The 259,250-nt window shown below is 44.1% G+C and overlaps 1 protein-coding gene across 1 annotated transcript; it reads right to left on the reverse strand.

Moving 5' to 3' along the window:
• Positions 1 to 49,335: 49,335 nt before the first annotated feature.
• On the reverse strand, positions 49,336 to 240,940 carry LOC141127322 (gametocyte-specific factor 1-like). The gene is made up of 10 exons (XM_073613637.1): positions 240,829 to 240,940; positions 179,896 to 179,984; positions 155,672 to 155,810; positions 132,337 to 132,434; positions 126,188 to 126,314; positions 103,305 to 103,385; positions 80,902 to 80,959; positions 54,120 to 54,214; positions 53,210 to 53,235; positions 49,336 to 50,609 (listed from the first exon to the last, which is right to left on the reverse strand). Exons 2-9 carry the CDS (start codon positions 179,974 to 179,976, stop codon positions 53,222 to 53,224), a joined length of 693 nt encoding a protein of 230 aa, XP_073469738.1. The 5' UTR covers positions 179,977 to 179,984; positions 240,829 to 240,940; the 3' UTR covers positions 49,336 to 50,609; positions 53,210 to 53,221.
• Between the last annotated feature and the right edge of the window lie 18,310 nt (positions 240,941 to 259,250).

The raw sequence follows: 259,250 nt of genomic DNA on the forward strand, positions 1-259,250 counted from the left end.
ACAACAGCAGGTAGTAGACTGGAATGCTGGACTGGAACCAGGAACAACAGCAGGTAGTAGACTGGAACGCTGGACTGGAACCAGGAACAACAGCAGGTAGTAGACTGGAACGCTGGACTGGAACACAGCAGAAGGTAGCCTGGAACGCCGGACTGGAACCAGGAACAACAGCAGGTAGTAGACTGGAACGCTGGACTGGAACACAGCAGAAGATAGCCTGGAACGCTGGACTGGAACCAGGAACAACAGTAGGTAGTAGACTGGAACGCTGGACTGGAACACAGCAGAGATAGCCTGGAACGCTGGACTGGAACCAGGAACAACAGCAGGTAGTAGACTGGAACGCTGGACTGGACACAGCAGAAGATAGCCTGGAACGCTGGGCTGGAACACAGCAGAAGGTAGCCTGGAACGCTGGACTGGAACCAGGAACAACAGCAGGTAATAGCAAACTGGAAGCTGGACTGGAACCAGGAACAACAGCAGGTAGCAGACTTGAAGCTGATGAACACAGCGGAGGGTCAACAAGCCGGTGGTCAGTAACGTTCGGACAGCAGAGGTACCAGGGGTAATACAGAGGGATGGTCAGGCAAGCCAAGAGAGTCTGGTGCAGGCAGATAGCAGGATCGTTAAACAGGAAGCCGGGTCGGATAACAGGAAACACAGATCAGATCAGGTAACACTCACAGAACGCTGTAGAGCAGACAGCAGGGATGGAGTGTGACAGGCAGGTTTAAATAGCCCGCCGGACACTAGCGGGAGTGCGCGCGCGCGTGCCTGTGCGTGACCGCACCCGTGAACGCGCGCGCATGCGCAATGGGACCCGTGGCCGGGTTCCCGTGCGCCTGGGACGCCGGTTACTGGCAGGATCTTCGTGACAGCTTGTATAACAGTGTAAATTTGCTGTCCCCTCAAAATAACTCAACACGCAGCCATTAATGTCTAAACCGCTGGCAACAAAAGTGAGTACACCCCTAAGTGAAAATGTCCAAATTGGGCCCAAAGTGTCAATACTTTGTGTGGTCACCATTATTTTCCAGCACTGCCTTAACCCTCTTGGGCATGGAGTTCACCAGAGCTTCACAGGTTGCCACTGGAGTCCTCTTCCACTCCTCCATGACAATATCATGGAGCTGGTGGATGTTAGAGACCTTGCGCTCCACCTTCCATTTGAGGCTGCCCCACTGATGCTCAATAGTGTTTAGATCTGAGGACATGCCTGGCCAGTCCATCACCTTTACCATCAGCTTCTTTAGCAAGGCTGTGGTCGTCTAGTAGGTGTGTTTGGGGTCATTATCATGTTGGAATACTGCCCTGCGACCCAGTCTCCGAAGGGAAGGGATCATGCTCTACTTAAGTATGTCACAGTAAATTTGACATTCATAGTTCTCTCAATGAACTGTAGCTCCCCAGTGCTGACAGCACTCATGCAGCCCCAGACCGTGATACTCCCACCGCCATGCTTACTCCTCACCAGGTTGCCGCCCCACACGCTTGACACCATCTGAACCAAATAAGTTTATCTTGGTCTCATCAGACCACAGGACATGGTTCTAGTAATCCATGTCCTTAGTTTGCCTGTCTTCAGCAAACTGTTTGCGGGCTTTCTTGTGCATCATCTTTAGAAGAGGCTTCCTTCTGGGATGACAGCCATGCAAACCAATTTGATGCGGCATATGATCTGATCACTGACAGGATGACCCCCCATCCCTTCAACGTCTGCAGCAATGCTGGCAGCACTCATATATCTATTTCCCAAAGACAACCTCTGGATATGATGCTGAGCACGTGCATTCAACTTCTTTGGTCGACCATGACGAGGCCTGTTCTGAGTGGAACCTGTCCTGTTAAACCCGCTGTATGGTCTTGGCCACCGTGCTGCAGCTCAGTTTCAGGGTCTTGGTAATCTTCTTATAGCCTAGGCCATCTTTATGTAGAGCAACAAATCTTTTTTTCAGATCCTTAGAAAGTTCTTTGCCATGAGGTGCCATGTTGAACTTCCAGTGACTAGTATGAGAGAGTGAGAGTGATAACACCAAATTTAACACACCTGCTCCCCCGCACCTGAGACCTTGTAACACTAACGAGTCACATGACACCAGGGAGGCAAATTAAGTGTTATGACTATAAAGTCCATCATCCAAAAACGTATTTTCCAAATAAAATATATCGGGACATGGCACATGTCTACTAATTTCTTGTATCCATACTCTGTGATGATACAATTCCAATTTATCTATTGTTGAAAGAAAGCCATAAGAAGTCCCATTTGCAGTTTGCGAGAAGCCATGTGGGGGACACAACAAACATGTGGAAGAACATCTGACCAGAGGTACCCTGGTCAAATGAGACCAAAGTTGAACTTTTTAGCCTAAAAGCAAACGCTATGTGTGGCAGAAAACTAACACTGCACATCACTCTGAACACACCATCCCCAAACATGGTGGTGGCAGCATCATGTTGTGGGGATGCTTTTCTTCAGCAGGGACAAAGAAGGTGGTCAGAGTTGATGGGAAGATAGATGGAGCCAAATACAGGGCAATCTTAGTAGAAAACCTGTTAGAGTCTGCAAAAGACTTGAGACTAGGGCGAAGGTTCAACTTCCAGCAGGACAGCAACCCTAAGAATACAGCCAGAGCTACAATGAAATAGTTTAGATCAGGCATCACTAAATGGCGGACCGTGGGCCAAATCCGGACCCAGTAGCAGCCCTATGTGGCCCACAGCCTTGCCAAATAGTTGCCTGAGTGTTCTCTCATCTCTGCCGACTTGCCTGCCTGCCGCTGCAGCTAACATCCTTGATTACATGGAAGGTGCATCATCACATCACTCCCCCTTTCTCCCCCCTCTCCACACTGCCCTACCTTATTCACACAAGCCTGGAAGTGCTGCAGGTCCCGACAAAGGGCGGGACTTTTTAAGTTACAAAGCGGGTGATTGGTTGCTAGGCAGTGGGATGGACCCAGCAACCAATTACCCACCTTTAACTTAAAAAAAGGCCCGCCCTTTGTCCGGACCTGCCACGCATGCTTCCCAGCTTGTGTGAATAGGGTAGGGCAGTGTGGGGAGGGGAGGAAGAGGGAATGCTGCGATGATGAAAGGGGCAGTCGGACTCTGTAATATCGAAGGAGTACTGTAATGGGGGGGGGTCTGTGATGGAGGGAGTCTGTAACTGTGGGCTTTGTGATGGATTGGGGTCTGCTATGGGGGGGTTTGTGATGAGGTGAGGTCTTTAATGGAGGGTCTGTAATGGGGGGGTCTGTGATGGAGTGGGGTCTATAATTGGAGGTCTGTGATGGAGTGGGGTCTGTAATGGGGGGTCTGTGATGGAGTGGGGTCTTTAATGGGTGGGTCTGTGGAGTGGAGTCTGTAATGGGGGGATCTGTGATGGAGGGGGATCTGTGATGGAGTGGGGATCTGTGATGGGGGGTCTGTGATGGGTCTGTGCTGGAGGGGGGGTCTGTGGTGGAGAAGATCTGTGATTGGGGGATCTGTGATGGAGGCGGATCTGTGTTTGTGGGAAGGTCTGTTATGGGAGTGGAGGGGTCTGTAATGGGGGTGGGGGGATCTGTGATGGGGGGTCTGTGATTAAGGGGGGTGTTTAAAGGGACACGCTGTGATGGGATGGTCTGTAATGGGTTGGGGGGTCTCTGATAGGTCGGTCTCTGATGAGGGACTGTGATGTAAAAGGGAGGGATGTGCTGTGTAGGGGGGACTGAGGGCACCAATGTAAGGGCTTGTTCACACTTGTGCAGAGATCTATGTTTTTCTGGCCTAGAATAACACCAGTATCTACAAGGGCAATAGAAAACCATTGTTAAGTGCATGGGAGGCTGTGATGTAAAGGATCTGAGTCATCACCAATATGACACTCAGACCTCCGCTGGAAGAAAATCTTACTGACCCCCGTGAATTTTAATTCAGTACCCCAGGTTTAGATCAAAGCATATTCATGTGTTAGAATGGCCCAGTCAAAGTCCAGACCTAAATCCAATTGAGAATCTGTGGCAAGACTTGAAAATTGCTGGTTACAGACGCTCTACATCCAATCTGACAGAGCTTGAGCTATTTGGCAAAAGAAAATGGGCAAAAATGTTACTTTCTAGATGCAAAGCTGGTAGAGACATCCCCAAAAAGACTTGCAGCTGTAATTGCAGTGAAAGGTGGTTCTACAAAGTATTGACTCAGGGGGGCTGAAAACAAATGCACGCCACACTTTTCATATATTTCTTTGTAAAAAATGTGAAAACTATTTATCATTTTCTTTCCACTTCACAATTATGTGCCACTTTGTGTTGGTCTATCACATAAAATCCTAAAAAATAAATTTACATTTCTGGTTGTAACATGACAAAATGTGGAAAAGTTCAAGGGGGAATACCTTTTCAAGGCACTGTATGTTTGAACACGTTAGTGAAATTTCTAGTTTTTTAATTTTTTGGTTTTTAATTTGCAGCTTTTGCTAAAAGAATATCGAGTTATCCTACCATGAGGGACTTGTTTAATTGCTTGCTGTTATAGGGTGAAACATTTCTCCCACAGTTGTGTGCAGGGCCGGCCCTACCATGGGACCCGATGGGACCATGGTTCCAGGCGGCATTTAAGAGGGGCAGCAGCCTGGCCGGCAAGAAGTTGTCAGGAGTAGACTATTTGTACTCCGTAGTAGCCGCCTGGAATCCCGGATCAGTAAGCAGGAGCAGAACAGAGCCGATGCTGGTCGGGGGTGCGCTATGCGCTGCCTCCTGCACTGGTTGCTAGAATAGCCTGCCGCCCGGCGCCTAGCAACCAGTGACGTCAGAGGCCGTGGCCGCCCCAGCATTCAGAGCCCTCAGCCTCCGCGCCAATCGATCGCTCCGCCCACCTCTTCCATCTTCCATCTCCAGCGTGAGGGAAGGAAGGGTCTGAAGAGAGCTGCCTGTGCGGCTGTGCCCATGACAGTGAAAGCTGAGCCTGAGCAGCCTCTGCCTATCTGAAAAACAAAGTGGGTAAGGTTGGTAGTACAAATTCAAGTGGTTTCTCTCTATAAGATTTTTTTTATAAGGGACTCAAGCTGGATTGAATCTGACTGATCTTTGTATTGTTCACTCTGGGACACAGCAAGTGGCAATCCACTACGTGTGGCAGGTGACATCGTGGCAGGTGACAATCCGCAATGTGTGGCAGGTGACGTTGTGGCAGGTGACTATCCACAATGTGTGGCTGGCGTCTTGGCAGGTGACAATCCGCAATGTGTGGCAGGTGACGTCGTGTGAAACTTGGCGAAGTGTCGTGGGACATTATGCATGTTCTTACCCCCCTTCAATGAGTCTTCTATGTTGGCCGAACCGCTGCCTAAGGAGGCAGATTGTACGGCCAACATAGATCAATCCACAGGGGGATGTAAGGGCATACAGCACAAAATCTGATGAGCAGTTGTAGAACTGAACGGATAGTTGTTACCTTTGTAGAAGAAAGATTTTTTGCCATGCTGGACAAAAGAACAGGTTTTGCAAAGAGCTTTTCTGCATTGATACATTCCCACCAGGGGTATGAGAGTAGTAGGACTGGGGTAGTGTGAGTTGTTTTTAATTTACTGGGGGCAATTTTGTTTTTGAGGTTGGGGGCTTTTCGATAGGTGACTCTAGGTACCGGTGGGAGGATAGTTTTGAGATGGGGATCTTGTAGAATATTCCAATGTTTACTGAGTATTTTTTCCATTTTTTTTATACTGAAAGTGAAAAGTAGTAATGAACCGAGTAGAATGGTCTGTCTGTTCTCTTACTATTTTGGCAGGTTTGCCCTTAAAATAGAAGTCACATGCCTTCTCTACTAGTTCCTCTGGGTATTCCTTGTCCATAAATTTCTTTTTGAGTGGGATATTTTGTAAAGCATAGTCAGTATCCAAGGTACAATTCTCTCTTTTTTATGTTGGCTAATTTATTTTATTATATATACTTTTTATTATATATTGACTATTTGATTATTATTGTATACATTTTTCTTTAATATGTTGATAAATAAAAAAATATATATATTTTCTCATTTTTATATATGCATAGTGATAAATAATATATATTATATTTTTTCATATTTTTTTTTACAAATAACATTTTTATTGATATCATTCGTATCTGCGGTACAATACAAAAAAACAAAAAGGTATAACAGAGGTTTTGATTACCATTGATATTCCTGATGCGCAGTATTTGCTTACATACATTTTAATATTGCTATATGCCAGTAATGTTTTACTGTCCATCCATTAACAGTTCTATTGGCATGCAGGTATCGCTGATACTTTTAATAAACCGTAACTTGTAGTCTGTGACTATAGGAATCACAGGAATATGCAGTATTACAGAATAGGGAGAAATAATAGAGAAAGAGGGGGGTAGAGGGGGTAGGTAAGTCGTCCAAGTGTGGATAGTACCTGTTCATGGTGGGTCCTCCCGGAGATGCCATAGCTCCCAGACCCTGTTGTGTGCCTCCAGTCTGTCCTGTATTCTGGCCGTCATTTTCTCCATCAGTTCCACATCCTTGATTCTGGTGTATAGGTCCTCCATAGAGGGCGGGGTAGTGCTTTTCCAGTATAACGCTACAAGGCAGCGTGCTGCTGTGAGTACATGGCGCACTAACTTCTTATGTGGCTTAGAGAGTTTTAGCGGCGATAAGCCTAAGAGGAAAAATTTTGGGGTAGCGTGGACATGCGTCTCCAGAAGGTGAGTCAATAACTGCTGGACAGCGGTCCAGTATGGGGCTAATAATGGGCAACTCCAGTATATGTGTAGAAAAGTGGCCTTTGCCCCCTTACATCTCCAACAGTTATCAGAGCTATTGAGGAAAATAGCATGGATCACCTCCGGGGTCATGTACCAGAGTAGGAGAATTTTGTAGGTATTCTCTTTGTATAATGTGCAGATTCAGCTCTTTGCGGCTTGAGACCATATCGTCTGCCATTGCGTTATGGGGATTTCCTCGTTGAGGATCTTCTCCCAACTAATCATGTATGAATGTTTGCCTCGTTCTCCTATGAAAGCTACATTCAAAATCTTGTATATACTCGATATGAGGCCCTTCTGTGCTGTACCTGCTAAAATTATAGTTTCAAATGGAGACGGGGGGGAGAATTGTAGGTCGGGAGCTATAGAGAGTGCGTAATGTCGGATTTGCAGATACCCATAGAATACCTGTTTGGGGAGTTTGTGTTTGGTCTGTAGGTCAGAGAATGTTAATAGTTTGCGTGTCCTGGGGTCTACCAAGTTCCGGAAATGGAATAGATTCCGGGATGTCCAGGGGTGAGACATTTGGTGAGTGAGGCTATCCGGCACCTTAGGGTTACAGATGAAAGAGGTCAAAAGTGATTTATCTGATGTCAGTCTGTGAGAGTAATCCAATGAACGCCATATCTGCCTCAATTGGGACATGGGTCCTAGCAAACGATCGGGAGCTACGTCCGCATTCGCATTCCATAGTAAGTTATTCGGGTGTATGGGGGCTAGCCATATTTTTTCAATTTCTGTCCATTTGTTGTATGATTTTTGGGTGAACCACAAGGCAACTGCTCGCAACTGAGCTGCTTGATAATATTTGATAATGTTAGGGAACGCTAAACCTCCCTCATTACGTGACGCCATCATCACTGAACTCGGTATCCTGTGTCTCTTGTAATTCCAGACAAATTGGAGTGATTCAGATCGGAGTTTCTTCAGATGTTTGTATGGAATTGGAATGGGCAACGTTTGGAAGAGATATAGAAGCTTCGGGAGGATTGTCATTTTAATTGAGGCAATTCGTCCTAGTAGGGAGATATGGTGTTTTTTCCACTGCAGCAGTTAGGATCTAATGGAGCGGAAAAGGGGGGGGGGGAATTTTCTTGGTATAAAGTGTTACATTTTAAAGTGATGTGAGTCCCCAGATACTTCAGGGCCTTCGATTTCCAAGTATATAGGAAGTTAGCTTTTAAAAGTGAGACCTCTGCTTTGGGGATATTAATAGGCAATGCTTCTGACTTTGATGCATTGATTTTGTAACCCGAGAGAAGACGGAAGCAATCCAATTCTGCATGCAAAATCAGGAGGGTAGTATGGGGCTGAGTTAGTGTAAGAATGACGTCATCGGCAAAGAGGGAGATTTTAAACTCCTTACCCCTTACTGATATTCCCCGTATGTCTGGGTGATTCCGAATGGACGCGGCCAGGGGTTCGACGCAAAGTGCAAATAGCAGGGGTGAGAGTGGACACCCCTGTCTAGTGCCATTGGCAACCGAGATAGATGTGGAGAGTGCAAAGGGGGTCCTGACCTGAGAGGAAGGGTTGGAATAAAGATATTTAATTGCTTGTAAAAAGGGGCCCCGGAATCCCATGTATTGTAACGTGGCGAACAGGAAAGGCCACCCCAAGCGGTCAAAAGCTTTCTCTGCGTCCAAGCTTAGTAGCAAGGACGGGATGTCTTCCCTGTTCGCCACATCCACCAAATCTATAACCTTTCTGGTATTGTCGCCTGCTTGTCGAAGTGGGACAAACCCCACTTGGTCTTTGTGGACCAGTGAGGGCAAAATCATATTAAGGCGGTTGGAGAGTAATTTGGTGAAAATTTTTAGGTCCGAATTCAGTAGGGCGATAGGTCTATAGTTAGCGCATAGGGAGGGGTCTTTGTCTGGTTTGGGGATTAAAGTGATAAAGGAACGCTGCATGTCTGGAGGTATGGGAGTATCGTGGAGGAAGGCATTAAATAGTTTGCGTAAATATGGAAATAGTGTGGGAAGAAACGTCTTATAATATTCATAAGGGAATCCATATGGTCCTGGAGCTTTATGATTCGGTAGGGACTTGACGGTCAATTCTATCTCTTCGTCAGTGATCTGTGCATTCAATAACAGCAGGTCAGATGGCGTGAGGTGAGGGACTCCGCTCCGTTCTAAGTATTCTCGCATGTTTTGGGATAGGTCTGCAGAGGGAGGGTTACTAGGTATGTCCAGGTTGTTGTAGAGATCTTTGTAAAAGTCTGCAAAGATGTGGACTATCTCTGTAGGATGGGATATTAGTTGGCCCGTTTTATTTTTAATCTGGTGTGGTGTTTGCTTGTGGGATTTTTCGCGTAGTTTATTAGCTAGGAGGGTATGTGCTTTATTCCCTTTGTTGTAGAACATTTGCTTCATTCTGGTCAGCGCTTTTTCTATGCGACCTAGGGCGAGGTCCTTAAGAGTTGAGCGTACATGGATTATTTTCCTGAGGAGGGGTATTGTGGGGGTGGCTTGGAGTTTGCGTTCAAACATTCCAAGTTCCTGTTCCGCTTTTGCGGCTAGGGAGTCTTTTTTCATTGAAAGAGCTATACACTTGCCCCGAAGGACTGCCTTATGGGCTTCCCAAAGTGTAGGTAGGGAGATATCGGGGGTAGCACTTTCTATAAAGTAGTGTTTGAGAGCAGTGTTTAATTCTACTTGCACCGGCTGGTGTTGAAGAAGGAATGTGTTCAGCCTCCAGTTATAGGGTTTACGGTTAGAGTTGCCCAGATCCAGGGTGAGTACTATAGGGGCGTGGTCTGACCAAGAGATAGGGAGTATTTGAGCTGTGCGCGTTAGTTTGAGTGTGTGGTTGTTAACAAAGAAGGAGTCAATCCGGGAGTGTGTGTGATGGGGTGCGAAATAAAATGTATACTGCCGATCGCCCGGGGTGGAGGGCCCTCCAGGTATCAAAGAGTGCATATCGTCTAGAGATTTGTCGGAACAATCTAGAGTCCCTGAGGACTCGAGGTGGAGATACCCGGGAGCCCACCACATGACGATCCGCAGTTGCTGATTGGATAAGATTAAAATCTCCACCCTCCACCAAAACCCCGTGGTTTGATTTGAAGTGAAGGGGGACCCCTTTTTAATGAGTATTGCCACTCCCGCTCTTTTATGGGTATTTGAGGAAAGAGAGATCTGGGGGAAGTATTTGGATGCAAATGCATAGTTTTTTCATTAAATTTTTCATTTTGTTTATATTTTTTCATTATTTAATTAATTGATTTTTTACTACTAATTACCAATTAATGTTATCATTGTTTTTGCTCATTATATAATTATACAATGACAGTATATTGATCTATTGGTTTTTATGTCTAGTGGTCCTTTTTATCATTTTTTATAATTACTTATAACTGTGTATTGCTATCTGTATTAATTTCTTTCCCCCGTTCACATTTATTTATTGTGAACTTGCCACCCGCTTCATTGTATAAACACTGCCCTTTGATTCCATACCCTATGCTTGAAAAAGGAGCGTGGCTATCACAACATTCATAGCATGCACGCTCAGAAAAGCGTTGCATTATAGTGAAGTCACAGCCCGGTGCCACGTTGTTTGCCTTCCAAGCCTCGTTCTGGATCCTCACCGCATGGCCGCTTTCCATCATTGCGGACACCAGACAGTAATCATAAAGCTGCAGCGTGGCTTGTCACAGGCTCTGGCGCTTCACCATCCTCAGCCTCCCTAGAATCTACAGCCTGCAAAGCAGACTATCTGAGATCCCACCTCACCCTATCTGGATTTTGATGTGCTGCACTTGGTCAGCAACAAAGAGGACTTGCTGTGACCTGCAGTTCCACCATATCCTCCCTGGGATGTGATGTGCTGCATCGTCCAAGTCAGAAGCGGACTCACTGTGACCTGTAGTCTCACCTCATCGGCCCAGAGATGCATCCAAATTCAACTTTACTTCTTTCCATGTGAGTGGATATTGTTTTTATAATAAATTGTTTATGATATATACTCATAGGCGCCCCTTTCCTTGTTTTTTCCTAGTTTTACTGGAACTTGCTTCTGGTCTCCCTGGTGCCAGCCCTGACAGACTCACCTATTTTTTCCCTGATACTTGCTTCTGGACTATTATGGACCATATATTGTCATATTGAGGTATCTGAGCATTGCCCCTTCTTACCTGTTAAAAAGGAAATAATCTAACAAATGACATTTGGAGAATTTTTTTTTTTTTACTTACCTTTTAATCCCTGTTGCTATGTGGTCCCTTCAAATCTTCCCCTTCCTCACCGTCACTTCCCTCGGCTCCTACTGCTCCTGGGAGATGTGTGTCATCATTTCCCAGGAGTCAGTGGGCAGCGCCGAAGCCTTCGTTGCCATCACAACGGGGTGGGCACTTCCCACAACGCCACCCCTTGTGATGGCAACGTGAGAAGTTTACGGCGCTGCGAGCCTGTCATGCTGCGCATGTGCAAGTACGGGTGGTGCATGCTGGTCACTCAGCTGCCCTGTATCCCGGAACATTATGCCTGTGGGCTTCACATGCCCAAAAGCAATATGGAAAATGCCAGGCATAGTTTAAGTATCTTTTTAATATAAAAGCAGACATTGAGCGGCAAAATTTTATAAACAAGTGAGTGGTATATGTCTATGTCATGACTTTAAGATATGCATAAAAAAATTATAACATGTTGTTGGAACTCTGCTTTAAGGTGAAAACACTAAAAGTACAAGAAGTATAATGATAAAACTCCCATCAATGCAAGTTACTGTACATACTTTGTTGTTGACTAAGGCTACTTTAGTCATATTTTTTTAAATCAAGTGGGAAAGTCATATTTTTTTAAATCAAGTAGGAGCCTCTTCTAATGAAGTGAGTGAATGAAAGGAGTAGAAGGTTCTGCCTGCCACGTACCCTTAATTTTTTCAGCCATAGATCAGTTTCTTATATAGGAGATTTTTTTAAATTAATCTCTGCTTTCCATTGTTGTAAGGTATCGACCCCAGCTTGGATCCATAACTTAGCTATTAGCTTCTTGGCAGTAAACAATTTCTCATGCAAAAAGGTGCGCAGATAAATGTTTAAATCTAAAAATTCAGGGCCCAGCAGGCATAGCCAAGTGGCCTGTTGAATCGGGCGAACCCATGACATCAAGCAAAAAAGGTTATTATGGTTCCCTGCTGTCTTATTCACAAATGTCTCAGAGGTTTTGTTTGCCGGGCTGGATGTTGTTCGGCCATGCTGTAAGGTCTCAGTTCCCGCAGTCATCCTCCCTCCAAGTAGATCCCATTGAGGAACTATTGGCCTCAGGTGATTTAGACAACCCTCTCTCAGTTCTGTATGGTGCTCTTCCCTGTGTTGATTTGCCTAAGATAGAAAAACTGTGGGAGTACTGGAAGGGCGATATTTCCTCTCTGGATAGGGAGGAGTTGTTTCATCTAGGGATAAGGAGGTAAGTATAAATTATTCAAGTTAAGTTCCTCCACCAGGTATACTATACTGCTTCTAGACTTCATAGAATGTTCCCAGATCGTGACCCCCTCTGTCCCCATTGTAGACTTCATCCGGGGTCTTATTTACATATGTTTTAGGATGACCCTTCTATTTTGTCATATTGGGCTGCTGTTTTTAAAGGAAATGATCCTTTGATTACAATTGTTCCTCTCCCCCTCTATAGCATAAAGAAGGGGAGAAGAACAAGTCTTTAGAATCACTGGTGGTTCAAGATGATGAACAACGGTCTCACCATACTAAGCTATTAATATCTTACCTCCTTTACTATGCCAAAAAAGAGATTCAGATGAAATGGTAATCCTTAACGCAACCTGAAGTGTCCTCGTAGGAGGCTATGTTTTCTTTATATTTACTTAAGGTTAACTCTTTATCATACGTGCAGGGCCCTCTGATTCCTCCTGTATTGAATTGTATTGTGACTGTAATGTTTGCCCTCATGTTGTATAGTGCTGCGCAAACTGTTGGTGCTATATAAATCTTGTATAATAATAATAAGAATTTTTTGATGCTTGTTATTTATCATATTCACGTTTTTTTTATTCTTTTTCAACACAGCATTAAATGTACAATAAAAATTATATCATGTGGAGAGGCAGTAGTACAGCAAAAAATAGAGGGCCGTGTAACAGATTGTATGGGTACATTAAATTCTCTGGCCCCATCATCAATCCATCTATTTAGATCATCTCTATAATAAAAGCTGTTAGTTACCAGACTAAAAAATGAGCTTAAAGTGATTGTAAAGGCTTGTTTTTTTTTTTAAATAAAAAACATGTTATACTTACCTCCTCTGTGCAGTAAGTTTTGCACAGAGCAGCCTGGATCCTCCTTTTCTTGGGTCCCTCTTTGCTGCTCCTGGGCCTTTCCTTCCTATCGAGTGCCCCCACAGTCAGCAGCTTCCTACGGGGGCACTGGAGCCGAGACATGGGGCCCCGACCCGGTCCCGCCCCCTCTCTGCAGACTCTCTAGTCAGAGTAAATAGCGGCCGAGTGGAGCTTTACTTTTAGCAGCCCCTTTTGACCTAGGGGTCCCAGTAATTTTTGTAAAAATTAAAAGTCACCAACTATAAAAACTGTAGCTGCTGACTTTTAATAAACAGACACTCACCAGTCCTACTGTGCTCACCCAAGCCTTTTCTCCACCAGTCTTCAGTCCCCGATGCTGGCATCTTAACTGTGGGCACCCAGCTGTGACATCTTGTGGCTTCACAGCCAGCTGCCCACTGCACATGCGCAAACCATGCTGCGCATTGTGAATGGCCCTGCAGTCTGCTGGGGCCTGTGACATCAAAATCAGGTAGCCACCCCCCCCCCCAAAAAAAAGTGCCATTTCTGAAGAGCAGGGGAGGAGGCCTTAAAGTGGAACTTCCCCTTTTCAGTGCGGCTCCACTTTAAGGCTAGTAGACCTACCAGCCTTAGGTTGCCCCCAGGACTTAGTATACAAACCTATATACACAGGCTGAAAAATGTCGCTAGTGGACCCAAGGTAGGAGAAAGAATAAAATAGATATAACACACAGCAATGCAAGAAACAAGATGGATGCCACGACTGGTGCAATCTGTGACTGTAGAAAAGGTCATGGCAGGGAGTAGAGGTATCTGGTAATGTAGCAAAGACCAGGTCAAAATAAGTATTTGTTAAAGCTAGAAAAGATCAGGGAAGGCAGCAGACAGTAAAAATATTCATTAGACAAAACTTAGGTCAGGGCAGTGAAGATCAGTAACAAACAGTATTTATTTATTTATTTATCATTTATTTCATTTACTTATATAGCGCCGTCAATTTACGCAGGGCTTTACATATACATTGTACATTCACATCAGTCCTTACCCTCAAGGAGCTAACAATCTAAGGTCCCTAAACTCGCATTCACACATACTAGGGACAATTTAGACAGGATCCAATGAACCTACCAGCATGTCTTTGGAGTGTGGGAGGAAACCGGAGTACCTAGAGGAAACCCATGCAGGAACAGGGAGAACATGCAAACTCCAGGCAGGTAGTGTCGTGGTTGGGATTCAAACAGGGAGAACATGCAAACTCCAGGCAGGTAGTGTCGTGGTTGGGATTCAAACCAGGGACCCTTCTTACTGCTAGGCGAAAGTGCTATCCACGACACCACTGTGCTGCCAGTATCACAAGCACAGAGGCACAGGCTGCACATTAAATAAGCTCCTGTGTTATAGACCAAACCCTGAGCTAGGGGGGTTTGGCCAGGCTTGTTAACTTGCAGTTTACAAGGAAGGTGGGGAAAGTACAAGGCAACAGTCAGTTGGTAGGAACTGTGAGGCCGTTTAACTATCCCAAAGCTTGAGAGTATATCACCAGACTCGTTACTCCGCTGTTGACAAGGAAAACGAGCGGAGTTGGGAAACTGCCTAACAGTTTCTTGTAATCCTACCTGAACTTTGCTCTGCTTTATTCCATTTGCACATATCTTGGAAGAGGCAATTCCATTATATTTGGGAACATTTAAAAAAAGATGGCATGTTCTAAAATTCAGCTCTACCTTGAGAATATGAATGCATTTATAGGGTGTTTGCCACTGTTGTTTCTTTGAACAGGATGTACGTCTGTACTTTAATTTCCTCTTCTTCCTAGCTCCTAACATAATACCAGTAGGGTATGAATCACCAGTGGTACATTTCCTCAGTCTCAGGGGTAACTAATGGTAGAATCTAATACTTGTAAATATTGCAGAAGCATAGGTAAAGCGTTTAATATAGAAAACATGTTGCTAAATCCTTCAGTTTAAAAGATTTTGCTTTTTTGGGGCTCCAGTGGCCACTTGGGGAGAAAAACATATTATAGGGTTGATTTTAGTAAATATATGCAGTTACAGCCTGTAAAGCTAAAGCATTGATATTGAGTAGGTGGATGATGTAAATGCTTATACTATATACAGTACATGTATAGTAACTAGATATAGCAAAAATTGTTTCACAAACAACTAAAGTTTGGGAAACCCTTGTATCATCTGTTTTATTAAAACCTATTTTTAATAAATGTTGTAAGTTCAATACAGTCAAGAAAAGTCTTGACTAGTACTTCTAAAATAATCAATGAGAATACATCAGTGATATGGTTGTTGTGTGAAGCCCAGGTAATAGACTTGTATGAAGGAGCCTGCTCCAGGCAATACATTTATGGCTATACATTATTGCTTTCAGAATAGCCTATAGGAATAACCATTCTACAGATTCAAAGGCCTTCCTTATGTCAAAGACCATACCACTCTACTACCCTATTTAAAATGAGTAGTTTTAATTGGTAAAGGGTTTTCTCAAATTTATATTTGTGATTCCACCTAAATCCTGAAATCAATTTGGCCAACCATACATAGAGCAAATTTCTTTCCTGCAACCACGGGTTGCAGGAAAGAAATTTGCTTGATTGCCCCATCAACACAGATAGACAGTGTTGATGCAGGAATCCCTCCTGCCAAGCCATTGTCTTCTCATGGGGGGGGGGGGGGGGGGGCGTCCTCACCAGGAGAAGACAGTGATTATTGCTCTGTAAATACATGCTGTCTCTGGTGAAGTAAAAGAATAATAATAATGTCAGCCTCCTTAGATTCTAGGCAAGCTCCGCAATTCCCAGGGCTGCGATGAACAATATTAACTTGTTCTCTGGCGGTTACCAGGGCCAGGCTGAGGCAGAGGCTAAAGAGGGGTGCCTGTAGCAGGGGACACATCTGAGGCGGGAGTCTCTCCTGCCTCTGCATCACCCAGACGTGTCCTGCACTGTACATAACTCAGCTGTCAAACTGACTCCATTCTGCTCATTTTTTTTTGTCTGTAGGTAAACTTTTTAAATTTGCTGTCATTGGTGCTTGAATGAATGCTTTGTACCAGAAACATGATTCTAGTGTCATTACAAGACAGACAAAACCCAGAAAATAATGTAGTTACCTCTAAATCTTTTTCTTAACCCTAAAATTTTCAGCTACACTTTTTGTTAACCATTTTTTTCTAATTACCTCCTTCATTTACTCACCCTAGCTTTTCATTTATTTATTTAACCATCTTAATATTGTGTTATTTTTTTGTAACACTGAACTAAAGATCTGGGAAGAGGATGGGGGAGGGGGGTGGGGGGTAGCATAGTATGGCATCTTTTCTGTGGGTGCCAGAGGACCTTGTCCCAGTACTGGCTGTTTCTTCTCTAAAGTCTCTTTAGAGTTATTCTAAAGGCATCCACCTCTGCCTCCATCGCTTCTCTGGCAGTTGTCTCTAAAGTGTATTTCCACTTTTGCAATTAAAACAACCCTCAATTTTGTGTTCTCGTTCGGGCAGCTACAGTGCACTGGCTACAGTCACATGATGATGTCCTGCATTTTTACATGAGGGCATCAAGGGACTTCCCACAAGCTTGAGTGGACCTGGAGCCTACCAGAGCATCTTAAGCTGGCCATACACAGAATACGCTGATCAGTGGCTGCAGCCACTTATGAAGAACATATTCCAACATGTCCCTTAGAAAGAAGTTGTTTAAAAGATCAACTTCTGTTGAGCGGGAACAGCCACACACTGATCAAAATTTGGCCACTTCCTGCTTAACTTTAGAGCTTTAGGCTGGGTTCACACTGTATTCGGATGTCACTCACAGCAGGAGTCCAGTGTGTCCCTGTTCTCTGTTTCAGGGACGAATCAGGCCCGAAATTTTGCCTGAATTCAGATCTAAAACGGATTCAAAGATGCACAGGATCCCTGTGCAATGCACTCCACAACCGCCCTGGAGATGTGGCTCCATTGTCATGCGAATTGGATGCGGGGAATCCAATTGTGAACCCAGCCTTAGATTTTACAAGAGTTAACAAGAATTTAACCCTTGCAATGCAGGGGGCCCATTGCAAGGGTAGTTTTTTTTTATAATTCCTGGAACTGGACTTTAACATATGATGGAAAACCTAAAGCAGGGGCACAACACAAAATGGCAAACTTACTTAAAAATGTTGATTTTTTTGGAACTTTTTGTAAAAATGTGATTACAAATACTGACCACATGTGGCCAAAGAAAAATGTGATAGTGGCTTTTTACTGGACTTTTATCCTCCCAAACAAAAATATCCCACTCTTCTCAATCACGCCTTTCATTCCATCGGTTTTTGGCAGCACCCATATTTGTGAGAAACTATCTTCAAGCATGAAGAACACAAAGCTCGTATGCAAGCTCTTGATGGGGGTGATAAGAGACTATATACAAGATTTTAGTCATGACAACTGTATCATTAGCAGTATTTAGCATGGATTCATGAAGAATCGTTCTTGCCAAACCAATCTTTTAACTTTCTATGAGGAGGTGAGCTGCCACACGGATAAAGGAAGGCCCGTTGTGGTGTATCTGGATTTTGCAAAAGCATTTGATACAGTTCCCCATAAATGTTTACTGTAAAAAGTAAGATCTGTTGGCATGGACCATAGGGTGAGTACATGAATTGAAAACTGGCTACAGGAGCGAGTTCAGAGGGTAGTGATAAATGGAGAGTACTCGGAATGGTCAGGGGTGGAAAGTGGGGTCCCCCAGGGTTCTGTGCTGGGACCAATCCTATTTAATTTATTCATAAACGACCTGGAGGATGGGATAAACAGTTCAATCTCTGTATTTGCGGACGATATTAAGCTAAGCAGGGTAACTTCTCCGCAGGATGTGGAAACCTTGCAATAAGATCTCGACAAATTAATGGGTTGGGCAACTACATGGCAAATGAGGTTTGATGTGGAAAAATGTAAAATAATGCATTTGGGTGGCAAAAATATGAATGCATTCTACTTCCTGGGGGGAGAACCTCTGGGGGAATCTAGGATGGAAAAGGATCTGGGGGTCCTAGTAGATGATAGACTCAGCAATGGCATGCAATGATAGCAGCTGCAAGTAAAGCAAACAGAATATTGGCATGCATTAAAAGGGGGATTAACTCCAGAAATAAAACAATAATTCTCCCACTCTACAAGATTCTGGTCCGGCCGCACCTGGAGTATGCTGTCCAGTTTGGGGCTCCAGTCCTCAGGAAGGATGTGCTAGAACTGGAGAGAGTCCAGAGAAGGGCAACAAAACTAATAAAGGGTCTGGAGGACCTTAGTTATGAGGAAAGAGACGCTTGAGAGGGGATATGATTTCAATGTACAAATACCGTGCTGGTGACCCCGCGATAGGGATAAAACTTTTCCGCATAAGGGAATTTAATAAGACATGCAGCTATTTACTAAAATTAGAAGAAAAGCAGTTTAACCTTAAACTGCATAGAGGGTTCTTTACTGTAAGAGTGGTTAGGATGTGGAATTCCCTTCCACAGGCGGTGGTCTCAGCGGGGAGCATCGATAATTTTAAAAAACTATCAGATAAGCACCTGAACGACCACAACATACAGGGATATACAATGTAATACTGACATAAAATCACACACATAGGTTGGACTTGTGTCTTTTTTCAACCTCGCCTACTATGTAACTATGAAGGGCAACATTAGAACCAAAATATTTTAAGAGCACCTTGAGAATTCACTGAGAATTGCTACCTCATCCATTGAACCAGATATTTATGCGTTAGTTTATCAAAAACAGTGTCAAATGTCAAATTACGTTTTATTACTCAGATGGGTACATTATCTATATCAGTGATCGTTAACTTGTGATCTGCCCGACTTTTTTTGCTCATCGGCTCTCCTTATTGTTAATGTATTTTATGTGTGGACCAAGACAATTCCTCTTCTTCTAATGTGCCCCAGGAAGGTCAAAAGGTTGGACACCCCTGATCTAAGCCTTAAGATCTTTAAGCCTTTGTGAAAACAGTGTTTAACACATTATAATTTGCCAGCACAGTACAGACAGGGTTAATTGTGATAAACATAACTCAACAACCTTTTCCTTTAAAGCAGTAAAAGACTCTAGGGAAAAAAAAATAAAGTTTCCTCCTGCAAAGCAATATCATAATGTGCTAGTATGCACTGCAAACAAAGCCCTGCAGCAGTGTGCAGAGTGATGTCACCGGCTGCTGCTCACTAGAATATCTCCTAAACAGTGCACATTTAGGAGATATTCATTTTACCTACAGGTAAGCTTTATTATAAGCTTACCTGTAAGTGAAAATAAAGAAAAAAAGTTTACTACCACTTTAAGAGATCATAGAAGGGAAACGCTAAGCAGCATTTTAACCACTTGCTAACCATGCTATAGCCGAATGATGGCTACAGTGTGGACGGCTAGTTCTGGGAGGCCGTCATATGACAGCCTCCTGTGATTGCACCCACCACGCCCGCTGCTGGGTGCGGGCGGCGCGCTCAGTGATCATGGTGTCTGGAGGACACTGTTGATCACAGATTGAGGTAAAGAGCCAATCAGCAGCTCTTTACCACATGATCAGCTGTGTCCAATCACAGCTGATCACGGACATAAATAGAAGCCAGTTATCGGAACTCCTTTCCTCATGCTGAAAGCATGAGGAGAGGAGAAGAGAGCTGATAACCGGCTTCTTTAAAAGGGACATGTGCACTGATAATCAGGACAGTCAAAACAGTGCCCACCAGTGCTGCCAATGCGTGCCCACCAGTGCTGACAATAAGTGCCCCATCAGTGCCACCTACCAGTGCCCCTCAGTGCCTCCTACCAGTGCCCCTCAGTGGCCCCCATCAGTACCGCCTATCAGTGCAGCCTCATCAGTGAAGGAGAAAAACTACCTGTTTCCAAAATTTTATGACAAGCTGAAAAAAGTTTTGTTTTTTCAAAATGTTTGGTCTTTTTCAGTTTATTTGGCAAAGAAATAAAAAATCCTGTGGTGATTAAATACCACCAAAAGAAAGCTCTATTTGTGTGAAATCAATGATAAAAATTTTGTTTGGGTACAGTGTTGTATGACCACACAATTGTCATTCAAACTGCAACAGTGCTGAAAGCTGAAAATTGGCCTGGGCAGGAAGGGGGTAAAAGAGCCCAGTAAACAAGTGGTTAAACAAGTAAAATTGGAAGCAGTAAGTATTAATATTTTTCTTAAAGTGGAAGTAAACTTCCATCACTAACTTTTACCTATAGGTAAGGTAGTGTAAATATCTCCTAAACGGGCACCGTTCAGGAGATACAGTGCCTTGAAAAAGTATTCATACCCCTTGAAATTTTCCATATTTTGTCATGTTACAACCAAAACCGTAAATGTATTTTATTGGGATTCTATGTGATAGACCAACATAAAGTGGCACATAATTGTAAAGTGGAAGGAAAATGATAAATGGTTTTCAATTTTTTTTTTACAAATAAATATGGTGAAAAGCGTGGTTGTATTCAGCCCCCCTGAGTCAATACTTTGTAGAACCACCTTTTGCTGCAATTACAGCTGCAGGTCTTTTTGGGTATGTCTTTACCAGGTTTGCACATCTAGAGAGTGACATTTTTGCCCATTCTTCTTTGCAAAATAGCTCAAGCTGTGTCAGATTGGATGGAGAGTGTCTGTAAACAGCAGTTTTCAAGTCTTGCCACAGATTCTCAACTGGATTTAGGTCTGGACTTTGGGCCATTCTAACACATGAATATGCTTTGATCTAACTATTGTAGCTCTGGCTGTATGTTTAGGGTCGTTGTCCCGCTAGAAGGTGAACCTCCGCCCCAGGCTCAATTCTTTTGCAGACAGGTTTTCTTCTAAGACTGCCCTGTATTTGGCTCCAACCATCTTCCCATCAACTTTGATCAGCTTCCTTGTCCCTGCTGAAGAAAAGCATCCCCCCAACATGATGCTGCCACCACGTTTTACAATGGTGTGTTCAGGGTGATGTGCAGTGTTAGTTTTCCGCCACACATACTTCTTCCACATGTTTGCTGTGTCCCCCACATGGCTTCTCGCAAACTGGAGTTCTTATGGCTTTCTTTCAATAATGGCTTTAATAGTTGTCCTGTGGACAGATTCTACTACCTGAGCTGTGGATCTCTGCAGCTCCTTCAGTTACCATGGGCCTCCTGGCTGCTTTTCTAATTAATGCTATCCTTGCCAAGCCCATCAGTGTAGGTGGACAGCCATGTCTTGGTAGGTTTGCAGTTGTGCCATACTCTTTCCATTTTCGGATGATGCATTGAACAGTGTTCCGTGAGATGTTCAAAGCTTGGGATATTTTTATTATAACCTATCCCTGTTTTAAACTTCTCCACAACTTTATCCCTGACCTGTCTGGTGTGTTCCTTGGCCTTGATGTAGCTTTCCGTTCACTAATGTTATCGAACAAACCTCTGAGGGCTTCACAGAACAGCTGTATTTATATTGAGATTAAATTACACACAGGTGGACTCTATTTACTAATTAGGTGACTTCTGAAGGCAATTTGATCCACTAGATTTTAGTTAGGGGTATCAGAGTAAAGGGGGCTGAATACAAATGCACGCCACACTTTTTAGATATTTATTTGTAAAAAAATTTGAAAAAAAAATTATAATTTTCCTTCCACTTCACAACTATTGTGCCACTTTGTGTTGGTCTATCACATAAAATCCCAATAAAATACATTTATGTTTTGGTTGTAACATGACAAAATGTGGAAAATTTCAAGGGGTATGAATACTTTTTCAAGGCACTGTATTTACTGTACATGCAGCCAGTGACATCACTGGCGCATGCCCTCTGAAGGAACGGCCACCTGTGCGGTTCCTTCAGAGCCCTATGCCGTAACCAGCAGCTCTCGCGCGTATGCGTAGAAGTGGCGTCATCACGGCTTTGTCTAGTCATAGAGCCAGGGTCCACGAACCCAGAAAGCAAGCCGGGTTAAGATGGGAGCGTCTGCAGCTCTGACATCTCCATGCTGGGAGAACTTTGTTTTCAGGTAAGTTTAACCACTTATTGCAAATGGGCATACCTGTATGGCCTTTGGACTTAGTGGTTCTACCAGGGGCATCAGCCATGCCCCTGGTATGTATTTTTACAGCTGGCAATGCTCTATAATGTAAAAATGATCCAAGTGGCTATACCGTCTCTGCTCAGGCTATGGCTCCCGCTGCTGTCAATCAAATACTGTGAGCAGCGAGTGGAGGGTGAACACAGCTCAGCTTGGAATGGAGCCCACAGATGCGCCCCTACAGCAAGCAGTTTGGTATGGGGGCAGATGGAGGAAAGGAGAAGCGTTTAGCGCTAGTGGGGGACCCTAAAAGAGACGGTTCGGAGTTGCTCTGTGCAAAACCATTGCACAGAGCAGTTAAAGTGGTTTTAAACCCTTACAGACCACTTTTACCTACAGGTAAGCCTAGATTGGGGCTTACCTGTAAGGTGCAAGAAATATCTCCTAAACCTACATGGTTTAGGAGATATTTGCAAAAGACAGGCACCGATGTCTATGGCGCATGCGCCGTAGACAACGGCGCACAGAGCGTGCCGCTTCTAACGGCGATCGTGCCATTAGTGGTGGCTCCCGTGCGCATGCGCGGGAGTGATGTCATTGCGGCTCCGGTCAATCACAACGCCAGAGCCACGATACCCGGAAGGAAGATGGACGCTTCGTGGAAGAGGGGACAGCGGTGACATCGCAGGCTCCTGTGTCAGGTAAGTGACACATAATGGGCTACAATGCGATGCATAGTAGCCCATTATGCTTTACCCTTGTAGGGAAACAAAGAGGAAGTAAAACCCATCAAGGTTTACTTCCTCTTTAAGTACAACATTTTAATAATAATAAAAAAAACTACCTTTACAAATGCTTTAAGAGAAGAAAGGAAAACATTAGTTATCTCTAGCAGTCCAATGGTTAACTAAAATATGCACACTGCCTACCAGGGAATTTTTATTTTCTGCACTTGGAAGGAAGTAAACTGTTGCATTCCGGATCAGCATTACAATACACAACGTTCATGACTTTTCAAGGACAGGATGTCTACACTAATTCACTCAGTTCAACTTTATGGTCTAATTAAGTAAGCAGAATCCTAAGGAGCTTTTTAGTTTTAACATATTGCAGATTCTGACATAGAGTCGTTTGCTGCCCAGGCAGCCAAGTTTCTGCACAACATTATTTCTGTGAGTCAGTAATGGTTGGCTGATTACTTAACTGGAGGATTTTTTGTTTCAAAAGCCAAATAAGGTGTTAGGGGCAGCATAGTACATACCTCCTAATATGGGGAGTGGAGCTTTAAAAGGCAGCAGGCAGTCAACAGATCGAATAACAAAGAATGATGCATTAATAACAGTTGCAGTCTTACCATTTATTATCTGAAACTAGAATACTATGTACTTTTAGATTTTTTCATCTATTTGTGAATGCATCACTCAGATCAGTAGATTTGAATAGTACCAATATGAACAGATGAGTCTATTCTATTAAACAATTGGAAAATCATCCAGCGGCTGATGCCCGGTAAATGTGAGTGAAATAAATGAAAAATAAAGTGAATGAGAAAAGAGTTAAGCCTGGAGTGAGTTAAGTAGAGGGAAAGATTATGGCAGGAGGATATTAGAGGTTGGACTGAGGTAGTAAACTGGAGACAGAGTTAAAGAAGTGTGAGGTTAAATGGAGACATGGATGTAAAACAGGTTGGAATAGAGAGAAATTATAGGCAAACTGTGCAGGAAGAGGAATGGGAGGAGGAGAAGAATGGGATAGATGAATGAAAATAGCATGTAGAACGGGTCAAGTTCTTATGCTTTCATACAAAACTTGGTTCTTCTGAGTGCTGCTAATCATATATGCTTGCATCAACACCCATAATCCTAATCTGTTATTATTACCCATATTTCTATAGCACAATGCTGATACATAATATGGAACTTTACAAAATGCATAATGCTAGGAACCCTTTAAATCTATTTCTTTCCCAAATTAACTTACAGACTAGCATGTGCACATGCACAAAAGCATGGCCTAATGTGGATGGAAGTAATTTCACATGTTTTGGGGTAATGATTGAAAACCAGAGCACCCCTAGTAAACCCATGCAAGATCAGGGAGAATGTACAAACCCCAAACTAAACCCCAAACTAGCTCTCTGTTGGAAATTAAACCCATGACTTAAGCCAGCCATAGACAGTTCAAATCTCGGCTGGTTCAGCAAGAACTGCCTGAGATTTGAACCATGTATGAGCAGGCTGAATGTACCCAAGTTGACTGATCAATCAACTTGGGTACAACCAGCCTACCGGCTTTTGCATGCGATTTCCACTAGTGGATATTAAAGCCGCTAGAAATAATGATTGCATTCTCCCAGGGGATTGGTGGGAGGGATTTCCCCATCAACACTGTCTGTGTTGATGGGGGTATTGAGCAAATTTGTTTCCCACAGCTCAAGATTACATGAAAGAAATTTGCTCCGTCTATGGTCGGCCTTACAGTGCTTCTAACGTCTTAAGGTTTTTCACCTTAATGCATTGTATGCATTAAGGTGAAAAACCTTCTGTGCTGCAGAATCCTCCTGAGCCCCCCTTATTCTTACCTGAGCCCGATCCGATCCAGTGATGTGCACGAGAGCAGCGGCTCTCGCCACTGTCTTCCTCCTCCCTGAGCAGACTGATAGCAGCTGCTCTCAATCAAATGCTTTGCCGAGCGAGTGGGGGCGGGTCAAAGCTGCCTGCTCTGTGTCAATAGACGCAGACAGGGAGGCTCAGGAGTGAGCACACACAGGTGCCCCATGGAAGGTGGCTTTTTTTGGGGGCACTCGCCAAAGAGGAGGAACCTGGAGCGCCGACGGGGGATCCCAGAAGAAGATCAGGGCTGCTCTGTGCAAAACCATTACACAGGGCAGGTAAGCATATAACATGTTTTTTATTTTAATTTAATAAAAAATTAAGGTTTAACATTGCTATAAGTGCTGCTACATCTCTAGCAACATTAATTACATATTTCTGTATGTTGACTCCTTTTGGAGGAAAAAAAGTGGCCACACTGAGCAGGCCCATATTCAAAAGTTGGTCGAACATTTCCTTGTCCCCTAAAGGCCATAGTGCTGTTCTTTTTCTCCTGTGTATAGTTATTGGTGCATAGGGCCCGCTTGTTCAGCTGTGTGAGAGAGCTAAAAAGACACCTAAAAGTGTTGGTATATTAGCAAACTGGATGACTCCAATTCCATGTTTCAGAAGAAACCTTTAAATCGGCTGGTTTGGATAATTCCAGTCTGATTAAATGGTAAGGAATAAGCAAAAGCGTTGGAGGTGATTCTAGCTGTATTAGTACTAGTTATTTTTTTCCTTTGTTTTCAACACAGGATTCCAATATACTGATTCTCAGGAATTGTTAACAAGTGCTTAAAGAGATATTAAAGTCTAGTTTAAAGAAAAAAAAAAAAAAGTCATACTTACCTGCTCTGTGCAGTGATTTTGCACAGGGAAGCCCGATCCTCCTCTTCTCGGGTCCCACGTTGGCACTCCTGGCCCCTCCCTCCTGCCGAGTGCCCCCACAGCAAGCAGCTTGCTATGAGGGCACCCAAGCTGAGCCGCTCCTCTGTGTGTCCATCCAGACATGGAGCTGCGGCTTGGCCCCACCTCCTCTTTTTCCTGATTGGCTCACTGGCTGTGGTTGATTGGTTCCCACTGCCAAAAGCCAATCAGGAGTGTGAAATCCAGGAGAGGCAAGGCTCTCCTGGACATCACTGGATCGAGAGGGGTCTCAGGTAAATAATTGGGGAGGGGCTGCTGCTCACAGAAGGTTTTTTACCTTCATGCGTAAAAAACATTGTGCCTTCACAAGCACTTTAATGATAGGCAAAGTGCTTGTGATATGTTATGTCTTATGTTATGTTATGTCATATGTTGTGATATGTTGTGCTTGTGTTATGTCTGTGCAGTTGTGCCATGACCGCTCACAATCGCTTAATAGCTAAGGCACTCTGTCAATCAATCGTTACAGAGTGAATATTCAAGCCACCTAGTGCTTTTGGTCTATTTTTCCTGCACAAAACTTAGTCTTGTAAAGCTATACACATGCTGAACTTTTATACTTACAGTCCTCACTGGTGTAATAACTCTAACAAAGCATCTCTCTCTTTGAACTCTCAGAAAATGTGCTTTAATGTAGCAGACATGACTAGTTTCACTATGTGATCACCCTCAACGGGACAGACCTGCTTAGTCTCACCTATGAACCTTAAATAGCAACAAACCTGAAATAAATGTATACTTACCCAAGAAAACCCATAATAGACAGATTTTGTGGAAACTCTTTGTCTGTTTACATATGGATTATGATGTAATGTCTTACTCTACAGATCCAACAATGACAGACTAACTTGCTGACCTTAACCAGACAGAAGGCCAGACGTGTGCAGATGTAACATAGCACAAATCTCCCTTATACACCAATCCTTCACAGATTATTGGTATTTTTATACTGCTTTCACTGATAGCATGCTTGGATGAAAATGACTGTGGCTGCTGCAACTATAAAAATCAGGACTTACTTGTCTGGAGGATAAGGGCAAACCTTACACATTAAAACAATTCAGCATTAGCTAGAAATGTAGTGTGCTTGTTCGTATGGCAATAATAATAATTGTAGCGCTCAAATTTAAAAAACTTGAAAAAGTTCCTTAAGTGCAGGACATGTTAATTTTATAGAGTGTCTTTATTGTATACATATGGACATGTTATTATTTTAAGAGTGTTCTTATTGCACAGTTACACCGGAACTTCAGTCATTTTGTTCATCTTTTCATCTATTAAATCTTCTGCCCTTGTTGTTTTAACTTTGGATAGTAAAACATTTTTTTTCTGCTAGTAAATACCTTATACAGCCCACATCATGTTTCTTGTCTGGTAAAAAGCCTCATGACATCATGCACAGCTCTCTCTCTCTCACTTTTGTGAGAGTTTGCCAGGAAGGGAGGGGGAATGAGTCATAAGAGGGCTAATGAGAGCTGCAGAGATGGAGGTATAAGTAAATGATTCTGGACGGCTGCACTTCCAAAAATCCTTTTATTGAAGCTTCATATAACAAGTGGTTGACACATGGAGCAGGGGACAAAAAGGTAGACAAGCGCAAATGTTAGCGCTTAGTCATTACCTATTGGAACTAATCACCAATATACTGCTCTAATGTGTCATCATTGGGTTACAGATGAACTAACCAATTAAAATTAGTGCTCAGCTGGTGTTACAAAGAAAACCCGGCTAGAATACACGGTTACACTCAAAGAATTCGGTCCAAATCCACGGCCAGAGAATGTCTGATACACCAATTGAACTCGGAGCAAACTCGACACATCAGTCAAAATCATTGTATCGTTACAACAACATACACAAAATAATAGAAAACGTATATATGTATACACACAATGAGGTTGATGTTAACCATTTCAGCCCCGGAAGGATTAAACCTCTTCCTGACCAGAGCACTTTTTGCGATTCAACACTGCGTCTCTTTAACTGACAATTGCGCGGTCGTGCGACGTTACACCAAAACATAATTGACATCCTTTTTTTCCCACAAATAGAGCTTTCTTTTGGTGGTATTGATCACCTCTGTGGTTTTTATTTTTTGCGCTATAAACAAAAAAAGAGTGACAATTTTGAAAAAAAAAAGCAATATTTTTTACTTTTTGCTATAATAAATATCCAAAAAAAATATTAAAAAAATAATTTTTTCCTCAGTTTAGGCCGATATGTACTCTTCTACATATTTTTGGTGGCCCACAATAAGCGTATATTCATTGGTTTGTGCAAAAGTTATAGCGTCTACAAAATAGGGGATAGATTTATAGCATTTTTATTATTTTTTTTTTTATTAGTAAAGGCGGCGATCTGCGATTTTTATAGTGACTGTGACATTGGGGCGGACACATGAGACACTATTTTGGGGCCATTGTCATCTATACAGCAATCAGTGCTATAAAAATGCACTGATTACTGTGTAAATGACACTGACAGGGAAGGGTTAAACACTAGGGGGCAATCAAGAGGTTAAGGGTGTCCTAGGGAGTGATTCTAACTGTAGGGGGGATGGGCGCACTACAACATGACAGAGATCACTGCTTCAGATGACAGGAAATAGTAGATCTCTGTCATGTTCCTAGGTGGAACGGGGAAATGCCTTGTTTACAGGGATCTCCCCGTTCTGCACAGTCACGCAGTATGCAGCGAGCACACCCACTAGCCCACAAATTAAAGGGGACATACACGTAAGCCCATTTGCCCACCGCTGCCATTGTGCCGATGTAAATCAGCGGTTGGCAAGTGGTTAAGAACAAATTATTTTAAGAGCAAAATGTTACAACATCATGAGAATCGATACTGGCATATTCCCAAAGTATGTGCATAGTCTCGAATGAACGTCAATGGCAAAAAAAAAAATATGTAGGGGACAAATAGGTGCTATAAGACTGCAGGAAACTAGCTAAGTTTCTTGCAGTCTTATCCCTTAGCTATTATACATCTAGTAATAAGTGGGGGACCACTTGGCTTGATTTTAAGGAGAACCACAAGTGTGGCACAAAAGATTGCCCTTGTTGTCCATGTCTGATTAAGGGAGAAGGATTTAAGTCTAGTGAGTGGCAGAAATTACAGTGTCAAGGATTTTATAAATGTTAACACCAGATATTTAATATACTTGATTTCCTGTAAAATCTGCCACATACAATATGTGGGCAGAACAACAAGGAGATTGCGGGACCACCTGCATGATCATGTGTATGATATACAGAAGAACCACTCTATAAATGTTGCTAATCATTTTAATAGATCACATGGTGGTGATCTCGCAGCTCTACAAATACAGGGGATTGAAAGAGTTAAAAGACCACCTGGGGGGTGATGTCTTTAGGTTGCTCTGCAAGCAGGAGGACTTTTGGATTTTCCATTTAAGAACACTTATACCCAATGGGTTAAATTTTGATTGGGATCTTACCCATTTTTATGATTGACCTCCCCTTGCTTTTTTTTCTCTTAGCTAGTTTCCTACAGTCTACTAGCACCTCTCACCTTTCTCTCCTACATTTTTTTTCTTCTCCCTTAACCACTTCAATACCAGACACTTTCCCCCCTTCCTGCCCAGGCCAATTTTCAGCTTTCAGCACTGTCACACTTTGAATGACAATTGCACGGTCATTCTACACTATACCCAGACACATTTTTAATCATTTTGTTCCCACAAGTAGAGCTTTCTTTTGGTGTTAATTGATCACTGCTGGAGTTTTTATTTTTTGCGCAAAACAAATAAAAAAGCCAGAAAATGTTGAATTTTTTTTTCTGTTTCTGTTATAAAATGTTGTAAATAAGTATGTTTTCTCCTTCACTGATGAGTCTAAACTGATGGGCACTGATGATGGGTACTTATGGATGGCACTGATAAGGAGGCACTGGCAGGCATTAGTGATGGGCACTGACTGGCACCATTTGTGGGAACTGATTGCCATTGTTTTTGGGCACAGATTGGCATCCCTGGTGGCCATGGGTGGCATACCTGGTGGTCTGAAGTGGGCATCCTGGGGGGGGCTGAGCTGATAATCAATCGACACAGACCCCCCTGACAGGAGAGCAGCCGATCGGATCTCCTCTACTTGTGTCTGTCACTGTGATCAGCCAGGATTGGACACGGCTGATCACATGGTAAAGATCCTCTGTTCGAGACTCTTTACCGAGATTGGTGTTGTGGCGTGTCACACTGACACGCCGCACCACTAATCGCCACGCTGTGAGCCCCCACAGGCGCACGCTGGCAGTTATCCTGAAAGACATCATATGACGTCCGGTCAGGATAACTGAACCACCCCCGGCCGTCATTCTGCTATAGGCCGGGCGGGAAGTGGTTAAGATAGTTTCCTGCAATTTATTATCACCTATTTCTCTCCTACATATTTATTTTTTCCTCTCTTAGCTAGTTTCCTGCAGTCTATTAGCACCTATTTCTCTCCTACATATTTATTTAAAAAAAAATTCCCATTGACGTTCATTCGAGACTATGCACATACTTTGGGAATATGCCAGTATCGGTCCCTATGATGTTCTAACATTTTCATTTTAAAATCATTTGTTCTTAACATCAACTTCATTGTGTGTATACATATATACGTTTTCTATTATTTTGTGTATGTTGTTGTAACTATACAATGATTTTGACTGATGTGTATAGTTTGCTCCGTTCAGTTCAGTTGGTGTATCAGATTTTCTCTGGCCGTGGATTTGGACCAAATTCTTTACATCAGATTTGAGTGTAAGTAACATGTATTCTAGCCAGGTTTTCTTTGTAAAAGCAGCTGAGCACTACTTTGAATTGGTTAGTTCACCTGTAACCTGAGGACACATTAGAGCAGTATATAGGTGATTGTGGTGACTAGTAGCAATAAGTAATGACTAAACGCTAACATTTGCACTTGTCTACCTTTTTGTCCCCTGCTCCATCTGTCAACCACTTGTCATATGAAGCTTCAATGTGGAAATGCAGCTGTCCGGAATCATTTCCTTACGTTACACAGCATGCAAGCTGGACTAGCACCTGACTATTGTGTGTGGAAATTGACCAGAAACTCACTCACCTTGAGCGGCTTTTCTTGTTTCATTGCAGAGATGGAGGTGTGCCTCTCTGTGTAAATCCAGGAAGTGAACAGGCAGCAGCTTCTGCTGCCCACAGTTAAAATGGTTGCAGCCAGACTGGAGGGAGATTTCTGCAGCATATTTGGCAAGTACAGAATCACAGTATATATAAAATAATAGGCAAAGTGGTTGGAGGGAAGCTTCAGAATGGCAAAGATGTTTTTCTTGCAGATTTTGTGAGCAGACTGCATTTCCTCTTTAACCACTTCAACCCCGGAAGGATTTCCCCCCTAATGACCAGGCCATTTTTGAGATACGATCTATATAACACACTGTGCAGCGCTGATATACATGGAAACAATACTAATATAAATATATGAATTCAGTAAACACTATAATATAAATGTCTAAAGCATATCAACATATAAACACTATAAAGTGCTCGTGCTCCGTGATATTGCACTCAGTCCTCAATAACAACAGTCCATATATATGAAAATAAAGTGTTTGTGCTCCGTGACTTTCAATAAATCCTTGATAAGTATTTAAACAAAACAGCAAAAGTCCATAATAACATTAATCATGTGATATGATGTGGGATCCTCCGCTCAAAGAGGGGCTTAAACCAGAGTGCTTGTGTCTCATTACCTCCAGGAAGAGAAGAGCCCAGGTGCTGGCTAAATGCTGATGCAAGTAGAAGAGAACATGAAGAGCTGGACAGCCGCACACCGGAATGGATAAATCCGTCTTTTTATTCAAAATACAGGATCATGGGTTACACAAAACACGACACGTATATTGATTGGTTTGTGCAAAAGTTATAGCACCTACAAAATAGGGGATATATTTATGGCATTTTTATTATTTGTTCTACTAGTAATGGCGGTGATCAGCGATTTTTTGCGGGATTGCGAACAGATTGGACACTTTTTTGGGACCACTGACATTTATACAGCGATCAGAGATAAAAATAGCCACTGATTACTGTATAAATGTCACTGGCAGAGAAGGGATTAACACTAGGGGGCGATCAAGTGTGCCCTAGGAAGGTGTTTCTAACTGTGGGGGCAGTGTACTGACTGGAGGAGGAGAGAGATCACTGTTCCTGATCACTAGGAACAGCAGATCTCTCTCTCCTCCCCTGTCAGAATGGGGATCTGTTTGTTTACATACACGGATCCCCTTTTTGCTATATATGGAGCGATCATAGGTGCCCGGCGGACATTGCGGCTGCGCGTATCGGCTCTAGTGTCATGTTGAGCGCTGCAATTAATATTATTTTTTATTGATATGGTTGGTGGTATATCTTGACCTAGTGCATGTGGCATATATATTTTCTTTACTTATTGAGTTAGTGCTGACTTTTTTCACTGGTTTAGATTTTTGTTCGTATGACAATTTGAAAAATACACAGTAGATTGGCATCATCTTCAAAATAAGGTAAATACTTAAAAGAGACAAGTGTTATACACCTGGGCATATTTAATGCAAAATTGAAACATTTCCAGTGGCATCTGTCTTGTAGCATTACATCACTCTAGCTAGCTCTAGTAATGTGAGTTGTTTTGCCTCTTTGTAACATAGTAACGCCTTGGCTCCACTATGAATCTGTTCAACCCTGGTGACATGGCTCTGAAATTGTGCAGTACTACCAGTACAGCAGAAGGATCTTCAAAAGTTCTGCCCAGAGCCTTAATTTTTAAAACCAACCCTGTTCTGGTTATTCATGCTAGAGTTTAATCTGCTTGCACATGCTTTCCCTGGTTCCTCATTTCCCTTCTCATCAACGTGCTGATTTTTTTTAATGAAACTTGTTTTTATTATACAGCAGATAAAAAGTCTACACACCCCTGTTAAAATGTCAGGTTTCTGTGATGTAAAAAAATGAGACAAAGATAAATCATTTCAGAACTTTTTTCTACCGTTAATGTGACCTATAAACTGTACAACTCAGTTGAACAATAAACTGAAATCTTTTAGGTGGAGGAAAGTAAAGATAAAAAACTAAAATAATATAGTTGCATAAGTGTGCACACCCTTAAACTAATACTTTGTTGAAGCACCTTTTGATTTTATTACAGCACTCTTTTTGGGTACGAGTCTATCAGCATGGCACATCTTGACTTGGCAATATTTGCCCACTCTTCTTTGCAAAAACACTACAAATCTGTCAGATTGCGAGGGCATTACAGACCTCTTCAGATCACCCCACAGATTTTCAATCGGATTCAGGTCTGGACCCTGGCTGGGCCATTCCAAAACTTTAATCTTCTTCTAGTGAAGCCATTCCTTTGTTGATTTGGATATATGCTTTGGATCGTTGCTGAAAGAATAAGTTCCTCTTTATGTTCAGCTTTCTAGCAGAATTCTAAAGGTTTTGTGCCAATATTGACTGGTATTTGGAACTGTTCAGAATTCCCTCTACCTTGACTAAGGCCCCTGTTCCAGCTGAAAAAGACAGCCCCAAAGCATGATGCTGCCACCACCATGTTTCACTGTAGGTATGGTGTTCTTTTGGTGATGTGCAGTGTTGTTTTTGTGCCAAACATATATTTTGGAATTATGGCCAAAAAGTTCAACCTTGGCTTCATCAGACCATAACACATTTTCCCACGTTTTTGGGAGACTTGAGACAGATGCGTTTTTGCAAAATTTAGCTGGGCTTGGATGTTTCTTCGTAAGAAGAAATAGTTCAGACATATGAAGTATATGGGTGATTTTTGTCACATGTACCACACAGCCAGTACTTGCCAAATATTCCTGCAGCTCCTAAAGGCTGGATTCACACTATTGCGAATTGGATGCGGATTTCCCTGGATCCAATTAGCATGTCAGATTGTTACCGGCTCTCTATGGAGCCGGTTCACACATCTCCAGAGCGGCTCCGGTGTGAACTGCACAGGAGTCCTGCACGATTTCTGGTCCGTTTCAGGTCGGAATTCAGCCAAAAATTTGGCTGAAATCAGACCTGAAGCAGTGAACAGGGACACACTGGACCCCTGCTGCGAGAAGCTCCGTTCTTCAGTGTGAACCCAGCCTTAATGTTGCTGTAGGCCTCTTGGCAGCCTCCCTGACCAGTTTTCTTCTCGTCTTTTCATCAATTTTGGAGGGACGTCCAGTTCTTGGTAATGTCACTGTTGTGCCATATTTTCTCCATTTGATGACTGTCTTCACTGTGTTCCATGGTATATCTAGTTCATCAATCAATACAATAAATCTTTAGTGACAATTTAAAGTGCATAAAGTAATAACTGTGCAAAACAGAGTATTTTCCTTGTAAAAAAAAGTGATGTTGTGCTCCATGTCCTATGAGTGTCAGTGCAACCACCTCATGGGAGTAGTATAATGATCCACACTCACCAGATATGTTGGACTTCTTTACCTTGTGGCAAGAGGAGTCTACTGTGCTGGTAGGTCATTTTTGTCATGTATTGTGTACATATTTTTAATTATTTACCTTTTTTTGCACCACGTATTGTTACAAATAAAATATATAACTTTATATCTATTACTGTCCATTGTGCCTCTAAAGTCCGACCTTTGGGCCATCTTATGCCCAATTTTTTCTTTTATTCTAATAAATTCCCATACGGGTGGGGCCATAGAAGTGTTTCCTTTATATTTTTTATGTGCTGGTAGGTCATTAATGGGGACCACTCCCAAAGCGATATCCTCTGGTTATTCCCTCTATGGTGGGTTGCCTCCGATGATGAATCCAGGGACATAAAAATGTGCGATGTATAGAAAAAGAAACTCCTCACTGAGTAAAATATTGTTAAAACTGTCAACATGACAGAAGTGGACGTCACCAACAATAAAGCATCAGCCCTGCTTGTGTGTGAGATGTGATCGCTGTTTACAATATAGTATGCGCTCCACCCTCCAGGCCGTTAGTGACGTATGGGTCAGCTTGACGCGTTTCATCATCAAAGTGCAACGTTATCAAAAGCAGGTAGCTCTCTTGCGTTCCAGTCTGTTAAATAGGCCCGTCATGACAAATTGCACTCCTCCCCCTCCGAACATTCACAGAATTCAAAGTAGAGCACCAGGGAGTACATCCCACTGGATGAATATGCAATTTGTTAAATGTTAAAAATAAAATGAAAAAAAAATAAAAAAATAAAATGGGGTCTGTAACGATATCACGTATGGGACATGAAAAGCTGTAGCTAGCTGCCATCTTGTGTGGAAGTAGCCATGACAGTTTTGAGAACCATGTAACCTCACAGAGAACTCTGAACTCCGTCTTCCCCACCTTAGGAATTCAAAGCTTTTTAAGTTCAACAGAAAAGGTTATCTCAACAGAGAAAACAGTTCAGGCCTGTCGTAAAACTGTCACCCTCCCCATTCAGAGACCAAACAGGCCTAGGTCGTAAAGTCTTCTGAATACACCTCATAAGAATAAGTATGAAATTTCAGCATGTTTCATAACTTCTGACTTAGTAATAGCACAGACATAATCTGGACATATTTAGCTTCCTCAGATAATAGGGAACGTTTCAAGTCCAGACACCCCTATGTCAGGTCATATGGGAAACCCCTGGGACCACTTATTCCTCCAAAGCAGGCTATACGTTATAGATATGGCATGTTTAGACTTGTTTTGAAGGAAATCTCAAGTTGAATAATAATATGGATATTTGGAGTCTGTAAACCCTACAGATGCAGATATATGAACATGTATTACAAAATGTACCTGGGACGTGGTCATGAGTGTAGACACCTCCCAGCAACCAACCCCTACACCAGCTGACCAGATGATTGGTTACTGGTCGCTGTCAACACCCCTTTTGATTTGACAGAAAAGAGGAGATGCCAAGACAATGGTCAGTTCTCCTTTTACCATCCAAGAAGTAACATCTGCCAAGTCGAGAACCGATTACCTAGCTCATCGATCGAACTCTGATCAACCCTCGGACATTAATTGCAAGTATTCTCTCTTCCCAATTCTACCTTATTGCTTTGTGGCTGTATATTGTCTTTATATTTTGAAACATCTTTCTTCTGTAAATATTTTATTTGCATCAACCTTGACCTTTTCATAATAAACCCTTATGTTGAAAAGTGTTAACCTTGTCTCTAAAGCTCTTAATGCAAGCTATAAACGAACCTGCCTCTTGAAGGGCGCTACTGTTGTAGAGTAAGACTCTGAGCAGATCTGTCTGTAGTGGCAGTGTGTGTGTCAGACGCTTATTCTAAAATTATAATTGGTATTGCAAAATTACGAGTCTCCCCCGGCTCGGTCTTTTAAACGGGGGTGGTGGCAGTTAAAGGGTTAATTGTGTAATTAGCCCAGTGACAATCACTCTCAGGCTGCTCGCACCTAGATTGTGGTCCCGCAAGCTGAAAAATCTTTGTGCTGGGCGCAGCTGAGAGTGGCATTGTTACGTAAGTGACAGCGTGGTGTGAGGTTGGCCGGTCCTTTGTCGCGAGTTAGCGAGGAGGGCAGGGATCTGACACCCGCGTTCGTCACATATGGCTGGCAGCGTAGCGGGATAGTTTCGCATTAAGAGCATTCAGTGCATTGTTAGGAATTAGCTCTGCACTGAAGGATTGTAACCTTTGTGGAAACAGTCCTTAGAGACAAGCTGGTGCATATTTTTTATTTCGATTTTTTCAAGAGAGACATACAGCAACAGCTCCTTCCTACACCTTCTTCCTATCTCTTCTTTCTGTTCTATCTCTTCTGCTTGCAAAATGTCTGGGTTATCAGCATATAAAAAGATGAGCAAGAATGAACTGACTGTTGAGTGCGCAGAAAGAGGAATTGATGTCGGTGGCAAAAATCGTGAAGGCTTGATACATGCCTTACAGGAGTTTGATATCCGTGCACACCAGAACCTGGGGGAAACTGGACCAGAAAGGGTTTCCGCTACTCCAGAGCCCAGTGGTTCAGAGGCGGCCTCACCAGATGGGCAAGCAGAGACTGACACTGGAATACCACGGATTGTTACCTCCAAGCCACCACAAGAGCAGGCTAGCATCAGATTGCCTGAAAACATCATAGACTCTCTTCAAATGCAAGAAACTCTACAAAACCTCAGGGAGACGGATCCTGTGGTGTACCTGCAGTTTCTGGAACGCCAGGCTGAGCGAGAAGAGCGCAGGGCTGAGCGAGAGGCGGCAGAACGGCAGGCTGAGAGGGAGGCTGATCGTCGGCACGAATTGGAGATGGCTAGGCTCCAGCAGCAGCGACAGGCTCAGAACCTCGGATCCCTAGAGCACAGGGATGCCTCTCTGCCAGTGATCCCAGCAGCCAAATTTCCAGTTATGGAAAAGGACAGTGACATTGACGTGTATCTACTGTCGTTTGAAAAAACTTGCCGTCAGTACCATCTGCCCCCAGCACAATGGGCCCGGTACCTGACACCAGGGCTACGAGGCAAGGCCCTGGATGCTTATGTCGAACTGTCAGAAGAACAGTGCGACGATTATGCGGCCCTAAAAGCTGCAATCATCCAAAAGTTTCAGCTAACCCCGGAAGTGTACCGGAAGCGTTTTAGGTCCTTGCAAAAGGGGCCTGGGGACTCATACATGGATGTGGTAGGTCGCTTACGTACCACATTCCAGCAGTGGACTAAAGGCTTGGAAGCCGATTCTTTTGAATCCCTGGAAGATCTTATGATTGCAGATCAACTTTTGCACATCTGTCCTACAGACGTCAGACAGTTTGTGCTGGAGCGAAAGCCAGCCTCTGCCAAAGCAGCAGCAGAACTGGCAGATACCTATATCCACTCTCGGGTATCTGACCATCGCAAGGCTCCTCTGAATGGCTGGAAAGGAGGGAAATCGCACACGGCAACCCCTCCTATGCCTACCAAACAAGTTCCTCAGCAGCCGGAACCTGCAACTCCTGGAGCCAAGGCCTTCCTAACGGACAAACGCAAATGCTACAACTGTGGGGGAGCCGGACATCTCAGGGCGCAGTGCCCTGAGCAGAAGAAGACGACATCACCTGGCCATCCGGCTAGCAACCCTTCCGCTGTGCTGCTCGTCAGTGGGAAACCTCCCGGAACCAATGCCAACTTGCAGCCAGTCATCGTAGGCCACCGGACTGTAACAGGCTTTCGTGACACCGGAGCCGAAGTCACATTGGTCAGACCAGAGGTTATAGAAGAAACAGACATCATCCCAGAGAAGTTCCTTACCCTCACCGGAGTTGGGGGAACCCGTTCCTGTGTACCCCGTGCCTATGTTTTTATTGATTGGGGTGCCGGAAGTGGGATGAGAGAGGTGGGTGTCTCGGAGGAGATCCCCACTGCAGTGTTGTTGGGTTCTGATTTAGGTACCCTGGTTTCATACTATGCCCCTGCTAAAAGCACCCCAGATGCTCCCACAGATCTCTCTGGACCTCCCAAGGTACTGTTTACCGATGTTGGGGTAATATCTGGGCAACCTGTAGATGGACAGCGGGAGGGGGAGGGTGGAGTGGAAGTGCAAGGTCCTCCTTCTTCAGAGACAGGAGAGGAGGCCCCCTTGCCAGTGAAGGTAACTGATGTATGTTCCAATGATGCTGAACTGATAAAGGTTAAATGTGATGATAATGATGATGATGATAATGATGATGATAATGCATTGCCAGTACTGGTGGTCACTCGCAGTGCTGCAAAGGCAGCCGAGGTGCAGGCCCTGGTCGCAGAACAGCAGGAGGAGGTCTCTGGGCCCTCTCCCTGTTCTGACCCAGTGGACTCCACCTCTGTTGAGCCTCAGCAGCTGTCCATGTTTGCCACAGGACTGCTGGCTGGGACCTGTTGTTCCGCCTTTGAAACAGCACTGCAGACAGACCAAACACTAGCACAGCTCAGGAGTCTAGCTGATCGCCCCCCTGCAGAGAATGACAAACAAAAGGTCTATTGGGACCAAGGTAAACTGTACAGAGAAAATATGCCTGCAGAGGGGAATGAGGCTGACCTAGGTAGCAGGCAGCTGGTTGTACCCAGTCAATTTAGGGGACAGCTGCTAAAAGTGGCTCATGAGATTCCCCTCGCAGGGCACTTGGGGATCACTAAGACCCGAGGGCGGTTGATACATAACTTTTATTGGCCTACAATGCTCGCTGACATAGCTGACTACTGTCGGTCCTGTGTTACCTGCCAGCGAGTTGGCAAGGCAGGGGATGTACACAGGGCTCCGCTAAAACCTTTGCCTGTGATTGACGAACCTTTTAAGAGGGTGGCAGTGGATATCATTGGGCCTTTGGCCATCCCTAGCAGTTCAGGCAAACGTTTTATCCTTACAGTTGTCGACTATGCCACGCGTTATCCGGAGGCGGTGGCTCTCTCCTGCGTCCGGGCAGACAAGGTCGCTGATGCTCTGCTGGGAATCTTCACAAGAGTGGGATTCCCGGCTGAGCTCATTAGCGATCAAGGCCCTCAGTTTGTGTCCGACTTGATGCAAGCTCTCTGTCGGAAAATACAGATGACGCATATCATGGCCAGTCCTTATCACCCACAAACGAACGGTTTGTGCGAGCGTTTCAATGGAACTTTGAAACAAATGTTGTGCACCTTTGTGCACTCCCAGGGTAAGGACTGGGAACGGTATCTGCCTCATCTGCTGTTTGCTTACAGAGAGGTGCCTCAGGAGTCCACAGGCTTTTCGCCATTTGAACTTTTGTACGGACGGAGGGTAAGAGGACCGCTGGACCTAATCCGTGAGAACTGGGAGGGCAAGATTGCCGACTCAAAGGTCTCGGTTGTGGATTATGTCCTAAAATTCAGAGATAAAATGGAGACGCTGGTGGAAATGGTACGGGAGAACATGACCCAGGCCCAGACTAGGCAGAAAGAGTGGTATGACCGTAACGCTAGGGAGCGGACCTATGACATTGGTCAGAAGGTGTATGTTCTGCTTCCCCTGCGGCAGAACAAGCTCCAAGCCGCATGGGAAGGCCCGTACACCATCACCCAGCATCTGAATGATGTCACCTACTTGGTCAGGTTGGGAGAAGGGCGTAGACGGCAGAAGGCCATTAATGTTAACATGATCAAAGCCCATCATGAGCGCACGGCCTATGTCATGCCGGTCTGCAGCAGGCCAGAGCCCGAGGAGGCTGATCCACTTCTGGACCTGCTAGCAGACACCAGGGAGGTAGACTCAGAACTCCTGATAAACTCCAATCTTACCCCCACCCAGGTACCTGGACTGAAGCGAGTGCTGGCAGTACATGGTAGCAGGTTTACGGGAAAGCCTGGGAGGACACACCTCGCTGTCCACCAGGTGGACACCGGGGCACATCCCCCCATTAAACAGTCGGCCTATCGCGTCTCCCTGGAGGTGCTGGCCGACATGAAAAGGGAGGTGGAGGAAATGCTGCAGCTGGGGGTGATTCAGAAGTCCCACAGTGCCTGGGCGTCCCCAGTAGTCTTGGTCCCCAAAAAGGACCAGACGACCAGGTTCTGTGTGGACTACCGGAAACTGAATGCCATCACTACTGCAGATGCCTACCCTATGCCCCGGATTGATGAGTTGTTAGATAGGCTGGCGGCCGCCCGTTATATAACAATCATGGATCTGAGCAGGGGGTACTGGCAAATTCCTCTGGCCCCTGAGGCTCGGGAAAAGTCGGCCTTCATCACCCCATTCGGATTGTTCGAGTTTACCGTCATGCCGTTTGGGATGAAGAATGCCCCAGCTACCTTCCAGAGAGTCATGAATGACTTACTGGAGGGGCTGGAAACCTTTGCCGTAGCCTACTTGGATGACATTGCCGTGTTCAGCCCTACCTGGGAAGAACACCTGGTGCACCTGTCACAGGTCCTAGACCACCTGACAGCCGCCAATCTGACTGTCAAACCCAGTAAGTGTCAGATTGGCATGACTGATGTGCAGTACTTGGGACACCAGGTAGGAGGAGGTACCCTGAAACCCGAGACAGGGAAGGTTGAGGCCATCCTGGCCTGGCCTACCCCTCAAACCAAAAAGCAGGTTATGTCTTTCTTGGGGACCGCTGGCTACTATAGGAAATTTGTATGTAACTATAGTAGCCTGGCCAAACCTCTGACTGACCTAACCAAAAAGAAACTGCCCAAGGTGGTGTCTTGGACACCAGAATGTGAGCAGGCATTTCAGGCCTTGAAGGGGGCGCTGGCCAGCGCACCTGTGCTGCAGGCTCCAGACTTCACCCGCCGTTTCCTTGTGCAGACGGATGCCTCTGCCTTTGGATTGGGTGCAGTCCTGAGCCAGGTGGACGAGGCCGGAGAGGAGCATCCCATCCTCTACCTGAGCAGGAAGCTGCTTCCCAGGGAAGTAGCATATGCCACGATCGAAAAGGAGTGTCTTGCGATCGTGTGGGCTCTCCAGAAGTTACAAACGTACCTTTATGGACGGCACTTCACTGTGATCACAGATCACAATCCCTTGAGCTGGCTAAATCGTGTTGCTGGGGAGAATGGCAAACTACTTCGGTGGAGCCTAATTCTTCAGCAATACGATTTCACCATCCAGCATAAGAAAGGCAGCGCCCATGGCAATGCTGATGGGCTGTCACGACAAGCCGAGCCCGCAGGAGTCGGTTGCGTCAGGAGGGAAATTGTAGTTCCCTCCCATGCAACCACCTAAGGGGGGAGGTGTAACGATATCACGTATGGGACATGAAAAGCTGTAGCTAGCTGCCATCTTGTGTGGAAGTAGCCATGACAGTTTTGAGAACCATGTAACCTCACAGAGAACTCTGAACTCCGTCTTCCCCACCTTAGGAATTCAAAGCTTTTTAAGTTCAACAGAAAAGGTTATCTCAACAGAGAAAACAGTTCAGGCCTGTCGTAAAACTGTCACCCTCCCCATTCAGAGACCAAACAGGCCTAGGTCGTAAAGTCTTCTGAATACACCTCATAAGAATAAGTATGAAATTTCAGCATGTTTCATAACTTCTGACTTAGTAATAGCACAGACATAATCTGGACATATTTAGCTTCCTCAGATAATAGGGAACGTTTCAAGTCCAGACACCCCTATGTCAGGTCATATGGGAAACCCCTGGGACCACTTATTCCTCCAAAGCAGGCTATACGTTATAGATATGGCATGTTTAGACTTGTTTTGAAGGAAATCTCAAGTTGAATAATAATATGGATATTTGGAGTCTGTAAACCCTACAGATGCAGATATATGAACATGTATTACAAAATGTACCTGGGACGTGGTCATGAGTGTAGACACCTCCCAGCAACCAACCCCTACACCAGCTGACCAGATGATTGGTTACTGGTCGCTGTCAACACCCCTTTTGATTTGACAGAAAAGAGGAGATGCCAAGACAATGGTCAGTTCTCCTTTTACCATCCAAGAAGTAACATCTGCCAAGTCGAGAACCGATTACCTAGCTCATCGATCGAACTCTGATCAACCCTCGGACATTAATTGCAAGTATTCTCTCTTCCCAATTCTACCTTATTGCTTTGTGGCTGTATATTGTCTTTATATTTTGAAACATCTTTCTTCTGTAAATATTTTATTTGCATCAACCTTGACCTTTTCATAATAAACCCTTATGTTGAAAAGTGTTAACCTTGTCTCTAAAGCTCTTAATGCAAGCTATAAACGAACCTGCCTCTTGAAGGGCGCTACTGTTGTAGAGTAAGACTCTGAGCAGATCTGTCTGTAGTGGCAGTGTGTGTGTCAGACGCTTATTCTAAAATTATAATTGGTATTGCAAAATTACGAGTCTCCCCCGGCTCGGTCTTTTAAACGGGGGTGGTGGCAGTTAAAGGGTTAATTGTGTAATTAGCCCAGTGACAATCACTCTCAGGCTGCTCGCACCTAGATTGTGGTCCCGCAAGCTGGAAAATCTTTGTGCTGGGCGCAGCTGAGAGTGGCATTGTTACGTAAGTGACAGCGTGGTGTGAGGTTGGCCGGTCCTTTGTCGCGAGTTAGCGAGGAGGGCAGGGATCTGACACCCGCGTTCGTCACAGGGTCGTGATAAGAAAGGGGTATGAATACCACAGCTTATGTTATTCATGTGTTCTCTTATCCTTACGCACAGTTGCCTGGTTGTCCCGCCCACATACTGTAGGCCACATGGACAAACAAGTAAATATGTGATATGTGTGTACTTTGGCACGGGCTCAGCTTATTATTCTTTGTTGATAACAGAAGACTAAATGTGGTACTCATTCTAGGTCTTTTTCTAATTGTCCTGCACATTTCACACTGCCCATATGTGTAGAACCCTTTATGGTCAAGCAAAGTTCCCAATCTTTTCAAGGGATTAGGTACACCGCAACATCAGGGACAACCGGGATACCCCAATCAGGGAACATCAAAGGAATATACATACCCCTACAGGGGACTGAAAGGGAGAGGCAGACATGTCCCCAGAGGGGGAGAGGCACATATTGGCAACAACCCGCATACTGGGTACCACCACCCCACCCTGGGCACAACACAACCCTTATATATAACATCCATGGGCAACAGCAACAACATCACCACACACATACACAAGAGAGGAAGAGGGAAAGAGAGGCACAGAGGATGTAGAGGCAGGCTCTGCAAAAAGAAAAAGACAGTAATAGACCAGGTATCTTTAATCTAAGTGAAATAGAGTTTACAGAAGCAGAAATAAGGCAGCTAAATTTAGGACTTAAGTTTGCACCTGATCAACAATTTAAAGTATGCAGGGGATATATAGTTCTACAAAGATTTCTATGCAAATTGAACATAAAGAAATATTATGCAGATGGTAAGAATCCAAATAAGGATTCTAACACTTTTCATCAACATAGTGGTTTAAGAAATAGTTTGATTTTCAACCCCAAGAGTTCAAATCACCAATACTTGGAGGTTTTCAAGTCTTGATTTATAAGAGATGAAATCTCTTAAAAATAAATATAGTAGCACAATGTGGGCAGATCTAACAGTCTTTGTCTAATTGTGCTGCACACCCTTTCTGGTCAAGAAAAGAGCACTTCCTGACAACAGCACTTTTTACAATTTGGCACAGCGTCGCTTTAACTGACAATTGCACGGTCGTTCGACGCTGTACCCAAACAAAATTGGTGTCCTTTTTTTTCCCACAAATAGAGCTTTCTTTTGATGGTATTTGATCACCTCTGCAGTTTTTCTTTTTGTGCTATAAACTAAAAAAAAAAGAGCAACAATTTTTGAAAAAAAAAAAAATTTTTTACTTTTTGCTATATAATAAATAACCCCCAATTTAAAAAAAAAAAATAAATTCTTTATCAGTTTAAGCCAATATATATTCTTCTACATATTTTTGGTAAAAAAAAATTGCAATAAGTGTATATCGATTGGTTTGCGCAAAAGTTATCGTTTCTAAAAACTATGGGAAAGATTTATGGCATTTTTAAAATTTTTTATTAGTAATAGCGGTGATCTGTGATTTTTAGCGGTATTGCGACTGACACATTGGACACATTTTTGGGACCACTGACATTTATACAGCGATCAGTGCTATAAAAATGCACCGATTATTGTGTAAATGATACTAGTAGGGAAGGGGTTAACACTAGAGGGATCAAGGGGTTAATTGTGTGTTCCCTCACTGTGTTCTAACTGTATGGGGATAGGACTGAGTAGGAGAGGAGACATTTCATTGTTCCTACATAATAGGAACAAACGTCTCCTCTCCTCTGGCAGCACAGGGATTTGTGTGTTTACACACGCATCGGGTCCCCCACCGTGCAGCGGGCGCGCGCCCTCTGGACGCTCTTAAAAGAACCCCGTACCTGTACGGAGTTTCGCACAGGGGAGCCATTCTGCCCCCGTATATGTACGCGAGTCAGTCGGGAACTAGTTAATCACTGCTGGGTTTTTTTTATTTTTACAAAAGAAAAAAAAAAGTTTTTCTAAATTTTCTTAGTTTCTGTCAGTACATTTTGTAAATAAGTAAAATGTGTACTAGCAACAAGGTGCATCCGCGATTGCCACGCTGCGCACCCTCGCGCGAGAACCGTCGTTCTGGGCCTACGTCATATGATGTTGTCCCCAGAATGAGAGACGCACCGCCCCTCTGTCATTTGACAGTGGGTGGGCGGGCGGCAAGTGGTTAAGGTAGAGCAGGCACTGCCTACCATTCATTTAGACCCCTTTCACACTGAGGCAGTTTTCAGGCATTTTAGTGCCTGTAAACTGCCTCCCATTCATTGCAATGGGTGCTTTCACACCCGGGCGGTGCGCTTTTGGGATGTTAGGGGTGGTTTGGGAGCACTGTATAGTGCTCCCAAAACGCCCCTGCCCATTGCAATGAATGGGCAGCGATTCCGAAGCGCCACAACATGGGGGTTAAAAGGACCCGCTAGCGGCCGAAAAGCATTGCAAAAGCACCGCTTAAACAGCAGTAAAATGAAAACGAGCGGCGCTTTACCGCTAACGGCCGGCGCTTTCAGTGTGCCTGTAAACTGCCTCCCATTCATTGCAATGGGTGCTTTCACACCCGGGCGGTGCGCTTTTGGGATGTTAGGGGTGGTTTGGGAGCACTGTATAGTGCTCCCAAAACGCCCCTGCCCATTGCAATGAATGGGCAGCGATTCCGAAGCGCCACAACATGGGGGTTAAAAGGACCCGCTAGCGGCCGAAAAGCATTGCAAAAGCACCGCTTAAACAGCAGTAAAATGAAAACGAGCGGCGCTTTACCGCTAACGGCCGGCGCTTTCAGTGTGAGAGCAGCCTTAGTTCTATCTTGCCCCCCCCAGTGGGAACAATACGTGACAGCAGCGGCTCAATTACATTGCCATTCATCACTAAGATGGGAGTGTTTCATATTACCATGGTATATCTAATGCCTTGAAACTTCTTTTGTACCCTTCCCCTGACTGATACCTTTTAACAAGATCCTTTTGATGCTTTGGAAGCTCTCTGCGGAGTAGGATGCGACTAAGAAAATATCAGAAAAGACCAACTAAAACAGCTGAACTTTATTTGGGGTTAATCAGAGGCACTTTAACCGCTTAAGCCCCAGAAGATTTTAGTCCCTTCCTGACCAGGGCACTTTTTACAATTTGGCGCTGCATCGCTTTAACTGACAATTGCACGGTTTTGCGATGCTGTACCCACATGAAATTTGCACCTTTTTTTCCCTACAAATAGAAATTTCTTTTGGTGGTATTTGATCACCTCGGTTTTTAATTTTTGCGCTATAAACAAAAAAAAAAAAATCAACAATTTAAAAAAAATATATATTTTTTTACTTTTTGCTATAAATATTAAAAAACAAATGTCATCAGTTTAGGCCAGGGATATGCAATTAGCAGACCTCCAGCTGTTGCAGAACTACAAGTCCCATTAGGCATAATAAGACTGGCAGCCACAAGCATGACACCCAGAGGCAGAGGCATGATGGGACTTGTAGTTTTGCAACAGCTGGAGGGCCGCTAATTGCATATCCCTGGTTCAGGCAAATATATATTTTTCTACATATTTTTGATAAATAAAAAAAAAAAAAAAAAAAAAAAAAAAAATCACAATAAGCGTATATTGATTCGTTTGCAGAAAGGTTATAGCATCTACAAACTATGGGAAAGATTTATGGCATTTTTATTATTATTTTTTTTTTTTACTAGTAATGGCGGAGATCTGCAATTTTTAGCGGTACTGCGACATTGCGGCAGACAGATCGGACACTTTTGACATTTATACAGCGATCAGTGCTATAAAAATGCACTGACTACTGTGTAAATGTCACTGGTAGGGAAGGGGTTAACACTCGGGGCGATCAAGGGGTTAAACGTGTTCCCTAGTAGAGTTTCTAACTGTATGAGGATAGGACTGCGGGAGGAGACATATCATTTGTTCCTAGTAAGTAGGAACAGCAATATGTCTCCTCTCCCCTGATAGAACAGGGATTTGTGTTTACACACACAAATGGGGTGGGTGCTTGGGGGCTCTGCACCATGTTGAAGACAAGGGCCTCCTCCTGACAACCCTAGCTGGTGGTTGTCGGGGTCTTATCGGAATCTGGAAGTCCCCCTTTAAGAAGGGAGCCCCCCTTTGTGAATGGTTATCGGGTATAATTGTACCCCCCACCCATTCACCAAAAAAGCAGTGAAATGTAATAAAAAAAAAATAAATAAAAAAGAGCCATTTGACAATTCCTTTATTAAATAGGTTAGTCTTCTCTAGCTGTTTCTCCAGCTGTCTCCTCCTCGAGCGGTCTCTTCCCGCTGTCACAAGTACAGCGTCAACATGACTGATGTGGCAGTATGTTTAAAAAAAAAATAAATACATTTATTCAGTTTTATGCAATTGTTTACTTTACAATTTTTTTTTTACATTCTGTCATCAGTAGTTCAGTATCACCATAGTGACTACTTGGTGGGGTTTGATCAGGGATTTTTATTTTATTTTTTATTTACACTGTTTTTGCTCATAACAGTGATGATCACTATTGAACCACCTGTCAGTTTTCATCAGATCATATACGATCTGATAGATGGATGCAGTGGAGACTGGTGCTAAATTTTTTTTTTGGGGGGTGGGGGAGACGCAACAAAGCCCCCCAGGTCCACACTCAGCCCCTCCGCGGCAACCCCCCACCCCCGCAATTTGCGGCTTCTCCTCCCAGCCAACCCAATCCATCTCCTGTCCTGATTGGCCGGGTAGAGAAGCAGAAAGACAATAGCGAATATCAATTTGCTATTGTCATAAGTGGGTGGGTGTGGGGCGCAGTGCTCTGCCTCAGGGTCTAATCACGTGGCTTGAAACAAAACCCTTAGACAAAAGTACAAGTCAGGGACCCTGCATGTAAACTAGGGGGGCTGCGCCCCAATGGACCGGCAGCTCCTGGACGGATAGATAGTGGCGAACAAGTCACCGCTGACATCAGCCGCTCCATAGAGGTAAATGGAGGGTCCGATCAAGTCTGCCTGAAAAACTGACAGGCGGACCTGATCAAACAGCCTGTGTGAAAGGGCCCTAAGGTTAGATTTAGACATGCGTCTAAAATCCCCCTTACCTCTGCAGCCCAATGCTATGCTACAAAGGCTACTGACAGGCGGTGAGGAAGAGATGCAATGCCTCCTCACCACGTGTTTTAACCCAATTTTTGCCATCAAATGCACCGAAACTGCATGCACTGCACAGTTTCAGGGAGTCTGCGCCACTTCCTCATTCATTTTAATGTGTAGCGTTCGGCAGGTGGCATCGCTACAAGTCAACTTTGCCATTGGCGCAAAGCATTGCAGCCCCAGCATGTAAACACCCTGTCCGCTGCCTATTGCAGCTTGAGGGGTGTGGTTGGTGGGTTGCAGAAACACAGCTCAATCGTGCATTTTTGCTGCCCCCACCCAACCGTAAGTTTAAACCAGTGGCGGCTGGTGAAGTTTTAGGATGGGGGGGCGCGCGCCAGACCTCACCCTTACTTTTTGACCCCTCCCACTTGATGAACATGGGCATGGCTCTAAAGTGGTGTGGTTAGTGTCTGAGATGAACGAGGGATAGAGGGACAGTAGACCCAGATCCTACACAACAATAGAAATATGTGTACTCTAGAAAGTTTAACAATCAGCAGGTAAAGATACTCCAAACACCTGGTGTTAGCGTTTCAATCATCCCGGCACCAAACACAGCATAACACAAAAGTGTAAATTTCTGCTAATAATGATTTTAGTGTATTTTTAGCAAAAATATTGTTTTTATAAACATATGCGCAAATATCGTGGGGCCTTAAAAATCAGTAGCACTTTTTTGCTCTAATGGTCCTGTGCTTTCAGAAAATATATGGTTTGGGGAAGCTAGAAGTGGAAAAATGGTCTGGCCAGCTGAGTTTAAAAGTGGAGCGCAGGGCCTGGCAGTGAAAAGGTAAATTGAGAAAAAAAATGATTGCATTATCTTTGAAAGCATGTTCGCTTTACAGCATTTTCCACAAGTGCGCAAAACTTTTGCATGGTCCTGCATAGATTTGGGGAGAGATTTACTAAAACTGGTGCACGCAGAATCTGCTGCAGCTGTGCATAGAAGCCAGCTTCTAACTTCAGTTTGTTCAATTATGCTTTGACAATAGAACCCTAGAAGGTGATTGGTTACTATACAGTTGCACCAGTCTTAGTAAATCTCCCCCTTTATGTGTATATAGAGCTCACCCAGGGAACACTTTTTGCAAAACTGAAAAGCTTTGCACTTTGGCATGCTAGAAGTACACGTGCATTTTCTACGTACATAGAATTTCCACTCACGATAGAAAATGCACATGGGCATTTTGCCATAAAATTAAACCCTTTGTTACCCAAATCTCAGATGAAGAACTAGAAGCAAATTATATAACCAAAAAGAGCAAGAAGCATGAAAACACAAAGTCACCAATCAGAATACATTTTACAATAGCCAGGCTGCTACAGACACTATGGTGTGTATTTACCAAAGGCAAAGATACTGCACCTAGGAAGTGCACTAGCACTCTGCAAGTGCAGTTGCTCCAGAGCTTAGTAAATGGGGTAAAGCTTCAAATATTGCCCAATCACACGCAAGGAAAAGAAAAAAAAACTATTTGTGCTTGTACATGATTGGATAATGGAGAACAACAAAGCTTTCTGTCATTTACTAAGCTCTGGAACACAGTGCATCTATACTTGTAAAGTGCACAGTCTATTTGTATTTTGTAAATCAACCCCTATATAAAAAACATGGTTTTATTGGCTTTTTTAAACTTGGGGAAAAAAAAACTAAACACAAATAAGCAAGCAAGAATGATAACATGTCCATTTTTATTTTCACAAAATCAGAACTGTACCAAAATCACTGAACATTTTGGGGAAAATGTATGTATATTTTTTTCTAATGTAGCTGATTTTTACAAAAAAATTATGGAAATGACAAATGCTGAACTTGGCTCTTTTTTCATGTTTCAACAGCAGTTATGCAGCTACTACATATACATTTTACGATATCTCAGAAGTCGGAGTCTTCCTTTGTGAGATGGATACAGTTGCCCACATTCTCCAATCTATGACTTTGCTTTTAAATTTGGAGTAACACTGCTCTGCAACAACAAAAGTAATGATCTGTAGCCATTTTCTTCTTGCTGACCAGATGGCAAAAAAACAAAAGGGTAAGCCAAAACAAAGATAACAGATGTACACCCTGTACATATATGTAACCTGGAATAATTCTAACAGTACAGACTTTTGAAAGAAAGAATAAACCCTTAGATATTTTAAAATAAGGTATCAAAACTAACATCTTTAATATTTTTAAATTGTAAACTCACATGGTACAAAGTGCTAAATTCACACAAGTAGTAACAGGTGTTTTAAAGAGGGAGTAAACTTCCTTTGTTGTTTTGTACCTACTAGTAAGCCTATAAAAAGGCTTAATGGTAGGTACAGTAAATATAACGATGGTGCACGTTTAGGAGATGTGTAGCAGCAGGTCACTTCACCGGCACATCGTCCATCGAAAGAACCATGCAGCGGCCATGACTACCGCATGCATGCATAGCAGCTCAGCAATTCAAACAGCCGGAGCCCGCAAACCCAGAAGGGAAAGTGGGCGAAGATGGATTCCCTGTCAGCAGTGACAAGGTGCCGATGGAGGGATCCATCTTTTAGGCAAGCATGTCATAATGTGCTAGTATGCGGTGCACAATAGATCATTATGACACTACCCTGCGGGGGGTGTTTTAACAGTTTACTACTGCTTTAAGCACATTCTAGAATACTCATCTGTTATGTATATGCAGTACAGAAACCTAGATGTGTCCTGCAAAGGTTTTTAGCATCAAAACTTTTGCACATTTTATAGAAAGGTTGGTCAATCAAAACTTTACTAGCTTCTAAATGTTCAGGCTGTCCAAACATGTCCTTTTTAAAGAATTGAAAATAAATGCAAGGTCCCAGATGTACCAAAAACAACAAATACTAACAGGACCTAAACTGTATTAGGCAGGACAACTCAATTACTCAACTAGCATAATTCCTATATTAAACAGAACCTCAACAGAGAGCAGTCAAGGCACTCAGGAGATCAGATGATAATTGGTCTTCTACTCATTCTACAGTGCGCAACATCTGAAGAAAAAGAAAAAAAAAAGTAAAACCAATATATTTAATATATATCACAAACAATCTAAAGACAAAACTAACTTCCAGAGTAAAATGTTGGCCTTTATGTGTACAATTTGGACACTCCCCCCTCTCTCTCAATTCTTAATACAGCCTTCATATTTAGAATGGCTTTTGAAGTACATGAAAAGCACAGGCATTATTTTCTATAGAGTCTCCAAGAAGATTTGTGTCAGATTGCAAGGTTTCCAAGAGTGATAATGGACAAAACACTGTGCTGGTATGTCTTGGTTGTATGGATAAAACAAAGGCTTATTGTAAGGAGAGAATACTAGTTATCACTAAAATCTAAAATATATCCTGAACTTTTATTTAAACCTCAAAATTACAGAAAATGGGGCTTTAGTACTCGTTGAGGGACACAAATTCAGAGACTGTTGGGTGTTACTGCCACTTGCACTGGTAAATGAAAAAAATTGTTGGCCAACCCCTCCTCCCACCATGCCTCAGTTTTTTGGTAAAGCATTTCAAAGAGCAAGATTATAAACACAGAAGGGGTGGGACATATGCCCCTCAATGTACTCCCAGAAAATTATTTTATATTAAGTCCTGTAATCCCTAGTCCTAAAATCCCATTGTCTTCCTTGGCCATTGAGGGACACAGGAATTAGAGATGGGATGTCCAAAAGCACAACACTTGAGGAGTGGGCAACAACAAAACACTAATAGACCCACAAAAAAACACCTTCCACAGCCATGTGCAGGAGCAGAAAGGGAGAGAACACTGATCGGTTCAAACCGAGCTCTTTGGAGTGCCAGAAAAATCTAAATTCAGATCCCACATAGCCACGGGTGAGTGCTCAGGGGCAGCCATCCTGTATAAAGGTCTTGAACAAAGAACGGGAAGCCAACAGTCTCTGGAACAGAATTGCAAGTACAAAGACCTGACCCATGATAATGGTGCCAAGGGCCAACCAACTGCAAAAAGGTCAGAATTCGTCCCACTGAGAGATTCCTAGGGTGAAAGTTTCTTATATCACATCATGCAAAGTATGCCCACCATACTGGTAGACTTTGTGGAATATAGACTTCCTAGGTTTAATCATTGCAGGAATCTCAGATTAGAAAATGCCTCTTTCAGAACTTTGGCTTCTACAGCCAGCAAACTTGAAGCAGGATGGTAAATCAGTCCGAGACACAAGATCTGGAAAAGCCCACATACAGTAACATCCTCTAGGAGCCTGATCACGTTTGCATATCACATCTGCCTGCTAATTACAACAGTAAGGATCCCTAGCATGTCCTCCAGCTTGATCCTACTAAGTAGACAAGGAAGGAGGTTTCAGGGGAGGAATAACATAGATTAGGGTGAATGGATCACATGAAGCCACCAAGGCATCCACTGCTTCCGCTAGAGGATGTACCTGGAGATAAACTTGTCCAGTTTGTTGTTCAAGCTAGAGGCCAGGAGGGCCACACACTACATCCCCCCACCTGTACCAAAGGTCCTGAAACATCTGTTACAAGTAAAAACAATTAAAAAAAATAAATAGAAAAAAGTCCCTAAATCTATTCCATAGTTTGTAGACGCGATAACTTTTGCGCAAACCAATCAATATACGCCTATTGCGATTTTTTTTACCAAAAATATGTAGAATATATATCGGCCTAAACTAATGAATAAATGTTTTTTATATTTTTGTTTGGGATATGTATTCTAGCAAAAAGTAAAAAAACTTCCCAAAATTGTTGCTCTTTGTTTATACCACCAAAGGAAAGCTCTATTTGTGGGGGGGGGGGTGAATTTTGTTTGGGTATAGCATCGCATGACCACGCAATTGTCAGTAAAAGCAATGCAGTGCCATATCGCAAAAAATGGCCTGGTCATTAGAGGGGCAAATCCTTCTGGTCCTTAAGTGGTTAAACTGTTACATCCATGGGTCTACTTCCACTTTAACAAAGGATTTTATGAACTATGGTGATGCTAACTTTGGTACCTATATAACTCTGAAGGCAGCATTGGAGCCTGTTCACAGAAAAGCACACTAGTTGCATGGAACACCTCCGGACTAAACAAGTTTGCTGCATTCTAAACAGCTATTCTATCAGGCAGTTTGAATTAACATCTGTGTTAATTTCAACCAATGAGAAAGGCCAGCTTTATACACCAAAAATTTCCTTCAAATAAAAAGGACCTTTCTTCATTTCACTGCACATTTTGGTTAAGAATTTCCAGACATGTTTCAAGCTCACAAATATATACAGATCCTCGTTTAACGACCACTGGGACTTACGACCAACTCTCCCCATCCTGACCCGCTATACATCATTGTATTATACAGTACAGAATTATCATTTGTGTTCTGTACGTATGCAAATTAAAATAACGTTATTGACCCGAAGTTTTGTGCTTAAACTTTTTTTCACAATACAGTAGTTAAGAATGCTTAAAATATCTATTACTTGTAGTTCCTCGTTTAACGACCAAATCGTTGGAACGGAAACCTGGTCGTTACGTGAGGAGAGCCTGTACAGCATTTTGTATGGCTATTTTAGGTTTCCTATGCTAGTGACAGAAAAGAGAAGTTTGCCTGCAAAGTACTTACCCAAACATAGCATCAGACACTATTATCTGTAATAAAATACAAATGTCAGTGCTCAATTATTACAATGCTACGCTATGATTCTGGTGCTAGTAGGTTCAAGCTGATATTAATACTGCCATACACTAGGTAAACGGTTGCCAATTCCAAAAATACAGCATGCCAAGCATTCGCTTTCATTTTTAAACATGCAGTATAAAAAAAAAACCTCTTGCAGGTTTTATTGCATTTGTCCCTACTGGGTAAATTTCGCCTCCATTCCAGTCAGGAATAAAGTGATAGGAGATTATTCCAAAAGGGAAACACATGTTTAGCAGAGTGATGAGTGTTAAAACCTCTGAATGTTTTTATTTCTGTCTGTGCTCTCCCGGCAACTCAATTCTTTAATGCGCATCACAGGGCAGGAGTGAAAGAAAATTGGATCCCCCAATTGGATCACATACAGAAAAAAAAAAACGTCAATGATAATTTCATCCAGTAGCCATAAACGCTGTTCAATAAATAGATGGCGCTTGGTCTACTGTGACACTTTAGTGACACAAAACATAGCAGGGTGGAATGATGCTCATCTTTGTACCCATCTGTTTTCAGTAATAAAAACAAACAAGAATTTTAACTTCTCAACTCACTTAATCCAAAACTAAAAGAAAAAAATGGATGGAGATAATGTTTAAAATTTAAGAGAACATTAAAAAGTGGAATTAAAAAAAAAAAAAAATGATGTAGCTAAAGTTACAAATGTAATAAAAAAGTGGATAAAAACCCCCACAGAGTAAAAAACTGTATAAAGCATAACCAAACAAATGACTGCAGTACTGAACAGCAGACAAGAGAAGAAAAGCTGTACCAGAGCTCCCTCTGAGCTTTACAATATGGTATTACATGCCTCACAATGTGGTGCAGTGTTACTTACTGACTTTCCATGGCAGCACATATGGTAGAGATTTAGGAGCACGAAGATTAGAGTCGAGACTACTCTTGGGATCCATCAATGCACCACCTTGAGGACTGCAAATCAAAGCAAGACTATTAAAATATCTTCCACACAATACATTTTTTTTATATTGTTATTATACATGCTTTATATAATGCCAACAGTTTGCATATTGCTTTTCTGTAAAAGTGATGCATATACTGAACAAAGCAGGAGGCTTGCTTCTATCTATATTAGCTGAGCAGATTTGCCATTCTGATGGACAATGTTGCTGAAGTAAAGTGAGAGGAATGCCAACCTATATTGGTGACAAATGTAAGCGAGCATCTCCCCACACTTTCCTAAAGTGATTCTCACTCGCTTCCTTGTTTAGGTCGCTGTGACCAGATGGGAAAAATAGCAAAAAACAAAACAGAAGTCCTAAAACTTTGTCGTTCTTTTAAAAAAAAAAAAATTATAGTTATTCGCTGGTAACGAATTTTCCAGGAGTCTTTCAGCACAGCCACCTATGAGAGACCTCGGCTCCTCCCTAGGAAACACCACCAAGCCTAGATTTAAAAGTCATGCTTCCCTGCCAGCTCCTTAGTTCTTCAAGAGCAACTCCAGCTGGAGAGACAAGAACCTGAGTCAGGAACCCAAACGGAAACCAACCAGGGTGGTGGGTACATGGTGCTGTCCTGAAAGACTCCTGGAAAAGACGTTACCAGTAAATAACTCTAATTTTCCCATATTGTCTTTAGGACAGCCACCTATGAGAGGATAAGGGAGCACTTACCCTTAGGGTGGGACTATGCCTTACATGACTGTGTCCAAAGAGCCCAATCCCTTTGCTGACAAGATCAGCCTCTAGTGTCAGGTAAAAGGTGGGAGAGCTGAATCATGTTGCCGCTGCACAGATCTGGGGCGGAGTAGCATCAGCTTCTCTGAGATCTCCCTACGTATAGGCTTGTCCAATTGTTGGCTAATGCCATCTTGCCCAGGTACTGCTAGAGATTTTAACCCTTACTTTAGTCCCTGCCAAAGAACAAGGAAGGAAAGCCTTTGACACGTGAACCAAAGTTCAAAAGGAAAGTACCACTAGGGCCTGCAATAAGTAAAGTTTGGTCCTACTATGGAGACTGCTGACCTAAAACTGGTCCAGCTGCCGTAATGCCTCCAAATCTCAGATAAGTGGAGCATAAAATATAATCTTGGGTGATCCCTCTTAGTAACCAGACCACCAGGTTCCCCGAGCCCTCAGGACAGAGAACCGTGGTCCTTTAAGCCTGTGTGATACAATGAGAACGACTGTAGTGATCTCTGTCCACCGGTAAGACTACGGGTGGGCAAGATTGCATAGCACCTGGGGAAACGCATCTACCCAAGAGTGCCATCCCTATACCGTTTCAGGCCCAAAGAGGAAGTTTTATGGGAGGAAACTAGAGTTCCCAGAGAAAACTTGAGATCTCAGGGTTAACGGTCCAGATGGAAGTGCCCGCAACTGCAAGAGGATGTCTCCACTGAGTTTAGTCTTAACTTCCGTGATCAGATGAGATCGGGTGCATTCAGGGTGCTGTGGCCATAGGCCAGCATTCCTACCTGTGTCACCCTTGTATTTCACAGGAGGGGCTTTCCTGTCTGCTATGAGATTCAAGAATCGCCTCTTGCCCAGGACAAAGAACAGGTCACCTGTGGGAGGAATAGCGCACAGTCTTGGACATGCTGTGCGTCACCCACCACTTGGGGGGCTGCCTGTCCTCTTACTGACCGTGCATCAATGTATGTCTGCAATTGTGCAAGACAATATTCTGAGATGCGTGACACCAGTATAAAATGCCAGAGTAGTTCATTTTCCTACAATGAAAAGAATCACAGGTCCCTTTCAGAAGAGAGTGTTCATTTTCTTGAGCATGGAATCCAACAATACCCCTCTGTCTCCCAAGACTAGGCAGACAAGTCTGGATCTGTGGGGAAAAAAAAAAAAAGCTGCGTCTGATGGGAGCAGAGGGTACTGAACCGAAGCCTTCTGAGAAGCTGGACCCTAGTCTTCTCCAGCTTCCATCAGACCTAATGAACAGGAACGCCCTTTGTCCTTAGTCATGGAGCAAGAGTGTTTTTGTTCTACTGCAACCACATCCTCCAGAGAAATTTTGTAATGAGGAGGCGATTCACCAGGCAGGCCTTCTCCCACGTTTTTTTTTTTAATCAAAGTTTATTGAGTTTAAGAAACAATACAGAATGTTACATACAAGATATAAGGTGCAACAGGCACCACAATAATATAACAGGATACATATAATGGTCTGACAAATCGCACTAATAGCTGGAATAATACCAAAGTTACTTACACTTGGAACATGAATTTATGTAATCCTTGCTAGTATGGGCAACGGAAGTGCCCGCTAATTAGCCTTGTTAACTGGTTTTGAAAAATAATTGGCATTAGTCAAAGCAAGTAAAGGAGTCGTCCACCCATCTGTCCCAAATTTTATTAAATTTACCAGGGCATCCTCGGTGAGAGTGGAGGACTTTTTTGTAGGGAAGGGTGAGATTCACAGCCCTCTTCCACTGTTGAATTGTAGGAGAGGCGGGTCTGAGCCATAGTTAGGCAATCTGCATTCTAGCAGTGAATAGGGTTTCCTGTAGGAATATCGTCAGGTACTTCCTGTCCTCAGATATGGGAAGGAGACCAAGAAGGCATTGACATGGGCACAATGTTAGGGGAGAACCCATGCGATCATGAAGAAATGTAATGACCTGTGCCCAGTATTGCTGGATGCGTGGACAGGACCAGATGAGATGATAAAAGGTACTGTTTGTATCGCCACACCTGGGGCAGGCTGGTTCAGTGTCTGGTTTGTATTTGGACAGACTGGAAGGAGTGATGTAAGACATGTGAAGGATGTAGAGGTGGGCGAGTCGATCGGACAATTTAAGCGAGACTTTAGAAACCTCTAGTATTTCCCCCCCCACTGCTCATCCCCTATCCCCCCCAGATTAGCTTCCCACCTAGTTTTCAGCTGGAATGCGTGGGCGGTGGCCCTTGGTAGAAGAAGATGATTGTACAAAGCAGAAATTAATTTCTTAGGATCTTTGCCAAGGACCATATCCGCCAAGGTCACCGACTCCAGCCTAGGGACAGAAACATTAAATTGAGATTGAAGGGCATGTCGGACCTGTATGTATAGAAAGAGCATGTGGTTTGGGATATCGAATTCCTCCTTGAGGGCTTGGAATGGCTTAATGGCACCGTCAGCAATACGTTGAGACAAGTATATGACTCTCTTGGCAATCCATATTTTGCGGTAGGGGATGGTCATTAGTTCCAAAAGGCGGGCATTATCCCAAAGTGGCGAGTGAGCGTGCGGGGTGGGGAGGGGGCAGTAATAGTTTGTGCTAGTTGCCAGATTTTGCTGTGGTGCGATAGCATATGCCGCCTGTCACCTAAGCGAGAAAGGCCCCGGTGTTTGCAGAAGAGTATATGAAAAGGGTGGGCCACTACATCGGTAGCCGCCATACACACTAGTGTGGAGTAGCGGAGCTTGTCATGTCTGTTAAGGTAATAGAGGTGGGACAGTTGGGAGGCTATGTAATATAGTGCTAGGTCGGGGAGTGCGGTGCCCCCCAGATTGACAGGGCGCTCCAAGGTCTGCCATGACCGTTTATGTCTGGCGGAACCCCAGACGAACGTGTTAAGAATGGATTCAATATTTCTGAACACATGGGCTGAGATATATAGCGGGGCATGCCAGAAGAGGTAGAGTAGTTTGGGAAGGAGGATCATTTTTACTAGGTTTATACGGCCCATGACTCCAAGACTGAGTCTGGACCAGACGTGAGTTTTATGTTTAAGAAGATCATATAGTGGTTCCCAATTTAACCATGTATAATCTGTAAGGGAGCAGGAGCACTGTACACCCAAATATCTGAATTGATCGGTCCTCACCAGGGGGAGAGCTTCCTGTGCAGCAGTAGGGGCAGTAACGTCTATAGGGAGGATTTGAGATTTGGACCAGTTTATCTGCAGTCCCGAGAAAGCACCAAAATGCTGGATTAGATGTAAGGCCGCGGATAGTGAAGTGCCCGCATCCTCCAAGTAAAGGAGTATATCGTTCGCATAAAGACTGAGCACTTCAGTCACTTGTCCCATGCGGAGGCCCCGTATATCAGGGTGTGCCCTTATGGCAATGGCCAGTGGTTCTACAGTCAGCGCATATAGCATAGGGGAGATAGGGCAGCCTTGACGGGTTCCTCAGGACAGAGAAAAGGGACTAGAAGTCTTTCCATTTACCTCGATCCGGGCGGTGGGTGCTTGATAGAGGAGTTGGAGCCACTTAACAAATCTAGGGCCAAAGCCAAAACTGCAAAGGCATTCCCATAAGTAGCCCCACTCCACTGAATCAAATGCCTACCACCCTCGATACAACGCTTGGAGGTTCATGAACAATCTTCTAAGGTTAAATGCTGTGTTTTTGTTGGGCATGAATCCTGTTTGGTCGGCATGAATGAGGCTGAGTATTACTTTATTGAGTCTAAGGGCAAGAATTTTGGCTAATATTTTAACGTCTAAATGTAGGAGGGAGATAGGGCGATAAGATTCGGGATAGAGAGGGTCCTTTCCTGGCTTCGGGATGAGGACCATCAGGGCCTCGCCCATGGTACGCGGGAGCATACCGAATGTAAAAATATGGGAATACAGTGCTTGCAGCTTGGGAAGAAGAGCCTCTTGAAACTGGGAGTAGAATTCTAACAGGAGGCCGTCAGAGCCAGGGGCTTTGGATGGCGGTAGACATGCTATTGCTTCTGCGATGCACTCCTCTGTTATGGGTGCTTCTAGGAGTTCCACTTGGGGGCCCGTATGGGAGGGAAAATCTATGTTCTGTAGGAGTGAGTGTAATTCGCTCGGGGGACGGCTAGCTCTTGAGGTGTACAGGTCAGAGTAAAAGCGTCTAAACTCCTGGGCTACCTGTGCTGGGTCTGTGAGGGTGGTCCCAGCTTCAGAGAGGAGCTGGACCACTACAGGGGGACTATGATCTATATGAGCCATATACACCAGGAGTTTTTACTGCTCGCTATGCTCATAGGTTTTTTGCTGAAAAAAATTCCCTTCTTGGCCTTTTCAAAATGTAAATGGTCTGTGAGTCTGGAGTGCAGGCGTAGCTGAGCGGAGTTTGAAGCTGTTGGATCAGCAAGGAACACCTGCTCAAGTGAGCACAGTTTTTCTTCGGCTTGTTGTAGAATGAAAGCCACTCCCTCCTTAAGAGCTGCAAACTGGAAAGGTGGGGGAATGTAGAAGGCCAGGAGGAGGACCTCGAGGCCTCCCACAGTAGCATGTAAGAAAAGGAACCTGCCCTGCAGAATCTACCGCAAGCCATGAAGCTGAAACTGAACCGTTTTGGCAATGAGAATGGCAACTCCTCTGGAGTTATTTGTGTAGGGGGCCTGGTAGATCCAGCCCACCCAGGGTTTTTTCAATGACATCTGCTTTTGGCCCGTAATATGGGTCTCTTGTGTCTATTTATGTGCGTAGAAAGGATCATACAAGCATGTAGTTTGAATGCCTCCCACACCATCCCAATCAAGATGTAAGAAAAGGAACCTGCCCTGCAGAATCGACCGCAAGCCGTGAAGCTGAAACTGAACCGTTTTAGCAATGAGAATGGCAACTCCTCTGGAATTATTTGTGTAGGGGGCCTGGTAGATCCAGCCCACCCAGGGTTTTTTCAGTGACATCTGCTTTTGGCCCGTAATATGGGTCTCTTGTGTCTATTTATGTGCGTAGAAAGGATCATACAAGCATGTAGTTTGAATGCCTCCCACACCATCCCAATCAATGCCGAGCCTGCATTGGAGTGGAAATAGTGTATCCATTCAAGCTGAACAGCCTCTAAGTCAGGGAGAACCGTTAGCCAGAATGGATTCAACCTCCAGATGCAGGTCGGAGGAGCAGAGGGCAGGCGGAGAGTAGCCCAGTAAGGCGAATGATCCGATAAGACCCTGGCACCAAACCCCACTTCAAGGAGGTCTGGGGTCAGGGTGGAGGACAGCATAATCATATCTATACGGGACATAGCAGTCTGGGAGGGGGTGAAAAAGGAGTAGGCAGTTGTTGTAGGGTGTTTAAGTCTCCATGAGTCGGACATGGCAAATTCCGAGAGGAATCTGATAAACCTGGTCAGTGTAGGCTGAGTTGGTAATGTGGTGGGCGGGTGGAATCTGTCAAGATAGGAGGTCTACTATCATGTTGAAGTCCCCCAGCCACATAGCTGGCACTGTGGGCTGTTGAGTCATGAAAGCCACTCCCTCCTTGAGAGCCGCAAACTGGAAAGGTGGGGGAATGTAGAAGGCCAGGAGGAGGACCTCGAGGCCTCCCACAGTAGCATGTAAGAAAAGGAACCTGCACTGCAGAATCGACCGCAAGCCATGAAGCTGAACCGTTTTAGCAATGAGAATGGCAACTCCTCTGGAGTTATTTGTGTAGAGGGCCTGGTAGATCCATCCCACCCAGGGTTTTTTCAATGACATCTGCTTTTGGCCCCTAATATGGGTCTCTACAATAACAGATATATCTGCTCGCATTTGTTTAAGGTAGGAGAGGACTGCAAGCCTTTTAGGTTTAGCTCTCAGCCCTCTCACATTTTATGTGACTAGCTTAAGGGTTGCCATCATAGTAGCTGTGTTTGGCCACTCAGTCGGATCAGCAGGGGGCGGCACAAGTCCACACTCACATAAGGTGCAATTGACACATATACATTTGAGCAGAAATTCCATTGCCTGTCTCATAGTGGAGCCCTGCATGCATGCCAGAGAGAGCGATAAAGCATCAACAGCAGACCTGCAGGGGCCACGCAGAGAGCCGGACAGACAGGTAGCATCTTTAGTGCATAACAGCATAAATAGTGCAATATAACACGTCAGACACTGTGGAAACAGAAAAAGAAATAAAACTGTAAAAATATTGCCAACTGAGGACCAGCGTGGCATAGCAAACTTGTGGCAGCCCTCCACAGCCGTGGGGGGCTGGGGCTGGCCAGGGAAACAGCTTGAGAGGACAGCGAAGTGCACCGTTGTCCTTGAGCAGGGGAAAAAAAGAAAACAAGAGACTGCAGTTGGGGAGAAAGTCCAGGTGCACTCTCAGCCATCAAAGGGGGCGAACAAAAGTTAACAGAAGTGCTTAACGGTGCTGGATGGTCTAGAATCTGGGTGCGGAAGGGAGGTGCAGATACATTGTACAAGAGTGGCTGAAACTGTGCTCTGTTGTGAGGGACAGTACGTGTTAAATGAAGCACCAGAAGCAACATCACATCAGCATTACTGTGGGCCGGGAGAGAGGGGTAAGGGCAGAGTGTGAGTGCCTCAAGGGTTGCCGCAAATGCGGCCAAAGATAAGGGGAAAACCGGCCAAGGCCTATGCACTGTTCATAGTGAGGACATCGTTGACTGGGGTCTCCGGATCTCAGTCGAATGAGGGACATCTCAGGACAGTTGTGCACGGTATGATGGTGCAGGGGCATCTGCGTCTCGTTTCTCCAGCCATGGGATAACTGCAGAAGGGTCCTCAAAGAAATGAGCTCTGCCATCGCGGATAACACAAAGGGAATAACATAGCATAGACAATATGGTGATTGCGGAGATGGCGCTTGGCATCGGAGAATTGCGCCTTTTTCTTACTGGATCTTGGTGGAGAAATCTGGAAACGCTGATGTGCGAATTGCCGAATGGGATGTTGCCCTTCTGACTAGTAAGGCGCAGGACGGCATCTCGGTCCCGCTAATTGAGCATCTTCGCGATAAAAGTGCGCGGGGGGGGGTTGCTCCGGATGGTGGAGGCCTGGAAGCCAGACGGTGAGCGCGCTCCACCACGAACGTGAAAGAGAAGGCCTCCCTACCAAAGTTGGTAATCAGCAGATTCTCCAAAAACGAGGCGCGGTCCGATCTCTCCAATCTCTCTGGTAGTCTAACAAATCTGAGATTGCAGCAGCGAAGTCTATTTTCCATGTCGTCCTGTTTACTCAGGACGAGATTTAGCTGATGTTGGAGCCGCTCGGTAGCTACTTGCAAAGGAGGGGTGTCGTCTTCCATCTGCGCGACTCTGCACTCTGTCTCAGTTACCCTCTCCCGCAATTTGTGCATGTCCTGGTGGATGAGGGAGATGTCGACCTTGACCTCCTCAATCCTGGACGTGAGGATCGATTGGCAAAGGGATACAGCATCGAGGATGCGAGCGGTGTCTCCGGAAGGCAGGACCTCCTCCCCGAGCTTGATGTGGCGCCATCTTCCCCCGCTGTGTCTTGGCTGTCATTGCGATATTTGCAGTGTTTGGCCATCGCTCCCTGAGCTTTCTTCGGCGGCGACATTGGCACAGCAGCTTCACTGGGTGATGCTGATGTTTTGTGCTGATTTGAGGGATGATTAAGTCCCGCAGGATCAAGCTGTAGGATAAAGTGCAGCCGGAGCTCTCACGCTGCACTCCTTACGCCATGCAGCTTCAGGCTACGCCCCCAGCCTTCTCCCACTTCTAAACAAGTGTTCTAGAAACCTGTGTATCTTACTAGGGTCTGGTCACCTGAAGGCCTTTAACCATCCAGGGGGCCACCCCCTGATATTGGGCCCTGGTCACCAGAGCACCCCCTGATATTGGGCACTGGTCACCAGAGATCCCCCGTTTAGTTTCCTATATCAGGTGAATACAGGTGGTGCATATAGGTGGCCATCAGGCAAAATCCGGCGGGCAACCCTGTAACCTCAAAACACTAGTGAAACATGCAGGGTGCTAGCTTGGATGGGATTCAAACTCATGACTTCAGTGCTGGAGGCACAGTTTAGGTGCAACACCTTCAATGTGAGCTCTTTTTCGTCACTGTTTGTGGGTCGAGTAGGAGAACCTGAAAACCCTTGCCTGAAGATTTTAGGTGAGCTGATTTACTGGTTCCTACACAGGCAAAGTTTTCAATGCAGTGCCTATAGTGCATACTCTGCAAGCTGACCCTTCTGGTCATGAGTGCACGCCATCCAGCCGATGTGCCAGGTATATCAAATGCCAGCATGTGAGATACCTCACACAAACACAGGAAGAAAGCAGCCAGAGGATTTACCACCAAGCCAACTGTTCCCTTTGTAGTAGAGCATGCTCATCCTATTTCTTCAGGATTAGGACTGGTGGAAAAATGACATAAACCATTGGAGCCAGCACACCCCCCAGAGCAAGTAACACAGAGCCAACTGCTCCTCCAGCAAGTCTGGATTCCTGGTCGCGCCGTGTGGAGACTGTAACCTCTCCAGCGCCAGCTGATGATGTCATACGTCCCGGAAGTGACCCCACTGGATGCTTCCTGTGGGCCAGCTTGGAGCGCAATAGCTCCGCCCCCTTCACGCTGCGGCTTCCTCTTTCCCCTACACATACCAGCCATGCTGTCAGCAGGGAAAGTACGCCACCCACCGCCTATGTGCTTGCAGACATCACCGTGGTGCCTTTGCACGTAACAAGGGAAACCTTCGGTCCCCCTTTCCCCCCCAGAGGGGGTGACTGGCAGGAAAGGGTACGGTACCCTACCACTGGTGAGGCAGTCTGGGGCTGTGGGATTTAACCACCCGCCCCCTGTTTGTGAGGCAGTCCAAGCCCTGGGACCTTTCCCACCAGCCAGACCAGTAGGGACCACCCCCAGGAGAGCACATAGAACCACCAGCCCCCAGGTCCCATGTGCCTCTTCCCCTTTGACCAAGAGGAAACCCCACCTGTGGAGCTGCAGGTGACAGACAGCTAAGGGATGCAACCCCCTGGTCCTCCTTACCTTACGATGGCTGATGTCGGCCACGCCAGGATGGCCCCTACCTCTGACACGCTCCTGCCCTAAAAAGGATGGTCTTGCCTCTGGAACCTCCAGCCACCTGTGTGACTTTTCTGGCTCCCCATCAGCCAAAGCCTGGCCCGTCTTCAGCATCCGTGGCTGGAACCAGAAGCCGCGGATCAAAGAGGTGCACACCCCCCGCCAGAAGTGACATCACCCACCACGCAGCCCCGCTGTGAGCTCAGTGCGGCTCGCAAACAAAAATGTGAGGGGGGGAAACAGCACCTCCTCCTGAGTCTCCACGGAGAACTTGAAAGCGGGCCCCCAAAGCATCCCACAACACTTTTGGAGAGCTGGGGTGGCAACGGAAAAAGTGTGGCTGCCAGGTAACCTCTCCCCAAGGCATCTCACCGCCACTAGTTCCCAGAGACCTGTCTCCTTCCTGGACATACGGGCTTCAGCCTCCCTGGCTGTCTTTAGCCACGGTTCCTCGCAGTGTCTCCTGCCAGAGGAAATGCCAAAAACTGAGGAGCCGGAGAGGAAGCGTGCCTTTTAAATCTAGGCTGGGCTGTGTTTTCTAGGAAGGGAGGAGCCGGTCTCTCTCATAGGTGGCTGTCCTGAAAGACGATATGGGAAAAAAAAGAGCCATTCTGGCTGTAAACACACCAAGAAAGTCTAATTTAAGGTACAAGATGAAGGAACAGATAAGAAAGTTGACTTGCAAAGTCACTTTCAGAAAAAACACCATCTTGCGGTCAATCACATGAAGCTGAAAAGGTACAAAGTTATGATTGTTTTGCAAGAAACCCTTACCAAGACAAACATGGAGGCGGTCATTGCTTACTTCTAATTCTGCAAATAAGCAGAATTATTTCTGACACAGACCTATCAATTGAGTTGCCTTTAAAGCGATTGTAAAGGCTAGTTTTTTCCCTATAACAACAAACATAGTTACATAGTATGTGAGGTTGAAAAAAGACACAAAGTCCATCAAGTCCAACCTATGTGTGTGATTATATGTCAGTATTACATTGTATATCCCTGTATGTTGCGGTCATTCAATAGTTTCTTGAAACTATCAATGCCCCCCGCTGAGACCACCGCCTGTGGAAGGGAATTCTACATCCTTGCCGCTCTTACAGTAAAGAACCCTCTACTTAGTTTAAGTTTAAACCTCTTTTCTTCTAATTTTAATGAGTGGCCACGAGTCTTGTTAAACTCTCTTCTGCGAAAAAAATAGGATTTTTTTAAAACAGCTTACCTGTAAAATCCTTTTCTTTCAATGGACATCACGGGACACAGAGCCTCAGTAATTACTGATGGGTTATATAGGCATCACTGGTGATTGGACACTGGCACACCCTAATCAGGAAGTTCAACCCCCTATATAATCCCTCCCCTTGCAGGGATAACTCAGTTTTGTAGTATATATAGTGTATTAGAAGAGGGGCGAGACCTCTGTGTTCCGTAAGCTGTTTTAAAAAATCCTATTTTCTTTCTCGAACATCACTGGACACAGAGCCTCAGTAATTACTGATGGGATGTCCCAGAGCAATGCTACCTGAGGGGGGGGGAACCACAACCAAGTAGGGTGCAATCAGACATGAGGACCCTGTACCGCTGCCTGCAGCACACTACGCCCAAAGGCGATATCCTCATGCCTTCTCACATCCACCTGATAGAATCTGGTGAATGTATGGACTGAAGACCAAATTGCGGCCTTGCAGATTTGAGCCATAGAGGCCCGGTGAAGCACTGCCCAGGAAGCACCAATAGCCCTTGTGGAATGTGCCCTGATCTGAAACAGAGGAATCTTCTGTTTCAAACCGTAAGCTTGAATGATCAATTGTCGAATCCATTTAGAAATGGTAGCTTTTGATGCTGCCTGTCCTCTACTGGGACCCTCTGGCAGCACAAACAAAACATACGTTTTGCGAATCTGAGCAGTCGCTTCCAGATAGACCTTAAGTGCTCTTACTACATCCAAAGAATGCAGTGATCTTTCTTCCGGAGAACAGGGATCTGGAAAAAAGGAAGGTAGGACAATGTCTTGGTTTAGATGAAAATCTGAAACCACCTTCGGTAAAAAACTAGGATGAGGGCGCAGTACCACTCTATCCTTGTGTACAATCAAATAAGGCTCTTTACAGGAAAGAGCTGCTAATTCTGATACTCTTCTAGCAGAAGAGATGGCTACCAGAAAAATTAACTTCCTTGTCAGCAAGACCAAAAGAATCTGACGTATTGGTTCAAAAGGCTGTTTCTGTAACACAGACAGAACCAAGTTCAAGTCCCAGGGGTTTAGGGGCGCCTTAACCGGAGGATTAAGATGCGTCACCTCCTGCATAAAGTGTCGGACCAAAGAATGCGAAGCAAGTGGCCGTTGAAATAATACTGATAAGGCGGAGACCTGGCCCTTAAAAGGTACTCAAGGCCAGCTTCATCTCTAATCCCAATTGTAGAAAATCAAGAATTCTACCAATCACATATTTTCTGGGATGCCAACCCCTAGATTCACACCAGGATATATAAGCTTTCCAGCTGGCTTCCTTGCATTGATCAAGGTAGATATCACAGGACCTGAAAGCCCACGACGCTCCAGAACGTGGGTCTCAATAGCCAAACCGTCAAATTTAGCGTTTGTAAAGCAGGATGGAACGCTGGACCTTGAGATAACAGGTCTGGGCGTACCGGTAGTGTCCACGGGGAACCCACCGTCATCCTTACTATTTCCGCATACCACGTCCTTCTGGGCCAAGCGGGGGCCACCAGAAGTACTGACTTCCTTTCCTGCCTGATCCTGCGAAGGAGTTGTGGCAGTAGCAGAATAGGCGGGAATGCGTAAATCAGTGAGAAGCGATGCCACGGAATCACCAATGCATCCGTCCCGTGTGCAAGAGGATCTTTTGTCCTTGCCACAAATCTGTTATCTTTTTGTTGAATCGGGATGCAAAGAGATCTACATCTGGAACCCCTCATCTTTGGCATATGGCCCAAAAGACATCGGGGATGCAGAGACCATTCCCCTGGACGTAACTGCTGGCAACTTAAATAGTCCGCCTGCCAGTTCTCTATCCCCGGAATAAAAACTGCCGATATGCATGGCACCTGCTTCTCTGCCCAGACTAAGATCTGGCTCACCTCTTTTTGAGCAGCTTGGCTCCTGGTGCCTCCCTGATGATTGACATAAGCCACTGCTGTGGCATTGTCGGACTGGATCCTGACCGGGCAACCTTGTAGCCTGATAGTCCAGGCCTTTAGGGCAAGATATACCGCACGGATCTTCAGAATGTTGATGGGTAAGGTCTCGGTCTTGGACCATACCCCCTGAACCGCAGACTGTTCCAGAACTGCTCCCCAACCCAACAGACTGGCATCTGTTGTTACCACCGTCCAGGTAACCGGCAGAAAGGATTTCCCCTTCTGCAGATTTTTGGGTATGAGCCACCAATGGAGGCTCTGACGCACCGCATGAGACAGGTGCATCGGAAAGTCTAATGCCTGAACCTTCTTGTTCCAGGCCGACACAATACTGTGTTGCAGTAGTCTTGAATGGAATTGAGCATAGGGAACCGCTTTGAAGGAAGACACCATCTTTCCCAGCAGCCTCATACAAAGGCGGACAGAGGGACCCTTCTTGGTCCTGACTGCCGGAATCAGCTCCCTTAAAGCAGTGATCTTTGCCTGAGGTATAAATACTTTCTCCTGGCTTGTATCTATGATCAGACCCAAATACTACAGTCTTCTTACTGGCTTTAGGAAAAATTTTTCTAGGTTGAGGATCCAACCTAGGTGTTCCAGATACTTGACTGTGGTCCTCAAGTTCCCGTTCAAGGAGGCTACCGACCGGTCTATCAGGAGCAGGTCGTTTAGGTATGCTATGACCGCTATTACCCTGAGCCCTTAATCTGGCCAGAGGAGGAGCCAAGACCTTTGTGAACACTCGAGGTGCAGTGGCTATCTCAAAAGGCAGAGCCAAAAACTGAAAATGGCACCCTCCTATCTCGAAGCGCAGAAACTTCTGATGAGCGGGAAAAATGGGCACATGCAGATATGCATCTCTGATGTCTATCGATGCCAGAAATTCTCCTCCCTGCAGGGTGGAGACTACTGTCCGAATTGATTCCATGCGGAAGGATTGAATCCTTAGGAATCGGTTCAGATCCCTTAAATCCAGAATGGGTCTGACATCCCCATTTGGTTTTTGGACTGTAAAAAGGTTGGAATAGAAGCCCAATCCTTGATCCTTCGCGGGAACTACCACAATGACCCTTTGCGACAAAAGTCGCTCTAACGCTAGAAGAAGCGACTGCTTTTTCTTGGATCTCTGGGGACACTTGACCTGAGGAAACGAGGAGAAGGAAATTCCTGAAACTCCAGCTTGTACCCTAAGGTTACCGTGGAGATTACCCATCTGTCCTGGAAATACTCCTGCCAGAGCCCTGAGAACTGTCGCAGTCTTCCCCCCACTCGAGCGAGCGGGGGCGCCCCCTCATGCAGAGGTCTTAGTGTTTTGCCTAATAGGCTTCTTCCTCCAGGACTTGTTTTGTCCCTGGGGTTGACTCTTGTCTCTGGACCCAGATGGAGGAGGCCGTCGAGACTGCCTGGAGGCTGAAGGCGCTGGGGAAAGAGTCAGTTTGAAAGGGGGACGCTTACTCTTCTTAACAGGTAAGAGAGTGCTTTTCCCACAAGAGATTCTCTTAATATAGTTATCCAAGTCTTCTCCAAACAACCTTTCACCACGAAATGGAAACCCATCCAGGAGCTTCTTACATGGTGTTTCGGCTGACCAACTTTTCAACCATAGGATTCTACGAATATGCACTAACCCCAGCGACAGACGAGAGGTCTGCAATCTGCATGATAGAATCTCTGATGGTGTCAACAACATAACATAAGGCCGCTGGAAGGTTAGCCAACCCCTGGGCCTGCTGTTCAGGTAAAACTTTAATGACCTGTTTAACATGGTCTCTTAAGTATTGACAGACTCCAATCGCTGCTACTGCAGTTTGAGCCACTGAACCTGCTAAGGAGAAAACATCCTTCAATAGGGATTCCATCTTTTTATCTACAGGATCCCTGAGCATCTGAGCATTGTCTACAGGACAAGTCAGACTATTATTTATGGAGGAAATGGCTGCATCAATGGCCGGTATACCCCACATTTTAATAAACTTTTCTTCCATAGGATAAAGTGTTGAAAACTTTTTCGGCGGAAAAAAACGTTTATCTGGGTGATCCCACTCGGCATAAATGAGCTTTTCAAGTAGATTATGAACAGGAAAAGCCTGTGCTATTTGAGGAGGTTTCAGTGACCCTAAAGAAGAAGAGGGTTCTTTAACGGATTCAGATATGGGCAACTTTAATGTGGAGCGGACCAATCCAGTAAGGATCTGCACTAAGATTTTCTCCTCTTGGGAAGTCGCAGAGGGTCCCTCTCCACCTGATTCCTCCAAAGAGGAATCATCCGTCCCATCCCGATCCTCTGAAAGGGATTTCTCTCCTTTATCCCAGAGCTCTTCTTCCTGAGGGTCTTGGGGAGCAGAGGAAGGCCTAGTGCGTTTTCTTCCACCGAGTGAAGATGTAATCACGGCCATTAATCTTTCCTCTAAACCATTAATGGCTGAGGAAAAAAACCTCCTGTGTAATGTATATAGGGGCTGAGCAGGTGTAGCCCCTGACCCCGACGGCTCTCCCTGGCTAGCCGTCCCTGGCCCCTCGGGGGGGGGGGGGATGCTGCAGACAGGGGGCCCTCAGAACCTGAACGAGATCCCCTAGAGTCTCTGGTTCTTGGGGTGCTTGAACCTCTTCTACCCATAGTGCAAAGCAACAAGGTGGAGGTATCACAAAATGAACACTGACTGCTGAGCGATGTAGTCTGGCTAAAAGCCTTGCTACCCAATGCTCAGTCTGGTGTTCCCTTAGTAAATGCTGCCTAGGAGAATGCCTGTGTCCCACCTTACATGCGACCGTCAGCTCTGTGTCCCTCCAGAAGTCTTAGTGCACCTGTAATCAGTGCCTTTAATAGCCTGCAGCCGGTCCTGTGGGTGTCTGAGCAAGCTGTGCTGACGCCCAGCTCCCTCCCTTCGCTTTTTGAAAAAAAACGAGCGCTTCCCGCGCTAGCCGACCCTTCCGGACCAACATGGAGGAAGGCTGGGGGAGGAAGGAGAGAGGTAGTGATGGGCCTGCGCGTACAATGGTGGCGGCCGCGACGGCGGTGAAAGTGCGGTGTCTAACTGGCCTACAGACCATCTGCAGCCTACCCCTAGACTGGGGGGGAGATATCCCTGAGGTGAGCCCCCCATCCCATCCTACCTGGAGCCGGCCGGAGGAGCTTGTGCAGCGTCGAACACTTGAGACAGACATCAGCATGAGAAGGTATGTGCTCTTGGCAGCCCCTGGTGGTCACAATAGGCATAGCATGCATTTACCTTAACCACTTCAATACCGGGCCAATTCTGACACTTTGCTCCTACATGTAAAAATCATCATTTTTTTGCTAGAAAATTACATAGAACCCCCAAACATTATATATGTTTTTTTAGCAAAGACCCTAGAGAATACAATGGCGGTTGTTGCAACTTTTTATCTCACACAGTATTTGCGCAGGAATTTTTCGAACGCGTTTTTTTTGGGGAAAAAAAACGTTTTGTGTTTAAAAAAAAAAACAGTAAAGTTAGCCCAATGTTTTTGCATTTTGTGAAAGATGAAGTTACGCTGAGTAAATAGATACCTAACATGTCACGCTTCAAAATTTCACACGCTCGTGGAATGGCGCCAATGTTCGGTACTTAAAAATCCCCATAGGCGACGCTTGAAATTTTTTTACTGGTTACATGTTTTGAGTTACAGAGGAGGTCTAGGGCCAAAATTATTGCTCTCGCTCCAACATTCGCGGCGATACCTCACATGTATGGTTTGAACACCGTTTTCATATGTGGGCGGGACTTACATATGCGTTCGCTTCTGCGTGCGAGCACATGGGGACAGCGGCGCTTTAAAAAATATTTTTTTTTTATTGTTAATTATATTTTATTTTAACACTTTTTTGAAAAAAAAAAAAAATTGATCACTTTTATTCCTATTACAAGGAATGTAAACATCCCTTGTAATAGCAATATGACATGTCAGGTGCTCTTAATAGTGAGATATGGGGTCAATAAGACCCCATATCTCACCACTAGGCTGGGAAGCCTGAAATAAAAAATAAAAACGATCGCCGCTTCCCAGCCGAAGCGGCGCCGTTTTTTTGAATGGAGAGGCCAGGCGTAACGTCATAACATCGCGCCCAGCCTCCGACGATCATAGAGACTCCGGGGACCATCTGGTCCGCCGGAAATCTCTACGATCTACATCCGGCGCCAGTGGATCCACTCTCCGCCTCACCAATCGTAACGGTGAGTCGGAGCAAGCACCGGAGGGCGGCGGGAGACGTCCCCTCTCGCCTCCCATAGGAACGATCAAGCGGCGGAACGGCCCCTATGATCGTTCCTATGGTGCAGAGATTCGCCGGCTGAAACCGGCAATATCTGAATGATATCTAACTACAGGCATCATTCAGATATACCTGCTTAAAGCCCAGGACGTCATATGACGTCCGTGGGCTGGAAGTGGTTAAAGGAGAAAACCTACTAGAATTAAAAAATTCTGTGGAATCTCCTCTTACCTTATCCAGCCGCAGGGTTCTGTTACACAGACCCAATCTTCACCTCTCACGGTGGGCTCCGTTTGAAAAAACCGTCAGAGACTGGGGCCCCCTACGAATAGGGGGATCCACAGTTCTGGGCCTGTAAAGCACCCGGCTAGAAATTAAGCTAGAAAAAACATTTTCTAATATGCGGGGTCCAGCTCTCTAAAAAGAGAAGCGTCACAGGTAAAACCTTGTTTCTTCGGACACGAGGCCTGGGTACCATTCAATTCGGCCTAGAAAAGACACTTTGGAATGGATCCGGTTCGCCTGGCCTGCCCAGTATAGGAAAATCCCCTTTGGAGCTCAGCACAGGACATCTTTACACGTCCATCACCTAAGACACTGGCGTAAAAACTGAGGCATCCCTGCAAGGGGAGGGATTATATAGGGGGTTGAAATTCCTGATTAGGGTGTGCCAGTGTCCAATCACCAGTGATACCTATATAACCCATCAGTAATTACTGAGGCTCTGTGTCCCGTGATGTTCAAGAAAGAAATAGGGTTTGTAAAACAGATAACCTGTAAAATCCTTTTCTTGGAGTACATCATAGGACACAGAGCCTCAAGTATTTACTTAGTGGGTTATGGGCCTACCTTCAGGTGTTGACACTGGTATAACCAATACAGGAAGTTGACTCCCCTATACCCCCTCCTCCTTCACAGAGTACCCCAGGTTTTGTAGCCAAGCAATATGCTTTCACCCCATAAAACAGAGGGGCGGGAGCTCTGTGTCCTATGATGTACTCCAAGAAAAGGATTTTACAGGTAAGCGGTTTTAAAAAATGTTCTTTATCGTACCATCATAGGACACAGATCCTCAAGTATTTACTTAGTGGGACGTCCCATAGCAATGCTACTTGAGGGAAGGGAGACACAACCCGTAGGGCAACCCCCAGACCTGAGGACTTTATACTGCTGCCTGCAGCACAGTGCGATATCCTCATTCCCTCTTGCATCCACTTGATAACATTTTGTAAATGCATGTACTGAAGACCAAGTCGCGGCCTTGCAGATCTGAGACATGGAGGCCTGGTGACGCACTGCCCAAGAAGCACCAACCGCTCTGGTAGATTGCGCCTTAAGTTGAAAAGGGGGAATCTTTCCCTTTAAATCAAAAGTTTGAATTATAACTTGCCGGATCCACTTAGCGACAATGGATTTTGACGCTGTCTGTCCTTTCTTAGGACCCTCTGGCAGAATAAATAAGACGTCAGTCTTACAAATCTGAGCAGTTTTCTTTAAATAGATTTTCACTGTTCTCACTACATCAAGACAATGTAGCGACTTTTCTTCCCTGGAACATGGTCTTGGGAAAAACGATGGCAGGACAATATCTTCATTCAGATGAAAGCCTGAAACCACTTTTGGCAAAAAGCCTGGACGAGGGTGTAACACCACTCTGTCCTCATGAATAACCAAATATGGCTCTTTACAGGAAAGATCAGCCAATTCTGAAAAACTCTCCTTGCTGATGATATAGCAACCAAAAATTCCAGCTTCCTTGTCAAAAGGACTAAAGGAATATGCTGTATAGGTTCAAATGGCTGTTTTTGTAACACCAACAAAACTAAATTCAAGTCCCATGGGCTTAAGGGTGATTTAACTGGCGGATTAATCCGCATCACTCCTTGCATGAAACCCCGGACTAAAGAATGCGTAGCAAGCGGTCTTTGAAATAAAATTGATAAGGCTGAGACTTGGACCTTAATAGTACGCAGAGCCAACTTCATCTCTATGCCTAATTGTAGAAAGACAAGAATTCTGCCTATGGTATATCTCTGAGGGTGCCAACCCTTGGATTCACACCAGGAAACATAAGCTTTCCGGACTCTATAATATATAGCTCTAGAAGCTGGCTTCCTAGCGTTAATCAAAGTAGAGATAACTGACCTGGAAAGCCCACGTTTCTTCAGAATGTGGGTCTCAATAGCCAGGCCATTAAATTTAGCGTTCGTAAAGTAGGATGGAATATTGGCCCCTGTGATAGCAGGTCTGGCCTTAGTGGGAGGAGCCATGGACCCTCCACTGCCATCTTTACGATCTCTGCGTACCATGACCTTCTGGGCCATGCTGGTGCTACCAGTATTACAGACTTTCTTTCCAGCTTGATCCTGCAAAGAAGTCAAGGCAGCCACTCAATTGGGAGAAATGCATAGATCAGTGAGAACCGATCCAATGGGGTCACCAACGCATCTGTTCCCTATGCGAGTGGGTCCCTTGTCCTGGACACAAAGTTGACTAGCTTTGTGTTGAACCTGGACGCTTGGAGGTCTACATCTGGAGTCCCCCATCTTTGGCAAACAGCCTGAAAAATCTCGGGATGAAGAGACCATTCCCCCGGGAATAAGTGCTGGCGACTTAAGTAGTCCGCCTGCCAATTCTCTACTCCCGGAATGAAAACTGCCGATAGGCATGGGACATTCTTTTCTGCCCAAATTAGAATCTGGTTCACCTCTCTCTGAGCTGAGAGACTTTTGGTGCCTCCTTGGTGACTGATATATGCCACAGCCGTGGCATTGTCAGATTGGATCCTGACAGTACAATTCTTTAACCTGGAGGCCCAGGTTCTCAGAGCCAGATACACTGCCCGAATCTCTAGCATGTTGATGGGCAAGGCTCTTTCGGTTCTTGACCACTGTCCCTGGACAGTCGTCTTCTCTATTACTGCTCCTCAGCCTGGAAGGCTGGCATCTATTGTTACTACTTTCCAGATAATTCAGTCTGAAGCACTTTCCCTTCAGCAGGTTCCGAGTTAGTAACCACCAACTGAGGCTTTGGGACACTCTTGGGGACAGTCGCATTGGCAAATCCAAAGCTTGATTCATTTTGTTCCAAGCAGACAGGATACTGTTTTGAAAAAGTCTTGAATGGAATTGGGCATAGGGAACTGCTTCGAATGAAGCTACCATCTTTCCTAACAACCTCATGCAAAGGCGAATTGAGGGATTTCTTTTTGACCTGACCATCCGCACCAGCTCTTGTATGGAGCTGATCCTTGCGGGAGGCAAGAACACCCTTTCCTGGGCTGTGTCTATGATCAGGCCCAGATACTCCAGCCTTTTTAGTGATTTTAAGGAGGATTTCTTCAGGTTGCGAATCCAACCCAGACTCTCCAGGTAACTGCTTGTAATGGCTACATCTTGCTTCAAGCGAGCCACCGACTGGTCTATTAACAATAGATAGTCTAAATAAGCCAGGACAGTTATGCCCTGTGCCCTTATCCTGGCTAGAGGTGGGGCTAGTACTTTTGTGAATACCCGGTGTGCTGTAGCAAGCCCGAAGGGCAAGGCTACAAACTGAAAGTGCTTTTGTTCTACTTCAAACCACAGAAACCTCTGGTGAGGAGGAAATATAGGGACATGCAGATATGCCAGAAGTTCTCCTCCTTGTAGGATGGAAACGACTGACTTGATTGACGCCATGCGAAAGGAGTGGATCTTCAGGAACTGATTTTGATTCCGTAGATCTAGGCCTGATATCCCCATTTGGTAACGTAAACAGGTTTGAATAAAACCCAAACCTTGCTCTTGTTTGGGAATCTGTATGATCACCCTTTGAGCCAATAATCGGTCTAATGCTTGCAACAGGGATTGCTTTTTCCCTGGATCCTTGGGAACGTTTGATCTCAGAAAACGAGACGGTGGAAACTCTCGAAACTCTAACTTGTATCCTAGAGATACTGTGGAGAGAGTCCATTTGTCCTGAATTTCCCTTTGCCAGACTTCTGAGTACCTCAGAAGTCTTCCCCCCACCTTGGAAGGGAGATGCCTCTTCATGACAAGGCCTTGGTATTCTGTTTTGCAGACTTGCGGCCCCACGTCTTCCTTTGTGCCTGGGTTTGACCCTGAGGTCTTCCACTAGAGTCTGACGGTGGAGGCTGTCGCCCCTGCCTAGAGGTGGATGCATCTGGCGCGGGGAAAAAAAGTGTGTTTAAATGAAGGACGTTTATATTTTCTTTTGACTGGCAAAAGTACTCTTTCTGCTAGAAATTGTTTGGATATATTTATCCAAACTCTCGCCAAATAGTCGTTTTCCATTAAAAGGAAAATTAGTTAAAAGGTTCTTGCAAGGCGCTTCAGCTGACCAACCCTTTAACCAAAGGGTCCTTCGCATGTGTACTAGTACAAGCGCAAGGCGAGAAGCCTGATGAATAGAATCCTTCATAGCATCTATGGCAAAGCATAATGCTTTTGGTAGCTCGGCCAACTGTGCAGGGAGCTCATTAAGAGCCTCTGTAAACTGGTCCTTTAAGGACTGACAGATGCCCATAGCTGCAATTGCAGGCTGAGTCACGGCCCCTGCTAAGGAAAAAGAGGATTTTAACAGACCTTCCAACGTACCTGTTGGATCCTTAACCGGTTCAATACAGGGCATTTTCACCCCCTTCCTTCCCAGGCCAATTTTTAGTTTTCAGCGCTGTCGCACTTTAAACGACAATTGCGCGGTCGTACAACATTGTACCCAAAAAAATTGACGTCCTTTTTTCCCCACAAATAGAGCTTTCTTTTGGTCCTATTTGATCACCTCTGCGGTTTTTATTTTTTGTGCTATAAACAAAAGAAGAGCGACAATTTTGAAAAAAACACAATATTTTTTACTTTTTGCTATAATAAATTTCCCAATTTTAAAAAAAAACAAAACAAATTTTTTCCTCAGTTTCGGCCGATACGTATTCTTCTACATATTTTTGGTAAAAAAAAAAAAAAAAAAACGCAATAAGCGTATATTGATTGGTTTGCGCAAAAGTTATAGCGTCTACAAAATACGGGATAGATTTATGGCAATTTTTAAAAAAAATATATTTATTTTTTTTACTAGTAATAGCGGCGATCGCGATTTATTTTCGTAACTGCGACATTATGGCGGACACATCGGACACTTTTGACACATTTTTGGGACCATTCACATTTATACAGCGATCAATGCTATAAAATTGCATTGATTACTGTGTAAATGTGACAGGCAGTGAAGGGGTTAACCACTAGGGGGACACAAGGGGTTAAATATGTTTCCTAGGGAATGATTCTAACTGTAGGGGGCGGGGACGTACAAGGGGAGGAGACCGATCAGTGTTCCGCTGTACTGGGAACACAGATCGGTCTCCTCTCAACTGACAGGACGTGGATCTGTGTGTTTACACACACAGATCCACGGTCCGGCCAACGGGCAATCGCGGGTGCCCGGCGGACATCGCGGGTGCCCAGCGGACATCGCGGCCGCCGAGCACACGCACCGGGTCCCGAGCAACGCGGCGGGCGCGCGCCCCCTAGGTGGCCGGGAAGCCCAGGCCGTCATATGACGTCCACCCAGGATGGGAGATCCCATCTGTTGACATCATATTACAATACGTGGGTAGGGAAGTGGTTAAGCATATGCGCATTGCCCACTGGACAAGTTAAACTTTTATTCACATTGGAAATCGCAGTGTCAACTGCTGGAACTTTCCATCTTTTTGTGAATTTTTCCTCCATAGAATAGAGAATTGAGACTCTCTTCGGAGGGGAAAATTGCTTATCCGGATGATCCCATTCGGTATAAACTTTTCTAGTACTGCGTGGATGGGAAACGCATGCAAAGGCTGTAAAGATTTCAGGGAACCCAGGGAGGAGACCAAACCTTCAGCTAACTCTGTTAGGGGTAGCATGAAAGCAGAGCGAACCATTTCAGTAAGGCTCTGTACTTCAGTTTGTGAAGCTGAAACATCAAGTATTGTTTCCTTTTCCTAGGATGCTTCCTATCCACCTGGATGGAGGATGCGATTAAAGCCGCTAATCTTCATTCTAGGTCCCGCAGGGCTGAAGAACATGCATCTTCAGTCACGTATACAGGGGATGAAGAGTGTGAAGCAGTTGCACCACCGCTAACTTCCAATGACTCACCCTGGCTTGCCATGTCTGGTATCTATGGAGAGGATGACAGTAGGGCGGCATGACTAGGGTTCCCAGTGCCTGGGGGTGGCACCTTAGGTACCTTTACAGTAGCTCTGGAAGTCATAGTGCAAAGCACAAAAGCAGAGGTAACAAAATATATCTTTTTTGCTTTGACAACACTTTTCAAGAAAACAATGTCACCATAGGATCAGTTTTAAAATGCTGATAACAATAGTGTTTCCTGTACTGGAAATGCCTGCTTTACACCCCTTACGAGCCCAGTGTTGCTGTGTCTCCTTAGTGTGATGTGGCCGTAGGCTGCAACAACTTCCTTTCAGTTTAGCTTTGCACACTGAGAGCGTCTTGTGTTACAAGCATCAGGTGAAAACCTGATTGGCTTCCTCAGGGTCTTCCACCCTTAGCACCATGTGTTTCCAGACTGTTAAGCTGTGTGGACGTTCTTACGTCCTACACACGGCGCCGCCCAACTGTAGGAACACGCCTCTTAGCAAACCCATCCCCTCCTCCTCAGCATAACAGTCTGTAGGCATGCGCTCTGTTTCTTATTTAAAACACAGACACGAGAGGAGGAGGAGGCGGCGGCGTTGCCGACGAGCCAGAAATACCGCTGTACCTTTTCCCCACTGAAAGCACTGTCTGTAACAGGCTGGGGAATCTTAAAAAAAACAGCAAAGCTAAGTACAAGAGGGCAAGTCTTAGATATAGATATAGATATATATCTATATCTATCTCAAGTTTTGGTTACTGAAGCCCGATTCCCTCGTGAAGACTGAGAGGAATAAATTCAATACCTTCGTCATCTCCCGATCCTTTGTAACCAGATGTCCTTCCTCATTCTTTATGGGGCCAATATGGTCTGTCCTCATGTTATACTTACCTGCTCTGTTGCAATGGATTTGCACAGAGTCTGGATCCTCCTCTTTTTGGGTCCCTCTTCTGTGATCCTGGCCCCTCCCTCCTGTTCAGTGCCCCCACAGCAAGCAGCTTGCTATTGGGGCACCCGAGCTGAGTCACAGCTCCCTATGTCCATTCAGACACAGAGCCCCGACCCAGTCCCGTCTCCCCTGACTGGCTAGCGGACTGACAACAGCGGGAGCCAATGAGGACAGAGGGACCTCAGGTAAGTGTCAGGGAGGCTGCTGCACACAGAAGGCTATCTTAAAAGAGAAGTATGGGTATTTTTTTTTCTTTTTGATTCATACTTACCTAGGTGGATGCAGCATCAGTCAGTCTCAGGCTCTCAGCGGCTCGCTGAGAGGGGCATCAGCCCAGGCACCTGGAGGATCCAGACTTTGTCGCAATGACGCAGTGCCGGGACCAATTCCTGTGACGTCAGCAGAGCGGGCTTCAGTCTGCTGAAAACGGGTCACAGGAGTGCAAAATCGAATTGCACTCCTGTGACTCATAGGAGAAGCCATGCCAAACGAGTTTAGGCTGGTCTTCTCCTTTAATGCATAAAGATAAAAAACCTTCTGCCTTTACAACCCCTTTAAAGCCAACTCCCAAGCTACGACCTGGAGGACTCCTACATCCACCATAATCCTCTAATTTATGGCATAGAAAATAGAAAAAACCTACCTAAATGACAATTTTACTTACCTAAATCTGTGGATAGGCGGGTCCTCCACATAACCACCTGCTTGACAGACACTTCCTATTGGCTTTCCAGCAGTGGTGTCCTCTGCCGGATTCTTTGGCGAAGGATTAGTACCAGCGACTACAGCTGGCAACGCTAATCTTTGTGTTCTGTCAACAGGGAAGGATAAATCTCATGAACGGAAACTCACTGTCCAATGATCTCTGCAATGCTCATCCCAGCAGTGGAAAAGTGGAAAGCACACTATATCTCAGCTGGCGCTGTCAGGGTCAATGGGGAAAGGGTTCTTCCTGCAGATGTCCTAAACCTGATAAGTCAGATGGGGGATTCCAGCTGTGGACATACCAGCCACCAGATTCAAACATCAAACTTTCCGTGGTTGTAGCTAGGACAGCCCTAGCCTAGGATGCCTTGATAATACTCTGATCTCGGTTCAGGCTAATCTAAGTCTTCTCTCCAATGTAAATTATGCCTCGTCTGCTCAAGCAGATAGGGCAAGAGAGGAAAATGGATATTTAAATTGCATCAAACTGGCACAGAAGAACCTGGTACACAGGTACACTCTTCTTCAGACCTCTAGCAGAGGATTTTTGGCCCTTTCTCAACACATAAGATTTACTATCTCAAGGCCCTCTGGCTGGTAAAACCCAGGTCTTAAAAGATGGAAGTCTCAGAGTCTGCGTCATTCCTACCTTGCTGAAAGCAAGAAAAAAAGCCACTTCCAGGAAGATCTACAATCTTACCTGTAAATTCTTCTTAGCCTAGTGTGAACACAGACACTAATTACAGAGATTACTCTGTCCCTTGCAATCTGGCCTTCCTACAATCACCACTTAACCAGAATTTGGCCTGAAGCATGTTCAAAGAACAGGTCTTGCCTTTGTGAATTCTCTTCACTCTCCCTTGTAAAATTTTTATTCAAGGTTCATCTCACACTGAACCCCCACTGCAGTATTCTGTGCTTTCATGGGATCTCAACATGGTTTTCTGCCCTGCAGAAATCTTTTTCTGAACCCATCAGGTACATTCCAATAGATAAGTTCTCCTGCAAAAGTAGCTTTGCTGGTTGCGATCATGTCAGTCAGCCTTTCCTGTAAGGAGCCATTCCTCACAGTTCATACAGACAAGGTTGCCTTACGCCCAAGACCATCCTTTCTTCAGAAGTTGGTACCAGCTTTTCTTGCTGGGCCTGTTGGCACAGTTCTGTTTGCCTAGTTGTTGACCACCCTTACCTCATTGATTGTGACGTCCAAGGGTTTTTGTTTACTTTGCCCTTGTGCTGTATGTTTAAGAGTTTTGACTTGCCTGTAAATTTAATTTTTTGGAGTACAGAGTAGGAGACAGACCAGCCTTCCTTCCACTTATAGGTTTCACAAAGTGAGGTAGCTTTATAGGGGAAGAGCCCAGGAAGCGTATCCTCAATAGCCCTGCCAGTGTCCAATCACTTGGAAGTAACAAGCCTAAAAAGTGTCTATGAATACCTGGTCTCTGTCCTGTACTGTATTTTTTTGGCAAGTCAAAATTCCTTTTTGACTTTACTCTGTCTTTCCTGACCTGCGCATTTAATCCAGTCAGCACAAAAGTCCTGAAGCCAAAGTATCAGAATGATAGCAACATATTCAAAAGGAGGCCAGCAATGATAGCTCCCATATTTCCCTCAAAAAAAGGTTTGCTTTAAGCTCAGTAGATAATCAGAACAGCTGATACTCTGATCAACTATTCTAAGCAGCAGAGGTGCTGCTGAAACACAGACCATTTGTCATTACCCTTATGGTATAGCATAATGAAGGTTGGGCAGAAGGTTCTGCTGACACTTACCTTGGCACAGGATAGGAAGGTGTCCCCCACATGAATGGAGACTTATTGCTCTGCAACTCTGCAAAAAGATAATGGTCATTACTATACGCATATAACAAATGCAACACAAAAGCTTGTTAATAAACCAAGGGAAAAGTTGCAACAGGAAGACAGACAAAAAAAAGTTATGGTATTTGTGACTAATCTGCAAAATCCATTTCTTGGAGCATAGCACACAACATAGGGTTTTAGGCAGGTGCTTTCAAGTAATTGGACAGTGTCAAAAAACAAAAAAACTGAGGACCTCATAAAATGCCTCCAACTTCTAGCAATGCTCAATTCTGTAGCAAGCAATCAAGGATCACAGAGAGGGGGGATTAATTGGCATGCGTCTTACTGTATGCCAGAAATGGATTTCACAGTTAAGTTAAAAATTCTATTTTCTTGTTCTTATTAGAGATGTACCGAATTCGTTTTTTTGGTGCCGAAACCGATAGCGAAAATAAATCTTCCTTGAACCCGAAACACCGATACCGAAAGTGACTGTTTTTAAACATATTTTTATACAGGAGATGGTCAGAGACTGGGGACACGGTACAGGAGATGGTCAGAGACTGCGGACACGGTACAGGAGATGGTCAGAGACTGCGGACACGGTACAGGAGATGGTCAGAGACTGCGGACACGGTACAGGAGATGGTCAGAGACTGCGGACACGGTACAGGAGATGGTCAGAGACTGCGGACACGGTACAGGAGATGGTCAGAGACTGCGGACACGGTACAGGAGATGGTCAGAGACTGCGGACACGGTACAGGAGATGGTCAGAGACTGCGGACACGGTACAGGAGATGGTCAGAGACTGCGGACACGGTACAGGAGATGGTCAGAGACTGCGGACACGGTACAGGAGATGGTCAGAGACTGCGGACACGGTACAGGAGATGGTCAGAGACTGCGGACACGGTACAGGAGATGGTCAGAGACTGCGGACACGGTACAGGAGATGGTCAGAGACTGCGGACATGGTACAGGAGATGGTCAGACTGCATATATGGTACAGGAGATGGTCAGAGACTGGGGACATGATACAGGAGATGGTCAGAGACTGCGGACATGATACAAGAGATCAATGCAGCCTCACCAGTGCCCGTCAGATGCAGTGCAGCCTGTGTCCCCAGCAGTGCAGCCTGTGAAGGGAGAGGAGAGCCGCCACCGCCTGATTACAGCGCCGTGAACATCACAGCTTTCATTTCAATAGCTGTGTGTTCCCCGCTGCGCGCCGTCACATACAGCCCCTCCCCCTTGTCCGGGCACTTTGATAGACAGATCACCTGTCTATCAAAGTGCCCGGACAAGGGGGAGGGGCTGTATGTGACGGCGCACAGCAGGGAACACACAGCTATTGAAATGAAAGCTGTGATGTTCCCGGCGCTGTAATCAAACAGGCGGCGGCTCTCCTCTCTTCTACAATATAGGCAGCCCCCCTGATGGGCGTCACCGGGGGCGGAGCCCCGCCTAGGCCCTGCCCCTTTCAGTATCGGCAAAAATTCTTTCGGCTTTTTGCGGAAAGGGCCATTTTCGGCCGATATGTTTCGGTGGCCGAAATTTCTGGGCATCCCTAGTTCTTATAGTACAGAACACAAGCAGTTCTAGTGATGGGGGATGTCTCAAAGCAAAACTAAATGAGGAGAGGGTAAAACGTCCGCAAAAAAACAGCCAACATACATAGAATGGGCCTTCACCAGAAAGGGAGGAACACACTATCCTTTGCCAAGTAAGCGTGAACCACAACTTGAGGAATCCACCTAGCAATGGTGGAATGAGAAACAGGGAGCCTTCTGCGAGATCCCTCTGGAAGCACAAAGAGGGAATCTGATTGTTTCAGCAAGGCCGTAAAGTAGACTAGCAGCTCGCACCACATCCAGAGTGGAGTGCCAACTCCCAAGAGTACTTTCAGAACAGGGAAAAAAAAAAAAAAAGACGACAAACACTAAGTTCTGATGGAGATGAAAAAAGGACACCACCTTAGGCAAAAAAGGATACCTTTGGCCAACGGACGACCATGTACCACCAAGAAGGGCTCCTTACAAAATCCTACACCCTCCTGGCAGTGGTGATAGCAATCAGAAAAAAAGGTAGATCTAGACAGTCTGGTAAACAGCCATGCAATAAATGTTCCATGAAGCGCTTGGACTCAGGTGTATTGCTCCGTGACAGTGAAAGAAATTGGAGCTCAGTCTTACTGATTTAAACAGCCTATGTAACTGAATTGATAAAAGTAATTTATTGACAAAAAAAATTGCAAACTTACATGAGAAATGCCATCTCCTAGAGCCAATGTTCTGTCCACAGATAGCAAATTAGCCATGCGGCCGTGCTTAGCAAAGGCCCCTTAGGCTCCCCAGTTACCATCTACCCTGCCATTGGGGCTAATCAACACCTGCACCCACGACACGGCTGGGTTTCTCTGTGACACACCGAAGTGTCTTTCATCTAAGGACAGATATGGCCACATGGCTAATTGAAATCTGTGGACAGAACATTGGCTCTAGGAGATGGCAGTTCCCATGTAAGTTTGCAATTTGTGTGTCAATAAATTACTTTTATCAATTCAGTTACAGAGGCTGTTTACATCACTAAGACTGAGCTCCAATTTCTTTCACTGTCATGGAGCAATACACCTGAGTCCAAGCACTTCATGGAACATTTGTTGCAACCTTTACCTCTCCCCCTCCCAGGAGTCATTCCCAGCTGCTTAGACTTTCAGGACGGTAACTAAATCACCCCATATAAGGTTCTCAGCAAGAGCCTGATCTTTTTTTGTTGTTTCTTTTGGTAGCAGCCAAGGAATGTCCTGTAAAAGTCATATGTCTGTGTACCAAGCTCTTCTTGACCAGTTTGGGGCCATGAGTATCACCGGAATGGTCCCAATGGTACCCTTGATGACGTATCATATGACAAAACGATCGTCGGGACACTACGCACACACGTTCTGCGCATGCGCGATTTGATTCTACGGACCTGTATGGATTTTTTCTTGAAAGGAACATCTGTTTATTTGAATTGGAGAATTCTCTCCAAAGTTTTATGTATGCAGCATCTCAGCTTTATTAATAAAATGCAATAAGAGACACTCTACACTATTGGAGTCTTTTTTCCCTTCCTGCATATTACTACAACCTGCCGTCAATGCTATCTGGCTACCATCTGATGTGCGCGGATCTCTCTGCAGGGGGACGCGAGAGTATTCCATCAGTGGATCGTCGATCCTACTAAGCACGGTTTGACCTCGCTGAGTAAGGGAGGTCGCAGGCTTTCTGTTAAGCCTTTTATCTCGAGGTGACGGGTATCACGTGTCAAGCGTTTGGTCTATGCTCCATATTGCATGAGGTCACTTATTGGATTTTGGCTACATATGAACTTTTCTGCACCTATATTGCACTTTAAGCACTTTTGCGTACATTTTTTTGTATGTAATTTGTTTGCTTTGTTGCGCAATAATCTCAGACTTGCAAATTTTGATATTGTTCCAATCTTTAGGTTGTATATAGAAGTGCACTGAATTGCACATTTGCACTTTGACACATGACATTTATGTTCAGGGTCATTTTGTGCACTGACCCAGTGCTGCACTTTATTTGCATTATCATCTGGTGCCCAATATCTGGGTTAGTGTACAGCTGCAGGTTATTTCACCATTTAAATATTAATTTACTCTCTTTTACCTACCAAGCGCAGATATTATTTTAGATTTAGTATCACCGGAATGCCTTTGGACTCCTTGTGCATCCACCAGAAGGCCCTTGGCTTTTTGTGACCGAAAAAGGATCTCTCTAACTTGTGGTTAAATCTTGATGCAAGGAGATCCACCGTCCAGCATTCCCCATCTCCAGCAAGTGTCCTGAAAACATTTCTGGGTGTAGGGACCATTCCTCTAGGTCCAGCTGCTGATGACTGAGAAAGTCACCCTGCAATTTCCTACCACTGGAATGTATACAGCTGACAAGGCCAAGGCCAGAATGCGATGTTCTGCCTAGAGAAAAACTAGGCTTCTGGTCCTGCCCTGATGATGTAAGCCAAAAAGTCATGGTGTTTTTTTGACTGGCTCCTCCACTTCTGAAAGGCACGGCAAACTGATCTAGGCTCCAAGACGGGGTTTCCTGCAGCAATCAAGTTACCTGTGCTGTTGCTGTCCTAAGCCCGACAGTGAATTGGACAGTGTTATGATCACTGCCCAATTCAAATGGAAGACAATATTTCCCTGACTACTGCTGGATTGTGTACCCACCATGCTAAACTGTGCCTGGTTTCAATCCACAGGCGCATGGGATACTCTTTTCGCACACAGAATGCTGTGCTGTAGCAGTCTGGAATGATACTGGACATATGGCAGCGCCTTGACAATGAGACAGTAGAGTCCATGTCTGAGATTTCAGGACAACTGAATTTTTACTGATGGAAGAAGAACCTCAAGAATGTGTGTGTTGTGTCCAAGAAGAGGCCTAGATAATCCAAGGGATGAGATGGAGTCAATGCAGTTTTTTGTTGAGTATCCAACCAAAGGCTTGCAATTAGGGTTGCACAGATACCAAGTATTTTCACGAGCACCCGTGAAAATGCTCAGATACCCAAAACCGAAACCTTTGTGGTGCAATTTGAGGTCATACAAAATGAACAGGCTCAAATCCCACTGCAAAGAATTTAATGCGATTCAAACAGGAATGCAGTGCGATGCACCTTCCCGCACTGCTCCTGTGTGAACCCAGGCTTGTCATCACACGCTTGAACAGAAAACCCACTGCATTCCTGTTCAAATCGCATGTTATTCTTTGCAGTGCGATTTGAGCCCATTCATTTTGTCGGGAGATCCTCTACTGGCATCATTAGTGATCTACTGAGGCAGGCAAAAGCCCAATCCACCTCCAGGACCACCCTTTGTTTAGAAAAGTTCTCTATAGGATATTGTTAGGCTAAACGCTTGGGTGGAGAATATACTTATTTGGGATGCTGCCAGTCCCCTTACAGTACATCGTCCAATATAGAGTGGAAAGATGTTTTTCATGGTTTGTGCTTTTTAAAGCAGAGTTCCACTCAAAAGTGGAACTTCCGCTTACCCGTCTCCTCCCACCCTCCATTGTCACATTTGGCACCTTTTCAGGGGGCAGGGAACAGGAACCTGTTTTTGACAGGTACCGTTTCCCCACTTCCAGAGACAGCACCGTCTCTCGGAAATTTAGCCCCCTCCTCCTTCCTCTGCCGCCAGGCCAATTAGAAAGCACAGCGCGCTTCGGGCATGCGCAGTAGGGAGCCTGCTGTGAAGCCGAAAGGCTTCACTGCCAGGTTCCCCTCACCAGGAATGGTGGCGGCTGCACCCGTCAGCCGAACCAAAGATCGGCTGAGGTGCCTACAGCGCGGGCTCCCTGGACAGGCAAGTGTCCTAATATTAACCACTTCAATACCGGGCCTATTCTGGCACTTGTCTCCTACATGTAAAAATCATCATTTTTTTGCTAGAAAATTACTCAGAACCCCCAAACATTATACATTTTTTTAGCAGACACCCTGGGGAATAAAATGGTGGTCACTGCAATTTTTTCTCTCGCACGATATTTGCGCAATAATTTTTCAAACACTTTTTTTGGGGAAAAAAAACGGTTTCATGAATTAAAAATTAACAAAAATTGTAAAGTTAGCCCAATTTTTTTTGTATAATGTGAAAGATGTTACGCCGAGTAAATAGATACCCAACATGTCACGCTTTAAAATTGCACACTAAGACCATAATGGAATGATGCCAAACTTCGGTACTTAAAATTTTCTATAGGCGACGCTTTGAAAATGTTTACAGGCTACCAGTTTATAGTTACAGAGGAGGTCTAGTGCTAGAATTGTTGCACACGCTCTAATGCACGCGGCGATACCTCACGTGTTGTTTGAACGGCATTTACATATGTGGGCGGGACTTGCGTGTGCGTTCGCTTCTGAGCGCGAGCTACCGGGAACAGGGGCGTTTTAAATTTTTTTTATTATTATTTTTATGTTACTTAATTTTTTTTATTTTTTACATTTTTTTTGATCACTTTCATTCCTATTACAAGGAATGTAAACATCCCTTGTAATAGGAATCTATGTGACAGGTCCTCTTTATGTAGAGATACGGGGTCAATAAGACCCCACATCTCTCCTCCAGGCTGGAAAGCATGAGCTTGTGAAAAAAAAAAAAATCATGATCTCATGCGGACGGCCACGATCGCGGCTTTGTTTACATTTGGGAACCCGAGCGTGACGTCATAACGTCGCGCCCGGGCCTTCGATGGTCAGAGATGATTGGTGACCATCTGGTCACCGGAAATCTCTATCGTAGTCATCCGGCGCCGGCCGATTCTTTCTCCGCGCCCGCAATGGCACGGGAGAGCCCGAAGAAGCACCGGATGGTGGCGGGGACGTCCCCTCCCGTCGTCTAAGAACGATCAAGCGATGGAACTGCCGCCATGATCATTCTTATGGTGCACAGAACCGCCGGCTGGAAAGAATGATATCTGAATGATGCCTCTAGCTGCAGGCATCATTCAGATACCCCCGCAGAAAGTCAAGGACGTCATTTGACTATGTGCAGTATTGAAGTGGTTAAAGTCAGCAGCTACAGTATTTGCAGCTGCTGACTTAATTTTTCATCATGCCTTTAAACAATTCATCTCCGCCCTTGTTATTTATTCACAGAGTTCTGCGAATGGGAAACTACAATGAACTACCAGGGTGCTGTTGAGCAAGTCTGCAGGTATCCTGCATGGCACCGTGATCTGCGGTGTTTTTCAGGCTCCTAGTGAAGAAAAGAATACACACACATTTTTTTAACATGAAAAATAATGTGCATTTTTTTTTAAAAGGTGGAGCTTGCCATTCAAGTCGGGAAGCCTCCTGTGGGTCTAGCTCCAGACATGTCCACACTTCCAACACTGAAAGTGTTTGAGCTTTGGTGATAAAATTGCAGAACACCCTCTGAAGAGGAAGAAGCCTCTGGTTCAGAAGAGACTACAATCCTATATCTTCTTTCTCCTTGTCCGTTCCGCTATCCTCTACGTATAAGAGAAAATTGAGTACTGTCAGTGATACTTTTTTTATTTGCACTAACATACAATTTTTCAGGACATTCTTCTTAAAGCGGGGTTCCACTCAAAGTTTTAACTTAATCTCACCCCCTTCAGTTAATTGCATAGATGTTCAAATGCCGCACGAAAATTTTTTTTATCGCTGTAATTACCTTTATATTGTACTTTATTGTGGCACTTCCTGTCTCTCCTCCCATGGGAGTAGGCGTGTTTTTTGCCTTTCCCCGGCGCCGCACTGTCTTCTGGGAGCTTAATGTCAGGCTTCCCAAGATTCAGTGCGGAAACAATGATCATGCACGTGAACAAGCTGTAAATGAACAGCATTCACTGCATCCCGGAAATCAATGCTTGTGGGCTTCACATGCCCACAAGCAAGATGGAAACAGCCAGCATCACATTTTTTAAGTTATTCTTCAGTACGAAAACAGACAGAGACGGAAATATTACACCCAAACTGTGAGTATTATTTTGGGATTAGCAAAGTGTCTCAATGACCTAAACAAAAAAAAAAAAAGATTGGTCGCCAGACTCCCGCTTTAAAAATTTGTGAATCAGTACTGCTTGGACCTTGAAGAAGGGGACATACCCCGGAAGCTTGTCCTGAAAAATTGTATGTTAGTGCAAATAAAAAAAGTATCACGGACAGTACTCAATTTTCTCTGTCACTATTGCTCTAATACGGCTACAATCAAATCAAGTATCTCTATGTATAAGAAATCAATGCTGGAAGTGCATCAGAAAGACTCTGGACGGCCTTTATAAGATCAATGGAGACATCTGAGGAAGAGTCAGAAGGGGGGCAACTGATAAAGCCATCTGTGGCTGCCTCTCCAGGGGCAGTAAATACAACTTCTGCAGGCCCATTGGTGTCTGGGAATCCATTTCTAATGGTTCTTCTCCCTTTGCTCCTCTGCTGTGCTATTGAAGTGAGTGAGCTCCTCTATAATGATACTCACTGTAACCTTTGGAGAAGGTGGGGTGTTAATATGGCCCCTGTGTCTGTACACCTGAAGAACAGCTATGCAACTCATCCCCTGTACAAGCACACTTAGGCGCTGTCGGAAAGTCTATGCTGCAGGCTGCCAGGGCACAAGCATTTGTAAATAAATGGAGACCCAAAATGGCCACCGCCTTACCTTATGTGGTAAGCTCAATCCACTTAAACCCCAGACCACCCAGGACTGTCTATAGTGGTGCCTGAGTGTCAGGGATAAACTTCTGTACTTCCCTTAGGGGAAAGGGGTGACAGTATTCTGCAGATTATCCTTGAGCAGCTTTTGGTTGGTTTGAGTGAAAAAAAAAAAAAAAAAGCAATGAGGGGTCAGAGTTTGAAACCACTGATTTAACCCATAGGTCTGGGACCCAGAGCAAGGCAATCTCTAACAGATGCACCCCACCCCCTTGCAATTTTAGGAGTGGGGGTGTCCTTTCATTGGGAGGGGGGGGGGGGGGGGATGGGGGCTTTGTGGTAAGACTTAATGGATTTTGCATTTCAAGTCTTGTACCAAAAGGAAAGGATAAAAGTTTGGCTTAGAGGTCGAACATTGATGAGCTTTTTGTTGTGAGGAGGTAGATGTCCCTGGGGGGGAATGTTGGAACCTTCTGCTGTGAAAGAAGGACCAGCCCCCCTGAGACATCTTTGATGAATTTGTCAAGAGCTTCACCAAAGTGATGTCCTGCGTCAAAGGGCATACATGTGAGCCGTCTCTACAGGCAGACAGGAATCAGAGTTATTCTGGAGATTTGTGTCATGACTTGTTTTAGGGCATTAACACAAAAGAGCAAAGTGGTAATGCAAGTGCTAAACTAAAGTATGGTCCTGCAAAACACGATCCTGTTGATTGTTCATCGCCTTTGTCCAATTAGCTGCAGCTTCACAAACACAAATTGCAGCAATAGCTGGTTGCAGAGGTGGGCCTTAAATTTTATCACCAGAATGAACGAACGAACATCTTCAGCAGGTACTCTAAAATGTTTAAGACTGAAACGGCAAAGTCTCCTATAGGAACAGTCCATTTCTTTTTTTTTTTTAAACTCTTCCTACTAGATAGAACGCGTCAATAATTCTCAGAGGGGTTAAAAATTTTTCAAGACTGATCCAATTGTCATAAATTGCCCAATTGGATTATTAATGGGGAATGTCTTTTAGACTCAGATCTCTTCTGCCTGGTACACACGATAAGACTATCATACAAATGATCATTTTTTTGCATACTAGTCTCATATCGAAAACGATTAGGTTGCTAGAGTTATGAAAATTCTTGTAAGACAGAATACAACTTCCTGCGGTGATGTAATGCATTGTAATGTGTTCTTTTGTTTCCAAGCATGCGTGGTGGTCTTAGTCACTCGATTCTTTACGGACGAATACTATACTGATTAAAACAATCAGCATTTGTTCTGTTATCATACAAGAAAAAATTTAGTGCTTGTCCCTTCTGGTAATTTTACATGAATTGTCGTGATAATGGGCAGATTATCATACAGTCGCTCAGAAAGCGGTATTTGCTCTTCATTCTCCTCAACATCTGGTGTCCTCTAGAGAAGGCATTTAACTTTCTGCGTCTGGTAGAGACTGTGGGGGTGGAGCTGAAGACTGGCACTTTTGAATCCTGGACAGTGATGGCTATATTAAAGCTGTTAACTGTCCAAAAAATATGTGACATTGTTGCAGAAAAATCTGCCTAAGGCCCCTTTCACACGAGTGCTCCAATCAGGTCCGCCTGTCAGTTTTTCAGGCAGGCATAATTGGACGCTCCATTCACTTCTATGGAGCGGTGGATGTTAACAGTGACATGTTTTCATCTGATCTCCCACAGAAGAGAACAGGGCTCTGACAGGTCTGCCTCCGCACAGTGAGCAGAGACGGACCTGCCACCCAGAGCGATCCCTTGCTGGGCAAAACAGAGTCCGCCAGGCGGAAAGCCCATGTGAAAGGACCCTAAAGCCTCGTACACACACCATCACACTGCTGGGTTGAACAAATAAAAACGGACAGGTCAGAGCCGCTGTATTAACAATCCGATGTTAGTACAGCGATCTCCCTTGCTGTGCTCTTGTGTTTTGACAGGGGATCGGCAAACTGTTTTCATTCTTAACCCTTTCAGCGGGGCTGAATGTCGGCTGGTTTCTATTGAACCGGCCGATGCTGCTTGACATTCAGCCTGTGTGTACTAGTCCAGGGCTCAAAATTTGCTGAGCTACTAGCCAGGCTTTAAGAGTTACTCGCCAGGGGGCGTGACCGGAAGCCGACCTGAATGGACATGTGAGCCTTTAGCTCCCTCTCAGCCCACAGCTACAAGGCCTACTTAGGGGACTTTTTTGCACCTGCACATGGGTGGATCGCAGAGAACCCGATCCACTAAAGCTCGGGGATCATCCCAGCCTCCGTCCAGCACCTCGGCAACACTCAGAGGCTACTTTTCACCTCCTCCCATGCCGGCCGGCGGGATGGACAAAATGGCGCCGGCGGCCTCCTCCGCGCGGGCACAGCCATCAGGATACCAGGCCCGGGCCCACCCACAGAGCTCCCCCGCACTGGACTGGATGTCGCCCGGTCCGCAGACCCCAACGAAGGGCACAGTGAGTCTTTCCCCTCACCCTGCGTCCCAGGAGACGTGGCTCCAGGGGACACAGCACGCCACACTAGGCCTCACTGGAGCCTCCTGCACGCAGTGCACGGGCGCCTTCCCTCGGCTGCTGTGGACGGCCTCAGATCCAGGAGTATCGGTAGTAGCGTCTGGCTCCCCCACCTCTTCAGAGGACTCGGAGGATTTTCCCCCCCTGCCAACTCCTCTGCATTTGCAGGACACAGATATTATTCCTACAGGCCTCCAAAAGGCAACTTACACCACAGCAGGCCTATTGCCAGGCCCCAGCCCCCCCTTAGGAACAAAGACAATCTCGTTTTGGGGAGCTCTGGCCTAGTGGGGGGGGGAATCAGGACTATGTCCCCACCTACGCTCAGGCTGCTAGCCCCCTGTATACCACGGATGAGAGGAAATCACAGAGGCGATCTTCTCTACAGCCCCAACCCCCAGAGGAGAACCCCACATGGGGCCCTCAGCCGAAGCCTGCAGCCCAGGCCCAAACTGAGACTTATTTGCAAAATCAGCAAACACCTGTCTTTCAATATGCCCCTCGCCAGATGACACCAGACCCCTATATCCAACCTCCATCCCGACCAAAGAGGATTTCAGGCAACTGATCGAAGATGTTAAATCTACCTGCCGGACTGAAATACAGGTACTTCAAGCTAACGTTAAACACCTAGCTGATAGGATGGAGATGGCGGAGGAAGACATTCAGGAAACCAAACTAGCAGTGCATCGTACCCAACTACAAAGTGCAGACCATCGCATGCTTTTGAGGGATATGCAGCGCCATCTAGAGGATTTGAACAATAGGGAGCGCAGGAACAATATTCGAGTCAGGGGCTTACCCGAATCGGAGGGCCCAGAAGATTTACATGACATGCTGCAAACTCTGTTTAACAGCCTCTTGGGAGATCCCCCAAATAAACCCATAGAAATGGATAGGGCTCACCGTGTTCTACGTCCTAAGGGATCGATTTCTAAACCACGAGATGTTATATGCAAGGTCAACTCATATCCACTAAAAGAGGATATCATGCGAAAAGCTCGATCCACTAGGAAGGTGGTCTTCGCCAATACCCAAATCCAGCTTTACCCAGATTTATCATGGATCATGCTGCAGAAACGCAGGCTTCTACAACCTCTTCTCCACCTGCTGCAGGAAAAAGACATTGTTTACCGATGGGGCTTCCCCTTCAGTCTGACGGCAAGGAAAGATGGACAATCAGCTGTACTGCGATACCCTGAAGAACTAGAGGCTTTCTGTGATACCTTGGGGCTCCCTGTCCCCCGGCTTCAGGATTGGGACTTGCTGGCTACTCCACCCCCTCCTCCCTTGGTCTGGCAGAGGGTCCCTCCGACTAAACGTTCCCGGGGTCAAGGCTCGCCTCATAAGACTACTAAACTTAAAAAAGACTGCAGAGACCAAGTTCTTAGTACTTGATTCTCTCAGTCACAATAAGTACTTTTCCTAAGCTGATCTCCTTGGCTCACCCATTACCTTATGTTCCATATTCCCCTAGGCCTCCCCACTGTTTTTTCTATTCCCCGCAAAAAATATTGGGCGCTTCTAATGGAAGATTTGGCAGTGGTTGTTCTTCCGCTCACCGAACCCCCCCTGTGGATTACTCCTTAGAGTTCCTTAACAGTTTATTTCCTTACGTCCCCCCGGCCTGTTTCACTTCTGGCCGGTGGGACCTATTGGAACTCAGTTAATCTTGCGTTTTGCAGGACATGCAGAATTTATATGCAATGTTTATTATGCACATTGTTAACCTGTCCCTCTCTTCTCTTTCTATCTCTACTTTCCCTTTCCTCACCCTTCCCCTGGCTCGATTCAGGACCCTGACAACCTTCCGCACGGCTCCTCGGCATCCTCTTCATCTTGGGGACCTGGCACTCCGGCAGCTGGATCAGATAAGTATCTTTTTTCTTGCACATACCCATCATGATGGCTAAGGTAATGTCATTGAATGTCCACGGGTTAAACTCCAACAGGAAGAGACATCTGGCGCTCACTGAGTGTAGGCACTCTGGGGCAGATATTATGATTCAGGAGACGCACTTTAACAAAGGGGACTCCTTTACGTTCGCCTCCAGACGATACCCTCAAATATATCAGGCGTTTAATCCTCGCAAACGTGCAGGAGTGGGTATCCTTTTCAAACGTGGTTCACCTTTTCAATGCTCTGAGTCATATATTGACCCAAGAGGACATTACATTATACTACGTGGACAATGGCAATCTCAGGCGGTCACCATATGCAACCTCTATGCCCCAAATACCCATCAGATTAACTTCCTTACTAAAGTATTCACACGTTTGTTCCAATTGCCTAATGAATTCCTGATAGTTGGAGAAGACTTTAATCTATCCCACTCATCGGTACATGACCGCCACGCAGTAGACCCCCGGAACTCACAGACCAGGACAGCTAGAGAATCGAAACTTTTTAGACAGATCACTAGATGGTATGCCCTATTTGACTCTTGGCGGGCCCTTCATCCCCGGGAAAGACAATACACGTTTTACTCTGCGCTTCATCGCATGCATTCTCGTGTTGACTATCTCTTTGTAAACAATGCTACCCTACAGGTCGTTAAAGATACACGCATCCATCCGATCTCCTGGTCGGATCATGCCCCCATTTTCATGATGTTGAACTTGGGCACCCCAAATCGTAGGCCCTGCCACTGGCAACTTAACACTTTCCTCCTACAACACCTTCCTTCCAAGCTGGAGTTAGAAACAGCATTGCAGTATTTTATCGAGAACGCAACCCCTGAGGTCTCCCCCCCTGTCCTTTGGGAGGCCCATAAGGCAGTCCTCTGGGGCCGGTGTATAGCGCTTGCCTCGGCCATGAAGAAAGATGCGATGGCTGTTAAATTGCGGACCAAGTGGGAGCTTAGGACATTGAAGCGAAATCTACAGATCTCTCCAACAACACACCTTCTTAAAAAAAATAGTCTGCCTACGCACGAATTTTAAAGACTTGGCTATAGGCAGAGTGGAAAAAGCTATACGGAGATTGAAACAGCTCTATTATGATAAGGGCAATAAGGCTCACTCCCTCTTGGCTCGCAAACTGACTGAACGCTCAAACGCAACAACTCCTCATCAAATAAATAAAGAGGGCGGCCTAGTTTCCCATCCCCATGATATAGCTCAAATCTTTGTGGAATTTTAATAACCCTGAGATCCCCCATGACACCCCTTCCCCCGAACTTACTGACCGGTTGACTCAGTATCTGGAACTCAGCGGGATCCCCCGACTTCAGGCCTCAGACCTTCTTTCTCTTAATGCAAATATAACCAAGGAGGAAATTACCTCTACCGTTAAGTCCCTGCCCACCCGTAAATCCCCAGACCCTGACGGACTTCCCTATGAATACTATAACTTTTCTCCCTATTCTTCTGCCACACATGTATAAATTATTTAATGCTTTTCTCCAACAAACACCTATACCCTCTGACATGCAGAGGTCCTTCCTCACAATAATCCCAAAACCGGATAAAGTCCCTGCTCTTTGCGCTAGTTAAAGGCCAATAGCACTCCTAAATTCCGATCTAAAAATCTTTACAAAACTCCTCTCTATACGCCTGAATGCGATATTGCCATCCCTGATACATAAAGATCAGGTAGCCTTTGTCCCCCTCCGCCAAGCGGGGTTGGGGTTATTAATTTGATAGATGTGGCGAACAGGGAGGGTCAAGAGTCCCTGGTCTTGGGGCTGGACGCAGAAAAGGCATTTGATCGCCTTGGTTGGCCCTTCCTGTTCGCCACGTTAAGACACATGGGCTTTCGGGGGGCTCTTTTGAGGGCCATCCAACACTTGTACACAAATCCCACATCCCAGGTTAAGAACCCCTTTGCTATGCCCCCCACTTTCTCGATAGCGAACGGTACCCGTCAGGGATGCCCGCTCTCCCCCTTACTGTTTGCATTATGTGTAGAACCCCTGTCGGCGTCCATTCGCAGAAACCCGAATATACGGGGGATATCGGTCCGAGGGAGGGAGTTCAAATTAGCTTTGTTCACGGACGATATCTTACTTACCCTTACTCAACCTCGAATATCACTACCAAATCTACACGGCGAACTGGAAACCTACGAATCCCTCTCCGGTTACAAAATTAATGCATCCAAATCAAAAGCACTCCCAATTAACATCCCGGATGTAGAAGTACAACATCTACAGCAGTGTTTTCCCTACCATTGGAAGACCTCAGCCCTGAAATACTTAGGGGTTCAAATTACCCCATCCTACGCATCCTTATATCAAGCAAACTTCCCACCCCTCTTCCGCCAAATAAGAGATCTTATACAAAAATGGAAAACCCACCATATTTCCCTTTTGGGCAGGGTGGCATCTGTAAAGATGACCATTCTCCCCAAACTTTTGTACTTGTTCCAGACATTGCCCATCCCAGTCCCTTATGGACAACTGTGGAAGCTTCAGGCAGACCTGGTGCGCTTTGTCTGGAACTACAAGAGACACAGGATACCCCGCTCAGTGCTAGTAGCATCCCGAACGGATGGGGGGTTGGCATTTCCTGACTTGGTGAAGTATTACCAAGCATCTCAACTGCGGGCTATTACCTCCTGGTTTCCCCAACGGGCATATAATAAATGGGTGGAAATTGAAAAGATATGGCTAACTCCTATACATCCAAACAGCCTGCTCTGGAGTGCGAATGCGAGGGTGGACTCGGAGACTCCTGGGGTCAATGACCCTACTCAGGTCGCTTTGGCGAAGATTGTCTCATGCCCATGGGCTTAGCTCAGAGCAATCACTCCTCACATCCTTTCTCTATAACCCGGATCTGCCTGCCGGTCTAACACGCCAGATGTGTCTTCCTTGGGCAACACGGAATCTTTTTCATATGGGTCACTTGGTGGACCCCAGGACACGAAGAAAGCTATCGTTTGCCCAATTACAGACAAAACATGACTTGCCTCGTCAGAAGTTTTATGGATATCTGCAGATACGTCATTATGCACAGTCTATTACCCCGAACCTCCAAATTTCAGCCCCATCCCCTTTTGAGAGCATAATCCTAGAAGGTACAGCACGCCGAGGCTTGATAGCTGATATCTACCGGTTGCTTAACTCTCACTCCATCACCACCCACGGCAAACATGCGTAAATGCTCCGTTGGGAAAAAGTTTTGGGGGAGGTGCTCCTGGAGGGGACATGGCGGGCAATCTGGTCTCAGGCGGCAAAAAGCTCCTACTGTACCCTCTATAAGGAGAACTCATACAAAAACCTCTATTTTTGGTACCTGACACTGGACGTGCTCCATGTCATATACCCCTCGTGCTCGGATAGGTGTTGGCGCTGTGGGAAAGAAAAAGGCACTCTCGGGCGTGGCTAGCCGCCGAGGAAGATGGACGCATAGCGGGACAGCTCCTCAGTGAGGAAGTATAACAGAGCAACTCAGGCCCGCTACACGGCGCTAACCGGCTCAAAATTTTCTCTAGGAATTCCCAGCATACCAGCCGGCCATGTCCCGCAAAATATTGAGTGACCACACACCGAAAATGCTGACAAAGCTGGTGTTCCCGCCGGAGATAGAGGTTAGTGGGGCACAAGATGGCGGCAGCCCGCCCGAAACGAGGGAGGCTCGTGGGAAAGAAAAAGGCACTCTCGGGCGTGGCTAGCCGCCGAGGAAGATGGACGCATAGCGGGACAGCTCCTCAGTGAGGAAGTATAACGGAGCAACTCAGGCCCGCTACACGGCGCTAACCGGCTCAAAATTTTCTCTAGGAATTCCCAGCATACCGGCCATGTCCCGCAAAATATTGAGTGACCACACACCGAAAATGCTGACAAAGCTGGTGTTCCCGCCGGAGATAGAGTTTAGTGGGGCACAAGATGGCAGCAGCCCGCCCGGAACGAGGGAGGCTTACACAGATCTCCCTGACGTGATGCAGGGAGAATTAGAAAGCACAGCGGCTCCCCTGTCTCCTGCCCAAGATGCTGACACTGACCCCCTCACTAGCAGCCCGGCTAGAGCGAGGATGCGGATGGCTGCTCCGCGCCAGCATTCACCTCAGCAGCAGCCCCAGGAATTGAGGCCCAGGCTTTTCACACATTGCAGTCCGGCCAGGCCTTACACAGCTCCATGGCATCATTCCACACCACAGGGCAGCCAGTACTGGACACCACACTTAAGGACATGTTAATGTTCTTACAGACTTCCTTAATAACAGACATTTCCTCCCTATTCCATAAAATAACTACAGATATGACAAACATGGATCGAAGGGTTACTACCATTGAGAAAGGTATGGCAGAGTGCACAACCACTGAACGATCTGACTGACACTTACACAGAAGTTAAAAAGGAGCAGGATTGGGTCAGGGCCAAGCTGGCCGATTTGGAAGACCACTCTAGACGCAACAACGTCAAGCTAAGGGGGGGTCCCTGAAAACATCCCACCTGCAGATCTCTCATAATACGCCAGAGACCTCATGCATTTTATCCTGCCTGATGTGTCGCCTAGAGACCTCATTATAGATAGGATTCACAGGATCTCCAAACCTCCACACCTCGCAGCTTCCGTACCACGAGATGTGTTAATGAGGGTTCATTTTTTTCATGTAAAGGAAAAAATGATGACAGAAGCTCAGTCAAAAATGCCACTGCCATGTCCTTATGAACAGTTACAGCTGTATCCTGATTTGTCCAAATACACACTCCAACTTAGGAGGAACCTAAACCCAATCACGAAAGGCCTCCATAATCATAAAATTGTGTACAAGTGGCGCTATCCCGCGACCCTGCTCATTTCCAAAAATGGAGCCATTCACACTGTCACAGACCTGAATAAGGGAATGCGACTCTTACATGATTGGGGCATCATTCTAGAACCCCCCAAAGAAGGAAACCCACCCTTGCCGCAAAGAAAGAACCCGCACCGTCGTCGGTACCAAGACCCCAATGGATACCAGCACGAATTCCACACCTGAATATACTGGGGCCATTGTATCAACTAATCTTCTTCCTCACAGCTTAATGCTTAGTGTTTAATACTACTATTCCTCGGTTACTAACTTTGTTTCTCCCCCACTGCAGCATAGCTGATTCAGCTGCATTCTGCCGCTCCGTATTATACTGGAAGTATAGCATAACTAGCTGGAAAACACCAGCTCTGCAACTTAGCACACTTTGACCTGACTTACTGTTTGTTTTGTTTTATTTTGCTACCTTATTTTTTTGCTGATAGAACATCAAGCCTGCAAGCCTACGACACCTTAATATCCATAGATACCTCCTCAACAGACAACCTTCACCAACTATATCTACAGTCGACCTTCTACTAACTGTAAGTGTTACCCATCCCACCTAACACAAAACAGGTCACCAACCTAAGACCATGCCACTTAATATAGTATCGATCAACGCCAGAGGACTAAATCACCCGGCAAAAAGGCACTCCCTTTGGCAAACGTCTGACAAGCTGAAAAGCGATGTTGTCTGTGTTCAGGAGACACACCTATTACCCAATTCGATAGATTTTTGTCGCAACAACAAATACCCCCATATCTACCATGCTACCTCTGAGTCCAAGACAAAAGGGGTTCTCATCACCATAAAAAACACAGTGGACCTCCACCTGACCCAAACTATATCTGACCCCCAAGGCAGATACATTGATCGGTACTATAAATAAGGTCACATATACCATTCTGAATATCTACGCACCGAACGTCAACCAAATGCGTTTCATTAGACACACCTTGCGAAAGGCCCAAGCAGTTAAACAAGGACATCTGCTGATATGTGGAGATTTTAATATAGTTGCGGATGTGCATATGGATACCACTTCGGCAAACAAAAGACGAGAGTCCCCACTGAAGAGCTTCCTTCATTCACAGGATCTTTATGATGTGTGGAGATGTCATCATGGTTCTGAAAAGGATTACACCTACTTCTCCCCACACCATAAATCGTACTCAAGATTGGACATGTTTATTACTGATAAGTGGTTGTTACAAAAAATTAATGCTTCGGCGATCCACACCATGACATGACATGGTCAGACCACACCCCGATCACAATCTCCATTGATGACACAGGCCACCAGAGGAATGTATTCCTATGGCGAGCAAACAATTATGTACTACAACACCCAACCTACTCACAGGAAATTGAAAATCAATTGAAAGAATACTTTGACATTAACGGTGGCTCGGTGGGTGACCCTGTCGTGGTGTGGAATGCACATAAGGCGGTGATCCGCGGTGTACTATTGAAACTAAGTTCTATCTGTAAACGGAAAAAAACTCAGCGTATTGATGAACTGACATTACAAATTACTAACCTTGAGTCAGCCCACAAATCCAAACTGAACTCCACCCTATTGGCCCAACTACTCACCCTTAGACAGGAACTCAGGACACTACTTCTCAATTCGTTCGAACATATGCAACGAAAACTTAAAGCAATATCGTACTCCACATCTAATAAGGCAGGCAAACGACTGGCACAACGTCTAAAGGGCAATAGAATCAAAACTAAGATACCCCATTTGATTCACCCACACACTAAACAGAAACTGACCAACCCACAAGATATAGCTAACGTGTTTAGCGATTATTACAGTGACCTCTATAACCTTAGAAACGATGTCACTACGAACCAACCCTCCAGCGAAAATATTGATGAATTCTTGCACCAAATAAAACTCCCTCAGTTGACCGAAGCCCAACTACACTCCATAAACGCCCCCCTTCACTGACCAGGAAATTCTCGCAACAATCTCTGCGTTACCGTCGGGGAAAGCACCGGGACCTGACGGCCTAACAGGGGAGTACTTTAAACAATTCTCTAAAACGCTGATACCATACCTCACCCAATTTTGTAACAATGCAGCATCATCTTCCATGTTTGTCAAAGAATCATTGAGTGCACTAATAATTACACTCCCAAAACCAGGAAAAGAACCGACATCACCTCAGAACTTTCGTCCCATATCCCTTCTAAACCTAGATGTCAAAATTTATGCTAAAGCTATTGCTAGACGTTTATTAGAGCTCATGCCTTTCCTCATTCATGTAGATCAGTCAGGTTTCACCAAGGGGCAACAAGCACCTGATGCCACTAGGCGTATGATCAATTTAATACACCATGCAGAGGCTACTGGAACGCCTTCTCTGCTGCTTTCTTTAGACGCAGAGAAGGCATTCGATAGAGTCCATTGGGTATATCTACAGAGAGTACTTCTTAAATTTGGGTTCAGAGACAACATTTATAGGGCAATCATGGCTCTTTACTCTAATCCTTCTGCACAAGTTTACTCGGCTGACATGTTGTCAAATGGTACACGCCAAGGATGCCCCGTCACCTCTTATTTTTAATATGATGATGGAACCTTTGGCAGAACATGTACGCTCAAATCCGCTGATCACGGGATTAAAGATAGGTCGAACCTCACATAAAATAAGCCTATTTGCGGATGACGTCATCCTAATTCTAACTAACCCCACTTCTTCCGTAGCGGAAGCCCACAAATTACTTCACTGGTTTGGAGAAGTCTCTTATTATAAATTAAACACTACTAAATCCCATATCTTAGACTTGAAAATAGACGCCACTACAAAAAACTTATTACAAGTTCAATTCCCCTTCGCTTGGTCAGATAAAAGTATCTCATATCTTGGTATTCAACTCACTAGATCGGTTAAACACCTCTTCTCGGCCAACTATAAACCACTCCTTACTAAATTGCAAACTGAAACTCAACCTATGATTAAACAAGAAATTTCATGGTCAGGCAGATTAGCGGCTTTCAAAATGTTCCACCTGCCACAAATTTTCTATTTGTTTCGAACTATCCCCATTCCCCTGCCCAAGTACTTCTTTAAATCCCTTCACACATTGTTCAACAAATGCATATGGAAAGGATCTAAACCTCGGTGTGCTCAATCGAAACTCTTAAAACATAAGCTAGCGGGAGGCTCTGGCACCATTGAATTTGAAGACTACCACACTGCGTCGGTGTTGGAACAGCTTACTGAGTGGTTCCAACCACAACCATGTAAATTATGGATTACAATAGAAAGTCAGTCACTGATCCGCCCAAATTTGAAATACTGGGTGATGAGTACACCCTTCCTTCCTAAACTGACTCCCGCACTATCCCCCACCATGCTAGCGTCGGCACAAGCCTGGAAAAAATTAATCATAGAAAGTACTAACTACCCTAATCTTCCACAGATACCAATCCCACTTGAATCCTTACATCAAATCTCTTGTCTAAAAGGTAGAAGTTTTTTACCTTGCTATAGGGGCATGCTATACTATAATTTGCAGCTTGCTATTGGGGTACTCTGAAGGCAGGAGGAGCCAGAAGCATCGGTGGGGGACCCCAGCAGAGAAGAATCGGGGCTGCTCTGTGCAAAACTATTACACAGAGCAGGTAAGTATAACATGTGTGCTGTTTAAAAAAAATACTTTAAAGACTGTACAGGGAAGATCAGCATCTGAACCCAGAGAAGGTGGAGGCTGATAGACTGGAGGTAATAAAAGGCATTACAATTACATTTAAAGTAAACTTTTACATGGAGGCAAGCCACATTACATGAGGGCAGGGCACATTACGTGGGAGCAAGGCACATTACATGAGGGCAGGGCAGATTTCAAGGAGGCAGGGCACATTACAAGGAGGCACGGCACATTACGTGGGAGCAGGGCATATTACATGAGGGCAGGGCACATGGGAACAGGGCACATTACAAGGAGACAGGGAACATTACAGGGGGCAGGGCACATGGGAACATTACATGAGGGCAGGGCACATGGGAACAGGGCACATTACAAGGAGGCAGGGAACATTACAGGGGGCAGGGCACATTATGTGGGAACAGGGCACATTATGTGGGAGCAGGGCACATTACATGCGCCCCAGTGTGAAAGGGGTCTAAATAAAAAATGTGCTCTGTGTCTGATGATATTTTACCAGATTCAACCTCCAATAGTATATACAGTACATCTCTTCTGTCTGTTATTCTCAGAGTGGATTAAAGATTTTGCTCCCTAAGCATATAGTTGGTTATTTATATTTACCACTGCATATAGATTTTTAAGAATAAATTGCCTTTTTTTAAACTTTACATATTAAATTATACACCACACTTTTTTTTTTTTTTTCAGGTTATTATCCGATTAATTGAAACAATAATCGGCTAACTAATCGATTATGAAAATAATCGTTAGTTGCAGCCCTAAAAAGAATCACCTGAAACTTTTCTGAAGTTGTCCTATCGCATGTTGCATAGGTGTGAACGGTCCCTTTACACAATGATGGGCTTTCTATTATGAATTGTAGCATGACAGCCAAAACATCAAAGATTGTTCTGTTCACAATTGTGAACAGGCATAAGAAAGATTAATACTTCAAAACTATGTTTTTAACATGTTTTGTAGCTCCTTTAACAAGACAGAAGCCCCTTCAATTAGTAATATTGGGTCACAGAGCTTCCTTTCTTGGAACTCAGATGACAAACTGCTTCTACTCAGGTATGAGAAAATTAGAAGATTATGAATTTGCTTATCTACTGTATTTTCCCTTCATTGAAAGCTACTTACCCTCAAACATACAAGTTGGAAACTATTGCTGAAAGGCAAACGGATCATTCTGTGCCTGGCCATAAAAGAAAGGCTAAAGTCTGATGTATGCAAACAGTAACTTTAATATTGTAATTCATATACCTTTATCCCAGTCTTCAGTACATGGTGGAGCACTCCATTGGCTTGGGTTGACATCTCTCTTGTACAGGCTTTTTTCATCAGCTAAAAGCAAACAAAATATAGACTTAAGCAATCAAATGAGAACATACAATTCTATTTAAAACTCTACCATCCCAAGTATCTAATTTTTGTATCAAGCAGTTATAGGAGTGGACTGGACCCATGTCCCCTAATGAACTTCAAGAAAAGGATTTTATGGCATGCCAAGCATCCTATTTTCTTAAAGAAAAAGTTCACCTTTTAAACATGGTACACCCCTTTTTAGGGTGTAACATGCAACATTATTTCTGAAGGTTCAAAATTCATCCAAGCCATTGCAGGATATGAACTGTTGAACACTGGCTGACCAGGTCTGATCTATTTCTGTAGGTCATCCAAGTATCCCAGAATAGGGATGCCCTGAGAGCGTAGCAGAACAAGCACAGATGAAAACCTTAAGTGCAGTGGATACTCCAAAGGGAATGGCCACAAACTAGTAGTGTTGGGTGCCAACAGCAAAATACCAGAAGCACTGGTGCACAGGAAAGATTAGAAATAGGAAAGCATGCTTTATGTCCACAGATGCCATGAAATTCCCTGGCTGGAGGGAGGAAATGGCTGATCATGCAGATTCCACACAATTTTTGCACTCTCATATAGGCATTGAGAGCCTTTGAATTCAGAATCAGGTGGACATCTTGTTGGCCTTTTAGAATTGCGAACAGATTGGAAAAGAGCACCTGAAACTGTTCCCATTCTCGGACCAGGAAGGCAACACTCCAATACAGGAGCTGCACCACAGCAGGCTCTCAAGTATTTGTGGGGAAAGGTGGACAGCATGAAGCGAGGCAGGGGAGGAGATTGGAAATCTCTCAAACAAGCCTTTGAATAACACACTTATGATTTATTATTAAAACTTCATAGAACCAAAATAATCTTGTAGGGCATCTCCTCAATGCGAGAAGGACTTGGAAGCCTTAGGGGTCCAGGGTTTGTTGCCGAGGCTAAAAAGGGTAATCTTCCCACTGGTGACTCCCTTGAGAAAAAGAGGAAACGTGAGATCCAGTTTCCCATCTACACAGAAATACAGAGCTTGCAGCAGGAGCTCCAGTTGCTGGACAACAATAGGATCCATAAGCTTCCTGGTCAAATCCATAATCCACAAGGTTAAAAAAGGAGAATTCCAGGTATGGATATTTTTACAAAAATACATTGGGTCCAGCTTGGAACAATGCCTATAGCATGAAAATACACAAAACTGCAATAAGCAATGCACAGGACAAGGGAGTCCAACTTGATCGGAGCAAATCAAATTTGTCAGTATGTGAAGGTGCAAACGGGTGTACTGGACTTATGGTTACTGCAGCTTCTGAAACCTCTAGGGTAGAGGAACAAAAATGTAAATGGGTGTGACAGTGCCTTGACATTGTTCAATATTCTACAATATATTGGACACTTGAGGTTTCTCTCTTTGGCCTTGAGGCAATTCCTGCTACTCTGCCAGAGGCGGAAAGGTTCTCCAAGATGTGCAAGCGGTTTCAGCTCCAGCTGCTACAGCAGCCTGCAACTCTTCTGCCCACACAAGCTCCTGGAGTGGATTACAGCCCACGAGTGAAAAAAAAAAAAAAACAAAAAAAAAAAAAAACAAAAAAAAAAAAAAAAAAAAAAAAAAACACAGTCCTGTAGATTATGGTTTATTAATGGTTATCTGCCATCCCGCGAAGATCTCCCCCATTCTTGTGGATGTGATTGTGCTACATCTTGAGGTCTGTGGTTGTGATACACTGCTGAGTTTCCTCTATTCCATATGATTGCAATGGATTTTCTGCTGTGTGTATGTTTTTATTAAAGGGTTTAACTGCGCTATGGTTTTGCGCTTTTAATTTGTGCTTGCTCCTTACAGTTACATGCATATAGCATATCTGTGGGACATGGCTACTGGTGATCTCCACTAGCTTCTGCATCCTGTGCCAAGTGGCTGGCCTGCTGCATAATGAATACATGTGGCGGCTCGCTCAGGTGCCACATCGCTTCACATTTTCACAATAACCGTAAAGGGTTTTCTGACTGCATAAAGTGGAGGTGGGGCAATGACCTCACACTCTCCCCCTCGTTCAGAGAATGCTTTGAATTTGGTGGGGAAAAAAAAGCAGAGCATTCTCTGAATGGGACTCAAGCCAAGTGGGCTACCTCCTGTGTTCAAAATGCAGCAGGGCAGCTGCTCGGCAGAGGACCCGGAAGGTAGTGATCATTGTAGTAGCAGTGCCTACTATAGTGATTTTCAGCTTAGAGAGATCCCAGAGGTACGACAGACTAACATGGCAGCAACAGTAGGTTGTCGTGCAGGGCCTGCTGTTAAGGCAAAAAATAGGATTTTTATAACCGCTTACCTGTAAAAATCCTTTTCTTGGAGTACATAATGGGACACAGAGCCTTAATTAATTAGTTAATGGGTTATGGGCCACCTTTAGGTGTTGACACTGGTGTACCCAATACAGGAAGTTGACTCCCCTATATAACCCCTCCTCCTTCCAGGAACACCTCAGTTTTTGTAGCCAAGCAATTGACTTAAACCCCATAAAAAGAGGGGATGGACCTCTGTCCCCCATGATGTACTCCAAGAAAAGGATTTCACAGGTAAGCTGTTATAAAAATCCTATTTTCTTTATCGTACATCATGGGACACCGAGCCTTAATTACTTAATGGGACATCCCTTAGCAATGCTACTTGAGGGGAGGGAGACACAACCCGTAGGGCACCCCCAGACCTGAGGACTTCTACTGCTGCCTGCAGCACACTGCGCCCGAAGGCGATATCCTCATTCTTCCTTACATCCACTTGATAAAATTTTGTGAATGTATGTATTCAAGACCAAGTTGCTGCGTTGCAGATCTGAGCCATGGAGGTCTGGTAACGCACTGCCCAAGAAGCACTAACCGCTCTGGTAGAGTGTGCCTTGACTTGAAAAGGGGGAATCTTACCCTTTAAATCATAAGTTTGAATAATAACTTGCCAAATGCACTTGGCGACAGTGGATTTCGACGCTGCCTGTCCTTTCTTAGGACTTTCTGGCAGAATAAATAAGACATCAGTCTTACGAATCTGAGCAGTTGCCTTTAAATAGATTTGCACTGCTCTCACCACATCAAGATAATGTAGTGAGTTTTCTTCCCTGGAACATGGTTTTGGAAAAAACAATGGCAGGACAATATCTTGATTCAGGTGAAAACCTGAAACTACTTTTGGTGAAAAGCCTGTATGAGGGCGTAACACCACTCTGTTCTCATGAATAATCAAATATGGCTCTTTACAAGAAAGAGCAGCCAATTCCGAAACCCTCCTTGCTGAGGATATATCAACCAAAAATACCAGCTTTCTTGTCAAAAGGACTAAGGCCTCATGCACACGAGACGCTGTTAAATGCGCGTTCAGAGGCAGTTGGACACTTTTTTCAACTGCCCCTGAACTCATTCAATGTTATCCTATGTGTTCATGTACACAATCTCGTTTTTTGGCGTTTTTAGGCAGTTGTGTTTAACCTCGTTTTTCAAGAAGCAAAAAAATGGGTTCAGGCGCAAAAGTTTTCCACGTTTCAGACGCTAAACGCCGGTACCGCATTTACGTTTTTAAAGGAACCCTATTTTTTGGACCAGAAAACACAGAAATATGATGGTAAACTGCAGCAGAGAATGACATTTTGCGACCCGACTTTGGGGACCCACAGTGGAACTAGCACTACAACATATCCAAATTTGGGGTTCCTAGCACCAAGTGGCCCCGAGATACGGGGCTCCAAAGTCGGGTTGCAAAATGTCAAGCACTTTTCTGCAGCAGAGAATGACATTTTGCGACCCGACTTTGGGGCCCCTGTATGTCGGGGCCCCTGTATGTCGGGGCCACTTGGTGCTAGAAACCCCGGCTATTGGATATGTTGTAGTGTTAGTTCCACTTTGTTAGCACACCAAATTTGGGGTTCCTAGCACCAAGTGGCCCTGGGATACGGGGGCCCCAAAGTTGGGTCACAAAATGTCATTCTCTGCTTTGCAGACGCTTCTAGACGCAAACGCGGTAAAACGCCACTTAACGTAGCATGCAAACGCGTCAAAACGGGCGTTTTAAATGCCGGTTTCAGCTTTTAAAAACATGTGTTCAGCAGAGTTTGCCTGGCGTCTTGTGTGCATGAAGCCTTAAGGAATATGCTGTATCTATTCAAATGGCTGTTTCTGTAACACAGACAAAACTAAATTCAAGTCCGAAGGGCTCAAGGGTGCGGATTAATCCACATCACCCCTTGCATAAAACCCCAGATTAAAGAATGTGTAGCAAGCGGTCTTTGAAATAAAATCGATAAGGCTGAGACTTGGCCCTTTATAGTAATCAGGGCCAATTTCATCTCTACGCCTAATTGTAGAAAGGCAAGAATTCTGCCTATGATATATTTCCAAAGGTGCCAACCCTTGGATTCACACCAGGAAACAAACCTTCCAAACCATATAATATATAGTTCTGGAAGCTGGCTTCCTAGCATTAATCAAAATTGAAATTACTGACCCGGAAAGTCCACGTTCCTTCAGAATGTGGGTTTCAATAGCCAGGCCGTTAAATTTAGCGTTCGTAAAGTAGGATGGAATATCGGCTCCTGTGAAAGCAGGTTTGGCCTTAGTGGAAGGGGCCATGGACCCCCCACTGCCATCTTTACGATTTCTGCGTACCATGACCCTCTGGGCCATGCTGGTGCTACCAGAATTACCGGCTTTCTTTCCAGCTTGATCCTGCAAAGAAGTTGTGGCAGGAACTGAACAGGGGGAATGCATAGATCAGTGAGAACCGATCCCACAGGGTCACCAATGTATCTGTTCCGCATGCGAATGGATCCCTTGTCCTGGACACAAAGTTGACTAACTTAATGTTGAATCTGGATGCTAAAAGATCTACGTCCGGAGTCCATCTTTGGCAAACCGCCCAAAAGACGTTGGGGTGAAGAGAACATTCCCCTGGGAATAACTGCTGGCGACTTAAGTAGTCCGCCTGCCAATTCTCTACTTCCAGGATGAAAACTGCCGATAGGCATGGGACATTCCTTTCTGCCCAAGTTAGAATATGGTTCACCTCTCTCTGAGCTGAGAGACTCTTGGTGCCCCCTTGGTGATTGATATAGGCCACAGCCGTGGCATTGTCGGATTGGATCCTTACAGGACAATTCTTTAACCTGGAGGTTCAGGTTTTCAAAGCCAGACACGCTGCCTGAATCTCTAGGATGTTGATGGGCAGGGTTCTTTCGGATCTCAACCACTGTCCTTGGACTGTCGTTTTCTCTAGTATCGCGCCTGAGAGGCTGGCATCTGTCATTACTACTTTCCAAATAATTGGTCTGAAGAATTTTCCTTTCAGCAGATTCTGGGTTAGTAACCACAAATTGAGGCTTTGGGACACCCTTGAGAACAGCCACATTGGCAAGTCCAAAGCTTGGGTCGCTTTGTTCCAAGCAGACAGGATACTGTTTTTCAACAGTCTCGAATGGAACTGTGCATAGGGAACTGCTTCGAATGAAACTGATGCAAAGGCGAATAAGAGGGATCTTTTTGACCTGGCCTTCCGCACCAGCTCTCATATGGAGCTGATCTTTGCCGGAGGCAAGAACACCCATTTTTGGGCTGTGTCTATGATCAGGCCCAAATACTCCAGCTTTCTTAGTGGTTTTAAGGAAGACGTCTCTAGGTTGAGAATCCAACCCAGACTTTCCAGGTAACTGGTTGTAATGCATACACTTTGCTCCAAGCGAGCCACTGATTGGTCTATTAACAATAGATCATCTGGGTACCCCAAGACTGTTATGCCCTGTTCCCTTAGCCTGGATAGAGGTGGGGCTAGTACTTTTGTGAACACCCTGGGTGCTGTGGCTAGTCCGAAGGGCAAGGCTATGAACTGGAAGTGCTGTTCTACTTCGAACCGCAGAAACCTCTGGTGAGCAGGGAATATAGGGACATGCAGATATGCATCTCTGATGTTGATGGACGCCAGAAGTTCTCCTCCTTGTAGGATGGAAACTACTGACTTAAATGACTCCATGCGAAAGGAGCGTATCTTCAGAAACTGATTTAGATTTCTTAGATCTAGAACGGGTCTTACACCCCATTTGGCTTTGGTACCGTAAACAGGTTTGAATAAAACCCCGAACCTTGCTCTTGTGTGGGAATCTGTAGGATCACCCCCTGAGCCAATAACCGGTCTAGTGCTTGAAACAGAGATAGTCTTGGATCTTTGGGAACATTTGATCTCAGAAAACAAGACTGTGGAAACTCCAGGAATTCTAGTTTGTATCCTAGAGAGACCGTTGAGAGAATCCATCTATCCTGAATTTTCCTTTGCCAGACTTCTGAGTATTTTGGAGGTCTCCCCCCCCCCCCCCCACCTTGGTGAGGGGGGACGCCTCTTCATGAGGAGGCCTTAGCATTCTGCTTTGCAGATTTGCGGCCCCAGGTCTTCTTTTGTGCCTGGGACTGACCCTGAGGTTTTCCTCTAGATTCTGACAGCGGAGGCCGTCGCCACTGCCTAGAAGTGGATGCCCCTGGCGCAGGAGAAAAAGTCAGTTTAAGTGAAGGACGTTTATACTTTCCTTTGACTGGCAAAAGAGTACTCTTTCCACTAGAAATTGTCTGGATGTATTTATCCAAATCATTGCCAAATGGGTCACTCCCCATGAAAAGGGAAAGAGGCTTTTAACAACAAATCCAACTTTTTATCTGTTGGATCTTTAAGCATTTGCACATTGTCAACTGGACAAGTCAAACTTTTATTCATACTGGAAATCGCAACATCAACTGCTGGAACGTTACATCTTTTGGTGAATTTTTCCTCCTTGGCATAGAGTACTGAGAATCACTTTGGAGGGAGAAAATGCTTATCCGGATGATCCCATTCAGCATAAATAAGCTCCTCTAGTAATGCGTGGACAGGAAACGTATGCACAGGTTGTGAGGGTTTCAAGGAACCCAAGGAAGAAACCGAACTTTCAGCTGGCTGTGTTAAGGGTAGATGAAAGTGGAGCGAACCATCTCTGTAAGGAGCTGTACCTCAAATTGTGAAGCTGAATCATCAACGGTTTCCTCTACAGAGGAATGATCGGTTTGCTCTTCCTCTCGATCGTCTGAGGGTAATACCTCATCCTGTCCATACTGTTCCCTTAGTAAAGGGTTTGAAGTGGGAGAGAGGGATCTAGCATGCTTCCTATCCCCCTGAATGGAGGATGCAATTAAAGCCGCTAATCTTCCTTCTAAGCCTTGCAAGGCAGAAGAAAATGCATCTTCAGTCACGTATACAGGAGCTGAAGTGTGAAAAGCAGTTGCACCACCAAATCGGTTCCAAAGACTTACCCTGGCTTGCCATGTCAGGTATCTCCGGAGAGGATGACAGTGTGGAGGCATGACTGGAGTTGCCAGCGCCTGGGGATGGATTTTTTGGTGCCTTAGTAGTAACCTTGGAAGCCATAGTGCAAAGCACAAAAGCAGAGGCACTAAGAATACTGCAATAGTAAGAAAAATAGGATTTTTAAAACTGCTTATCTGTAAAATCCTTTTCTTGGAGTACATCACAGGACACAGAGCCTCAAGTAATTACTTGGTGGGATGTCCCATAGCAATGCTACTTGAGGGGAGGGAGACACAACCCGTAGGGCACCCCCAGACCTTGAGGAATTATATTGCTGCCTGCAGGACACTGCGCCCGAAGGTGATATCCTCATTCCATCTTACATCTACTTGATAAAATTTTGTAAATGTATGCACTGAAGACCATGTCAAGGCCTTGCAGATCTGAGACATGGAGGCCTGGTGACGCATTGCCCAAGAAGCACCAACCGCTCTGGTAGAGTGCGCCTTAACTTGAAAAGGGGGAATATTTCCCTTTAAATCATAAGCTTGAATTATAACCTGCCGAATCCACTTAGCCACAGTGGATTTTGACGCTGCCTGTCCTTTTTTAGGACCCTCTGGCAGAATAAATAAGACATCAGTCTTACGAATCTGAGCAGTTTTCTTTAAATAGATCTTCACTGCTCTCACCACATCAAGACAATGTAGTGACTTTTCTTCTTTGGAACATGGTTTTGGAAAAAACTATGTCAGGACAATATCTTCAGATGAAAGCCTGAAACCACTTTTGGCAAAAAGTCTGGACGAGGACGTAACACCACTCTGTCCTCATGAATAACCAACATGGTTTTTGAAAAAAACGGCAGGACAATATCTTGGTTCAGGTGGAAACCTGAGACCACTTTTGGTAAAAAACCTGGACGAGGGCCCAACACCACTCTGTCCTCATGAATAACCAAATATGGCTCTTTACAGGAAAAAGCAGCCAATTCTGAAACCCTCCTTGCTGAGGATATAGCAACCAAAAATATCAGTTTCCTAGTCAGAAGGACTAAGGGAACATGCTGTAATGGTTTGAATGGCGGTTTTTGTAACACTGACAAAACTAAATTCAAGTCCCAAGGGCTTAAGGGTGATTTAACTGGCGGATTAATCCGCATCACTCCTCGCATGAAACCCCGGACTAAAGAATGCGTAGCAAGTGGTCTTTGAAATAAAATTGATAAGGCTGAGACTTGGTCCTTAATAGTACTCAGGGCCAACTTCATCTCTACGCCTACTTGTAGAAAGGCAAAAATTCTGCCTATAATATTTCTCTGAGGGTGCCAACCCTTGGATTCACACCAGGAAGCATAAGCTTTCCAGACTCTATAATATATAGCTCTAGAAGCTGGCTTCCTAGCACTAAAGTAGAAATAACTGCCCTGGAAAGCCCATGTCTTTTCAGAACGTGGGTCTCAATAGCCAGGCCGTTAAATTTAGCATTCGTGAAGTAGGATGGAATATCGGCCCCTGTGAGAGCAGGACTGGCCTTAGTGGAAGGGACCACAGATCCTCCACTGCCATCTTTACGACCTCTGCATACCATGACCTTCTGGGCCATGCTGGTGCTGCCAGAATTACTGGTTTTCTTTCCAGCTTGATCCTGCAAAGAAGTCAAGGCAGCAACTGAATAGGGGGAAATGCATAGATCAGTAAAAGCTGATCCCACAGTATCAACGCATCTGTTCTGCATGCGAATGGATCCTTTGTTATGGACACAAAGTTGACTAACTTTATGTTGCACTGGATGCTAGAAGATCTACATCCGGATTCCCCCATCCTTGACAAACAGCCCGAAACATGTCAGGGTGAATAGACCATTCCCCTGGGAATAATCTGCTGGCGGCACATGTGGTGTGCGTGCCAATTCTCTATTCCCGGAATGAAGACTGCCGACGGGCACGGAATATTTCTTTCTGCCCAAGTTAGAATATGGTTCACTTCTCTCTGCACTGAGAGATTCTTGTTGCCCCTTTTGGTTATTGATATAGGCCACAGCCGTGGTATTGACGGATTGGATCCTGTCCGGACAATCCCCTAACCTGGAAGTCCAGGCTTTTAGAGCCAGACGCACTGCCCGAATCTCTAGAATGTTGATGGGCAAGGCTCTTTTGGTTCTTAAACACTGTCCTTGGACAGTTGTCTTCTCTGTCATTACCCTTTTCCAGATAAGTGGTCTGAAGGATTTACCCTTTAGGACATTCTTTAGTAACCACCAATTGAGGCTTTGGGACACCCTTGGGGACAGTCGCATTGGCAAGTCCAACGCTTGGATCGTTTTGTTCCAAGAAAATAGAATACTGTTTTGCAACAGTTTCGAATGGAACTGGGCAAAGGGAACTGCTTCGAATGAAGTCACCATCCTTTCTAACAACCTCATGCAAAGGTGAATGGAGGAACCTCCTTTTGACCTGACCATCCGCACCAACTCTTTTATAGAGTGGTGTTTTTTTTTTTCTCTGGGCAAGAAGATCCTTTTTCTGGGCTGTATCTATGATCAGACCCAAATACTGCAGCCCTTTTTTAGCGATTTTAATGGAGACTTTACTAGATTGAGAATGCAACCCAGACCTTTCCAGGTAACTAGTTGTAATGCGTACACCTTACTCCGAACAGCGATTGGTCTATTAGCAATAGATCGTCTAGGTATGCCAAGACTGTTTAAGCCCTGTGCCCTTGACCTGGCTACAGGTGGGGCTAGCACCTTTGTGAACACTCGAGGTGCTGTAGCTAGCCCGAAGAGCAAGGCTATAAACTGAAATGCTGCTGTTCTACTTCGAACCGCAGAAACCTTTGGTGAGCAGGAAATATATGGACATGCAGATATGCGTCCCTGATGCCGATAGGCGCTATAAGTTTTCCTCCTTGCAGGATAGAAACTACTGACTTGATCGACTCCATAGAAAGGAGCGGATCTTCAGGAACTGATTTAGATTCTTTTAGATCTAGAATGGATCTGTTGAATTTCTGCGTGGCTCTGTACATGTACAGGAAACGCATGAAAAAGGCAGTGAAGGTTCCAAGGAACCTAAGAAAAAACAGAACTATCAGCTGACTCTACTAGAGGTAGCTTGAAAAGAGGCACAAATCATCTCTTTAAGAGGTTTGTACCAGCAATTTCTCAGATTGCGAGGCTGAAAAAAAGTTCAATTCTAGTTGTCTCCTCTGCAGAGGAGTACTCGGTTTGCCTTTCTTCCCGATTACCTGAGGGTAATCCTTTATCCTCTACCCACTGTTCCCTTGATAAGGGATCTCAGGTGGGGGAGGGGATCTAAAACGCTTCCCATCCTTGGATAACGGATGCGATTAAAGTCGCTAATTTTCCTTCTAGACCCTGCAGGGCGGAGGAAAAATGCATCTTCAATCATGTATACAGGGGCTGAATATTTTCTCCTCTTAGGCTCAGTTTCCACTATTGCAACCCCAAAGTTGCGTGATTTTTCCATGATCCTTTTCTGCCGAGAATACGTCGGGGCGCGATTTTGATGCGACAGGAAACAATGCCTGTGTATTCTAGAGGTTTATGGACCTCAAGTCGCATCAAAGTGGTACCAAAGTAGTGCAGGGACTACCTTGAAGTCGCACAGATCTGAACAGTATTTCTTGGAATTCATGCCCTAGAGTCTGACGGTGGAGGCCGTCACCGCTGCCTAGAGGCAGCTGCCCCTGCGCAGGGGAAGGAATCTGTTTAAGTGACTTGTCCAAGGTCACAAGGAGCCAACGTGAGAACGAGGTCCCACATCTTTCAGGAAGCCTCCCATGGCTACGCTGGCCGTCAGAGTAGTTAACCTGTGAGGAGTGGCTCCTTCACTAGTGAACGCCGACATGTGGATCTGAACCCATGTCTGTCAGGAAGTCTCCCATGGCTGCACTGGCCGTCAGAGTACTTAACCTGTGAGCTGTTGTGGCTTCACTTTAAATAAAAGGACAGTTAAACCTTCTACTGGACAAAAGAGCTTTACTGCTAGAAATCATTTGGATGTATTTCACCAAACCTTCCCCAATGAAAAGGGAAACTAGTCAGACACCCTTTTTTGCAAGATGCTTCGGCTGACCAACCCTTTTAACCACAGGGTCCTAAGCATGTGTTTTAGCACAAGCGCAAGGCGAGACGCCTGGTGGATAGGGTCTTTTATGGCATCTATGGCGAAATATAGCGCCATTGGTAGGAGGATTTTAACAAAAAAATTCCAACTCCTTACCTATTGGATGCTTAAGCAATTATGCATCTTGATGCTGGAAATCGCAGTGTCTACTGCTGGTACTTTCCAACCTTTGTGAATTTTTCCTCCATGATAGAGAACTGAGAAACTCTTTGGAGGGAAAAAAATGCTTATCCAGATGATCCCATTCAGCATAAATAAGCGCCGTAAAAAGTTTTTTTTTTTTTTTTAAAAAAACCAAAGAAGGGACCTGGACTTTCAGCTTACTCTGTTAGGAGTAGTATAAAAAGTGGAATGAACCATCTCTGTAAGAGTTTGTACCATCAATCTGTCAGATTGTGAGGTTGCATAAGGTTCATCAACTGTTTCCTCCACAGAGGAAAATTTGGCTTGTTTTCCCCCGTGATCACCTAAGGATAACACCTCATCCTGTGCCCACTGTTCCCTTGGAAAAAGGGGTTTGAGGTGGGGGAGGGGGATCTAGCATGCTTCCTTATCCTCTTGGATTGAGAATGCGATTAAAGCCGCTAATCTTCCTTCTAAGCCCAACAGGGCAGAGGAGAATGCATCTTCAGTCACATACACAGGGGCTGAAGTGTGAGAAGCGCCACCAATTGCTTCCAATGACTCACTCTGGCTTGCCATGTCAGGTATCTCCGGAGAGGATGACAGTGTGGAGGCATAACTGGAGTTCCCAGCGCCTGGGGGTGGAATCCTTGGTACCTTTGTGGTACACTGGAAATCAAATGTGCTAAGCACAACAGCAGAGGCACTTTAACAAATGATGGTATTTGCTGAACAATAGCTTTAGCAAAAGAAAACAATGTCACCATAAGGATCAACCTTTGATACTGAGTACCATAATATTTCCTGTGCTGGAAATGCCTGTTTACACACCTTTACATGCCCAGCGCTCCTGTGTCTCTTAGACCCCATTCACACAGGGACGACTTGTCAGGCGACCTAGTCGCCTGACAAGTCGCCTCCCGTTCTGTACTATGGAGCCGTTCTAAGGGGAGCGACGCAAGTCGCTCTGACTTAGAAAAAGGTTCCTGTACGACTTTGGGGGCGACTTGCATAGACTTCTATGCAGAAGTCGTTTTGCAAGTCGCCCGGGCATTCGTTTGCAGGTCGCCTCGCTGAGGCGACCTGCAAGTCGTGTTGCCCCTGTGTGAATGGGGTCTTAGTGTGACAGACTTCTGTCTTTAGCATATGAACTGAGAGTGTCTGTGTTAAGCCTCAGGTGAGAACCTGATTACACATAAGTGTCAGCTGTTACCGCACCTCTCCAAGAGGAGAGGGGAGGGGGAGGGGAATTTTTATCAGCAGTGTTTGTTAAGCTCCTAGTTTTAAAGGAAGACTTCACTTTATACAAAAAAATGCAAATGGCTGGTTTTGTATGTTCATAAACTACTGCTGTAACCCCTTTACATCCCTCAGAAGAGGAACACCATCTGTTCAATTAAGAACTCCCCTCTGGCTGCAGGGACCACACCCGCTGCTATAGCCAGACACAGAGCTGCTGAAAAAGGCATCTTACTAGGCAAGTGTAATATACTCCCTCTAGAGGAGACATTTCAATGCATACAGTTATACATTATATATATATATATATATATATATATATATATATATATATAAATATAAATGTATAACTGTATGCATATATATATAATTTTTTTGGGGGGGAGAAAAAGGCATAGGTGGACTTTTTACAGTTCCTGCAACCTTCACCCATCATGGCAGGCAGCGTAGTTAAACCTTCAAAGACTGGGGCCCTTTTTAAAGGGGTTCCGCTCCTTTGGACCTGTATAGCACCCCTCAGGAACAACTTTAGGTAATAGGAAAAACCAAAAAGAGTCCTGGTTCCTAGGGTCCAGCTCTCAAAAAGAAGCTTACAGGCAAAACCTTGTTCTTCAATGCGAGGCCCAGGTACCATCCTATGGCCTCAGTGGCGAGGATGGATCCAGTTGTGGAGTATTTTTAAATCCAGCATGGATCCCTCCCTGGAGCTCTTCAGAGCACATCTTCACTCGTGACCAACACCTTAGACACTGGCGAAAAAACTGAGGACTTCTGGAAGGAGGGGTTATATAGGGGAGTCAACTTCCTGTATTGGTTATACCAGTGTCAACATCTGAAGGTAGGCCCATAACCCATCAAGTAATTACTTGAGGCTCTGTGTCCTATGATGTACGATAAAGAAAAAGCAATGGTAGCACAGATTAAACTGATGCTAAACAATACTGTCTTTTTCCTGTACTGAAAATGCCTGTGCACACCTCTCCCATGTCCTGTGGCAGCTCTCCTTTAGCTGCTCTGTAGACACTAAGTGATAATCGTCAGCTTTTTTTATCATCCCCCCTTCTCAGGTGTGAATCCGATTGCCTGTGCGCTTCACAGGACGCAGAGTCCACACACAGCGCTGTCCGCTATAGCCATGCCCCCTTTTCTCGATCCGTTCTCTTCCTCCTTCAAGCATTGTTCACTCGTGCGCGGCACGCTACGGGTCTGACACAGACCAGGAAGGAGAAAGGCTGCAGCCGCCATGCGGCTTCTATGAGGAAAAAAAAGCTTATAAAAAGCAAGTAAATGTCTTTATAAAGAGACCCCGCACCCATCGATGTTGGGAGGGGGTGGTGGGAGCGCTGTTTGGTGGGGGGAGGGAGTGGGAGATGAGGGGGGTTCTTAGTCTGAGGCTAAAATAAGTGTGCATTTTTTTCTGGGAAATGTCACACTGCTTACAGGATGTTTATTGTACCTTCACAGTACCTGTACCAGCCACTAAGTTTCCCCAATTGGGGGGAGAAGACTAAAGAACGCCCTTTAGCTGCTAGGACACACGCTGTTTGTAGCACAGATTGAAAGGGTATTGTAAATCACTCTAGAGACTTTTAAGGCATTACAATGTAATATGAAAGAAAAGTCATAGGTGGACTTTGCAGTTCCTAAGTTTTTCGCTTACCTTTTCCGCGCTGCAGGATACTGCTGATTAAATAGACAGATCCAAACTTCACCCATCATGGTGGGTAGTGTAGTTAAACCTTCAAAGACTGGGTTCCTTTTAAAAGGGATTCCACTCTTTTGGACCTGTATAGCACTCCTCAGGACAACTTTAGGTAATGTAGCAAGACCAAAAAGAGTCCTGGTTCCTAAGGTTCAACCCTCAAAGAAAAGCATTACAAGCAAAACCTTGTTCTTGTATGCAAGGCCCGGGTACCATCCAGTGGCCGCAGTGGTGTGGATGGATCCAGTTGTGGAGGTTTTTTTAAATCCAGTATGGATCCCTCCTGGAGCTCCTCAGAGCACATCTTCACTCATGACCAACACCTTAGACATTGGCAAAAAAACTGATGTGCTCCTGGAAGGAGGAGGTGTTCTATAGGGGAGTCATCTTCCTGTATTGGGTATACCAGTGTCAACACCTGAAGGTGGCCCATAACCCATTAATTACTTAAGGCTCTGTGGTCCATGATGTACGATAAAGAAAGGGCCTTGTATAGATTCAAAATGTAGCGCTATTTTTAGAGATTTTCCAAACTGTTATACAGTAAACAAATCCAATATGCAGCACTATATATGCATTATACCATAAACAACGGTAACATTTTATCTACGTGCTCCATATCAAGAACTGTGTCTGCCTTGTGCTCCACTACTCACAAATACAGATCAACAAAGTGCACATTTCATAAAGCCCATCCCTTTAAATACCAGTGCTCATAAATTCATAGCTTCCATTGTTCCAGTGCCAAATAAAGATGGCTTTAGCAAAGGCCTCTAGGCATTTGTTCACAGGATCTTTAACCACTTCAGCCCCGGACCATTTGGCTGCCCAAAGACCAGAGCACTTTTTGTGATTCGGCACTGTGTCGCTTTAACTGACAATTGTGCGATTGTGCGACGTGGCTCCCAAACAAAATTGACGTCCTTTTTTCCCCACAAATAGAGCTTTCTTTTGGTGGTATTTGAGCACCTCTGCAGTTTTTATTTTTTGCGCAATAAATAAAAAAAGAGCGACAATTTTGAAAAAAAAGCAATATTTTTTACTTTTTGCTATAATAAATATCCCCCAAAAATATATACATTTTTTTTTTCCTCAGTTTAGGCTGATATGTATTTTTCTACATTTCTTTGGGGGAAAAAAAAAAAAAAAAAAATCGCAATAAGCGTATATTGATTGGTTTGCGCAAAAGTTATAGCATCTACAAAATAGGGGATAGTTTTATGGCTTTTTTATTATTAATTTACTAGTAATGGTGGTGATCTGTGATTTTTATCGGGACTGCGACATTATGACGAACACGTCGGACAATTTTGACACATTTTTGGGACCACTGTCATTTTTACAGCGACCAGTGCTACAAAACTGCATTGATTACTGTAAAAATGTCACTGGCAGTGAAGGGGTTAACCACTAGGGGGCAGTGCAGGGGTTAAGTGTGTCCTATTGTGTGTTCAAACTGAAGGGGGGATAGGACTGTGCAGGGAAGATAACAGATCGTCTGTTCATACTCTGTATGAACAGATGATCTGTCTGTTCTCCCCTCAGAGAACCGGAAACTGTGTTTACACACACACAGATCCCGGCTCTCCATGTGCCCCGAGCCATCGCGGGAGCCCGGCGGTGACGGGCACTCGCATCAGCGCCATGGGCGAGCAGGGGGCGTGCATGCGCCTCCTAGTGGCCGTCTATTAATTTTTAAAATTTTTTTTATTTTTCATTTTTGAAGGTGGTGTTAAGGATGCTGTTTTGTATGCTTCCGTGATGGCTGATGTCGTCCACCTTGCGATGGTACTTTTAGATGCCCTTTTACCCTTGCTTGGACCTGCAAACACGAACAAGCTCGTGGACAATCGTTATTCCTTGGTGTGCTCAATGTAAGCGATCAAACATCTCCTCACTTCTATTTTAATAAATCCAGATTCTATCGTTTCTAGGGTCTCCGCAAAATTTAGGTATTACAATGTCTTCCGATCTATGGAAGTTAGACGGTACTTTGGGCAGAAAAGCCAGGTCAAAGAGGATAATTTTGTTTTTTTTTGCAAAATGATGCAGAATGGCTCAGCCATTGAGAGAGCCTGGATCTCGCTAACCCTTCTAGTGAAGACCAGTGCCACCAAAAGCACAGTTTTCAGGGTTTATAGCTTTTTGGGTAGTTCTTCTAGTGGCTAGAATGGTACTTTACAAAGACTTTGCAACACTGTGGATAAGTCCCAGGAAGGGGACTTGGGGACTAATGGCCGTAAGGAATCTCTTGACTAAGGGCTCTTCCTACTAGCCTCCAATTCAAAAAGCTAGATAGTGCCGATACCTGTACCTTGAGGGTACTGACTGCTAAATTTAGGTCTGCTCCAGCTTGGAGGAAATCTAGGACGGCTGGGATCATAGCTCCTGAAACTCTGTTGAGTATGCACAAGGCCCCACACTTCCTCCAGATATTATTATATATGTTAGTGGCCGGTTTCCGGCTAATAAGAATAGTGTTAATTACTTTTGCAGATAGCCCTTTCTCTAACAGACTGGGTACTGAGAGAGCTGTTGGAATGGAAAGAGCTCACTTGCAGAATTACCACCCCTTGATGTATGAGGTCTGTCCTGCAAGGCCGTCTCCAAGGATCCGAGATGATGAGCTTTAGTAGTCCTGAGAACCAAGATAGTCGTGGCCAGAAAGGAAGGATTAGGGTAACCTTCGCAAATTTCATTTTCTGAATGATTTTCGTATGAGGGCAAAGTGTGGAAATGCGTACACCAGGTTTGCTTCCCAGGATTGGGATAGGGCATCTAGGCCCAAACTGAGGCGGTCTCTCTGGAGGGAGAAAAGTTGGTCCACTAGTCTGTTCTCCCTTGTAGCGAAGAGGTCTAGTGGTTCGATTCAAGCACTATTCCATCGGAGACAGAGTCTCCCTGCTTAGGGCATCCACCAAAGAGTTCAATTCCCTATTCAAGTGAATTGAAGATAGGGATAGCAAATTTGCTTCTGCTCACTGAAGGATTTCTTCTGCTATACTTATAAGGCCTGCCACTTTTGTACCTCCCTGCTTGTTGATGTAGCTTACCGTGGTAACATGGTGCGAAAAGACTTGTACGTGTCTTCCTCTCAGAGCCAGACCAACGGCTACTAGAGCCATTAGAACTGCTTTCAGCTCCCTCACACTGGAGGAGAGGTGGGCTACCTGATAGCTCCAGACTCCCTGGGCCATCTGTAAGCTCCCCACCCTCGACCACTGGCATCCGTGGTGATTATCACTGGGTGGTGTTGGGACCAAAGTCTACCTACTGAGAGATTTGCCGGCATCAACCACTACCAGATTGAGAGTTTTATTTCCGTCGGTATCTCTGCCCAACATTGAAGAGACTCCTCCTTTCCATCCCAGATTGAGAGCATGAATGTTTGTAGTGCTCTTGTATGAAATTGGGCCCATTGGACCCCTAGGATGGCCGCTGTCATCAATCCGAGGACCCTCATCACATTCTCCTCCAGCATACTCTGCTGGAGGGAAGACATAGCTGTCACCTTCTCGGTCTCTTGGTAGGATTGTTGGGAGAAACCTTCCTCCCACATGGCCAGCTGAGTCACTGAGAAGGGTCCTTAGGCCGGGAGGGTTTTAAAAGGAAGCCACCTCTACCCCTTCCCCACCTATACCCCACTCCCCATTTCTTTGTCTTGCTTAACTTCAAAATCCTTGTTATGCTGACGTCTGTCCCCTTACAGATTCTGTGGAAGCATAAGCCACTGCTTTACTTAAGAGTTGGTAGTGCCTCTAAAATCTCTTCTTTGGGAGTGTGACTCTAGAAGAGTGCGGAGCTGCTTCAGCCATAAGTCAAGGGTACAAATCACGTAAGTAGTATCAAGGGCCAGTTTAAAGTTAGGGGAGCAGGCTTCCCACGCTTTCTTTAAATATCCCTCAGCCTTCTTATCCATCGGCTCCTTTAGGGCGCCTGTGTCTTCAAATGAGAGCTCTGATCTCTTTGAGACTTTAGAAAGGGAAGCGTCTAATCTGGGACACTTTCTCCACAGCTTTGAATCTTCTTCCTTGAAGGGGAATCGTCTTTTCAGGTTCTTAAGAAAGAAGACTTTTCTGGATCCTTCCACTCTTGAAGCACTGTTTCTTTTAGTCACTTGCCGGCCAGCCGCAGTTTTACTGCGGCAGAATGGCACGGCTGGGCGAAACGACGTTATGTTGCGTTGCTTTGCCCTGTGGCCAGTGTGAGTGCCCAGTGGGCGCTGACCGCCGGGCTCCCACGGTCGCTCGTGACACAGCGAGAACCGGGATCTGTGTGTGAACACACAGATCCCGGCTCTCAGAGGGGAGAAGAGACGGATCGTGTGTTCAAAGTATGAACACCATCTCTCTTCCCCTAGCAAGTTCCATCCCCCCTACAGTTAGAACACAGAGAGGGAACACAGTTAAACCCTTGATCGCCCCCTAGTGTTAACCCCTTCCCTGCCAGTTACATTTTTACAGTAATCAGTGCATTTTTATAGCACTGATCGCTGTATAATTGTTAATGGTCCCAAAAATGTGTCAAGTGTCCAATTTGTCCACTGCAATTTCGCAGTCCCGAAAAAAAAAAAAAAAAATCGCAGATCATCGCCATTACTAGTAGAAAAATAATAAAAATGCCATAAATCTGTCCCCTATTTTGTGGACGTTATAACTTTTGCCCAAACCAATCAATATACACTTATTGCGATTTAATTACCAAAAATATGTAGAAGAATACATATCTGCGTAAACTGAGGAAAAAGTTTTTTTTTTTTTGAAAAAAAATATTGGATATTATAGCAAAAAGTAAAAGTGTTTTTTTTTTTTTCAAAATTGTCGCCGCTCTTTTGTTTATAGCACAAAAAATAAAAACCGCAGAGGTGATCAAATACCACCAAAAGAAAGCTCTATTTGTGGGTGGAAAAAAAAGGACGCAAATTGCGTTTGGGTACAGCGTCGCTTGACCGCGCAATTGTCAAAGCGACGCAGTGCCAAATTGTAAAAAGTGCTCTGGTCAGGAAGGGGGTAAAATCTTCTGGGGCTGAAGTGGTTAAAGACACATGAACCGGAAAGGTTCTGGTCTGTTGAGGTTAAAGGCCTGCGTATAGGTCATGTACAGACAACTCCTGGGATTCTGGCTGTTCCAGCTCCAGGGTGTCGTATATAGCTTCAATAATTCCTGTTTCCGCTGAAGAAAAAAAAAAGAAATCTCTGGACTTTGCTCGGCTTATCTTCCTTGAGCTCCCCCTCCTCGGAATCTGAGGCTGTCTCTGAGCTCTCTTCCAATTCCTCCAGTACCCCCTGATCCTGGGTTACCCGTGCATGAACAGGGACTGCTGGCCTAGTGCTGGTGCCGGATGTACTGGAGATGGGTTCAGCAAGCGATTTTCGTGCCCTGGGCATGAAAGACTGTAAAGTCTGTTTCATTTCCTTTTTCATGGAGTCCAGGAAACCTTTGAGCACAGGCTGTTTCCCCTTTGAGGAGATTGTGGATACAATCTTGGCATGCACTCTTCTTCCAACCGGAAGGCATTTTCTTGGTGCACACTGGGCACCTTTTTCTGGGTGTCTCTGCCTTGCTGTCTTTGGGCTTACGGGCTTTGTCCTAAAATAAATCAGAGGATAGACCCCCCACATTACTTCCACTGAAGAACCATATATGCAAACACCCACTGGATAACACAATTCTAGTCTAAGAATTTATAAGTAACCACCACCGGAGCCTATGCTGAAATGTGAGACACCTGTCCACTAAGCAAAAGAAACAAGCTCTGGAAAACCCCCTGTGCCCCCACCACAGGAGGGTAAGAAAACAAACAGGAGGAGCCTGCCCCCTATTTTCTTACCTTAGGGCTGGACTCTAGAGATGGCGCCTCCAGACCTTCCATGGATCCAGATTCCTTCATGGTGCCATCCTGGAAGTCCTATCCACGCCACTTTTGGTCCCTCATTTAAGGTGGTGTGGAGGATCCGGCGCTGCACCCCCCTCGTGACTGTAGCCCTGCTTCAAAAAAAAAAAAAAAAAAAAAAAAACTCAATTTCCCCGCAGCTTGGGTGTACCAAGATGGCCGCCGGTCGTATTACTTTCTGCCTTTAAGTGGCATCATAACTCCGCAACACCCGTGCGGCCACAAGCTTCCGGATGTGAGAGAAGTTTCTTCCCACTGCAGCCATTTGAGGGGATGCGATGGGAACAAGCATTGTAGACCGAGCGGCAGACTGCCTCCCGCAGGAGATCTGCCCGCTGATGCCACGCTACCTCTCTGGATGGGCTCCACTGGGCTACCTCCTCCACAACCCACAGGTATCTTACTGAGGCACCACAACAGGGAGAGGGGGTCCCTTATTTACAACCAGACAGCATCTTGGCAAGTCTATGGATGGCCCAAGCCGGTCCATACCCTAGGACAGTGATGGCGAACCTTGGCACCCCAGATGTTTTGGAACTACATTTCCCATGATGATCAACTACACTGCAGAGTGCATGAGCATCATGAGAAATGTAGTTCCCAAACATCTGGGGTGCCAACGTTTGCCATCACTGCCCTAGTCGAAAGGGTATGGCCGCTGGGAGGCCCCTGCAACCTAGCACAAAGGCTGGACAAAAATAACTTTGTTTGAAGTTCCTGTCTGGCTGGAGGAAACACATTTACAGAGGGGCTACTGCCTATGGTTGCACTTTTATAATGTGGATCATGTGTTTCCTGTGCTAGGTAGGAGGAGCCTCCTGGAAGAGGACTTAGAAAAGGTTCCTTGCAGAAGACGAAATCTACAGTAGCTCTGAGACTATGAGCTGAAGTAATAGCAACAAAAAAGACAACCATGCACGTAAAAAGCGAAAAGGGAATATCTAGGATAGGCTCAAACAGAGAAGTCCAAAACAGGTAACGCCAAATTAAGGTCCCAGGGAGACAAAAGGGGGTGTACAGGCCGAACGCACAATGGCTTTTTCCTAGGGATGAAAACAAATAGGGTCTTTGAAATGTAATGTCTGAAGCCGAAATCTGCCCCTTCATAGTCAAGTACAGCCAAAGCTTTTTTGCCTGTACTTTTCTTGTGGGTCACAAGAGTACACTTTTGTTCTCCTGAGACCCAGAGTCTGCTGACAGAATCTACTGCCCGCTATCAACTGATGGGGCAGAACTGCTCCAAGCTCTGGAAGGATCCTGACAATATTGTTGGGATCCACCCAGCAGCCTGATTGACTGCTGAGAGCCAGAGCCAGCTGCACCCAGCCCAACGCTCCACTGAACAATGGGGGAGCAGAGGGCAGTGACTGACATTCACTGCTCCCCACTCACAGCAGACCGAAAACTGAGCAAACCAGGCATATGATCGCTTAGAATTCGGGTTGAACCAGTCAAGATTTGAATGGTCTATGGCCGGCTTAAGAGTGTGCTTCTGAATGCAAGCATCCAAGGATGGCCCAAACAAATGCTCGCCCTCAAAGGCAATCTCTGAAGTTGCTATTTGCAGCGAAACTCCAACTGCCACTTGAACCATGGTATTTTCCTCATATGGACAGACATGGTGCCCAACCTCAACGGCTGCTGTATGGAGTCCTCCGAGGCATCAGAGAAACTCAAGTCCTCTGAAAATCTTTCAGGACTTGACAAAAACGCACCACAGCTATCATTGGCTGCAGAGCTGTTCCCATCAGGGAGAAGGACGCTTTGAAGAGCGCTTCCAAACCCATAGCACCCTTAAAGACCTCAGGGTACCTAATCCACCAGAACCAGGTCCTTATTAAAGTAGATAATTGCCAGGTCAACAGCCACAGAACCCCATTTCATGTAGAATTCCTCCTCCATGGGGTACTAGTGAGCAAACACTTTGGTGGTGTGTTGGGTAAACCCCGTTGGCATACATTAGGCAACAAGACTTTGGATTCTTACGAGGCCAACAAGTCCCAAATTGTTTTCTCTCTGCACGGCAACATTGTATTCTCTTCCTGGAGCTGGCTCTGATGTGAAAGTTTTTTTTTTTACCTCCAGTGTAGATTATCCCAGCTGACTGAAAGGAAATCTGCCCGTTTTGTCTTTTTATAATTTAAAGGTCCTGCTAAGGAAAGGAGTTTGCCCAGTTGGTTCACAGTGGAGGATTGCAAACTTTTCACTGTAATAAGTTTATGCAAGATGGATCAAGGCTTTTGTGGTTGTTGATCATTTGTTTGTTGCACTTATATGAGCACACACTCCTATAGCACCCATCTAACTAATGGCTCTTATGTGAATTAATTTATTAGATTTTTATGTAGCACTCCAAATTTTAGAAATTGCATTATGTAAGCTCTCATACCAATATCCTGTTCGATGCAACTTTGGTCATCACATCGGGAAATGTGGTAACTTAGCTCTCCTCGAGGTACCATGTGGCGGGCATTAAACGGGCAAGTGACAAACTGAGAGGCAAGATCATGATGATTCTGTTTAGGGGGGAAAAAAAAGTGGTAGAACACAGTTTTTGTTATTAAAAGGCAGCATTACTCTGGATTCCATCATACAAAATGCAGTATTATTCATTAAGGACTACACTCCCTAACATGCACTGCCTGCCTAGCTTTGAGAAATTTATTGTTGATGTGAGGATGCTGCACCCCGTTGTCCTCCCTAGAAGCATGCATGTAAGGATGGCTCCAGCTGTGCTCCATAGAACCATATAATAGGAAATTGCCCCTTTAAAAATGGAATGGGGGACAGCACACAGGAAACCAGCATAACCTGGAGCAAAATAAGACAAATAGAATACATTTTTAAGTCTTGAAGGAGTTCAAGCGCTCTACTTAGTAAACTTTAAAGCTGAATTCAGCTCCTTTGTAAAAAGTGAAGGCACACCGAGTTAAGTCTAAGGGGGTGCTGGACATCTCCTGGGCTTATCTCGATTATTTACATCTGATGGTTTTATTGCACTCCCAGAAGATGCTTATCGCTGTATTTCTGGGAGCCCAATGCTGATTGCTTCAAGTCTAAGCATCTTAAACATTAGCGTTAGTGCAGTTGCTACACCTGCCCTTCCCCTCCTGCCCAATTACAACTCATTCACAATATACCAAGGCTTTTCTGAATGGGCAGCAGAGGGGAGTGAAGGGCATAGCTCTGTGTACCTCTTACAGCCCAGAGTGTCAGTAAATGCTCTGACAGAGCCATAAACCTGTCAGATGTAAATAAATAGAGAAGTTCAGGAGATGTCATGAACCTCCTTGAAGTCCAAGCATTGAGTTTCAGAAAACGCACCAAACATGCAGGATATAATAGAAGTCTATGGCTCAGTGCAGCTAACCGACAGGAAAAAGTCACAGGTGCGCTGCACTGCACCCATGGATCAGTGTGAAAGCAGCCCAATAAAACTTTTTATAAGCGCGAATATGCCATTGCAAAAGTGCAGTATATGTGATGTTTAATACACCAACCTTTTCTCCAGGCTGCTATAAAGGTCCCAGGTGAAGTGCACTTGGTATTCCCCTGCCAGTGACAAGGACAGGAGTCGACACTACAGAGGAAGCTTTGGCATATGCAGCTCCAGCTCCATGCATGCTGATGCTCTGGGATGGTGGGCCGGCAACTCCTTGATCGCAATCTGGGCTTGCCGACCTGCCATGCCAGAGCATGGGCATGCATTTCCCCGATTTGAGGTCGCAGGCCGTGGGGTTCACCACCCCTGCTTCGACCCTTTCACTAGCAGAGACATTCTCTCCCCCCCTCAATATTTTACACACGTTAAAATGCATGATTTAGGTCTGAAGATTACCTAAAATCCTTAAAATATTATACATATCCAATGATATTCGTATAACTTTATCAAATGCAGATTTTCAGTAAAAAAAAATTGCACCTCAATTAAATTTTGGTGCATACAAATATAATATCCTAATTTCTGGGTAAAATATAAAAGATGATGTGTCAAATAAATACTAACGTGAAGATTTAAAGTTGCACACACCTGTGAAATGGTGACAATAGTACCTAAAATTATTCATAGGTAACACTTTTTAAGCCTTTACATGTTATCAGTTTAGAGCTGATTATAAAGGATAAAAAATGTGATCGTGTCATAAAAATAAAAGCGGTACAATTGTTTTGCATGGAAATTTGGCATTTTATATTGTAGGTCTGTAATTTTTAGGAATAACTCACTTAAATCTGCCCAAACAAGAGTCTAATAGACATCCCGGGTATGATAAAGTTTGAAACACGAAATCATAAATTATAATATAATAATAATAAGAAATAAATATAACAACAATTTTTCAATAATGTAATAAAATTAAAAACACTGAAATTTACTTTCAGTGTTTGATGACGGATTTCCCCACAAATCACTGTCACTCAATTCTGCAAATGATTCTAATTTATTATCGCTGTTTTCTAGCTTGTCTAAAACCGCTTTTGATGTAAAGGGACGCTTTTTGGTTGCTATGGACAATCTCCACTTTCCAGGCAGAAAGAACAGTATATATAATATAAAACCGCATGCAGGGCACTGGACAAACCACTAGGGACAATAGGGAGGTGAAATTATTTGACACAGTTATATAATCTGTAAGATTATAGTGTACTGTATGTATTGTGCGTTTTTAACTTTTTGAATTTGGCGCCTTGCTCCATCCCTGTGCATCGCAATGCTCGCAAGGAATGGAGCTCGGCACGGTGATGAATCGCGCGGAGACACGGCTCGCATACACAGCGGGAGGACATCGCAAGATCCTGGGGACAAGGTAAGTAACTGCATAAATGTATGGCCTGCCTTAGCATTAGTGTAATGTATTAATTATGAGCAAGCACTGTTCAAAAATACATAGTGTATGATCACAATACTGAGCAGAAATAAACAATTATTTTATTACCTAGACTAAACTTTTGGGATACACATTTACAGCTACGATGTTGGTGATAATAGTGCAGTAACAGACATGGCCATTAATGGATCTTAAGCCAGTCAAAGCTGAATGAGGCCAAATTTTCATCTGGAATCCAATAGGTAACAAATATAGAAAACGTTTGTTAAAGAGGGAGTCCCGCGAAGAAAAAAAAAATTTAAAAGTCAGCAGCTACAAATACTGCAGCTGCTGACTTTTAAAATAAGGACACCCACCTGTCCCGCTGTAAAGCGATGTCGGCACCCGAGACCGAATCGTCCCTCGGGTGCTGCCACCGCCATTCTCTGTAAGGGAATCAGGAAGTTAAGCGCTGTGGCTTCACTCCCCGGTTCCTTACTGCGCATGAGCGAGTCGTGCTGCGCTTCCTAACTGGTCCCTGCTGTCTCTGGGACCTGTGCGTCCCCCAGCAGACAGTGCGGCGGTGGGGACGGGAGGGGGCGTAGACTCCCCTGGGAGTCTATGCCGGAAGTGGGTGCAAATACCTGTCTTAGACAGGTATCTGCACCTCCCTCCCCCCTGAAAGGTGCCAAATGTGACACGGGAGGGGGGGAGGGTTTAGAAAAGCGGAGGTTCAATTTTTGTGTGAACCTCCGCTTTAAAGCAAAAAAAACTTTACCCATAACAACTTCTTATTATTATTATACAGCGCCAACAGTTTACGCAGCGCTTTACAATATAAAAGGGAGACAATACAGTTATAATACAATAAAATACAAGAGGATTAAGAGGGCCCTGCTCAGAAGAGCTTACAATCTAATAGGGTGGGGCAGGTGATACAAAAAGGTTGTAACTGTGGGAAATGAGCTGTTGGAAGTGGTAGGAGATTAGTTGGAGACGTGATGGGCTTTCCTGAAGAGATGAGTTTTCAGGGATCGCCTGAAGGTAGCAAGAGCAGGGGATAGCCGGATAGATGGAGGTAGCGAGTTCCAGAGGATGGGAGAGGCTCTGGAGAAATCCTGGAGACGAGCATGGGAGGAGGAGATGAGAGAGCTTGAGAGCAGGAGACAAGATTGGTGATGTAGCTCAGGGCAGAGTTGTGAATGGCTTTGTATGTTGTGGTTAGTATTTTGAATTTAATTCACTGGGTGATTGGGAGCCAGTGTAGGGATTGGAGGAGAGGGTTGGCAGACACTGAGCAGTTGGTAAGGTGTTTAAGTCTGGCAGCAGCATTCATGATAAAGCTTGATAAAAAAAAATAATGTTTAGCAAGGAACATACATTCCTCAATAATAATTGCCCTCAGCATTGCTCCGGTTTCTTCTTGCTGTAGGCTGCAATTATGCTGAGCCCAGAGCCCCTGAACAGCAGTAAATATCAAACCAGAACTAAACCCAGAGAGATTTAATGGTTTAACTACTTCAATACCACAGGCCATCATATGACCTCCTGGACTTTCAGTGGAGATATCTGCATGATGGGTGCAGCTGCAGGCATCATTCATAAACCTTTTTTTCTACCGGCAATTCCCTGCACAGTAAAAATGATCATAGCAGCTGTTCAGTCGCTTGATTGTTTTCACAGGTGGCGGCCCCCTCCGCTGCTTCTACTGGCTTGCCTGCGCGATCGGCAAATGAATGAATGGGCCGGCTGCGGCCGTTTACCACAGAGCTGACAGAGGACCAGATGGTCCCCGGTCATCTCTATGACCTTCGGATTCCAGGCATGACATTATGTTGTCACTTCCGGCACATGTAAACACTGACGTTTTTTCATGTGCCATCGGGGACACGGAGAAGGAAAAAAAAAAAAAAAAAAAAAAATCGGCCGCCGATCAGAGATTTCCCATGACCAGAAGGTCATCAGTCATCTCTGTGACCGTCGATGGCCCGGGCGTGACGTTATGACGCCACGCTTATAAACAAAGCTGTGATCGTGGCTGGAAAGCATAGGATAGTGAATTTTTAATTTTTGATCTCTTGCTTTCCAGCCTGGAGGAAAGATGCAGGGTCTTATTGACCCCGCATTTTTCCATATAGAGGACTTGTAACACACCATTACTATTACAAGGGATGTTTACATTCCTTGTAATAGGAATTAAAGCGATCAAAAATTTAAAGCGCCCCTGTCCCCGGTAGCTCGCACTCAAAAGCTAATGCACATGCAAGTTCCGCCCACATAAGTAAACGGCGTTCAAACCACACGTGAGGTATCGCCGCGTGCGTTAGAGTGAGAGCAAGAATTCTACGACTAGACCTCTCCTAACTCTAAACTGGTAACCTGCAAAAATTTTTAAAGCGTCGCCTATAGAGATTTTTAAGTACCAAAGTTTGGCGCCATTCCATGAGTGTACGCAATTTTAAAACATGACATGTTGTGTATGTATTTACTCGGCGTAACTTCATCTTTCACATTATTGGGCTAATTTTACTGGTTTGTAATTTTTTTAATTCGTAAAACTTTTTTTTCCCCAAAAAAACAAAACGTGTTTGAAAAAATTTGCACAAATACCATGCGACATAAAAAGTTGCAATGACCTCCATTTTTTTCCCTAGGGCGTCTGTTAAACATATAAAAAATGTTTGAGGATTCAGAGTAATTTTCTAGCAAAAAAAAAAAAAGTTGAGCAGTGCCAGAATAGGCCTGGTAAGGAAGTGGTTAATTCTGTTTTAAGGCTCTCAGCAGATCGGTCTCTACAAATTCAGCACTGCCTAAAAATAGAGTGCAACTGAGCATGTGCAGAGCAGTGCAAGATGGTGTATTACTAGATTTTAAACAGCATAGGCACTTATTTTTAATGTTAAATAGCTATACCTTCAAAACGGGAAAAGCCTGAAGGGATCTAGCAGGACTTACATTTTCTGACTACTTTCTACTTTAAAGCTGAATACAATGCAGACATTAAAAAGCACATATGAAATGCAGTTATATATTTAAAAATATGTATTTTTAAATGCTAGACTAAAACACTAGGTATCAGTGTCTTGTCACCTGTAGCCCCCGCTGCAGTGAAACAAACTGGACCACTACCAGCAGCCAGTCAAGCATGTTGGAATGTATATAGGTTGACAAAGGACATTATGACAGGAAAGCAGAATGAGCTAATCAGTTTGCTGCTTTTCCTTTTCAGTCTAATCTCAAGGTGGAGGCAGGGAAGTCCTTTAGGTCACCAACCTGGCCATACTCACTGGTCGGTATGTCTTAGCCCAGCCATGCACAGTGCAGTTTCCTGGGTTGCAGGAAAGAAATTTACTAGATTCCCCGAACAGTGTTGATGCGGGAATCCCTCCTACCAAGCCATTGTATTCTCCTTGTGGGGGAGGCCATGCCCACCGGGTGAAGACAGTGATTGCTAGCAGTTATACCAGCCGCTAGCAATAATCGCAAGGAAAATCCAGCAGGCTGGTTGTACCCAAAAGTTGATTGATCAACTTGATACATCTAGCCTGCCCATAGAATCTCGGCCGGTTCCTGCTGAGTGTATGACCTGCCTTAGTCTCAGGGCAGGATACACACATAAAATGGCTTCCATATACTTCACCTATTTAGTGGTCTGACCAGAATTGCATTTTAAACAAAATTCCCAAAAATACCAAATGCAGTTATGGTCCAGTTTAAAATAGAGGTTACTCACCTTCCTACATTTAATCAAATGATAAGGAAAACGACACGCTCTTATTTGGTGGTTAGAATCATAAGGGCATTGCAGAAGTCTAAACGGATCCTGTGCATCTAAAAACAAAAATAAAAAATGCTATGAGCATCATCCAAAATAGACAACTCATTCCATCACTTTTTAGCCATCTTACTTCCTCCTCAACCTGTTGAAGAAAAAAAAAAAAAACTGTTGAACAGCGTGCTCTAATAATCAAATACATTTAGAGAATCTTTATTGTTGTAAACGGCAACTGCTGTCTGTTGAAGGCATACAAAATCACACACCACAGAAAGTCCCTTTTTAGCCGAGGATCATGAGCTGCACAATAGTGCTGACTTACATCCAGAGGAAATTCCGACCGTGTGTGGGCTCTCTCACACGTTTTCCATCGGATTTTCCGACACACAAAGTTTGAGAGCTTGCTATAAAATTTTCCGACAACAAAATCCGTTGTCGGAATTTCCGATCGTGTGTACACAAATCCGACGCACAAAGTGCTACGCATGCTCAGAATAAATAAAGTGATGAAAGCTATTGGCTACTGCCCCGTTTATAGTCCCGACATAAGTGTTTTACGTCACCGCGTTCAGAATGATCAGATTTTCCGACAACTTTGTGTGACCGTGTGTATGCAAGACACGTTTGAGCCAACATCCGTCGGAAAAAAACCTAGGATTTTGTTGTCGGAATGTCCGATCAATGTCCGACCGTGTGTACGGGGCATTAGTATAGTGCTTTGGGGTGCAGGAGGCCATATATTGTAAATTGCAGGCATGTTTCCATACCTGGGACACACAACTGCTGAGTGCAGCGGACCACAGTATTCAATGACTGTATACGGGTTTTATGCCACTAGCTGTGTAAACCCACACACACTTAAAGGGGTTGTAAAGTTATTTTTTTTTTTTTTTTTAAATAACAAACATGTTATACTTACCTTCACTGTGCAGCTCGTTCTGCACAGAGTGGCCCCGAACCTGGTCTTCTGGGGTCCCTCGGCGGCTGTTTCAGCTCCTCCCCGCTATAGCCGCTCGCTGTATCACTCGGCCCCGCCCCCCGGCGCGCCGCGTCATCGGATGTGATTGACAGCAGCGCGAGCCAATGGCTGCGCTGCTTTCAATCCATCCACTGCAGCCAATCACCGACCAGGCTGAGCTGCAATGAAGATGACGAGCACGAGCAGCGAAGATTCGAGGCGTCAGGTAAGTAAAACGGGGGGGCTGGGGGCGGCGGTACTGTCAAAAGTTTTTTCACCTTAATGCATAGAATGCATTAAGGTGAAAAAATTTTTACCTTTACAACCCCTTTAAAAGCTGCAAGCCCCATATTATAGGCGGTTTACTTCAAGGGTTGCGCACCGATATGCATACACAGGTTTATACAAGTAGCGTCATAAACCTAGGTGCGGCCTTATACAGCCATTCTTAATTGTGGTCTACTGCATGTGGCAGCTGTGTAAAGCCACCCACACTATTTGATATATGTGCCATGTGCACAAGCCCCCTTACATTGTTTTTGTGTAGCGGTGTTTAGTTTAGGGAAAATTTTAGCCACAATGATGCAATGGAGACTTTTTTGTACAGAAGCAAACAAGAGAAAAGCAGAATTGTAATATATATATATATATATATATATATATATATATATATATATATATTACATTCGGACTTATTTGTAAATTCCATATGTTGGGAGTACAGTGCAGGACACAGGCTGAATATTCATTGCCCATGGGTTGTAGGCTGGTACCTTTGTGTGATTTCCTCCATGACTCTTCAGTTTTGTAGCAAGCAATGCAGAACAGGAACAGAGGAGGAGGGAGAGGAGGGGTGTTTGAGCAAATAAGGGCAGGCGAGCAACAAGACAAACAGAGCCAACAGGCTCAACAAGAACAAAAGGTCAATAAACCCAACTCAGAATTCTGCTGCAAGCACCTTGCAGCCAAAACCTTCATCCACAGAAGATTGTGGAGCAGTCAAGGTAAGATTCACAAATGGAGGAAAGGCATAAATTAGCCTGAATTGAGTCTAGGGGATCAAATATACTGGAAATATATGAACATGCTGCGATGAAAGGTCCTATACCCATTGGTCCAGCCAGTGACAATTTAGGTAAAACCCCTTCCAATGGTTGACTCCTGGGATGTGAACAGCTGGGATCACTGGACAGTATCTCAATCCATGAGATGTTCAGGCTTGCTGCCTTTAACCACTTCAATACAGGGCACTTATACACCCTTCCCGCCCAGACCAATTTTTAGCTTTCAGTGCTCTCACACTTTTGAATGACAATTACTCAGTCATGCTACACTGTACCCAAACAAAATCTTTATACATTTTTTTTCTCACAAATAGTTTTCTTTTGGTGGTATTTAATCGCCGCTGTGTTTTTTATTTTTAGCGATAAGCGACAATTTTTTAAAACACTTTTGCTTCTATTGTAAAATTTTGGAAGTCAGTCATTTTTCAATCATAAATTTGAGCCAAAATTTATATTGCTACATATATCTTTGGTAAAAACAGCCCAAATTAGTGGATATTTAGTCTGTGTGAAAGTTATAGTCTACAAGCTATGGTGCCAATCATTGAAAATTGATCACACTGATGGCCTATCTCATTTTTTGAGACACTAACAAGCAGTACAGTACAAATACCCCCAAAATGACCCTTTTTTGGAATAGCAGACAATCCAATGTATTTAGTAAGAGGCAGGGTGAGTTTTTTGAAGTTGTAATTTTCTCCCACAATTCTTGGAAAAATGAAGACTTTTTTTGCCCTCACAAAATTGTCATATTAAAACCACTTGCCGACCAGCTGCCGTGATTATCACCTTAGCTGTACGTCAGCTTGGGAACTGGCTTTTGTGGGCGCACGCTCACCCCCATTGGCCAGCCAATCAGCGGGTCATGGGGATCTGCCTGTGTAAACAAGGCAAATCTCCACTCTGACAGGGAAGATCACACAGATCCTGTCTTTCTGCTAAGCAGGATCTGCGTTTTCCCAGTCAGTCCCCTACACAGTTAGAAAACACCTGCAGGGAACACATTTAACTCCTTGATCCACCCTGATGTTAACCCCTTACCTGCCAGTGTCATTAGTACAATAACAGTGCATATTTTTAGCACTGATTACTTTATTAATGCCACTGGTTCCTCAAAAAAGTGTCAAAAAATGTCAGTTAGGTGTTCGATCTGTCCGCCGCAATGTCGCAGTTCCGCTAAAAATCACTGTTTGCCACAATTACTAATATATATATATATATATATATATATATATATATATATATATATATATATATATATATATATATATATATATATATATAATTTTTTACTAGTAATTGTGGCAAACAGTGATTTTTAGTGGAACTGCTAAATGGGGATCTGCCTGTGTACACAGGCAGATCCCAATTCTGTCACTGTGGGGATTAATCGTGGGTGGCCGGCGGACATAGAGTCCGCCGGACCCGCTGATTGGTTCCCCGGCTGGCCAATGGGGGGTGAGCATGCGCCCACAAAAGCCAGTTCCCAAGCTGACGTACAGCTAAGGCGATTCGCGGGATCTTGCCACAGTATAATCACTGCAGCTGGTCGGCAAATTATATATATATATATATATATATATATATATATATACATACACACACACACATATATATATATATATATATATATATATATATATATAAATCTATCCTCCTGAGTATAGTGATATCACATGTGTGAGACTTACACAGCCTGCCCATATACAGAGGCCCAATATCCAAGTAGCACCTCCAGGCGTTCTAGGAGCATAAATTACACATCTAATTTAATTCCTACCTATCACACTTTTGAAGGCACCAGGACAATGGAATTACCCACAAAATGACCCCATTTAGCAAAGCAAACACCCCAATGTATATTCTATGAGGCATAAGGAATCTTTTAAACCTGTAATTTTTTTTCCAAAAGTTTTAAAGCACATGGCAGGTATCTATTTACTCGGCATAACATCTTACACATTATACAAAAAAACTTGGACTGTTTTTTTTTTTTTTTTTTTTAAACTATTATTCAAAAGTGCATTTTGTCCAAAGAAAACTGCGTTTGAAAGAACCGCTGCCCAAATACGGTTTGACATAAAATATTGCAAAGATCGCCATTTTATTCTCTAGGGTCTAGGCAAAAAGAAAAAAAAAATATATGAAATGTCTGGGGGTTCTATGTAATTTTCTAGCAAAAAAATACCAAATTAAACTTGTAAACAAAATGTTCCAGACAAGGCCTGGCCTTAAAGTGGTTAATTGTCACAGCTTTTAGCTTAAAGCAAAACTCTGGGATTTTCAAAAAGAAAAAATCCCCCAATAGTACACCCCCTACACAAAACAGTTATTACATTTGTGAAATGTCTTACCATGTAAGAGAAATGTCTGATTGAATGTTCAGGAAGTTAGCTCTGTGATTTAAAAAAAATGCAGCCTGTATTCTGGCAGGGAGGATCTCTAAGAACAGTGGATTACATCACATCCTCTCCTCTCTCTCTAAACTGTAATCAGACTACATTTCCCATGAATCCTTTGGATTGCAATGAATGTGCGAGGGTACACTAAGCTTGTACATGTAAAATGTGAACACCCCTCATTCTGCAGCCAGCAAGTAATGCTACTCAGTAACACGGTATGATGATAGGTTACAGCTTTAAAAATGCATATTAATATAATATAAAATTTAATGCATTAAATACATTTTTATTAAATTAATAAATGTAATGCATTTAATAAAAATGCAAACCAGTGCCGCATGAGGGTCATTATCAGAAATCATCGGGATGACAGAGCGGGTGATATCCCACCGTGACAGGTATTGTATGGGAAATAATGATCTCTAATTTCTCACCTCCCGCCTCCATTGGAACAGTGCGCTGTCAATCAAAATGCCGGCGGGAGGTGACTGGCAGGGAGCAGAGGAGGACGACACCTCCTCCATGGGCGGCACAGACCAGGGGCTGTGAGATCCTCTGCCCACTAGAGGAAATAAAACTCCCTACTCGCTTTACAGAGAATTACATGGGAGTGTCAGAGCGCTGGCTGAGGATACAGGAGAAATAGCAGCCAGCGGTCTAACAGGATGTCACTGGGCAATAACGTTTTTTCAGCAAGATCAGCAGGCTATTAGAGGAACTACAGAGCTCAGAACATGGATAGCCGAGTTGGTTAAGTTAGGAGATCAGCAACAAGGACATGGAAAAAAGGTTTTTGCCCGGAGTTCGGCTTTAAGACGTGCAGCTCTTTTTCTACACATTTACTTGTCACTTCTCACAATGTGGGTATTGCACGGATGCAGTTGTCGATTTAAACTGTATACATAGCTGTGTTTTTTGCCTCACATTCTCTGTATGCATCATAGAGGTCCTCCCTCTTGCTGTTTTTTGGCACTTTCATAGACTCTGTTGAGCCACTTTTTATATCCACGTTTTTGAAACCTATGCCTAAGGATTACTGCCTATTCTTCAAAATCCACAGTTACATAGTTGGTAAGGTTGGAAAAAAGAGACACAAGTTCATCAAGTCCAACCTGTGTGTGTGCTTTTATGTCAATATTACATTGTATTTGACATGTTTCTACATTAAACCTCATTTGCCATGCAATTGCCCACCCCGCTAATTTTTTTAGATCCTCTTGCAAGGTTTCCACATCCTGCAGAGAAGCCACTGCCCTGCATAACTTAGCATTGCCCGCAAATACTGAGATTGAGCTGTTTATCCAATTCTCCAGATAATTTATGAATAAATTAAACAGGATTGGTCCCAGGACAGAACCCTGGGGTACCCCCCTTCCCATACCAGTCCATTCCAAGTACTTCCCATTTATCACCACCCTCTGAACTCTCCCCTGTAGCCAGTTTTCAATTTAAGTGCTCAACCTTTGGTCCATGCTGGCAGACCTTAGGTTTGAACAGTAAACGTTTTTGGGGGACTGTATCGAATGCCATGCAAAATCGAGATACACCACATCTACAGGCCTTCCTTTAGATGGCAGCTCACTTCCTCATAGAAGGTTAATAGATTTTGGTTTGGCAAGAACGATTTTTCATGAATACATGCCGATTAATGCTAATGATACCGTTTTCATTGCGGAAATCTTGTATACAGTCCCTTATCGTCCCTTCCAAGAGCTTGCATGCTGATGTTAGGCTACCTGGTCTGTAATTCCCCGGAGAATATCTTGGTCCTTTAAATATTGGTGTCACGAGGATAAACCTTGTAGTTTTGGTTACTGAAGTGTTGGGAGTTAAGCAACCCAGGATTTTTATTAGCTCTTTTAAATTTATTACACATTAGGATGCACTGGCCAGTACCCTTATTTAATATGGTATTCCCCTTATGTTTCCTATTTGTGTGATTTATACCGAAACTAATTGACCTGTGGTCACAGTTTCCTAGGTTGCCCCGTATTTCCACACCTGTGATCAGGTCTGTATTGTTGGTGATCAGTAGATCTTGTAACGCATTGTTTCTTGTTGGTAAATCTACCATCTGACCCATGAAAAATTGTCCTGTAAGACATTTAGGAAATTAAGAGCTTTAGACGAATGCGCTGTTCCTTTGGCCCAGTCCATGTCTGGATAATTAAAATCCCCCGTTCAAAATGACACTTCCCATCCTTGCCGCCATTCCCAACTGTGATAGGAGGTCCGCCTTCCCCCTCCCTCTTTTTGGTTAGGGGGCTTATAGCATACTCCCAGTATTACTTTTCCCTTGGTTTCCTCCCTTTGTAGTTCTACCCATAAGGATTCCACCTCCTCCCTTGCACCATTGGTGATGTCTTCCCTCACATTCACTTGTACATCATTCTTGATATACAGGCATACCCCTCCCCCTTTTTTAACCCTCTCTATTAGGGTTGTCCCGATACCGATACTAGTATCGGTATCGGCACCGATACCGAGCATTTGCCCAAGTACTTGTACTCGGGCAAATGCTCCCGATGCTTCCCCGATACCTGGAGGACAGCTGTGATCGGCGCGTGGGGGAGTTACAAGATTCTCCCCCAGCGGCTTTCACCAGTTTTAGTGACATACAGCGGTGATCGGTCACAGCTGACTGTCACTGCATCCTCCTCCGTGCCCCCTCCGTTCCTCTGTGCCTCTCCGCTGTCCCCTGCATTCCTCTCTCCTTATCTGTCCCCCTCCGTTCTCCCCCTCCGTTCCTCTCTCCTTATCTCTCCCCCTCCGTTCCTCTATCCTTATCTGTCCCCTGCATTCCTCTCTCATCTGTTCCCTCCGTTCTCCCCCTCAGTTCCTCCGTCCTCCCCCTCCTTCCTTTGTGTATGGAGAGAGTCAGCTGACTCTGTCCATTCACATAACTGAAACATTGTAATCTTCTGTGATTACGATGTGTCAGTTTATGAATGGAGAGAAGCCGCTGTCATCTCTCCATTCATTCTCAGTGCAGCTGAGGCTGCAGAGAAAGGGACTGGGGAATCTCTATCCTCTGTCTCTTTCTCTGTCTCAAGGGGGAGATATCAGAGGTCTGTTAAGACCCCTGATATCTCACCAAAGCCCCCCAACAGGGCTGATTTAAAAAAAAAAAAAAAAAAAACAATAAATAATAAAAAAATATTATTGTAAAAAATAAAAATTGTAAAAGAAAACAAAAAAAAACCACACACACATACAACGTTCACCCCCCCCCCCCCCCCCCAAAAAAAAATAGCAAAAAAAAAAATGTCACGTGACATTAAAAAAAAAGTATCGGTAATCGGCATCGGCGAGTACTTGAAAAAAAGTATCGGTACTTGTACTCGGTCCTAAAAAAGTGGTATCGGGACAACCCTACTCTCTATCTCTGTAATATAGGGAAGACCCTTGAAAGGTTGCCAGCCAATCATGAGAGCTATTGAACCAAGTCACTGAAATTCCCACAAAATCAAAATCCTTCTGATACATTAGCAGGTAGCTCATAGTTTTGTCCGGACACATACTATCTCCTTTTTGGGTGTTCTGAGGTTGCAAATAATAGGATTTTTTATAACAGCTTACCTGTAAAATCCTTTTCTTGGAGTACAACATAGGAGACAGAGCCTCAAGTAATTACTTATTGGGTTATAGCCTACCTTCAGGTGTTGACACTGGCAATCAATAAAGGAAGATAAAATATGTTGGTGCGCTTATCAAACTATCCCCATCTGTTGGAGTGGTGCTTATATATAAAATCCTGAACCATAAAAACACCCTGATATAATCAGTAAAGTGAATAAGTGCAAATAATCAATGAAGTGAATAAATGCAAAAAAATGCATCAAAAAACATATACCCTGATATCACAATCAGTAAAGTGAATAGGTGCAAATATATCAAATCAATAAAGTGAATAAATGCAAATAGATGCATCAAAAAACATAAGGGAACACACATCCCTAGATATATGTAGATGGGAAAAAAAATAAGTAAATAGTGCTGTTTGTGTTAATCCAGCTGAGGTCTAAATGTCCAATCACTTGCCTTTGATGAACTTGCTTGTATTTCAATTCTAACAGATCACAGTTGCATGATGAATTACATTTGAAAGGTGAGGATTCACATACAGATAAAAGAAAAACCATCATTGCGCAGTGTTTTAAATGCTACAAGCCTGGGCAAACAATGTAATCCACTCACACATTTGCAGTAGCTGAATCGCTTTTGTTATAATGGTCAGACAGCTTCACCGCTCATACAGCTATCGCTGTGTTTGCCGAACACTATGCGAAGACGTCACTGACTCCTTCTCCCCACGCGTATCATCACATGTCACGTGACTTTCTCAAGAGAAAGTCACGTGACATGTGATGATATGCGTGGGGAGGAGTCAGTGACGTCTTCGCATAGTGTGAGTGGATTACATTGTTTACCCAGGCTTGTAGCATTTAAAACACTGCGCAATGATGGTTTTTCCTTTTATCTTTATGTGAATCATCACCTTTCAAATGTAATTCATCATGCAACTGTGATCTGTGAGAATTGAAATACAAGCAAGTTCATCAAAAGGCAAGTGATTGGACATTTAGACCTCAGCTGGATTAACACAAACATACACTAATTATTGCTTTTTTTTTCATCTACATATATCTAGGGATGTGTGTTCCCTTATATGTTTTTTGATGCATCTATTTGCATTCATTCACTTTATTGATTGATTATTTATTTGCACTTATTCACTTTACTGATTATATCAGGGTGTTTTTATGGTTCAGGATTTTATATATAAGCACCACTCCAACAGATGGGGATAGTTTGATAAGCGCACCAACATATTTTATCTTGATTTATAACAGGTGTCACAGCACTAATTGGTTGGTTGCAGCTTACACATTTCTTTTTGGTGTTTTGCCATTTTATAGAGAATCCACCTCAGCGCTTTAGTTTTCTTTTTTCACAATCAATAAAGTTTACTCCCCTATATAACCCCTCCACCTTCCAGGAGTACCTCAGTTTTTGTAGCCAAGCAATATAAGCAATATAGTTATACTCCGTAAGACAGAAGGGAGGGACACCTATGTCCTATGATGTACTCCAAGAAAAGGATTTTACAGGTAAGCTGTTATAAAAAAAAATCTTATTTTCTTTATCGTACATCATAGGACACAGGGCCTCAAGTAACTACTTACTGGTACATCCCAAAGCAATGCCACTTGAGGGGAGGGAGACACAGCCCATAGGGCACCCGCAGACCTGAGGATTTATACTGCTACCTGCAGCATACAGCGCCCAAAGGCAACATCCTCATTCTTTCTTACATCCACTTGATAAAAATTTGTGAATGTATGGACCGAAGACCAAGTTGCGGCCTTGCAGATCTGAGTAAAGGAGGCCTGGTCACGCACTATCCAAGAAACACTAATCGCTTTGGTAGAGTGCGTCTTAACTTGAATAGGGGAATCTTATCTCTTAAATCATAAGTTTAAATTATAACTTGCCAAATCCTCTTAGCAACAGTGGATTTTGACGCTGCCTGTCCTTTCTTAGGACCCTCTGGCAGAATAAATAAGACATCAGTCTTACGAATCTGAGCAGTCTTACTACTACTGCCCTCACTACATCAAGATAATGTAGTGACTTATCTTCCCTGAAACATGGTCTTGGGAAAAAATGATGGCAGGACAATGTCTTCATTCAGATGAAGGTCTGAAATCACTTTTGGCAAAAAGCTTGGACGAGGGCGTAACACTCTGTCCTCGTAAATATTCAAATATGGCTCTTTACAAGAAAGAGCAGCCAAACTTGATACCCTCCTAGCTGAGGATATAGCAATAAAAAAAATATCAGCTTCCTAGTCAGGAGGACCAGCAGAATATGCTGTAATGGTTCAAATGACTGTTTTGTAACACTGACAAACTAAATTCAAGTCTCAAGGGCTTTAAGAGTGATTAAACTGGTGGATTAATCCGCATCACTCCCTGCAAGAAAAAACCCCGGACTAGATCAGGTGTAGCAAGCATTATTTGATATAAAACCGATAAGGCTGAGACCTGGCCCTTAATAATACTTAAGGCCAACTTCATCCCTACGTCCAATAGTAGAAAGGCAAGAATTCTGCCTAGAATATATCTCCGAGCGTGCCAACTCTTGGATTTACACCAGGAAACATAAGCTTTCCAAACTCTATAATATAGCTCTGGAAGCTGGCTTCCTTGCGCTGAATAAAGTCGAGATAACTGACCTAGAAAATCCACGTTTCTTCAGAATGTGGGTTTCAATAGCCAAGCCGTTAAATTTAGCGTTCCTAAAGTAGGATGGAATATCGCCCCCCGCGAGAGCAGGTCTGGTCCTTGTAACCCCTCCTGGGAGAGGCCAAGGACCCTCCACTGCCATCTTTACGATTCCTGCATACCATGACCTTCTGGGCCCTGCTGGTGCTACCAGAATTACCGGCTTTCTTTCCAGTTTGAACCTGCAAGGAAGTCGAGGTAGCAACTGAATCGCGGGGAATGCATAGCTCAGTGAAAACTGATCCCACAGGATTACTGGCGCATATGTTTTGTATGTGAGTGGATCCCTTGTTCTGGACACAAAGTTGTTTAACTTCATGTTGAATCTGAAGGCTAGAAGATCTATGTCTTGAGTCCCCCATCGTTGGCAAACAGCCCAAAACACTTCGGGTGAAGAGACCATTCCTGTGGGAATAACTGCTGGTGACAGATAGTCCGCCAGCCAATTTTGTACTCCCGGAATGAAAACTGCCCATAGGGATGGGACATTCCTTACTGCCCAAGTTAGGATATGGTTCACCTCTCTCTGAACTGAGAGACTCTAGGTGCCCCCTTGGTGATTGATATAGGCCAACAGTCGTGGTATTGTCGGATTGAATCCGGACAGTACAATTCTCTAACCTGGAGGTCCAGGTTTTCAGAGCCAGCTACACTGTCCGAATCTCTAGGATATTGATGGCAGGGCTCTTTGAGTTTTGATCACCGTCTCTGGACAGTTGTCTTTCTGGTACTGCTCCCCAGTCTGAGAGGCTGGCATCTGTCGTTACTACTTTTCCTGGAGTGGGAGAGATGGATCTAGCACGCTTCCTATCCCCTTCAATGGAGGATGTGATTAAAGCGGCTAAAACTTCCTCTAAGCCTTGCACGGCAGAGGAAAATACAATCTCAGTCCCATATACAGGGGCTTAAGTATGAAAAGCAGTAGCACCACCAGCCGATTCTAACGGCTCACCCTGGCTTGCCATGCCAGGTATCCCCAGAGAGGATGACAATGTGGAGGCATGACTGGAGTTCCCAGTGCCTGGGGGTGGTTAGCACTCTAGTAGTAAGCCTTGAAGCCATAGTGCAAAGCACAAAAGCAGAGGCCCTCTAAGTTTGTTCTATTTACTTGAACAATATTAGGAAAAAAACAATGGCAGCATAGAAGGACAATAAGTTTTTTTCCTGTACTGTATATGCCTGTGTAAACCTCTCACAAGCACCAGCGCGTCTGTGTGTCAGCCTTGCTTTTGCTGCTCTGATAGACACCGTCTGTTACAGAGTATCAGCTCTAAAAGCTTTTAAGTTTTTTTCAGGTTTGAGCCCGATTACTGTGCGCCATGTGTTGTAAGGACACAGAGTCCACACACGGCGCCAACCGCTTAAGCCACGCCCCTTCCTTGCCCTCCTTTCTCTGACGTCAGCTTTGCGTGCGGCGGCGCCTTACATCGTACACAGCAGAGGAGGAGAGGAAACTGCAGCCATGCTGCGATGTCTCATATTACCAGCAAGCAATGTTCTGTGTATCCCTCTGTTATCCTATGTTTCTTATCATCTCCATGTCCTTACCATCTTTGGCCCAGGCCTTTCATTCACGCATACATATCTTTATGCCAATACTTACTTTAGAAGCCTGACAAACATATTCACATCCTATACTCTTTATGGACCAACGAGGTCTCTTTGGATACATCACTACACCCTTGCCATGCCTGCTCTCCGTTTGGCCCCTGGTGGGGTCCCATCTGACTCCGCCCCCTCAGCTCCCTGGTGAGGCACCTGCTACCGCCGTCTTGGAGCTGCACACCTGTTAGCCAAGGTCAAGCTCAGTGGTAAGTATGGGGACCTATGACCCCTCCTACCCTGTGCCTTTATGATCAATACTGTGCCATATTGACAAAAATATATACGTTTTTTCATCCTAGGTACATTGTTACACACATCCACCCCTGAAGAGTGAGCTGGATCTTGCGAAACTAGTCGGGTAGTATGACTACCATTACAGCTATGTACCAATACCTCTTGTTTATGTATCTTTTTTAAATTGGCAGCTGTTGGTGTTATCTATGCATGTAAACAATTTTATTTGAATAAACCTTATACTCTATTTACTACTGTTATGTTTACTGGCGGAAACGGTACCCATGTACCGGGGCGAATCTTTAGTTTTACTGTGTATTAGCAACAACATAGAAGGGCAGGCGAGCAGCGGGGGGAGGGTGTAAGGTTTACATATATCCTCCGCCACTCATTTTCCCATTAGGGGGAAAGAAACCCCCCCTCCAGTTGCTGAGACACGCGCTGTTTTAAGCACTTTTAAACAGGGCATTTACACTTTAACTCATAGTTACATAGTAGGTGAGGTTGAAAAAAAGACAAGTCCATCAAGTCCAACCTATGTGTGATTATGTGTCAGTATTACATTGTATATACCTGTATGTTGTGGTCATTCAGGTGCTTATCTAATAGTTTCTTGAAGCTATCGATGCTCCCCGCTGAGACCACCGCCTGTGGAAGGGAATTCCACATCCTTGCCGCTCTTACAGTAAAGAACCCTCTACGTAGTTTAAGGTTAAACCTCTTTTCTTCTAATTTTAATGAGTGGCTACGAGCCTTGTTAAACTCTCTTCTGCAAAAAAGTTTTATTTCTATTGTAGGGTCACCAGTATGGTATTTGTATATTGAAACCATATCCCCTCTCAAGCGTCTCTTCTCCAGAGAGAATAAGTTCAGTGCTCGCAACCTTTCCTCATAACCAAGATCCTCCAGACCGTTTATTAGCTTTGTTGCCCTTCTTTGTACATGCTCCATTTCCAGTACATCCTTCCTGAGGACTGGTGCCCAGAACTGGACAGCATACTCTAGGTGCGGCTGGACCAGAGTCTTGTAGAGTGGGAGAATTATCGTTTTATCTCTGGAGTTGATCCCCTTTTTAATGCATGCCAATATTCTGTTTGCTTTGTTAGCAGCAGCTTGGCATTGCATGCCATTGCTGAGCCTATCATCTACTAAGACCCCCAGGTCCCTTTCCATCCTAGATTCCCCCAGAGGTTCTCCCCCCAATGTATAGATTGCATTCATATTTTTGCCACCCAAATGCATTATTTTACATTGAACCTCATTTGCCATGTAGTTGCCCACCCCATTAATTTGTTCAGATCTTCTTGCAAGGTTTCCACATCCTGCGGAGAAGTTATTGCCCTGCTTAGCTTAGTATCGTCTGCAAATACAGAGATTGAACTGTTTATCCCATCCTCCAGGTCGTTTATGAACAAATTAAATAGGATTGGTCCCAGCACAGAACCCTGGGGAACCCCACTACCCACCCCTGACCATTCCGAGTACTCCCCATTTATCACCACCCTCTGAAATCGCCCTTGTAGCCAGTTTTCAATCCATGTATTCACCCTATGGTCCATGCCAATGGACCTTAATTTGTACAGTAAACGTTTATGGGGAACTGTGTCAAATGCTTTTGCAAAGTCCAGATTCACCACGTCTACGGGCCTTCCTTTATCTAGATGGCAACTCAGCTCCTCATAGAAGGTTAGTAGATTTGTTTGGCAAGAACGATTCTTCATGAATCCATGCTGATTACTGCTAATGATACCGTTCTCATTACTAAAATCTTGTATATAGTCCCTTATCATCCCCTCCAAGAGTTTACATACTATTGATGTTAGGCTAACTGGTCTGAAATTCCCAGGGATGTATTTTGGGCCCTTTTTAAATATTGGTACTACATTGACTTTTCTCCAATCAGCTGGTACCATTCCAGTCAGTAGACTGTCAGTAAAAATTAGGAAAAATTTTACGGTCTGGCAATCACTTGACTGAGTTCCCTAAGTACCCTCGGATGCAAGCCATCTGGTCCTGGTGATTTATTAATGTTAAGTTTCTCAAGTCTAATTTTAATTCTGTCCTCTGCCGGAGGTGCATGGAGGTGCTTCCTGTGTTGTGTCATGAGGATAAACACTGTAGAGGAGTACATAAGGCATTACAATATATTTTAAAGAAAAGCTATAGGTCCGTCCCTGCTAAAGGGCTGGTAACCGACTGAGAAGTCAGCCCAGTTCTCCAGGAACCCAAACCCCTCCTTTCTACACCAGCTCCTCAGCCACTTGTTTACTTCCCTAATCTCCTGCTACCTTTCTGGTGTGGCTAGGGGTACCAGAAGTATTTCTGAGACTACCTTGGAGGTCCTATTCCCCAATTTGGCTCCTAAATCCCTAAAATCTTTTTTTTTTTTTTTTTTTTTTTTTTTTTTTAGAAAGGGGTTTTTAGGACTTTGAGTGAGGCACAAGACACATGGTACGAGAAATTGTTTAATTGGCATATAAACAAAGTGTTGAACCTGAGTATTTTTATCTATATACACACACACACACACACACACAAGGCGACGGCATAGAAAAGAAAGAGGAATTTGTGTATGTACATGCACGCATCTGAAATAGCATAGTATCCCATGGAAGTAAATAGTATAAAAAGCCAATGCTTACTGAGCAATTGATACTAATGCTTTATAGAATGTAAATGAATCACAGTTGAGGTGAAGCTAAGTGTTGGGAACATGAGGACATTGATGGGCTTGACGCGTTTGTGACCAGTTGCCACTCATCAGGAGCAAACGCATAGCATATGTTAAAAAAAAAAAAAAAAAAGTACCAAAAATAGGATCTAATGTTTTGCCCAGATGAGAAAAAGGTAGGGGCAAGGGAAAACATGGTGTATATCTTCCTGGAATACTTGCATATAAATGGTTCTAAATAAGCAGTGTTGCAAGCCGGGATCTGGGAGGCAAGTCTATCACGGGAGCTGGGGGAATGAAGTTAAAGGAGAAAGCAAGCACACCAACACACCCCAGGAGCACCCTCCAAACATTAATAGGCAAAAGGTGAAAAAATATGATTCCCTTCACTTTGTATCTACAACGCTTTGGTGCTCAGTCTGAGGCTGTGGAACTTTGTGTAAGTGGAGCTGGTATAAGTGGGAGTTAAAAACCAGAGTTAGAGTGTACAAGTCTTGCTGATTGCTTGCCGTTTGATTGCTTGCCGTTTGATTGCTGGGTTGCATTTTTGGGGCTTTTCCTTTTAGTTTTTCATTTGCCTTTTGCTGTCACTTTTTAAATCGCTTTTTTTTTTTTTTTTTCTCTGGTTCCATCAGTCTATCAATTAAGGGGGGTGGTTAATTGCTCACAGGTGCCTATTTAACTGGGTGTAGGACTCAGTCTGAGCGTGCTCAGTCTGAGGCTGTGGAACTCGGTGTAAGTGGAGCTGATATAAGTGGGAGTTAAAAACCAGAGTTTAAAACAGGAGGTTATAACAGGGGTCATAGTACCTGTGTAGTGTGAGTATCTGAGTAGTGTGTGTGGATCGTTAGTACTTGTGTATTGTGTACTGTATACTTGAGTATTGTATAGTGCACGTAGGTCTGCGACTGTTCTGCGATTGCACGTAGGTCTGTGAGTACCTGTGTATTGTCTTGAGTATTAGTACCAGGAAGCTAGCTGTTAGGCAATTTGGACAGGGTAAAATCCCCAAATCCTCACTAAATTTAATAGGTACGATGCCCGGCAGGTGTGGAGAGGCGACTCTTTGTACATCTTGCCGCATGTATGCGTTCCTTGATCATCCGATCGAGGGCGAATACTGCTGTGCAAAATGTAAGCACATTGTTTCCCTGGAAGCCCAGGTTCTGAATCTGGGGAAGCAACTGTCAGCACTGAGAAGTCCCTCCATACTAAAGGTAAGCCAGGAACGTACACGGCAGGTGCCGGCAGGGGCCAGCACAGAGGCGGGTGGAGACAAAGAGGTGCAGGCACTAGCAAAGAGTAGATGGGTGACAGTCAGGAGGGGTAGAGGGGGAAGTGCCAGAGAGGCCGATCCAGGACTGGAGCATCCCAATAAGTACGCTCCATTGAGTGACATTAGTGAAACCAGTCAGGGACCAGCACTGCTGGAGATGAGGGACTCTCCTAGCTGCCAGGGGAAGAACTCCTCCAGTGAGAGTGGGGGGGCAGCAAAGGGAAAGGAAAGACAGATTCTGGTGGTAGGGGACTCAATTCTTAGAAGGACAGAGAGGGCAATCTGTAACCAAGACCTGAAGCGCCGAACAGTATGTTGTCTACCGGGCGCTCGGGTTCGGCACATTACGGATCTTGTGGACAGATTACTGGGAGGGGCTGGGGAAGACCCGGCTGTCATGGTGCATGTTGGCACCAATGACAAAGTCAGAGGCAGATGGAGTGTCCTAAAGAACGATTTTAGGGACTTAGGTGCTAAATTGAGGAAAAGGACCTCCAAGGTAGTGTTCTCAGGAATACTACCGGTACATCGAGCCACACCAGAAAGGCAGAGGGAGATTAGGGAAGTAAACAAGTGGCTGAAGAGCTGGTGTAGTAGGGAGGGGTTTGGGTTCCTGGAGGACTGGGCCAACTTCTCTGTCGGCAACCGGTACTATAGAAGGGACGGACTGCACCTAAATAAGGAGGGTGCAGATCTGCTGGGAATGAAGATGGCCAAAAAGTTAGAGGGGTTTTTAAACTAGGCGATGGGGGGGGAGGGTCCAGAGACAGTGATAGCCAGCGCGGAAGATATTCCAGAGGGTAGTATTAGGGGCATTAGTGGTAGATTAACCAGAGCACAAAAACACAAGGTGAGTACAGTAGCAAGTCCTAGTTGCAATCTTGAAACACCCAATACGAGGACAATATGCGACCGGTCTAAACTATGTGGCATGTTCACCAATGCCAGGAGCATGGCGGACAAGATGGGTGAACTAGAGATACTGTTGTACAAGGAGGATTTGGATTTTGTGGGAATTTCAGAGACCTGGTTCAACAGCTCTCATGATTGGGTGGCAAACATTCAAGGGTATACCCTATACCGCAAGGATAGAGAGGGTAAAAAAGGGGGAGGGGTATGCCTATATATCAAGAATAATGTACAAGTGAATATGAGAGATGACATCACTGAGGGAGCTAGTGAGGAGGTAGAATCCTTATGGGTAGAGCTCCAAAGGGATGAAGCTAAGGGGAAAATAATACTGGGAGTATGCTATAGGCCCCCTAACCTGAGGGAGGAAGTGGAGACGGATCTCCTATCACAAATTGGATTAGCAGCAAGGATGGGAAGTGTTATCATAATGGGGGATTTTAATTATCCAGACATAGACTGGGCGGAGGGAACCGCGCATTCATTTAAGGCTCGCCAGTTCCTTAATGTCTTGCAGGACAATTTTATGGGTCAGATGGTAGACGCACCAACTAGAAATAAAACATTACTGGATCTACTGATTACCAACAATACAGACCTGATCACAGATGTGGAAATACGGGGCAATTTAGGTAACAGCGATCACAGGTCAATTAGTTTCAGTATAAATCACACAAATAGGAAACATGAAGGGAACACAAAGACACTGAATTTCAAAAGAGCCAACTTCCCTAAACTACAAACCTTGCTAAAAGGCATAAATTGGGATAAAATATTAGGAACAAAGAATACGGAGGAGAGATGGGTTTGCTTTAAGAGCATATTAAATAAGGGCAATAGCCAATGTATCCCATTGGGTAATAAATTTAAAAGAGCGAACAAAAATCCTGGATGGCTTAACTCCAATGTAAAAATGCATATAAAAGCAAAGGAGAAGGCCTTCAAAAAATACAAGGTGGGATCATCCTCAGCATTCAGACTTTACAAAGAATGCAATAAGAAATGTAAGGGTGCAATTAGGACGGCTAAGATAGAACATGAAAGACACATAGCGGAGGAGAGCAAAAAAAAATCCCAAGAAATTCTGGTTACAAAGGATGGGGAGATGGCAAAGGTATTGAATTTATTCTTCTCCTCAGTATTCACGAGTGAATCGGGGGGGCTTCAGTAACCAAAACTGCAGTGTTTATCCTCATGACACAACACAGGAAGCACCTACATGGTTAACAGAGGACGGAATTAAAATTAGACTTGAGAAACTTAACATTAATAAATCACCAGGACCAGATGGTTTGCATCCGAGGGTACTTAGGGAACTCAGTCAGGTGATTGCCAGACCGTTGTTCCTAATTTTTACAGACAGTCTATTGACTGGAATGGTACCAGCTGATTGGAGAAAAGCCAATGTAGCACCAATATTAAAAAAGAGCCCAAAAACATCCCTGGGAATTACAGACCAGTTAGCCTAACATCAATAGTATGTAAACTCTTGGAGGGGATGATAAGGGACTATATACAAGATTTTAGTAATAAGAATGATATCATTAGCAGTAATCAGCATGGATTCATGAAGAATCGTTCTTGCCAAACCAATCTATTAACCTTCTATGAGGAGGTGAGTTGCCATCTAGATAAAGGAAGGCCCGTAGACATGGTGTATCTGGATTTTGCAAAAGCATTTGACACAGTTCCAAATAAACGTTTACTGTACAAAATAAGGTCCGTTGGCATGGACCATAGGGTGAGTACATGGATTGAAAACTGGCTACAACGGCGTGTTCAGAGGGTGGTGATAAATGGGGAGTACTCAGAATGGTAAGGGGTGGGTAGTGGGGTTCCCCAGGGTTCTGTGCTGGGACCAATCCTATTTAATTTGTTTATAAACGACCTGGAGGATGGGATAAACCATTCAATCTCTGTATTTGCAGACGATACTAAGCTAAGCAGGGCAATAACTTCTCCGCAGGATGTGGAAACCTTGCAAAAAGACCTGAACAAATTAATGGGGTGGGCGACTACATGGCAAATGAGGTTCAATGTAGAAAAATGTAAAATAATGCATTTGGGTGGCAAAAATATGAATGCAATCTATACACTGGGGGAGAACCTCTGGGGGAATCTAGAATGGAAAAGGACCTGGGGGTCCTAGTAGATGATAGGCTCAGCAATGGCATGCAATGCCAAGCTGCTGCTAATAAAGCAAACAGAATATTGGCATGCATTAAAAGGGGGATCAACTTCAGAGATAAAACGATAATTCTCCCGCTCTACAAGACTCTGGTCCGGCCGCACCTGGAGTATGCTGTCCAGTTCTGGGCACCAGTCCTCAGGAGGGATGTACTGGAAATGGAGCGAGTACAAAGAAGGGCAACAAAGCTAATAAAGGGTCTGGAGGATCTTAGTTATAAGGAAAGGTTGCGAGCACTGAACTTATTCTCTCTGGAGAAGAGACGCTTGAGAGGGGATATGATTTCAATTTACAAATACTGTACTGGTGACCCCACAATAGGGATAAAACTTTTTCGCAGAAGAGAGTTTAATAAGACTCGTGGCCACTCATTACAATTAGAAGAAAAGAGGTTTAACCTTAAACTACGTAGAGGGTTCTTTACTGTAAGAGCGGCAAGGATGTGGAATTCCCTTCCACAGGCGGTGGTCTCAGCAGGGAGCATTGAAAGCTTCAAGAAACTATTAGATAATCACCTGAATGACCGCAACATACAGGGATATGTAATGAAATACTGACACAATCACACACATAGGTTGGACTTGATGGACTTGTGTCTTTTTTCAACCTCACCTACTATGTAACTATGTAAGCTTTTCACTTTTTCAGGCAATAATGGGTGTTGGTTTATAGTTCATTAATACTGTATGTATATACTGGTACTATTCACACATACTGGTCCAATATCATTTACTCTACAGACATATCTGAATTTTTTCAACTTTGCCTATTACATCTGGAGGGTGCTCCTGGGTTGTGTCGGTGCGATCACTTTCTCCTTGGGTTCATTCCCTCAGCTCCCGGGATAGACTTGCAAAACTGCTTATTTAGAACCATTTATACGCAAGTATTCCAGGTAGGGGTGCACTGAATGTAAATTTTGGTGCCGAAACCAAAAATGAAAGATGCACTAGGCCAAAAACCGAAACTGATCGCAAAAATTACAATTAATAAAAAATATATATTTTATATATATATATATATATATATATATATATATATATATATATATATATATATATATATATATATATATATATATAATTGTATTGTATTCAACTTTTTAATATCATCAATTTAAATATGAATTTATTGTTGGCACCTTTAGTGCAAGGTAGGTCAAGAAAAATGCAGTCTGCAGTCTCTAACCATCTCTTGTAGCATGTCTGCAATCATAAACACATTGGCAATAGTATTAGCAAAATTTCCATTCGGTGCACCTCTAGCAGATATGATGCAGGAGATGGTCAGAGACTGCAGACATAGTACAGCAGACCAATGCAGCCTCACCAATTCCTGACATATGCAGCCTCACCAGTGCCTGTGCCCATCGTATGCAGCCTCGTCAGTGCCCGCATCAGCGGCGATCTCAGTGTCACGGAGCTGGATTTGAATTGCATGGGCCGCAGTAACAATGTCCCGCCTCCTGTGATCACATCACACTGATTCAATGTCCCGCCATTGGATCAGTGTGCAGTCTATCACAGGAGGTATGGCCTGGGCACTCAGCTCCGTGACACAGGGAGATCGCTGTGAAGAGAGGAGGGAGGACTGGACACAACACTCCCACAATGGGTGGACGACGCCCCCTTTCGGTATCAGCTATTTCCTTTTGGCCGAATGAAAAAACACCATTTCCGGACAATAATTTTGGCGGCGGAAATTTTGGTGCACCTCAAATTCTAGAGAGATATACACCATGTTTTCTTTTGCCCTACCCTTTTCTCATTATATGGGCGAAACATTAGAGCCTATTTGGTACACTTTTGCAGATACGCTATGCGTTTTCTCCTGATGAGTGGCAACTGGCCACGAAACGCGTCGAGCCTAGCAATGTCATCATTATGTTCCCAACACATAGCTTGACAACTGATTAATTTGCATTCTATAAAGCATTTGTATCCATTACACAAAGAGCATTGGCTTTCTATACTAGTTACTTCCATGGGATACCATGTGATTTCAGATGCGTGCATGTACATACACAAATTCCTCTTTTTTGTATGTCATCGCCTTGTGTATATATAGATAAAAATACTCTTGTTCAACGCTTTGTTTATATGCCAATTAAACAATTTCGCCTACCACGTGTCTTGTGCCTCACTCAAAGTCCCAAAATCACCTTTCTTATTTCTGATTTAGGGATGGAGGTGCACGTTATTTAAAGTCTCACAACCCCCTTGCTTTCTATAAAATATTTTTTTTAAGACACTCAATCTTTCTCTGACTTTGTCATTGGTGCCAACATGCACCATGACAGCCAGGTCTTCCCCAGCCCTTCCCAGTAATCTGTCCACCAGATCCGTGATGTGCTGAACCTGAGCGCCCGGTAGACAACATACAGTTCGGCGTTTCAGATCTTTATTACAGATTGCCCTCCCTGTCCTCCTGAGAAATGAGTCCCCTACCACCAAAATCTGTCTTTACTTTCCCTTGACTCTACCCCCCCCCCCCCTCACTGGAAGAGTTCTTCCCCCCCCCCCTGGCAGCTAGGGGCATCACTCAGCTCCAGCAATGATGGTCCCCGACTGGTTTCGTAAAGTCACGCAACGAGGCGTACTTATTGGAAAGTTCTAGCCCATGATCGGCCTTCCCTGACTTCCTCTATCCTTCCTGACCATCACCCATCTACTCTGCTCTGGTGCCTGCACCCCTTTAGCTTCACCCGCCTCTGTGCTGGCCCCTGTCAGGTACGATCCCAACTCTCCTTAAGTATAGAGAGTTTTCTCAGTGTTGACAGTTGCTTCCCTAGATTCAGAACCTAGGCTTCCAGGGAAACAACGTGCTTACATTTTGCGCAGCAGTATACACCCTCGATCAGATGATCAAGGAACACATACATGGCGCAAGATGTACACCGAGTCACAGCTCCAATCTCCACACCCGCCGGGCATCGTACCCACTAATTTAATGGGGGATTGAGAATATGAAATATATCTATCTATAGAGAAAAAAAATAAATTTTATATATATATATATATATATATATATATATATATATATATATATATATATATATATATATATATATATATTTGTTTTTCCCTCTAGAGAGACATAGCTGCACAATTGTTTTTTTTCTTAGAATAAAGATCACGATTCTCTCAGTGTAACAACTTCTTTCACATTATACAAAAAAAAAATTGGGCTAACTTTACCATTTAGTTTTTTTTACATTAACCACTTCCAGACCGCCACACGCCGATATACGTCCTTACTTTGAAGGGGGATATCATTGTTATGGTAGCAGCTAGCTGCCATAACCCCGGTATCCTCAGCCGGCAGTGCGCTTTCTGATCTAATACAGATTCACACACATACATAGTTTTTGACATGCAGCATAAAATACTGCAAAGCATTGTGTTAGACTTTTTACCTTTACATACCAGGGGCACAGACAGCGAAACAAACATTACAGGGGTGTTATTCCTTCTCTATGCTATCCAAAAACGTAAAAAACATTTTTTGGGCTTGAGTAGCACAAAAAAAAAAAAAAAGAAAATTGTACCTGTTCCAACTTGCATACTAATTCAACTTAACAAACCTACAGACCCCATCTTGTTTGTAACCCGGGGACTCTGCCTGTACAGTACCAATAACCAGGCAATTCTTATTTACATTTCTAACACCAGCACAATGAGAAAAACAACAAATGAATACCATAGACATGCATCTCTTCTTGCTCCAACCTTCTCTCCTCCTCTTCTTTTTCTTGTTTAAGAGACATTGCTATCCATTTAGTTTTCTTCTTTGAGGCTTGTTGACCCACCACCCTGTCCTGTTCCTTTTCTCGTTTGCTCTAAAAGAAAACAATAAATCAAAGTTAAGTCTGCTTTACTAAGAAAAAAATAAATCAGCCTTCTCACAAGTTAAAGTATAGGTTTATTCACAAACAGAAACATGTTACAATATAATTGTACACCTCTGAAATAAGTCAATTTCATATCAGTGTTATTTGCATATTTCATACTTGGTGGTTCTGTCAGCAGTCCTGGGCATCCTTCTGCCTATGGAGGACGATGCAGTACCATACCTATAGAATTAGCTACAAATGTGTTCTAACTTCTACACAGGAGCACAGCCTCTTCAATCAGTGGCTCACTGAGAAAGCGAGCCTCTCCCATACAAAAGTAAAGCCTCCACCAATATCCCTATATTAAAAGTAAAGTTTTGCAAATTATTAAAACCTACATTTCCCTTCTGATATGAACCCATAATTAAAAAAAAAAAACACACCACATTAAAGAGTGAGAAAATATTTAGGCATTATAAATTGGTTAAGGAATTATGAGATTTATTGCCCTGCATTTTGCTATATTTTCAATTGTGAAAAAAAAGATGATCTGTATTTTCCAGTTTATGTTAATTAAATGAAGTCTATTGTTACCCACGCTGTGAACTAACATGCTATTAGCAAGTTCCCAATGTCAGGAGGGCGTTAAAGTATAACTAAAGGCAAAATGCTCTGTGCCCCTAGGGAGATTCACCCTCTCCATTTGTCCTGTTTACCATCATTGAAAGTGAAAGAAAATCTTAAAATTTTGGGTTGTCCCCAGAAAAGTAATAGCGGGGAAACTAGTTCCGGTGACTTTGGGGTCACCAAGGAACTCCTTTCATTTACAGGGATTTCCTCTCACTTCCTGTATGGCTATGAGAAAGTAAAGGGAAAACTCCGCAATGGAACACACATGGCAAAAAAAAAAAAAAAAAAAAAAAAAAAAGTTCGAGGGGTTATAACCCTCCCTTGATCTATCCAAAATATAAAAAATAAATAAATAAATATAAAAAATTTGCCTATAGTTTTACTTTAAAGTCTGTATTCCCCAGCTGCAGCACTACCAGTATATCACTCCAGTCCCAGTAAACACACTGCACAGTGCAACTGGGGAACATAGCCATTAGCAACCATTACATCAAGGTTCCATGGATGGGTTTCAGGGAGTCCATGAGGGTCAGTTATAAAATATCATTTACATTTACTTTATAGCCATCCCCTTGTCCCAATCAATGGTTTACCTTTGAAACAAATAAAGAAAACACACCTTTTCACTGCTTTTAGCGCCAACCGTCTTTTGATTCATTGGCCCATGTTTACCATTTAAATCTGTATCATTTCCTGCACAACCACCATCTTGTGCCACTCCATAATAGCAGGTGCCAATTTTCATTTTCTAGTACTAATAAAATTTGAGCAGAATTTGTTTAACCAGTTCAGCCCCGGAAGATTTGCCCCCTTAATGACCAGACCATTTTTTGCGATTCGGCACTGTGCCGTTTTAACTGACAATTGCGCGAGGGTGCGACTTTGTACAAAAACAAAATTGATGTCCTTTTTTCCCCAAAAATAGCTTTCTTTTGGTGGCATGCGATTTTTATTTTTGCACTTTACACAAAAAAAAGTGACAATTTAAAAAAAAAAAAAAATAAATAATTTTTTTTTTTTTTTACTTTTGGCTTTAATAAATAGCCCCTATTAAAAAAAAAAAAAAAAATTCTTCCTCAGTTTAGCCCAATATGTATACTTCTACATATTTTTGGTAAAAAAAAAAAAAAAAAGTCGCAAAAAGCGTACATTGGTTTGCACAAAAATTATAGCTTCTACAAAAGGGGCTATATTTATGGCATTTTTATTATTATTATTATTTTTTTTTTTACTAGTAATGGCGGGGATCTACGATTTTTTATCAGGACTGCGACATTGTGGGGGACAGATCGGGTACTTTTGACACTTTTTTGGGACATTTATACAGCGATCAGTGCTAAAAAAATGCACCGACTACTGTATAAATGACACTGGCAGGGAAGGGGTTAACAGTTAGGGGGTGAGGAAGGGGTTAGCTGTGTCCTAGGGAGCGATTCTAACTGTGGGGGGGGAGAGGACTGCCTGGGTGAGGAGAGCGATTTGTTGTTCATACTTAGTATGAACAACAGATCACTCTCCTCATTCCTAACAGAACAGAGATCTGTCAGTTTACACCGACAGATCTCTGTTCTGTCTGTGTGGAGCGACCGCCGGGCCCGCTAGTGGTCGGAAAGCGAGCCGACATATAGTTATGACAGCTCTCCCAGGGGAGCCAACCTGCCGCAGTATAACTGCGGCGGTTGGTCAGGAAGTGGTTAAAGCGGAGTTCCACCCATTTCCTGAACTTTCTCTATATTCCATGTCCTTAGCTCACCCTTTTCAAATTGGCATTTTTATTTTATTTTTTCTGCTTAGAAATACCTATTTTCTTTTATTTCTTCTCAACTTCCACCCCTCCTCGCCTAGGCGATTACGTCACTAGGCGATTTGCAAGGGTTACTGGGAAAGCGTCGTCATGTATACCAGGAGTCTTTGCGAATCGCCCACTGCCGAAATCTCACGTTATTTGCGGATGACGCGAATGGGCGATTCTCTGATGACAGGAGAAAGGGAGGCAAGCGGGGTAAACATTCTGACAGCCTGCAGCTACCACCCCCCGGTCACACCGCCACTGCCTGAGTTGTGCTGAGCTGCAGCCCGCTGGCCCTTGACAGCACCCGCCACAACAGGCCGACATTGCTATAGCAACCGGTCAGTAAGGACGGTCTCGCTGAGGCATTAATGCGCATGCACAGAGATCCAGGAAATTAACACAGGAGGGCTTCAGATGCCCACAGCCAAAATGGAACCTGCCTGCTTTCGAGATCTGTGAGTAACAAACTATTTTTCCAGAAAGTAAAAGCACAATAAATATGACAATGTTAGAAATGTTCATTTACAGCTTTTGACATTTACAGAGCAGTCTTAAAAAAAAAAAAAAAAAAAAGTTTTGGGGACTGGAACTCCGCTTTAATTTGCACAAGATGATTATAGTATTTTCAGTGAATGCAAAGTTGTGTTTATGTGAATATTTCTGGGAAAAGGGTCCATGACTCAAAAAAGAACCACTGCACTAGGTGGTTACCGGTCATCTGAGCGCCACAATTAAAAGCTCAACTCTTGGCAAAAAGATTTACCCTTGCAGCGGGTACTCCTCCCCACTTCAATGGTTAACTGCTCATGCTGCCTGAAGGATGAATAAGGTGATACACTTGCTTTATTACTCACTACTTGAGTAGCTGGTACTCTCCACTACTGTCTGTCTCCACTGTCTAAGGCTCGATTCACATCTATGCATGTTGCTTTTGAGCGTTTCTGCAATGCTTTTTGCGGTGCTTGCCGCGTTTTTACCGCAATTACTTTTTGTATCATCATTAGAACCAGTTAGCAACCATTTGGCCAAATTTACAAATTGAGGGTTTAGAGATAGCTGGAAAAGATCATAAGGTATCCACTTTTGCAGATGACATTATGTTATTCGTAAGTAACCCATCACAGATGCTTCCAAATATTCTAGCGGAGTTGAAAAGGTACAGGGAAATTTCAAATTTTAAAATGAATGGAGAGAAAAACGAAATATTAAATATCTCCGTTCCCTTAGCGGAGTGTAGGGATCTTAGACCTCAGTATCCCTTTGTGTGGAAGCAGAAGGGTCTAAAATATTTGGGTATATCTATGTCAGCATCAAAAATAGATTTGTATCAAGATAATTATATGCCCTTACTTAATAAAATTAAACAAGATCTGAAGGGATATCCAGCCAACAGGCTGTCCTGGTTTGGCAAAAATAGTGACCCTCCCGAAAGCCCTGTATATTTCTCAAACTCTCCCGATAAATGTCCCGAGGTCTTATTTCAAGATCCTTAAAGGATTGATTGGAAAATTCATATGGAAGCAGAGGACCACGTATCGCTAATAAGACACTGGTAAGCCCATAGTTGGGGGGGGTTTGTCTCTCCCAGACTTTGAGAAGTATCATGAGGCCGCAGTGTAGGGAAGTAATAGACTGAGTTCATGGTTAGTAAAAATGGGTGCAACTAGAGGGAAATCTAAGCGATTCAAACCTGGACCAGAATATCTGGCTACCAAGGCAACAGAGGTCTTGCCAAGAACTTGGCTTCAATTACAATAGAGACTTTAAGATTCTGAGATAGTTTATTGAAAGCATGTTATGGCAAAACAGTAGCTCTCTAATGCTCCTCTCAGGTACAAATAACTTGCCTCCAGGGAAGGAGAATAAGATGTTCTTAAAATGGACTACCTCTGATTGTCTAAGATCGAAGGACGTTCTGAATGAGAGTGCCCCTTCTTCGTTATCAGAATTACTAGGTATTTTATCTCTCCATGGGATGATTGGGGATATAGACCACTCCACCCCTTCGCTCAGTCCACAAACGCCTTCCATGTGAAAGACTTGTGGATCGGGGGGGGGGAATAAATAGGCATGGGATATCAAGTATTTATAAGATGTTGATCTCCCGACCTGATTCTGGATCTTCAGGCCTCTTGAAGAGTTGGGAATGCGAACTGAATCAAACTATTTCGGAAGTCTTAAAACGTAGTTAAGGAGTATACTCATTCTACATCAATGGACTCCAGAATAAAACTACAAATTGCTAACAAAATGGTATTATGTTTAGGGATGCACCGAAATTTCGGCCGCCGAAACATATCGGCCGACAATGGTCCTTTCAGCAAAGAGAATTTTTGCTGATACCGACTGGGGCGGGGCCTGGGCAGGGGCTCCGCCCCCACCCCTGGTGCCACCTATCAGGGGGGCCACTGCCTGTTTGATTACAGCGCCGGAAACATCACAGCTTTCATTTCAATAGCTGTGTGTTCCCCGCTGCGCGCCATCACATACAGCCCCTCCCCCTTGTCCAGGCACTTTGATAGACAGATCACCCGTCCCATTGGTGCCCGGACAAGGGGGAGGGGCTGTATGTGACGGCGTGCAGCAGGGAACACACAGCTATTGAAATGAAAGTTGTTATATTCCCGGTGCTGTAATCAAACAGGCGGCGGCGGCTCTCTCCCTTCACTGGCTGCAATGGGGACACAGGCTGCACTACTGGGAACACTGGCTGCACTACCGGGGACACTGGCTGGCTGCATCTGACGGGCACTGGTGAGGCTGCTATGATCTCTTGTATCATGTCCCCAGTCTCTGACCATCGCCTGTACCATGTCCGCAGTCTCTGACCATCGCCTGTACCATCTCTGCAGTCTCTGACCATCGCCTGTACCATCTCTGCAGTCTCTGACCATCGCCTGTACCATCTCTGCAGTCTCTGACCATCGCCTGTACCATCTCTGCGGTCTCTGACCATCGCCTGTACCATCTCTGCGGTCTCTGACCATCTCCTGTACCATCTCTGCAGTCTCTGATCATCTCCTGTACCATCTCTGCAGTCTCTGATCATCTCCTGTACCATCTCTGCAGTCATATTTTTAAAAACGTCACTTTCGGTATCAGTATCGGTTTTCGGGATCGAGGAAGATTTATTTTCAGTATCGGTTTTGGCACCAAAAAACCCATTCGGTGCATCCCTAATTATGTTCCATCAAAATCATATAAGATTAACTCAGATTTGTCACCTTTATGTTGGAGGGCATGTGGGGGGGTAACACATGCTCATATTTGGTGGTGCTGCCCTTTGATCCAGCCTTATTGGAAAGAAGGATTGAGCCCAATTAAAAGATCAGCAATGTGGAGGTTAAGCAGAACCCTTGGCAATGTTTGTTCCATGCTACAGATGAATCAAGGAAGTATAGAACAGCTATTCCCCCCTTTTTTGTTAAATGCAGCGAAAGTACTAATCCCAAAATATTGGAATGCAGAGAAAATACTGACAATTAAGAAGTGGTTTAGAAGTAGACAGAACTAGGCTAATGGAAGAATTAATTGGTTTACAAAATGATCTTGGACCAAGATTTTATAGCACATGGAGAAGCTGGCTTGAGTTAAAAAAAAAATCCAAGATATGAGTTATATGGGTAATGAGAATACATCCTAAAAGATAAGGGTGGAGATGGAATAAAGGGAGCCTCTTGATTGGAATATTAAGATTAGGGCCACCTTACCTCTCTCTCCCCCCCCCCCCTTTTTTTTTTTCACTAGGATTGAAGAATTCACTTTTTTGGGTGTAAAATTTGAAAGAGGACACGGTAATTAGGCAAATCGGTGGTGATAGCTATGTATGGCTTGTACAGTATTCATCCCTAAATAAATAAAATTAAAAATGTTTCACTCTAATATTGGAGTGTCTAAGGGAAGGGAGAAAGGAGGTCCTTTTTATTTTATTTTTTTTTTTTTTTTTTAGGATTTCACTAGGAAGCAGTGCAATTGGGGTAAATATTTTCGTTTCGGGTTGATATCTACTGGTATTTATCTCAGTATCCACCCTTAACCACTTCAGCCCCGGAAGAATTTACCCTCTTAGTGACCAGGCCATTTTTTGTGATATGGCACAACATCGCTTTAACTGACCATTGCACGGTCGTGCGACGCTGTACATTAACAATATTTACGTCCTTTTTTTCCCCCACAAATAGAGCTTTCTTTTGGTGGTATTTGATCACCTCTGCAGGGTTTTTTTTGCGCTATAAACAAAAGAGCGACAATTTTGGAAAAAAAAAAAAAAAAAAAAAAGCAGTATCTTTTACTTTTTGCTATAATAAATATCCCAAATTTAACAAAATAAAAAAAAAAAAAAAAACAAAAACCAAAAACACACATTTTTTCCTCAGTTTAGGCCGATATGTATTTTGCATTTTTTTTTTACCAAAAATATCGCAATAAGCGTATATTGATTGGTTTGCGCAAAAGTTATAGCATCTACAACATAGATGATCGATTTATGGCATTTTAATTAACTATTTTTTTTTATTAGTAATGGTGGTGATCAGCAATTTTTAATCGGGACTGCAATACTGCAACAGACAAATTGGACACTTGACACTTTTGAGACCAGTCACATTTATACAGCGATCAGTGCTATAAAAATGCACTGATTACTGTACAAATGTAACTGGCAGGGAAGGGGTTAACACTAGGGGGCGATCAGGGGGTTAACTGTGTTCCAACTGTGGGGGGGTGGGACTGACTAGGGGAGGAGACCAATCGGTGTTCATACTTAGTATGAACACACAATTTGTCTCCTCTCCCCTGAGAGAACCGAGATTTGTGTGTTTACACACACAGATCCCGGTTCTCGGTGTCACGAGTGATTGGCTCTGGGGACACGCTGCACTGTGTTTCTCTGAAAATAAGCCCGGGTCTTATATTAATTTTGGCCACCAAAAACACAGCAGGGCTTATTTTTGGGGTAGGGCTTGCTGTGCAATGTGCCAAGTGTGAATAAAAGCAAAAGTGCTTGTACACTGCCAGAATCCTCTTCACTAGAGCAATATACATACAATATAAAAAGGTGCATGTCTCCCCTTCCTATAGCGTCGCTTGCACTGCAGAAGGGGAGGGGCTGAGATCTCCCCTGCTGACAGCCAGGAGAAGAGAAGGGGAGAGCAGTGAACATCAGCTGAGCGGCGCTTCCATGGCCAGCTCCGAGCAATGCAGGGGGAGGGGGGCCGAGATCCCCCCTGCTGACATCCAGGAGAAGAGAAGGGGAGAGCAGTGAACATCAGCTGAGCGGCGCTTCCGTGGCCCGCTCCGAGCAATGCAGGGGGAGGGGGGCTGAGATCCCTCCTGCTGACATCCAGGAGAAGAAAAGGGGAGAGCAGTGAACATCAGCTGAGCGGCGCTTCCGTGGCCCGCTCTGAGCAATGCAGGGGGAGGGGGGCCGAGATCCCCCCTGCTGACATCCAGGAGAAGAGAAGGGGAGAGCAGTGAACATCAGCTGAGCGGCGCTTCCGTGGCCCGCTCCGAGCAGTGCAGGGGGGAGGGCCGAGATCCCCCACTGTCAGCCAGAAGAAAAGAAGGGGAGAGCAGCATATAGCGGCGCTATAAGAAGGCATCTGATTAAACAATACCACAGAAAACACACACCTTTCACACTATACAACAATCGCAATAGTGAGGATTCTAGCAGTTTGCAATAGGGATGCACCGAATGGGATTTTTGTGGCCGAAACCGATACCGAAAATAAATCTTCCTTGATCCCGAAAACCGATACTGAAACAGCACCGAAACAGGCTTTTTTTTTTTTTTTTTTTTTTTTAATCTATTACCCAAAAAAAATATTGGATATACAAAATTGTGTTGTATTCGTTATATTACTTATATTCAACTTAATCATTAATTTTATGACGAAAAGAATACTACAATCCAGTAATGTCCAAAAGTACTTTAATAAAAAGTAACCCACATAAAATCGGACAGTGGACACAGAAGATAAAAATAAAATAAGACTGCAGACAGTGCACATTGCACCACCATACCAAATAAAACAGGCATAAAAAATAAAATAATATATAATAATAATAATTTAAATATAATAATAATAATAATAATAATAATAATAAATAAAAATGCCAAAGACTGACTTTTTTATATTTTATTAATTTCCAACTTACATCAGAACTAGTAATTCAGTTCTCTCTCCCTAAGGTTTCAGCGGCTGGATGTGCGATAAGTGTATTTATGTAGCTGCGGGTTACATACATAGTCATACTGTAGACAGCACTGTGTTCCGGCCCCGGGTATGGGCGGAGACAGCCTGGAACACAGACTAGTCTACAGCAACGGTGCTCAGCCAATCACAGCAAGCAATGCAGTCTAGTCTGTGTTTATGGGCGTCACCGCCCATACCTGGAACATAGAGCAGTACTGCCACAGATACAGAATATACAGTTTTGCACATGCAGCGGGCTGACAGCTTAGGGAGAGACAATGATATAGTTTGGCCCAACAACAGAACAAACTATACATGTAAGTAGTACTTTAAAGAACAACTCTCTCAACTAATCATAACAGAAATATGGCAGAAGGCCGTTATTCTGTTTCACAGTTTCTGTAAATATAGCATAGTACAGTGCTATCTGCTATGCTATAATAAAATTTTTATTTTATTATTTTCTTTCAACTTAAATGAGAACTGGGGGGCGTGTCTGGACGAGCTAGGAGAAGGACGTGTGGAAGCTGAGCTCCGCTCTACATATACCCATCCAACGCCATCCTAGCCCATCTTCAATCTGTGGAGCACCTTTCCACCTTCAGAAGTGGTTAGCCTACCTCCGCTGCGGCTAACAAGGGGAATTGGCTACCAGTGCTGCATTCTATCTGGCCCCGGGCCTCCAGCTGGACTTGAGCCCTGTGTGCCCGCCGCCATCTTGAGGCCTGCTGAGGGCTCCGTACACGCCGCCCATCACCCCCACAGCCAAGCAGACAAGAGGAGCCTTTACCTGGCTGCCCGATCGTGTCGTCGTCGGCAGTCGGGGGGGCCTTGGGCGACTGAGGGGTACTGCCTGGTGGTCTCATCCTCTGCCTCGGACTGTTCCCCGCCAGGCGCCATCTTGCGGCCTACAGGATCGGCCTCTTCAACATACAGGCGCAGTGAGTACGGAGGCATCTGCCTACCCACCCCTCTGCAGAGTCCCCCTGGCCGGAATCGGCACGCTCCCACTCCGCCAGGAGCTCCGTTTTGGTGCCCCGCGGCGCTGACTTGGGCCCACAGCGAACGGTGCTCACTCGGCCGGCCGCGAATCTCAGGAAAGACCGCGGCTTCGGCCTACCTATGGAAGACGGCGGCCATCTTGGTACTCCAAGCCACTTCCCCTGCTAACCTACCCAGCTACCATTATAACTACTGAACTCTCAAGCATACCACCCATCAACTGACCCCTTCATATAGTGACAGACCACATACTCTATTACCGCAAACAAAGTCTTCCTTCCGGCCTACCTCTGGAAGCTGGCGGCCATCTTGGTGCTCCAAGTACTCCTAAGCCAATTCCTTACTACTATATCTTATACATAGCTTCTGCTCCCATAAACTTCCATCAGTACAACTATCATCGCTTTTCCCTGTGATTGTTGAAGCGCTTCTAACACTGCTTGCATACTCCCTTCATAAGAATATTTTTGAGTTACAGGGATACTATGATGGAAGCATGTCTCTGAACAGATGTGAGTAGGGGGTGACCCCCACGGCGATCGACCGTATAGTTCCAGTAATGCCCGCCAAAACACCTAAACTCCGGTCTGCCAAAGGTAAACGTCCAGGCAAAAGATCACTGCCCGTTCCAGTCTCCACTGGCTCTATTCAACAGTACTTAGCTAACGCAAGAGACGAGCAGGTCCGAACCTCACGGACCAGCGTCTCTCCATCATCTCACGCTGCATCTGTGCGAGACAGCTCCCCGGCCTGCTCATACTGCTCAGACCTCATGGATGATCCAGGATCCCCTGCGGGTTCCGAAATGAACACGCTAATGAGCGGTCTCAAAAAAGAACTTGCAGGAATGTTTCACAGTTTGGAGAAATCCATAAAAAAGGAAATATATGCTGTCAGATCTGACATGACACATATTCTGGTCAGAGTTGAGGAAACGGAACAGCGACAAGACACACATGATTTAGCTATTAAAGAACTACAGGACACTGTTACCCAGCTGGCCTTTGCCCATCGAGCCTCCCTGTATAAACTCGAAGACCTCGAGAACCGTAACCGTAGAAATAACATTCGTGTCAGAGGTCTGCCAAAAGCAACGGGTGATAATGACCTAGAACCAACTATAAGAGGCATCTTTAATACCATCTTGGGCAATTCAGCCACTGAACCGCTACGTTTTGACCGTGTACATCGTGCCCTAAGACCCCGTAATGCTAAGTCAGATCAGCCCAGAGACGTTATTTGTCGCTTGCATTATTTTGAAGACAAAAATGCTATTATGATGAAGATGCGGGGCTTGCCTAACGTAGACTTTGACGGAGCAGTCATCACCATATTTCCAGACCTTTCTAAGGAAACCTTGGACCGTCGCAGAGCTCTGAAACCGCTCCTTGACCACCTGCGCTCAGACGGGATCACATACAGATGGGGATTCCCAGCCTGCCTAATTGCCACAAAAAATGGTCGGTCACACACGCTGAGATTTCCGGAGGAACTTCCAACCTTCTTGCAAGAACTTAATCTTCCATCCATGGAACTCCCAGGTTGGCAAGACCCAATCCCTAAGCCCAACGGACCCACCTTGGAGAAAGACCCCCTCAAAGAAAAGGCGTACCTCTCTTCCAGGCTCAGCACAAAAGCATGGTTGAAATATGTAACTTTTCACACGTACTAATTTTCTTATTATGGATAATCTTTTACCTACAGGTTGTCTATACTAAGACAGGTTTTGGCCGCAGTTTTTCTCTCTTTTTTTTTTTTATTGTTTTTTTTTTACGTATGCCTGTCTAAATTTGGCCGAAACTGTCATACAGTGGTACTGACCAATGTGCTTTGTTACCTTTTACCCTTGGGTACGTAGTTTAAGTACCGAATTGGTTCGCACTCTATTGCCTAGGGGTTATGTTCTGTTCAAACTGATCCTGGTTACAAACTGGTAATATTTACATTCCTAAATGGAACTAATTATTTACTTATAGTTATAAGTTATTCGTTTTCTCATAGGTCGCGCGCTGTGGGGATACACTTCCTCTGTTTACCCCCCTTCACTACAGCGCAATCCTGTCACCCCCTTTCCTTCTGGGGTTGGCGAGAACGATTGGCCTTATACTTGCCCTATTCAGTCCCCATCTAGGGATTGGGTTGGCCTCTAGTTCTCTCTATCCCCAATGGGAACACTGCAGATTTCTGCGTGATAACTATGTGTCTCCCACAAGTTGGTTAACTTATATATGTGATTTTCACATGTGTTCTTTTTGTTTTTCTTTTCTCTCTCTTTCTTTCCAAAAAAACTCTCTCCTTTTCTCCTTTCTACTCCCCCCCTCTGGCTGGTATGCATGGAAATATAGGCTGAAGGTACATACTATGCTTTAATAATGGCTACATTAAAGGTTATATCGTATAATGTTAGGGGTCTTAATGTTGCTGCTAAAAGACACCAATTAGTCCGTGAACTTAAAAGAGCCACATGTTCTATTGCTTTTCTCCAAGAGACGCATTTAACTCACACAACACCCGTTAAGCTAACCTCATCCCACTTTCCACAGTGGTACTATAGTTTATCAGACACTAATAAAGCTAAAGGAGTGGCCATTGGATTCTGCAGTAATGTATCCTTTAGGTTATCTGACATGTTGGCAGATGACCATGGTCGCTTCCTTTTCTTAAAGGGCTTCATAGGTAACACTCAATGTACTCTTGCAAACGTGTACTGTCCTAACCAAAATCAGTCAACCTTCCTCTCACAAACACTGACTAAACTTTCAAATTTCGCCAAAGGCCTTACTATCCTAGCGGGCGACATTAACATGCCACTAGATCCAACAATTGATACATCCCAGGGCCGCTCTAATATTTCCTTCAAACAACTGAAACTTGTTAAAAAAAAGCTCCTGGATCTTCAATTGATGGACGTCTGGCGCCTTCTCCACCCTAAGGAGAAGGATTATTCACACTTTTCCACAACACACCAATCCTATTCCAGAATAGATAATATATTCCTAGATCATTTTCATCTCCCCCTCCTGCAATCTGCTCACATTGGCACCGCATCTATATCAGACCACGCACCTGTATCAATGACGTTGACCGTGCCTTCCTTACCACGACGCATTAACAATTGGAAACTCAATGATTCCCTTCTCTCTAATGAAGCCGAAGTTTCCATGTTAGCCTCTCATCTCTCACAATATTTTAAGGAAAATAAACTCTCTGACACCTCTCCCTCTGTTGTGTGGGAAGCCCACAAGGCTACTATTAGGGGTCGTCTTATTGAGCTCGGTGCTAGGAAAAAAAGGGAGCATGGTCAACAGATTGATCAGGTTCTACAGCAGATAGCGGCTCTTGATAAACAACACAAACTCTCCATGCATATTGAGCACCTTCAATCCCTCACACTCAAACGTGAGGAACTAAAATCCCTTCTCAATTTAGATACTAAAAGAAAATTCCAACGTTTATCACAGAAATGTTATGAATGGGGAAACAAACCAAGTAAGCTGCTAGCTAGGTCATTAAAGACTAAACAATCACAGTCCTTTATTTCCAAAATCAAACTTTCAACAGGGGAATTAGCCCATGCAACCCCAGATATTGCTAAGGCCTTTAGAGAGTACTACGAAGACCTATATAATGTTAAAAATGACCTGTCTTCTCTACCACAAAAAGAGAGAAGAAGCCGCCTACTTTCCTACTTGAGAGCAGCTAACCTACCTAAATTGCCCATATCTGCCCTCAAAGAAATGGAAGAGGATTTCTCAGTAGAGGAGTTCCTGGTAGCATTGAAATCATCCCCATCCGGCAAAGCTCCTGGACCGGATGGGTTCACCATTTTATACTATAAAACATTCAGCGACATTCTGCTCCCTCGTCTCACCGCTTATGCAAACTCTATATCTCATTCTTCAGGTCTACGCCCAGAATCTCTATCAACTCATATCACTGTCATCCCTAAACCCGATAAGGATCCCACCCTATGTAACAGTTTTAGGCCAATATCACTAATTAACGTTGACATCAAAATATCCCTAATCCAATACGTTCAGAGATGCGCCCAGCCCACCCTACTCCTCTCCACTGACGCTGAAAAAGCTTTCGATAGGGTGGACTGGGAATATCTTAAGATGACCTTACGCCACTTTGGGCTGGGACCTAGGATGTTCCACCGAATCTCATCCCTTTATTCTAACCCCTCAGCACAAATTAGAATTAATGGGACGTTGAGTGACCCCTTTGTCTTACATAATGGAACCAGACAAGGCTGCCCTCTCTCCCCTCTCCTCTTTGCTATCACCTTAGAACCCTTCCTAGCTACAATTAGGCATAATGTTAATATCAAAGGCATACAAATAGGCAAAAGATCCCATAAATACGCGGCGTATGCGGATGACGTACTATTTTTTATCCAGCAACCACGCATCTCAATTCCCAACTTAATGTCTGAATTTTCTACCTTTCAATCCATCTCTAACTTCAAAATAAATTTATCCAAATCTGAAATTTTAAACATTAATATCTCCAAGTCCGAAGTTCTCTTCCTTAAGCCCCTGTTTCCCTTTAAATGGGTATTGAAAAGCATGAAATAACTAGGTATATATTTGACTCCCAATCTCCATTCTTTATTTCGACATAATTATATCCCCTTGCTAAATAGGATCAGGGAGGATCTACGAAAATGGTCCAACTTATCACACACATGGTTGGGGAAAGTGAATATAATCAAAATGAACATACTACCCCGCATCCTTTTTCTCTTTCAAATGCTTCCAATGGGAGTACCATTGGGGTTCTTCACTATATTACAAACTCTGATTTCCAGATTTATTTGGAAGGGCGGTCATTCCAGGATATCGAGAGAGCTACTATTCCGCTCCAAATGCTCAGGCGGTCTAGCACTTCCTAATTTTAAGGCATATTATCAAGCAGTTATCTTGTCCAGGCTGGCTGATTGGAAATACGCTCTTAAATCGAAACTATGGGTACAAATTGAATATTTTTTAAGTGGAGTGGATCTCTCGGTAGCCCCTGGATACCCCGTTCTTGTAGGAACCTAGCTCGATCTACCTCGACTCTCACTATATCCTCCTTAGATATCTGGGACGCCCTACACAAAAAATTCTCATGGAAGTATGATTCTCCTCTATTACCTCTCCTCAATCATAAATATTTCTTACCGGGTTTATTAGATCCAGGCTTTAAATCATGGGGAACGGAAGAATCTCTTCTATTACATCATGTCCTCCATGACAACATACTTAAACCATTACACGTGATCCTTGCTCCTAAACCGACCACATTTCTAGATAAATGGAGATATCACCAATTACAACATTTCTTAGGATCCCTTCCCAACCCGCTTAGAGGTCTGAGTGAATTAAATGCCATAGAAGAAATATTCTACCCAAAAGATCCCCCTTTACATGGAATTTCTCTATTTTACAAAGCTCTCATTACACTTCAAAACCCCAACTTCCCACCTTTCCTGGCTAAATGGGAGTATGACTTAGATTCTTCCCTTACAGATAATCAAAAGGAAAAGATCCTCCAATTAGCCCACACTTCCTCACTGGCCTCAAAAATGTCAGAAGGTCAACTATAAATTGCTTACTAGATGGCATTACACCCCAGCCAGATTACAACAAATGTTCCCCGCCAGTTCCCCATTATGCTGGAGGAACTGTGGGAACAAAGCCACTCGCGCACACATCTGGTGGTTTTGCCCACTCATCCGACCTTATTGGGATGCCATCCGCAATTTAATATTACAGATCTCAGATGTCAATATACCCAATGACCCGTGGACTATCCTTTTTCATTCTACCAAAACCCCCATAAGAATATATAAACGTTCAATTATTCCTCATTTACTAAACACTGCCAAAGCTTTAATTCCTACTTTATGGGGTCAACCAACAATCCCTTCTACAAGAGTTTGGTTACAAATGGTCGATAAGGTACATCTTATGGAGAGCATCACCCACGACATTAGAGGTACCTCTAAGAAACATTCTCTAACCTGGGATTCTTGGAAAAAATTTCAATCCACATCTGTTTATAAGGAACTTATAACGCAAACCTCTTAAATCTCTTGTCTAAGCTTAGCCAACTACACCGTAACATATCATTCCCTTTCACTATGTAGACATGCATGCCAGCAACCCCCCCCCCCCCCCATACCCCCCCTCCTACCCTCTGTTTTCTTACCTTTTCTATTTTCCACTTCTTCTTCTACTCTCTCCTCTTTCATATAATTTTTCTTAATTTTATTTTTTCTGCTTTTATTTATCTCTCAGTTTCTATATACCAAAGTAAGGATTTTTCCTTTTTATATTAATTTTGTTTTGTTTCAAGTGCTCACAAAGTATTAACCCTATGCTATACTAACACTTTGTTACGCTTCTGAGCCAATTATTGGAGGGTTAGCTTATAACTACTCATTGAAATCTGTGAGTGCTGAAACTCTTGTTGCTGTGTTTTCAAGAATGCATTTATTCTGAGATATATGTATATCTTTGTTATACTTCACTTTAATAAAAATATATTAAACAAAAAAAAAAAAAAACTTAAATGAGAACTGGTAGTTTTTTTCCCCAAGTTCTCCCTAAGGTGTCAGCAGCTGGATGCGCGATATAAAAGTGTATGTAGCTGCAGGTTAGATACATACTAGTCATACAGTAGACCGCACTGTGTTCCGGCCTCGGGTATGGGCGGAGACATCCTGTTAGTGGAATACAGACTAGTCTACAGCAGCGGTGCTCAGCCAATCACAGCAAGCCATGTAGACTAGTCTGTGTTTATGGAAGTCACCGCCCATACCCGGAACACAGTGCGGTATAGTACTGTAGTATGTAGACAGCCACAGATACAGAGCATATCGTTTTGCATTTGCACATGCAGCGGGCTGACAGCTTAGGGAGAGACATAGTTTAACTTTAGCCCAACAGCAACAAACTATGGCACAGTAGTTCAAAAGCTGGAGTTCTCTCTTAAATTGAAGTGCAAAAAACTGTAGAAGAACTACAATGAACAACCAACAAATGGCACAACTAGACAATTGAACATACTAGGTAGTCAGTCATACTATGTTGTATGTTCCAATTGTCCAATAGCACAGTCCAATACCAATTCATTTACTATGTTCAACATGATAAATGAATTGGTCTATGCTACGGATTTTTAAATCTATTTCAGTAAAAGTGGCAGATTTTGCTTTAAGAACAAAAGCTGTTCAGCTTTCTCACAGGAGAGACGGTTTCTCTGCTCATTAAGAATATGAGATGCTAGACTGAATAGTCTCACTCTCCGTACTGGTGCTTGGGGCAGATAAATATCTGCGTGCAATCTGTGCGAAGGAAAACATTCTTTGTTGATGCGCCAGTACTCAAGGGGATTGTCGCTTTTGGCAATAGGCTGTTCAGCTAAATAAATGTCCAGCTGCTGGGTAGTTGCACCGCTATGGATTGGGGTGCATGCGTGTAAAATTTCTTCAAAACATATCAGATATGGAGGGAGTGTGTTCCTCTTCACTTGTATGCAACCGTTTCTCACTTTCCTCTGTGCGACACCTCGAAACTCCTTCACTAGATGCTTCCACCACCTCCATTTGTGCCAGTATCATTTCCCGTGCACGCTGCTTTTTCTCCACATTAAAGTAATGCTCTTTAAATCGAGGATCTAGAACTGTTGCAATGCAGTACAGAGGGTTGGACTCGGTGTCTTGAAACCGGTTGGTTACGGCCTTCAGTAGAGTGGTTTTAGCCGTTTTTACGCCATGGTCTGTTTCTACCTCTTTTCCAAGCAGACGCTTCAGTGCAGCAATCAAGGGGACAACTTCAGCAATGGAAGCATTAGCTGAGCTTATTTCTTTTGTTAACTGTTCAAATGGAGATAGAAGAGACAAACTATTTTCAACTAACGTCCACTGATGTGCGCTCAGTGTTGCTGGCAGCTCGTAATCTGCAATGTATGCAGCTAAAACACGCTTTTGTTCAAAAAGACTTTGTAGAATATAGTAGGTGCTGTTCCAATGAGTGGCTACATCTTGCTGCAGTCGTTTCGGTGCCATTCCAAACTGCATCTGCAAAGCTTGTAATCTGGAATAAGCAAGCGGAGAATGCTTAAAGTGACCCCAATTTTTCTTCCTTTTGATACGATATCAGATATGGTGCCCTGACTCAGCAATCCTTCATTCACAGCCAATTGTAGCGTATGTGCAATGCACGGTATGCTTTGAAGTTCACTGTCCTCCATTGCCTTTGCCATGTTCCACGCATTATCTCGGACAATCAAATGCACTTTAGACTTCTCAATCTGCCAAGTGTCAAGCATGGTTTTTAAAGCATCAGATATTGCTGCTGCAGTATGTGATCCAACAAACTCACGTGCGTTAAGTAGGATGTTTTGCAATTGAAATTTGTCATCTATCCACTGCGCTGTCAGGCTGAGCATGCTCGTTGGACTGACATCTGAACTCCAAATGTTGGTAGTAAAACTGATTGCTATGATGTCGGTAGTCATGAGCTCCTGAACGTGTTTTCTAACACTGCTAAACAATTCATGTAGACTGGTATCTGCAAAGTAGCGTCTGCTTGGTAGTGAGTAACGAGGCTCAATATGTTGCATGAGCCTACGGAATCCAATGTCCTCCACAACAGAGAATGGCTGGTTCTCTAATGCAATAAATTCCATAATTTTAGCTGTAATGGCACAAGCTTTGGGACTGTCACTGGCATATTTTTTAACCTTTTCAAACACTGTGGCCACAGATGGTGTTATGCCTGAGGCCCTTTTTGAAAGTGGCCCTGTTTTCTTGTAATCAGAATGCTGAACTGGATGACGTGTTTTCAGTGGCCCTTTCAGTAAAAAGCCGAAAACCTGTTGAAACATTCTTTGACACTGTACCCCCTCTTGAAATTTCTGTTGAGCAAAGAGTACAGATTGCAAATTTGGGGTCTTTATCAGAAACTTTAAAATATTTCCACACTGCAGACATGGTCCACCTTTGCTGGTAACGTAGAATAATATCATAGAATGATTTATAGTGGGAGTGAAATCTGAGGGGGGGGTTAAAAAAAAAAAAAAAAAAAGGACGAAACCAATTTAAAAGCTAAACCCCAGGAGGCAGCTTTAAAAAATAAAATGAAAACTAACCAATACTTTTTTTTTTATGGTGCTGCTCTTGGCATGCAAGGTATTTATGTCTGCACTGCAGTACATCCGACTTGTACCAAAAAAATATAATTGAACTGAATAAATTTGATTTGAAATGGAATGGATTGCAAATTGCAAGCCATTTTATTTTTTTGAGCTATTCTATAGTATACCTTATGGGCCTTGTCATTGAATAAAATTTGTCACTTTGTTTCATCGTAGTATTATAAGTTATACGACACTGACATGATAGCAAGCGCATTAATTTTTTAAACATGACAGTACACAATATTAATAATATATTATGCATGCAATATAATATATATTTATTGCATACTATCATGTTTAAAAAATTAATGCGCTTGCTGTCATGTCAGTACTTTATAACTTTTACTACGCTGTCAAAGTGTAACATTCAATAACAGCAAGCGCATGAATTTTATACTGTATACTACAGAATAGCTAAAAAAAATAGCTTGCAATTTGCAATCCATTAGTGCCGGTTCACACAGGGGCGACTTGTCAGGCGACCTAGCAGCCTGACCAGTCACCTCCCGTTCTGTACAATGGAACCGTTCTAATAGGAGCGGCGCAAGTCGCTCCGACTTAGAAAAAGGTTCCTGTATTACTTTGGGGGCGACTTGCATAGATTTCTATACAGAAGTCGTTTTGCAAGTCGCCGTGGAAGTCGTCGGTGAGGCGACCTGCAAGTCGTGCTGCCCCTGTGTGAACCATGGCTAACATTCCATTTCAAATCATATTTAATCAGTCAGTTCAATTATATAATTTTTTTTGCTACAAGTCAGATCAGATGTACTGCAGTGCAGACACACAGTCATTTTAAATAGTCAGACTCAGTACTAGTACTATACTGAAATAATCAAGAAATAAAATGACTAGTTTGTTTCTGTCAGTTTAAGAAGGCAAAAGCAGCAATGCTCACTGGTGAATAGTAATGGTAGCCATCCAGGAGTGACAGTGCTCACTCTTGTACTTGAGTATGCTATGCGCAGCCCTCTATGAAGCCATCTCTCGCTTCCCAGCAGCGTCTCATAAGCACGGGGAGCATCCACGGGGAAGGTGCCAGCGTCTCAGCAGGGAACGTGCTTCCGAGTGTGGCGTTGTGGCTTCTTAACCGCGAGGACCGTGCACGCCGCCCACACGAGTGACGTCACCCGCTGGTTCTGCCGCCTCTACTGCGCATGCGCGATTTTCGGCGCCAGTATCGGCAAGAATTCTCTTTCGGCTTTTTACTGAAAGGGCCATTTTCGGCCGCCAAAATTTCGGTGCATCCCTAGTTTACAACTTTAAACTAGGTAGGTCTTATTTTCGGGGGAAAATGTATATGTATATATATATATATATATATATATATATATATATATATATATATATATATATATAAAGTCACTTTTTTTAAATAAAATCACGTTATTTAGGTGACTCGGATTGATAGCTATACATGGCTGTCACAGTATTCACCCTTAAATAAAATTAACAACGTCTTACTCTATATTTTATGGAGTGTCAAAGTTTTAAAAAGAAGAAAAAAAAAATGTTTTGTCTCACCATTTACACTCCTAGGTAAACTGATTGGAGGTCCTGGATCCTGTCTGGACGATTTACCCGCATGGGACATGTGTGTTTAACCATCTGTTAGCTCAGTGGTCCACATCTTGAGGTGAGCGAAGCGAATGCTCTGGAGGTGGAGGGTTTTATTACCATTGCATCTGGATTTGTGTTCTGCCACGTAGAATCTTTCAGTGTTTGCTGGGACTGTTAGTCCACCGCCTACTCTTTCTGGACTATTATTGGATTTTATAGGACTTCTTATTGCAATAAGTTTTAAATGCGCTGCACTTCTTTTTATAGTAGGTTATATGTAATTGGGGATGTAGGAATGTCATATGTGTTTGTGGATGTTTTGTAATGTTTATTTCAATGAAAATTAATAAAAATATTTAAAAAACAGAAGCTAGGAAGTGATGTGCAGGAGGAGAAATGGAGTGATGTATATAGAGTTCCAATGTGATCATTTCACGAGTCCCCATCCCTATTCAAGTTTAATATCCCCTTAATAAAAAAAACTGTGAAAAAGCGACAGATGGGCCATTATACTCAGCCGCTCCTACGGGGGTACCGCTACACAATTTAAGCCACTCCCACATTTCGCAGCGGCTGTATCATGTCCGCACACTCACTGATCAACTCTTGCATCATGTGAGCACACTCTCTGATCAACTCCTGTATCAAGTAAGCACAGTCTCAGACCAACTCCTGTACCATGTGGATGAATGGATATGGGATATGACAGGATGGATATGACAGGGTCATGATTAGACAGCTATGATTTGGGTAAAAGGTGGGGATCAGAAGCGACATCGGGGTGCAGGCTGGAGAGGACCTTTTTATTCCGTGTGATGACTGTACAAGAAAATATAGACTTGGTGGGAGCAGTCAGGTGACCCGGGTTGGCTGTAAGTTGAGCCCATTCAGCCTTACTGGATGTAATCTATGATAAAGTGAGACATCCACCCCACCCCCACATAACACATCCTGGTGATCAAAATGAATGCTGCAACTGTGATCAGGTGACCTCAAACACACACTGCATCATAATAATCAAATCACTGCAGCTTCTCCTCTGCCCAGCTCTGACTAGAGTAGATTAATCTCCCCATAATCAAATCAGCTGCCTGTGTGTGTTCTCCTGGCGTCCTGTGAGATAACTGCACTATACATGCATTTCCTCCTCTCAAACTGAGAAAAAAAGAGAAGATTGCTCAGAGCTGGATTAACTCTTCATGGCAAGACTGGGCACAGATGAAATGACATGCTATACTCTACAAGGTACAAGTCTTAATTCCAAAAAATTTTTTCAGGTTAATATCCACTAAAATCGCATAGAAAATAAGTGGAGGGAGCTGAAGGTTCGAATTACCAAACATTAGCCTTGAAACCTTAAAAAAGTGATTGCAAGGCTTTGCGGGTTTTTTTTTTAAAAATAATAAACATGTCATATTTGCCTCCACTGTGCAGCTCGTTTTGCACAGAGTGGCCCCGATCATCCTCTTCTGTGTTCCCTTGGCAGCTCCTCCTATCAGATAACCACCCTAGGAGAAGCGCTGAGGGGGATGGGGGGCCAGTCACTGCCAGAAGTTTTTTCACCTTAATGCATAGGATGCAATCTCTCCTGAGAAGTGTGCAAACCTGGTGGTAAACTACAAAAAACATCTGACCTCTGACTGCCAACTAGGGTTTTGCCACCAAGTACTAAGTCATGTTTTGCAAAGGGGTCAAATACTTTTTTTCACTCATTAAAATGCTAATTGATTTATAACTATTTTGAAATGCATTTTTCTGCATGTTTTTGTTGTTATTCTATCTAAAATTATAGATTGATCATGTCTTTGTCAGTAGGCAAACGTACACAATCAGCAGGGAATCAAATACTTTTTCCCTCACTGTATACCTCTCATGTTTCTATTTCCTGTGTGGAGGGCAGTGAAAAGGGCAACATCAAAATATTGAAAACATTCCAACATAGTCCATAGAGAAACACGTGACTGAAACATGGTTTCAATCAGGTTACAGGCCTGGTGGTCACTGCCTTGTTCTCTTCAGCTCCTCAAACCTTGTAAAGAGATGCAGTGGTTGTAAAGGCTATAGGTTTTCTTACCTTATTGCATTCTATGGGGGGGTTTAATCGCACAGAACCAAGTCGCCCCGTTTGTGTCTTTGCCGAGGAGGAGTGCCAGCAGAGGACCCCAGAAGCAGAGGATAGGGGCTGCTCTGTGCAAAACCATTGCACAGAGCAGGCAAGTATGACATGACATGTTTATTATTTTAACTACTTCCCATCCGGGCCAATTCTGGCATTTTGCTCCTACATGTAAAAACCATAATTTTTTTGGTAGAAAATTACTCAGAACCCCCAAACATTATATATGTTTTTTTAGCAGGGACCCGAGGGAATAAAATGGCGGTTGTTGCAACTTTCTATGTCACAGGGTATTTGCACAGCAATTTTTCAAACTCTTTTTTTTTTTAAACTTTCATGAATAAACAAAACACTAAAGTTAGCCCAATTTTTTGTATAATGTGAAAGATATTATGCCGAGTAAATAGGTACCCAACGTGTCATGCTTGAAAATTGCACTCGCTCGTGGAATGGCGCCAAACTTCAGTACTCAAAAATCTCCATAGGCAACGCTTTAAAAATGTTTACAGGCTACCCGTTTAGAGTTACAGAGGAGGTCTTGGTAGAGAATTGTTGCTCTAACGTTCGTTGCAATACCTCATGTGTGATTTGAATGACGTTTACACATGTGGGCACGCCGTACGTATGTGTTCACTTCTTTGTGTAAGCTCGCCGGGACAGGGCGCTTTACTTTTCTTTTTTTATTGTTTATTTTAGTTTCATTTTTTTTATTTTTACACTTTCCCTTTAGAAAAAATTGATCACTTTTATTCCTATTACAAGGAATGTAAACATCCCTTGTAATAAGATTAGTGCGCGAGAGGTCCATTTTATGGAGAGATATGGGGGTCAATAAGACCCCACATCTCTCCTTCAGGCTGGAAAGCCTGAGATCAAAAAAAAAAAAAAAAGGGACGATCACAGCTTTCCAGCCGAGTATATGGCAGTATTTACAAATGCCAGACCTCCGAGAGTCATAGAGATGACCGGGGACCATCTGTTCCTCGGTCATCACTCGTCAGTGCTGGATTCCTTCTCCGGCTCGCTAATCACAAGGGCAAGCCGGAAGAAGCACCGGAAGGCGGGACTGTCCCCCCAGCCACCTGTAAGAATGATCAAGCGGCTGAACTGCCGCTATGATTGTTCTTACGGTGAAGGGAATCACCGGCTGAAGAGAATGATAACGAGTAGGTGCAGGCATCATCCCGGTATAACCACTGAAAAGGGAGGACGTACATGTATGCCCTCCAGGCAGGAAGTGGTTAATGAAAAAAAATCCAAGGTTTAATATTACTTTAACAATGTCCAAAGGGTAGACATGTGAGAAGTAGTTTGTTAAGTGGGTACAAGTAACAGGGTTATTTTGCTGTAAGTGAGCTTGTTATGGTTACACAATGAGACTGTCTTCTGAAAATTCATAGGTTTAGATGTCTAGAGGTTTACATAAGTGGGTTTGGTTAGTATTGATGAGGGGTATGCCAAATGTTAATCTGTTTCCTTGCATGGATGAGCATAGATAGCATCAACATACTAAGGAGGGACTAGTAGACAGACTTCCACAAACAATCTAAAATTATTTTTCTTTAAAGTTGCATGTTTTAACATAAAACAGATGGATACACATACCTGACATGTCATCAAGTGCATTCGCAGCTCTGTTCCACGGACCTTGTGTTCCGTATTAAATGGACAGATGACGTAATCCATGGCTCCACCTGTCAAGCAAACATGTAATTTATTAAATTAAAAAGTAAGTGATGGCAAACTTTTTGCCAAGGAAGTAAATGTTAATTTCTTGGGATTTACCTGTAAAATCTCAGACTACATCACAGAACACAGAGGACTTCATATTCCCGACTTACTTTTAGGTAAATGGACACAATATAACAGGAATCCAGCCAGGAATATTCACCCCCCAAACACCACCAACTCAGCCTAGTTTCAGGTTTGAAGCAATCAATGTGTAACAGAAGCAAGAGTGGAATACGGAGGAGTTAACATTCACGACTACTTGGGATGTCCCAAAGCACTGAACTTGAGCGGTGGGCCACACAGCAACATGCACAAAAACCCTAAACAAACCAGGGGGAACCCCACTATGTCTCCTGCAAAATCGTCTTCCAGAAACTGGTGCCCGGAGAGGCAAAAACATCAACCTGTTGAAACTTGGTAAAAGCATCAAGAAAAAAAGTCTAGGTATCAGACATGGAGGGCCCTCAGGCAGAACAAACAGGGAATCCACTGTAGAAACAAAGCAGTAGATACATCATCAGATACAATCAAACATTTGAAGAGTGAAGCACCTTCTTTCAAGGCTTAGGACAAAAACATAGCAACACAATGGCCTGATTAAGGTGGAATGAAAAACCATCTTTGGCAAGCAAAAAGGATCAAGGTTGCAACACCACCTCGCCCTGGTGAAGAACCTAAGAAAGGTACTTTGCAAGAAAGGGCAGCCAACTCTGATACCCTGTAATTAGAGCTGCACAATTAATCGTCAAGAATCATATTGCAATCTTGACTAAAGTGTTTCACAATTCTTTCTATGCAAAGAATTCTCTCTGCTCTTCTGAAGCCACAGCCATCAAAAGAAAGGAAGAGAAAAACTGGGCAGTCTGCCAAGAATCAAAACATTCTTTATCAGTTGAACTTAAGTATAAACATTGTAACAATTTGTCAATGGAATAGTGTGTGTGTAAAAAAGTTTACCCACTTAAACATTAAAAACCTTTTTCTGACATTTGTTGGTTTCAAGTTAAAATCCTTTTTTTTTTTTTTTTTTTTGCTAGAAAATTAATATATATATATATATATATATATATATATATATTTTTTTTTTTTTAGTAGACACCCTGGAGAATAAAATGTTGGTTGTTGCAATATTTTATGTCACACTGTATTTGCGCAGCGGTCTTTCAAAAGAAATTTTTTTGGAAAAAAATTACTTTAATAAAAAAAAAAAAAAAAAAAAACTAACCAGTAAAGTTAGCCTTTTTTTTTTTTTTTTGTATAATGTGAAAGATTTTACGTCATGAGAGAATCGTGATCTTTATATTCTAAGCAAAAAAATTGTGATTCTCATTTTGGCTAGAATCATGCAGCCCTACCTGTAATCAAACGTAATGTCAACTAAAAAGCCAAACTTGTGCATAAGGAGCGATAAGGGAACCTCTAGGGGAGGTCAAAAGGGAGAAGACTGCAAAACCAATAAAAGCAAAATAAGGTCCCACAGAGCAATACGCGCATCACCCTGCACAAAAGCTTTACACCAAGGAATGAGATGCAATAGGTCTTTGAAAAAAAAAAAAAAATGAAGGCATAGATTTGTTCCTTAATGATGTTCAAACCCAAAGACATCACCACATCAGACTGGAGAAAGGCCAAAATACACCCTCGGGACATAATGTTGGAGATGAACTGTACAAGCTTCACACCAGGTAAAATAAGCCTTCCATTGGAGATTGACATTCTAGCCCCAAGGAGAGGGGATTAAAAAGGAGAAGTCAAGGCTGGACACGTTTGGCTGGGCTTCTCCTAAGGGTCACAGGAGTGCAATTAGTTTTGCACTCACGTGACCCGTTTTCAGCAGAGAGCGGTCTGAAGTCCACTCTCTGCTGACATCACCAAGATCAGTCCAGGCACCGTGTCATCTCAACTTCAGAAGTCTGGATCCACCAGGTGCCTGGACTAACAGCAGTCCAGGGTGAATATAAATCAATGATTTTAAAAAAAAAAAAAAAAAAAGATTTTTTGATTTTTATCTTAATAATTATATTAAGATATTATAATATCTTAATAAAATGCTTTTGGAGTAAAAAGCTATCTTAAGTTAGTTTTCTATTTAGGATACAATACTATTTAGTTTATTCAGCATGAAATAGAGCTTAGCTATGTAGCATGAGGCTGTATATTATGCAATATTTACATTTGTGGTAAACTCATTCTATGAATCCAAGCTCTGCAAGCCGAGATGACATGTACTGCATTGATGCATTCACACAATTTCACAGTAACCATGAGACAAAACAACATTCAGGAATATTCCTTTATCCCATTGTTTTTCAAATCTATGTACACTACAAACTGTATGATTGAATCGGTTCTGATGTTGCTGTTGTACTAAGTGCTGTTTTACTAACCTAACAGCTTATTATTCTAAATAGAATCTTTAATATTTGCAAACAAAATGAAGGTTTCCCAACTACCAGAAAGAATGAGCCCTTACATTTAAAGAGCTCCTGTCATTTCAGATCCATCATGGCAGCGCCTGTTAGCGGGTATACACTCACCTGCTGCCGCCATGTCCCTCACCTTGTTGTGTCACTGCCGCATCACCAACCGTCCCATTAAAATGAATGGAACAGTCGGTGAGTCAACAGCGGGTCAGGAGGAGGAGCTGCTGCAGGACAGAGATGACCGTTGCTCTTTAAAAATTAGGATTTAAAATCGAGTTGATTTAAATCAAGCCTTTTTACTAGCGATTTAAATCATGATCCAAATCAACCCCGCAGCAGTCTCAGCCTCTCACTTCACTCCAAGTCCTTCCTTGTCTATTAGGCGCAGGATAAGGGCGGAGGACATTCTGATCACATTGGCTTGGCCAAGAAAAACATAATATGTAAGCATCATAAATCTCTTGGCAGATAAGCCGTGAGCTCTTGCAGATAGACAGACTGCAAAAATAATAATAGTGCGCCAACCAAAACAAAGAGAGCTGCCAACACAACAATCAGACAAATTGCGATGAAAGTATGCTGTGGATAAGTGTGGCGCTAAAAAGATATTATAAATGTACGTTAGTGAGCAAAGTCTAACAGAATAGCCTCTGAGAGACGGTATGCACAATAAAGTGTATTAGTGAAACTTTATCAAAATTGAGAGTGACAGCAATATATACCCTAGAGTGATGGAATAAAAACACCTAAGTGGAACATATATGAGATGTTAGCCAACACTGACAAAAACCAATGTGAACAGGATATATATAAAAGAATTATAACGACTACTGCACATCCCAATAATGGGAAGGAGTAGTACAAATAACTAAAAGTGAAATAAGAAAAAGTGGAGCAAAAAGATGAAACAATGAGATATATTATGATATCAGATTTTTTAAGACATCCTAAGACTGTAATGTCCCCAAATGTGAAATCAAAACAAAAAGGTGAAAAAACAAAATCTGAAGTGTTGCAATTATAGCCTAGAAACATATGGACTGGGGCTAGAACACCAGACATAAACTTTTAAGTTATTAATATAGCCAGAAGTCCAGAAACCAATGGGTATACATCTGGAAACGCAGACCAAAGAAATCGGCAGCGGCCGAAAAAAAGAAATGTGGAAATGGGAGTCCCCCAAATCCAAGGATGGCATCCACAAGATAGAATATCCAACTTGTAAGTGAAAGGGATGTGAAGAGGTACCCTTACCAGCAGTGATGGACTCCCAGCCAGCGGCTTGGGGGTCAAAACAGGCTTGTAATGGAGCAAGGGAAACAGCTCTTTGTCCCCAATGGCAGGAGTTGATAGAAGGATAAAGGCACTCACCAACCGACACTCACTGATCTCACCGACTCTCGGCTTTGATGGTGTAGATGAAGGGCTGTTCCCCAAAGAATGAACTCCATGCAGTGGGTGGAAATCCTCAAGGGAAAAAAAGGATCAAGAAGGGAGGCTCCCCATAGTGTAAATCAGCTTATCCAAAAGCTTTTATTTAAAATAAAATAATAAAAAATACACTCTGGCTCATAGGTAAAAGTCAGGTATATAACGGTTTTAAAAAGCGCTTAAATCAAATGGTGGCAAGACAGGCATCAAAAACCCAACGCGTTTCGTCCAATAGGACTTCAACAGGGGTATATGACTGTCTGCCACTCATTGCCTGTATATATACATAACCTTATAATACACAAATGCTAACAGCTGTTCATGCCATGAGAGCCGCCACTTCCGGGTCGCCGGAAAATGGCGTCAGTATTAATAATCAACCAATCAGGATGGCTCTCCAAATCTTCCATGACCAAGCCTCCATCTGGATGACCCAATCAAGATAAGATTATAGATGGCATCGGGGTCAGATGACCCCGTTCCTACAAATAGACGAGTCTATTGGAAGGACATCGCTCCCCGTGACCAATCCTCAAACGGAGGTAGGGCTATACTAGGACAACCAATCAGGGATCACGTTTAAAAACGTGTGACGTCACTCTGGAAAATAACCGGAAGTAGTAGGGACGTGAGAAGCTGTGAGACGCAGATGTAGGCCGCGCCTCACAGTAACAGGTCACGTGGGCGTGAAACGTCACTCGACTAGCGTTTAGGAAGTGACTGAAACAACAAAAAGCAAAACCCGTGAGGCGCACATGCGAGTCACGCCTCACTATAATGGGACCCGTGTGCGTAAGAAAATAAACGAAAAAGAAGGCATTGGAAAGCAAATGCGGTCCAGCCTGCAATGATAGGAAAGTGAACCCCATAACAATATGTACATGGCGGCTGACATGGCACAAACACTGCTGGACGGGGAAAAAATTTTATAATGCATGATGTTATGTAATATAATATCACAACAAAGTGGGGTCCCTGATGGATTTACTACAATAATGGATCACAATAAACATCAAATATGGCGATAATACCACAAAAAACTATAAGTGAAGAATAAGATAAGAGCGTTGGAGCGTAAAAAAAATATAACTAAGATATTCATAAAGATAAGTAGCGAACAGACCTAAAGGTGAATTAAAATAAATAAAAATATAAAAAATATATATATGTATTTAGGGCCTGGAAAAGAAGAAAGCAACAACTTAATGGATGGCCACTGGGTATATGGTAAACCAAGTAGACGTCAGGAAAACATCCTACCGGTATGATAGGTATATGGAACAATCAATAGATGATATTTAAAACAACATAAGCAATAAATAGCTGGTCAGAAAGGATATCAGAATCAGGACTGATTAATAAAAGCATTTATGTCCCAATCAATATTCAGACCAAATGGCGAAACGCATTTTAATTGGTGTATCCAAAAAGTCTCTAATCTAGACACGCCCCTCTTCAAAGATTCGCCCCTCCAATGGGGGATGAATTTATCAATAACTTGGAACTGAGTTCCATTAGGATTTTTATCATGACAATGCAAAAAATGTTTAGGGACGCTATGGTTTGTAAGGCCCTTTTTAATGTTGGCTATATGTTCGTTACCTCTTACAGCAAATGTGCGAATGGTGCGTCCCACATATTGTTTTTTGCAGGGACACGTGATCAGATAGACCACGTATCTCGTTTCGCATGTCAAAAAATGTTTTATCTGGTATTCCTTCCCCGTGGTAGTGGAAAGGAACGTCTCCGTTCTCCTCCGCCCACATATATTATGAATACAAACGTTGCACCGTTTGCAAGGGAAAAAACCTTTCATGTTATGAAAGAAAGAACGAATCACAGGGGGGTCAGTAATATTGGGAGCAATTTGACTTTTAATAGATGGAGCCCCTCTATAAATAACGCCACCTCGTTCTGGAAGTACGGGGCCTAGTATCGGATCATTTTTCAGGACCCTCCAGTGTCTTGATAAAATCTCCTTGATCTGTCTATGTTGTACAGAGAAATTGGTCACAAGGGACCATTTATGTTTATTATCGGGACCACCTTTGGGTTTGTCTACTAACAGAGACTCTCTGCTGACCTTAGCGATGTTAGTAATTTCTTTATCGATTTCCACCGAGTCGTAACCTTTATTGACAAACCTAGACTTCAAAATTTGTGTTTGATGTAAATAGTCATTAAGATTGCTGCAGTTACGTCTAATCCGCGTAAACTGGCTGCGTGGTACTGATTTCAGCCAGGTAGAGTGATGACAACTGTCGACCGGAATATAACCATTCCGGTCGGTGGGTTTAAAAAACGTTTTGGTTTCCAGATGGTCATCCACTACTGATATTTCAAGATCTAAGAAATGGATCACGGAAGAGCTAACCTCATACTTCAGTTCTATCCCTATGTCATTATCATTAAGTCTACGTAAAAAGGCATGCAAGGAATCGACACTTCCCCTCCACAGGAGGAGGATGTCGTCTATGTACCTCACCCACAGGACCAGCTCCGGAGGATTGAGGGCATAGACGACATCCTCCTCCCAACGGCCCATAAAAATATTGGCCAGACTGGGAGCCTCCCTTCTTGATCCTTTTTTTCCCTTGAGGATTTCCACCCACTGCATGGAGTTCATTCTTTGGGGAACAGCCCTTCATCTACACCATCAAAGCCGAGAGTCGGTGAGATCAGTGAGTGTCGGTTGGTGAGTGCCTTTATCCTTCTATCAACTCCTGCCATTGGGGACAAAGAGCTGTTTCCCTTGCTCCATTACAAGCCTGTTTTGACCCCCAAGCCGCTGGCTGGGAGTCCATCACTGCTGGTAAGGGTACCTCTTCACATCCCTTTCACTTACAAGTTGGATATTCTATCTTGTGGATGCCATCCTTGGATTTGGGGGACTCCCATTTCCACGTTTCTTTTTTTCGGCCGCTGCGGATTTCTTTGGTCTGCGTTTCCAGATGTATACCCATTGGTTTCTGGACTTCTGGCTATATTAATAACTTAAAAGTTTATGTCTGGTGTTCTAGCCCCAGTCCATATGTTTCTAGGCTATAATTGCAACACTTCAGATTTTGTTTTTTCACCTTTTGTTTTGATTTCACATTTGGGGACATTACAGTCTTAGGATGTCTTAAAAAATCTGATATCATAATATATCTCATTGTTTCATCTTTTTGCTCCACTTTTTCTTATTTCACTTTTAGTTATTTGTACTACTCCTTCCCATTATTGGGATGTGCAGTAGTCGCTATAATTCTTTTATATATATCCTATTCACATTGGTTTTTGTCAGTGTTGGCTAACATCTCATATATGTTCCACTTAGGTGTTTTTATTCCATCACTCTAGGGTATATATTGCTGTCACTCTCAATTTTGATAAAGTTTCACTAATACACTTTATTGTGCATACCGTCTCTCAGAGGCTATTCTGTTAGACTTTGCTCACTAACGTACATTTATAATGTCTTTTTAGCGCCACACTTATCCACACCATACTTTCATCGCAATTTGTCTGATTGTTGTGTTGGCAGCTCTCTCTTTGTTTTGGTTGGCGCACTATTATTATTTTTGTTTTTTTGTTGTAAATTATAGACACATATAGTGCTGCCTTCTTATACTTAATTCATTGTTTCTATTACCATGGATGTATTTGATTACCGTACCAACCGCTCAGTTAATACTGAGGGTGTCTTCACTCTTTTGAAAACAGACACCGAGATAGGAGGTCTGTTTCTCAGATTGAAGAATCTTATGGTATCCGAACTCCATCTTGACTGGGATATTGTCTTTTTGGAGCAGTACTCCAAGGAACATATGGTCCCTAGAGGACTTAGGTGGAATGTATTTCCTCAACAAGGTGATCTGGAGCTAGAATTCTGGTTCCGATATTTCAATGAGGTAGGGATCTCCCTCTTGAAGTTTCTTGTTGATAGAAAAAGAGCAAGAATGGTTGCCATTGATAGAGAGATCAAGGAGATCAAAGAGAAATTGGTTTCCTTTAGATCCTCTTCTGAGTACGCCACACATTCAGCTTCCCTCAGGAATCTCTTAGAAAAAGAAGAGAAGGATCAAAAGATTAAAAAACAAAAAAAGTACAACAGGGATGTGAATGATTACAAGAGAGGTTGTGTTTTTTCCTGGCAGACAAAGGATGAAATACCTACCGCTCCTGATGATAGTTCATATCAGATGGACATCCCTAACCAACAATACTCTCAATCCCAACCACCTCCACTTAAAAGTGGGGGTAAAGTTGATTATAGGGCTACGGATTACCAGCAACCCGCCCCCCCCAAAACTCCAAAAACTTATCGGCGAGGACCTCCAGCTAAATCTAGAGGGAGAGATAGAGGAGGGAGAAGCAGAGGTAGAGGTCAGAGAGATGGATCCTCTTATTATGACTATCAGAGGTTCACACCAAGAAGAGACAACCATCATGACAGATATAATGAACAGTACGAATATTTTTATCCACAGAGAACACCTGTGCGAACCTTTAATAGGTATTCCCCCTTAAGGGATGACGGACCACGGGAGAATCGTAATTCCTACCACCCCTATAGGGAGACTGATTCCAATTATTATAATAGATCACCTTTTAACTACAATCAACGACAACCGGGCCCTACCCATCAAGGGGATTTTCCCAAGGAACTAGGGAGACACAAACGAGCCATAGACGGAAACGGGGGACCCGAGGGGGGAGGCGCGCCCGACAAAAGAAAACGGGTCTAAAAGAGAGCGGGATATTTAATCTTAGTAAAGCGGATTTATCAGAGGCAGAACTTTCAGTCTTAGAAAAGGGCCTAAAGTTTGCCCCTCCCAATAAATTGAATAAATTCAGTACTTTTATAGACATCCAGAAATATGTACGTAAGTTAAATGTACAGAGATATATTATCTCCAATCCCACAAGACCGAATTCTGAGGTTAACTCACATATAGTCCATTCGGGACTCTCGAACCCTTCCCTCTTTAATCCTCCTGACCCTACGGCCCCTTCCATTAAAGTCTTTCGGGACCTGGTTTTACAGGATCTAGACAAATTACCTATTAAAAGGTCCTTTAATAATCCTACCTTGAAGATTGGACTAAAAAAATTATGCGAACGGAAAGACCTAGTTATCCGACCTGCGGATAAGGGAGGTGGGATAGTCATTTTGGATAAAAATGATTATCACCTAGAGATGACCAGGATCTTGAGTGATGCTGATACATATTCTAGGATTTATACTAATCCCACCACCAGATATAAAAGATCACTCACTGACCTAATTGATACTGGGTTTCAGTTGGGCATTCTGAATCACAGGAAAAAGTTTTTTGATCCCGGTAGCTCCAAGAATCCCGGTAATATATTATATACCAAAAGTACATAAAAACGTCACCCAACCTCCCGGTCGCCCTATCATTAGCGGCATCGATTCCATTACTTCCCGCATAGGTAAATACATCGATTTTTTTCTTACAACCTATTGTCCAAACCCTACCATCATATTTGAGGGATACCAAAGATACCATCTCCAAGTTGAATAATATTGCTTACAATAATGATCTTCTCTTGGTTACAGCTGACGTTACGTCACTATATACCTCCATACCCCATAATGCGGGTTTTGCGGCAGTAGAACTCTTCTTGTCCAGGGAGGAGTCCATCCCCAAAACCCAAAGATTTATTATGGATCTCTTAAGGTTTGCGACCAAACACAATTACTTTTGGTACAATGGGGATTTCTTCATTCAACAGAAGGGAGTGGCTATGGGCGCTAAGTTCACCCCCAGTCTGGCCAATATTTTTATGGGCCGTTGGGAGGAGGATGTCGTCTATGCCCTCAATCCTCCGGAGCTGGTCCTGTGGGTGAGGTACATAGACGACATCCTCCTCCTGTGGAGGGGAAGTGTCGATTCCTTGCATGCCTTTTTACGTAGACTTAATGATAATGACATAGGGATAGAACTGAAGTATGAGGTTAGCTCTTCCGTGATCCATTTCTTAGATCTTGAAATATCAGTAGTGGATGACCATCTGGAAACCAAAACGTTTTTTAAACCCACCGACCGGAATGGTTATATTCCGGTCGACAGTTGTCATCACTCTACCTGGCTGAAATCAGTACCACGCAGCCAGTTTACGCGGATTAGACGTAACTGCAGCAATCTTAATGACTATTTACATCAAACACAAATTTTGAAGTCTAGGTTTGTCAATAAAGGTTACGACTCGGTGGAAATCGATAAAGAAATTACTAACATCGCTAAGGTCAGCAGAGAGTCTCTGTTAGTAGACAAACCCAAAGGTGGTCCCGATAATAAACATAAATGGTCCCTTGTGACCAATTTCTCTGTACAACATAGACAGATCAAGGAGATTTTATCAAGACACTGGAGGGTCCTGAAAAATGATCCGATACTAGGCCCCGTACTTCCAGAACGAGGTGGCGTTATTTATAGAGGGGCTCCATCTATTAAAAGTCAAATTGCTCCCAATATTACTGACCCCCCTGTGATTCGTTCTTTCTTTCATAACATGAAAGGTTTTTTCCCTTGCAAACGGTGCAACGTTTGTATTCATAATATATGTGGGCGGAGGAGAACGGAGACGTTCCTTTCCACTTCCACGGGGAAGGAATACCAGATAAAACATTTTTTGACATGCGAAACGATACGTGGTCTATCTGATCACGTGTCCCTGCAAAAAACAATATGTGGGACGCACCATTCGCACATTTGCTGTAAGAGGTAACGAACATATAGCCAACATTAAAAAGGGCCTTACAAACCATAGTGTCCCTAAACATTTTTTGCATTGTCATGATAAAAATCCTAATGGAACTCAGTTCCAAGTTATTGATAAATTCATCCCCCATTGGAGGGGCGAATCTTTGAAGAGGGGCGTGTCTAGATTAGAGACTTTTTGGATACACCAATTAAAATGCTATTCGCCATTTGGTCTGAATATTGATTGGGACATAAATGCTTTTATTAATCAGTCCTGATTCTGATATCCTTTCTGACCAGCTATTTATTGCTTATGTTGTTTTAAATATCATCTATTGATTGTTCCATATACCTATCATACCGGTAGGATGTTTTCCTGACGTCTACTTGGTTTACCATATACCCAGTGGCCATCCATTAAGTTGTTGCTTTCTTCTTTTCCAGGCCCTAAATACATATATATATTTTTTATATTTTTATTTATTTTAATTCACCTTTAGGTCTGTTCGCTACTTATCTTTATGAATATCTTAGTTATATTTTTTTTACGCTCCAACGCTCTTATCTTATTCTTCACTTATAGTTTTTTGTGGTATTATCGCCATATTTGATGTTTATTGTGATCCATTATTGTAGTAAATCCATCAGGGACCCCACTTTGTTGTGATATTATATTACATAACATCATGCATTATAAAATTTTTTCCCCGTCCAGCAGTGTTTGTGCCATGTCAGCTGCCATGTACATATTGTTATGGGGTTCACTTTCCTATCATTGCAGGCTGGACCGCATTTGCGTTCCAATGCCTTCTTTTTCGTTTATTTTCTTACGCACACGGGTCCCATTATAGTGAGGCGTGACTCGCATGTGCGCCTCACGGGTTTTGCTTTTTGTTGTTTCAGTCACTTCCTAAACGCTAGTCGAGTGACGTTTCACGCCCACGTGACCTTGTAAGTGAAAGGGATGTGAAGAGGTACCCTTACCAGCAGTGATGGACTCCCAGCCAGCGGCTTGGGGGTCAAAACAGGCTTGTAATGGAGCAAGGGAAACAGCTCTTTGTCCCCAATGGCAGGAGTTGATAGAAGGATAAAGGCACTCACCAACCGACACTCACTGATCTCACCGACTCTCGGCTTTGATGGTGTAGATGAAGGGCTGTTCCCCAAAGAATGAACTCCATGCAGTGGGTGGAAATCCTCAAGGGAAAAAAAGGATCAAGAAGGGAGGCTCCCCATAGTGTAAATCAGCTTATCCAAAAGCTTTTATTTAAAATAAAATAATAAAAAATACACTCTGGCTCATAGGTAAAAGTCAGGTATATAACGGTTTTAAAAAGCGCTTAAATCAAATGGTGGCAAGACAGGCATCAAAAACCCAACGCGGCCTACATCTGCGTCTCACAGCTTCTCACGTCCCTACTACTTCCGGTTATTTTCCAGAGTGACGTCACACGTTTTTAAACGTGATCCCTGATTGGTTGTCCTAGTATAGCCCTACCTCCGTTTGAGGATTGGTCACGGGGAGCGATGTCCTTCCAATAGACTCGTCTATTTGTAGGAACGGGGTCATCTGACCCCGATGCCATCTATAATCTTATCTTGATTGGGTCATCCAGATGGAGGCTTGGTCATGGAAGATTTGGAGAGCCATCCTGATTGGTTGATTATTAATACTGACGCCATTTTCCGGCGACCCGGAAGTGGCGGCTCTCATGGCATGAACAGCTGTTAGCATTTGTGTATTATAAGGTTATGTATATATACAGGCAATGAGTGGCAGACAGTCATATACCCCTGTTGAAGTCCTATTGGACGAAACGCGTTGGGTTTTTGATGCCTGTCTTGCCACCATTTGATTTAAGCGCTTTTTAAAACCGTTATATACCTGACTTTTACCTATGAGCCAGAGTGTATTTTTTATTATTTTATTTTAAATAAAAGCTTTTGGATAAGCTGATTTACACTATGGGGAGCCTCCCTTCTTGATCCTTTTTTTCCTTTGAGGATTTCCACCCACTGCATGGAGTTCATTCTTTGGGGAACAGCCCTTCATCTACACCATCAAAGCCGAGAGTCGGTGAGATCAGTGAGTGTCGGTTGGTGAGTGCCTTTATCCTTCTATCAACTCCTGCCATTGGGGACAAAGAGCTGTTTCCCTTGCTCCATTACAAGCCTGTTTTGACCCCCAAGCCGCTGGCTGGGAGTCCATCACTGCTGGTAAGGGTACCTCTTCACATCCCTTTCACTTACAAGTTGGATATTCTATCTTGTGGATGCCATCCTTGGATTTGGGGGACTCCCATTTCCACATTTCTTTTTTTCGGCCGCTGCCGATTTCTTTGGTCTGCGTTTCCAGATGTATACCCATTGGTTTCTGGACTTCTGGCTATATTAATAACTTAAAAGTTTATGTCTGGTGTTCTAGCCCCAGTCCATATGTTTCTAGGCTATAATTGCAACACTTCAGATTTTGTTTTTTCACCTTTTGTTTTGATTTCACATTTGGGGACATTACAGTCTTAGGATGTCTTAAAAAATCTGATATCATAATATATCTCATTGTTTCATCTTTTTGCTCCACTTTTTCTTATTTCACTTTTAGTTATTTGTACTACTCCTTCCCATTATTGGGATGTGCAGTAGTCGCTATAATTCTTTTATATATATCCTATTCACATTGGTTTTTGTCAGTGTTGGCTAACATCTCATATATGTTCCACTTAGGTGTTTTTATTCCATCACTCTAGGGTATATATTGCTGTCACTCTCAATTTTGATAAAGTTTCACTAATACACTTTATTGTGCATACCGTCTCTCAGAGGCTATTCTGTTAGACTTTGCTCACTAACGTACATTTATAATATCTTTTTAGCGCCACACTTATCCACACCAGATAGACAGACTGGCCAATCTCTGGGTACGATCTTTCATCCTGCTTTAAGATCATGGGCTTTGGCGGGATGGCTGTTGAAGCCAAAGTCCTGAGGGATAAGGATTCTTTAAAAGGAGAAGTATGGGTTTGGGGTTTTTTGTAGATTTGCAGCATCTGTCCCCCGGCGCCTCTGAACTGAGAGCCAAGCCACTGAACACTGCCGATGGCTCGGTTCTCTAAGCTCTCATCAGCAGCTCTCCTCTCTGCTCTGCCACAGCTCAGCGCTCCAGTGAGCAACAAGGAAACTGCTTATTGACAGTCAGCAGCTCTCCCCTCGGGGAGCTGAGAGAACCGAGCCATCAGCGGTGTTCGATGGCTCAGTTCTCAGTGCAGAGGCGCCGGGGGACCAATGCTGCATTTACCCAAGTATAAATCTGCAAAAAGCAAACAAACCCATACTTCTCCTTTAAAGAATACTTATCCCTCAGGACTCGGGCTTCAAATAGCCATCCCGTCAAAGCCCATGATCGTAAAGCAGGATGAAAGATCGGACTCAGAGATGGACAAACTGGCCAATCTGTAAGAGCTCACAGCTTATCTGCCAAGAGATTTATGATACTTACATACAGTAAAACCTTGGATTGCGAGCATAATTTGCTCCGGAAACATGCTTGTAATCCAAAGCACTTGTATATCAAAGTGAATTTCCCCATAAGAAATAATGGAAACTCAGATGATTCGTTCCACAACCATTTATTCTTAAGTCCTTCAGTTAATAGTCGATATAAAAAGATTATAGCAATGTGATAGGTTGTGTAACCATAACATGTCCATTCACAAACGGCAGCCTCCACAAGGAAATTGATTAGAAGCAAAATCCAGCAGGAGCTACAGAGTATAAAAGAGAAGAGAGGCGCCTCTATGTGTAGCAATATGGTTAAGTTTAATGAAAGTCCAACATTTAGCAGCTCAGATGGTTGATTAAAAGAGGCACATCTAAATATGCAAGCACCAGAGGTAAAGATGTCCACATAGACCATCCTCTGGACCACCGGCTCTCATCGCTGTCAATCTACAATCGTGACTGGGAAGACTACCCTGCAGTAGAGCGATCTAAAAGTGAAGCTTGAAGCACTCGTGGAGCCCAGTGTGGAAGGGATGACGTCGATGGTGGTGTGGAGGATGGTCTATGTGGACAGCTTTTCCCCCGGATGCCTGCATACTTAGATGTGCCTGTTTTTTTTTTTGGTTTCAAAGTAATTTATTGATTTTCCAAAAATATAAGTAGAAAAAAAAAGCAAACAGAACAATACAAAACCATACTCTTGGGGGATTGAACAGATATTATAGACATAAAGCAAATTACATATTAGCTTCAAACAGATGGAACAGCACCTAAGTACCCGTCCCAAACATTTGAAAATCCGTCAGGCCTGGGAATTAGACTAGGAGAGGCCACGTAGAGAATCCGCCAGCACCCTGAAAGGGAACATGCTGTGCCCAGCTGATTCCCTCCGAGCCCCTAGACATAATCGGGCAAGACGGAAACCTACAATAGACTTGAGGGTTGCTACCACCTGATGTGCTAGCCCCAAAGGGTACGTCCTCTCCATGACTGAGAAAGACTTTTCTAAAGTTGGAGGTTTACTCCATGTGTCAGAGGAATCATAGGAGGGGGATCGGGAAGTGGGATAGGGTAAAAGAATAGGGGGAAGAAGAGAGGGGGAAAGAGAGAAGAGCCTATCAAGGGGGGATGCCCACGTGTAATCTGGCGACCCCAGGGGCTCTAAGGTTGGACACCCGGAATGAGGGAGATGCCCAAATAGCAGGCCCATGGTTCCCAGGTGGCTTCAAATTTCAACTTGGTGTCGAGGAGGATGCTTGAGAGTTTCTCTTGGGACATGATCCAGGAAATTTTCAGTGTGGCCGCTTTAAAGGAGACCTTGGGTTGTTTCCAAGCTCTGGCAATGGTTAACTTGGCGCCCAGGAGAATGAAGTGTATTAGTTTGCATGTCTGTTTTGGAGTATTGGGTAAATTATTAAGCAGAGCAACGGCCGGGGTTTATGGGATCTGGATACCCGTTATTTTACGGATCAGGGTGAAGATCTTACTCCAAAAGGGTCTGAGTCTTGGACATTCCCACCAAACATGGACTAGGGTGCCAGTGAGTAGACAACCACGGAAGCACCTAGGGTCTGCTGAGGGGAACATTTTGAATAGTCTAACCGGGGTAAGGTACCACCTAGTGATGACCTTAAGGATAGATTCTATAAGGGAAACATTCCGGATGCCCTTGAAAGATCTGTTAAAAAATGTCCTCCATCTTTCTATGTCCCAATTGAGGGATAAATCTTTTTCCCATTCCATCATGTACGAGGTCTTTTCGGTTTGGTGAGACAGTGCCTGGTAGATAATGGTGATTCCGCCCCTCTGTTCCAAGGGCTGGCCGCACCATAGTTTGTACGGGGTGAATCTGGGAGGGGAAGGTTTCCCCACCCAGATATGATGCAGGAAGTGGCTCAATTGGCGAAATCTGAAACGCTCCGAATTTGGGATCTCAAGTTGATTAACACAGAAATCAAGGGAAATAGGACCGCTGGCAGAGAAGAAGTGTCCGATTCGATACAACCCCTTGTCCAGCCACCATTTAAAGGCTTTAATGTTGAGGCCCGGAGTAAAGTCAGGGTTGTTGAAGATATGAGCTAGAGGACGGGTGCTCGAGGTTAATGAAGGGTTGGATCTCATGTTGCCCCAGATTCTCAACAATTGAGAGAGAGAGTAGAAGATAGGATTGGGGGGCGGGTTCTTGGGGGGGTCCAGAGTAAGAAATCTAGGGTGTATGCAGGCACCGCCTGCCTTTCTATTTGGATCCAGTATGGCTTCTCAGCCCTGGAGTAGACTGAGGAGAGTTGGGCTAGCCTGGCAGCTTGAAAATACCAAAAAAAACTGGGGAAATCCTAGGCCTCCTTGAGACCTGGAGAGAAACAGGGTTCTTTGCTCGAGTCTATGACCTTTCCCCGCCCATATGAATTTGTTGACTTTCCTTTGGAAAGCAGACAAGTGATCCTTTCTGATGTTTATTGGGATGGCTCTGAAGAGATAGAGGAGTCTTGGTAGTAACGTAATTTTTACAGCATGTATCCTGTCTAACCAGGAAATCTCCCTCCTGGCCCAAAGTTTACGATATGTGGGTGGGAAGTTAGCGGGGTATAAGTGTTCCGTTTTTGCCGTGAGTTTAATCCCAAGGTAGTCAATGGCGGAGTCGCTCCACTTAAAGTCAAAGAAGCTTCGGGGTGAGGCCACTACTTCTGTTTTAAGGGAGATGTTAAGAGCATATGACTTAGTGTAGTTGACCTGTAAACCTGAGATCACTGAGAACTCCTTCAGGAGTTTGCAGAGGTTTGGGAGGGAGGTGATCGGAGACGTGATAAAAAGTAGTATGTCGTCCGCAAAGATACCGCGTTTGTGGACTTGATTCCCACAAGACACTCCTTGAATATTGGGATTATCGCGTATTGCTATTGCCAGAGTTTCAATAGCCATCGCAAAAATTAGAGGGGAGAGAGAGGACAACCCTGTCTAGTGCCTCTCGCTATATTCAAGGAGTTGGAGTACTGGCCTTGAAAACGGATCACCGCCTTTGGGGAAGAGTATAGGGAACTGAGGACCCTAAAAAAAAAAAAAAAAAAAAAAAAAAAAAAAAAAATCGGGACCCAAAACCCCATCTCTCTAATAAGGAAAATAGATAGGGCCATTCGATCGAGTCAAAGGCCTTATGTAGGTCCAGTGATGAGATCATTCCCTCTTGCCTGGTGCCCCCCACCCAATTAGATTGGAGAAGGGAGACAATGTCGACCGCTCTCCTGATTTGGTCTGGCCCTTGCCTGCCCGGGATAAAGCCCACTTGGTCCTTGTGAATATAACCTTTAATGAAAGAGGCTAGACGGTTGGCGAGTATCTTCGTTAAAATTTTCAGGTCATTATTAATTAGGGATATGGGACGATAATTTTCTACTTCTTCGTGGTTTCTGTTGGGTTTGGGAATTACAGATATGAACGTGGTGTTGAGGTGGGGATCAAGTGGGGAACCCGATCTTGTGGAATTAAAAAATTTAGACATATATGGGGCTAAAATTTCTCCGAATGTCTTGTAATAGGGGACTGATGTTCCGTCAGGGCCAGGGACGGAACCCGGTTTAAGCCCTTTAATAACCTCCCTTATTTCCTCTACCATAAAGGCTTCCTCCATAATTTCTTTATGATCTTGGGAAATAGAGGGTAATTGGATGTTCTGCAGGAAAGAAGTGGTTACGGGGCTGCTAATAGTGTGGTTTGAGTTGTATAGCTTGGAATAAAATTTGTGGAAGGCGGTCATAATTTTGTTTGGGTTTGCAGTAGGGGGCTGACCTGCAATACGTAGTTTGGGGAAAGTACGAGAGTGACACTTGGGGGTAAGTTTAGCTGCTAACATCGGGCCTATTTTGTCTTTTTGATAATAATATTTGGCCCCGCTCCAGCGGATGCGTTTCTCCGCTTTGGATGCTAGGTTCAGTTCGAGCCTAGTCGCGTCCAGACGATCTGTTAAGGCCTTAGAGGGTTGTTTCTTGTGTTCCGCTTTTAAGGCTACAAATGTTGCTTCCAATTTCTGAATGTCAATCAGATGTTCCTTCTTAACCTGGGTTGCTATGTGGATGATCTCTCCCCTAATGGTAGCCTTGTGGGCTGCCCATAGGGTCTCTGGAGATATGTTGTCAACATCATTTAATTTAAAATATTCTTTGATGGCGTTGGCTATCACCTTAGTATGTATTGGGTCGCTAAGAAGCGATTCATTAAGTCGCCAGAATGAGCCCCTTTTTCCAGCAAGTGTATTTCTTAAAGAAAAGGAGGACTAAAGAGTGGTCCAACCATGCTGTGTCCAAGATAGAAGCCTTACTGGTCAGAGGGACAAGGTTTGTCGGAATAAGTAAGTGATCGATCCTAGCATAAGATCGATGGGGGGCGGAATAGTGTGTAAAGTCTCTTCTCTTAGGGTTCAATTCCCTCCAGATGTCTACTAGGCCACTGGAGTGAAGGATTTTGGCTATTCTGCAACTCTGTTTCATTGGGCGCGTAAGCTGATCCCTAGGGGGCTTCAATTTATCTAGACCCTGGTCAAAAGCCACATTGGAATCCCCCCCAAAATGACTTTACCCTCCAGGAGGGGGCTTACAGTTGTAAACAGGTTCTGGAAGAACGTGGTTTGTCCCTTATTAGGGGCGTAGTAAGAGATTAGAGAATACAGTATTCCCTCCAAAGTACCTTTTACAAGAATAAACCTTCCCTCTGGGTCCTTAAACTCCGAGATGTGGGAAAACGTGCAGTTTTTAAAAAAAGAATAGCAACCTTTCGTCTTGTTTGGAGCGTTAGCAATGAAAAAGGATGGGTAGTGGGCGTGGAGGAACTTGGGGTTGTACCGAATCGGAAAGTGCGTCTCTTGAATCATCACTACATCTAGTTTGAGAGATTTGTAGTGTTCAAATGCTACTCTCCTCTTCCTAGGGGAATTCAGGCCCTGAACATTATGAGATGCCACCCGGAGGTCTACGCCCTTCACCGTATTATCAGCCATGGGAAGGGGGGGGGGGGGAATCGCTACACTGGCAGCCAACTTACCCTTCGATGACTTCACCCTTTGAGTAGTGGATGGATAGGGTTGAGGCAACCGAGACCGGAGCGGTTCCTGGGTGAATTCATCCCCCGATGATAGGCGTGAAGGTGTAAGAAGAGAGAAAAAAGGGCAGAAAGGGGGGGGTAAGTGCGACACCCCAATTCTCAAACGCCGGTCACCCAAGGAGGATGACCGACGACCCATGCCGAAGAAACACAAATGGTTTCCAAGGAGTGGGTGGAGGCACAGGGGGTCCACACCGGACCCGTGTAACAGATTGAAATTAAAACAAACTATGCACACTTAAACTATTTTCGTCTTGGGTGCGAACCACCGAATTTTCAAAACAAAACTGGTGAAGAAAAAATTAACCGTTAAGGCCACTAGGCCAGGCCACCCATGAAAGGCTCTCCCGAGACCCGTCCGCCCCCCCCACCCCACCTGACAGTGGGGAGAAGCCGTACAGGCCCGGGGTGGAGAGGCAAAAAGGGCTCCAAGCCTCCAAAAGAGGAGGGGGAAGCAGGTTACTTGGAGGATCATTGGTAAGATTCCCTATAGAGACTTGGACCCAACTGGGAAGGACGTCCTGTAGCAGTCCTGGAGGGTGTAAGACCCTCGCCTCCCAGAGGTGCCGGGGCCAATTGAGCGTAATCTAAGTGGAAGGGATAGAGATCCAGTGTCCCGCTTCTTGCAAGTTTGTAGAGTAGGCTGACAAAAAGTTATGGAAGTATTTCAACTTTGGCTAGAGGAGCCTAGTGTCAGCCAAGCCATGGGAACCAATGATATTCAGGATAGTGTTGACCCAAACGAACCAAAATCAGGGTTTGGAGCAAAGCTCCATCAACAGAGGGGACTCCTGTCCCAGCGTGAGGTACCCATAAGCGGGTATTGGAGTGAGATGGTCAGGACGTCTTCTTAAGGTGGTCTTCCATCTTTGCTTTTCTTCGAGGGACCCTTGTTCCAAAGAGGGGAGGCCGGACTGGCAGGAGGGGGACGTTTGGATGACCCTGAGGATGACGTGGAGAAGTCCATGGGCGCCTCTTGCAAAATTTATTTCAGTGACAACAGCAGCCTTTCGCCCTCAAGGAGGTTGGTAAAGGAATATGATTTTCCGTGTATCGGGAACTTCACAGCAAAGGGAAATGTCCATCGGTACTTAATGTCTCTTTGAGCCAAGACAGTAAGGAGTGGTTTAAGGGATCTTCTTCTTTGAATGGTGGACGGAGACAAGTCTGCAAATATCTGCAACTGGTGCCCCTGGTGCTGTAGGTTAGGCTTCAGGCGTGATTGGCGCATGACCTCCTCTTTGACCGCAAAAAAGTGCGGTTTAACGACGATATCCCTAGGGGTCCCGTCTTTTCTGGGGGGTCCCAGGGCCCTGTGCGCTCTGTCCAGTTCTAGACGTTGTGGCGGGATGATCTCGGAGATAGTATTCCGTACTGTGTGGGGGATGTCTGTGTAGGATTCAGGAAGGCCTCCAATTCGAATGTTGTACCTCCTGGACCTATTTTCGAGGTCGTCGATCCTGGAGAGGGCCATATCAAGTTGTTCCTGGAGGGTTTGAATGTGTGCTGCATTTGGATGGTCCTGGAGACATTGCTTTCTATTTCGTCCTCCATAGCCTCAATTCTGGAGCCCAAAATTAGTGAGATCTGATTTTATAGTTAGTGATGTGGGTAGCTGTATTGGCGAGGCCTCTTTCCAGCAGAGTAGAGAATTTGGCAAACAGATCTTCCTGTAGTGTGGTGATGTCCCTTATTGAAAAGCCCGGGGTCGGATAAGTAGAGATGAGAGGATGTGTAGGCCCGGATAGAGAAAGAGCATGTTCCTCCATGTGCATACCCAGTAAGGACTCCGTGGGTGCTGGGGAGAGGACCGGGGACCCCTGGAGGCCAAGAGGGGTTGCTCGGGGCTTGTTGGAGCTGCCCTGGGCCGCTTGGGCATAAGTCAGAGTGGCTGGGGTGAGGACTTGCCTGTTCTCTGGCTTCCTGGCCTGTAAGGTCGCATGAGGCATGTTTGATTCAGTGCCGGCGGCCATCTTGCTACACCCATCCTCCGCCAGCGTGTCGAATTGCGGCATGAGGTCTCGTCTGTCTGAGGGACCGGACATCCCGGAGTGTGCCCGATAGCCTTCCGGACCCGTGGGGATAGGTGGTATTCCTCCCTGATTGGCGTAGCGCGGTCTGTGTAGTTCGTTGGGCCGGGGTGGAGCGGAGCTCGCGGCTCAAGCGGCCATTACGGAGCTCTCGCGCATGCTCCAGATGTGCCTGTTTTAATCATCAACCATGTGAGATGTCAAATGTTGTACCTTCATTAAATGTAACCATATTGCTACACTTAGAGGCGCCTCTCCTCTTTTATACTCAGTTGACTTGACGCTACTTGTATATCAAGTCAAAATTTATGAAAAAAGTTTGCTGGTCTTGCAAGACGCTCTCAAACCAAGGTTTTACTGTATTATGGGTTTTTCCTTGGCCAAGCCAATGTGATCAGAGTCATCAGAATGCCCTCTGCCCTTATTCTGCGCTTAATAGACAAGGAATAAATTGGAGTGAAGGCAGAGATCAGTGAAACCAGATCTTATGGAGTTTTCAAAGCATCTACTGCATAGGATAGAAGAAAGAAGGGAGAAAGGGAGGAGGAGAAGGGAGAAAGGGAGGAGGAGAAGGGAGAAAGGGAGGAGGAGAAGGGAGAAAGGGGAGAAAGGGGAGAAAGGGGAGAAAGGGGAGAAAGGGGAGAAAGGGGAGAAAGGGGAGAAAGGGGAGGAGGGGGAGGAGGAGGAGGAGGAGGAGAAGGAAGAAGAAGGAAGAAGGAGAAGGAAGAAGGAGAAGGAAGGAGGAGAAGAAAGAAGGTCCTTTCCTAGGACCTTCAGGCAACACAAACAAAACATCTGTTTTTCAAATCTGAGCAGTCGCCTTCAAATAGATCTTGCCTACTCTCACTGCATCCAAAGAGTGTAGTGACTTTTCTTCCTTAGAACAGGGTTTTGGAAAAAATTAAACCACTTCAGCCCCGAAAGGATTTACCCCCTTCCTGAGCAGAGCACTTTTTACAATTTGGCACTGCGTCACTTTAACTGCTAATTGCGCGGTCATGCAATGCTGTACCCAAACGAAATTTGCGTCCTTTTCTTCCAACAAATAGAGCTTTCTTTTGATGGTATTTGATCACCTCTGCGGTATTTTTTGCGATATAAACGGAAATAGACCGAAAATTTTGAAAAAAAATGATATTTTCTCATTTTTGTTAAAAAAAAAAATCCAATAAACTCAATTTTAGTCATACATTTAGGCCAAAATGTATTCGGCCACATGTCTTTGGTAAAAAAAATGTCAATAAGCGTATATTTATTGGTTTGCGCAAAAGTTATAGCGTCTACAAACTAGGGTACATTTTCTGGAATTTACACAGCTTTTAGTTTATGACATTTCTTGAGGTGCTAAAATGGCAGGGCAGTACAAAACCCCCCCAAATGACCCCATTTTGGAAAGTAGACACCCCAAGGAAATTGCTGAGAGGCATGTTGAGCCCATTGAATATTAATTTTTTTTTTTGTCCCAAGCGATTGAATAATGACAAAAAAAAAAAAAAAATTTACAAAAAGTTGTCACTAAATGATATATTGCTCACACAGGCCATGGGCATATGTGGAATTGCACCCCAAAATACATTCAGCTGCTTCTCCTGAGTACGGGGATACCATATGTGTGGGACTTTTTGGGAGCCTGGCTGCGTATGGGGCCCCGAAAACCAATCACTTCCTTCAGGATTTCTAAGGGCGTAAATTTTTTATTTCACTCCTCACTACCTATCACAGTTTTGAAAGCCATAAAATGCCCAGATGGCACAAAACCCCCCCAAATGACCCCATTTTGGAAAGTAGACACCCCAAGGAAATTGCTGAGAGGCATGTTGAGCCCATTGAATATTATTTTTTTGTCCCAAGTGATTGAATGACAAAAAAAAAAAAAAAATTTACAAAAAGTTGTCACTAAATGATATATTGCTCACACAGGCCATGGGCATATGGGGAATTGCACCCCAAAATACATTTAGCTGCTTCTCCTGAGTATGGGGATACCACATGTGTGGGACTTTTTGGGAGCCTAGCCGCATACGGGGCCCCGAAAACCAATCACCGCCCTCAGGATTTCTAAGGGCGTAAATTTTTGATTTCACTCTTCACTGCCTATCACAGTTTCGGAGGCCATGGAATGCCCAGGTGGCACAACCCCCCCCCCCCCAAATTACCCCATTTTGGAAAGTAGACACCCCAAGGTTTGCAAAATACTCACTATACCTCTAAGCAAATAGCTTGGGGTGTCTACTTTCCAAAATAGGGTCATTTGGGGGGATTTTGTGCCACCTGGGCATTCCATGGCCTCCGAAACTGTGATAGGCAGTGAAGAGTGAAATCAAAAATTTACACCCTTAGAAAGCCTGAAGGCGGTGCTTGGTTTTTGGGGTTCCGTACACGGCTAGGCTCCCAAAAAGTCTCACACGTGTGGTATCCCCGTACTCAGGAGAAGCAACAGAATGTATTTTGGGGTGTAATTTCACATATTCCCATGGCATGTTTGAGCAATATATCATTTAGTGACAACTTTGTGCAAAAAAAAAAAAAAAAAAAATTTGTCTTTTTCCCGCAACTTGTGTCACAATATAAAATATTCCATGGACTTGACATGCCTCTCAGCAAATAGCTTGGGGTGTCTACTTTCCAAAATGGGGTCCATTGGGGGGGGGGGGGGGGTTTGAACTGCCCTGGCATTTTATGCACAACATTTAGAAGCTTATGTCACACATTACCCACTCTTCTAACCACTTGAAGACAAAGCCCTTTCTGACACTTTTTGTTTACATGAAAAAATTGTTTTTTTTTGCAAGAAAATTACTTTGAACCCCCAAACATTATATATTTTTTTAAAGCAAATGCCCTACAGATTAAAATGGTGGGTGTTTCATTCTTTTTTTTCCACACAGTATTTGCGCAGCGATTTTTCAAACGCATTTTTTTGGGAAAAAACACACTTTTTTAAATTTTAATGCACTAAAACACACTATATTGCCCAAATGTTTGATGAAATAAAAAAGATGATCTTAGGCCGAGTACATGGATACCAAACATGACATGCTTTAAAATTGCGCACAAACGTGCAGTGGCGACAAACTAAATACATTTTTAAAAGCCTTTACAGGTTACCACTTTAGATTTACAGAGGAGGTCTACTGCTAAAATTACTGCCCTCGATCTGACCTTCGCGGTGATACCTCACATGCATGGTGCAATTGCTGTTTACATTTGACGCCAGACCGACGCTTGCGTTTGCCTTAGCGCGAAAGCAGGGGGGGACAGGGGTGCTTTTTTTTTTTTTTTTTTTTCCTTTATTATTATTTTGCTTTTTTATCTTATTTTTAAACTGTTCCTTTCATTTTTTTTTCTTTAATCATTTTTATTATCTCAGTGAATGTAAATATCCCCTATGATAGCAATAGGTAGTGACAGGTACTCTTTTTTTGAAAAAATTAGGGTCTATTAGACTCTAGATCTCTCCTCTGCCCTCAAAGCATCTGACCACACCAACATCAGTGTGATAAAATGCTTTCCCAATGGCGCTGTTTACATCCGGCGAAATCTAAGTCATGAAATGCTCGTAGCTTCCGGTTTCTTAGGCCATAGAGATGTTTGGAGCCACTCTGGTCTCTGATCAGCTCTATGGTCAGCTGGCTGAATCACCGGCTGCATGCTCAGGTTCCCTGTTGAGACAGGAGAGCCAGAGAAAAACACGGAAGACGGTGGGGGGGGGGGGGCATTCCCTCCCACTGCTTGTAAAAGCAGTCTAGAGGCTAATTAGCCGCTAGGATTGCTTTTACATGAAAGCCGACCGCTGGCTGAAAAGAGTGATACCAAGATGATACCTAAACCTGCAGGCATCAATCTGGTATAACCACTCAAAGTCACGAATGGCGTACCTGAAGACAAAAAAATGGTTAACAATAAAACACTGTAAACAGTAAAGTATAACAAATTGCATACCTGAAAAGCAAACATGATAAAACATAACAATAAAACATTGCAGAATAGAATGCAGTAAAAAAGAGCAGAACAATAGAGAGAGGAGAGGAGAGGAGAGGAGAGGAGAGGAGAGGAGAGGAGAGGAGAGGAGAGGGAACAATAAAAACGACAACTATTTTTATTTCATTTTTTTTGTGTTTTTTTTTTTTTTTTTACACTTTTTTTCGTAACTAACTTTTATAAAACTGTAACCGGTTCCAGGTTCGGGTCTCTCAAAATGCGATGGCATCTTGGGAGACCCTGTTAAAGTGTGCCTAGTCTGTGCAATGCTGTATGCTACGCTAATACTCAACTAGTGTATGGTAGCGTTCTAAACATTCACCAATGCAAAGACCAGGATTGTCAGGACAGGAGGGAAAATAATAGCGGGTGTCACGCCTATATCCGCGCTTGCTGCAGACACGACATCTTTTTTTGGGGGGGGGGGGTTCGTTGGGTAGGGGTACTCGGGAGGACAAAGAAAATGCCCCTCATGCAGCCGACTGCATTTGGTTGGGGATGTGAATGGGGGAAGTACAGGCGCTGCAGAAGTGGTGGGTTCCCAAGGGCATTATGGGCACGACAGGCCTGTGTTTGTCTTCTTCTTGGTGGCAGCGGGACACTAATTGTGCTTGCCACCTCATCAGCTTGAACTGCACTTATGGGACTCGCCACATCACCAAGTGTTACTGCAGTGCTGGTTTGACTATGACCGGGGTGTACTAGGCCGCTGGTGCTTGCCAGTTCCCCAAAACGCTACCAAAAAACTGTTAGCGATCGCAGGGATCAGGCCTGACTCAGCAAATGCTCCAGTTATGTGTTTAGTGTTTTGTAAGTGACAGTGATCGATCGATACTGCACTTGGGTGGGCTGGGCGGAGATGCAAAACGCAGGTGTTAGCAGGTATCTGGGCTGATCCCGCTAACACTGCGTTTTTGGGAACCCTAAACTGCTGGGGGCGCTAGTATAGATCTGATCGGATCAGATATTGATCCGTTCAGATACTATACCACTAAGGGAGGTGTACAGTGCGTGCGTGGGTGTTAGCGGGACTGGCGCTAACCTGACGCTGCTTGGGGCTGGAGCTTGCCAGTTCACCAAAACGCTACCAAAAAATCTGTTAGCGATCGCAGGGATCAGGCCTGACTCTGCAAACGCTGCAGTTATGCGTTTAGTGTTTTGTAAGTGACAGTGATCGATCGATACTGCACTTGGGTTGGCTGGGAGGAGGGGCAAAACGCAGATGCTAGCAGGTATCTGGGCTGATCCCGCTAACACTGCATTTTTGGGAGCCCTAAACTGCTGGGGACGCTAGTATAGATCTGATCAGATCAGATATTGATCCGTTCAGATACTATACCACTAAGGGAGGAGTATGGTGTGTGCGTAGGTGTTAGCGGTACTGGCGCTAACCTGACGCTGCCTGGGGCGACGCATATCACCACCGGGCGATCAGGGGGCTAAACCTTTATTCGGTAATAAACGGCGGGTGCCCTGACACTATAAAAAATAAACTGACTAACCAGCGTCACCCGTAACAGTTATACAGTGATCACTGGTGAAAGGGTTAACTAGGGGGCAAACAAGGGGTTAAAACCTTTATTAGGTAGTATATGGGGGTCCCTGGCGCTCTAAAACGCTGACAGCGAACCTATATATTTACCTCTCTAACTAGCGTCACCAGTGACACTAATACAGTGATCAGAAAAATGATCGCTTAGTGACACTGGCAACAGGGGGTGATCAAGGGGTTAAAACTTTATTAGGGGGGGGTTAGGGGGGTACCCTAGACCTAAAAGGGGGCTATTACTAACTGCCCTACCACACTAACTGTCACAAACTGACACCAATGCAGTAATCAGGAAAAAAAAAAAAAAAAACTGCTTGGTGTCAGTGTGGCCGGGGTGGGGGTGATCAGGGGGTGTAATGTGTGCCTGGCATGTTCTAGTGTGTGTGTGTGTGCGCGTGTGTGTGTGTGTGTTGTGTACTCACTCGGATGTCTTCTCTCCTCGGTGCCAGAACGGAAAATACCGAGCTGAGGAGAGATGACATCACTTCCTCTGCTGCTGTTTACTATACAGCAGCAGAGGAATGATTCCATTGGCCGGGAGCGATTGGGAGGGGGGGGGGCACGAATGGATGGCCTCCCCCTCACCTCCGATCGCCGGGGGAGAAATGCCGACCGCCTCGGGCACTGGGGGGCGGGCTTTGTCCGATTCTGCCGACGTATATCGTCGTGAGGTGGTCGGCAACTGTTGAAGGTGAAAACCTGAAACCACCTTTGCCAGAAAGCTAGGATGAGGACGCAATACTACTCTATCCTTGTGAACAATTAAATATGGCTCTTTACAAGAAAGAGCTGCCAACTCAGATACCCTTCTTGCAGAAGAAACGGCTACCAGAAAAACTAGCTTTCTTGTCAAAAAGGCCAAAGGAATTTGTCGTATTGGCTCAAAGGGCTGTTTCTGTAATGCCGACAGAACTAAATTCAAGTCCCAAGGGTTCAGGGGTGCCCTAACCGGTGGATTAAGCCCCCTGTATAAAGCTTCAGTTCAAAGAATGCAAAGCAAACGGATGCTGAAACAATACCGATAAGGTCGAGACATGGCCCTTGATGGTACTCAAGGCCAGTTTCAATTCTAGCCCCATTTACAGAAAGGCAAGAATTCTACCTATGACATACTTCCTAGGATGTCAACCCCTGGATTCACACCAAAAAACATATGCCTTCCAGACTCTATAATAAATGACTCTGGAAGCTGGCTTCCTTGCATTAACCAAGGTAGATATCACTGAGCCTGAAAGCCCACGATTCCTTAGAATGTGGGTTTCAATCGCCAAACCGTTAAATTTAGCTTTCGGAAAGTAGGATGGAACACTGGTCCCTGCGATAGCAGGTTTGGACGTGGTGGCAGGGTCCTTTACTATTTCTACATACCAAGATCTTCTGGGCAGAACTACTGACTTCCTTTCCCGCTTGATCCTGCGAAGAAGTCGAGATAGCAGCAGAATAGGAGGGAATGCATAAATCAGTGAGAACTGATCCCACGGGGTCACCAACGCACCTGTTCCGCATGTGAGTGGATCCCTTGTTCTTGACACAAAGTTGTCGACTTTGTTGTTGAACCTGGACGCAAACAGATCTACATCCGGGATCCCCCATCTTTGGCATAAAGCCAGGAAGACGTCGGGGTGAAGGGAACATTCTCCTGGGAACTGCTGGCGACTTAAGTAGTCTGCCTGCCAGTTCTCTACCCCTAGAATGAAGATTGCCGAAATGCACAGCACATGTTTTTCTGCCCAAGTTAGGATATGGTTTACATCTCCCTGGGCTGCCTGACTTCTGGTGCCCCCTTGGTGACTGATATAAGCCACTGCTGTGGCATTGTCGGATTGAATCCTGATAGAATTCTGCAACCTGAATGTCCAGGCCCTTAGGGCTAGACGCGCTGCCCGAATTTCTAGAATGTTGATAGGCAATGGTCCTTTCGGTTCTGGACCATTTCCCTTGGACAGACACTTCTTCCAGGACTGCTCCCCAACCTGAAAGGCTGGCATCTGTTACCACCTTCCAGGTAACTGGTAAGAAGGATTTTTAGGCAGCTAGCTATAGATATGAACAAGGCATTAAATAAAATATTAAAATGCTTTATTGAAGGGTAATGAATGAATGTAACAACATATAAATATAAGTTGGGAGCTCCAGTGGGAAAATACCCATACCAAATACATATAATAGCAAACATAGGTTATACACAGCATATGATAAGGCTATTGCATAACAATCCTGATGCGTTTCGACCCATGAATTTTGGGGTCTCTTCAGAGGATGAGTTTGCTAAAGAAAAAAGAAAAATTTATAATAGTATGTACAGCTTATTTAAAAGAGTTACAGCATTGGCAAGTTTGTTTAGCAACATGTTTAGTAACACTTTGCACATAATTACCACTGAGTTTGGATGTACCCCTCGATCAGAGCCTCCCCACACAGCAGCCAGACCATCCAGTACTAATTAAGGATACCATTTAATGAGGGTGGATTTGAGTGTGATCTCTCCACTTCCTCCTTGGACGGCCAGACTCTTTTCCTCAACGGTAGGAGTGAGTAAGAACTCATAATACATCTGATTATCAATGCTTTATTAGACCCCATAGAATAATATTATACTTACACATAATTTTGATCTATGTGCACATCAGCCTTGGATGCCGTAGACTAAGATACTTGGCAATATCATGCACTTTTTCCTTAAGGCTCTGTTTCCACTAGTGCGACTTTTGATGCGACTTGGGACTGAAAAGTCGCATGACAAATTGTATCCCATGATTTCCAATGAGTACCGTTCATATCTGTGCGACTTCAAGTCGCAGCGACTTCAAAGTAGTCCCTGCACTACTTTGGTCCCACTTTGATGCGACTTGAGGTCCATAGATACAGGCATTGCTTCAAGTCGCAGTAAAATCGCGGCAAAATCGCGCGACTTTGGGGACGCAATAGTGGAAACATAGCCTAAATCCACACATTACACATACACTCATTTGTTTTTTGTTTTTTTTTTGTTTAAACACTCACTCGCATCATTTTCATGCACATTTCTTTTTTCACATTTTCTTCATATTTTTTACATTATATTTTACACGTCATTATTCACTGTGCACATTCCTCACTTTTCTTCCTATCACCGCCATTGTCGGCAATAAAAGACAAGGTCATCCCTTACACATTTTATATTAGTTATATCAATATAGTCACTTTATTAATCTCATTATCCTTCACATGACTAATTTAAGCTGTAATAGATGATTACAACACTTTCTGACCGCCCAACAGTTAAATCTAACCACTAACCTATATGGGTATATTCATTAGCTAACGCTCTGACAATTTTCGTAGGTTCCGGCCCCACCTCCCCTGTGGCGTGATGGTGGGGGGGCAATTATACGTGTGGCTCCTTGCAAGCCATATCAAGTGGATTCCTGTTCCCCCCTCTTCCGGGGTGCTGCTACGTGTGGGCACACTGGATGGTCTGGCTGCTGTGTGGGGAGGCTCTGATCGAGGGGTACATCCAAACTCAGTGGTAATTATGTGCAAAGTGTTACTAAACATGTTGCTAAACAAACCTGCCAATGCTGTAACTCTTTTAAATAAGCTGTACATACTATTATAAATTTTTCTTTTTTCTTTAGCAAACTCATCCTCTGAAGAGACCCCAAAATTCATGGGTCGAAACGCGTCAGGATTGTTATGCAATAGCCTTATCATATGCTGTGTATAACCTATGTTTGCTATTATATGTATTTGGTATGGGTATTTTCCCACTGGAGCTCCCAACTTATATTTATATGTTGTTACATTCATTCATTACCCTTCAATAAAGCATTTTAATATTTTATTTAATGCCTTGTTCATATCTATAGCTAGCTGCCTAAAAACCCCGCTCGGGGGACCTTTTCCCATTTTTCTTGTCCATATTGGGGTGAGCAGCATTGACTCCTTAATGTGTCTTCCCTCTTTACTGGTAAGAAGGATTTCCCCTTCTGCAGATTCTCAGATATCCTCCACCAACTGAGGCTCTGGCACACTTTTGGCGACAAACGCATTGGAAAATCTAGTGTCTGAATCTTGTTCCAGGCCGATAGGATACTGTTTTGCAGCAGTCTCGAATGTAACTGAGCATAGGGAATTGCTTCGAATGATGCCACCATCTTCCCCAACAACCTCATACAAAAAGGTGAATGGAAGGACCCTTCTTTGCCCTGACCCCTTGGACCAACTTCTTTATGGCGCTGATCTTTGCCTGGGGTAAAAACACCTTCTTCTGGGCTGTATCTATGACCAGACCCAAGAATTCTAATCTTACTGGCTTTAAAAGAAGATTTCTCTGGGTTGATGACCCAACCTAGGTATTCCAGGTAGTTGACTGTGGTGACAACGCTTTGGTCCAAGCGAACTATCGCCCGGTCTATTAAGAGCAGGTCGTCCAGGTATGCTATTATTGTTATACCTTGAGTCCTTAATCTGGCCAGGTGAAGGGCCAGAAGTTTTGTAAAACACCCGAGGTCCTTCTACTTCGAAACACAGATACTTCTGGTGAGCGGGGAAAACAGGTACATGCAGATATGCATCCTTGATGTCGATTGATGCCAGAAACTCTCCCCCTTGTAGGATGGAGACTACTGATCGGATTGATTCAATGTGAAAAGAGCGGATCTTCAGGAACCGGTTTAGATCTTTGAGATCTAGAATGGGTCTGATATCCCAATTTGGTTTTGGTACCCTGAAAAGGTTTGAATAAAACCCTGATCCCTGCTCTTCCACAGGAACCACAATATGATCACCTTTTGCGACAAGTCGGTCTAACACTAGAAAGAGAGACGACTTTTTCTCTGGATCTTTGGGAACATTTGACCTGAGGAAACGAGGAGACGGGAATTCTTGGAACTCTAGTTTGTACCCTAGAGCTACTGTGGAGACCACCCATCTGTCCCGAAATTCTTCCTGCCAGACCTTTGAGAACTGCAGAAGTCTTCCCCCCCTGGAGCGAGCGGGGGCCCCCCCTTCATAAAGAGGCTTTAGCGTTCTGTCTTGGGGGGTTCCTCCCCCAGGACTTCTTTTGTCCCTGGGGTTGACCCTGAGGTTTACCTCTTAAACCTGACGGTGGAGGCCGTTGCGACTGCCTGGAGGCTGATGCTCCTGGCACTGGAGAAAGAGCCAGTTTAAATGAGGGACGTTTACTCTTTTTTCTTAACTGGCAAAAGGGTACTTTTCCCACTTGATATTTTTGGATGTATTTGTCCAAATCCTCCCCAAACAGCTTTTCACCACGAAAAGGAAAACCAGCCAGGAGCTTTTTGCATGGCACTTCGGCTGACCAACTTTTTAACCATAAGATTCTACGCATATGTACCAACCCAAGTGTAAGGCGAGAGGTTTGAAGAATAGAATCTCTGATTGCGTCAATTGCAAAACACAAAAGCTGCTGGCAGCTCAGCTATATCCTTGGCCTGCTGTTCAGGGAACACCTTGAGTATCTGTTTCAAATGGTCTCACAAGGACTGACATAAACCAATTGCCGCCACTGCAGGTTAAGCCACTGAACCTGCCAGGGAGAAAATTTTTTTTAACAGGAATTCCAATTTACCAGTTGGATCCCTAAGCATTTGCGCATTGTCAAACTTTTTTTCACAGAGGATATAGCAGCGTCAATTGCTGGTATACTCCACATATTAGTAAATTTTTCCTCCATAGGATAAAGTGTTGAAAACTTTTTAGGAGGAAAAAAGTGTCTATCTGGGCGATTCCACTCAGAATACATAAGCTTTTCTAGTAATCAACGGACAAGAAAGGCACGCAAGGCTTGCGGAGGCTTTAGTGAACCCAAACAAGAAGTGGGCTCTTCAACCGACTCCGTTAAGGGTAGCTTAAATGTGGCGCAGACCATTTCAGTAAAAGAATGCACCAGCACCTTCTCAGCATGTGAAGCTGAAGAAGGTCATTCCCCACTTGATCCCTCGGAAGAGGAATCATCAGCCTGTTCACGGTCCCCTGAGGGGGATTCATCTTCCTCCTCCCACAGTTCCTCCGTTTGAGGATCCTGGGTGGTAGAAGGGGACCTAATGCGTTTTCTTCCACTCTCAAGACGTGATTAACGGCTTGCCGGCCGTCATATGATAGCCAAGGTGGCGCGGCTCTCATTCTGAGCGGGCGTCATAACGTCCGTCCATTTAAACAGGGAAGACGCACAATCATGTGCGCATCCCTGTACCTTCGATGGAGACGCTGCTCGCCACAGAGGGGGGTGAACAGCCATTGGGCATGGCTGTTTACCACGTGATCGGCAGTGGTGGCAGCGTGTTCCCGGGAACACTGCTCGTCACCGACATTGGTAAACAGCCATTGGCCAGCAGCTGTTTACGTGATCGGCTGTGATCCTTTCACAGTCGATCACTAAATGTCAACAAACCGCGGTGAGATTGTGTGTGAAAAGGACAGAAGTTACCGCTTACAGTGAACACCAATCACACTGATTGCCCCCCCCCCATAAAGAGGGCCCGTCACCACCCATCAAAGTACCCGAGTACCCGTCACCAGGCCATCAGAGTACCCGTCTGCAGCTCATCAAGTTACCAGAGTACCTATTTGCAGCCCATGCCTCATAGAATATACGTTGGGGTGTTTGCTTTCCAAAACGGGGTCATTTTGTGGGTAATTCCACTGGGCTGGTGGTCAAGGACCTTTAAAAGTGTGATAGGTAGGAATGAAATGAGATGTGCAATTTATGCTCCTAGAACGCCTGAAGGTACTACTTCAATGTTGGGCCTCTGTATGTGGTCAAGCTGTGTAAAAGTCTCTCACATGTGGTATCGCCATACACAGGAAGAGTGGCAGAATGTATTTTGGGGTGTAATTTTCGCTGTATACATGATGTTAGAAATATCTTATAAATTGACAACTTTGTGTTAAAAAAAAAAAAAAAAAAACATTTTTTTCCACATTTTTCTGGAAAAAAAATGAACCATTCAAAAGACTCATTATGCCTCATAGATTATACGTTGGGGGTGTTTGCTTTCCAAAATGGGGTCATTTTGTGGGCAATTCCATTGTCCTGGTGCTCCAGGGCCTTCAAAAGTGTAATAGGTGGTTGAGAAATGAGATGTGTCATTTATGCTCGTAGAACGCCTTAAGGTGCTACTCCAATGTTGGTCATCTGTATGTGACCAGGCTGTGTAAAAGTCTCACTCATGTGGTATACCATACTCAGGAAGAGTAGCAGAATGTATTTTGGGGTGTAATTTGATGTATGCATATGCTGCGTGTGAGAAATAACCTGATAATATGACAATTTTGTAAAAATAAAATAAAAAACTTCATTTTGCAAAGAATTGTGGGAAAAAATTACAACTTAAAAACTCACCATGCTACTTAATACCTTGGAATGTCTACTTTCTAAAAAGGGTTCATTTGGGGGGTATGTGTACTTTCCTGACTTGTTAGTGTCTCAAGAAATGAGATACACCTGATGTACTGAAGGCCTGATCAGATGTGATCAATTTTCAGTGATTGGCACCATAGTTTGTAGACTCTATAACTTTCACAAAGACCAAATAATATACACTAATTTGGGTTATTTTACCAAAGATATGTAGCAGTATAAATTTTTGCTAAAATTTATGAAGAAAAATTACTAATTAGCAAAATTTTATGACAGAAACAAAGAAAAAGGCTTTTTTTGACAAAATTTACGGTCTTTGTATTTATAGCACAAAAAATTAAAAAACCACTAGTGATTAAATACCACCAAAAGAAAGCTCTATTAGTGTGAAAAAAAGGACGCAAATTTCATATGGGTACAGTGTTGCATGACTGAGTAATTGTCATTCAAACTGTGAGAGCGCTGAAAGCTGAAAATTGGTCTGGGCAGGAAGGGGGTGCAAGTGCACTGTATTGAGGTGGTTAAAGCCACTAATCTTTCCTCTAAACCAATCAGAGCTGAGGAGAAAACCTGCTCAGTTATATAGACAGGGGCTGAAGTGTCGGAAGCAACTGCAGCCCCTGATGACTCACTCTGACCATCCTCCTTAGATCGGGGTGGTGTTGCAGAGGGAGGGCCCTTAGGACCTGAGGGCGACCACTTTGTGTCCTTTGTCTTTGTGGCATTTGAACCACCTCCTCTGGTCATAGTGCTGAGCACAAACGCAGAGGTACCACCAAAAAAATGCACCCACGGCTGAGCAATAGTTTAGCAACTGCTGCTTCTATTAAGCTCAGCCTGATGCTTAAAGTAAATGTGCCTGGGAATGCCTGTGTCACCCACCCACATGCCACCGTTTGCTCTGTGTCCCTCCGAGCTGTATGCACCTGAAAAAAGGCACACTTTCTAAGTATGCAGCCCGCGGTGTGGACGCTAAATCGTGCCAACGCCGCTAAGCCCCGCCTCCCTTCCGACCACCCACCGCACTCCCCTCCCTCATCTATTTTAAAATAGATTGTTTTCCCTCACGAGCGGCCTCCAATCCTGACCACATGGAGGACTAGGGTGGAGGAGAGTTCCCGAAGGGAACCGCCGTAATGGCGGCGGGAGCGGCGCGGTACACCGCCATCTAATGCCATGCTCCCTCTGCTTGGAGGAAAGCTATTCAGGTGGGGGGACATTCCTAGAAGAAAACCCCCCTTTCCCACGACTTTACCTGGAGCCTGGGCCAGAGGAAGCGTGCAGCTTGAGACACAAGCGAGACTGACAAACATGGAACAGGGACGTGCTCTTGACAGCCCCCGGTGGTGACTATAGGCAAAGCAACATTTACTTTAAAAGAGAAAACCCAAAAGAATTAGAGAAATTTCTTAGAAATTTTCTTTACCTTCTCCAGCTGCAGGGTTCTGTGGTAACAGACCCAATCTTCACCTCTCTTGGTGGGCTCCGTTAGAAAACCTTCAGGGAATGGGGCCCCCTTTTTATTGGGGGGATCCACAGCCCTGGGCCTGTAAAAAGCACCCCGCCAGGAATATGGCTAAAAAAAAAACAAACTGGATCCTGGGGTGCAGCTCTCTAAAAAGAGAAGTGTTACAGGTAAAACCTTGTTTCTTCATACACGAGGCCCGGGTACCATTCAATTCGGCCTGGAAAAGACACTTTGCATGGATCCAGTTGCATGGCTTGCCCCAGTAAGGAATATTCCAGCGGAGCTCAGCACAGCACATCTTTACTCGTGACCAACACATAAGACACTGGCGAAAAAACTGAGGTACTCCTGTTAAGGGGAGGGGTTATATGGGAAATCGAACTTTCTGTTTAGGGTGTGTCAGTGTCCATCACCTGAAGGTGCCATATAACCCATACAGTTGTTACTGTGGCTCTGTGTCCCGTGATGCAGGATAAAGAAAAAAGGACATCAATTCTATGTGGGTACAGCGTCGCACGCCCACAATGGTCAGTTAAAGTAACACTCGCTCGTCCACTCTCTTTCTCCTGATGGGCTGCATGCTCGGATAAACGTCTGGTATGACCTGAAGGGCCTAGGAAGGATTTGGAGGGGACATCCCCACGCGCCAATCTTTTTTTCCGGCATTTTGTTTTTGTACATTCAGCTGACAGCGGGGAGCCCTGCTGACAGCTGATGACTCATTGATTGTTCAGGACGCGGCAGCCGGCTTTCGGGCCACCTTCTTAGCAACCGGCTATATACAGTGAATGTAAAGAAAAAACAAAAACAAATGTAAATTGAGGTACTTGCGTTTTGGATGCGGGCCCATTAACCACTTGCCGCCCGCCGTCAAATGACGATGGGGTCGCTCTCGTTCTGGGTGGACGTCCTGACAGCGCACTGCCGCGCCGTGTTGCTAGGTCATCCCCAATATCTGCGGCCGCGGCTCTTTAACCATGTGATCTGCTGTGTCCAATCACAGCTGGTCACATGCAAACACGGAGATGTCGGTAATCGGCTCTCCTTGACTCACACTGACAAGAGTATGAGGAGAGGAGAGGCGGCTCAGCGGCATCTCCTCACAGAGGACATCTAGGCATGTAATCAGGGCACTGATAATCAGTGCCACGATTACAATAAAGCACCCACAGTGCCAGCAGTGAGTGGCCACCAGTGAGTGTCCATTAGTGATGCCAGTCAGTGCTAGCTATCACTGCTGCCTATCAATACCTATCACTACTGCCCAAAGTCGCCTGTGCCCACCAGTACCCCCTATCTGTGCCCAGTGCCACCTATCAGTGCCCATCAGTGAAGGAGAAAAATTACTTATTTACAAAATTTACTACTAATATGGTACTAGGGCTGGGAGATTTTCTTTAAAAAAAAAAAACTCGATTCACGATTCGAATCGAGTTTTTTTTTTTTTTGAAACCGCGCCGGTCCCGAGGCACTGCGGGCATGAGTTTTTAGGCGAGGCCGCGGCTTCGGCCTAGTCCGCGGCGTCCGGCCTAGCGGACTAGGCCGAAGCCGCGGCCTCACCTAAAAACTCCTTGCCCGCAGCTCTTCAGGCCTGGCGCGGTGTCCGCACCGGTCCGGAGGCGCTGTGGGCATGAGTTTTTAGGCGAGGCTTCGGCCTAGTCCGCGGCGTCCGGCCGTAGCCGCGGACTAGGCCGAAGCCGCGGCCTCGCCTAAAAACTCATGCCCACAGCGCCTCCGGACCTCTCAACTCGATTCAAGATTTAAATCGATTTTTTTCCCAGCCCTATATGGTACACAGGTACTCCGCCCCTTCCTATGTGCCACACACTGCGCTCATGGAACTAAAGCCTTACTCTCAGCAGCCACTTAAATGATTCGCTATAGACTCGCCCTCACCAATAGTGAAATCAAATAGCGGCGCTACAAAAACTAAAATTACCTAAAAAAAGTGTGTATGGACACTTAAATGTGACATCTAATTAACAGCACAATGTGATCCTGTGTTTATAATAAACAGACATTATATAAACCATCTGTGTGATAAACTTATATCAAAAACTAATAAAAAACATATAAAGTCCAATAATCAGTGAGATGTAAGTGATGGTACATAACATTATATGATAAATCTTCAGTGATAATATCTTCCACCACACCGCTGTGATTTGTGACTTCCACTCCCCTTCAGCGAGCACACTCACCAGCTCTTTTTGCCTTACACTCTCGTGTTCGGCTCACAGGCTTTTCCAAAACAGTAGGGGGCAAAGTAATAACCTCCACCCAATCCCCGTTTAGTATCCAGAGTATATATGCAAACGCTCTCTCCACATGAAAAAAAGGAAAAGCGATCCAATAGTGCAGTAACGCAATAAACTTTAATAAAAATAACACTCTCCTCCACCATTGAACTCACATTTCACAAATTTCAATCAAGCGAATAGGCACAGCAATCATGGTCATCACCAAAAAAAACTCTCCAAACGATAAACTGGACGTATGGTGGTCACGGCGGACCCAGGTAATCTAATGGTCGGTGACACTCTCACCCGTTCCCTGGAGTCTCCTGAAGCCGCTTCCCCGCTTACTCGTATGGCGCTTCCTGTCACAGCGTCCTACGTCAAGCAGTTTGATTGCCGTATAGCCACGCCCCGACATGTTTCGTCACGGAGGACTTATTCATGGGATTGGCTGAACGGACTGGCAATCTTTCTTATATACCCTCCCACCGTATGATGAGCGGTGTTAGCGACACTGCGCATGCGCGCTCCCCGTGTCTCCATTCACACCATACGTGTACATTGCTTTGTGCAGCAGAGACAGAGAGCATTTAAAATCCATTAATACTGAAAATACTACAATATATCACTGTCAGGCAACAATAACTAATTGGTAGTAGCGCAAACTACCCATAGAGAGCGCGTATCACCAATCCTCCTAGCAAGCCATATATTTGCCTGTATACAGTGACACCCGCAGATTAACAATTATAAAATATATGACATTTTATAAAATAAAAAGCATAAAATAAAATTACTATTTTAAATTACAATTAAATGGTTGGAAATATATATAAAAACTTAACTCATTAAAGTCCACACCAGATTATTACATCTCATGGACCCCCTTCATCTACCACATGAAACATTTCCTATCTCAGATGACACCTCCTACACTCCTTAGGAACAAAAGGTTATCATATACCTATGGTCTCCCCTACCCGTCACCCTCCCCCATAGGTGGTCTTATAATTGCGTTGGTGTTACAGATTCTCAACCTATCAACATTTCAGGGTCAGGGTGACATGAAACAACAGGACCTCAACTGTTCACTCAATAATCATTAATGAAACAGTTGAGGTCCAGCTCTATATTTAAACCCCCGGGAAAAAGACATCTCAAAAAGATAAATCCATCGAGTTTCTCGTTGGGATAGATCTCTAATCCTATTTGAGCCCCCCCACGATGGATATACAATGTCTATCCCACAAAACTGGAGTAAACTCGGGTCTTGATTATGTTTTTCCTTAAAATGGAGGGACACGCTGTGATATTTGAAACCATTTTTGATATTTGTTAAATGCTCAGAAATACGGACCCTCAATAGCCTTTTCGTGCGTCCTACATAAAACAGGCCGCATGGGCACCACATCAAGTACACCACATATGATGAATTACATGTGATGAACTCCTTTATTTCAATTGTTTCATTCGCTTGATTAGTGATGCTCTTCATGTTCCTGCTCCTAATCCTCACTGTCCTACAACACACGCACTTACTGCATGGGAAGAAGCCATTAAGATTTATTTTAATTGATGGTCGGTCTGGTGGATCAAGGATTTTTTTCACTACTCTATCTCCAAAACTAGGGACTCTCCTGTAAATAAACTTGGGTGTTTCTGGTAACATTTCTCCTAGATGTCGATCCCTCCGGAGAATATACCAATATTTTTTAAAAATCATCTCAATTTCTCTGTACTGACTATGGTAGTTTGATATAAATCCCCACTGGTGTTTCTCGTTCGATCTGATCCTTTCTTTGTTTTTTAAAACATCCTCCCTTGGTATATTGGCCACCCGCTCTATGACCTCATCCACAGACTTTTCTGAGTAGCCCTTCTGAAGGAACCTCTCCTTCAGCACATTTGCCTGAGCATAATACTTTCCTTGTTCAGTACAGTTCCGACGGACCCTCAACAGTTGTCCCTTCGGGATGTTCTTTATCCACACAGGGTGATGACCACTCCTGATGGATAAAAAAACTATTCCGGTCCGTCGGTTTAAAGTACACACAAGTTACCAAAAAGAGTGATCCTTTCTTTCAATGGTCACATCCAAAAAATTGACACACGTATCACTAATCTGGGCCTCCAATCTAATATTGTTATTATTAGTATTGAGGTGCTTTAAAAATTCATCAACAGAATTCCTAGACCCCTCCCAAATAAGCAGGAGGTCGTCTATGAACCTTCGATAAAATTTAAGTTGGGGGAAAGGTCTACTGAAAATATACCTGTCCTCCCACTCTGCCATGAACAGGTTGGCGAGGCTAGGGGCATATTTGGCTTCCATAGCCACGCCAACCTGCTGGGAGAAGAAGTGCCCATTCCACCAAAAATAATTATGCGACATGCAGAAGTTTAGGGCCTGACCCACAAATCTGTTCTGCATGTCAGGAATGTCCTCCCTCTTGCTCAGGGCCCAGTTCAGTGACAGAGATGCATCCTCATGTTGAATGATGGTATACAATGAGGACACATCTGCTGTCACCAAAAAAATCTCAGCACTAGGATTCAAACATACCTCCCCCAATTTATGAAGGTCGGTGGTGTCTCTCAAATAAGCCCTAGTGGTTTTCACACTTGGCTGGAGAAACCTATCAAGGTACTCTCCCAACCTGGCCGTCACAGAACCTATCCCGTTAACAATCGGGCGTGCTGGAGGTAGTTTAGCGTCCTTGTGGATTTTAGGGAGTGTGTATATCACTGGAATCCTATCAGCACTAGGGACCAGATAGCTTTTTTCTTTGAGGTTCAGGGCATTAATAGCATAACCCCACTCAACAAGTGAGTTTAATTGTTCCCTATATTTCTCTGTAGGGTCACAGGTTAACCTCTCATATGTAGAGCGGTCATTTAACATATTTGAGAGTTGCCCATGATAAAAGGATTTATCCAAAATAACCACCCCTCCTCCCTTGTCAGCCGGGCGCACAATGATATTATTCCGCTTTTCCAATGACCTAATTCCCTCTTTAACGTACTTTGGATTCACCTCCTCTTTGACATCAATGGCATCTAGATCTTTCAAAACCAGATTCTTAAATACCTCCACATAATGATTATTAGAGTTTTGGGGATTAAATGTCGATTTGTTCCTCAAGCCTCTGTCAACCTTATTTAAAGATGACGTGGCATTGTTGGCAGAAACTACTGGGTGACTTAAAAAATATTTTTTGATATTAAGGGTCCTGATGAATTTATGAGTATCAATGAATACTTCGAACTTAACACTTTCCTAGGAGCACATTTAAGACCCAGGTTTAAAATACTCATCTCTTTAGCATTCAATGTCACTTCACTCAGATTGTAAATGCCAGTATTTACATGTCCCTCATTCTCTTTTTTGGGTTGTTGCCGTCGTCCTGCCCGGCGACCCCTTCGCCTCTTGGGAATGGTCCCATTCCCCTGTTTCCATATTGCTGTGGCTCTTTCATCCCTTCTCTGCTGTTTACTGGATGATTCTTTCCTTTCGGTGTCCCCCCTCCCCTCCCCCTCGCTGGCCTAAAAAAGGTGGGGGACCTTGTTGTTGGTACTGGGGCGCATTGTAATCTCCATCCAAGGGGAGATACCTATTGTGAACTGGAATAGGACTTCTCCCATCACCATAACTGAATGGCAAATATTGATGGTACCTATCTTGGTTCTGTTGTCTATACTGATCTCCTCCATGATTAATTCTCTCCATATGGGGGCCACTCCGCTCATCCTGATTATAATTCGAATACTGGCCACCTCTCACTGGTTGAGGCGGTTTTGGTGAACAGTAATAATCACTATATTGGTTCCCTCTATATTGTGTAGGGGGATAATAATTAGTGTGCCCTGATGCATCCTGTTCATTCCTATCTTCACCTCAGGCTTCTAAAAATCAGCTTCTCTTTTTGATAGTGTGTAAACGTAAACACATCCCACCAAGTCTTAATCTGTTTTTCCAGTAGACTTTCTAAACTTTTGAGCATGCCGGATACATCCTCATCAATTTCAGCCATTTCTTGGTTAGCTGAAAAAATATTATCTGGATTCATTTGTCTATTGGTAAGAAAGTTAAAAATCTCCATGGCTGCAAGCGTTAAAATATACTCGCAAAATGTATTACCAATATGGTACACAGGTACTCCGCCCCTTCCTATGTGCCACACACTACGCTCATGGAACTAAAGCCTTACTCTCAACAGCCACTTAAATACTCAAAACTGTGCAAATGAATAATAAATGATTCACTATAGACTCGTCCTCACCAATAGTGAAATCAAATAGCGGCGCTACAAAAACTAAAATTACCTAAAAAAAAAGTGTGTATGGACACTTAAATGTGACACCTAATTATCAGCTGTTTTTAACAGCACAATGTGATCCTGTGTTTATAATAAACAGACATTATATAAACCATCTGTGTGATAAACTTATATCAAAAACTAATAATAAACATATAAAGTCCAATAATCAGTGAGACGTAGTGATGTAAGTGATGGTACATAACATCATATGATAAATCTTCAGTGATAATATCTTCCACCACACCGCTGTAATTTGTGACTTCCACTCCCCTTCAGCGAGCACACTCACCAGCTCTTTTTGCCTTACACTCTCAAGTTCGGCTCACAGGCTTTTCCCACACAGTAGGGGGCAAAGTAATAACCTCCATCAATCCCCGTTTAGTATCCAGAGTATATATGCAAACGCTCTCTCCACATGAAAAAAAGGAAAAGCGATCCAATAGTGCAGTAACGCAATAAACTTTAATAAAAATAACACTCTCCTCCACCATTGAACTCACATTTCACAAATTTCAATCAAGCGAATAGGCACAGCAATCATGGTCATCACCAAAATGGTGATCACCAAAAAAAAAAAAAAGTGATATGTTGTAGTATTTTCAGTATTAATGGATTTTAAATGCTCTCTGTCTCTGCTGCACAAAGCAATGTACACGTATGGTGCGAACGGAGACACGGGGAGCGCGCATGCGCAGTGTCGCTAACACCGCTCATCATACGGTGGGAGGGTATATAAGAAAGATTGCCAGTCCGTTTAGCGAATCCCATGAATAAGTCCTCCGTGACGAAACATGTCGGGGTGTGGCTATACGACAATCGAACGTGCTTGACGTACGACGCTGTGACAGGAAGCGCCATACGAGTAAGCGGGGAAGCGGCTTCAGGAGACTCCAGGGAACGGGTGAGAGTGTCACCGACCATTAGATTACCTGGGTCCGCCGTGACGACCATACGTCCAGTTTATCGTTTGGAGAGTTTTTTTTGGTGATGACCATGATTGCTGTGCCTATTCGCTTGATTGAAATTTGTGAAATGTGAGTTCAATGGTGGAGGAGAGTGTTATTTTTATTAAAGTTTATTGCGTTACTGCACCATTGGATCGCTTTTCCTTTTTTTCATGTGGAGAGAGCGTTTGCATATATACTCTGGATACTAAACGGGGATTGATTGGAGGTTATTACTTTGCCCCCTACTGTGTGGGAAAAGCCTGTGAGCCGAACACGAGAGTGTAAGGCAAAAAGAGCTGGTGAGTGTGCTCGCTGAAGGGGAGTGGAAGTCACAAATTACAGCGGTGTGGTGGAAGATATATCATATGATGTTATGTACCATCACTTACATCACTACGTCTCACTGATTATTGGACTTTATATGTTTATTATTAGTTTTTGATATAAGTTTATCACACAGATGGTTTATATAATGTCTGTTCATTATAAACACAGGATCACATTGTGCTGTTAAAAACAGCTGTTAATTAGGTGTCACATTTAGGTGTCCATACACACTTTTTTTTTTTTTTTTTTTTTTTTTTTTTTTTTTTTAGGTAATTTTAGTTTTTGTAGCGCCGCTATTTGATTTCACTATTGGTGAGGGCGAGTCTATAGTGAATCATTTATTATTAATTTACAAAATTTACCGACAGAAACTAAGAAAAACTTATTTTTTTCAAAATTTTCAGTTTTTTTTTTTTTTTTTTTTTTTTTTTTTAGGAAAAAATTAAAAACCCAGAAGTGAATAAATACCACCAAAAGAAATCTCTATTTGTGTGAAGAAAATGATAAAAATTTCACATGGTTACAGTGTAGCATGACCGCGCAATTGTCATTCAAAGTGCGACAGTGCTGAAAGCTGAAAAATGGCTTGGGCAGGAAGGGGGTGAAAGTACCCTGTATTGAAGCAGGTAAAGGCTTACATGCAAAACGTTGCGGGGAAAAAAAAACCAAGAGGCACAAAATTAATTGATGTGAAAGCGTTCCATAGGAACCCATGCTAAAAATAATGCATGAAAAAAAAAAAAACGCATTAGTGTGAATGGAGCCTTACACCAATACTAACTTAACCACTTGCATATATACCTGCGCAAATACGTCGGTCTGTGCATAAGATACAGTGGGGGAGAAAGGGATCTGCCTATGTAAACAAGGCGCATCCCCATTCTGACAGGGGACAACATTGAGATCTGCTGGTCCTAGTGATAAGGAACAGCAATCTGTTGTCCTAGTAAGCCCATCCCCCATGCAGTTAGAACAGTTAACCCCTTCCCTGACAGTTTCATTTATACATTGATCAGTGCATTTTTTTTTAGCACTGATCACTAATAATGTCACTGGTCCGCAATGTCAGTCCCGGAAAAAAAAAAAAAAAAAAAAAACCAAAAACGCAGATCGCCGCCATTACCAGTAAAAAAATGTAAAGTCCATAAATCTATCCCCCATTTTGTAGCCGCTATAACCAATCAATATACGCTTATTGCGATTTTTTTTTTTTTTTTACCAATATGTAGAATACATATTGGCCTAAACTGATGTGTTTTTTATATATTTATGTTTTGGATATGTATTATATCAGAAAGTAAAATATATATATTTTTTCAAAAAGGTGTCTTTTTTTTTTTTTAATTATAGTGCAAAAAATAAAAAACCGAAGAGGGGATCAAATACAACCAAAAAAAAAAAGGTCTATTTGTGGGGGGAAAAAAAAAAAAAAAAAAAAAAGATCAATTTTGTTTGGGTACAATGGCGCAAGACCGCGCATTTGTCAGTTAAAGCGACGCAGTGCAGTATTGCAAAAAATGGCCTGATCATTAAAGGGGGGTAAATCCTTGCGGGGCTGAAGTGGTTAAAACAAGGAAAACATTTGAAAGTGTATAATGCCTTTAAGGTCAGTGTGAACCACATCCACCAGGAAGCCCACCATGTTATTTAAGATTCCTATCCACAATGACTTCCACTTCTTCTTCTTATGGAATACTTTCTAAAAGGAGAGGATGGGAAGGAGGGTGCTCCCGTTTGCATCCCTGGCATTTCAAGCTAGTGAGAACTCCTGAGAGACAATTCTGTCAGATCATGTCTGCAGAGAATTCCCCCCTGTTGTAGTTCTGCAGCCGCTCGCCACACCTACCCCCCCCCCCCCCCCCATCCCCCGTTGTAGGTCTGCAGCCACTGGCCACCCCCCCCCCGTTTTAGGTCTGCAGCCGCTGGTCACCCCCCAGCCCCCCCCTGTACAATCCATCCAGAAAGTATTCACAGCACTTTTTCCATATTTTGTTAAGTCATATTATTCCGAAATGGATTCAATTCATTATTTTACACAAAATTCTACAAATAATACCCCATATTGACAATGTGAAAGAAGTTTGTTTGATATCTTTGCAAAATCTTAAAAAAAAAAAAAAATAAAAAAAAAAAAAAAAAGGAAGTGATGTACATGAGTATTCACAGCCTTTGCTTGCTCAATACTTTGTTGAAGCACCTTTGGCACCAATTACAGCCTTAAGTCTTTTTGGAGTATGATGCTACAAGCTTGGCACACCTATTTTTTGGGCAGTTTCTCCCAGTCTTCTTCTTTGCAGGACCTCTCAAGCTCCATCGGGCTGGATGGGGAGCCTTGGTGTATAGCCATTTTCAGATATCTCCAGAGATGTTCAGGTTCAAGTCTGGGCTCTGGCTTGGCCATTCAAGGACATTCATAGAGTTGTCCCGGAGCCACTCTTGTTATCTTGGCTGTGTGCTTAGGGTCATTGCCCTGCCCCAGTTTGAGGTCCAGAGTGCTCTGGAGCAGGTTTTCATCAAGGATGTCTCTGTACATTGCTGCATTCATCTTTCCCTCGATACTGACTAGAATCCCAGTTCCTGCCACTAAAAAACATCCTAACAGCATGATGCTGCCACCAACATGCTTCAATGTAGGGATGGTATTGGCCAGGTAGATGAGTGGTGCCTGGTTTTCTCCAAACATGACGCTTGCCATTCAGGTAACAGTCCAATCAGTTTCATCAGAGGTTTTTTTTCTCATGGTAGGAGTCCTTCAGTTGCACTTTAGCAAACTCCAGGTGGGCACTCATGTGCCTTTTTTACTGAGGAGTGCCTTCCGTCTGGCCACTCTACCATACAGGCATGATTGCTGAAGTTCTGCAGAGATGGTTGGTCTTCTGGAAGGTTCTCCTCCCTCCACAGACAAGCTCTGTCAGAGTGATCATCGGGTTCTTGGTCACCTCTCTGACTAAGATCCTTCTCCCCCAATTGCTGTCAATTTTTTTAGGCGGACCTGAACGGACGCTCCATAGACCTCTATGGAGCGTCTGATGTCAGCTGTGACATGTCCGGTGACATCCGACCCGCTCCAATCCGAAAAAGTGCGACAGATGAAAAACCTACTTTTCCATCCGTCTGCGGATCGGATGAGGACGGACACTACGGTCCGTCCTCACCCGGTCCCCCATAGGGGAAAGCGGCGACGGAGCAATCCCCCACTGAGCAGAGCGGGCCCCGTACACATCCGTGTGAAGGAGCCCTTATGTACATATGGTTTTTTCCCCTTTTTAATAAATTTGCAAAGATTTCAAACTTCTTTCACATTCTCATTATTGGGTATGGTTTGTAGAATTTTGGGGAAAATAATTAATTTAATCAATTTTGGAATAAGGCTGTAACATAACAAAATGTGGAAAAAGTGAAGCGCTGTGAATACATTCTGGATGCACTGTATGCCTGCAGACCCTGACCACCCCCCTGTAGTACGTCTGCAGCCCCTGACCTTGTGCAGAGTGCCCCTATACACTTGAAAGCAAAGCAAACCATTGCGACTGCAACATATGCATGCCCTGCATATATACCGCTCATCAGTGTACATTCCCAGTACTGAGCCTCCAGCATACATTGCAACCCTCTGATCATCGCTGCATGGCCCTACAGCCACTAATCTATACCCTGCACTTTGACATCTACCCCATGTCCAGCACTGAGTCCCCAATATTCACCCTGCAACCCCCCCACCATATCAGTGTATATTCCCAGTACTGAGCCACTAGCATATACACTGCAACCCCCTGATCATCGCTGTACATTCCCATTCACAGCACTTAGCCACTAACCTATACCCTGTACGACATCTACCCCATCCCATTTAAATTCACAGAGCACTTTTCATTGCGGGAAACTATATTACAGCTTCTGTAAAAGGAGTGGGGAAGGCAGCTGCACCGAGCAGCCTATGGAAGTTAATGCAGACACCACAGCAGCACAGAAACAGCTGCGTGTCAAAAATCTGACAGACGTGTAGGAATGCGTCCATGGCCCCAAACGCACACCGACTACCCAATAAAACAGCCACCAGCACAAGGGACACTTCTCATTTATGCTATTAAAAAAACAAAAAACACAGCTGGCTGTACAATGATGGAAACCAGACCAGCTCAGCAGGAACTGGCTGAATTTCTACCAGTGTGTGGCCATCCCCACTCGATAGAAGTCAAATTGTTTGATCGACTTGTCGAAGAAACATGCTGATGTATGGACAACTTAAAGCAAACTCAATTTCCACTTTAAGCACTCCTTGCCCCCTTACATGCCACATTTGGCATGCCATTTTTTTTGGGGGGGTATGTGTAGAGTGGGTACCTAGATTTGACAGGTGCTTCCTGCTTCTGTCACCTCGCCACCTAGGGGACTCCTCCTCTCCCCCTTCTTTGAGCAATCTTCTGGGACACATCACATGACTGGCCACTAATAGAGTGCAGAGCAACTCGTGCATGCGCAGTATGCACCCGGCTGTGAAGCGGAAAGCTGTCACAGCCAGGTGCCCACACTTGCAGGAGGGGACGGGGGGGGTGGAGCAAGGCTTCGGGCGGCCGCACTGCTGGACCATGGGACAGGTGAGTGTCTTTATTAAAAGTCAGCAGCTACACTTGTTGTAGCTGCTGACGTTTAATAAGCTTACAAACGAGTGGAACGCCACTTTAAAGCTGTATTAACCACTTCGCTCCTACATGTAAAAATAATCTAGAAAATTACTCAGAACCCCCAAACATTACATTTTTTTTTTTTTTTAGCAGAGACCCTAGGGAATAAAATGGCAGTCGTTGCAACTTTTTATGTCACACGGTATTTGTTCAGCAATTTTTCAAACGTGTTTAAAAAAAAAAAAAAAACACAAACAGTAAAGTTAGCCCAATTTTTTTGTATAATGTAAAAGATGTCACACTTTAAAATTGCGCACGTTCATGGACTGGCGCCAAACTTTGGTACATAATCTCCATAGGCAGCGCTTTAAAATTTACATGTTTGAAGTTACAGAGGTCTTGGGCTAGAATTATTGGTCTCGCTCGAACGTTATGATACCCTGAACGTCGTTTTTCATATTCAGTACGACGTACGTATTTTCTTCTGCGTGCGAGCTCGTAGGGACGGTTTAAATTTTTTTTTTTTTTTTTTTTTAAACACTTTTCCTTTAAAAAAAAAAATTTTTGATCACTTTTATTCCTATTACAAGGAATGTAAACATCCCTTGTAATAGGAATAGTGCGTGGCAGATTCCTTCTCTGGGTCACCAATTGTACAGGAGAGGCCGGAGAAGCCTTGGAGGGCAGCGGGGAACTGCCACTATGATCGTTCTTATGCCGCGTACACACGGTCAGATTTTCTGATGGGAAATGTTCGATAGGAGCTTTTTGTCGGAAATTTCGACCGTGTGTAGGCTCCATCGGACATTTTCCATCGGAATTTTCGACAAACAAAATTTGAGATCTGGATCTCAAATTTTCCAACAACAAAATCCGTTGTCGTAAATTCGGATCGTGTGTACACAATTCTGACGCACAAAGTTCCACGCATGCTCGGAATCAAGCAGAAGAACCGCACTGGCTATGGAACTTCATTTTTCTCGGCTTGTCGTACGTCAGCACGTTCTTGACGTTCGGAATTTCCGACAAGATTTGTGTGACCGTGTGTATGCAAGACACGTTTGAGCCAACATCCGTCGGAAAAAAAACATGGATTTTGTTGTCGGAATGTGTGATCGTGTGTACGCGGCATTACAGTGCACAGAATCGCCGGCTAAAAAAACAATATCTGGATGATAGCCCCCTCAAAGTCCATGACGTCATATGACGTTCCTTGTGCGCGAGGTAATTAAACCCAAAACAAACATTTATTGTATTGCAATTTACCAATTCTTAGATGGATGCATTTTTTTTTTTTTTTTTAGGCTTTTTCTTTATTTCACTTGGTGATTTGGCCAGTAGGTCCGTTTTTCAACAGAACAAGCTGTTCTGCAGATGTAGAAGTTAGGCTTAATGTACACAGGACGTTGTACAACCTCTCCCGAGCGATTCAACTTTACAGATAGTAACCGACGTTTAAAAACGTCTGTTTTGCCGCGTTTGCGTTAAGAAGCTTTTTTCAAATGGTCAAAAATTAAAAATGCCTGTAAACGACATGTTCTTAAACACAAGTTATCGCGTTTTCAAGCCGTTACAGGCGTTTGGAGTTTCAAATGCCTCTAAACATCCGTCCTGAACGCATTTGTTCTGCTTTCCAAAAAATGCTTCTAAACGCAACTGTCTAGAAAGGACTATAAGTCCTCATGCACATGGACGTTTTTACAGCTGCTTTTTTGAGCTTTTTTTGCAGCTTAAAAAGGCCTGTCTATGTTAGTCTATGGCTTCATGCCCACCTAGGCGTTTTTGAGCTGCAAGTGGCATAAGCGTTTTTAAGCTGTAAAAAAAACCCAGGACCAGTGCGTTCTGAAAGACGTTTTTCAGCTGTAAAAACGTTCTAACACTGAAAAACGCTCAAAAACGCTCAAAAACGCTCAAAACGCTAACGCGGAAAAACGCTCAAAAACGCTATTGCAAAAACGCTGAAAAAAGCTGAAAAAAGTTAAAAAAATTCACTGCAAAGATACTGGCGTTTTCATAACGTTTTTTTAACAGCCTGTGTGCATGAGGGCTAAATGACCCTGTGTACATCTACTGATAAGATAACAGAGAAGAGTTCAGGGGCAGCAGAAAAAAAAAAACACCCAACTGTTCCTAAACATCCATTTACCACCAGCAGTGTACATGAATCCCTAGAGTGTTAAGACAAACCATTTAACCACTTGCAGACCGCCGCACGACTATATACGTCGGCAGAATGGCACGGGCAGGCAAAAGGACTTATATGTACGTCCTTGCCTGCCCGCGGGTGGGGGGTCCGATCGGACCCCCCCCGGTGCCTGCGGCGGTCGGCAAATCTCCCCCGGCGATCGGAGGTGAGGGGGAGGCCATCCATTCGTGGCCCCCCCCTCGCGATCGCTCTCAGCCAATGGGATCATTTCCCTGCCTCTGTATTGTACACAGAGGCAGAGGAAATGATGTCATCTCTCCTCGGCTCGGTATTTTCCGTTCCGGGCCGAGGAGAGAAGACTGCAATGTAAGTGCACCAACACACTACACACAGTAGAACATGCCAGGCACACTAAACACCCCGATCCCCCCCCGATCCCCCCCAATCACCCCCCCCCTGTCACAAACTGACACCAAGCAGGTTTTTTTTTTTTTTTTTTTTTCTGATTACTGTATTGGTGTCAGTTTGTGACAGTTACAGTGTCAGGGCAGTGAGTGTTAGGCCCCCTGTAGGTCTAGGGTACCCCCCTACCCCCCCTAATAAAGTTTTAACCCCTTGATCACCCCGTCACCAGTGTCGCTAAGCGATCATTTTTCTGATCGCTGTATTAGTGTCGCTGGTGACGCTAGTTAGGGACGTAAATATTTAGGTTCGCCGTCAGCGTTTTATAGCGACAGGGACCCCCATATACTACCGAATAAATGTTTTAACCCCTTGATTGCCCCCTAGTTAACCCTTTCACCACTGATCACTGTATAACCGTTACGGGTGACGCTGGTTAGTTTGTTTATTTTTTATAGTGTCAGGGCACCCGCCGTTTATTACCGAATAAAGATTTAGCCCCCTGATCGCCCGGCGGTGATATGCGTCGCCCCAGGCAGCGTCAGATTAGCGCCAGTACCGCTAACACCCACGCACGCAGCATACGCCTCCCTTAGTGGTATAGTATCTGTACAGATCAATATCTGATCCGATCAGATCTATACTAGCGTCCCCAGCAGTTTAGGGTTCCCAAAAACGCAGTGTTAGCGGGATCAACCCAGATACCTGCTAGCAACTGCGTTTTGCCCCTCCGCCCAGCTCGGCCCAGCCCACCCAAGTGCAGTATCGATCGATCACTGTCACTTACAAAACACTAAACGCATAACTGCAGCGTTCGCAGAGTCAGGCCTGATCCCTGCGATCGCTAACAGTTTTTTTGGTAGCATTTTGGTGAAATGGCAAGCACCAGCCCCAGGCAGCGTCAGGTTAGTGCCAGTACCGCTAACACCCACGCACGCACCGTACACCTCCCTTAGTGGTATAGTATCTGAACGCATCAATATCTGATCCGATCAGATCTATACTAGCGTCCCCAGCAGTTTAGGGTTCCCAAAAACGCAGTGTTAGCGGGATCAACCCAGATACCTGCTAGCAACTGCGTTTTACCCCTCCGCCCGGCCCAGCCCAGCCCACCCAAGTGCAGTATCGATCGATCACTGTCACTTACAAAACACTAAATGCATAACTGCAGCGTTCGCGGAGTCAGGCCTGATCCCTGCGATCGCTAACAGTTTTTTTTGTAGCGTTTTGGTGAACTGGCAAGCACCAGCCCCAGGCAGCGTCAGGTTAGCGCCAGTACTGCTAACACCCACGCACGCACCGTACACCTCCCTTAGTGGTATAGTATCTGAACTGATCAATATCTGATCCGATCAGATCTATACTGGCGTCCCCAGCAGTTTAGGGTTCCCAAAAACGCAGTGTTAGCGGGATCAGCCCAGATACCTGCTAGCACCTGCGTTTTGCCCCTCCGCCCGGCCCAGCCCAGCCCACCCAAGTGCAGTATCAATCGATCACTGTCACTTACAAAACACTAAATGCATAACTGCAGCGTTCGCAGAGTCAGGCCTGATCCCTGCGATCATTAACAGTTTTTTTGGTAGCGTTTTGGTGAACTGGCAAGCGCCAGCGGCCTAGTACACCCCGGTCGTAGTCAAACCAGCACTGCAGTAACACTTGGTGACGTGGCGAGTCCCATAAGTGCAGTTCAAGCTGGTGAGGTGGCAAGCACAAATAGTGTCCCGCTGCCACCAAGAAGACAAACACAGGCCCGTCATGCCCATAGTGCCCTTCCTGCTGCATTCGCCAATCCTAATTGGGAACCCACCACTTCTGCAGCGCCCGTACTTCCCCCATTCACATCCCCAACCAAATGCAGTCGGCTGCATGAGAGGCATTTTTATGTCCTCCCGAGTACCCCTACCCAACGAACCCCCCCGAAAAAGATGTTGTGTCTGCAGCAAGCGCGGATATAGGCGTGACACCCGTTATTATTGTCCCTCCTGTCCTGACAATCCTGGTCTTTGCATTGGTGAATGTTTTGAATAGAGGTCGACCGATATATCGGCCGGCCGATATATCGGCCGATATTTGGCGTTATTTACTTAATCGGCATCGGCCGATTGTGCTGATAAAAAAGGCCGATTGTAACTTCAGCCGTGACTTGCAAATGACTTCTGTAATAGAAGTTAATGCAAGTTGCCTTAAGTTATCTGTGAAGTTTTCTTCTCTCCTCCTCTGGGCAGCCTGCCAAGTCTGATAAGAAGATACATTTGTATCTTTCAGGTTCTTTTTATCAATAGACTGAACTCCGTGGAGAAGTTTTCAGTTTAACCATTTAAAGACTAAATCTTTTCTGACACTTGTTGCTTACAAGTAAAAATCCTGTATTTTCTGCTAGAAAATCACTTAGAACCCCCAAACATTATATATATTTTTTTAGCAGAGACCCTAGGGAATAAAATGGTGATTGTTGCAATATTTTATGTCACACGGTATTTGCGCAGCGGTCTTTCAAACGCAATTTAAAAAAAAAAAAAAATACAGTAATGAATTAAAAAAAAAAACCTAAGCAGTAAAGTTAGCCCATTTTTTTTCGTCCAAAAGTTTTGATTACCTGTTTTTGTGTATTTAATATTTAAGATAGTTTTTTTTTTTTTTTTTTTTTTTCGTTTTCTAAATTATACATACAAGTGAACTGATTGGAGGTTTGTTTTGTTTAATGTTTAAATGAAAAAAAATTTCTGCATTACTTAAGGTTGCTTTCACACTGGAGCAGGCATGCGTTGATGGTAAAACGCTGCTAGTTTTAGCGGCGCTTTACCGTCATTTTAGAGGCGCTATTCAGCTGCTAGCGGGGCGCTTATAACCCAGCTAGCGGCCGAGGAAGGGGTTAAATGCGCCCCTGAAGCGCCGCTGCCAAAACGCTTTGCAGGCGCTTCGGCAGCGGTGCACATTCATTTCAATGGGCAGGAGTGGTGGAGGAGCGGTATACACCGCTCCAAAGATGCCGTTTGCAGGACTTTTTTTACATCCTGCCAGCGCATCGCCTCAGTGTGAAAGCACTCGGGATATCACACTGAGACTGCAGGGGAGCCATTTTACAGGCACTTTACAGGCGCTATTTTTAGCCCAAAAGCGCCTGAAAAACTCCCCAGTGTAAAAATCTAACTGTTAGATTTTATGAGATGAAGGGAAAAAAGAAAAAAAAAAAAATCGGCCAAATATATCGGCCCAAAAAAATCGGCATCACATATCGGCCATCGGCCACCGCGATTTCTAAATATCGGCATCGGCATCGGCCAGAGAAAAACCCATATCGGTCGACCTCTAGTTTTGAACGCTACCATTCACTAGTTGAGTATTAGCGTAGGGTACAGCATTGCACAGACTAGGCACACTTTCACAGGGTCTCCCAAGATGCCATCGCATTTTGAGAGACCCGAACCTGGAACCGGTTACAGTTATAAAAGTTACAGTTACAAAAAAAGTGTAAAAAAAAAAAAAAAAAAAAAAAACACAAACAAAAATATAAAATAAAAAATAATAGTTGTCGTTTTATTGTTCTCTCTCTATTCTCTCTCTCTCTATTCTCTCTATTGTTCTGCTCTTTTTTACTGTATTCTATTCTGCAATGTTTTATTGTTATTATGTTTTATCATGTTTGCTTTTCAGGTCTGCAATTTTTTATACTTTACCGTTTACTGTGCTTTATTGTTAACCATATTTTTGTCTTCAGGTACAGCATTCACGACTTTGAGTGGTTATACCAGAATGATGCTTGCAGGTTTAGGTATCATCTTGGTATCATTCTTTTCAGCCAGCGGTCGGCTTTCATGTAGAAGCAATCCTAGCGGCTAATTAGCCTCTAGACTGCTTTTACAAGCAGTGGGAGAGAATGCCCCCCCCCCCCCCCACCGTCTTCCGTGTTTTTCTCTGGCTCTCCTGTCTCAACAGGGAACCTGAGAATGCAGCCGGTGATTCAGCCAGCTGACCATAGAGCTGATCAGAGACCAGAGTGGCTCCAAACATCTCTATGGCCTAAGAAACCGGAAGCTACGAGCATTTCATGACTTAGATTTCGCCGGATGATAGACCCCAATTTTTTCAAAAAAGAGTACCTGTCACTACCTATTGCTATCATAGGGGATATTTACATTCCCTGAGATAACAATAAAAATGATTAAAAAAAAAAAAAAAAAAAAAAATGAAAGGAACAGTTTTAAAATAAGATAAAAAAGCAAAAAAATAATAAAAAAAAAAAAAAAAAAAGCACCCCTGTCCCCCCTGCTCTCGCGCTAAGGCGAACGCAAGCGTCGGTCTGGCGTCAAATGTAAACAGCAATTGCACCATGCATGTGAGGTATCACCGCGACGGTCAGATCGAGGGCAGTAATTTTAGCAGTAGACCTCCTCTGTAAATCTAAAGTGGTAACCTGTAAAGGCTTTTAAAGGCTTTTAAAAATGTATTTATTTTGTTGTCACTGCACGTTTGTGCGCAATTGTAAAGCATGTCATGTTTGGTATTCATGTACTCGGCCTAGGATCATCTTTTTTATTTCATCAAACATTTGGGCAATATAGTGTGTTTTAGTGCATTAAAATGTAAAAAAGTGTGTTTTTTCCCCAAAAAATGCGTTTGAAAAATCGCTGCGCAAATACTGTGTGAAAAAAAAAAATTAAACACCCACCATTTTAATCTGTAGGGCATTTGCTTTAAAAAAAATATATAATGTGTGGGGGTTCAAAGTAATTTTCTTGCAAAAAAAAATAATTTTTTCATGTAATCAAAAAGTGTCAGAAAGGGCTTTGTCTTCAAGTGGTTAGAAGAGTGGGTGATGTGTGACATAAGCTTCTAAATGTTGTGCATAAAATGCCAGGACAGTTCAAACCCCCCCAAATGACCCCATTTTGGAAAGTAGACACCCCAAGCTATTTGCTGAGAGGCATGTCGAGTCCACGGAATATTTTATATTGTGACACAAGTTGCGGGAAAGAGACAATTATTTTTTTTTTTTTTTTTTTGCACAAAGTTGTCACTAAATTATATATTGCTCAAACATGCCATGGGAATATGTGAAATTACACCCCAAAATACATTCTGTTGCTTCTCCTGTGGCACAAACCCCCCCCAAATGACCCCATTTTGGAAAGTAGACACCCCAAGCTATTTGCTGAGATTTATAGTGAGTATTTTGCAGACCTCACTTTTTGTCACAAAGTTTTGAAAATTAAAAAAAGAAAAAAAAAAATTTTTTTTTTTGTCTTTCTTCATTTTCAAAAACAAATGAGCTGCAAAATACTCACCATGCCTCTCAGCAAATAGCTTGGGGTGTCTACTTTCCAAAATGGGGTCATTTGGGGGGGTTTGTGCCACCTGGGCATTCCATGGCCTCCGAAACTGTGATAGGCAGTGAAGAGTGAAATCAAAAATGTACACCCTTAGAAATCCTGAAGGCGGTGATTGGTTTTCGGGGTCCCGTACGCGGCTAGGCTCCTAAAAAGTCCCACACATGTGGTATCCCCGTACTCAAGAGAAGCAGCAGAATGTATTTTGGGCTGCAATTCCACATATGCCCATGACCTGTGTGAGCAATATATCATTTAGTGACAACTTTGTGCAAAAAAAAAATAAATAAATAAATTGTCACTTTCCCGCAACTTGTGTCAAAATATAAAATATTCCATGGACTCAACATGCCTCTCAGCAAATAGCTTGGGGTGTCCACTTTCCAAAATGGGGTCATTTGGGGGGGGTTTGTGCCATCTGGGCATTTTATGGCCTTCAAAACTGTGATAGGTAGTGAGGAGTAAAATCAAAAATGTACGCCCTTAGAAATCCTGAAGGCAGTGATTGGTTTTCGGGGCCCCGTATGCGGCTAGGCTCCCAAAAAGTCCCACACATGTGGTATCCCCATACTCAGGAGAAGCAGCTAAATGTATTTTGGGGTGCAATTCCACATATGCCCATGGCCTGTGTGAGCAATATATCATTTAGTGACAACTTTTTGTAATTTTTTTTTTTTCATTATTCAATCACTTGGGACAAAAAAAATGAATATTCAATGGGCTCAACATGCCTCTCAGCAATTTCCTTGGGGTGTCTACTTTCCAAAATGGGGTCATTTGGGGGGGTTTGTACTGCCCTGCCATTTTAGCACCTCAAGAAATGACATAGGCAGTCATAAATTAAAGACTGTGTAAATTCCAGAAAATGTACCCTAGTTTGTAGGCGCTATAACTTTTGCGCAAACCAATAAATATACACTTATTGACATTTTTTTTACCAAAGACATGTGGCCAAATACATTTTGGCCTAAATGTATGACTAAAATTGAGTTTATTGGATTTTTTTTAGAACAAAAAGTAGAAAATATCATTTTTTTTCAAAATTTTCGGTCTTTTTCCGTGTATAGCGCAAAAAATAAAAACGGTAGAGGTGATCAAATACCATCAAAAGAAAGCTCTATTTGTGGGAAGAAAAGGACGCAAATTTCATTTGGTTACAGCATTGCATGACCGCGCAATTAGCAGTTAAAGCGACGCAGTGCCAAATTGTAAAAAGTGCTCTGGTCAGGAAGGGGGTAAATCCTTCCGGGGCTGAAGTGGTTAAAGTGGTTCTAAAGTCAAGTAATTTGTATTGCCCCCTCACCTCCCTATATACATACCCGAGTCCTATCTCCATTCAGTGCTGTGCCTATCTGCAGCAGTGCTTGTCTTCCTCTCCTCAAAAGGACACAGAGGCAGCAGCAGTCATTCAAATCCTGTGAGGTGGAAGTGGAGGGTGTGATTAAGATGCACTGTGTTGTCTATAAACGCACACAGCTTGGCTCAGGTGTGAGTCCACAGGTGTGCCACCATAGGAAGCGGCTTACTATCATGGCATGCTCAGAAGTGAAGCCAAGAGCATCGGTGGGGGATCCCAGAATTGAAGATTCGGCCAGCTCTGTGCAATACCACTGCACAGAACCGTTAAGTATAACATGTTTGGTATTCTAGAAAAAAAAAAAAAAAAATTACACTATCTATATACCCTTTACAACAACTTTAACACTAACAGGGGAGCTTACAATAGTAAGCTTTTATGTAAAACCTAAATCCAAAAAGGAAATAATCTCCAGTTCACACCACATTTTTATTTATTTTTATTTATTTATTTCAGGTACTTATATAGCGCTGTCAATTTACGCAGCACTTTACATTTACATTGTACATTCACATCAGTCCCTACCCTCAAGGAGCTTACAATCTAAGGTCCCTAACCCACATTCATACATACTAGGGCCAATTTAGACAGGATCTGATTAACCTACCAGCATGACTTTAGAGTGTGGGAGGAAACCGGAGTACCCGGAGGAAACCCACGCAGGCACAGGGAGAACATGCAAACTCCAGGCAGATGATGTCGTGATTCAAACCAGCGACCCTTTTTGCTGCTGGGTGAAAGTGCTAACCACTACACCACTGTGCTGCCCTCGTGCACCACATGCAGTCCAGCGTTTTTTCTGCATCAAAACCGCATGGAAAGTAGGTTATATGGTTTCTAACAGCATAGTTCACACCAGTGTGGTCAATTCCAGAAAAAAAAAAAAAATAGAACATGCTGCATTTTTCCTACACTGGAAAGTAGTAAAATGCATCAAAAAGACATCAGACCCCAGTACAGTGATAAAAAAAAAAAAAAAAAAATGTATCCGGAACCAGTTAAAAATGCACATGCAGAAAACGCATCAGGAGTGGACCTGGAGTGCGTTTTTGTGGCGTGAACCAGCCCAAAAAGCAGAACTGAATCCAATGATTTAACGGTTACAAAAAACAGTTACATTCCTGAAATGTTGGGAATCCTGTCACATTTGCTGGTGTCCTCAACCAAAACATCAAATGGCAGGTATCCTAACTGATCACATGTGCAGCACCATGGCAGTTACAGTTTAAACAGGCCAAGATAGCAGCTTCCCCATCTGTAGAGGATAGGTAAGTTTAGTTCCGCTTTAACACACCCCTTCCCCCTAGACCAGTGATGGCGAACCTTGGCACTCCAGATGTTTTGAAACTACATTTCCCATGATGCTCAACTATACTTCAGAGTGCAAGAGCATCATGGGAAATGTAGTTCCAAAACATTTGGGGTGCCAAGGTTCGCCATCACTGCCCTAGACCAACAAGCTGCTTGCTATTCCAAAGGCGTCTCTGTTGCTCCTTCACCAGAGTGGAATCCCTCTTAATACAGGTGGTGTGTTACTGGCCAGATCACTACATCTAAGCTACAGTATATTACATTTTTGTGGGGATAAAGCACAGGCGCCAATCTGAGTGTATTATTAGAGTAAATTTATTACGCAGGTAGATACAAAAGGTGAAGTGACAATAGGCATTGGGCACAAAGTGTAGAGCATCCAGGTTGACGGTACAGATGGAAGGCCTCTACGGTGAATGCTCAGAACGGGCCACGCCGGTGGTAGCTGACACTTCCTTGAGTCTGAAACGCACAGGGAGCCGGGGATGATGTCACTTCCGGGACGTGGTGAACCAATAGACTGACGCGTTTACGGAGCATGTGCTCCTTCTTCAGGCCTTGACATTTTTGTTTTAATACCACTTACCTGCTCCTAAATAACTTCCCATGTTCCATGCACAGTCAGTTTATTCTAAGTATCTGGGAGTTGGCAGAGACCGATGGCGAATTCTCATGCTTGTGCCATCAGCTTCTGGTGGAGGGGCACTACAGGGCATTTGTACACATGCAAGAAAACGCACTGTGAGCTTGTGGCTTAGCAACTCACTGCTCGCTGTTACATAGTAATCCTAGGGGCAGCAGGGCCCAGCGTATGCCGAACACTCAGTAGTGTTGCCTTGTAGCACAAAACGAAACAAAGTAGAAGATAATTTTTAGCATTAGGAAGGGTGGGCAGAGGGAAAAAATAAAATAGCTTGCGAGATTTAAGTTCCACATTAGAGCGCTTTCATATAGTCTATTAAATCCCTTTCACGCTGGGGCCGCGGCAAGCGCTGCTCGTTTTAGCGGCGTTCTTCTGCTGCTAGCGGGGAGCTTTTAACCCCAACGCTTCCGAAGTGCTGCCCAGTCATTACAATGGGCAGGGGGTGTTTTGGAAGCCCTCAACCCACCCCAAACATGCTGCTTGCAGGACTTTTTCTAATGTCCCGCAAGCACACCACCCCAGTGTGAAAGCCCCCATTGCAGAGAATGGGAGGCAGTTTTCAGGCGCTATTTCTAGTGTTAAAACATCTACTCAGTGTGAAAGGGGTCTTAACCTCAATACCGGGCACTTTCGCACCTTCCTGCCCAGGCCAATTTTCAGCATTTCGGTTTTGATTGGACACGGCTGATCACGTGTGTTACCTAGATCGCAGTTGCGGTGTGTCAGACTGACAACAACGATCGTCATGATGCGTGCCCCCAGTGGCGCACAGCGGCTTGATATCCTGAAAGACGTCCGGTCAGGATTTCGCAACCACTTTGCCGCCGTCTTTTTGCTATATGGAGGGCGGCAAGTGGTTAAAGTGGGGGGGGGGGTGTTTGCAGTGTTTTCTGTCAATGCTCCAAAAAAAGTCCTATATGCTGCATTTTCAATGTGCTTTCAGAAAACGTACCAAAAACACCCACTCTAATAGAAATCTATAGGAAAGGGCAGCTAAGCCGCATGAAAACAGCAGGAACGCTGCACTCCAAACAAACCGCAGTGTAAAAGCTCCCAGAAGCTCCATTCACGTTTGGGATCTATGGCAGAATCGCTGTGATTCTGCCCACGATTTCACATCACACTACATTTGCAAAATGCATGTTTGGGTGACATTCATTTTCAATGACACCTAAAAGGTGGTGCGTTTTTTGCTAACCGCAACACGCGAAGCTGGTCACCCAAAAGAAGCTCCTGCTACTGTTTAACAGACAAGCTTCCTGGCAAAACCGCACTGCATTTTAGGTGCCATTGAAAATGAATGGTACCCAAACATGCATTTTTGAGATTGTAGTGCGATTTCAGATCACAGCAGAATCGCTTTGATTCTGCCCAAGATCCCAAAACACCAAATGTGAATGGAGCTTTAAGATCTGCCCATATATTAGTAGAGAGGTAATAGAAGAGCCCCCCTGTACTTAGAAGATGACTGCATAGGTGCCTATACTATGGACAGGCCTGTACTGGTTCCATAAAGTGCTCCTAGGTATTCAGTCGGACCCTGGCCACCATACACGCCGCCCCTGACATTTCTATCCTTGCATGCGTTCACAGGTCTTCCCTATAATATCCGCCATTACCGTGTATGAGAATAATCCGCCTTATGAGCGCCCCTCGTCTCCGCTCCGCTCTCCTCCTGCTCCGCACACACAACTCCTCCTCCAGGAAACGCCGCGGGCGGGAAAGACGAGCTGTACTGCGCAGGAGCGGAATTCCCGCCTTCCGACCAGGGCCGCCTTCCTCAGCTGTGCATACATGCCTGGCTGGAAGGACGCTGAGGGGTCCAGTGAGGGACGTCCTGGTTTTGTGTTACTTGTATCTCTAGGCTTTTTGATGCTGACTGGTGTCATTAATCATCAAGGGCTTCAGCTTGTAATTAGTAGCATGAATAATGGGGGGGGGGAAACGTATGGAAGCGGCTGTTGAATCAGAGCCTATTGCCGGCAACGTCACCGATCGAATCGGTGCGACCGCACCAATTCCCAATGGTAGTTGTGAACTACATTTGGCGAATTTGGGGGCGATTTTAATAGACATCTGTGCATGAAGCTGCACAGATGTCTCCCAAATCGCCCCCGAAGTCGAACTGAAATGCCGGTTCAAAATTGTGTGAGTTCAGCTGAACGATCGATTTCAAACCCGCATTCAGTGTGAACCGGGGCTAAAGCAAAGGCCCGCCTAGAGAATAAAATGGTGGGTGTTGCAATATTTTATGTAACGGTATTTACACAGTGGTTTTTCAAATGCAACTTTTTTTTTTAACCGGTTCCCGACTGGCTCGTGCAGATTACTGCGGCATAATGGCTCTCCTGGGCAAAATCCCGTATATATATATATATAAACCATAACTCTGTATCAAAGAAAGATACCCATGTACTATTTGTTGTAAAAAATGTTCATATCAATAATATAATGTGCCGTACACCAAAACCCCGTAGAAATTGTGCAAAGAGTTCTTCTTTAGTGATAAAAGGCCGTGCTGTACTTTCTGGCAGTCACCCCCCAATATGGTTGCACTCACCGGAACACCCCACCCCTGCAGGGGTACAAGCGTGTGATGTTGATCCTGTCTCCCCGGTTGTATGGGTGCCAGTATCCTTCCACACGTCCCAATCCTGAACGCAGCTGCTTGCATACAAGGAGGTGGGGACTTCCTGTCCCTTGATGTGATAAAGGTCCCCACTGGATATCCACAAAGCAGGCCCCTGGTGGGCGGGTTGCGGGCTCCGGCAGGCAGCTGCGGGCTTACCACTGCCGCTGGAGCCTGCAACTCGCCAGAGCCTGCCGCTGCCCACTAAAGCCCACCTCTGCCACCGGAGCCCCCTGCCAGCCAAAGCCCGCAGCTGCCTGCCGGAGCCGGCAACCCGCCCACCAGGGGCCTGCTTTGTGGATATCCAGTGGGGACCTTTATCACATCAAGGGACAGGAAGTCCCCACCTCGTTGTATGCAAGCAGCTACGTTCAGGATTGGGACGTGTGGAAGGATACTGGCACCCATACAACCGGGGAGACAGGATCAACATCACACGCTTGTACCCCTGCAGGGGTGGGGTGTTCCGGTGAGTGCAACCATATTGGGGGGTGACTGCCAGAAAGTACAGCACAGCCTTTTATCACTAAAGAAGAACTCTTTGCACAATTTCTACAGGGTTTTGGTGTACGGCACATTATATTATTGATATGAACATTTTTTACAACAAATAGTACATGGGTATCTTTCTTTGATACAGAGTTACGGTTTTGACACATTATTAATGATTTATTATTATGGTTCTTGCACATTAATGCACTATGGTTTGATAACCACATATTTGGGCACTTGTCACTTTATAATTATTAATTAGAAGATTTATATATGTTATATAATGGTGATGATTTAAAATTTGTGTTATTGTTTGGATTTAAGGTAGCAAATCCTTTTTATCACCAAATAAGGATTTCACTAAATTAGGGATACATTGCGTTTTTTTGGGAGTTTTGTACTATAACAAATTTATCCACTTTCAGACGATCCCTGAAAACTCATCTCTTCAAAGAAGCCTATCTGGCCCCCACCTAACAACTGTACATTTATCTTCTCAATCAGCACATCACCCATAGTTATTACCTCTTGTATCTCTTGACCTTCCCTCTTAGATTGTAAGCTCTAAGGAGCAGGGCCCTCTGATTCCTACTGTATCAAATTGTATTGTATTTGTACTGTCTACCCTCAAGTTGTAAAGTGCTACGTAAACTGTTGGCGCTATATAAATACTGTATAATAATAATAATAATAATAATGTCTCTCAAATCGCCCCCGAAGTCGAACTGAAATGCCGGTTCAAAATTGTGTGAGTTCAGCTGAACGATCGATTTCAAACCCGCATTCAGTGTGAACCGGGGCTAAAGCAAAGGCCCGCCTAGAGAATAAAATTGTGGGTGTTGCAATTTTTTATGTAACGGTATTTACACAGTGGTTTTTCAAATGCAACTTTTTTTTTTAACCGGTTCCCGACTGGCTCGTGCAGATTTACTGCGGCACAATGGCTCTCCTGGGCAAAATCCCATATATATATATATATATATATACGGCAGGGGACCTGATGCGCGTGGCCTTCGGTTGTGATCGCCGACGGCCAAGCACGAGCGCCAGCACGGGAATTTGTGTGTGTAAACACACAAATCCCTGTGCTGTCAGAGGAGAGGAGACATGTCTTGTGTTCCTAGTAAGCAGGAACAACGATATGTCTCCTCTCCTAGTCAGTCCAATCTCTCACAGTTAGAACACACTGAAGGAACACATTTAACCTCTTGATCACCCCCTAGTGTTAATCCACTTCCAGCCAGTGACATTTGCACAGTAATTAGTGCATATTTGTGTCAAAAGTGTCCAATCTGTCCGTCGCAATGTCGTAGTCCCGCTAAAAATCGCTGATCACCGCCATTACTAGTAACAAATAAATAATAAAAATGCCATAAATCTTTCCCATAGTTTGTAGACGCTATAACTTTTGCACAAACCAATCAATATACGCTTATTGCGATTTTTTTTTTTTTTTTACCAAAAATATGTAGAAGAATATATATTGGCCTAAACTGATGAAGAAATTAGTTTTATTTTTTTTTTTTTTAATTTGGGGGATATTTATTATAGCAAAAAGTAAAAAATATTGTTTTTTCTTTTTCAAAATTGTTGCTCTTTTTCTGTTTATAGCGCAAAAAATAAAAACTGCAGAGGTGATCAAATACCACCAAAAGAAAGCTCTATTTGTGGGGAAAAAAGGACATCAATTTCATTTGGGTACAGCATTGCATGACCACACACTTGGCAGTTAAAGCGACTCAGTGCCAGATTGTAAAAAGTGCGGCCTGAAATGTTCAGCTGAACTCACATGACTTCAAACCCGCATTCAGTGTGAACCTAGGCTAAAGCAAAGGCCCTAGAGAATAAAATGGTGGGTGTTGCAATTTTTTATGTCACACAGTATTTGCACAGTGGGTTTTTAAATGCAACTTTTTTTTTTAAATAAACTTTAATGAGTTGTAGTGAATACAAACACAATATAATACAATTTTTCAGGGTAAAATTTAAAAGATGATGTTATACTAAGTAAACACCAATCATGTCATGCTTCAACCACTTCCAGACCACCCACTGCACATATACTGCAGCAGGGCGGCCCGGCTGCGCAAACCAACGTACCTGTACATTGGTCCGTGCATGAGATACAGTGAGCACGCTCACAGGTCCGGCAGGGATCTGCCTGTGCAAACAAGGCGGTGTTCTGCCGAGAAAGTTCCCCCCGGCGGATAAGGACCCCCCTCTACTGCGCAGGCGCAGCGCTTGCGCAGTAGGAGCTGGCGGAAATAGCCGAAGCCGAATACAATAGAAATCAGCTGTACACGGCGCCTGTAAGAGGGCCCATCGCGGGCTTGCTTCACTCACCACGCTTCGGGCACGGCCTCGCTTTGCTCGGCACTTTTTTATTCTCCCTCTAGGTCCACTTGGATGGTGGGGCTTCAACCTGGACCCAGGGCACAGGCGCCGTGTACAGCTGATTGAAGTTTTTCATCTTCGGCTATTTTCGGCGGCTCCTAGTCAATCGTACTGCGCAAGCGCTGCGCCTGCACAGTACAGGGGGGTCCTTATCCGCCAGAAGAACTTTCTCGGCAAGACACCGGATCCCTGTTCTGACAGGGGACAATATTGAGATCTGCTGTTCCTAGTGATCAGGAACAGCATTCTCTGTGTTGTCCCCAGTAAGCCCATTCCCCACACAGTTAGAACACACCCAGGGAACACAGTTTGATCACCCCCGAGGGTTAACCCCTTCCCTGCCAGTGTCATTTATACATTGATCAGTGCATTTTTTTTTAGCACTGATCACTGTAATAATGTCACTGGTCCCCAAAAAGTGTCACTTAGGGTCAGATTTGTCCGCCGCAATGTCGCAGTCCCGCCAAAAAAAAAGTCCATAAATCTATTCCATAGTTTGTAGACGCTATAATTGTGCAAACCAATAAATATACGCTTATTGCATTTTTTTTTACCAAAAATATGTAGAGTACATATTTTACATTTTATTTAAATTTTTTTGGATATGTATTATAGCAGAAAGGAAAAAAAATATATTTTTTTCATAATTGTCGCTCTTTTTTTGTTTACAAGAATTAAAACCGCAGAAGTGATCAAATACTACCAAAAGAAAACTATTTGTGGGAAAAAAAAGACATCAATTTTGTTTGGGTACAACGTCGCACGACTGCGCAATTGTCAGTTAAAGCGAGGCAATGCCGTATCTCAAAAAATGGCCTGGTCATTAAGGGGGTAATCCTTCCGGGGCTGAGGTGGTTAAAAATGCACTGCGCACACGCTTATGGAATGGCAACACACTACGGTACTTTAACCACTTCCCGCCCGCCCTATAGCAGATTGACGTCCGGGAAGTGGTTCTGTTATCCTGACTGGACGTCATATGACGTCCAGCAGGATAACATGCTGCAGCGCGCCCCCGGGGGCGCGCATCGCGGCGATCGGTGGAGCGGTGTGTCAGTCTGACACACCGCTACACTGATCTTGGTAAAAAGCCTCCGGCGGAGGCTCTTTACCACGTGATCAGCCGTGTCCAATCACGGCTGATCACGCTGTCAATAGGAAGAGCCGTTGATCGGCTCTTCCTCACTCGCGTCTGACAGACGCGATTAGAGGAGAGCCGATCGGCGGCTCTCCTGGCAGGGGGGGTCTGCGCTGATTGTTTATCAGCGCAGCCCCCCCTCAGATCACCACACTGGACCACCAGGGATCGCCACTAGGACCACCAGGGAAGGGGCAACATGTGGATGGCCAGGTATGTACCCCATGGCCATCCACATGTGCCCAGTGTGCCAAATCTGTGCCAATCAGTGCCCACAAATGCCACTGCCCAGGTGGCATTGCTGGGCAGTGATGCCCAGCAATGCCACCCTTAGGGGCATCACTGCAAACAAGCAGTGCCATCAGTGCCACCCATCAGTGTCCATTCATGCCACCTGTCAGTGCCCATCCGTGCCCATCAGTGCCCATCTATCAGTGCCCATCCATGCCCATCTGTGCCAACTATCAGTGCCACCTATGAGTGCCCATCAATGCCACCTATGAGTGCCCATCAATGCCACCTATGAGTGCCCATCTGTGCCACCAATAAGTGCCCATCTGTGCCACCTATGAGTGCCCATCAGTGCCGCATACCAGTGCCACCTATGAGTGCCCATCAGTGCCGCCTATCAGTGCCCATCAGTGCCGCCTATCAGTGCCCATCATGAGTGCCCGTCAGTGCCACCTCATCAGTGCCACCTCATTGGTGCCACCTCATCGGTGCCCATCAGTGCCGCCGTATTAGTGCCCGTCAGTGCAGCCATATCAGTGCCCGTCATTGAAGAAGAAAACGTACTTATTTACAAAAAAGTTTTAACAGAAACAAAGAAAAACTTGTTTTTTTTCAAAATTTTCGGTCTTTTTTTATTTGTTGCGCAAAAAATAAAAACCGCAGAGGTGATCAAATACCACCAAAAGAAAGCTCTATTTGTGGGAACAAAATGATAAAAAATTTGTTTGGGTACAGTGTAGCATGACCGCGCAATTGTCATTCAAATTGCGACAGCGCTGAAAGCTGAAAATTGGTCTGGACGGGAAGGTGTCTAAGTGCCTGGTATTGAAGTGGTTAAATCAGTGGTTCTCAACCCTGTCCTCAAGAACCCTCAACAGGCCATGTTTGCAGGGTTTCCTTTATCTTGCACAGGTGCTTTATATCTGAGTCAATAGCTTGGTATTATGGACAGCTATTTTAGATGAGAGAAATTCCCAAAACATGGACTGTTGGGGGTACTTGAGGACAGGGCTGAGAACCACTGATTTAAATTATCCATAGGTGATGTTTTAAAAGCCTTTGAAGGTTACCATTTTAGAATTACACAGGAGATCTGGTGCTAGAATTATTGCTCTCGCTCTGACGATCGCGGTGATACCTCCCATGTGTGGTGCGATCACTGTTTACATAGCTGCGCAGGACCGACATGGGCATTCGCCACTGCATGTGAGGACAAGGCACTTTAAAATAAATATATATATTTTATTACTTTTTTTTTTTTACACTGTAACAATTTTGTTCACTTTTATTGCTGTCAAAAGAAATGTGAATGCCCCTTGTGACAGCAATAACAGAGACAGGTACTCTTTATGGAGGGATTTCTCCTTCAATGCAGCCAATCAGACAGAGATCACCTGCTTAATTGGCAGGTTATGCGGCCAGTAAACAAACACCCGGAACCGGAGTTTCAACAACTTTAGTTCTTTTCACTGTGAGTTCGGAGCTGGATGGCACCGTCTGGAACATTACTGATTACTTTTACTTGAAAGAGAAGTAAAAGTAAAAAAAGTAAAAATAACTGATACCAGGATCATGGTTGTAGCCTCAACCATGATCCCAGAATAACCGCTTCCCGACCGCGACATATATATATGTATATATACTGCGGCCGGTAGGGAAGTGGTTAAAGAGAAGTTCCACCCAAATGTGGAAGCTCCGCTTATCTGCTTTCTCCCCCCTCTGGTGCCACATTTGGCACCTTTCGGGGGGGAGCGGATACCTGTCAAAAACAGGTATCTGCTCCCACTTCCTTGTAAGGACGCCGCAGCGACCTACGTCATTTGCGGCCCCTCCTTCTTTCCCCCTGCTGCTTTCTGGGAGACACACACAGAGGTCCCAGAAGACAGCGGGACCATTCAGAAAGCACAGTGTGACTCACGAATGCGCAGTAGCAAACAGGCTGTGAAGCGCAAGGATTCACTTCCTGTTTTCCTTAGTAGAGATGCCGGCGCCTACACCCGGAACAGAGGGACAGGTCGGCTTTGGATGCCGTCATTGCGGGCTCCCTGGACATGTAAGCAGGGTGGATTTGATTTAAATCAACTCGATTTAAATCATAATTTTTAAAGAGCAACGGTCATCTCTGTCCTGCAGCAGCTCCTCCTCTGACCCGCTGTTGACGCACCAACAGTCCCATTCACTTTAATGGGACGGCTGGTGATGTGGCAGTGATACAACAAGGTGAGGGACGTGGCGGCAGCAGGTGAGTGGATGCCCGCTAACAGGCGCTGCCATGATGAATTTAAAATAACAGGTGCTCTTTAAATGTAAGGACTCTTTCTTGCTGGTAGTTAGAATCTTTAATATTTTCAAAAAAAATTAAGGTTTCCTATTTAGAATAATAAGCTGTCAGGTTAGTAAAACAGTGATATCCGAACCGATTCAATCATACAGTTTGTAGTGTACATAGATTTGCAAAACAACAAGATAAAGGAATATTCCTGTACTTTGTTTTATCTCATGGTTACTGTGAAATTGTGTGAATGCATCAATGTAGTGCATGTTATCTCAGCTTGCAGAGCTTGGATTCATTGAATGAGTTTACCAAAAATGTAAATATTGCACAATATACAGCCTCATGCTACACGACCAAGCTCCATTTCATGCTGAATAAACTAAATTATTAATGTATCTTAAATAGAAAACTATCTTTAGATAGCTTTTTACTTTAAAAGCATTTTATTAAAATAAATTTGATAAAAATCCCAAAAAATCGATTTAAAGAAAAAAATCAGATTTAAAGTGATTGTAAGACTTCATCTTTTTTTTTTTTAAATAACAAACATATTATATTTACCTCCACTCTGCAGCTCATTTTGCACAGAGTGGCCCCGATCCTCGACTTCTGGAGTCCCTCGGCGGCTCTCGCGGCTCCTCTTATCAGATAACCCCCTAGGAGAAGAGCTCTCCCGGGGGGTCCCGAGTCCAGCATTTGCGTTCGTAGACACGAAGGTCAGACTCAGCCCCGCCCCCAGCACCCACCATGTCATTGGATTTGATTGACAGCAGCGGGAGCAAATGGCTGCGCTGCTATCAATCTATCCAATCAAGAGCCGAGACAACGGGCAGAGAGGGAGAGCGTGTCTCCGCTGAGTGAATGAAGGGGCTCGGGGAAGTAAAATGGGCGGCTGGGGGGCCGGTCACTGCCAGAAGTTTTTTCACCTTAATGGATAGGATGCATTTAGGTGAAAAAACGAAAAAGAAGGTTTATAACCCCTTTAAATTAAAAAAAAATCAGTTTCTTTTTTATTTTTGAAAACAAATCATTGATTTATATCCACCCTGATTAAAAGTCAGCAGCTACAGTATTTGTAGCTGCCGAGTTTTAATTTTTTCTCCCCCAGGCTGGAACTCTGCTTAAAAGTGGGAGTAAACTCTCTTTGTTGATTTTTACCTATAGGTAAAGCCTATAATAAGGCTTACCTATAGGTACAGTAAATATCTCCTAAACGTTCACCGTTTAGGAGATATTTACTTTAGAAGCAGCCCGTGACATCACTGTTGCATGCGCTCTAAAGGAATGGCATACCCGTGCCACTCCTTCAGAGCCCTGTGTCGTAAAAAGTGACTCCCATGCACAGGAGTGACATCATCGCTGTTCGGTCATTTATATGATGGAAGACCGGGTGAAGATGTAAGCGCCTACAACAGTGACAGCGTGCTGCTAAAGGGGTTAGTTTTCAGGTAAGTCTGTCATAATGTGCTAGTATGCAATGCATACTACTAGCACATTATAACTTAAACTGTCCAAGGCCCAATTTTTTATTTTATTTTTTGCTGCGGTTTACTACCGCTTTAAAGTAGTTCTTTAAAGACAGAAGTTTTTCTTTACCTTAATGCATTCTCTACATTGAGGTAAAAAACTTTGTGTGCAACTCCCTCTCTTTAATACTATCTGAGCTCGATAAGCCAATGAGGGAGCAGGCCTGGGTTTGAGCTGAGCTCTGTGTATCAATGGACGCACAGAGCTGGTCTGGGATCAAGATCACACGAGTGGCCTCCATAGTAATCGGCTCGCTATGGAGGCAGTCGTAAGGTGGGAGGAGCCAGGAGTGTCGACAGGGGAACCCAGAAAAGGAGGATCGGGGCTGCTCTGTGCAAAACCATTAGGGCTGGTTCACACCACAAAAATGCACTCCAGATCTGTTCCAGATGCATTTTTGCATACATGTTTTTGGCGCTTTGCGGTGTGTTTTTGATGCGTTTCCGGCTGCATTCCAGATGCTTTTTTTCTTCTTTTTTCCTGTTTTTATTTCACTGTACCCAGGGTTTTTGATGTGCTCCAGGTCATTATGGTGCATTTTTGATGCCTTTTACTGCGTTCCAGTACAGTGTAGTGCAGGAAAAGCCCTGAACTGACCGCACTGGTGTGAACTATGCTATTGGAAACCATATAACCTAATTTCCATGTGTGTTTGATGCAGAAAAAAAATGCACTGGGCTGCATGTGGTGTGAACTGGCCCTTACATAGAGTAGGTAAATATTTACTTATTTATTTCAGTTACTTATATAGAACTGTCAATTTACGCAGCACTTTACATATACATTGTACATTCACATCAGTCCCTACCCTCAAGGAGCTTACAATCTAAGGTCCCTAACTCACATTCATACATACTAGGGACAATTTAGACAGGATCCAATTAACCTACCAGCATGTCTTTGGAGTGTGGGAGGAAACCGGAGTACCGGAGAAAAGTTTCACTAGTTGTACCAGTAAATTTAGAGGCCACAATGTCCAATCGAAGGTACACTAGTGAAGAGACCTACACATTTCTGAGCATGACAGATGAGAATGAAGAGGAAGTCACCCATCTGTCAGATTCGGGCTCAGAATATGATCCTGTAGACAGCAACGGCACCCTGACAGATAGCTCTGACGACAGAGTAGTGGTCTCTGCCAAGGTCAGACACACCCGACCCCGTGCTTCTGCTGTTGTTGAGGTGCAAGAACCACAGGGCTCTCGTATGGAGCAGAGAGCCAGTACTAGTGCCGCTCATCCTTCTGGTAAACTAGCAAGTACATCCTGGTCGTACATCCAGCACTGCAGTAACACGGTGACATGGCAAGTCCCATAAGTGCAGTTCAAGCTGGTGAGGTGGCTAGCACAAGTAGTGTCCCACAGCCACCAAGAAGACAAAGACAGGCCCGTCAAGCCCATAGTGCCCTTCCTTCTCCATTTGCCAATCTGAATTGGGAGCCCACCACTTCTGCAGCACCCGTACTTCCCCCATTCACTGGCCAACCCGGAATTCAGGCGGAAACAGTTGATCTTACGTCACTTGATTTTTATTCGCTGTTTTTCACGGAAGATCTCTATAGATCTATTGTGGACCAAAGCAATTTGTATGCTGGTCAATTCATCGCCGCTAATCCCCAGTTGACCCTTGCCAGAGATTGGAGACCTATTACGGTCTCCAAATTTAAGACCTTCCTGGGCCTATCCCTCCTCATGGGCGTAACTATAAAAAGTGAGTTGCGGTCATATTGGTCCACTGACCCAATTCACCATTCACCCATGTTCTCTGCCTTCATGACCAGGGTGCGATACAAGCAGATCTTGTGGTTCATGCATTTTAATGACAAGGAACTCTGTCGTCCTCAGGGTGACCATGAATACGATCGGCTCTACAAAATTCGGCCCCTCGTAAACCACTTCAACCAACAGTTTGCAGCCTTGTTTACTCCCGATCAAGTTGTCTGCGTTGATGAGTCACTGATTAAGTTTTCTGGCCGCTTGTCATTCAACTAGTATCTTCCCAGCAAGCGTGTAATACGGGGTCAAGATGTATAAGCTCTGTGACAGGGCCACAGGCTATACATATAGTTTTATGGTTTACGAGGGAAGAGATAGTTACGTAGAGCCGGAGAACTGCCCAAACTACATAGGGAGCACTGGTAAGATTGTGTGGGACTTGGTGTCACCCTTATTTGGAAAGGGGTACCACTTGTACGTGGACAATTGTTACACAAGTGTGCCACTTTTTAGTCACTTATTTGATCATGGAATTGGCGCATTTGGCACTGTGCAATCTAATCACCGGGGCTTACCCCAGCAGCTTGTAGATTACCATCTTAGGCTGGAGGAGAGAGCCTGCTTGAGATGTAATAATTTACTTACTGTGAAGTTGAGGGATAATAAGAATGTTTTCATTCTGTCCTCCCTTCATGCAGGTACGACAGTTCAAATTACAACAGCGACTGGTGTTGTGGAGAAACCCCTCTGTGTCCACGAATACAACCTTAATATGGGAGGGGTGGACCTCAACGACCAGTTGATGGCGCCGTACTTAAAGGCCAGCCGCTGGTACAAAAAAGTGTCTGTATACTTATTCCAATTGGCTCTGCTGAACGCTTATGTGCTATACAAAGCGTCAGGACGAACTGGATCCTTCCTTAAATTCCAGGAAGAGATCATCACAGCCCTTCTGTTTCCAGACGGTCCTGTGGCCCAACTTCCCAATGCAAATGCAGTGAGCCAGCTGCATGAGAGGAATTTTTGGTATGTCTTCCCTGGTACCCTTACCAATCGATCACCCCAAAGAAGATGTCGTGTCTGTAGCAAGGGCGGATATAGGCTTGACATCCGCTATTGTTGTCCCTCCTGTCCTGACCAACCTGGTCTCTGCATCTGTGAATGTTTCGAACGCTACCACACACTAGTGGAGTATTAGCATAGGGTACAGCACTGCACAGACTAGTACACACTTTCACAGGGTCTCCAAAGATGCCATCGCATTTTTAGAGACCCAAACCTGGAACCGTTACAGTTACAGTTACAAATAAAAGTGTAAAAAAAAAAAAGTAAAAAAAATAAAATAAAAAAGCCAAAAATAGCTGTCGTTTTATTCTTTCTCTATTCTCTCTCTATTGTTCTCTCTTTATTGTTCTGCTCTGTTTTACTGTATTTTTTAACTGCATCGTTTTATTGTTACTATGTTTTATCATGTTTGCTTTTATCAGGAACCATGAATCAGACCGAGACAGAAGTAAAGTTAAATCACACTTGTTTATTAATAATAATAATAAGGTAAACAGAGTAAGCGTAGTCAAAACAAGCCAGAGTTCAGTAACCGGATCAGGTAGTCAGCCAAGCAAATGCCAGAGAGCCAGAGATAAATGTAGTAGTACAGCAAGCAGGATCAGGAGCCAGAAGGAACGTCAGCCGAGCAAGTCTTCAACAGGAACGCAGGAGAAGGATTTTGTGATGTTGACAAAGGCGAAGGCAGAGATCAAGTGAGCTGGGCGACTTTAAGTAGGTAGGACTGATGGGAGTAGTAGTAGATGGGAGCTGGCAATTCGCTGACAGCTGAGCGGCCAGCTCAGAGAAGGAAGGGCTGAGCCCATCCCTGACAGCTTTTCACGTATGTAATTCTTTTATACTTTACTGTTTACTGTGTTTTATTGTTAACCATTATTTTATTTTCAGGTACGCCATTCAGCTGCAGCACTGATTTATTTATCTTGACAGCAACAGCGTTTGCTCTCACGATACCTAAATCAGCGACTCCAGCGCTGTAGGAGGTGATTTCACCACTACAGTTAAAAGAAAAAAGAGCATATATGCCGAAGCATGGGGGCAGGGGTGGAGGGGCGATTTGCCCTTAACATTAGGGGCGGATTGCCCCCATGCTTCGGCATACATTTTTTACTCTTTTTTTGGCACATATTGTTGTTGTTTTATTGAGTTCTTGATGATCTAGAGTCTAATAGACCCCAATATTTTTAAAAAAGGAGTACCTGTTACTACCTATTGCTATCATAGGGGATATTTACATTCCCAATGATAACAATAAAAATGATTTAAAAAAAATGAAAGGAACAGTGTAAAAATAAAATAAAAAAGCAAAATAAATAATAATAATAAAAAAAAAAGGCACCCCTGCCCCCCGTGCTTGCGCGCAAAGGCAAATGCAAGCGTCGGTCTTGTGTCATATGTATACAGCAATTGCACCATGCATGTGAGGTATCACCACGAACGTCAGATCGAGGGCAGTAATTTTAGCAGTAGACCTCCTCTGTAAATCTAAAGTGGTAACCTGTAAAGGCTTTTAAAAATGTATGTAGTTTGTCACCGCTGCACGGTTGAGCGTAATTTTAAAGCATGTCATGTTTGGTATCTATGTACTCGGCATTAGATCATCTTTTATATTTTACCAGACAGTTGGGCAATATAGTGTGTTTATTGCCAATAAAATTCAAAAAAGTGTTTTTTTTCCAAAAAAATTGCGTTTGAAAAATCGATGCACAAATACTGTGTGAAAAAAAAATTGCAACACCCACCATTTTAATCTGTAGGGCATTTGCTTTAAAAATATATAATGTTTGGGGGCTCAAAGTAATTTTCTAGCAAAAGAAAAATATTTTTTCATGTAAACAAAAAGTGTCAGAAAGGGCTATGGGGGTTATTTACGAAAGGCAAATCCACTTTGCACTACAAGTGCACTGCAAGTGAACTTGGAAGTGCAGTCGCTGTAGATCTGAGGGGGACATGCAAGGAAAATAAAAAACACCATTTTAGCTTGCACATGACTGGATGATAAAATCAGCAGAGCTCCCCCTCATTTCAGATCTACCCCTCATTTAGAAGTGAAATCACCATTTTATACCCTTAGAAAGCCTGAAGACGGTGCTTGGTTTTCGAGGTCCTGTATGCGGCTAGACTGCCAAAAAGTCCTACACATGTGGTATCCCCGTACTCAGGAGAAGCAGCAGAATGTATTTTGGGGTGTCATTTCACATATGCCCATGGCATGTTTGAGTAATATATCATTTAGTGACAACTTTGTGGAGAAAAAAAAAATTATTGTCATTTTCCCGAAACTTGTGACAAAATATAAAATATTTCATGCACTCAACATGCCTCTCAGCAAATAGCTTAGGGTGTCTACATTCCAAAATGGGGTCAGTTGGGGGGGGGGTTATGCTAGCTGGGCATTTCATGGCCTCCGAAACTGTGATAGGTAGTGAGGAGTGAAATCAAAAATGTGCATCCTTAGAAAGCCTGAAGGCGGTGCTTGGTTTTCGAGGTCCTGTATGCGGCTAGACTGCCAAAAAGTCTCACACATGTGGTATCCCCGCACTCAGGAGAAGCAGCAGAATGTATTTTGGGGTGTAATTCCACATATGCCCATGGCATGTTTGAGCAATATATCATTTCAATGACAACTTTGTGTACCTTTTTTTTGTCATTTTTTAATCACTTATGACAAAAAAAATAAAATATTCAATGTGCTCAACAAGCCTCTCAGCAAATTCCTTGGGGTGTCTACTTTCCAAAATGGGGTCATGGGGGGGGGGGGGTTGTACTGCCCTGCCATTTTACCACCTCAAGAAATTAGATAGGCAGTCATAAACTAAAAGCTACGTAAATTCCAGAAAATATACCCTAGTTTGTAGACGCTATAACTTTTGTGCAAACCAATAAATATACGCTTATTGAATTTTTTTTTACCCGAGACATGTGGCTGAATGCTTTTTGGCCTAAATGTATTACTAAAATTGTGTTTATTGTATTTTTTTATAACAGTAGAAAATATGTATTTTTTCTAAATTTTCTGTCTTTTTTCGTTTATAGCACACAAAATAAAAACCGCAGAGGTGATCAAATACCACCAAAAGAAAGCTCTAGTTGTGGGAAAAAAGGACGCAAATTTCGTTTGGGTACAGCATTGCATGATCGTGCAATTACCAGTTAAAGCAGCGCAGTGCCAAATTGTAAAGTGCTCTGGTCAGGAAGGGGGTAAAACCTTCCGGGGCTGAAGTGGTTAAAGCAGAACTGCAAGCATTTTTTTTTTGCTCCCATGCAGTGGGGCTGTGCCTTCACTGAATGGGTTAACTGCTCGTTTCTGTCTAGGAGCTCTTAAAGCAGAGGTATACTCACATAAACCTACGATCCTCCCCTGCGGTACAGTGGCCTTGTGCAGTGGACTTTTCCTGATGTCATCATGCTCAAAGATGTCAGGAACGTTGCAAAAATAAAAAAAAACAGTGGTGATCACATAGCACCAAAAGAAAGTGTTACTTGTGCGAAAAAAAATGTTGCATAACCGCGCAATTACCAGTTAAAGTAACGAAGTGCTAAAAGGCGAAAAAATTACCTGCTCATGAAGGGGGTAAAACCTTCTGGAGCTGAAATGGGTAATTGAAAAAGCTGATATTAGATACTGATTGAATACCATGCACCGCTGCATCAGATTTTGCACTCTTCAGTTTTAGTACATCAACCCCACATTGTGGTCCAGGTATACAATTATTAAAATGGGATATGCCATGATAGTGACTATTGTGGCATATCACCACTCAGTGGTGATATGTGATGAGGAGATGATGTTCTCCCCTTCTCATTGCAGCTCAGTGAGAAGCTGTCAGTGACAGCAATGCAAACCGCCAGTTTAACAAGGTACGATGTAAGCAAATCACTGGCCATTTTCTCGCTCACAGCTTTTCCAACTCTAAGGCTCGGTTCACACTAGGACGACTTGGGATCCGACTTGTAAGCCCACAAGTCGCCCCAAGTCGCCCCAAGAAGAGATTTACATTACAGGGAATCAGAGCGTCTTAATTGACACTACTGAAGTCGCTCCGACTTCAGAGCGTACTCCCTGTACTACTTCGATCCGACTTCAGAGCGTACTCCCTGTACTACTTCGATCCAACTTCAAGGCGACCTGTACCATAGAAATCAATGGAAGTCGCCTCCAAGTCGGATCTCCATCTACATTGAAGCGACTTTACAGGGAAAAAAATTTAGTTTGCCCGTGCAAACCCCTCCCTCCTAGAGAGCTGATTATCCTGTGATTGGCCACAGCCAAAGTTGCCTGTCCTGGAGGTGACTTGAAGTCGCGTTGTAATTTGTTTAAAAGTCGCACTGAAGTCGCGTTGAAGCTGCGTTGAAGTCGCCTTGCAAAGTCGCGCTGAAATCGTGTTGCCCCTGTGTGAATCGAGCCTGAGGTGGCGATAGCAGGAAAAGAAGAGTAAAACAGCTGTGATGTGATGAGGAAGCAGGTGGATTATGTAGATACAGCATGAATCCCCATGTTCTCCTCACATCCCAACCATTTCCCTCTTCTCTCCCTATTATTTCCGTGTGTGTGCATGCATATATTATTTATATCAAAACATTTCTTGACACTTGTAATTGAGTGTATTTATGGCTATATACTGTATTCAGTTACAAGCATCACAGAGATGTCTTGATATAAATTAAAAAAACACAATTATTTATGAATGGCCCCACTCCTATATTTCTTTTATTCACTTGAATTGTTTATTAATTCCTATTTTACCATTTTATATTTTATTCAGTATTATCTCTTGAAATCATGGGCTCAAATCTCACTTCTACACATGACGGCCATTCACCGTGTATTTCATTCCCTTTTCTTCTCAGAGAAGAGAAGTGAAAAAATTTTAATAAAGTGGCTGAGAGCATTATACACGGTGAAGGCCCGCAACATGTAAAGGCAAGAAACTTCAGCGTTTCATAAACATACACCTCAGTCTGATCCGACCTGAAAGATGAATCCAGACTGAAGGCTCGTACGAATGGACCATGAAGTTCAAACTTTTTTAACTAACAGGCAGGAACGTGCAGTCAGGGGAGGCAGGTGAGGCAGGGAACATTAAAAAAATAAATCAAGCTTTGAGGGTCGTAGCTCGGCAACCTGGGGTCATAGAGAATTTGGGGGGTATGTAGCCTAAGTGCTATACTCCACCACTGGTAAAAATTTGGAGCTCCTACGGCCTATGGTTCCAGAGATATGGGGCTCCTTGCGACAGCCTGTCAGAAACTAAATACAGAGCGGCCATTTTAACCACTTGACATCCGCGCTATGGCCGAATGACGGCCACAGTGCGGACCTCCCCTGCGAGCCTCCCCTGTGCACGCGGCCTGCCCGCACCCTGCAGGGCACGCGTCGAGCGCGCTGTAATCACTGAGTCACTGAGACTCGGGTGATCACAGATCCGAGTAAGGGGCCAGTCCCGGCCCTTACCTTGTAATCAGCTGTCAGCCAATGACAGCTGATCACATGATGTAAACAAAAGATCGGAAATCGTTTTTTTTTTCTACTCACGCTAATAGCGTGAGTAGAAAAAAAAGCCGATCACCGGCTCAGCTGCAAGGGACATCGGTCCCGAAGTGGAAGAGGCACATCTGCCTCATTTGTGCCACCTGCCATTGCCATCTAACAGTGCCCACAGTGCCACCTATCAATGCCCACAAGTGCCACCTATCAATGCCCACAAGTTCCAGCTATCAATGCCCACAAGTGCCAGCTATCAATGCCCACAAGTGCCAGCTATCAATGCCCACCAGTAGTGCCAATCAGTGCCACCTAGCAGTGCTGCCTATCAGTGTAACTGATCAGTGCCCATTATTGCCACCCATCATTGCCCATCCCTGCCACCCATCAGTGCCCATCACTGCCACCTATCAGTGCCCATCAGTGCCACCTCATCAGCGTACATCAATGAAGGAGAAAAATTACCTGTTTTAAATTTTTTATAACAAAATATAAAAAAAAAAAAAAGAAATAAAAAAAAATTCAGTCTTTTTACATTTTTTTTAACAAAAAATAAAAACTGCAGAAATGATTAAATACCACCAAAAGAAAGCTCTATTTGTGGGAAAAAAGGATGTCAATTTTGTTTGGGCACAGCGTCGCACGACCACGCAATTATCAGTTAAAGCGACGCAGTGCCCTATCGCAAAAAATGGCCTGGTCATTCAGCAACCAAATATTCCGGGGCTGAAGCGGTTAATAATTAATATTATTTTGTTCCAATAGCATACCAGTTTGGGGCATCTTCAGAACAATGGTCAGCTGGGATCCCCCTATTGGGGACACTCCGGATGCTCTCTGCAGCGCCATGCTTTTCTCTCTTTTGTGTACTTACAGGCCCCTGTTGTGTTTAAAAAATAGCAAAGCATTGCACTGAATATTGGCCATAATTAAAGTGAATCTGTCTATACGATGCACATTGAAGTATTTGCATATTCTGAACAAGCTGTAAAAACACTTTAACCACTTTCGGACGGCCCGCAATGTACCGCGGACGGCCCGTGCAGGCAAAGCGAAATACTGGCATGCGGTTTAGGGCGTGCCGACACCC

Source organism: Aquarana catesbeiana, linkage group LG02 (assembly GCF_042186555.1).
Source record: "Aquarana catesbeiana isolate 2022-GZ linkage group LG02, ASM4218655v1, whole genome shotgun sequence".
NCBI lineage: Eukaryota > Metazoa > Chordata > Amphibia > Anura > Ranidae > Aquarana > Aquarana catesbeiana.

What these genes read in the sequence shown, in the direction of transcription:
- LOC141127322 (XM_073613637.1), bottom strand. Translation starts at nt 179,976, where the DNA reads ATGGATTACGTCATCTGTCCATTTAATACGGAACACAAGGTCCGTGGA. An exon ending in ATTTGATTAAATGTAGGAAG is followed by an intron (nt 126,315 to 132,336) that starts GTGAGTAACCTC and finishes CCCCCTAAACAG; the next exon opens with AATCATCATGATCTTGCCTC. An exon ending in TTGCATCGAACAGGATATTG is followed by an intron (nt 103,386 to 126,187) that starts GTATGAGAGCTT and finishes GTTTGCTTTTAG; the next exon opens with CTGATGAAAAAAGCCTGTAC.